This window comes from Poecilia reticulata, chromosome 12 (assembly GCF_904066995.2).
Source record: "Poecilia reticulata chromosome 12, P_reticulata-male-v2, whole genome shotgun sequence".
NCBI lineage: Eukaryota > Metazoa > Chordata > Actinopteri > Cyprinodontiformes > Poeciliidae > Poecilia > Poecilia reticulata.
Genome location: NC_088841.1, coordinates 20,808,438 through 21,096,795, shown reverse-complemented (window position 1 = coordinate 21,096,795; position 288,358 = coordinate 20,808,438). Strand labels below are relative to the sequence as shown.

The following is a 288,358-nucleotide window of genomic DNA, read 5'->3' as shown; positions in this document are numbered from 1 at the left end:
GATAAAAAGAAACTACTTAGTGAAAGAAGAAAAAAAAATACATCCATTACGTGTACTGAAACATTGCCTAGGGAGATTATTACATTTATGGTATTCTGGTCACATCTTCTGAAATGACAAAAATGAGACAGTTTAGATTTTTTTTAATGATTTAAAAAAAGATAATAATTATACTGTCCACAAAAAGTATCTTATATGTAACAGCAAAGTTCGCAACAAATTTAAAACATGGAAGAGAACAGCAAGTCATGCATATCGAGAATATTATTTATTTTTTATGACCACTGAAATTGCGTCACATGAGAATCAAATGATTACAGTGCTCCAGGAAAATCTTGAACTTTTTCACTGCTCTTTTCTGTTAAAACCACACATTTAATTTAATTTTATTTTTTTCTTTCGTTTATAAAAGGAGTCCATTGATTGGGAACAGATTAAAAATGCTTGCAATAAAAAACAGGAAGGAAGAAACTAGTTATGATGACTGAGTATAATTTGCCTGTACTTTTTTGTTATCAAAAGAAATCTGAAGTTGAAATTTTTATAGACTGAAAAAAGCATTTCACTCACAATATACTGTATCATGAATTAGGAAGTTATGGTGAGAGAGGACTGGTTCTATAAAAGCTGAGAAATATGGAGAGGTTTGAAAATGGGAGCCTATCAGTCACATTGTATGGATGTTTTCTGTCGGGTTCCTCAGTGACGGTAACCAAAATCAAAACACAGGCTCGTACTACTGGAGACGGATTCCTACTTTTACATTTTGTGCAACTTGTCAGAGTGTACCAAGTGTTTACTCCGTTTAAAATAGAAAAAAAAAAACTGCAGGTGTTGCCCGTGTGAACTCCCTCTCCTGTTAGTCAACGTCACCCTGAAAATAGTCACCTCTCAGAGCCAGCCGAAGCAGGCCGCCCACAACATGCTCAACGTGAAGAGCACTCACACACATCCCCAACATATCACAGCTAATGGGACACAAAAACCGGCCGTAGGAAACAACTTCAAGCTCATGCTTCATCACCTTTGTATCCTAGTAAGACTTAATTATATGTGAAGACGGAAAAAGACATTGTAGACTTTAGACACAAAAAGATTTTGATATTTTGCCGTGTACAATATCAGAACTCTACATTCCTCACTGTGGTTTTGGTCTCTTATTGTGTTGAGATTAGCATGCATTGTTACGGACAAGATAGCAACTGATAAAGTGCCCCGCAAAAGTATTTCTAAACCGTATCCCACAAATTCCAATGTGTTATGTTGAGTTTTTATGGGACTGGGATTTCATGTGACTTACAGGCAGTGCAAGTGTGAAGTGTGAAGTGTGCAACTGTGAAGTGGAAGGAATGTTCAAATGTCTAGTTCTAAACTTATCACCTAAAAGTAAAACGGTGAGTTTACAAGAACACTGCAGAACAAAAGCTAAGAAGAACACTGTGACTTTTCAGCTCATGAGCCAGTATTCTGGGGAAAAAAATATTAATAAAATACTAGGTTTGGAAGAGAGAAAGCTCAGCCCTGAAAGAACGTATGTAAAATAAATGAAGAGCATACATTAAAAGAATCTTAGGGTATGAATATGATGCATAAAGACAACAAGAGAGTAATCTACTGTTTGTAAGTCAATAACTTTTGGGGCAACCTTTATCATAGAGGCCCAGTAATATAATCAGTACCTGCTCTTTGTTTTCCAGGTCCACCTCAACAGGCTGGTCATCATCCGGTTCCCTTTTTGGTCGGACAAAAGCAGGAGGTGTGAGTTGATGGCTCTTGTCGAGGTCTTCCGGCTCCACACCTTTCCCGTCCCTTAACCTCGACCACGCTTCCTGGTTGACTTTACATTCATCTCTAACTGGAGCGGAGGCCTGTTGGGAGGTTGACGGACCTGCATTATTGTCTGTTTCCTCTGGTCTGACTTCCTCTGTGTTTTTGTCGTTGGGACCGGCTGAAGTTTTGGCATCTTCTACACCTTCCCCCACTTCCGCGTCTGTCTGCTTGACTGCACGATCCTTAATGCCGGCCTGGAAGGCCGAGACGACCGCACTGCATTTCTGCACCTTCTCCACCTGCTGCTTCTTTGACATAAGCACTCCCATGTCTGCAGAGAAATGGAAAGAAGCATATTTTTATGAATATATAGAACTTTATGACCTTTCACAACTCTGATTTCCATTGTGAAATTTGACTTTGTACAGGTGACATAGGGAGACAAGAATGTAGCTTATATCAATTTTTAGCTCAAATGCAAATAAAGTTTGATAAGCACAAAATTTAAGATGTTTCTTCATTTGCCTGTATTCAGTAAGGAAGCTTGACCCCTCCAAATCAAATGTCCACTGTTCCCGAACCATTTGTACAACACATAAATTTAACATGCACTCTATTTTTGAACCCACATTTTTGAAAATGGATTTCAAACAGTTTCCCATCACAACCGAAACCTTCTCTTTCACATCCTTCCACTTTCACTCAGACTTCTCTTTCCTCCACATCAGGCAACACTTCTGCCACGCAACACTTCCAAACCAGGTGTGAGATGTTGTCCTCCTGCTCTGGTACCAAGACGTGTGAATTGACCAAAGCCAAATAGGAAGTGGAGCTAATCCACAACCGTTACACCTCCAAGTCAGTCATGCAGCAAGTCACAGAGTGGAGTACACTTTAATAGACTTAACATTTATATTTGTAAAATGATAGAACTCTGTCTTAACCAACCACATTTATTTTCAGAACTGCAGTGCAGGTTGCCTTTTGCACTCGGGTCAAAGCGAAAGAGTTTAAGTTGAACTGCTTTAGAGATTCGGAAACTTGCTCACAAAGGGACTAAAGGTTGTGCTCGCTTCTTATTCTGTTTAATACCCAGTATAAGGAAGGAACAGTGCAATGTATTTGTCTGTCTTGCTACAAACTCTGGACTTCGACAGTAAAAAATCAAAGAGGCTATAAAAACATTTGCAAGGCACAGAACATCTAAGACATCCAGAGTGTGTTTTTCATCCAAAGAAAGAGTGGTAAACAGAAGATATACATACAGCGACACTGAACATAGTAAAACAAAGTGTTATGAAATTTCATCTGAGCTCAAATGCGCTGAATGTTATTGCTCGGATGGGATTTGGAGATGCACTCTAGATAATTGGGTTTTCAACTAGTCAGCATATGTTGCATAATTTTATAAGTCTGTGGAGAAGAGAGTACTTTTCTCTGCAGCTATCTGCCACGGCAGCAGCACGAGAACCAGGATCACAGAAAAAAGTATCTTTAATGATTAAAAGAAGGTTGCATCTGTATTGGGGGAACCCAGGAGCAGCTGATGGTGCAAAGAAGCAACTTTTTCAATAGAAAGAATAAAAGCAGCAAGATATTTGCATAGAATACTGATAAACTAATATAAAACATCTTCAGCTCTTCTGCACACAGTGCAGGAGTCATTTGTGGCTATAGAGTTCATCTTTCCATGCATATTGCATAATATATAATCTATCTGCTTTTATTTTTAGGTTAATTAAATGTAATAGAAATAAAACATTTTTAATACACACTTTTTAATGGAAATTAATGAATTAAAGTAGAAATGTTCCGCCTCATCTCAACATGAGCGATAGCCACCGTGCATATCAATGACAGCATCCGAACATTGTGTTAATGAGTGTTTGGCTCTCTGCAGCTCATCATATCCCGGATTACGCCTCAACAGACATGAACAAATGCTTATCAGGAATGATTAACAGCGAGAATTTTCACCTCGTTAGAATTTCTGCTGCCTCTCTGGTTCTCGCATCCTCACCATTTTCATATCTCTACGAACAGAAGAGCCGAGACCGGAGCTTAGAATCCCAACACAGAAAAGCCTGTCAGTTTCATCCAACCACCAGCTGACTGTCAGAGCTACGGCGAGTTCACGCAAATTCACCCACTCTCCTGGCGTCTAACAATCAATAGTACTGTTGTTTTTTCTTTGTCTTTTTATTGCCATGTTTTGTTTTCTCTTAACTCATTTCAATGCTGATGAGTCAAATTCTTTGTGTTATTCGAAGGAATAACTGGAAGGAGAAAATATGAGTCATGTGCCTTTGCAAAACCAATGATCCAGTTATTGTTGGAAGCTCTATATAGGCATAAGAATGTTTTCACTGGCTACAATGCCTTGGTAAATATTTGCTCTTTTTTCACATTTTCTCACATTAAAACAAAAAGCATTGATCTACTGAGTAAGGATTTCATGTGACAGAGCAACACACAAAGTACATATTTGTAAAGTAGAAGGAAACTTACAGCTGTTTTTGAAGAAAGAAAAATGCACCCTTTTTAATCCAATACCTGTAAATAGTAAAAGAAAAACAGTGGAACAAACTGCATTTAGAAATCACCCATTTGGTCCACCTGTAAAGCAGCTTTGGTAATTACAGAGGAACTCTAGAGAGCCACAGTTCAGGTTAGAGAATCTGACAGATGACTATTAAGACTGTACATTCAAAAAACTCAAATAAAACCACAACCAAACTTTACATAACATGCAAAATGCTACAAATAAATGAAAACTGAGACAAAAGCTTCTAAAGACCAGTGTCGTTTGCAAAAAGACAGCATCCTTTGGGTGTATGCTACTTATCCTTGCAAGGCTTCAGCAGGGCTTCAGCAGGGCTTCAGCAGGGCTCCGGCGGTCATCAAGCAGGATGCATGCTTCGTCCTATGTAGGTCAATCACAGTGCAGCACACAGAACAAACAACCAGACATGCACCGACTCACCACTAATAGCTATTTAGAGAAAGGAATGAAGATGGCAGTCAAGTTTTTGGACTCTGGGAGGAAGTTGGAGGACATGGAGAGGAACCCACATACAGGATGAGCTACCTGTCTTTGGATGTGAGGTGACCATCTCATTTTTACACACAATATACAGGAACCCATAACACTCAAAACATTATTTATTCAGCGAGTAGGTCAACGTGTATCAGTTAGACTCACCAGTGGCATTATTGTGCATTTTTGTGGCATCTAAGAGTTGCAACAATCATGGTATGGAATTTATAAGTCAACAAAAAAGAAAAGAAATCTGTGGCAAGCTCTCTTAGCTGCTGATCAATTTCTGCATGCTACAGTGCTGCATGTGGGAAGGTGATGCTGGAGCATTATTTACTTAAAGCTGTGTTTCTAAACAACCAATGTTATAATAGAATTATCAAACAGGTCATCAGAGGGTGTTTTTTTATTTGAAGTATATTCCTTTTATGTTTAATTTGGGGGGAAAAGTCTAGAGTAATGCCACTTGCAGTCAAAGGTCTTTACAAGGTTTTACAATGAAATGTGCCAAAACCATTGTCTTAAATTAAATTTTATTGAAAATTCCTATACTTTCACCCATCTACATAACTTATTCATTTCATAGCATTTTATTTATTTTTCTCTATTTAAAAAACCGCAAACACGGACGCACATGGAGAAACATACATTTTTGTGTTATCTAAGATTGTGATTGTGTAAGATTGTCCGCAAACATTTTCTCCTCAAAGTTAGCCTACTTAAAGTAGGAAAAATGTGAGGATTTGAGCAAGTTTGAGAAAGGCTAACTTTTAAGGCCAACTTGACTGGATCAGAGCACGTCTAAACCTCTACACCAAAGTAGTAATAGAATCAAAAAGTGTCCAGTGGAAGAATGTTGGTGAAATTGCAACAGCGTCAGTAGCAGAATGTGCACTTCGATCCAACAAGTGAGCAACTGGTGCTCAAATTGCTAAATAAGTTCATGTCGGTTGTGACAGAAAGATGTCAAAATGCACGCTGCTTTGGAGATTTTGCTTGTTTGAAGCGTATCAAGCTGAGGTCTAGGATTATATAAAGTTTAATCAAAGATGGATCTTTATCCAATAACCTCAAGCTAATTTAATATATTGTCTGGGGTATACTTGTGTGATATTTCAATGAAAGCTCATGTCTTTTATCTCATTACATACTGTCCAATTAAAGTTCAAAATTATGTGAGGTGTTTTTTTTTATTATTTTATGAAAAATGTATGGAGCTTTATCCTGTATTAACTTTACACATTCAGGATACCGAGAGTATTTTATATGATGAGTCTAAAATTCTGCTTCTATGAAAAAAGAAAATATACTATATTATAGTATACATACTGCCTTACCTTGCAAAGCACCCATGGTATTTATAATTTTCAGTTCGATTTGCGAGACCAACACAAAGTAGCAAATGATATGATTTTTAATTTTCTTTAAAAAATCTTCAAAATATGGCCTTCATCTCTATTTCATGGCATTTTAATTAAATACTTTGTAGAGCCACCTTTGATGATCCTACAGCTGCCATTCTTTTAAGATTTCTGTTCACCATATTTGCACATTGAGTAAAATAAATCTTTGGCCATTCTTCCTCCAAACAGCTCGAGCTCAGCCAGACGGATGAAGCATGTGTGAATAACAATTTTCAAGTCTTGCAAAAAGAATCTCAAGAGGTTTACATTTGGACTGTGAATGGCTAATTCAAACAGATGAATACAATTTGATCCATATCTTTATATCCTAGCTTTGGCTGTATGTTCTGGGGTTTTATCCTGCTAGAAGTTGAAACTGACCCAGACCCATGTCATCTTGCAGCCTCAACCAGGGTTGCCTTAGATTTATGTTTTTCCTCCAGTCAACTCTGACGTAACTTCCCTTTCCTGCTCAAGTAAGAAGAGCGGAGAATCCGACCACGTTCTCATTTCCACCTAAGTGAGACGCAATCGCATTGTGGAGGAAAGCAGCGTTGTGTATTCAGCCTGATTATGTTACTCATGGGATATGCGTCTTTGCTCTGAAATGCAATCCTATCCATCCATGCTCCACATGAGTGCTTGTTTGAAACCTAATCACATTTATCTGAAGTGAAATACGAGTCATTCCCTCGCTTCCTTCCAAGTCAAGAAGTCTAAAAGGCTCTTAGGCCACATCCCATCAGGCCCTGAGTAGCCTTCATAGACTATATGGAGCTCCAAAACGATTTGACTCACAGTCTTCGACAAAGTTAAATGTGTTGCTGGATAGTTAAGTTGGTTGAGAATGTGCACCATGTGTAGCAGCAGCAGTCTTCAACATGGTAGCCTGGTGTTTGACTCCTGGATTTGGACCATTTTCTTCATGCAGAAAATGGTCCAACTATGTAAATTAGAATTAAACAATGCTTAACTCTTGCAAATAAGTGCAAGAAACGATACAAAAATAAACTCTAATAAACCTTTATTCATTACTGAAATCAGTAAAATCTGTTGATTTAGCCTCATATTTTGGGGATGTTATCCTGCTGAAGAAACAATAATAGCTCAATTTTCTGTTAATGGATCTTATGGTTGTTCATCTTAAAGTCCGGTTCCTTTAAATGTCCCACGATTCCATGCATCAGAGTTTCTTGTCAGAAATCTGAATCTTAGTCTGATCAGAATAAAGTGAACCACTGGGAAATTCCCAAGTGAGTGTGATATGTAAACAGAAAAAGCATTTTACTAGTGCGTAGATAGTATCAAATAGTTGCTATGGCGATGTTAGATCCAAAGATGCTGCCCTTCACAGTGAAAATCAACACAATTCTGCCATGTTCAATATTTTGAATTTCACGTCATTGATTTCAGCTGAGACCCATCAACTTATATAACTCCTTATAAACTCTGTGGCACTAATTGCCTTCAGAGCTCAGCTACTTAGTAAATAGAGTACAGCTGTGTGTTATCTTAGCGTTAACAGCTGTTCTGTGCAGGCATCAGAGGTTTGTTACAGGATATAAGTGAACAAACCGCATCGTGAAGAGATCAGGGATAAGGTTTTAGAGAAGTCCTGGTCAACCACATACACTGATAACTCTTGCCAAGACTTGGTTCTTTCTCTGAGAGCATGACTCCAAGGAACAGCCAAGAACTAAGGTCACAGCAAACAGAAAACTAACACAGATTCATGATTTCCTCCTGTTCCAGCAGGAGAATGACCCTAAACATTCAACCTGTGCTGAACGGGTCACATCGATGCTCTAGACCAGCCAGTGTCCAGGAATGAGAATTTGTGGCAAGTGCTGAGTTATTTTCTAATCAAGAAATATGCAGTGTTTAGATGACAAAAAAAAGACATGAAATGCTCTGTTTTGTGGTTCTACTGTGATGTAATGAAAAAGTTCAAGGAGTATCAGTACTTTTGTAAAACTGTGTATAAATAAACTCAAAGGTGCAACACTGAATATAAGAGATTGTAAAAATATACTATTTTAACACTTAAAATGTATTCCTGGGAAAGTTGCAATATATTTTTTGGATCGTTCCCAAGCGGTTTGAACCAAAAGCCCTCAGCTATGAGTGGGTCTTACGTGTGATGAGAGTAAACAATGATGACTCATCAAGAGGTTTTAGTATAAATGATTATTTCAGGCCTCTTTAGAGTTTTATTTTCCTTTCTAAGCAATGTCTACCGTCACGTTCCCACACGGTTCTCTATCACAGTCCTCAACAGGACGACCGATAGGTAAAGACACAAATTAACACATCGATACTAAAAGATTTCACAGCAATGGTTCATATCTGAACTTGAAAAGGAGATGTTGTGGCATTTGCAGCACATAATGGCGCAGGGGACTATTACAGGAACTTAATTATTCACTGACCTGGTCCTGGCACTTTAGTTCAGAGCAGTGCTCACTCAGGCATTGAACAGAGACAGTCATTAAACACCAGGGATAAAAAAAAGGTAGGCTTTGAATTGCTGCTGTTACCGCCCAGTACCAAAACAACAAGCTTAAAAGCTGAGAGACGCTAGACGGTGAGGCCTAAAACGAGCAAGCCGAGGCTGATACATCACTCTAAAGCTGCTACCACAGCTGGATCCTCAGCTGGATCCTCTGTTATTGTTCAGTGCAGCTAATGGGCTGCTCCATTTTAAATGAGATAATAAACAGAAAACAAATTGTTCCTTAATAGCCAGCAAAGTCAATAGGGCTCACACGCAATGGGGGAGGAATAAGGAGCAATAATAATAAATCCAGTGCTATTACACCCCCTGAGGCACACGACATCAGAGCCAATAGAAAACAGAATCTGTTTGATCAGGTTCATACAGTGTCTTGACAAAATACACACACATCATGAACTTTCACACATTTTGTCACAATACAATCACAGAAATCAACATGTTATTAAAATTGTATGCAATTGACTAACACAGACTAGCAGATAATTATAGCGTTTGATTATTTTTGCAAAAAACAACAACAAACAAACAAAAAAACAATTGACTTCATATAAACTGGATGGAGAATATCTTTGAACATCAAAGTCTGTCAAAGATTCCAATCAAGATTTCTGACTGAACTTTGGCGCTACTGTTCAAATACATAAATAACAAACATCGACACTCAGTTACCATCAAGTTCATGTATTACTCTGTTTTGAGGAAAAGAGAGAACGGAATACATTAAGTGTGGCACCTCACCTATAGATTTAACAGAAGAGGTTAAATCCACGACACCCAGCAACTTTTGAACCAAGGAAAAGATTACTTGGACAAATGCCACTCCATATACAACATGTGTACAATTAAATACCATTTTGATTTCTGAATTATAATCAGATAAAATTGTGGATTTTCATTTAGTAATTTCAAACTAAAGGGGCTGAAAAATATACATCCCACAGTATTCATATTTTTATGGCAAAATGCTATAAATCATGTGTTATTCTCCTCCCATTTTAACTGTGTGGTTTTAAACTAACCAGTTCAAATGCAAGAAGGCTGTCCATAAATATTAAATGTAATTTTAATGTTCATATCATTATTTTTAACAACAAAAACATTGATATGTTAAAATTAACAGCAGACAGATGAAAGAAGACAGGATGCTTTAAAAATCTGCTTCTGCATTTCCCTTACTGAGCAGTTACCTCTGCAGAGAACCTTGTCATTTTTTTAGTTTGACTTATGAATTTTAAATATTGTCCCTTTGTTTTCTGGTTTCCTTTCAGCGCAGTGTACAAGCTGTATCTGACATAAGTGGGTCAGTACCTGACTTTGATATCCAAGTGCATCAGATGGTGCTGCACAACCTGCCATTTGCAACTTCAGATACCAAAGCTTCTGACCACCAGCCTGTCAAACTGATCAAAATTGTTTGTTTTTTTTTGTTGTATTTCTTTTTGGTTTGTGCCTTACTGTCAGCGTGAAGCAGCACACTCACCAAAAACAAATGTGAGGGTATTTTTTATTTTTCTCATCACTGACAGCTTGACTTTGGGTTACTACACTGAAAAGCTTTTGAAGAATGAATAAATATAGATCTGACTTCTTTTTTTTTTTTGTTAAAGTACTCTAAAAATATATCAGAGATAAAAAATAAGAGTTGGGCATCAACGTAGAGTCAACATGACTTGTTCAGAGGAAAGCATTGATTTAATTCATTTGGTTCTGAAAAAATACACCTCTCTTCTCTCCTTGTAATTAGAAGAAGGCTTTAAAGGTGTTTTGGAGAAAACTATTGAACAGACATCATTGCAAACCAACAAACCAGAGAAGCCAGGGTTAAAGTTATGAGATGTTCAAGGAAGGATTAGGTTTCTAACAACAGCCCATGTTTTTAACATCTCAAGCGATTCCAATGGAAATATGAGTTAAACTTTCATAATAATAAAAAAAAGTACTCTTTTTCATCTCTTCAAGAGATACCGGTTCTTCATTTTGTAAAGATGGTACCATACTTTTTACACAAATTACATTACGTTTAGACAAAAAAAACAACAACAAAACAAAACAATGGTTTCACAGAGATAAGGCTGAAGCACAGTTTCTCAGGCAGAAATATTTAGATGTTGCTCATAGGGTAAAAGGTATAACTTGGTTTACAATGTCTGGGGGGATTCAGTCTGAACGTCTGCTCCAGACTGATTAGGAGGCCGAGCGTTCTCAGTTACGGACAAGCTCAGACAGCTTGAGCTTGAGTAACAGACATGTTCCTGTAATTTCTGTTTGGGAGAACATTTCTCAGTGCATCCACTTATCCAGGGAGTATCGCTCATGTGCGTGACATTTCAAGTCAGACAATGAGAACAAGAGGTTACATGTACATGCTCAGCAATGCCGCACTGCCAGCATAAATATCTTATAACTCTGAAACCTCCCCTCTCTCAAAGCAGTTTGTGCTTATGAAGATGTAATATCTCAGAATCATTCCATACTTTTTTGCCTCTGGGGATAAAAAAAAAAAAAATGGATCCAGCAAAATTTCTAGGCTACTGTCTTTCGATGCTTCAGGAAATATGGAGGTATAGAACTGCAGAACGAGTGTGTGGTGGAAGACTTCCAGCATCACTCTTACTGTAACAATCTCATGAAACACATGAGTCTTCAGGTTCCCTCTCTGTCAGTGTATAACACATTTTCTGCTCTCAAAACAGCGCTGACTTACAAGGTTGGCTTCTTTTGAGGATTGTATGTGATGTAGTAACACAAAATATTGTATCGATATGAAGAAGAGAAACAAGTTTTATGTTTATTTATTTTCTGTGTGTGTTTGCATTTCGACTCCACCACTAGTTGCATATTTGGTCTTCCTGAAAGGTGGACCTCTGATTTTCCTAGCTTCATCCATCCTGTCTCCTTCAACTTTCTCGTCTCAGATTTCTTGTCTCATAATTATCCTTAGAGCAGATGCTTCCAGCACCTTTCAAGGTGTAAATTATGTCTATATGGTTAGGTGCATTATTAGTTCTCATCCACAAACAGCAGTTTGCTTATAGACCAAAAAAATAAACTTTAGTCTCCGCTTACCAGAGAGTTTTCTTCTACATGCGCTGGATTTTATTTAGGGATATTAGTGTAAAAGGGGACACAATTTTCAAATAGATCAGTTTGTGATTGTCAAAATGTGGAAATATGTGAGAATACTTTTTACCACATCCTAAAGTATTAGAAAATACCTGTTATCAGCTAAGAATAAAACCATCAAGTCATTTTCTCTAGCTTAGTTTCAAAGTGGGATCAGACTGAAACCAGACCGTGTGCAAAGCCATGTGTTATTATTTACACAGCAGAAAGAAGAAAAAAAAAAAAAAACTCAGAAAATCTTAGTAACATTCTGTTCCCTTGCGGAAAGTGTTTCCTAATTAAGCAATTTTTAATGTCACACTGCAGAACTGATCATTCTCCCGCCTCAAAGCAAATTTTACTGAAGTAATGAAACGACAAGCATCGAGTCCTGATTCGACCCCGCTCCTCTGGAAGATTTCTGGTGAAAAAAGAGATGGGTTTAAAACCCTCAGTGGAGTTGAAAATATGAAACAGACTATAAGAAGAAAAGAGCAATATCAGACCAGAGCAGTGTGAGAAATTGGTGATGGCTGACAGGTTCAGATGCGCCGGAGTCGATCAAAGAAGTGAAAAAAGAAAAGCTCGTCCACAACCTGCAGCAGAACTTATGGTTCTTTCTAACGCTCTGATTGAATTGCTTCTGTTATTTTAAATAATGTGATCAATAACAATAATAATGTTCCCAGCGATGATATTCACTAAAGATTGAATTTCATAAAACCGTTACTGAATCAATGTGCAGAGTTTTTTTTATTTCTCATGTATCTGTGTCCAATTCTTGAAACACAAGAAGACTAAATCAGGAATAAGAAATAAACTTTTATTTGAAAGATTTCTATCTTGCTATGACTCCACCTATAATTACACTTTTAGTAGCATTGCTTTTCCAGCTCCTTGTTTACAACCAGTTTGTTTCTCCATCTGCCAAAAACTTGCTTACCTGTCACGACGGTTTTGCACAGATTCTTTTTCCCCATTTCACTTTACGTAGCACCTGTTTCAGAAAGTATTCTAGCAGCTTCAGCAGTCTCTCTGATTTAGCTTCTGCATTACGTCTGATGGGTGACGCGAGCAGAGAAGGAAGGGATAAAGATCCCCGAGGCTCGGCGATCACCAGGCTCCTGCAGAAACAGCTGCCTCTGCCATCTTTGCTTTCCCTCCAAGACCAACGTGAATGATTTAAATGCCCCCAGATAAAAAAAGATCTGGATAAAGAGAGGGAAAACTGGGCCGCTGCTTGGGGCACAACCTGACATACACGGCTGAAGAAATGTTCTTTTTGTCTACTGCTAACGTGCAATTCAGCTGAGCATTCTGAAAACGTTGAGGGAAATATGCAGTTGACTTTTTTTTTTCACAACCTACTCGGCAAGTTCTTATGCATTTTGAGAAAAATTCTTTTTTTTTTACCCTTTTCACTGAAACCTTGTCCTTTTCCACATAAGACACTGGAGGATTATTGAAGTTTTAGCGTCTATTCATGCTGTTGATTAAAATCAGCAGACGTCCGAGACCGTCTGCTGGGGCTTGAAAGCTGATGACTCTCAGGGGGGCATTCATATAAATAGGAACAATTTAAGAAGTTGGTTATTCTTTCAATCCCTGTAAGAGCTTCTTTTTTGCGTTTTTGAATGCTTCCTTTTATATTCTGGAGACTTCGTATTACAGTGTTTCATCAAAATTATCTCCGGCAAGCACACTTTATCATGCTGTGACAGTTAACACCACCAACAGCAAATTGACTGAGGATTCAATGACATTGAGGCTCTAATAATTTTGAATTCTGCCTCAGGCTATTTTGGCAGAATGATATTGCTCTTTTTTTCTAAGTTAAGGACAAAAAAGGGCACTCTAAAGTCAGCATTAGTATTCCCTCCTCTGCTGTCCTCTACACATGATCCCGAAACATATTATCCCCCCAGTGAATTATGGTGGTGGCACAATCATGCTGGGGAGATGCTTTTTTTCCATCACAGACAGAGAAGCTGGAAGCAGGATGGAGCTAATCAAAAGTTTTACTGCAGTTGGAGCTGAGTTTGGAGATTTTTCTAGGTTTCTTTACTATCCCGTACTTTACTGGTATGTTCTCATATGTTCTCAATGTTGAGGAATGACAAAGAGAAGTGGATCTCTGGGTCAAGTTCTTTATAAAACCCAGGTAAACAGAAAACTGCGTGTTACTAAGCAGGAGATCCAAGACAGTCATTGGAGAATTGTCCAGTTTTCTCCAGAGTCTGTACTGATCACTGCAGAGTCCCGTCTATCTTAAAAGAAGCAACACCATTATCCAGTCATCTCAGCCTCAAACCAAAGACCCTCAGCAGATTGAGATGTGTGTTAACTAAAGACATTTATAAAAACATGAAGTTAAAAAAAATTCCAATATTTTTTTTCTATTGAAAATTGATTATGATCAGATTTTTTTTTTTTTTTGCATGAAAAGAAACGTTTACTTTTTTAAAAAAGGATTTTCTTTGAATTTGATGTCTGACTCTTCACTTTTTTACAATGACATTAAGCTACTGCAATAAAATACAGATTAACTTTTAGCATTAATACAAATCTTTATTCAGGTCAAAGAGTGTATCTAAAACTAAAGTGTAAATTTTACAAAAGTACCATAAAGGCTTATTAAACTGTTGGCATTTAAGAAATTGGTTTGTTTTGCTCATTCGTAGGCCAGTTTTATATAAACGTTGCATCTGTTTTTATTTCCAGATCATAAATGCATAAAAATAATGCTGTTTTTCTGTAATTTTCTCACAGTTTTATCACTCCTTCATAACAACTGTTCTATTGTTCACATATTACAGCTGGCTGCACTGAGAAAATATCTTGTTAGGAACTCAACAAATTATTTATTTTTTTCTACTCTAATTGGCTCATGTGAGAATTTCTTCAAGCTTGGGATTCTAAATATAAATAGAGCTATGTGTCTTAAATTTAAATTCCAGTAAAAGCATCTCTGTGTTCAACCTACATTAGGCTGGCATGATTCTACATGCTGGTTCCCTTTCCATCAATTTTTCACTGTACAGAGGATGCTAAGCTGTACCTGGCTCTCTCTAATACTGTGGGGGAGGGAGTTTGTATGTATGCGTTTGTCTGACTGTACGATTCCGTTCCCAAAGCTGGTTTCTCCACTGGTATGTGCTGATTTGAATCCCAACCAGTCCCCCTTTTCATTCCGTGTCCTGGAGAAGGCGGGGAAGTTTTTAAATGAGCGGACCACTGTGCATGCTTTTTCGTGGGAATGAGTCCGCCTCTTGCTGAGGATCTCACTCAGAAACCAGGCAAGCAAAGAACTGGAACTAATTACGCTAACGAGTTCACCCAGATCTGAGCCAGCTGCAATCACCAAACACAAATACAGTTCCCAGCTAAGGTAACCGTACCTCTAACTTTTTTCACTTTTTTGTCGCTTCAGCCCCCCTGAGTCAATACTTTGCAGAACCGCCTTTTGCTGTAGTTGGAGCTATAAGTATCGAGAGATTATAATATTTATATAACCATCAAGATACCTCAAACTTCATCAGTTTGGTGGAGAGGATCTGTTAACATCACTGTGCAAGTTTGGCTATACATTTTACATTAGATTTAGTCTTGGTCTGTTCTAACAAATGACTGTTTCTTGATATACAGTGAATGTCCAGCATTTGCACGGTCTGAGCACAAATGGCTAAAATCTATAAATATGTGGGAAACACATTTCTGCCTATTTTAATAATTCAAACACAAATAATATGCATTAACATGTACAGTGGAAATTACCATGATGCTATCACAGAAGCTAGCATAAAAAGTCTTCATTATTTCCACTCTTTGGGGTACAGCCAATCAGCAGCAAGGAAAATAAATGGCAATGATTGGCTGTTTTGGAAACGGCAGCCAATCCAGGAGAAGGAGTAGCATTAGTTGTATTTATTTATTTATTTATTTATTTATTTATTAGTTTGTATAGCACAGTTACATTTGGTCATCATTAACATCATCAAGTAAATATTAAATATGATGATCAAGGTTCCATTTACTATTAATTAAATTAAACTCTAAGCAGGTCAGTTTTAAGCCTCGGTTTAAGGAAACTCAAAATTTCATCTGTTTTGCAGTTTTTTGGAAGTTGACTGCAGATCTGTGTTGCATAGTTACATAGCAGCAGCATAAACTTTTGCACTCGAGTCAAAATGTTCTGATCGAATAACTTTTTTTTTCCATTATGTTTGCTCTGTCCTTAAACAGGAGGGAGTTTAAACAAGATTTCTTGTGGCTTTCTTTCAGCCATGGATTACTTCATGAAACCCTTTCCATTGTGGAAAACATAGTAAATATTTGTGTGAAGGCATGTGGCCACTTGTATTGATTCATAAGCTAACGCTGCACTAAATGTAAACGCAGCCTTCACAGAACACTTGTATTTATATTACACAGGTGGATTCTACTTGATTTTAAAGTGAATTTTACAGACAGTTGATTGCACTGGATTTTACTTAATTAGTAAAATCAGGTGAATACAAATGCCTGCCACACTTTTGTGTTGTTTTCATAAAAAATAAAAGAACAACAACTGTGTATTGTGCTATGATGTAACGCATCAGAGTTTTGCTCTAATGTCTAACATGAAACTCCAATAAAATATTGGATTGTAATAGAAAATGACAAAAATTGCATTCACAAAGAAATATTTAACATTAAGATCCAAATGAATGAGTATGGGTTTCCTGCTTTTCCCTAAATAAGACAACCTGACTCCTGACTGCTTCAAGAGGAAACATACTGATTTGCGTGAGAACCTTAAGAACTCTTCCCTTCCTGCGTCTCACTGCCTCTTATCCCACCATTCCACTGTGACACTCTAAGGAAATGATCATAGCTCAGCAAATGCATATGGGGGCTTTAAACTCAGCTTTTGAACAGAGCAAAAAAAAAAGAGAGAGATAAAGAGAGACAGAGGGACAGAACGGGATGAATGGAGGAGGCATTTAAATCTCAATGCGTCGTTAAGCAGGAGACACCATGTTGGCATTCAGACACTGCGAGGCACAGAGCCTGTGCCAGTCGAAGGCGCTGAGAGAGTTTTCACAAAAAGCACGGAGCAGCGAGGCAGCTCAGGCTGCAGGGATCTGTCACAGGCTGAGAAGTAGGACTTGCTCCAAGGTTAACAACACATTCGGCTTGTTTGTGGACCTTTGAGGGGCCAGTGGACAAGACTGATGGAGAGCTTAATGGGGAGCAGCACTCTCCCGTGCAACAGTCATGGGAAAAGTAGACAAAGCAGCCTAAACTGGTGCCTGCAGCAGGGAAGATCATCCAAGCATGCCAGTAGTTGCAGAACCCCTGCATGGATTCCACATATTACACAGAGTAATGGGAAACCTTAGTTGTTTTAATATTTACTCCCTTTAATGGCAACTATATACTCTTCTTCTTCTTCTTCTTCTTTATTTTTTAAATCAAGTTTGTGTCCATTGTTGTGCTACTACAGAGAAACACAAGCAGCTGCGAGGGGAACAGTAGTTTAACAGCAATCGCATCCATCCACACCCATAATGATGCATGCTGACCTAAATATTATTTGCCTGCACGCATATTTAATGAGGTTTCCCTGCAAATCCACCTATGCGAGAGCAGGCGACACAAACTGAGCGCGGACAACATTTCAGCTCTTTATTTGCATCACGCAAGATTAGAAAAATAACACGACGCCTGCGCCGCGGCTGGGTTTAGTGACGGCAACTCACCGTAAACGGGATGTATCGCTCTTCACCGCGACTTATTGGAGACTTTAACCTTCCCTGCCTCAATCCCGGCCGCTCAGCATGGCAAAGACTCGACTCGAATGAAGTGTGTGTGTGCGCCTCTCCGTCGCCCGCCGCCGTTCGCCCCGCAGGGGGAGATGAACGAGCGCCGCGGTTTATTATCCCGAGTCGCGCAGAGAGAGACAGAGAGAGAGAGAGAGAGAGAGAGAGAGAGAGAGAGAGAGAGAGAGAGAGAGAGAGAGAGAGAGAGAGAGAGAGCGCACACACACACGGTGGGAAGCAGAAAGAACAGTCTTGTCCAAGCCAGCAGTGAACAGTGAACAGCTCCGGTGCTGAAATCTTCTCCCTCCTCCTCCTCCTCCTCCTCCTCCTCCTCCTCCTCTCCTTTCTTCTCCGCCCTCCTTCCTGAGCTGCTCCCTCAGCATCTGAGAGGAGACGGACAGCGGCTGCCGTTCAGGTCAGGCATGAAGAGTGCTTAGTGCGGACTCGCAGTTCAATGCCAGATTTACGACCTTCATATTTACACTTCCTCCCGTTTCCACAGAGAGTTCCTGATGTGAATTAGTGGCTATCATTCAGGTTAATAACTTGTGTGGTTGGGGTTCGTCGGGTTTTGGGTCGGATCTTCTTGATTGGTCGGAACCTCTGGGGGGCATGACGTCGGGCCAGAGGCTTCCGGACCAGCCAATTATCACACACACACACACGGGAAGCTTCGTACAGAGAGCCAGTTTAAAAATGAGTGTGCAGCTTAAAGGTTTGGATCTCATTTTAGTCACGTTTTATGCATAGATGGATCAGAGAGTGGGCTGCAGAGCTTTGGAACCCTGTCGAGATAATTTAGAGCAGAGAGGCATCGTGCACAAAACCGATCAATCTTCTGCTGCTTTCAGAAACAGAATGTTTTTTATTCTTTAGCAATTCTCTTTTGTGTCTGGAACATCAGAACAGCGCCATGTGTTGGCACAACGTCATTCTCACTCAAAACGTCAAAGAAACAAATATCCTCCAGGGCAAAAGCTCAAGTTACATCCTGAAATGTCCTTAAGACTTCCCAGATTGTCATACTTAAAGGGAATGCATTATGTATTTTCCACATACTGTGGTGCCATTTTGTAGCTAAATCAAGAAAATATGTCACCTTCAGTTGTAATAAAAATCCCGTGCATGTCAAAAATAACAAAAGAAATTTGACTTCACAATTTAGCTTTCCTTACCTAACGCCTTGAAATATGCCTCTGTCTCTTTAAGAAGCTCCTGCTCTGCTTTCAGTAAATCTTCACAACACTTGGAATAAGTCTAAATTATTTGCTTAAACTTCTGCAATGCGTACACATATGTAGATGGCTCAGAAAGTTGAAAGCTGGGTCAGTGTCATTAGAGCCATTTAAAAAGCCTGTCTTCCTGCACCAGTTCACAGAACAATGTGTGGCTAATGTATGCACATTTGAATACACTGTGCTGCACTTTGTTGCTCCATAACCGCTTGCCTTAAATGGAGAAACATACATTATTAATAAAGCCTTGAGTGCAGACTGACCTATGGTTTTTAGTGTAATTGCTCACTTTTCTCTTTGGAAGGGGGAAAAAAAAGAGAAAAAAGAAATGAATTGGTCATCTGCAATGTGGTCATGCAGTGCAGGAAATGTTTTTGGATTCTGTTCCTTCACTGTAGATAGTTATTTTAAATTCTGACACCTCTAATTTTACACTTTCCTGATTTCTAAAATCTGCATTGCTGTCGTGACTGGGAACAAAGCATGGATGGACCGACGCTCAGGAAAGACATCAAGGCTCGAAAGATCTTCACAATGCCTGACAAAGTTATTGTTCAGAACGGCCTTTGAAGTGATTTGTAGAACATGTCAAAAAATTACAGTCAGAAAGAGTCTTTGAAAACGGAAGAAATTGGAAATATATTAAAAAATCTTTTGAACAGTACAGCTGGGGCTTATTTTTGGTGCCTGTAAGAGCTGTTCACATGTGATCCTACAGCCTTGCAAAAACATTCACAGACGGGAGCAAACGAGCAGACACAGTAAGAACACGCAAAATAAATGTAAAGATGGACTGCAGGTTAGGGCAAATTCAGAATTTATGTGATTTATTTATATGAGGTGGAGGAACAGGATGCAAGGTTTTCAAAAGTGCTTAGCGAGAACGATCTGAAAACTGTGGCAAACATTCATCTCTTCTGGCTTGATCAATTCTCCAATCACCTTTCATTGCATTTGCAGCTGTAAGTCTTTTGGGGTATGTCTCTACCGGTGAATCATATGTGGAGACAAAACGTTTTGTCTTTGCAAAATAGCTCAAGCGCCACCAGATGTGCTAGAGTCAATGAACATCAGTTTTTAAGATGCGTATGTGTTTGCCTGCTCTATTCCTGCTGGAGAGAAGTATCCCCCATAAATGACATAACTTGTATAGTTTGTCTAAAACAGAAGTAGATCCATGTAGAGTCATAGACGTTTGTCTTTTAACCGTAACCATTTTTCCTCGAGCTTTGATCATTAACACATATCTGTGGTTCTTTACAGAGCAAATACTGAATTCTCTAAACTATTTAAAAATGTTTTTAACAAATGTCTCTTTAATAAACACAAATGTCAGTTGTGGCGTCAGTCTTGGAACCTTTTTTTTCCCCCTGTATGGCAAAAGCTAGGAAACCAAACTCTAACGGTCTCAGTTCCTCTGGTGGCGTAATATTCTCAGTCAGCCGGTCGTCAGCATTAACAGTCCATTCACAGTGTAGCTGGAGCTGAAGAGCATTCCAGCGGAGTTGGATTTGGAGTTGGATCTTTGGACGCTGCAATCAAAGCCTTTTCAGAGCAGAATTATTTTCTCATCAGGAATAAGAAGAAACCTGACGGCATCTCATTTTGCAACTAAAGTGAGAAGAAACGTGTCTTTTTAAGGCTAACCCGTCTTTTTTTTTCTATTTATGAGAACCAATCAGTTATTGCAACACAATATGATGTTATAAACTACTGATGGAGACATGGACATGCAGTGCATCCAGAAAGTATTTACAACACTTCACGTTTTCCACACTTTGCTGTTAAAGCCGTATTTCAAATTTCATTAAACTCTACACACAAATATTCCATTGTGATGATGTGGAAAACAAATTTTGAGTTTTTTTTTTATATTTATATAAAAAAAAAACAATAAATCTCATTCACATAAGTGAGTACTTAAGTGTAGAATTTGAGGAAAGAGATGAATTTAATAGAGCTTGGAATAAAGCTGAGACATAACCAAGTGCAGGGAAAGTGAAGCGCTGTGAATAATTTCTCGATATGCTGCACATTTGTTAGTAAAAATTTTAAAAGTACATAACTTGATGGCATATGTAGAAAGCTCCAAATCTTTTTGTAGAGGTATCCAAGCAATTTTTAAATGAAAGAAATGACCGTCTCCTCGCGTCATTAAGTTTTCAGAGACGGTCCGGTTTATTCAGATGAAGAAATGATTGTGTACTGTGTAATCATTGTTTTTTTTTCTTTAAGACTACCAATATCTTTGAGCTTATCCCACTGTCATGGTTTTATTACACATGTAGTAATTGGATTTTAATCTCTGTGTCAAAATCCGATAGACTCCTGCCAAATCCTAATATGCTGTCCACCAGCCCATCTCTGGAAAACTAATAACGACGACCACAGACTCATCTGGCTGCAGGTCTGATGCTCGAGCGCAGCTGCTTTTTGTCACACTGTTGTGCTAATTCAGTGACATGTGACCTACTCTCTTACTAAGCACAGTTGGAGGGATTTTATCCAGATGCTCCTGGTAAATTATGCTGCCTCAGCTTTCTCAGTAAATCAATTATTTTACAGGAATTCTGTCCTTTCTTCTGCTACTTATCAGGGGAAATCTGGGGATTTGCTGTGACAGAGGACCATCGTTTACTTTTTTTTTCTTTTTTCCTTTAAAAAAATTACACCATCCCAGCTTGTTCTAAATTGAAAACATAGCATGCAAGCTCACGGTCACTTAATCAGCTCCTGACGTCAGTTAAATATTTCTGTTTCTCAGACAATTTGCCATCCATCTTCTCCTAGCGGAGCAGATTCATTATGAGTGTTGGCAGTGGCCAATTATTCAGCATTGTTCCTCAGAGCTGACACAACGTGTTTGACGTCAAACCATTGCGAACCACAAGGATCCATTAGGACTACGAGAAGGGATGGCAAAACACGACAACTGACAGCTTGAGCTTTAAATCTAATTAAATGTGTCACAGGTTTCTGCCTATTTATGGCCTGGGAGAAGCAGTGGGGGCAGCCTGAGACTCTCGCCAGCACAGCAAGTAAATTTACTTAATTTAGTTCCCACCGTGCAGCAAGCCCATTGCAAAAAATTGAATGCTTGAAATGCAGAACTGAAAAGAGAACTTGTTTGCATAATAAGGAAAAATAGGGGGAGGAAAAAATTAATTTTTCATGGTGATATGTTTACCGACAATACACTTACAACTTAAGTTTCTCTGGGCTTTATGTTTTGTTTTTTGTTTTGCTTCTTTGCAGGTAAAGTAAAAAGCAGATGGGAAATAATGATGACGCTAAAACAGATACGCAAAAACGACTCAAAGTCTCGACCCAAAATCAAAATGACCATCTGTGGCTCAACTTTTAATATGTATCACAGTTTTTTTTTTGGTGACTGTGAACCACACACTTCAAATGTAAAAACTGCACTGCGTATTTGAGTGAGAAGTTATGCAGCACCAATCAGCAGAGATTGTGTTTTCCAATACAGCTGGCAGGTCCAGATTTATGAGGATGTTGGCTCCTGGACTAAAGCAAACCTTAGAGTTGCTTGGATACGCATTTCATTTATGTGTTCAAGTTTCTGAATTTTGATAGCTGGACACACACAAACTTCAAGATTTGCAGATTTTGCCCACAAAAGTAGTTATTCTGAAACAATGTTTTGTATTTTTATCAACACTTGCCAACTAAATTTAACTTAAAAATAAGACTCTTAGAGACTTAGGCTTTTGGGAGCCACATGAGCTGACTCTACTAAGTTAACTGAGACAGAGGGGGTGTATATTTTTCACTTCCCCTCACAAAATCCTCACACCATGATGCTGCCACTCCCATGCTTCTCAATGGGTTCATGGTAATGTGCAATGTTACTTTTTCCTCTGCAGATACTACTGTACTTGGTTGTCAGACCTGAAAGTCAAAATTGGGTTTCATCTAATCAGAGTACATTCATTCACATATTTTGGGTGTCTCCAAAATGTAATGTGTCAAACTTTAAATAGGACATTTTAAGATGTTTCTTTTTTACAGTAGCTTTCTTCTTTCTCCCTTTGGTAGAAAATAGATTTGTGGATATCTGCAGTTACCAACAGTCTCTGGGTTGCTTCTCTGATTAATGCCTCCTTTGTAGTACTGCATTTAGGACATACTATTTCTATTTTTAGATGATGGAGTGTGGCTTGTGAGAAAACTTGGGGTATAGTTTCACAAGCATCTCCACACACTTTCCACTAACATTATGTATCTATATATAGAATAAAAGAGAAGAAAATGGTGAAAGAAATGAAAGGGGAATACGTTTTTTTTGTGTGTTTTCATCACCACAGCTTCGAGATTTGCAGCCCCAACCGAATCCTGCGATCCTACTACTGAGGACTGTAAAAGACCAGACAGGTTTAATTAATAAGACATGAGGTGACAGAAAGAGAGCGTCTGTAGCCAGCAGTAAGGTGGAGATTCTCTTTTCTGTTTACTGCCAGAAACCAGAAGAATGAGCGTGGGGGGAAAGGTTTAATCAGGTTTTTTGGGGTTTTTTTGTCCCTTGTTTATGAAGACTTTCCATACTACGGCTGATTTCAGAGCCCCACAAGGAAGACAGTAATGAAGGGAAAAGCCATTAGCTGTGTGCATAAGAACCACCTCCCTGTTTATTTCATGAGTAGATAATCAGTCTAAAATCAGACAGAGATAATGTTTGCAGTCCATATTTCCATGGCAGCTGCCCAACAGAGCATTTTAGCATGATTTAATATTTGATAAGGCTCCTTTTGTAATGGAAACATCACATTTTGTTTGGAGAAGGTCCTATCTGGTCAGACTGGGCCGCTGCCATCTCATGGTGTCACACATTTCTTAGAGTTTGAGGAAGACAAGAAGCAAAGATGAAAAGTAGAAATCCAGCAATGTGGCGTTAAGTATTTATTTTCTCATCTTCATCCCAGAAGCTAATGGAAAACATCAAACTATTCACAATCTCCACCTAAATTAAATTACTTATTGCTTTATGTTGTATGTACCCCAGTGAGAGGCCATTCCTATGAGTACTGAATAAAATCACATCCAATACCTAATGAATGGAAACCATCCAGTGCTGAGTTAATTATCAGTCACAAATAAATACATAATTGAACCTCTGTGCAGATGAACAAACAGGGGCCTGACACACCCATTTAGAAGAAAGTAATAAAAACCAGACAGCTGGAGGCAAAACACAATGTCTCAATGATCTAATTATTTTCTTACGCACATCCTCCACAATTACAGTGCAGCTGCCTCCCCAAATCACTGGACATGTCAGCATGGACAGTAGCTCATGTTGCAAATTTTACAACAGTACAAACAGAAAAACAAGTGAACTTCCCAATAACGGATTTAGCTATAATTTATAATAAAAAATATACATATATATCAGGTAAGACTTTATATTGTATTTTTATTCCTTTTTTTATACCAGGCTGTAAAAAACAATTTGCCTCGTTTCACTATTCTTCTATTGCAGATTTTTTTATTTTTTTTGTCACACTTCAATGTTTCAGATCACCAAAACAATTTAAATGATAAAAGAAAAAAACATTAAAAAGTATCAAGATGTTGTTGTGGCCTAGTCAAAGCCAAACCTCAAACTGACCTAAATCTGGAATGGCCTTAAGAGAACTGCATTGAAATGGTAAACTGGTGCTGTGTTGTAAGCAAAATTACTCCACAAGATTTTAACTGACAGAGTAAAAAGTTATATCATCTATAAAACGTTGGTCATCATCCATTCAGCTCAAAACATCAATGCTTTTCCTCTTATATCCAAAATTTTATCTTGCATCAACATATCCAGTTCATTTATTATGTTTTCTTATCTGTTATGCTTTATTGGATGATATTTCAGAAAGAACTTCCCTGTCTGGCTTGTGCCTTTGTAGACTATTAACACAGAAGTGTTAAAGGAGTTTGAACTGAAACTGTTTTCTAGTCTTTCTGTAAGCTGTATTAATCAACATATTCATAATTTTTAACAGTTAAGCCATAGAAAATTGCAAACAGGCAAAATAAATCTGCTTAGCGCTGTTAGCAATCGAACAACTATGGTGCAGCCAGTCATAATTAGGAATCACATGAGGTGTCTGAGAAGCCCAAAGGATATTAGAAGTCAGAGATCACGCTGGCGGCTGCTTGGTTCTGACGCTGTCATCTGCTCTGAAGCATCAGCTGTCATATCTCCTGACTCAGAAACACAGTTTTTCCTAAAGTCATGAAAATATTTGACTCATCATAGACATCTGGATGGATCTGACCTGGTTGTTAAAGTAAGAAACGTTGGTTGTGGCTGGAAGTGAGGTAACAAATACATTTTTGAATCCAATCCAAAAATAGAGTTGTAATAATCTGAGCTCTGTAGCAGCAGTAGTATGCTCTTGCTTGATGAGCTGAAATGTGACAAAAATGCAGTGGTGGGAAGTAACGAAATACAAGTACTTCGTTACTGTACTTAAGTACAGTTTTCGTGCATCTGTACTTTACTTAAGTAGATGTTATAATGGCTACTTTCTACTTTTACTCCACTACATTTTACAGTAAGTATCTGTACTTTCTACTTCACTACATTTCTACAAAACTGTCGCGTTACTCGTTACATCCAAGTCGCATTGTGCTTTCTTCCGTTAAAATGTGAAGTTCAGGGATAACGTGACTTAGTGTCTGTTGTCACCCATCGTCTCCACCTTTACTCGCACGCGGAGCTCCAGACATGCGCAGTGGTTTCCTCTGAGCGGGAGGAGATGTCTGTCTAATCGATAATAGCTGCATAAATCATAAGATATGGCGACATGTAAAATCAGCAGCGCTTCGCTTTCACAGACGGCGGGACTTCGTCCAACTTTTAGCGTCACTTGGAAGGAAAGCTTAAAGAAAGGTAAGATCTGTGGACGTGATGCTAACAAAGCTAGCTGTACTGAGACACATGTTGCATCTGCGATGAAAAAAAGTTGTCACTCATGCACTGTATTATTGTGTGTTGACTGAGGTGTCGTATATATGGGACAACGCTGTGACCAAAGTCTGCAATATAGTGATATGACATTCAGGAACGATCCGATTCTTCTGGACGGATCTTTACTAAGTCCTAAGGACTGAAGCCTCACTGAGAGCCGTTCTTTGTTCTTGTGTACACTGCAGTAGATATATACTGCAGTAGATGTATATATACACATATAATCACATACACACATTTATTTAATCGCTGAATAAGTAAAAGTTGAATGTATGAACACAGAGCATGCTCATTGCTCATTGATTGATTTCGTTTCCTGTTATGGTGGCAAAGATCGCAGTGGGAGGGAGGATGAAAACAGTCACGGTGCTCATTCTGCTTAGTTACTTGTTGCGCCGTTGGACAGTGTTCATAGTTGAATGTTATTTACCGTTAATTGCGATGTTTCAGTTGTGGTTTCTGACATGCAATATGGGCAACCGCCCAGGGCGTTATTTTTCTAGGAATAGCAGGAGACCTCTGCGGATTGTAGCACAGCGATGAAAGCAAAACAGAATGAAGTGAGTTTTAATTGATACTGGTTAAATATATTTCAGCTCTAAGTATTTAATATCTAGGTGTTTTTATGGGAATGGGATCTTTCAGATCAATCTGAGAACCAATTTTGATAGGTAAACTTAATTTTATTGTGTCATTTAGCGCGGGGCGCTGGTCTTGGTCTCGGGTTCGGTGGTCTTGACTACAACTCTGCTACATGGCTCCTTGGTTGCCTCCCCTCACCTTCTTTCCATCCCCTTTCAGTTGGATTTCTTTCTAAATAAATGTCACTAATGAAGTTCATGCTATGTTAGGACAGGAGACAAGATGTTTCCATCCCTGAAATTATGATTCATAGAATCACATATCTAAGTCTAAACTGTTACAGAGAATAAACACAATAAGAACATGTTTAATCTGTGGTTAAACGTGTTCCATTTTAATGGCAGAAATGTGCCATTAAAATGGCACATTTAATACATCAGAAATGTATTAAAATAAACACATTTCTGATGTATTAAAATTAAATACAATCGGCACACTTAATGATATTAGCGATTAGGTAATGCATTCAGCGAGTACTTTTACTTTTAATACTTAAGTATTTTTAAAAGCCAGCACTTTTTTACTTTTACTTAAGTAAAATGTTAATGTGGTACTTTGACTTTTACTTGAGTACATTTTTGACTGTGTATTTGTACTTTTACTTAAGTAAATTTTTTAAGTACTTTCTCCACCACTGCAAAAATTATATATATATATATATATATATATATATATATATATATATATATATATATATATATATATATAATGAGAGAAAATCTAAAAAAACTGAAGGGGTGGTCAAATTTTTGCAGTTCACAACATTGTGGCACAGAGCTAAAATAAATGTTTCACCCACAGTTAAACATGTTGTCATTACTGATTAAACTCAAAGCTGCCACGGTGACTTCAGTACCATTTAGAAGACACCTTGATATTAAAATCCAAAAAATCTTGGCTCCACATTATGGCAACAGGCCGTGGTACTTGTGCATGCTCGAGTAAGAAAGACGCGCTTTAGCCTGCATGCATAATTGATCATGTCACCGGGTTAGATCAAAGACGGATATGCTTTTGTGCAAAGTGAGGAGGCGGATGAAAACACTTTCCTTCATACCAAGTCTTGATGTGAAAGGAAATGGACACCCACTTATGTCAGTAACAGTGCGAAGGATGTTGTGTTGCTTTTTCTGTTGCCAAAATGGCTACGCACTGGTGAAATGGTCAATAGGGTTTCTAAATGGAGCTCTCTACGAAACCTGATGGAGAAGATCTAAGCACTTATTTAATTAGGGCCGTTGTTTACAACAGCAGATGCAGGAAGTTCCGAATCAGGGGGGGGTTTCCATGTTTTCAGAGCATCATCAGGTTAAATCCTGCTGCATGTTGTGTGTTGTTGTACAATGATGCTGTCATTCAATATCAAAACAAAAAATTAAAAAAATATCTAGCGAAAGTTTAAACAGCCACAAAGATTCTGATATATTTTAGATGGATTATTTTTCTCACATTGAAGCAAAGTTGTACATAACTGAAGTGCAAGGAAAAGCTTTACTGGATGTTGAAGGACTGTAGAGTTTTGCAGTTTAATATATAATTCACTGTGTGACTTTGCATCCATTACGTTTGCTTTGTGACAAAGTTTCGAGGAAAATCCATGAAAACTTAAATGTGTTTTTAGTTAAATTTTTTTCAGCTAGAATTTCCAGAACTGTTTCTCATCCGTCATCACTGCACTATAATGAATGTGCTTTTGTCCTGTTCTGTGCAACATGTCATTCTTGTGCCCACTGGCTCTGTGTATTTTTGTTGATATTACGCCATAAAGGGAATTCGGGAGGTATGCTGGAGATAAAAGTGCCTGAATAATGTTCTACAAAGTTTATTTTTCCAACATTTGGCATATTGTTGCAGGAAAACTAAAATAAAAGAGAACAAAATTTTCCAATCAATATTTTCTTCTTTATTAAAAAAAAACATTTGTAGATTACAGTAATCCGATTAGAATAAATTAGATTAGAGTAATAGATGTGAGGAATAATATTTTTCCCTTGATAAATGGAGCATGTCTGCCTTTATTTATAGCTCAGGCTAGTTCTGTAGCTACTGCCATGCACTTTCCACTCATCATATTGTGACAAAAAGACAAATTCACCAGTGTTGTGGCTTCTGGGCAAATGCAGTTTGTCTGCGAACTCCTTCAGCTCGGCTGTCCGTTTGTGCGGTGAGGCCTTTAAATCAAATAAATTGAGTAAAGCTGAAAATTTACATCGTCGAAATCATCAATTGGTGTCTGGTTTGCCGTTTGCTTCTGCTCTGCTTGGAAATATGAAAACAGGTGAGATAATGGAAACCATTATTGCTGACAGATTGTTTCTGACCTTGATATGATAAATTCTCCGGATTTCAACCTGGAAAATTGACGACACGTTTTACTTTAAGTGCTCAAGTACTTAGACGTAGAGTTATTCCATAAAAAGGTTAGGTTCCTCTATTATTACTCTACACTTTTCTTAGTTTAGAGGTGACACGTGTGATGGCCTTACTTTGGATTAATCACCACTAAAACTGAGCATTCGTAATATTTTCTGTCAAACTGATCCTAAATGTAGAAGAGGTTGCTCATTTCAAAACGGCAAACAGAGCATATATGTATTATTAATAAAACTAAACTAACAATATTAACAATGACACTTAATGCAAAGTTGCTCTAAAAGTTGCATTAAAAGTCCATTAAAAATGTCAATTTTGCATGTTTTGTAAATAATAATTTAATGCAAAGTTGGCATTTTTAATGGACTTTCAATGCAACTTTTAGAGCAACTTTGCATTAAAAGTGTTATTATTTACCGAATGACACTTCATAACAACAGTCATAAACATTCATAAAGACTCGTTTATGTACATGACAGATGTTATGTCATGTTTATGGCAGTGTCATGTCAGTCTAATGCACACCCCTTCAAATAAAGTCTTACCAAAAAAAAAAGAAAAAAATATCATTAATCCTCAGCTAGTGTTAGATATGTTTTGGCTGCTCCGTTAGCTTTATACCTCCATACTTTTTCTACAATTTACGATGTACGTTTGCTATTAAACACTTTGTTTCTCTAGTTCATGTCTAAAATAGATTTTTGTGAGCTTTTGCACTCTCTACATCGGTCCAATAAGAAGAACTCTTGTCCTTGTGCTTTCCCTCAAAAATATAGCCTAAGCTCTACTGAGATTACAACTTTTATTGGGGTTATCATTTTTAGCTGAGCAGAAGCTGCTAGGCTGCAAAGCCTTGCTGGTAGTGGGATATTTTCAGGTAAGCAATTAGACACACTCTTCAAAATATATATAAATATTTTTTTTTTTTAGAAAAATGTCACTTCCCTCTGAGACAAATTAGCATGCCATCCACATTGCTGAATATCCACACATGCAGTTAGCCTGTAATATAAAAATTCTGGATTCCAGGAAATGGAGGGGGAAAAAAACATGTTTTATCTGTGACCAGGCCACCAGAAATGTCTGTGACCTATTGAAGCAACGCCTGTGATTCCCTCAGGGAAGCCATGGTACATTTTCAGAGGCATCCAAGAAGCTTTTTGTTGCTCTCAACTGGGCTAAAAATATGTGCTGTTTATTTTCAATGGAAGCTGGGTGAAGCTCCATATTGCAGATGACTCAGAGGAAGTCAGACAGATGAATGCCATATTGATTTCAGTCCATTTTTACGCAATACATAATGTAGAGACTTTTAAACGTTGGTTCACTAGAACACCTAAATGACTGGACGAGGTTAGAAATCAAGCAAACAGAGGACGGTTACCATAGAAACATTTTCTTAATTCTGAACTTGGGAAATGTAGAACTTAAGAAAACAATGAACTATGACATATTACCAGGGGTTGTGAAATTATTCATTTCAATGTTTTTTTGTATTTTTAGAGATTTCACCACATTACAAAATGAATGGGCATAATTTTTTAACACAAAAATGTACGGATGGTGATGAGACATCAGTCGATGTTGATGTGTTGGCATAGGATGTTTAAGCCTTGATTGACAGCCCTCAGCATAACCTTTAAAAATGAGGGAGACATTTCAATGCAAGCCTCAGAAAAACCTCTGTTATCTTTAAACAATCATACACTTTAAAATACCGTAATTATTTTAATCATAACATTAACATTAAAACAGCCAGTTTTTAAAATCGTAACTTGGTTGTTAATTAGAATTAATGCATAAACAGAAATCTCTTTCACGTTCTTAATTAAAAAAGAAAATCCAATCTGCATATAAAATAATTAGTCATTTTCCTGTCAGACCTCAAGGCCTCAGCTTTGCACGTAGTGAAAGCCACACATTTTCTTCAGGTCGTGATCTAGGACTCTACAGATTTACAGTCTCTGCTTTAGAAAAGCAACGTCAAAGCTGTCACATTTTGAGAAGTGTATAAAACCAAAGCAGTGAAGTGAAGTGGATGGAATTTTTTTTTCAACTTTATGCCAAATGAAGATCTGAAAAGTTTCTTTTTTGTTAAGTTTTCTTCCTCTCTACATTTTTTAAAAAAAATTGTGCCCTACTTTTGTTCCATTACATAGTCAATGATAATTCGTGAAACTGAGGATGTGACATGATAAAATCAAAAAAAAGTTCAGCATGTTTAAAACGTTTTTAAGGTTTAAATCACATAACCAAAAACAAAGTAGGAGGATAAATTGCAAGAGGTGGAAGTATCGTGTGAATGCCTGTAGAGAAAATCAGTTTTGCCTCGCTGAACTGAATAATTGTATTTGCATAGTTGAGCCGAAGACATGCTGTGCAGCTAAAATGGTTAAGATGTAACATGAAGAAAGCATGAGGGACGATGCAGAGCTGCTTTGTAACACTTTTTTTTTCTACAGTGGGTGGAGGTGAAAAAGTATAAACATAGCATTCTCACTTGTGAAATCAATAGCACAGAATACAATTTCCTAGCTTCAAAGATAGAAAAAAAAACAAGACTGAAAGAAGAAAGAGCAGATTTCTGTGTGATGGATCATTCCTCTCACTTTAGTCAATCTCACTAACTTTATCGACCCTCTCTCTATGGAAACTGACTGGCTATTGAGAGAGATCCTCCTCTCTGCTGTTTTTCTCACAGGGCCGTCTGTGTTGCTGTCAGCTGCCAACCACTGCAGTGATAATATGAATGTGGCAGACAGCTCTGTAGTGTCCCCATCTCCCCAACGCTTGGACTTTGTTGTGATTTTAGCTCCCCAAGGCTGTGTGAGATTGGGATCGGCTATGTGAATGTCATGTCATGACTTTCTAGCAGCACTTACAGGAAGAAGGAGGAAATAAGTGACCAAGTCTGTATATTATTATTTTTTAACTAGAAAAACCGAGTTAAAAGTACTGCCTGACAAAAAGAAAAAAAAATCTATTATGTGCCATTACTCCTGTAACATTTGACTCCGAAGAACAGTGACTCCATTAAGTCCTAACATTAATGCTCCACTGAGTGATAAAAGCTGGAATTAGAAAGAAACTGAAGTCTGGTTTTTATTTTTTATTTTTAAAAAGGAAAATGAACACTAACTTGTCTATTTAAATATTGTTCGCCTGATCAATATTACATTCAACTGTGAAGCTTCGATGGAACAGACATTAAAACTTGCTAGGAATTAAAAAGGATCTTGCCAGGTTGAAAAAAAGGAGGAAAAAGACTTCAACAACAGAATACCTGCACACACCTCCAAATTATGCATAGTTTAGTTGCTGAGCCTGAATAATTATTTTAGTTATTCAGGCTGAAGTTTAGATACTAAATATAAAGAGTGTCTCAATGATCTACCAAAAAGACAAGACATTGTGTTTAGCCATAAAGAGAACAATGAGAGCATTGCTTAACTAGTTTTTGTTCAATTTCAGATTAAGAGCCTCGGTGTGAAAATCAACCACATTCTGGGTTTAGTTTGACTGGATTTGCAAAGATTATGAGCACAATGCTCAGCATCATCAAGTTAAAATTGCAGCACAGTGAGGCCCACTCAGCAATGTGCAGCACTGTGGACAGACAACCTCATCAATTATTTTGTTATATTGATGATTAGGTAATGAAGGTGTTGATGTTGGTTAGCACTCAGTGTTAAGGAGTAGAAACCTCATGTATCCATATTACATGTATCCATATTACGGGTGCATACCTATGCTAGTGCAATGGGATATCAATTATGGTAAATAAAAGTCAGCGTGTAAATATGTTTTGATAAGTAAGGGCAGGTCTGAGTGGTCAGAAATATGTCATCCAAGTTAAACTTAAAGTTATGTCATTGTTTTTATCATAAAGTGTAGTAAAAGCTGACTTTTCTGTATTCTTCTGGTTTAGTCATTTATTATTCAGCTGGAACCATGAAGCATTAACGAAGCTCTCATCATCAAAACCTCGCAATGAGTAAAACTGACACTAATGTTGATTTCTGCGACTGCTGCTGGAAGCAAAATCTGGGAAAAAAATAAAATAAAATCTGGAAAACGAGGCAAACAAAACCTTGATATTAAGTTAAAGCTTGTGAAATAAACTGTTTGTGCCACTGTTACTAAAGATGAAACTACAGCCTAAGCAGATAAACGACAAATCAGTTTTTTGGCTGACAGAGTTCCCATTGGGCCTCTGCTGTCAGGTTGGGGTGGAGTGATGTCCCATGACACCAGCCTTTGTCCTTGTCTCGTCTCAGAAAGATGATTCTCTAAATACTCGAAATTAAAAGCCGTTCTTCGCCCAGATAAACATTTTACTGCAGACCAAATAATTGTGCTTTTCATCCTTTCTGAATGCAGATTCAATCTGAGTTGCACGGTGGACTGAAAAAAAGAATCACACTGCAGACACACTTCTTGTTTTTAAACGTTGTTGCCAATATGATTAATTTTAAGGTCTTTCCGACATGTGATGAAAATCTTCCTTGCACGTCATTACAGTAAATTAAACCAAAAATAATAACGACATTTGATTCATTTTTAAATATAGATTTTTAAATTTCATTTACATTTTTCAATTTCTGTGCAACTTTTCAGTCAGTGAAATTGTTTACTGAGCTTGGTTAAAGCTATTTGACAAAATCTATGGCCGGATATCAACTTCCTCCAGGTGAGGAGTGGATACTCTTCAAAGTTGCGCCCATGAAAGCATCTAGTGTATTCTCAAAGGAAGGTTAGCAATTGTCCGGCTTGCCTTGGAAGGTAGGCGCATTAATGTGCAGAGGTTGGAGATGGAGTTTGGAGACTGTGGGGGCCGACAACCAGTCCATTGACATCATCCATTAGCCTAATGTATTTTTTTTATTTTCCACTCAGTACCCAATCCTCTCAATGCTGCAAGGTCTGCTTTATCCTGTGCTCATCTCCCTTCACTTTCCTGTTTTGCTTAGGAATATATAACAACAAACATTAAATCGTAAAAGGGAGCTATGCCTCTTCATGTAAGCTGAACACAGAATAATAATTAATATTTCACAGCATTTAAAAAGTATTATTATTATTATTATTTTTTTTTTATTTATTATTATTATTTGGATTATGTTCACCAAAGACAATACAAACATACTTGTGACACTCTGATTGTGTTTCATAAACTTTTCTCAAATGTAAAATCTGCATTTTTTTTAAATAGATATTATAGTAACTCTTCCGCTTCTTTAAAGTTGGGCAGATTTTTACTTGTGTCTTCTTACACAAATAACTCCCTAAATTATTAATAAGGAATTCCACTTTTGTTCATACAGTCTGACAGCTTGAGCGTCTCCCCATGCGCTGTGGCCGCAGCAGCATATGCTTCACAGATGTTGGTGCAGCTGCGTGGTCAGCTCTTAGTGCTTCTCATCATAAATATGCAAAGACGGGATGGATAGGCATGCAAGACGGGAACTTCCCTGATATAACCTTTACTTTCCTTCTGTGGCACCAAATCCAGTCATATGATGCATTCCTATGTGTGTGTGTGTTTGTTTTTCTTTGTTTCACTTTAATGGTAATGTTTGCCTACAGGTATGTTTTTTTTACCTTTGAGTAATAGATAAAAACCTAGCAAAATGTTTCCACTGTGAATGAAGGCTGAGACGAAGACCCAGATATAACAGCTGGAGACTGGAGGTTACAAATGTTATAAGCCAAAATTAAAGAAATATAATTTTACAACTATCAAGTTTTTGTCAGTCTTTAGTTTTTAATCTTGATTCAGGAACAAATAGCAAACTCTGAGCATTCAACCTCAGGGTTTTAGTGGTTACATGCAGCAATAATGCACAGTTGGACATAAAATCCATTACATTCATTCTGACATAAACCTCTACAGTCTAGCTCTGTTTATTTTGCCAGTTGTTACAAAGTTTTCTGAAGAAGGGAACCCTACTGGCTGCATTGCCACTGACTTTGTGGTAAAACCAGGCATGTAGCTACATTAGAGCATTAGCTGTGCATTGCTGCTGACTGTGTAGCAATCCTTCACTCTGTGCAAAAAAGAGAAAAGGAAAGCTGCCCATTAAAAGAAGGAAACCTACAGCAGAGCCTGGCTTAATGAGAACGTCCTTCTGCCACAACCGACTGGAGGTTTGAAAAGACAGTAAATGTCTGAGCATGGTCTGCAAAACGGAACTGCCTTAGTAGCCACATTTTGTTAATTTCTAAACAAGCAAATACTATTTAATGAACTAATTAGAGATGTCTTTGCTAGATTTGCTGAAGGCAACAGACATCTGTACTGTGCAGAGTCTCTGAATCTTGACTAGGAAGGCTTGGAGAATTAACATTTCCCTCCCGGAGAAGAAGACACAGCAGCTGAGGCCAGTTTGTCAGATATTACCTCGCAGCTGGGGAAACGGGAACATACTTAATAGCCCCAGAGTTTTGCTTTTCCATTAGTTACATGTCTAATCCATATTCACGTTTTCGTGGAGTGTGGGCTCGTTTAATTCACATGTGTTGATGCCCTGGTGTTGGTCGCAAAATAAGGCTGCTTTTACTTTAATGACTCTTATTTGAAGACTCATTTTCTTTTCAAAGCCACATGTGATAAAAGTAAAATGGCACTGACTGCAGCTTCCAGAGAAAACTGACCGCTATCAGGAGTTTGGGTAATAAACAGTCACATTATACAATATTGCATGTTTTATACTGTAAGTAATGCAAATGCAGACATCGAATACTGTTTTGAGCAAAGTCGGGGAGTTTTGATTCAAATAACTGTACATTTTATTTGAGACTTTTGATGTCAACAAGTCATCTCAAGAAATTGCAATTCATATGAAATTGCACTGAAACCTATGTAATATTGTATATTACTATGTTGGTTACAGTGGGAGACATTAGGATTGTCCAGACAGATGTTTGTCCTTTCTTAAGAATAAAAAACATACTAGACGTTTTAATGACACATGTTTGGTTCTCCCAAAGGGGGCTGTGTGAAGAAACGGCCTTTGGAGGTAATACGGTAAACGTATCTTGCCACGTTGTGGTGGTTCGAAGGAAACTGAGATCTCTTTTGAGTCTGTATGCCACTGAAATTGTCTCTCAGTGGCCTTTTTCATAGGAAGGTCTATGATTTGTCCCGACAGGAGGAGCGCAGGTGTGGCACAAAACATTAACAATGGATCCCGTCTGTGTGCCAGGAAAACCCCAGCACACAGAAGGGGCAGACAAGGACCCGGCATGCCCGGTGCCAGGCTGGTGGGACTGGACCTTGTCAAATGTGCTAGATGAGCGGTCTTCTGACAGAAATATTCTGCCATAAACCTTTATTTTCTCTTCAACCTAAAAGACAATTTTCACCTGCTACCATTATTTTCTGAACTCCATATGCTGCTGACTTAGTAACCAGCCTTAAGCAGTAGCTCTTTGTCATTTTGCATTGTAGTCATTTGACATTTTGCCTGCGGTTTTCTGTGTTCTGCCCTTTGATTTTTTTGTAAAATAATTTCATTTGGATATAGTTGTCCTATATATATATATATATATATATATATATATATATATATATATATATATATATATATATATGTAATATGTAATCTTTAGACTCAACAGTGTTGAAACGAACCACAAATGCCTCAAATCTATTTTTGTTGTTTTCCACAAAACTTTTTTGTCGCTCGTTTTTAGCAGATATTTCGACACCCTTTGTCGTTGTGGTTTTCTTGTTTACTTTGATAACAGTTGGGCAGATTAGCTGCTTCATGCACAGTTTATCCCTATTAAATTGCAAGCTGCTTTTTCTGACATTCTAGCTCGGCCATTATTGAGCATTTCTTGCAGCCCCAAAGGAAACAACACAAGAGGCTCAGTAGTTTTCTCCCAGGCATAATGAAGACAAGCTCTCTGAATCTTCTGCATCCAAATATTTGGCTCAGTTTTGTGGCGGAAGCGAAGGGGAAAATCTCCTACCGACACACAGTGCCTTACAGCAGTATTGGCTATTTTGTAACCACAAACTCCAATCTGTTTCATTGGGATTTTACATGTAGCATCAACACAAAGTAGCAAATGAATTGGTGAATTGGAGGGAAATTAAAACGTGTGTGGTGTACTGTGGTCGTCTTCAAGATGATGCTTCAGGAATAAAAGCTCTGCTTGCAGGGTTTCAGCTGAACGGTGAAGATTTCATTTCAAACTGTAGCTCCAGTTAGAACAACCAGGTCGTGAGTAAATCTTGGCCCGGTTGTAGACATTTTACACACAATCTCTTTTAGAGAAATTTTAGCAACACGTATTCAATACAGCATTTGGAATTTCCCATCATATAGACCGTACAGAGGTTTTTACATTCATACTTTCCATTGTTGGTTGTCTTCAATTCCAACATGTCGACCGCAAGCATTTCCCCTCTGAGAAGTGCGGTATGTAATAAATACTCACTTCTTCTGAGTCAAAAATCTGTAGAGCCACCTTTTGTTTCAACTACAGTTGAAAGTATTTTGTGGCAGCATGTTCCCCCCACCGTCTTCGGTTTGCAAAATAGCTACAGCTCTCTCAGATTAGAATAAGAGCACCTGTGAACATCAGTTTTCAAGTTTTGTGACAGATTCTTAAATAGATTTAAGTCTTGAATTTGAAAGTCATCAAACACAAGAATTTCATTTGGTACAAACCCTTCAACTGTACAGTTGCTCTTGCTGTATGTTTAAGGTAGAGCCAGGGGTGAAAGTAGTTTAAAATTTTTGGGGGTACTATGACAAAAAAAATAAAAATTATATATATATATATATATATATATATATATATATATATATATATATATATATATATATATGCATGCACGCACGCACGCACACACACATACACATACACATACTAAGGCATGCTACTCTGTGTTACTGACATCGTGGAGATTCCTACACACGTCTACATCTTGAAATAGCACAGTCTGACCCAAACTCTTGCCCGAGTTGTTCTTGAAATCTGCCTTTGAAATACAATAATGAAGCCTTTTTATCCCCAAGGCTCCTGAATGACACAAACCAAGAACTTCTGGGTTCTGGACCTCAATAAAATTATGTATAAGTGCAAGTCTGGATCGCTCTTCTGCTTTTGTTTCTTATGTTTGGTAAAATAGTCACAGCATTAAATTGTCTGCGAAAATTAATACAAATAAATATAATAAGTCACAGACTATTCCTAGCACTGTGCAATGATTAATACATGAATAATCCTAATGATTTAATAGTAATTAAAAATAATAGTGGATCAAAGGCTTCAGAACATTTATACCACAGCAGGTATGGAAAACCACAAAAGTAAAAATTAAATCATATACAAATCTATTAATTTCTTCATGTTAAATAAATAAAAAGTATAACGTTTTATTTAAATATTTATGTCAGCTTGAGTCATGCAGAGCTGATCTGATCATTTCCATAGCAACGATCAGAAGCAAGGTGTTGCACCAGAAGTCCAGTGAGCTCACTGATGAGGTCATAGATGACATCATGTACATCACAGTAGATCAAAGAAGTTCTAATGCCTGAATACTGGAATCTCTAAGCATCAGTCAGGATCCAGACATTTCCTGGAGTTTCAGATTTGTTTATAGCAACAATGTTCAGTTTTGGGACGGTGCTTGTTCCCCTGATATTCCCGGATGGTTGGGGCATTGGATATGCCGTGACCACCGGGATGAAGAACAAACCGATCCGGCTGGGGAGGTTTGTTCTGAAAAGGCGTTGGATGTTGGAACCTCGGACTCCATCTCATCCTCTGTACGAGACAGTAAGGAGGGTGATGGTACAGTCTCTGGACAAACTGATCCGGCTGGTGAGGTTTGTTCGGAGATGATGGTACAGCGTGAGGGTGAGAATACAGTCGCAGAAAAATCTAACCCGGCTCAGGAAGATTTGTCTGCGGCTGATCTTGCAGCCAAAGCTGTGGCTGAAGTGACAGCCAAAGCTTTGGTTTCGCTGGTCCCATCCATGCAGGAGAGTCCTCTGAAGGCCACTTTCACAGGGTTCTTTGAATACAGTGTTGCTCATTTGTCTGAAAAACCATCTCTGAATGTAAAGATTTCCATTGCTGTCGAGGTTTCCTGTTCCCCTAACGTTAATTCAGTAGCTAGCGTTGGCTCGGATCTGCTAGATGTAGGAAGGACATCTGCAGGACCAGGACAAGCGGAGGAGAACTTCTTCAAGTTCTCCAATGAGCTCCAGAACAGCTGGGTGAACGCTGCCTTCCAGAGCCTCCTAAACCTGAGCGTCACCAAGCGGTGTCTCGCTAAGGAAAGGGTTTTTCTGGAGGCATCGTCCATCCCCTGCTGTGGGAGTCTCCTCCTCTCAGCTGTCCATCAGCCAGGCAAGCATTTTAGTCAGGAAGACCTTTCCCCAGTTCTGTTGGAGCTGAGGGAGAAGAAGCTGCCATCAGACGTGGGAAAGGACTATGACATAAAAAGTTTGCTGGAGTCTGTGCTGGTCTGGCTGGATTCGTTTGGCGGCGACACAGAAAGAGAGTTGTACGACAACGACTCTTGCTCTAACTGTGGGGCCACTACCCTCAGGCTCCTGAACAACGGCGACATGATTGCACTTCTACCAGTATTATTTTCAACCAGTATATCTATACTGCTTGAATACTGGTTGGATTTGGCGTGCAAACGCCGTTGTTCAGGCTGCGGGTCAACTTGGCAGAAAAAACACATATGGGGGACCAAAACCGACATAATAACAAATAAAAAATAAATATGTAAACAAAAGAATAAATATATATCCGACATATATAAAAAAAATTACAATATAAAATAACATATATATATATATATATATATATATATATATATATATATATATATATATATATATATATATATACAGGGGTGAAAGTAGTTTTAAATTCTTGGGGGTACTATGACACAATAAACATTATATATATCAGTAGTTCTTAACCTGGGTTTGATCGAACCCCAGGGGTTCGATAAGTCGGTCTCAGGGATTCAACGGAGCCTCTGCCGCAGAGGTAAAGACGCACTTGTGTAAAGTCGTGATGACGCCCCGCTTTGCCATCACTTGCTGCAGAGGATCACGTTACATTGCTTAGCTATAATAAGTGCTGCGGAGGAGCCATGATTGAAGGAGCTCCACTCTCAGCATGGATTTGAACTTTTGTCTTTAATTACTTCAGCAAAACTCACCATGTTTACCAAATTCTGTAATCTAAATCTGCTCCTTAGTCGCATCATTTAGGGGTTGCTACTGCCTCTAGTGGTGTGGGGGTGGTAACACAACTAATATAATTACATTACTAAATCAGAATACCACAAAGTATTTTGTGTGTCGGGGGGATGGAGGGAGGGGGGGGGGGGGGTGGAATAAGAAGGGTGAATGCGCATATGCAACTGGGGGGTTCGGTACCTCAAAAAAGGTTAAGAACCACTGATATATATATATATATATATATATATATATATATATATATATATAAACCTGGGTATCTCTTGAATTGCAACAAAATAAAGCCGTATTTCTCTCAGCCCACTGGCTGCAATGTTGACACCTTGAGATGCCATGGCATGGATGCATCCCAGTTTTCCATGTCTGTAATATAACCATTCATTTTATATTTTAAACTATTTCTATTGATCCTGTGTCCAGATAGAGAGATAATCAGTAGCCTAGCATCATGACCTGTTTGTTCTGAAGATCCTGCAGCTTCCACTTCATCTTCCTAACATGGCGCCTCCTCACCCTGACTCTCATACTGACAGGAGGAACCACAGAGCTCTGTTAGGTTAAAGCTCATCTTCTGAAGTTGGGATATTTTTCCTCCAACAGGTTCCAGAGGAATCACCTCAAACCAGATGTTGGACTGGATTTTACTTCAATGTCATTTGTGAATGTTAGAGCCTCATTTTCAAAAGTGGATCTATAAAGGTTGAAAAAGGTTATTATTTTGGAGAAAGTCTCATCAACATCAATATTTGTTCTAAATAAGAGGCAAAAAACAAAATAAAGGAAAAGCCTCTCAGACTCTGAGCCCGACAGCACCAAACTATTTTTTATATTAGACAATTAATTCAATTTCACATAATTATCGCGGTAGAAGCCATTAGTTTGTTAAATACTTAATGAAACATATTTAAAGTGTTTGATGTTTGTTGTGATCGACGTATACTCACAAAGAACGAGGTAATTAGTAAAAGTTTGTCGTTTGTTGAATGTTCAGAAACTACAGCGGCTGTGATGCGCCAAGGCAAAGGTAAACAAAGGTAAAACAACCTGAACAGGTGATCAACTCTAAACCACTCGCACATTTTTACTCTCCGTCTCTCTCTGCCATTTAAGCACACCCGTTGCCATGGCAACCTCCTGCGCTCCACAAGCCGACCAGAGATTATGTTAAAAACGTTCAGTCCATTACGATATTAGGTTTTCAGGCTTGATATTTATTTTGCGATCATTAATAAGCCTCCCCTGGTTGATTAGTTAATTTTAAACTCCTGCTCTGCTGGTTATTTTGGTAATGGAACCGAAACGCACAGAATTGCGCAACACCTTGTTGAAACAATAATCACTGAGATTATTATTGTTGTTGGGTCATTAATTTGAACAAGTTTTGTTGATTTTTTTGCTGTTGTTCTTTAATAAAGTTAGGAATGTTTTGATAAGGACCCAGATGAGGACATTCTGGTCTCAACGCCCTGGCGCCGTTCAGTTTGTCACCTCATGCTGAGATCGACTCAAAACCCTCAGCGATTGACGTGTTGGAGCCCTGCTCTATAGCACGAACAGTTCAGAAACAATATGAAATGGAAAAAAAGTTATTTAATAACTGAGTAAGTCGTGTTTTAGATTGTTCTTGAAAAACTAATCAGTCACGGCTAATTAATGGGGGGTACGCAGTACCCTGCCGTACCCCCTTACTTTCACCCCTGGGTAGAGCAGGGTATTACCTTGTAATTCCATAAAATTAATTTAGTTTGTGTATAAGCTTAAAGACTATTATAAAATGTAAAAAAAAAAATGACCTTGTTACTGAGACTTGAATGCAAAGTAATGATTTTTCTCACCTAAAAGTATCTTAAGAGTGCAGGTCTGATATGGCTTCAAGCATTTCATTGACTTTACACTGGTATTCTTAGCATTTATGATTTTTCTTTTCACTGGAAATGTAAACACAGGATTTTGTAGAATCTTTTCTTCCTAACGGCTATGCAACGTGGCAAAAACACTTTCTGTGTGCCTCCGAGAGCTGAGTCGGTGTGCAAGTGTGTGCAACCGAGTGATAAGGATATGGTGTGAAGAGCCAGAGCCCCCGAATGAAAATCGAGCTCAAACGAACTAATCCAGTCTGAGTCAACTTGGTTAAAAAACCCATGTGTTTTTTTTTTTTTTATCATCTACATCCTTTATTCTTTCAACAAGATACATTTTCAGATTACTTATCTTTGGTTCTACATCCTAGGAGAGGAAGAGTCAAACATTCACTGAGCTAACATCCTGAGCAAAAGCTTAACTTGGTTCCCAGAGCGAACAGCTTCTGACCCACCTGGAGGATCTCTCTGTTCCCTCCTTAAGGCTGTTTACTGGCACCTCCAGGACGTCTTCTGCTGGGAATCCTCTCATGATTTCTTCCACACTTTCCACCAGATTCCAGACAGAAAATCCAAATCATGTGTTTCCCCTTTCACTGAGGAAGAAAAGGTGAATCTTTACCAACTAAACAAACCTAAATAATTCTTCTCTAACTCATTCATGAACTTGCTTCCCTTTGTATTGTGATTGATAGACTACTTGAACTAGCTGGGAAACATCTGCCTCAAAACAGATTGCTTTGAATGTTAGGGGTGTCAGAGTAGAAGGGGTCAATGTCAATGCAGAACTAAAATTTTCAGACATTTATTTGTAAAAATCTTGGAGACTATATGTCATTTTTCCTTAAGATATCTAAATGCATTTAATAAAAAAAATGCATGTAGTTGTAATGTGAAAAAAATGAAGAAATGTAAATGGGTAAGAACTGTACAGTTGTAGGAGATTTACGGATTTGTTTATTCATGAAAGAAATGAAAAAACTGTCAATAAATAAACTTATTAAATATATATATTTTTTGTCCTTTGTATAAAACATTAAGGTAATAGAAACGCGTCAAACGGATCTTATTTGTTCTAATTTGGTTCAGTGCAGTGAACTCAAGTTTTGGAGTCAGTGGTTTAAGACGAGAAAAAGAATTTCAACAAGTATCTGTCGCATGTCTTTTTTCTTCTTCTTTCTTGCTGTCTTTCCTCATCATCTGCTAACACAGCAGCTGCTTTGCTCCTCGGTTTCATGACCTTCAAAGAAAGGGAAGCAGAGAAAAGCCGAGTCCTCCTACATGCAGGGGAATCCTCAGTGGTTTTTAAAGGCTGTCACCAACTGTTTTCACCAGCCACACACACACATTAAGATTCATTTTCACATCCAAAGCGCCTTTGTTCATGATAACACAGTTCTTCCTGTTTATTCAGTTTTTGGAAAAACTGGTGTTAGACGTTGCTTCTCTGGCGCATTATATATATTTGTATGTATTTGTATTGAGTGACAATCTTAGCCCCAGGAATATGTCTGTCATTTCTGAAAAACATTGAGAAAAAAAATGTTTTAAAGGAGATTATACAATCATTTGATAAAGAAAAAAATTGTCTAGATTTAATGCAAACAGGTTTGATGGAAAACAAACACCTAGTGGTGGTAAGTTATATTTTGTGGTTCCTTACCATCACTTTCCATTTTGACAATCAGAGATTCTGGCAAGTCTTCACTTGGTGATATGTGGTCTCCTAATCACATTTCACCATTTAGGTCCAAATGAAACATTTCCTTTTGGGTGCTTAATTGTTTTGTCGGAGGTTTACATGGATCTGGTCCAATCACCTCCAGCACTGACAGCTTATTGCTGCCATCTTGTGGAGGGATAAAAAACTGGTTGCTCGGTATTTTACTGTAACCTTTTAAAAATAAAAAATTATGGTGTAGTGTTCACCATGCTCCTTTCAAACCTTTCTACTTGATTCTGGAGATTAACTCTTGGGATAATTCCTGACCCGATTTTGTCCTCAGAGTCCACCACATTATTTTGTCTTCTGTTTATCCACCAGCTTTAACTGACCATGGTTTTATCAAAAATGTGGAAAGTTTTCTAGTCAAAACGTTCAATATTTTTTTGCTTTAGACTGCTAAAATCTGTGAAACAGCTCCACCCAGTGGAAATGTGTGGTAAATACCAGAAACTTCCGGAAGCCTCTGGAGCGCCTCCTGCTAGAATATAAAGCTGGGACAGCCCCACTGACTGACAGAAAGATACACAAGAAACACAGGAGTGAAGAGACGCCTGAACAACAAGAAGACTCAAGACTAAACAGAAGAAAGATGCTGTGCTCTCATGGATTCCCATCTGCTCTCAGTCCATTCATGGACTTCTCCTGGCCTGTTCGCAGTCTGTGGCCAGAGGTCAGACCTCTGTTCTACCAGCAGCATGTCATGCAGAGAGACCTACAGGAGCTGCGCAGCAGTCTGCAGCTGATGGACAAACTTCAACGCCAGATCCTGGAGGACACAGAGCCTTTCAGGAAGAGCCTGGCTCTGCAGCAAGTCTCCTACCAGCTGGACAAAGAGGGAGAGCACTTTGGCCTAACGCTGGACACTCAGGGCTTTTCTCCAGAAGATCTGTCAGTCCGGCAGGTGGGCAGGAAGCTGAGAGTCAGCGGGAAGACGGAGAAGAAACAAGAGGACGGGAAAGGCTCCTACTCCTACAGCCTGCAGGAGTTCAGACAGGAGTTTGATCTGCATCTGAAGGGGTGAACCATGAAGACGTCAGCTGCCACCTTTCTCCAGATGGAAAGCTCCACATCCAGGCGGCCAAAGTTCCTTGTATCGAGGGAACAGAGAGAGCTGACTATCAAGAGGAGCTCAGAGGAGGAACCACAGCAGAGTGTGTGTTCACAGGAAGAAGACAGCAGAGCAGAAACACAGAATGGATCATAGATCAAACCTGAAAATATGGACTCACATTCATGTTGATGTGCCAATAACAAGTTTTCTTGTTATTCAATGTTGACTTTCTACTTTTTGCATTGAAGAAAATACTTAGTCAAAATTAGGATTAATACCAAGTATGGTTGAATTTTAGTCATTTTTTTATTTTTTAGCTTTGTATTGTAAAAACAATTAAAGTTTAAAAGTATTACAATTTAACAGAAGACATATGAGGAATATATAAAAAATAAAGTAATCCAGAAACAAAACTGTGTTTAATATGATTTATGAAATCTTCTAAAAAATAAAGTGTTTACAGTGTTAATATCCACTTTGTTCACGTAAATCATTTGTTTGTTTATTTAAGGATCACCATTATTTTTTAACATAGTAGAGACTACTCTTCCTTTGGTCCATCAGACATTACGATAAGAATCATTAACAGATGTTTTTAAAAAATTAATAATAATAATAATAATAACATACAACAGGGTTAAACTCAGCTCTGTGTTTCTCCTGCTAGCAAAGCTGGTCATCAGTCCTTTGTTAAAGCATTAACCACTGCTATAACAGTTTATACATCAGGCTGTTTCACAAACTCATGATTTGTTTGTAACATAGACATATAAAAATATTATGTTCAATCATATTTAGTATAAACACAACATCTTCACATAATAGCTTAAAGTGAAATTATTTAATTATTCATGGTATGGATTTTTTGTTTGTATTTAATTGATGTTTTTGTCAGAAATGTGACCAATTTCTCTACATTTGCACCCAGTTTGATTACAATTTCACACCAGCTTTGTCTCCACATTAGACTGAGTTAGTTGTGGTGGTCAGAGCATCTGATCAGGATGACCTGTTGGTACCTCCAAGGTTTTCCAGGCACAGTCCACTTGGAAGAAACCTCAGAGAAGACCCACAACTTACTGTAGGGACTACATATCCCATCTGGCTTGGGAAAACCTGGGGAGACCTCAGAATGGACTCAAACTTTGCAAAGCAACATACCATGGCCAGATGGATGGATGTATTGGACATTATTACTCATGACTCCATGTGAATTTTCACATTTTGTTATTTTTTCAAGACATATTTGTCACATATTTGGTCTGTTTTTATTTGTTTTTACTTTTTATTTCAGATGTGTGAGATTTTAATATCATGTTTTAGTGAATTTCACAATTGGTTGGACTTAAACATTCTTCATTTAAAAAAAAAAGAAAAGCACATGTCTTCATTGAAAGTTGATCATCATGCACGTGATTTTATGTTGCTTGACGTTTTACACTTTCAGGCATTCTTGTTGTTCAGGCGTCTCTTCACTCCTGTGTTTCTTGTGTATCTTTCTGTCAGTCAGTGGGGCTGTCCCAGCTTTATATTCTAGAGGAGGCGCTCCAGAGGCTTCCGGAAGTTTCTGGTAATTACCACAGAACTCCACTGGGTGGAGCTGTTTGACTGGGAGGATGATATCGCTCTTCCAGACCTAAACGTCTATAAGTGACTATTGAAATCAACAGATGCGTAGTAAAATTTTAAATAGTCTTTATTCATCATTTACTCTTTCCAGATTTGCAATTGGTTAGTTTTTTATCAAATACATAATTTTTGGGCTACTATAGAAAGTCTTATATTTTACATTTAGCTTTATTTAATACATTTCTTTTCTAGAAACATGACGTCACCTGTAGTTAAATTAACTATGAACTTATAGCATCTGAATAAATTGTATATCAAATTCAAAAGAAGTCTTATTTTAGATGAAAATTAATAATCAATGAGACACAATTTGCAGATTCCTAAACGCCAGTTCTTTCCTCATTTCATCAATGAAATCATTTCCCCGTGACTAAGTTCAGCCAATGAGCTGATCGCACCTGCAGCCACTCAGCTTTTTAGGAGCAATTAGGAGCTTCCATTCACTGACTGCTGGGGCAGACAGGAGCCGGGATCCACGGTGCTGTGCTGTGCTGCAGGAGGCATCCACACGCGTTTAAACGGGACTCGGGTTTAGTCGAACACTGTTATGCAGCTGAAACATAACAACCCGATGGAGAAACGCACCGACCTGGCCTCGCTGTTCTGCATGATCGGGCGCCACGGACCCGCCGTGGCCGTGGCAGTGATTGCCGTGGTATCGGTAGTGGCAGGGTTCATTATCTACCGGACGGTGAAGGGGAAGCGGAGGAAGGCCGAGTCTGGACCCGGAGCCGGAGACGTGAGCGGCGGCGGCGGCGGCAGCAGCAGCAGCCAGGGAGCGCCGAGAGACGCGGTGCAGCCGGAGAAGGAGCCGAGTCCAGAGCATGAGGCAGGCAGCCGTGTGGAGTCAACAGGTACAGTCACTGATGGAGAGGGGGGGAAACTGTTGCCTTTTAAAGGTAACAAAAAATAGTATAGGTTTTTGTTTAAATGTCTTTTGAACTACATGGGTCATTTGTACCCTAAAACTTTATCCCGCTTGTCTCTGAGCATGATGGAAGTGGTGAAAGGTTTCTTAATTTCCTCGTAGTATTAACAACTAATTTCAACTGACTGATAATAATCCATGGCAAACGATTTATTTTTTATTTTTCCCCCTATAGTCCTGTGAGTTGGCACGGACACAATTTGAGCTTCTCCTTTGATCTCCTTACACCTGAAGTTATCCACTTCCTCCCTGAAGATGTGCATTTCAAATGCTTAAAGAAAACGATATAGATTACAACTATTTAAAGTAGTTAAACGGTTGTAGATGTAATAAACTCTTTATAAAACGTTTTAAAAGAAATTAATTTGACAAATGCTGTAGTGCAATTAAGATTATGCCTCTGTCAAAGTTGCAACCATTGATGCTAAATTTATTAAACCATTCATCCAAAATGAATTTATTTTTATTTCAGTAAAGTTTTTTTTTCAAATAACTTTTTGACTTTTGATAACGGCTCCTGTGATTTACTAGTAACTTTCATATTAACTTTTCAAATAAATATGGAATATTTTTAGCTAATGTTTCTTGTTGCTCAGCAAATATTTAATGACCAAATCATGTGAACACTCACCCCAGGACAAATGCCATCCAGAGCCTTTTCTTGGCAAACAATTGAAGCAAACCTAGGCTCACTTTTTGATTTAAATCCATTTATTTTGTGGTCTGGAGTACAAACATTAAGTTTTAAGAAGACAAAATGCAGATCATCTTTTTTCAAAGCTGAGCAAATAACATTTGCATATTGAACAGACTGGATCAAATATTTTGTCAGAAGGACCCAATATGATTAAAAAATATCCGAACATGGGAGTTGATTTCTTTAATGTAGACCTAATTTGTCATTCCTGAAAAGAACCTGAAGTCACAATTTGCTTCTAAAAAAAAAAAAGTTTGTCCTCACCTTTGATGCCCTTCCATCATAATTGTGCAGATATTTGCTAAAGATGTTAAAAGTTGGGCAATGGCAATATTTTATAAACTTGCAGTTTTAATCAAATTGAGTACTGATTTTTATAAATGCATGGAAATAAATGATGTAATTGAGCGATTCATCAAAAGTAGCAAACAACTTTTATTATTTGCTCTAGTTTTAAATTATTTCCATCATAAATAGGAGTTGGTGATATCTTAAACTTCATGCTCAACTTTATTCTTCAGAAACTTTGACATTGTCACAATTTTTGATGTAGATTGAGTTGAATATATGGGTTAAATTGAAGTCCAAACAGTCACCACATCTGAAGTTGTAGTCTCAAGATTGCAACCTAAACATCTATTGAAGTTAAAATGGGTTCCATTTTTGCCTTCTAGATGTGATTAAGGAGGTTTCAAATGCGGGGGATGGAGCTGTAATTCGAAGTCGGCGTAAACTGAAGAATCGCCGTCCCACCGCTAAGGAAAGTCCTCGGTCTTCTAAACAAGAGAAACTCCAGAATGCCTCGACGGTGGACACTTCCGGTGTTACTCAAACAGATGTGGAGGAGACCATTAAGAGCCTGCAAGATGACACTTGTGAAGTGAGGAATTTGAATGAAAGCTACAAACATAATCTTGTTGAAAGGCCAAATGATGCAGAGGGAAAACATAGTGGGTCCTTGGAGCCTGTAGATGTTTCTGAGAGTCTTGCAAATGAAGAAAAGGTGAGTACCAAATTTAGACGATTGTCATGAGCTGATGTTGGTGGGAGACCAATTGTGCACTGTGGTATACTTGGCCTGTAACTAATTGGGTGTCAATTTTTTGCTGTTTAGGTACAAAGATCACAGAAAAAGGAGGTGACTGTGGAAGATGTGTCAACTAAAATTTCCTGTAAGGATGAAGAAAATCTGTGTGCTTTGAACCGTCCAATCTGCCTTGAAGAAAATGCTTCAGTGAGTTCAAATGGAAACTATATACTAAATCAGGCCGACTCGGATTCAATCAAGCTTGAGGGTTACTTTGAAGAGCCTGCTGTACACATGGATGAGTCCCTCTCTACCAAAAATCAAGATGAGATTTCAGTACTTGACATCGCTAGCTTCCATAAACCACACCCTGCCAGTGAAGACTCTCAAAATGTGGCACTGCAGAAGCACAACAGTAACCAACATATGACCATCACAAGTCCAGCCATTGACTGTGCAGCTTCTGAACAGAGTCCAAATAGTGATGCGACTGAAAATCTTGTAGAGTTGTCAGCTAGCTGTGCTGTTCTACAGTCTAGCAAAGAACTGAAACTTGAACAAGATTCTTCTACCTGCAGTAAGAATGTTGAGGATGTTAAGATGGCTTCATTTAGTGCACCACAGGAAACTGCTGTTGTGTTCAGTCCTGTCCCATCATGTTTGTCAGTTGAGCCAGAAACTATTTATCATGAATATCAAGCCCTGCCATTAGTTGGTCTACAGCCAGAAGACAAAATTAAAGATGATGTTACTTCTGAATTGGCTAAAGCAACAATTGATGCCCTCTGTGGTCTTACATGTCCTCACGGTGAAGTTGATGAAACTATAAATGACATCCTGGTTTCTAAAGAAAATGTGGAAATTTTGTCTTCACCTGATGCAGTTGTTGGTGATGTCAGTTCTGCTGCATCTGTGTCAATGGAAATGTCTTGTCCAGATGATGGTGTCTTGTCTTCCTTCCAAGACCAAGAAGGTGAACAAATGCAAAATGCAGATCTTCTTGAGGTCCCTAGTGATCCTGCCCCAGTCATGGCTGAGACTGTGGAACCTCAGCCTGATGAAGTCCAACTGCTGTTTTATGAAAATCCATGCAACTTAACTTGGTGCTCTCCTGATGTTGGAGTAGAGAGCGGGATTTCGAGCATGGCCGTCAGCCCTGATTTGCCTGATGTTGAGAATCCTTTAATCTCTGAAGTCTTGTTGCCTGTGGCATTGGGTGTTCCTCTACCATCTGAGGACCAGGCTGAACTTCAAACTACAATGGCTGAGTCATGTGCTGTCATCAAAGAACCAACAGATGAAATGCCTGAATCTTCAAATGATTCACAACCCCACATCAAGAACACTGACGAAGCCAATGATGACTCTTGTACAGTCGGTGAGACGTGCTGTGAGATTGAAAGTTTCAACACCACAGTTGGGAAACTTGCAAAAGATGCAACCACTGATTTCTGCTTGAATGTAGACCTGGGAAAAATGGGCACAAAAATTGTCATTGAAGGTAAGCGTGAGGTAGAAGGCAAGGAAGAGGACAAAACCACAGAAATTAATATCATGGAGGCAACTATGGACAACAATGAGTGGATCACAGATGGTACTGATCAAGTCCTTCCTTGGATGAAACCTCCCAGTTCACAAATCAATCCAGTGTCTACAGAAAATTTTCAAATTTCCTCTTCTGTAGATGCCACTTGCACATATACCGATGTTCCACTTGTCAATGAGTGTGAAGACTACACAGTTCCCCTTTCTGACGAAGCCACAGAACCTGGCAAGAGGGTGCTGGCAGTTCAGCCTATGCCCCAAAATGTCAGTGTGACCTTCCAGATCCACTATCTCACGTACTCTCCATACCAGAAAGTGGCTATCACAGGAAACCATTTTGAGTTGGGGAACTGGAAGGAATTTGTTCCCCTAGAAAAGGTGAAAGATGGGTTTTGGGCCACCGTGGTCAGCCTGCCTGCAGAGAGTCATGTGGAGTGGAAGTTTGTAATAGTGGAGAGGGGAGAAGTGTGCCGCTGGGAGGAGTGTGGCAATCGCTTATTGGATACGGGCAACAGAGAGACTCTGCTTGTGCACAAATGTTGGGGTTTCTTGTAAGAGGCGTTGAGGCAAAAACTAAAGACACGAACACTGAGGCTAGAAGGGTCAATGATATTATGGACTGGACCAGGTAAATGATTTATTTACTCATTGATTTTTAAATTCTATCAAGCATTGGTTTTTGAGAAACATTTCCTGATAACTGGGCCAGATCTGGTTGAAAGAATTATCTGGCTTGCTTGTAAACGTCATTTCAAAGTTTAAGTTGGTGTATTTTAGGGCTCAATCAATTACACTCACAATAGTTTTTAAAGCTCAACATTTATTTGAGTTTCTTAGACTACACTTGTTCTACCATAGGGATGATTTTATAGATGTATGATCAAATTCCCATAATGTTGACTTTATATACACTTTCTCTTGAGTTGTATTTTTATAATGGTACATTTCAACTGGACTTGGCCCATCAGTGTTAAAAGGAATATCTCTACACGCCCTACCGATGGGATGTCTTAGAATTTTGTACAGTGAGAATGGTGGGTTCTGTTTGAACTGGTAACATGTACTACAAAGTCCCTGCTATGGCAATATCTACAATTATGCAAATGGTTCTTTTTAAAAAGTGTCTTGCAACTGCTTGGCTTCAGTCTGTGTTCTACATGCTGCTTCAATACTTACTGTGAGAAATGCACATAGTTCACTTTTATTACAGCAATAATCAAAGCAATAATTGTTCTATATGCTGTGACAGGTGTTAAATCAGGTACAATGTTTACCACTGAACTGTGGAGGTGCAACTACTGCTTTTATGTAATGGGGTCTTGTGCATGCACATATATCCCCCTGTTCTGTAGGTGTGCCTTTTTAAAAAGTCATTTGTCATTACAACTTTATTGAATTGCTGTTGACATTTGTCCTTGTCTTAGAATATGTTGAATGTAATTAAACTTAAATAAACTAATCTTTTTCAAATCTGCATGTTGTCACTGAAACATGACTGGGAGGGTGCAATTTTAGATGTTAATACTTGCACTAAAGTTTTAGAACTATGTGACTCATTAAATTGACCATTGTGACCAAATGAACTCTGGTTTTAACCTTTACACTGCTTGATGGGTGGAATATGTGATCCCTAATGCAAACCTATTAAAGTGCTAATGTGAGCTGACGCATCTGAAGATCAGGAAATGATTAACGAATGTCGAAATGGACTAAAACGACCCCAAACAAACATGGTGAGCTGACACGCTAAGAAAACCTCAGCCAATGTTGTTCAAACAAAGGGACATGATTCTGTCCTTGTTTTGAGTCCAGCTGGCTTGGAAAAGGCTTATGAAGGGAAGAGACCATAATTGGCAAATATTTTCATGTCCTGCTCAAATCATCTGCCTGCCAAAGGTAACCATTGGGCAGGGGGAAAGTGCCTTTTCTAGTTCATCGCTAACTGGGTTGCCTGGAGTATTTATGTAGCTTGTTTTAGAGCTGGGTGCATGATGGAATTACATATTCTAAGGGTACAAAACTGAATTTAAAATGACCCAAAAGTGAAAAGTTTCTATTTTTGGTTTTCTGGCAGACTAATTGTGAAATCATGCACAATAATTCCAAACAAAAGCCTTTCAAAAAGTTTCAAAGCTACGCTGTTCAATGAGGGCGTGGGAGGAAAAACGGTCCTATTATAAAGGGCCTGCAATTTGTGTGGCGTCGACATGTGTTCGGTTTGTGAAATGTGATATTTTTAGCGGTTTCACATGTGGAAGTCTCCTAGGTCCAAAGGGAGCTCCCCCTTCAAGTGCTGAGTGGCAAACAGATCAATATTGTGCACCTCTCAGCCAAACAAGGCCTCAGAATCTTTTGACCTCATTTCAAATGAGGACATGGCCTGGCTGGAAGTCACCTGATTCTTCTGGTCATTTGGGTTTCATGCTTCAATCATGCTTTATTTATCTACTCCTTTGAGAGGCATTCACTTTAGAGTGCTTCAGTAGAAATGACAGAAAAGGTAGCTAATGTAAATTAAAAACTGATTAAGGGGATAGCTCTGTGCAAAACAAAAATAATCCAAATTTAACCCAAGGATTTGAAATCACGCACACAAACTTACATGCTAATTGGAAGAAAAGACTGAAGGGACCTTTGCGGCATGGAAACGGCCAGATGTATCAAAACTTGGTTTATAGAAGTGATAACACCAATTGATGGAAACTTAGGTTAAAAGATTAGCTTTGACGTTTTTTAAGTCCTGACTGTAATAAAAAGTACAAATGAATGAAATGTCACAAGTAACAAGCCTTCAATGCAAGTAAAACTACATGAATGCTGATTCTGTATGTGGATCAATCCCCCCCACTCACCCCTGACTGGTGCTAATGTGGCAGGTGGTTGGTTTGTCTTTCCACAGCTAATGATAAATTGTACAATGATTACATTTGCATTCACTTTCTCTCAGCTCTATTTATACATCTGTCATACAGACCTCTTAGGCCTTTGTCAATGCATTGGTTAATCTCAGAGCAGTAAATAAAGGAGTCTTCCCATCTCTCCCTTTTTTACCCCCTTCTTTACATTCAGATTTAGATTTATAAGAGGGAACAAAGCCTTCAGATCAACACCCTAAAATGATTTTTCAGCTGTTGTGCGTCCCTGTCATCGGTATCCATGTGCCGTGGAGCATAAATAGTGCATCACATGCAAATGGAGCTATTTGAGACTATGGTTTACAATTATTGTGTAAGGGAATCCTCCAAATGGCATCTAATGAAATGTGAATGCCTGTGGATGTGAGAAAAACAGAACTGATTCAGTTAGCTTTGATCAAATCGAATGTAAATTCAGCAATACTGTTTTTTGAAAAATGTTAGAAAACTGGAATATTTTACCAATGTTTTCAGTAAGATGAGAAACTTTTCTCAAATTTTATCCAAAATTGTATCGATGTCGACCTGATGCACAATGTGCCTAAGCTCTCTGTGTTGGTATGCTCACTTTTGTCTTCCCTTAACAGATCCAGTTATTTACTAACAGGAATCTGCCTTAAATTATTTCACAGTCCATGACTAAACTCAACTTCCAAACAAGTTATTGGTGTACTACGTTTGATTTTTATGTTCGCTCCATCGATTTTAAGGTGCGTGGCTTGAAAACCTGCATTACTGGCCAGCCACATATCCTTGATCAAACAAATCTGAGTTTTCCAAACCGTCGTAATGTTTTTCCACCTTTACAATGACAGTCATTGTGACAGAGAGACCATATTGGTTGGTTCAAGTTGATGTACGTCAGTGACGTGACCTGCACTGTGCAAAATCTGCCAAACTGATTAAACACAAAGTGGATGCATAAACATCAGAATATTTTTTCCCAAGTTTTGTCCACAGATGACTGATTCAACTTCTCTCTCCATTGTCTGATAAAGGCCACTGGAAATGTAGCATGAATGCAGGTTAACTCAACAAAATCTTAAATTTTATTATGAGAAATTATCAGTTCTTATCTCTTCAGTCGTCTGCTTTTACTACAGAAAAACAATAAATGAGAGAAAAAAAACAAACATTTGGCATAAACTTTGAATATGAATTCCCCCTCTGTTTTCAGAGTCTAATATTGTTCCCTCTTAGCAACTGCCTCTTCTAGTGAGGCTATAATGTATCAGTCCAGCTTGGACTGCTGCTATGTGTGAAATTCTCTTTCTCTTATATATAAGACCACTGGATCTTCTTACACTCAGTAAAAACCAGGCTGCTGCTTTTCTCTTGATCTTTGACCTAGACGGATTGTGTAATACTATCAGAGAGACTCCCTGTATCTGTGAGTGCTCATGTTCATTTGGACTTTACTTTGTCATTGCAATATGTTGCCTTTGGTTTTCCAAAAAAAAAAAACAAAAAAAAAACCTGGTGTTGAAACTCTCTTTCAGTCCCCCTTTTTTCTTATCCATCCTACTTTCTAAAGCTGCACGTTGGTGTTTTAAGAGACATGAATAATTTTCTTCCAGGTTACAAAAAGATAGTAAAACCCATAAAATTATATTTTATTTGCTTTTTTTTACAATGCTTCCTTTGTAAAAATGAGGAAGATTGCTGTTGTAATTCATGTCATTGATAGGGAAGTGCTACACGTGGAGGCTATTAATACAACATGCCAGTTCTCATTCCTACTTCATTCTGGGGGATCACACAGTGACCTTCACTGGAGACAGTCAAGCCTGCTGACAGTGCTACATGACCAGATGGGAAGGAGTAATGAGTGGGGCTTAAGCTAAATGGGGGGGGGGGGGGGGGGGGGGGAAAGTTATATGAATTCATGAAAAACATTTAAAATTTTTCTATTTGTCAATGTTGTTTTTGCTAGACAACATATAAACCTTGACGCTTGTGTCTTTTGTCTGCCAACCGAGACCTCGCCGTGTTTCTTCATTATGCATGTCTGCACAGCGCCATAAAGTGTGATCTACACCATCTGCTCTGGCGAAGCTGCGAGCAAAATGAAAGCTCTTCTGGACGTGTGCCATAGCGTGACAGCTTCCACCAGTGAGGTCATCACTTACTGGCTTAGAGGACACTGCAGTTGTGGGCTGAATGGAGTTATGAGCGGCTCTGCAAATGCACAGTGCAGCAAGGATATGTGGGAGGAGATGGAGGGAACAGAGTGAGTGGGAGAGGAGGAGAAAGAACAGGAAAGAGAGCTTGTAGCTGCATGCAGTATGCAAAAAAAAACAACAAAAAAAAACCTAGCAGAGCTATGTGTGTTGGTTTTCCAAACAATATCTTGCTCATAAATCTTTATGATAACCAAACAAAATTTCCAGTGCTTTCATCAGTCAGCCTACATCAATGGAAAAAAAACAAACAATCGATTTTGTGGAAGAAGAAAAAAAATGTTCATGAGTAAGCTTCAGCTAAAACGTGTAGTAAATGCAGTAGTGTTTTATAATCCAATAGAAAATGAGTCAGTAAAAGTGGTAATATATTGGTTTCTGTAGATTTATGATGAAAAAAGATTGAACATACATTAAATTAGAAGAATGACATGCAGTCTGATGGAGGTACTATTTAACAGGATGAAAATTAAACTACATTTCCGATGTAATAGGTTTAAAATTGAGTTGAAAAGACAATACTGCCCCCTGTCTGTGGTTTAGAAACACAATCACTGTTCTACATGATCACGTTACAACTTTAACAGTATTAGATTAGAATAAACAAAAGAAAAATACAAAACATTAACACACAGTTGTGTCTCAAGTATTATTAGGAACAAGAGATGTTTTTCTTACATGTCTGGTATGTTTTGAAAGAGTTAAGTAGTGATGCACTCTGCAGGAAATGGAAGTTAAACCAGTAAAAAACAAACCATACCAGAGCCAACACTTAAGACGTTAGGTTTTCACAGTGATGCCATTCATTGCAAAAGAAACATTAAGCATGAACTGTTCCAACCAATGTACCCTGTACATCCAGTGTTTGTTATTAATTCTGGGATCTCTGTGAGCCCTCTTGCTACTCTGGAATGGGACGGAAGAGCTGAGGCCGAGGCGTTTCCGTTTGGGGAGAAAAGGCAAGAAGACCTTTCAGGGGTCGCTTAAACAGGAACCTTTCTGAAGTGACCAAAGCACCGTAGCCTTGAGAATGGGAGAAGGCGTAGCCTGATCGCCGGGTGCTGACGCGTCTCACTGGACGGCGAGGAGCAGGCGCTGGCGGCGCTTCCACTTGCGTCTTATATCTTACCTGTAGAAGAATTAAAAGGAATATGACTTTCTGTAAAAACACATCCTTTCTTAGGTTTGTTGTGGCTCATGAGGCCACAACAAACCTAAACAACAACCTAAACAACAACATGCATAAACAATATTCGGTCTCAGGTGTTTTTCTGACCTTGTCATTGATAGTTGGACGAATCTGTATGAGGATGAAGCGCAGAGCCACCACAGGAAGCACGCAGAGAAGGGAAGTCAGGAATATGGTCAACCAGACATTTGGCTGATTTAAGGAATTCCTTACGGTTCCTAAAATCAATGAAAGAAAAGCCAAGGAAAAAAAAAACATATGTCCTTAAGCATTACAAACTTACCAGGCGGAAAAAAGTATAAGCAATGTTAATGTATAAGTAATGTTTTGTATAAGGTAGATCTCAACAACTTTGTTACTTTCTGACGTGCTTTTAAGATAAATGATCTCAAATTACTTAGGTATTGAACTTGGATTTGAGAATAGATAAGAATCGATCGAAAGGTCTGGTACAGGAAGTATCAGTATTTCAGTATCAATCCGCACATCACTAGTTGTGAAGTGGTAGAGTTGTTGAAGGTGCTGCAAAACTAAAGGTTAAAGGTCACAAATTCCAACCAAATTAATAATAATTTTGCAAACACAGTGGCTGAGTCACTGCTTTTAAATGTAGTGTCCATAAATCATAACTTTTGCATTATATTGTAATGATAAATATAATGGTGCAATGAGTGGTCAGACATTTAAATTACAAGTAATATTCCATATTCTTGTTTTATACTTACTTGTATATTAAAACCAGTTCAGAATTTATTATTTCATTTTGTTAGAAAATCTTTTTACATTTTTTTACACACTTGAATTCTCGTGTTTGCTTATAGTAAACTTCAAAAATCTCTTTGTCATGTCTTGAAAATATTTGTTGCTGATGAGAAAGAACATCATGAAAGACAACATATACAAATTCTTGAGGTTACTTTCTCATATGCAAACAGATGTACCAGAAGCTCTTGTTATATGTGATATTTGTGCTAAATGTACTCACCAATGAAGGGGAAAACGGAGGTGAAGATCAGAAACATGCCATTGCTGTACATGGTGAACGTGATAGCAAAGTAGGCAAACAAGCTACCCCACACAAAAAACTGGTTTACGGTTGTCCAGGCATAGGTGTCAATGCATAGCTGAAATAATAAAGTTGGAATTGTTCAATCTTTTTTAAATATCATTTTTACATGCATAGAATATTACTGAGCCATTTCAAAAAAATGCTAGTTTTCACTAAACAGTTGTTGCCAAGGATTTTGAGACTTAAGGAGATCTTGCTCAATACAAACATCATAGCATTCCTTTCCATTGACCTCAGGTTGCAAAGACATTACAGGAAATATTTTACAGGAAATCTGCAGGAAACAGTGCTTTCATTCCTGATTTAAAGCACCCAACTCTCATCATCATTTAGAATGTCCCGAGACAAGAACTGTTTTTTCTCACCTGAATGCTCACCACGATAAGCAGACAGGTTTGCGCCAGCAAAGCAAATGACTGGTAGTCTGCAAGATCTCTGCCGTCATCTCTGACTGTGTCGTGAATTGCTCCCCATGGGATAAAGAAGAGGACCAGGGAGCAGTAGCAGCTGTGCACCATGCAGTGCACGAACGCTTTTTTACTGAAGTACATGTTGAGCTGGCCAGGAGAGTAGAGCTGAGGATACTCAAAACTCCAGCGGTCATTTACGTCCTGCAGAAAAGAGAAACAAATTATGTTAAACCTTGAATAAGTCATGGAATTTCTCATAGTTTTCAGGAAATTGCTTATTTTTTTATTCAGCGTATACCTGGTCAAATAGGCCCAAACTGAGGATTGGGAGAGATGTGTAGACCAAGTTGTACAAAGTGATGAACCATTCATCATACACCGTCTAGCAAAGACATTTAAATCATTAGTAAACATTAGATTTATAGCTCTTATATGGAGTCCATTTTTCATAGAAAGACATAATATGAACCTTAAAGCGAAACCTCAACACGTCTCACTTACCTGGGCAGAGAATCCACAAAAGAAGGCATACCAGAAGTGTACAAATGTGAAGGTGAAGTTTTTGTAAAAGAAATATTGTAGGAACTTGCACATGCGAAGGTACGACCAGCGCCCATGCACCAGCAGGAGGCGCTGAAGGTAACGGAACTGGGCAAAGGAGAAATCACTAGAGAGAACTGCCTGCATACCCTCTTGGCCGCTAATTCCTACACCAATATGAGCAGCTGAAAGACAAAAAAACAAGATAGATTATAAGATTTGCCATAGCCTTTTGGCACAACTGAAAATACAAATTTTACCCTTGATCATGCTGACATCATTAGCTCCATCTCCAATAGCCAGAGTAATGGCCTGCTTGTATTTCTTGACCAGCTCAACAACCTGGGCTTTCTGCAGAGGAGTGACCCTGCAGCAAATCACAGTCTGACACATGCATGCTGTCCTCAGCAACTCTAATTCCAAGTCCTTCTCCAGTGCAAAGGCCTAAAGATGAAACAGGAAGAGGACATACAGTTACACAGACTTCATTTTAGGGAGGTAAAGAGATCTAAAAATATGGCCATAATGACGTGTGTCTAGGACAGTGCAGTCCAGTCACTATCATGATCTCTGGTGAACTAAGTCTAAGCTAGTTAATGTTCTGCTAATATACACTCCACCATCCAAGTACCAAAGTAGCATTAAAGGATTAGATGAGTACAGGCCCTTCGCCCTGACATCTGTGATCATGCAATCCTTTGAGCGACTGTTGAACCCTCTGAAGAACGTTACAGGAACCCTGCTGGAAACAGCGCAGTTTGCATCACGGGCAAACAGGTGAGTGGTTTATGCAGTCAATTTGGGATAACACGTTTTCTTTCACCACCTTAACCACCCAGGAACGTACACCAGGATCCTTTTTGTGTATGTCAACTCAGGCTTCAACATCATCAAGAAGAAACTCGCCTAGAATGGCTATCAAACATCAAACATAGTTTGACACACTATTGACTTTAGTCCATTTTTTTTAGTTTTAAACACCTTTTTTGGAGATTTAAAGACAAATAAAACAAAATTGTACATCTACCAAGCTGTGTCCATTTATTATCAGAGCATAATCCCCTTCAACTTGTTCATCCTGCACCGTCTCTGTTTTCTGAAGCCAGAACAGGCCTGCACGAGTTTTAGTCACCGATGGCTCCTCTGCTGATCCGGGACTCATTTTCTTTCTGGCATACCTAGAAAAAGTTGTCTTGTTTTACAAACAATTACTCAACAAAAAATATTCTGTTGGAGTACAATTTTGGGGTATTTTGTGTTTTTATCATTAGAACAAGGCATCTAATTATGAAAAAAAACTTAATTTGCAGGGATTCATTCAAACAATTTTTTGGAGTACAGGCTTAGAGGGGCTGAGACAACAACATTTTTAAATGTTACACATTGCGACAGTAAGTTAAGAATTGACTTACTGGAGCTCCTGTTTGACCCCGTTAGGTGTATTGGCAGCCACAATAAAAACCTCCTTCATCTCCTCCCTTAGCATGTTGCAAGAGTAACCAATGTTTTCTGCTGTCTCTGTTTAAAGAATGACAATGAAAGTAATTGTGGTATGAATAGGGCTGCACAGTGGCGCAGTTGGTAGAGCTGTTGCCTTGCAGCAAGAAGGTTCTGGGTTCGATTCCCGGCCTGGGGTCTTTCTGCATGGAGTTTGCATGTTCTCCCTGTGCGTGCGTGGGTTTTCTCCGGGTACTCTGGTTTCCTCCCACAGTCCAAAAACATGACTGTCAGGTTAATTGGCCTCTCCAAATTGTCCCTAGGTGTGTGTGTGCATGGTTGTGTGTCCTGTGTGTCTCTGTGTTGCCCTGCGACAGACTGGCGACCTGTCCAGGGTGTACCCCGCCTCTCGCCCGAAACGTTGGCTGGAGATGGGCACCAGCACCCCTCCTGACCCCACTGAGGGAAAAAGGGTGCAAGAAAATGGATGGATGGATGGATGGTATGAATAATTCCCCAGCTTTGGAAACTGTATAGGTGTTGAACATTTGTTCCGTTGTAGTTTATGACATAATATACCAGCAAAGTTTTAGCAATCCTTAAATACTTGATGTAATCAGTTATATGTAGTAGGGCTGAAACGATTCCTCGTTTTGAGTACCTCGATTATTAAAATTCCTCCAGGAATTTTATCTGCTTTGAAACTTCGTTAAGTTATGTTTTATTATTTAATGTTCCGACCGGGTTATTAATTGCGTTGCACAGCGCTCTCACTTCCGCCTGGCTTGTTGACCAAAGCTAAGTGCTAGCAGCATAACGTCCAATTTTCACGAATTTTATTGATTCATGATAATGTCCGGGTTTTTGTCGTTTTTCGGGGGACCAACAATAAGCATCCTTAAAGTGACGGGAGCGATGCTTGGAGTACGGCAGCTCTTCTCCTCCCGGAGCTGCTGGTTCAGAGCGAACGGCGGGGAGGAGCACGGCGGGATTATTTATACAGGTGAGCGGATACACTGAACACTGCGGGCGGCTGTGCTTGTATCATTCCGGTTGCAGCAAATGGTGGCGTAGCGCGTCGTGACGGTACATAGCTGGTATATGTGTTTCTGTGTGCGACGAATGCAGCCAGGTGTGAAATCCTGTCGCTAACATGAACACAAAGGCTATAAATGGCTGGGAAAGGTGAGAGTTCCTCTATTAAATTGACTGAAGTTGAATTCAGTAATTTAGTAATTTAGTAATTTAGTAATTTATTTCAGACAAACCTTTCACCGGCAATGTAGAACAAACACAAAGTACATAATAAATTTCTTGAAGACACATCACATCGGTGATTATGAGTCTGAAAAGGAGTATGAAGAAGTATAACTTATATAATCAGACCCCTTTTCCAGCTGTAATTTATCACATTATTTTCAGTTTCCAGTATCCTTCCTGACAAAATGAAATAATAATTGTAGTAATATTTCCTCAGCCAAATGAAAGTACTGCATACACACACATACACATTTGTACACATACATATATACATATTCACATATACATACACCTATACACATATACATACATACACCCATATACATACATCTATACACATATACATACATACACCCATATACACATATACATACATACACCCATATACACACCCATCTGCTTATATACAAAATACACAACTATTTACATACCTTTATACATTTACCCACACCTGTACAGACCTGCACCCACTTGATGAAATCATACTTAGAGTTTTAATTCCCAGCCAGGATTATCTCCCTTGTTCTTCCTTATACCTTTGAATAATAGCTATTTTGAGACCTTTCTTAAAATATCTCATGCTTGGACTTTGCTTCAGCTCTTTAGAGAGTTTATTCCAGATCTTCACACCAACACCAGAAATGCACATTATTTTCATTGTTGTTCGAGCCTTCAAAGTTCTGAAATTGAGGTTTTCTCTATAGTCATATCCCCCACTCTATCAGAAAATAATTTTTGAATATTTTCTGGTAATATTTTCTTTCTGACTTTAAACATAATCTGTGCAGTTTGAAACTCTACCAAGTCAGTGAGTTTCAGTATATAAGAATCTATGAATAGATTGTGGGTATGACAATAAAATCAACGTTATGAACTAAACGGATGGCTCTTTTCTGTAGTGTGCATAATGATTGAAGTGATGTTCTGTAAGTGTTGCCCCAAATTTCCACACAGTAACATAGATATGGTAAGATAAGTGAACAGTACATAATATATAGGGCAGAGTAGTTGAAATATTTCTGGCATTAGAAAGAACTGCAATACTTCTTACAATTTTAGATTGGACATATTTTATGTGAGGTTTCCAACAGATCTTATTTTGAATCATTACTCCCAAAAACCGAATTTCAGTCACTCTCTCCACAGTGATATTATCAATTTTTATTTGTAAATCACTCTGCTCTTTACACTTACCGAACAACATAAACTTTGTTTTATCTAAATTTAGCGACAATTTGTTAATTTTAAACCACTCTTTCAGTTTATATAACTCTAAATTCATTTCAAGCAACAACTGTCGTAAATTTTCACCCGTACCAAATATGTTTGTATCATCAGCGAATAGTACAAAGTTAAGTCTCTTGGAGACCTTACATATATCATTTATATACAAATAAACAATTTTGGCCCCAATACTGATCCCTGGGGAACACCACAAACAATGTCCATGCATGAGGACTGGACATCACCCAACTGCACAAATTGTTGCCTATTGCTGAGATAACTTTTCATCCAATGCAACACTACTCCTCTTAGACCATAACACTCAAGTTTTCTGAGGAGTATGTCATGATCAATTGTATCAAATGCTTTTTTTAAATCAATAAACACCCCAACAGCATGTTTCTTTTTATCTAATGCACTGGTCACCTCTTCTATTAAATGCAGAACTGCCATCGCTGTGGATCTTTGTGGCCTAAATCCATACTGACTTTCAGACAGTAGATGATGTTTACTAATAATCTTTCTAATCTAACAACAAATATTTTTTCCACAATTTTGGAAAATTGTGGAAGTAATGAAACAGGCCTGTAATTTGTGAAATCATGTCTATTCCCAGATTTATGTAGTGGGATGACTTTCGCAATTTTCATTTTTTGTGGAAATATTCCTGTTTGAATTGACAGGTTACAGATATATGTTAGTGGTTGAATAATTTCCACAATCACCTTCTTAATTATTAACATATCAATACCGTCATAATCAGTTGACCTTTTATTTTCACATTTATGTACTATATCTATGATCTCATTTTCCTCCACTGCTGTAAGAAACATGGAATCTGGATTTCTAACTAATACATCATTTAGTATTTCATGTCCTGTGGGCTGTGGGATTTCCTCAGCCAATTTAGGGCCCACACTTACAAAGTATTTATTAAAATTATGAACTATCTCTTCCATGTTATTTAAATGTTTATCTCCATTGTTTGTGAAGTATTGTGGATAACTAACATGTTTGGAGTTTTTTCTAATAACACTGTTTAAAATATTCCAGATACCTTTAATATTTTTTTTATTTCTGTCCAACTGTTTACTATAATAATCTTGTTTTGCTATTCGTAAAACAGCAGTCAATTTGTTCTTATATTTCTTGTATTTATTTTCTGCCCCAGTGGATCTATGCCTTATGAAGTCTCTATATAACTTATTCTTTTTTTTACAGGCATTTTGCATGTAATTCATGAGCCAAAATCTGGAGTATAGACGTTTATCAGCGTATATTTGTGAACCTGCCTTTTTATTATTAAATTTAATATAATTTCAGATTTTATAACTGTTCTTCAGGTTAACTTATAAAGTGAGCTATTATTGTTACAAGTTAATTTTCTAAATTACAGAAAAGTTATTGTTATGGATGCTCAAATGTGGAAGAATTGTACTACTGTTGATATCCCATAGTAATACTGCTGTTAGATTTACCAATGTTTTATTTTATCCTTTTTTTTTATCAGATTAATTGTAAGAATAATCGATAGATCACACGATTGCTAAAATATTTGTTTACAACAGCCCTAATATGTAGCAACTCATACCTTGTTTATCACCAGTCAGCACCCAGATTTTGATGTCGGCTTTAGCCAGCTGCTCAATAGTCTGTGGTACACCGTCTTGCAACTTGTCTTCAACAGCTGTCGCTCCCAGCAGCTGGAAACCAAAGGTTAATAGGAAGTTAGATCAAGATGGAAATTGGGTTTAGCCTTTTATTACAACTATTTAAACTATACATTGGAGATTAACTAACAATCATGTCTTTCTCAATCTCTTCATAAAGTTGATCGAGTCTCTCCTCTCGTCCTTCCAGGGCTGTGCTAGCTTCATGGTGGCGCTGTGTCCACTCCTCCATGTAGTTCTCCTTTAAGTCCTTGTAGGCCAGAACAAGAGTGCGTAGCCCATCTCCTGCATATTCCTAGATTGTTTATAGAATTCAGAGGACTTAAAAATAAGCACAACAAATAAGAAGTTTTAAATAAGAATCACAAAAAGTGCATAGCTTACATTTAGGTGTCCTGTAGTAACTTTCATCAACCTTTTACAAGAGTGGTCTAATCTTTCATAGATGATGGTGTCAGCACCTTTGCAGTAGAGTGTCATCTTCCCATCAGGGCCGCGTACTGAGAAAAATAACAAAAAATACTTGACAAAAATATGACAAAATTCTCTGATCCTGTTTAGTTCCTGACTTTAAAATGCAGCTGTTGAACGCTACATAATACTATCTTACATAGAGGTGGTAAATACAGGAAATATATTTTCTATACATAAAAATTTGACAATTTTATTCTCTGACCTATTACTGACATCCTCTTCCGTACATTATTAAAGTCCAGAACAGCCAGGAGTTCGTATGTGACTTTCTTGCCCATTTCCATGATGGTGATAGTCTCGGGTGTGCGAGAGCGGAACACAAATCCAAAGTTCCTTGCCGCTGTGACCAGAGCGCCCTCATCAGGAGACTGTGCCTGGTAGTTTAGCTCACCTACCAGGTTGTTGAGAAGACAAGACCGGAAACTTAGTGAGGAGAGAGGCCAAAATAAATAAATAAATAAATTCAAAGTTCTATATTTTAAAATTATACTTGACTCCACTCATTCTGTAAGGATTATAATCTAAATATCTCTTTCATGGTGTACTGTCAGGTCATTTATTCCACCAGATAAGTTACTAAATGATTTAAAGGATTTATGTCACAAAAAATGTTTATATGTGTTTCTTCTCTTTAGACTCCTTTTTAAATTTCTTGAATATTGACTTCAAGGAATTTCTCTGTTTAGAAAACAGTGCCGTTTGTAAAAACTGTGGTAATCTGACCCTCTTTCTTTTCTTCCGGCATGACGGTGTGGCACAGAGCCAGCAGGCGGAAGAAGGCCTGCGCTTCAGGGTTTCCCTCTCTCACAGTCTCCACTAGACTATAATCATGGAAGTCAAACTTCGGATCTGCCAGCTTGTTCCAGGAGAAGTCCACTTTTTGTGTTTTCTACAAAAAAAAAAAAGGTATAATTAGGCAATATTGTTAGATCCTGTTAAATAAATTCATGAAGAAACACTGGAAGGTGCCTACTTGCCTCTGTTATTTCAACTCTTTGTCCAGAAAAATCATACAGCTCCCCTAAATAAGAGAGACATACTGTATGTTAAAGAATCAGACATCCAACCAACCCGAGTGTGACTTTGGTGTTTATTCAAACTGCCTACCATAGTTTTTTCCATGGATGGAGCACTTGTTGAATGTCATGATGTTCTGTGTCAGAGTGCCAGTCTTGTCACTGAAGATGTATTTGATCTGGCCTAACTCCTCATTGAGTGTGGTGGTCCTGGCCTGAGCCGGAGTGTCGTTCTTGGGATAATACATCTTCCTGTCCCAGTTTATGAAGAAGCTGTTCCCAAGACGGATAACCTCCACACTGACATTGATGCACGACCAGATGTTAAAATTCCAGACACAGAAATGGAAAAGTGCAATAAGGACTAAATTCACTACGTGTTTCTGTTTTGACTGCAATCTCTTTCTGTTTTAAAGTGTACCTGACATAGAGGGAAATGGGCACCACTGCGTTGAGGACAATGACATAGGACCAGAAGGAGAGGAAGGAGGAGAGAGCAGCATTAACACCGGGTTCACGTGGAAGGAACACGGTGAACACGGAGCCCTCCTTCACCTCCCAGACCGCATTGCCGATGGCCAGAATGAAGCACAAGGTAAACAGGAAACCAAAGATCTAGTGAAGTAGACAAATTGCTAAACTTATTATTGTAAAAAAAACAACAACAAAAAGCATGCACAGCTCACAAAGATCAAAAAATATATACTTTCAACTTGACAATAACAAAATCAGAAGTATAATTGGATGTATTCTCATTCTAACTTCATTTTAAAGTGTTGAGAAGTCATTACTATTTCACACATACTCTGCTGATGTTAGTTAACTGTTTTTTGGTAAATGAAATACAATCGTTTCAGTGTATTTGTGTGTGCAGACACTTACACACAACACAAGGACGTTCATCAGATGGTCGATGCTGGTGCGTTTGAATTTTGTCTTTCCACTGTTTTGCATTAGCTTGGTGTCAGGACCTAAGAACATTCTCCGTTAGGATCAGACATACACATGATTCTGCAGAGGACGTCCAATCCTTTTTCTTTTTTTTTTGCTAGTAATTTTATGTTTTTGTGAAATATAGAATAAAATTACCTTCTTTTTTTTTTTGCTTTTTATTACTGGTTTCTAATGAGAACACAACTGTCAAAAACATGCATTGATTGATCTGCTCAGCAATTGATGACGTTACTAGTTTCCGTATTTCCAAAGTTCAAAGATAAGTCAGTATACATGTAATTATTTAGTACTCAAACATAAATAATTATAATATAAAAAAAAAAAAACATGCCTTGAATTATTGCTATCTGAATTTTGACCTTAATTGGTTCATCAAAAGCTCATGTGCATTCCAGTATAGCATTAGCGCCCTCTGGTGGGCCCATGTAGACTTGACGAGTAAGAGATTTGGTTTCTTTTCCCCACATTAGGATTGGCAAAATTTTTATCTTAAACAGCTAAGCTCAAACAAGTATATATCTCAGCAAAATGAGACGCTACACAATAAACCCTTTTTCACTTGAGGAATTTTGACTCAAGCATAGTAGGACAAGCAGGTGTGTCAATGAGGGCTACATTTCAGTAGATTTACCTCCAAAGATGACCAGACCGAAGCACCACTCTGTGTTTCTCAGAGTGCATCCTCTCAGCAGTATCTTATCGTTGTCCAGGCCATAATTCTGTCCATTCACGGTCAAGGTTCCCTTGAATTTGTCTAAGCGATTGTTTGGAGGCTCACATCGCACTTCACCTGAAAACCACAGGTGTCAGCAATATGTTGTACACAACAGTTGAGGTCTTTCGATTATGTAACATGGTTGTTGGTCAAAATCAAAAAGGCCCAACATAAATACTCTCACAGGTATGCTAAGTGAGGTTTGTGTTTTAAAAAAAACATTTTTTATAGCTGCTAAGCTAACATTTATGTAGCATTAGCATTGCTCCAAATTCCAGGAAAACCCTAATAATTTGGTCTGCATCTTGAAGAAGAAAGTTCATTTCTCCTTTTATTGATCTTGCTTTATTCTCTTTAAAATGTAGGTCAGATGTATACATAGTACATCAATGTTGACTTCTTTTCTTTTTGCCTTGATATTTGTTCTGAATCTTGAATGCATGATTACATGAGGTCATTTCTTACTTTTGAAGGCAGAAAGAGTTTCAATGGAGTCTCCCATCTCTCCTGTGAGAGTCAAGGCTTGTTTCACTTTCAGGTTTGTTTCACTGGGGATCACCGATATGGGAGGTAAGAAGTTTGCAACTAAAGGGACATCATATAATCTGTGAAAGGAAAGCAACTTGCACCATACTCACCCATCTAACTCAGCCGTTTCCACATAGACTAGATTGAGAGGCTCACTGCTGGACAGCAACAGGAGGTCTGCCTGGAAGATAATAGTGTTTATCAATGCTTTTATTGAAACTTAATATAAAAGTTCAGGTGACATTAATAATGTCAGTATTGGAGGGGTGAGTGACATGGGTTAGCTTTTTCTAAAAATGTAAAATCTCTTTTCCAAGTTTGATTAAGCCAATACTTACTGTAACAAACTGATTGCTCTCGAGCTTAACTATGTCCCCAACCTGAACATTCATCCATTTTTCATTTTTCAGTCTGTAAAGAAAAAGCAAAACAAATTCAAATCATTCTTCCAAAAGGTACTGAACAAATCCCGTTTGATAAATACTTCCTCATAAACTGTAAATAATTAACACATCTGTAATCTAATGTTTGATGACTCACACTCCATCGATGAGGACGTTCACCGTGCGGTTATTCACTTGCCGATCACTTTTGTGTCTGTTCTGTTCAGTTGGCAGAAAAACATAAAATAGTTGCTCATTTGTTCTTTCATCTTTGAGCAGGTTAGGGTTAGAACGATCTTTTAAACTGGAATGCTTTTATCTTACTATGTCGTCATTGGCATCTTTGACCGCTGTCATGGACAGCACCAAAATTAACGGCAGAGCTGTGGTGAACCAGGACAGAGAGGATATTTGTGGGATTAACTGCGAATACAGGAAACAAGGCAGAGTTGGTACTTTGCTCCATTTACAACAAATGTAAACACTAAGAGAAATTGTCAAATGTATTGACTTGAAACGAAAAAAAGTTTCACTCACAAAATGATCAATTTATGCTTATGTTAGAAAATGTTTCTTTGAAAATACAGAAACTAATTTGTATCAATAATCAGTGGCGTACTGACATTTAATGATAAAGTCTGATGTTGAAATGCAGAGATAGAGAAAGGGGGAAAAAAGGTACCTGAAGGATGAGGAGGAAGAGGAAGTAGGCATTAGCCAGCCTCCTGAACTGCTCAAACAAATTAAGAGGCAGAAAGGTGATTATGTTGTACTTGGAGGTCCGGATGGCATTGTTCTGAGAAAGAGGAAGTGACATAATAGTCAGTTAATCAGAAAATACCTACAGCTCATAGTATATGAATACTTAGGACTTTTCAAAAGTATTTATGCCCCACTAACCTTTAACATTTTGCTACAACCATAAACGTTTTTGACATTGTATGCAGCAAACGGACGTGTGTGTGTGTGTGTGTGTGTGCGTGTGTGTGTGTGTGTGTGTGTGTGTGTGTGTGTGCGTGTGTGTGTGTGTGTGTGTGTGTGTGTGTGTGTGTGTGTGTGTGTGTGTGTGCGTGTGCGTGTGTGTGTGTGTGGGGGTGTGCGTGCGTGTGTGTGTGTGGGTTACTACCCATGTGCTTGAGTCTTTGCAAATAACATGTAGCTATGTCATATTGGGTGGAGAAAATCAGAATAACTTTTTTCCCAGTTGGATTTAGGTCTGGTCTTTGACTGAGCCACTGTAATACCTGAGTACACTAAATTGTTTCATCCTAACTCTTGCTGTTTAGGATCCTTGTCACGCAAAAAAATTAACGTCCGTTTCAGTCTCAAGAGTTGTGTAATCTTTAGCAGCTTTTCTTCCAGGTTTGCCCTTTTTTTCCCAGTGTGTGCAGATTGAAATGCAGGGTTATTATTCCATTAACTATTGAATTCCATCAAGCGGGATCAGATTAAAGTGAGGCTGACTTTATATTTCTAAATGGACCGGTAAAGTCCACCGAAAGATGTGATTTTATGAAGACAAACTGAGAAATCTGTGTTGCAGCTAAAACATTTGGATTAAATGTTAAAAGTGTAAATCCTTCCAGTAGTGGGGACTCACAGCATAGTTGTAAGACAGGTTGGAAGGTCTGTCATTGGCTCGAACATATCTCTCCTCCTCTGAGAAAAACACGAGAGCAACACTGGGATTAAGGTGATTTACAGCAGCAGCAGGAAAACAGGTGCTAATTTTAATCTCAGCTGACAGAAATTTACTATGTATGTCAAAATCCTTATCGCAATGATGAATACTTAATTAACATGTAATACAAAAGTAGGCCTTACCTTGCTTTTTCTCTTTTACACACAAGCTGCCAAAATGTGACTGCACTGATCCCATCTTTAGCTCAGATTTCCATTATTTATCTCTTAAAAAAAACACAAGTATTTACATCAATATAATTACATGGCACAGGACACTGTGATCTGAGGCTTCTGCAGTTTTGGAAGTTACTGATTGCTCTACTTCTTCTTTAAGAACGATAGAAGAATTAACATTTGAATTGGAGTAGTAATGCCCTAAACGTACCATACAACAGTTCAATTGGAAATAAAAACCTTTAACATTGTCTTCAGTTAAATAGAAAGAGCAATAACTATAACTTGGACATAACTTTCATCACTTTCTCTTGATCTTTCTACTTCTCAGAAAAATCAATGCTAACTCAAACCCAATCTCATGTTTTAGACGTTATATGACTCAAACAATTCAGGATGAAGACTTATCACAATATATGACATCAATGTTTTTCTAAAGTTATAAACTAATTAAAGTCTTTGTCTTACCTCAAGGAAAAAATGTGGATTTCCTTTCAGACCTGTGCACATGGGCACTGGGTCAAACAAAGATGAGGAAGTGTCTCAGGTCTCCACCCTGCCTTTGCTTGTGTCTGGCACAAAAAGGAAGGTCTGGCACAAAATTGACTCCACAGGGTAAAAGTCGTTTTATTGACCCTCTGGCAAAATCTAAGTTGGTGCGGTCAACTGCTGAGATGCTGCAGAGGTCGATAGAAGCACCTTACGAGTTAGACGAGCAACGAACCAGAATCCTTTTGCCCCTAGCAGCTCAGGCCTAGTGCAAACAATGCGGCGATCTTTGGACCAGGATGGTGAGTCAGTGAAAAGGCGGTAACAGAAGAGAAAGAGTGAAGTGCTGTGGCCAACCAGAGCCAACACTTCGCTTGCAGTCAGGTCAGTCAGGTGTGTAATTCACCCTTTGAACGACACGCATGCTCAGTCTGCTGTAATGAACTACTTTTACAACAAACTTCAACGGTTTAAAAACTTTTCTCTGAAAACAGTGTTAAAAACTAAATATATCTAAAAAACTTTCTAAAAGAAACCACATTATTAAGAAGCTCTTTAGCAGTTAACAATGCTCCTTCGTTATGGCATTTAAAGCTGTTCTCCTGAGAGTTGGACTAAGAAGTATTTTCCATGATGAGCTCAACAGATGTGCACTTCCTCCAGGTGTTTGCTAATAGCTGCTGCTGCTAGTCTGGAGGAGCTTGTTTGAAAAAGGTGTGGGGGAAGGGTTGTCTGTGAGGCAGAAGCTGTGTTAAATAGGCAGCGTTTGTGTGAGGAAGTGTTTCTACCCGTGAGCGGTTGCCACAGGAGATTCAAGAATGAATCCTCCAAAATGTAGGCTGTGTTTGACAAACTGGTACATTTTAAGCATTAACTAAATTCTTAAATAGGGTTTTGTAGGTTATAGAAGTTACTCATTTTCTGAAATCGGAAAAGTGAAACGTGAAGCTAGAAGCTAGAAGAAAATTGATTTCATAAGTCTGTTTGCAGCTCATTGAAGTCAGATAGTGACATTTTACATTCTCGGTTAGTATGTGAAATATTATACCTTCCTCTGACTGCATTTTAATTCAGTCGTTTTGATGTTGGATTTTTTTTTTGTTGCACTTTAAGCTTAGTTTATTTATTTTATGAGGATGCATGAATTCATTTTATTTGCCGAGACCTGAAAAGTAATAAAATTAAAAGTTCTTAAAATGTTAGGGTTCAACCCCGTTTCTGACCTTTCATCTTTATTAGAAATCCGATTTGGATCTTGGATATGTACTTTGAGAACGTATTGGGGAGAATCAAAGTTCTAGTGATCAATAAATGGCCACTAGATGTCAGGCATATGCAAACGGGAGAGCCGTGAAACTTCTCCAAAACTTGTAAAACAACTGCCTGAGATGGCGAAACAACACTGAGCAACCTCTCCCACTAGAGGTCATGGCACTTTTACAGTTTCCATTAAAAAAACCACTAATATTAGAAACAAAGTCTTTCTATTCAAAATTGTATTTTTTTTCCTTGAGTCAGTTCTGCGTCACTACATCTCAGATAGAAACTTTCTTACAGATATCAGCTTTTTTTTTTCTCCTCCTTTCCTAACAACACAATTAACTTATTCAGGACAATATACAGAAGTTTAATCCCAGATGGGAACACCCATCGCTTCTCGCAACACAACATAACACGGCCCACCCATTTTTCTCTGACTTGAACTCCATTGTTCCAAAGTTAATGTCAGCCATTACCACGGGAGCTTTGGCTCTCTCTGGCTCCCATCAGGCCGTCAGGGCTCGTCTGTTCCAAGAATAGATGGATTGCCCCGTAAACGTGGCAGAACTGAGTTGGATGAAGGGAGCTGCATTTAGTTCCAGCTTTCGATGTGTTTTCTATTTGTGGAACTGGCCTTTGTTTTTCACTACGGTGCTGGTGGAATGTTTATTTATACTTTTAAATATCAGAATTCAGTTTTTTTTCCCCTCAGTTTCTCCATTTCTCCCAGTGGAGTATTTTTTTCCTACCTCCTTGCATGTACTCTGCTGTCAGTACTCTCAGGAAATCAGGTCCACACCATTGCTTAATCTTGCAAGTTACGTATTATTTTTTGCTATTCACTTGCAACATTATGCGTTTTTTTTTTATATATATATTTTCAGATGTCTTCTGCCATTTTCCTCTAAAGCCAAATAATTATCCTATCACCCCACTTCTTAAATAAAAGTCACATTATCAATATTTTCTCACCTCTTTTGCCTTTTTAACCCTGTGGTAAGACAAATGAACTGACTCTTGCATAACAGGATGTGTTTGAGCCAGACAGCTTTTATTCACGCTGCAAACCTCCATGTGTCTAACTTGTTTTTAACAGAACAGTTTTGTGTGGTTTCTGTCCTTACTTATAAACAGTTATCCAGATAGCATGGGAAAACTATGCCAGATGGCATGCAGTTCAGTGTTTGCAGTTCACATCTGAAGTTGTCCCCAATGCATGTGAAAAGGGCCCCAAAGTCCGAATGCATATAAAGCCACAAAACCCTGCAGCGTCTGACACGTGCTGTTTGCAGTTTGATGACCAATATCACACCTAATAAAACCGTCAGTTTGGCTTTCCTCCAGAAAGGTGACGAGAACGATAAAAGGCTTGAATGTTTGAGAACCGTGTCAGAGGGAAGTGTAATGTTGCATGTCTTCAGATTATCGTCACGCGGAAACGGTTCTCGTCGTAGTTAACAGAATTCTGTGAACTTTCTTCAGTTTTAGCAAGTAAATGGTAGTTGAACAATTAAAGTCTCTGTCCCACTCTCGTGATATTTGAAAGGGATCTCGACACAAGGGAATTAAAGTAAATTGAAAACTTTTAACTTTTACTTTATTCTTTAATGCATTCAAAATGTGTACTTTTACTGGGAGTCAGCACACGCCAACCCCTTTTATTCACGTTTGCAGCGTGAATAAAAGGGGTTGGGGGGTTATTTGTTGGATGGCTAACTTATACATCTGCTTTGTCAATATTTTTTGAAAGGATTCTGAGTTTTGCTGCTTAAGCTTAGATTTTTAAAAAAATATTCAGAAAGGAATATTCTGAGACAGTCATGTGACCCTGTAGAGAACAATAGGGTGGTAAAAGTAGCCATACAACACAATTTATTTTTAAACAAATAGGCCATTCTCTATGGAGCAGTACTGCAATGACACAATGTGTGCAGGGTTAGATGAAATCCTACTTCCATCATGGGAGGAGAAGTGGAGGTGGCAGAGAAAAATAAATACAGTGGTGTTCATCTGGACAACAGACTGAAGACCCAACAGTGAAGCGTCTACAAGAAAAGACAAAGCAGGCCGTACCTTTTGAGGAAGTCAAGATCCTTCAAGACTTGCACCAAGATGCTACATAAAAAAAGAAAGTGTTTTTGAATAAAATTAAATAAAAATGAACTGCCATTAAGCATCTCTTTTGGTTTATGCTTAATACAAATCATACTATCTCTGCACAGTGCTCTAACTGTTTGACCTTATGTCTTTGCACCACTGCTGCTGTTTCGTCTGCTAATTTACGATCCGTTTTTCTCACACGTCTCATCAGTTTGCAGTGTGAACCGCAGTGGACCAGGCACACAACCCTGAGGGGTCCCAGTGCCCACCATGATGGGATTTGGAGATGTTATTTCAAGTAAGGAATGACTGTGGTTTCACAGTAGCAAAGTTCAGAATCAAGAGACGAGGCGCAGTGTTCAGACTAGAAGAAAAGTTTCAAAGCAACGTTTAGTTGTCAGTGATGTGCTTTCTCAGCATTAGGTGTGCTGTTTTTTTCTTTCACCGCATGTAGATGACTGGTTTTCTGTAGTTTTGTGGGAACAGGTTGTGCAGTGGAAGGTCAAATAATTTTATAATCTGCTCTCACAAAGAACCTATTCTGTATCATTCACACACACATGCATATATGTGCTCTCATTTCCTGTGAGGCTTTGACAGCCTTTGGTATTTGAACAGATGTGGGCAGACCAAGTGTGGGTATATCTCCCCTCCTTTCTGACCCGAAGGTGCACTTCCTGCTCCGAAAGCTAACACCCAGAGAGAACAATCATACTCTGTACCTTCTGAACACACACTCACTCACACACACCGGCAGTCAATGTCGCATATTGGGCCGCTATGTGCAAGTCATAAACACACGCAAAAACAATCTTTTACAAAGGAGTTACTGTGTGTAAATCTTTCATGAGGTGGAAGTCAGAGGGAATCAGAATTACTCTCCCAAGACGCTCACCTTACATTTCATTATGCAATATTCTTTTTTTTTTGTTAACTATTTGTGGGACTTCTGTTGTGCTTCGTGGTTTTGAACTCAAATATAGAGACAAAACCCTCTCAAGTTTGTGCTCATATTTATGTTGGCTTTTGTTAAATGTCAAGGGAAGTTCTTAGTGGGTGACATGGTTCAGCTCGCTTCTACCTTAAACAGAAGCAAATTGTACTGTGAGTAAAGAAAGAGAGAGTAAAGAAAACTGAAGCAAGGGAGGCGGCACCGATTTGAAAAAAAAAAAACACCTAGCCAGGTCAAAGAAGCTTTCTCCCTCCTCCTGATCAGCCACTCTTTAACATTTTACAATGTGCTGCTGAAATCACTACGACATGCTATTGAATGAAGAATCAACTATATGAATGGCCTAGTCGAAACATTTTCCTTGAGATTTTTTAGTTTTGTAAAGCCATTTTGCCCCCCAGAATTCAGAATCCGTAACTACATCAAAAAGGGCATTCTACAAAGTATTGACTATATAATAATAACGGATATGTTTATTGCTTAAATTAAATTTCATATTAAATGTATTGAACTTCAAAGTTGCAATGTGAAACAATGTGAGGTGTTAAATCCTAAGGTTTTCCTTCGTAAATGATTTCACATGTTTGTGTTTTGAGAATGGAAAGGATGAAGAGAAGAATAAGCAAGCACACCTGAGGTGACACCATGTGGATAGGTGGCCCCCAGAAAGAGTGTGAGCAGAGCAGAGATGAAGAAAAAAAGAAAAAAACTTTGAAAGAAAACAACATATAATGTAAAAGACAAGTTTGATAATGGAGACAAAAACAAAGACGAATATGAAAGAATGAAAGAAAACCACAAGCAGCAGGAAAATAACAGAGAGGTCATGGACTGTAAAATGAAACTGTGGCAGTTGAGGGAATTTAAATGTCTGGTCCAACAACAGCAGAAGGGTAAAAAAAAATTAACAGCATAAAGATATTAGCAGAAGAAGAAGCAGGGGGGAAATGACTGCAGCAGGATACAGGCCGAGCGTGGAAGAAAACTTGTTGGAGACTACAGCGGAACAGATCAAAGGGATGTTCCTGGCATTGATTTCAGTGTCATGAAAGCAGATGTAACTTTTCAGTAAGAGGAAAACATCTTGTTTCTTAATGTGAATTAAGCAACTGCGCGCATTTCTTTTTCAACCTGTTGTGTTAGTCAGAGAGCAAATGTCTGGCAAAACCAAACTTGAATGCTTGAGCCTCAAAGACGACACGCTCCATCACAGAAGGAACCAATATTCTGCTTCTTTAGCTGATTAACTACCTTATTTTCCAGTGTTTCGCTAATTGCATCTGGTTTATTGGATCTTCAAGTTCAACTTCAAATTAAGGCAGTTTCAAACAGTTGTAGCAAAGTATTTCTATAAAATGCCTATGATATTCATTATTTATAAAAGGCAGAACGTTGACAGGAAAATAGCTGACTCCATTAAGTGCTTTCAAATTCAGATTATTTAAGTCAATTATTCAAGTATTTCACACTTTGTTTAGTTTACTAATTAAGAATCCATTTTTTTTTCACATCGTGTTTATTTGCGTGTTCATCTGGTGTTTCAGTTGTGTCATTTTATCAGTTGTGTTACGCTATTCTGCCTCTCCTACAAATTTTCTGATCTCATTTGTGCATTGCCTGTTAAAATGCTTTGCAATTTCTCAAATGTCGGATAAGTTAGCTTGAATGTTGCTTGAATGGTAAAATGATTTACGTTTCAACGAATGCATACATTTCAGTTAAAATGAAAACAACTTCTTTCATTATGTATTCTAATATGTAACTATTTCTTAAATATTGGTATATTTAAGTGATCTAAAGATCTTTGCTGTCAAGTAGCAAGAGGAGGCTATGAATTAATCCTGCAAGTACTTCAGAAATATAATTTCAGCGTAACACTAATACGCTATGGCTCAATAAAGACGCAGTGACTCATCCTGGCTGTGATGTACAATTTATGTTTATTTCATATCTATACCACTGGACATTATAGTTCCCTAAATAGTAAATTGCTACACCAAAGACCCATACACTCCAGAAAATTGGACAAAAGGAAAAATAATTAAGATTGAGCTGACTGCTTTTCATATTTTGTTCAAATAATAATGTAAAAACATAAAACAAATACAGTGTACTTCTTGGACACGACTATTTTTCTGTGCCTAAACACTCTCAGATTAATTGCATTGTGAAACATTCCTCCACAAACACTCTAATAAAGTCTCCAACAATAAAACAAGGCTGTATACAGCTCAGCTGAAGGCTATGTTAATGACATTAACAGAGTGTTTGCTAGAAGAAGCTGATTTATACAGACAATGCCCGTGTGTTTGCACATGCTTGAGTGCGTGAGAGACTGAAAAGTAGATTACCGTGACATCACTGTTTTCCACAGGAAATCATGTTTCCAAAACCCTGGTTTTTCACTCATGGTCTACCTCATACACAACCTTTTTCTCTGACTATACTCTCTTTCCTGTGAATGTTGTTGCACAGTAGATCATGTATCTCAGATTTCTTAGGCTCGGTCAGCAGAGAAGATAATGGAAAGTTTTCTTTTTTTATGTGCGTAAATAACACGACCCCCTTCAGACTTATTCCTATCCCCAGTAAAGATGTGTAAAGACTTCATACTGATAAAGCTTTTTTTTTGAAGTGTTAGAATTGAACATCAAATAAAAAAATAAATAAATAAACCGTTAAGTCCTAAAAATAATTCGGACTCTAACAAAATACTTTCTGTGAAATAAATGTTGCGTAAAACATTTCAATTTCATTATGTAATCCTTGATGTGCTTATCATACAAACTACTTCTCAGTCCAACTCTCCTCATAATAGAACGTCATTGTTGCCATGACGTTTTGAAGGCGGGGTGTCGGGAAAGAGCAGGAGCTTCTTAAAGTGACAATTTCAATGCATCGAATTGCAACGTCAAATTTCTAAGTAATGTTTGACATATATGCCTCATTTTTATAACAACTAAAGGTAACATAGTTACTTAATTGTGCTATAAAATGACACTATGTGCCTGGAAAATACATAACACTGCCCCTTTAACATCTGCCAGACAGCTGAAAATAGGTTTCTAATGGGTCTTTCAGTACAACATGGTCCTCTGGCTCATCAGTCATAAAACCAATATTCTTCTGTGGCCATGCACATCCTCAGGTTCCTAACCCCAAAAGATTCCTCCCCTTGTCTGTCTTTTCTTGAAACATGTAAAATCTTACAGGGAACGCCTATTACTGTTATATTGGTGAAAGAAACACTGTTTTTGCACATAAACTCTTTTGCTACTCTCATCAGAACTCCTGCTTGGACAAGGAAAAACACCAATAATATCTTTCACAACATATTATTTTCATATGCAACAGCAATTTGAAAACAAATGAGTTTTATGTTTTTTTGTTTTTTTTGACATTTTCACCAGGGGCGTCAATGAGTGTGGAAGGTCCATTAATAGAGGAATTTTGCTTTTATTTTTCTCTTCTTTTTTTTTTCACAGAGGTGATGGGAGAAAATGTAGAGTATATGCATTTCATATTTCTGACATCGTTTTTCTAACTCTTACACAAACAGCAGTGACATGAAAACATCAAACTGATTTGTGACTGATGGTCCAATAACTCCTAGTTGAAACAAACCCTGGATATCATCACAAGTGAAAATGGAACCTGCAATCACTTGACCATGTAATGAATGCTTAGTTCATCCTAGTAACACTTGAGTAATATCTGGTTACTTTGTGCAGCTGATTCAGGGGTTTTCTTCTCTGTGAAAGATGAGCTCTGGGTGAGACATGGCAGATGGTGGTGGAAAGTAAAACAGAGGGGAAGGGAGGGTGGAGCTAATTCAGCTAAACGAGTGGCGTCCTGTCCTGTAGTTCCTGACACAGCAACTGATTGAACATGTAAAAGTGTCTCCAGAGTGGCAACTGAGGAGAATCCCAAAGGAAAACCAGATGTATCCTCTAAAAAAGTGGGGTGGAAAAAAAACCAACCAAATAACAAACAGTGGGAACAAGGAAAATAATGTCACAGCTACATGATTACTCGTGTTATTTTAATCAAATCCATTTTATTTTATTGCACTTTTAGTTTTGTCCATACTTTTTTGATTTATATACAGACTTTTTCCTTTGTGATGCAAAAAAGGATAAAACATTACAAGATTTAGACAGTTTCCTTTAGACTGTATTTAGCATTGTCACTACACAATATTCATATCAATAAATCTCAACAAAACTTGAATACTCATATTTTGTTAACCCTTTATCTTTGCATTGCATTTAATAATCTAAAGATTTTACAGACAAAAAATGTTTGCAAACTATATAAAATGTTATAAGTTGGTAAAAAAAAATACATTAAATGCTTTACAATCTTTCCATGTTTGTCTGCAACTCATTCTTATAGCACTTCCTCCATTAATGACAGATTTGTTTTTAATATAAGCATTTGCATCTTCTCAATACAATATTAGTAGCATAAATTATTTAGAAAGGACCGTTTTTATATGCCACGGGTTGCCAGCTGTGTGCAGCTCCCTCACTGTGAGCAGAGTTAGGCTGTAAAACAGTGTTCCTGTAATTATCCTTGGGTTTGCTGTGTGCGTGTGGTCTTCTTGCTGTTAGATAAAATAGCTAAATCAAAAGCAACACAGCACTCTGCCTGAAATAATGTACTTTAAAATAAAACAGCTGCACGAGAGTAACTTGCAAATTTTACTTGCTGACCATGATTTGCGGTGAGGGAGGACAGTTGATTGATAAACACGTTTTTATATAAAGTAGTCTTTTGATGTTTCTTTTACTAGAATAAGGGGTTATTCTCGGTCTTGGTCATTTCCACTGTGATGATGACATCACAAGTTATCATGGCTGTTATATTTGTTCTGATACAATCTTCTACCTTCATTCTTTTGTCTCTCTTTCTATTAGCTGGTGAACACAACGTCATCAAATTTTATTCAGACCGTTCACTTTTATTCTATGTTTATGGAATCCATGTTGGCACAACACCGCAGTCCTTATCTTAAAAGGCAGTCAGTCACACTCCCACGTTCCCAAATCTGAGAACGCTCGTACAAGGCCGGATGAATACATTTAGATGGAAGGTCAGGTTTCTGTCTGTCTGGACTCTCAGAAAGCAAATGTGCATACGGGAAACTAAGCTGGGAAGGATGCATGAGTTTTCCTCTGTAAATATTTACAGTTCTGCTATATAATGCGATTGTTGTTGCCAAAAGGAGTTGTTTGGGTCAAACAGACTTCCAAGCCAAACCCCAAACTCGGCTAACCTAATCAGATTTCCTTTCTAATTAAATCTACCTTTGCTATGAGTTGTTCTGGGACAAAGGTTTGCCTTGCTTGGATGCTTTCAGTAAGATGTGCAACAATATGATCTGGTTCCTGGGGAATCTAAAGTGGTTTAGCACAATCCAAAGGATAAATTACAACATTTCATTTGTGTCCCTCAAGTGGGACTGAACACATATTTAGAACCATATTTTGGGCTTTCTGGAGGTTGTATAAAGGTTTTTCAGTATGATTGACTGACTCGGAGGTATGGAAATTTTGTTGGCTTAGCCTCTTAAGACTGAGCCGTAAGATACTGAAAAGGAGCAATGTTGCTGCAATGAAAATAAAGAAGGTGATGAGACAAAAGGTACAGTCTCAAAGGTATTCCTTATTGAAAAGACTGTTGGAACAGGAACAACACTGCAACCCCATGTTTGCCTCTTTAGTCTGTGTGTGTAAATGGGAATAAATCAGTCAGTTGCTACAATATTGATGGAAAACTTTACAGGTACCACTGGAGGCTTATTTTAACAGAGAACCATGAAGACATAATAGGAGTATGTCTCTAATAAAAAACCTCACACTTGCAAACACACATATGCAAAAGAATGAATGACATTCTCATCTTCACTTTGTCAGTGGGTGTTCTGACCGGGTTGACCTCTTATTGAAGCAAAGAGCAAAATGTCACTACTTTGATGTATCGGCAAAGCCCCTCCTCTGGTTGCGCATGTGTGGGTGTAAAAATGATTGCCTGCCGAACTATTGAACTATTTGTAGATATTCTTACCAATTTTGGGGTACCAGAGAAAAACATGACTACATGACTCCTGAGTCAACCCCCAGACTGACTAGTCTAGACTTGGTCTCTGTAGAATCAATCTGTTTGAACAATAGAGATCAAGGATGCTACAAACAGACTGTACTCATATGTCCATGCTTCAAAAGAAGATAACTGGACTTCTTCTGCATTCTAATAAGTTGTTGGCCCAAGCAAGAACCTACAAGCCAGAAACTCCTAAATCCTTACAAAAGCAAGAAGGCCTTCTGTTCAGGCACGTGAGATTAGTTGTGATACCATTTGAGGTACTGCTGACAGTCAACCTGGGTTAGTCCAATTGACTGGAGCATTGGAGCATTTTCCTCCCGTCTGAAACACTTCAGGGAAGGGAAATCTCTCAGCGGCTGTTTGATCTAGCAATCTTGTACAAGTAATACGTTTCTTGAATCCTCAAATCTGTTCTACTGTGTTTACTTTTCTATGCATCAGTTTGACTTAAGCATATTCTTTTACCCAATAGATTGCATTTAGGTGGGATTCTAATTAAAACATTGCTGAATGCTACACATCTAAAGCAAAGCAACACTTACTTGCAGTAAGTAAGTGCTTGATTAATAGGTTTAAACTGTATGCTAAGCTGGGTATGATTATTTCTGTAGTTCACTGATCAACTCAAGTGACATCAGATATCAAATATTTATTCTTTGAGCAGGGCCAATTCATTCTGCCATCTTACATAGAACTTGTCAAATTTGACTTTTGGAGAATAAGAACAACAATATCTTGTTGTATATAGTGATGCTGAAACAAATATGAAACACTGGGAAAAGTGGAATAAGTGAAAACCTGTAATAAAGTGACTGAATTAGAAGAGAGCTGAAATGTTGCTTTGTTGAAACAGACAAGGGTTTCTTTTACCTCTGAGCAGGGATCATTTCCTCTTCCTCCTCTTCCTCCTCCTCCCTTCTTCTCACACTCCCATAATTTCTCTTTTATATCTGTCGGCTCCTTAAACCTTTTTTTGTGCCATCTGCCATCTATTGATTTCAAGTCTTCCTGTGTCCGTCAGGATTTTGATAGACTGACTCCATTTAGTTTGCTGGCCTGCATGCAGACAATCTAAACTTAAGTCAATGGGCTCTCTGTCAGATTTGTGTGGGTCGGGTAGATGTTCTGAGGTTGGTTCAACTTCAAAGCTCAAACTGGAGTCTTTCCACCGCCTGCAACTTCTCTCTTAATCTCATTAACTGTACGGCAGGGGACACATATATTTACCTGTCCACAGCCACTACAAAGAAGCAGGGGAGGACTTGGTGAAAAGTATATCGAAATGCAAACAAATACTGTAGGAAGATGCAAAGAGGTGGAGGATAAACCAAAATTTAAATCCAAGAGAGGGTCAGACTAGAATTAAATAGAGAAGATGAAAGAGTGGTGTAACATGAGAAAAAAGCCAGTCTTTCATTAAATTTCCCATAGAATAAACAGGGTGTTGCCAGTCAAGCCCTAAGTAATTTTATTTTTGCAGCAAGAATCTCACTACTTCTATGCTGCTATGCAGCCAAACAAAACATATCTCGTGGGACATAAAGGCAAAATCATTTCTCCTGATGGGAGACAAAGCAAAAGCATGGATAGTATTTGAATCATTCATCCTGAGCATCTGCGGCAGAACTAACCTTTACGTTTACACATATTCTTAATCCAGTTTGAACAATTTTGCAAAAAAAATAATGTGCAAAAACATTATGCTCTAAATGTGAAGATCTAGCAGCGACATATCCTCAAACAGATTAGAAGCCACACTTTTTAGATTGTTTTTTTTTCTTGTAAAAAGAAAAATTGAACGGCTCAACCATTTTCCTTCCATACCGTAACCCTGCAGTCCTCTGTGACGGCGTGTCGCAGCGAAATACATGATGTTTTTGTTGCAATTTTACAACGTGTGAAAAGGTTCAAGAGGTGTGACTACTTTTTTTCCAGCTGTTTCTGCGCAGTGTACGCGGAGTCGAGTGTCTGCAAAGTACATTTTTAAGGGCCAATTTTCGACACACATTATCAGAAAACTGCAGAAGTCAGCAGACAAACACAATGGGAGGTAGATACACATCCACCCGTCTGCTAGTAAAACAGCTGCTCTTTGTCCAGGCTTGTGTGTGTTTTCGTGAGCGCTCTTTTTTTTTTCCTGAAGGAAAGGTTTATAAAATTACTTGGTCTGTACTTGAAATATAGAGTGCTTTCAGTCTTTCAGTGTGTCTCTTAAAGCACACGGATCTGTTTTTATTTTGAATTTATTTACTCTGACACAAACCAAAAAGAAGAGAGTGAAATGAAAGGCTGAGAACTGGAGGATTAGAGCCTCATCCAACCGCAGTGCCTAAACCTTTTCTCTTCATCACTAAAATGTTTAGAGGGGGAAAAAAAAGTAAAAAAATAAATTTAAACAGACCAAACGTGGAGCTCCCTGTTAAGTCTTTTCATTATCATTTTAAGTGACAAATACATATTTTACATTTTAAGCTGTGTCTTCACTATCAGAGATGGTAGGAAATGTTCACATTAAATGGCAAAAAAGAAAATAGATCCACTTTGCCAATTAAAGCAAAAGACAGAAGAAGTGAAAAAGAAACACAGACAGAACAGTAAGTACCATGTGGAGTGTGAGAATTGCCACAACTGTACCACAGAGCGGTACGCTCGTTGCTCACATGCTACCAAACCACAAGGCTTTTTGCCACAGATTGCCACAGAGCTGCTCCGTGTGTCTTGGTGTGCAGTCTATCCAGTTTTACTGAAACAGTGACCACATGTAAACCCTTTGATTTTATAGCTAAAACCCTGTTTTGGCTAAGTTAGGGGCTAATTTTCTTTCCCAGGCAGGTGAAGTCTGGGCCACAAGGCCTTCGAGTCGTGTGTCAATCATTAGTGATGCTGCTAAAAGCCTGTGTGTTTGGAAGTTTCACCAGAAATAGACGCATAATTGTGTACTCTTGCAAGTGAGCCGATATGATGTTTTGAAGTATTTTATTTTTACGTAAATTGATTAAAAATATGATAATTTGCGCAAAAGTATAAAATAATTTGTACCTATCCTGATTCAGAGATGCCAAGATGCAAAAATCCTTAATCTTTTCCCATAAAACAGGCTTCTCCTCAGTTTTTTGGCACATTATCTTTGTATGGCATAAAATATTCTGTCAAGTATTTCCTTGGTTTTTTAAAAAATATTTCATAACCTTCTATTTTAGCGAGATTTCCCTTCTAAATGTGTCCGTCTGAAAATAATTTATGACCCAAACTGATGTTTTCCTGGGATTTCTGGGTTCTCTGACATGTAGTTGGACATCACTAAGATGACACTTGAAAAGGCTCATCAAATCAGTTTTTTTTAGACTTTGCGACTCCACATATCCTCACAGAAAGAAATTATCAGCAGACGGGAAGAGCTTGCACAATATTTCCAAGAAGTGGCCAATCCCATGTACTGACAAAGCATGGTGACCTTCATAAGGGATCTGAAGAATGTTGTGTGAAAGTCTGCGTTAGACTAAAACAGCTGAGTTGCATGAAACCAAGTGTTCGGCAGAAAGAACAATTTATCTCCTATTGGGAGTGCACTCCCAATAGAGAAAAGTTAGGAATCCCATCAATATTTTTTATTTATGTATTTATTTATTTTTTTTTACAATTGAAGCTTGGGTAAAAGGAAACATTTAGTAAAAAAATCTGTTGCATATCAAGTTATTCACTCAGAGCAACATTCATGCAATAACCACAAAGTAGATGCTATAACGTAGAAATCTTAAGCAGTGTAAAAAATGTCCAGTTTAGTGGAACAGGAGAAAACTACTTTCAATTTAAAAAAAAAAAACAAATTACTGAAAAATTAAGGGAAACACACAGTGTAAGGTGAGCTAGCAGGATAGGGTGGGGTAGAAAAGAGTGGAAGCACATTTTAGGGAGAGACAGGAAGGAAAAAGGAGGGTTTGCTTAAAAAAAAAAATGTAGAGCCGGCAGGACAGAAGGCAACAGACAGGGAAGAAGACAGGAAGGAAAAGAAGGAACAGACCTTTAAAAGAAGGGAACACTGCTGAGAGACAGAGAAAAGGTGGGGGAGGGATGCAGAGGAAGGTGGACGTGGGGCGGGGGGAAGGGGAACGGGTCTGCATCTGCTCTCTGAAGACGGCAGTTGTAGGTAATTGATTCCTGATGTGAACCTGAGCTCAGCTCTCCAAATAAAAGGCCTTTCTATCAGCTGTAATGGCTTTTCCATGCCACACTGCTCTAGTGGGGGCTACGTTAGAACCTTTGCCTGGCAATAAGAGAAAGACGGAAAAAACCTGCTCCCATTGGCATGATTAGCATCTTGCTCTGATGACGTGATCGAACACGGTGGTAACTAAGTAAATTGTCGACGCATTACTTCAGATACGGCTGTGCAACAATAGGCAGCTGCTAGGACACAGCACTGATGGATTCTGCAGGTTTTGTTGCTATGTTTGGTGTTTTGTATCAAAGTATTGTTTGATTCAACAAGGGGAAAGTTTATTATGCCATCAGAAAAGATGGATGGGAGGAATGTCAAGTTTGTTTGTTTGCGGATGGCCTGTGGGAATGATCCAAAGGAAAAACAAGTCACACAAACTAACAAACCTGCAGTTTTTTCTGTCCTGGTTTATCAGTATCTCTATAGGAATATGCCTGTACTGTGATGCCTCTACATTACACCAATAATTATATATTTCCATGTTGTCAAAATATGTAATCATGTTATATTTTGATAGCATGAAGACAGTTTTTTTGTTTTATGCTTTATATGTAAAATCTGTTGGGATAAATAAAATAAAATATTTGAATTGAAGTCTAGTTCACTGTTTTGATTCAGGCAGGGGCTGGGAAGGCTTTATTCTGAAATAGTGAAAAAGGAAATGGATAAGCGTGTGTGAACATTACACACACACTAAAGTGAAGTGACCCCGAAGCCACAATGAAAGTTTGAGCCACAAACACCAGACCCCACTGACCTTACTGACTCAATAACAAACAGCTGTCATGCCAGCAGCCTGTGTGTGTGTGTGTGTGTGTGTGTGTGTGTGTGTGTGTGTGTGTGTGTGTGTGTGTGTGTTTCAGCGTGTGCTGCAGTGTGTATTCACACGTGGTTAAGTCCTTTCGTTCTTCGCTGTGAACGCAAATTGATTAATAAATAAGATGCACATATACGCACATTTATGTTTTTGGATTGGAGAAAGTCGAAAAATAATTGATCATGTGATGAAGATGCTATCAGAATAAATGATGCAGTTGTTTATAAGCATTTTTTTGTGATGAAGAATGTCTGAAAGAAATCATCTTAAAACATTTAACGTATGGTGTGACATTTAATTTAGTATTATACAATGACATACAATGACATTTATGCAAGTGGAGATCCTGAATCTTCCAAACAAAAATGCAAAATGGCACAAAACTGATAAAGACTCTCCCGTTTATTTTATTTTATTAGAATAGAAGGTGCTCATGTAAAAGAAAATGTAAAGTATAAAGAGAAAGATGAGCTTTGAGCCAGTAATGAAATCTATAAGATGGAAAACGGAGAACATTACCACTCAGTTTAGCATAGAAAGACAGCACATATTTTAAAGCACAGCTAGCACTTGTTGGACATTCTTCTAACTCTTCAGCGTTGCCATGGCACTCTTGGCAAACTCCCTAACCGGTTTCAGGCTCATCTTTACTTGGTTTTAGGGAAATACTTCATATTTTTACAGGGCTTCGCTTTAGCAGGGGTGTGAACACATTGGGGAGCCGTGGTAGGTTTTTGATAATAATGCAATAAAATTAACTGACTTGGAAAGACCAAAAGGGCTTTTATGTGCATTTTTTTTATCCGTTTTGTGGTTCATAGATTCCATTCCACATCAGCTTTAGTTGGCCTTTTTTTCTTTCACCGTGACACAAAGGAGATGAAAATAACAATAAAGCAAAACCGTGACACCGCCAACACACTGCTTCATCTAAATTTTCCGTACAACACGAGAAGTAGGTCCACTGACGGCCATTTGAGCTGCCACCTAAATCTTGAATAAAATAAAATAGTTCCTAAGGCAAACACAGAAAGATGGAAAAGATTAGCCAACACATAAATCACGCCACAACAAATCAGCTATGGCAAAAGGAAATTATCAATGTCATGTTTGCATTGCTTCCAAGTCCTTTGAGAGCCGAGCTTCTACCCACAAGTCCTCTCCGTCAAGAACTGTAAATTATTTATTCTGTTGCTTAGAACAAAAAATATGAAGAACAATAAAGGACTCCTGATACGCGTGTTGCTCAATAAACCTTCATTTGGAATCAAGCATGAGGTCATAAACCACATTAGACATAATGATGATGACATTGGCTCTTTGTTCTTCTGGACTTATTACCCACCGCTTTCCATAACCAAACACATACACAATAGCTCAAATTCACAATTTTTTTTTTTTTTTTTCAGTTCTGGCGCAGCGTTTTGTTTACATTGTGATGTCATCCACCCCGCTGCTCCTGAGTTGTTTATGCACCCCCACACCCCTCCTCCTTTTTCCCTCCATTTCACCCAAACTAACCCCCTCTGCTCTTTGAGACAGAAACTCAACTCTCTTTCCAAACCTCTGAGCCTCTGTCTCTTTTTTTCATCTCTCGCTGGTCTAGACTTATTTATACTCTGTATGCTTTTGCTTTGAGTTATCTCACCGTCAGCACAGTGTCAGTGTGTCATGTTAATTAATACCTGCCTTTTAAAGCACACAGTTACGACCTTACTTATCTCTGAGAACTGCAGTGGGGTTATGATGAACAGAACTGTAGCTAGATGCAAGGAAGAGACCTTTATCTAATATAAACACACTGAAAATGTCAACTGCTTATGTGTGTAGCTAAATGTCACAAAGAGAGAGCAAGACAGAGAATGAGTACCTTTTTAAGACATTATGTTTGTGTGAGCAACACACAGTGAGCTAAAAGAATATATTAATAATCACAAACTTCTCTCTTTTACTATACTGGAGCTTTATGTAATAAGCCAATGCAAAGGGGTGCAAAAAACAATTCCTTTGACAGAAGAAAAATCTGAAACCTGTGGCGTGACGTAATATTTAACGCAGCTAGGTTGATACTTTTGAAACAACGTTTTACTGTGATAATATTAAGTCTGTTCCACCTCAAAGTATTGTCTGTCCTCCTGCTATAAGGTAAACCTTCAACCAAGTCATTTTTGGCTTTTCTTCCAGGATTGTCCCATATTTAGTTCCATCCATCTTCCTGTTAACTTTGATGAGCTTCCCTGTTGCTAAATAAAAAGTTGCGCCATTGTGTCATCCTCTATGTTTGGGTGACGAAATAAACTTGAGACTTTCAGGCTTAGCAATGAAATCAACTGGTTGCACTGGATTTAGTTTTTTTAGGGACATCTTTTAAACCTTTGTTTGCATGTGTAAGATTAATTTTGTTGCAGCTGTCTATTGTGTATTTGTCTTGGGCCTCTTAAAGCCAGTGGATTATTAAAGATATGGTTCAAAAGTAAGAGCTGAACAAACATTTCCTTAAAAGCACCTGCACCACTACACTAGACCGGGAAATTGTTTAAGAGGAGTTTTTTGACTGGAAATTTGCAAGACTAGGACAAAGTGAAAGCTGGAAATCCCCCCAAAATACATAGTTAAATAAATGTCCATACACAAAAGCAGCATTTTGTAACACAAAATGATGCAACAAAACATAACTCGGTAAGAAAAAAAAAAAAAAAGCTGCCAAGCTCCAGTCAATCTCAAAAGCAGGAACAAAGAAGCATGCAGGGAGAAGAGACAGCAAAGTTCCTGCAGTGCTGAGGCAACAGGACTTCATTTCCAACAGTCTTTATTCCTGGTTTAGTGTTTACTAGGTGATTTAGTGAACCTTACAGAATGGCTTGTTTTTCCACCATCTGCTCAAACTGAGGGTTAATGCCCAATGACCCTTACTATTTATCACGAGCTGCAATAGGGAGCTAAAGACAAGAAAACTGTATCTTCTCGATAAAAAAAACATGTTTTAGCTATTTAGTTTTTTTTTAGATCTACAGTATTGTGAGTAACAAATAGGACAGAGTCATTCATAAACATCCTCTATCTCAATTGACTTCCACTAGAGCTCTTAGTGGAGTAAAAGAGGCTATGTGGGGATATTTTTTTCATGTTGAGATTTATATCAGCAAGTCAAACTGAATCAAATGATCTGATCTAGACTACCTTGATTTTTTTTTTTTTTTGTAGAAAACTCACTGACAAATCTCAAACAAACTACAGTGTATGTATTACTGGCCTTGTATAAAAACTCCACAGTTAATTTTTTTTTGGCCTAACAGGGATCATTTTCTTCTAGGAAATGAATCTCCGTCTTCGAGGCGTACAACTGTTCTCTTAGATTCTCGAAATTAGGGTGGTTTTATTTACTACCAACACCTCTATAAATGTTACCAGATGCTGCAAATGTCAGTGGGTGTGCCGCCTTAGAAACAATGCATGTAGTTGGGGCTACTGATCCATGTGTCTGCAGAAGAATGCCCGGCTTCCTCGATAACTATTTTAACCACAGTCTAATGTAAACGGTCTTCATTACTGAAGCTGTCCTCACACAGATTTTATGCAGCGTGGCGTCTTTTAGGTCTAGACTAGCAGTCGTTGTGGGAGTGGCTAATTTTAAAGATCTCAAAATGGTGGAAGGAAGTAATATAAGCCTATGTCCTCAGCTGTAGAGCTTATGTTCCAGAAACCAAGACGGCATGTTAGTTCACTCCCAGCGCAGGCATGACAGAAGGCCAGCAGCAGTTTCTCGTTCAGATCGTTTTTCCTCAGGACATGCAGAAAATGCATCACTTGCTGGACCTTAACAAAGGCCTTGGTGTTGTGGGACTGGTAGAGGCTGGCCGAGACGAGGGTGCTCGGGAATCTGAGGTTATGACAGTTTCCAAATCCTCTCCGGTTTCAAGGAAGGGTTGTGGTCTTGTCTCTTCTTTCTGAAGTCTGTGGTAAATTATTTTTATTGTATGAATTTAAAAGATTCAGGTTGTTTTCTGGTCGCCAGACAAATGGTTTTTCCTCCTTAAGCCCTCGGACCATCTAATCTCAGAGATGAAGCTAAACCCAGTGGTATCTGTTGATGGCTGTGTTTGTGTGTGTTGAATAGCAAAGATAGCCAAAGTAAATACAAGATTTCAAATGATGATTTTATTGATGAAAACTACCAAAACCCCAATGTAAAAAAAAGAAAACTTCTGTATTAGGAAACCCAGCCAACTGAATTGAGTGACAGACTCTCTAGAAATCCCCACCTCTATCAGTTAGCGACAGTAATCAGTGGATTTCATCAGGTGATTAACTTTGAGAAATTCCCTCATACTAAGCAAACACTGCAGTATGAATTTCAAGCTTCTTGTGTGAGATTAGTATTCTGAAAAAAAGATTCATTTGATTTCGAGACAATTTTTATATTTATAATGGGTACAAACTATGGAATGTGCAATGCAACTGTTATTTGTGTAGTCTTAACATAACTTTTTTTTCATTTGTGCCTGTCAGGAACCAAATTTAAAATGTTCTAAATGTCCTAATGTTTCAATTTTTCACACAATGATTTTCTATAAATTATGCAGAGCACATTTACCATACATATTCCTCATTTAAAAGGCGTCATTAATAGTCAATTTCTGCTTCACAGTATTTCTGGGATGTAGCTGGGTCATAATAATTTCAGAAAGGGAAAAAAAAAATGTAACATTTGTACAGGAGCTTAGCATACATAGGCCTGCAGCAGTGTGAGCATGGGCTTCCACTAGCACAGTAGGTGGGATTATTCTGTGGCCAACACATAGATGTTTGCCTTTCATTGTGGGACACCATGGTTTAAATTTGGTCTGTTAGACTCGTGTGAAATAGAGGGGCTTCTGTAACAACACAAGCCCAAATGCAGCACGGTGGTTATGGAAGTATTTCTACAAATCACTCAAAGCAAACAAATCCCCTCGCCGCCTCCCCTCCTGAAAGCCCCATCATCACTGACTTCTTTGTGGTTGCTGTCATTCCTCTGCAAACCTTGGCTACACTTCACTACACTTCAAGTGACTTTGCAGAGGATGCCATCCGATTTTTGGTGTTCACGTTTTGTGAAATGTATTATGATGTTGTATCTTTCCATAAACCGCATTTCGCCATTTTCACTATGCAAACTTCTCTAGGTTTTGAGCCAAACCACGAAGGAATACAAGAGAAGATGAAGGCCACAAACTGAAGTCACACTGAGCTTTGGGCTGAGTTCAGAGAGATTTAGATTCTAACAACAGCATTTCTGTCAGATGAGTGAGGTACTTTTATGCCTCACTCAGAAGACTCACAAAATAAATACTATGGTATACAATAAAGTCCTGAGAAAAATAAAGTCCACCCTTACTTATTACATCAAACTTAAGACTGAAAGAAGCAGCCAGGTGCTGTTAAATAAATGCACTTTAATTACCTACCATCAGAAGATGTGACTAGGTTCATGCTAACACAATGCTCTGAAGGAAAGTTGTCAGCAATGACCTATGAGAAGCAATGACAGTAGCCGTGTTTGTAGGTTGAGTTAGAAAAAAAATAATTAAGAGCCATTCTTACATATAATATTAAATACCAAATATGTGCTTCCTATTTCTCTGTTAAGGTGCAGTCTTGTTGCCTGAAACTGTATAAAATGTTAATATTATGAAAGCAATTTAAATGCAATGTCTTCCAATACAAAGAGCTTCTTACAAGGTTTGACTGCTGATTGCCATGTTGTCAAGAAAAAAAAAATGCAACAACACTTCATACTAAATATTTAGCGCAGTGGAGGATGTATGGTCATCTATACTCATAATACTCATGCAAAAAACGTTGGTTGGTTTAGTCCTAACACCTCACTAAGTGTTCACAGATGGTGTGAATTGTGCAGACATAGCTGTCCTTGCCAAACACTCTGAGATCTCCACATGTGACAGTTTTACCTTCAGAGACAGCAGCACCAAGTCCAGGCTGAAGGACACTTTATAAAACAACAACAATAATAAAAAGGTTAATTTGTCAGTTTGTCCCTGTGTACGGTAAGTCTCTTGGTTGCTTTTCATCTCTTTCTCACTCCACCCCTCTTAGCCCTCTTCCTGTCTTTTTTTTTTCTCTTTACAAGTTGCTGACAAAATGTGTTTCCAATTAGGCAGGAAGAAGAGAACGACTCAGATATTCTCTTGGTAGCCGGACTTTTACGTCTTTGACAACGTCTATGCACTTGTTGCTTATGTCTTCACTTGTGTTAACTTGAAAGAGATTTACAGCAAACTCTCTCTTGTCGACCTGAAAAAGGCAAACGAAAAGAGATGTTTTACTCATTAAACTGATTGCACAAAATAAAGGTGCGCAACGATCCTCAGCTGCGGCATCTTTTATTACCCTGGGCAAGTGCGTGTACGTGACGTCACACCCCTTCTCGTGCTCTGCGTATCAGTGCGTGTGTGTCATGTGCGTGTGCGGGTGTGTGTGTTGTGTGTGTGTGTGTGTGTGTGTGTGTGGCAGTCGTTCAGTGAGGAAAGGAGAGAGACGCGCCAGCACAGAGAGGCACGGAGCCGGAGCGGAGAGCATCAAGTCGACTGCATTTGGGGAAAATCCTAAACCAGCGTAGGAATCAGGAAAAGTAACAAAAAATAAATACTAACAACTCTAATGTACCGATAGGACGCGTTAGTGTGGGGACTGTGTTGGTATTTGGACATAAAATGAAAGGTTTACCTGTCTCTTTATTGGATTTGGAGTCCTATTTGCGGCGGCTTTGACAGAGGAGTTGCGCATGCAGAGTGGGCTTTCGAATCGAACTTGACTTGGACATCCAGGATCCCTAAAACGACCTTAGAAAACCCGCTGGACATCATCAAACTGTAAGCATTAATGTTCAGTATCTTCACTTCTGATGAATTTACAGTTGGCGCATAAAGTGCGGAAAACTGTTTTATATATTTTTTCTTTCTTTCTTTCTGCATTTGAAACTATGTCATCTTCTTTCGCACACCCCGCATGAATAATGTAGGCATCTGTAGATAATCAAAGCATACCTGCCACGTAGACGCAGCGAGACGGTGCGGTTCAGATAAGGGGTTTTAATGCCGCCGGCAGGTACTTGATGGGCGAACCGTTATTTTAGCAGGGGATATGGTGTGCCACAGCGAGTGAGGCACTTTTGAGGACTTGTTGCGCCAGAACATGGCTCTTCCTCAAACCTCTGGGAGTAGAACAGCACTTGAATGAGGGAGGAAAAGAAAAACGAGCTCTGGGACTTAAAAAAATAATAAAAGTTGACATCTGTCTGTTTTTTTGTGCAGACAGGAATTTCTTTTAAGCATATTTTCTCAGTTTCCTCCTCTGCTAAATGCACGAACCATCCCGGAGTTGTAACAATATGTTGTTTTTTTTATTTCCAACATTCAGCATTAGTTAGCCAAGAGGAAACCCTCAGTGGTGGGCTGAAGAAAATCACAGAAACACAATAGCCATGCCAGAAACATCTCTTAACTCTTTCTTGTGGTGCTGGGACCCTCTTTAATGCTGTCAACTGTTTGTGGGAGTTAGAAAACCCCCAACCGAGCCGTGAAATTTAACCATTTTATGAACTGTTTTTCATTACAGTCAGTTGGAATTGCAGCACAGCTAAAAACTGACAGACATTTCTTTGAAGTCGAGATAAAGAACTCAAGATGTATGAGCCGGCAAGGAAAGCTGGCCAGGATGTAGATAACTAGAGCTTCTTTGTAGATCAGTCTTAGTGTAGTCATGAAACCCTTTATTTAGTAAAGAAAGAAATGCTGTGTTGGATCCCGTTTCCCCTTCAGATATGCCTCAATAAAGGTGATGGATACATTATGGACAGCAACAACAATCATGCAGGCTGTGGTGTTTGAACAATGCCTTGTTGGTACCAAGAGGCTCAGAGTGCCAACAAAGTGTCTCTTACACCACCACGCCCTCTACCACTGATGCAACGCAAGGTGGAATACAATTACTTTTTTTATTTTATGTAATTTTTTCTGTTGTTCTGATGAGCCTGTGTCACTGTAGCCTTAGTTTCCTGTTCTTATCTATCAGGAGTGGCACTCGGTGTGGTCTCCGGCTGCTGTCGGTCATCTGCATGTACGACATGTAGTGCATTCTGAGGTGGTGGTCTTGCATACCTAGGTTGTGACAAGTGGTTACTTGAAACTTCTTTTTAAACCAATCTCCCCAATTCTCTTTGATCTCTGATTTTAATGAGGTATTTTAGTAAACACAACTGTTAACAAATTTACCATTTTTGGACCATTCTGTAAAACCGAGAGATGGTTGTGTGTGGAAAGTCCCAGTGAATAAATAGTTTCTAAACTTCTTCTCAGATCACCAACAAAGTAAATGTATTCCCTTTTTTTAAAACAATTCTGATGCTCATTTTTTTTCTTTTTCCTTTTTTTTTTCAGCAAATCATCTATACTATGTGTAGATGTATCAAGTTGGATTCACGTGTCTAATTGTTGTTTTTTCTAAGAAGCCATCGAACAAACCCAATAAAGACTGTTGAGTGAATATCCTTGATCTTCTTCTTACATTAGAGTGGAAAAAGGTAAAAAAAAAAAAGTCCTGGTTACTGAGAAGCCAGTAGAGGGTTCAGATGTGATCAGTAAACCAAATCAACCTCTGTGATAACTTGAGCTTAAAGCATCACATCATACACGTCATGTATTATGATGATAACATCAGTAGCATGAAAACACCCTAGATACTTATGCTTGAATGTTGAAGTTTGATTGCATGTTGATGAGGAAAAACAATTGTGAAACTATGGGGATTCAGGTCAATATAAATATACATTTTCCACACAAGAGACTGAACATTTTTGTGTAACACAGAAAAGCAAAGGCTAGATGAATGAAAACAATTCTGTAGAAAAAGATCTGCAGGCAATTGTTTTCCCAGCAGGAGTTTGTCTTGCTGTTGTGGACTTGTCGTATATCATTTTCAATTAGCACGCATGGAATGCGCAGATGTTTGCAGAACTATCCATGACTAAATGGCAGAGTTAATAAAGCTATGGGAGCATCTGCAAAACTCTGTAAGTCCACATAGAGGGATGCAAGAAATGTGTTTGTATGTGATATCCCATTGTTTGATATTTCAAGGTGTGATGTGAATTACAACCATGTCTCCATGCTGTGGTGGCGCAGGGGTTAAGCACAACCCACATATGGAGGCCTTAGTCCTCGATGCGGCCGTCGCCGGTTCGATTCCCGGCCTGGCAATGTTTGTCACATGTCTTCCCCTTCTCTCAATACCCACTTTCCTGTCAATTAACTATCAAATAAAGGCCACTAGACCCAATAAAACCTTTAAAAAAAAAAAGAATTTGCCTGGTCATGCATTCCAGAAACAACCAATTGCCATATTTTCTTGCTGGAAACCTGAGGATTCTCAACCTTGATGCAACAGAAATATGTTTTCCTCGTTGTGAAGAGTTAGTTTCCAATAGCGTCAGCAAATTCTGATCTCTCAGTTACCAGCATTTGTTACTCTTTCAACAAATTAATCTTTTTGCTCCTTAAAAAAAAAAAGAAAAAACAACAAACAGTGTGGTTTATCTCCCAACATGCTGTAGGTAAATCATGTTAAATATGATAACAGCAGAAAAATATCTGTAATGCTCTGTTTCAGCTATAAGTATTAGCATGCAACAAATTTAATAACATAGTGAATTCCCAGTATTGTCAGCTTAAGCTTACTGTTTACCGTAGTCATTATTTTCGATGTAACCTAATGAGTGTTATCTCTTCATGACCTCAATCAGGATTTGTTCAAATAGCTGAGTGTGTTTATTAGTTTGTTCACAAGAGAACGCGAGGACACTGTTTTCCGCCACCCACTGCTGAAGACCGCAGGGGGTCTTTGATGCCACAGGCGTCTGTCAGGGTCATTTGCCCTTTGGCAGATAAAGTAGGTCAGTCACTTTCAAGCCGGTTTAATTGGAGGTTACATGATTTATTTCTCAAATTATCCACATTTGTTCGCATTGGTTTTGAAGATAAAGCGAGAGAGGTATAAGGACATTTTGAGTTAAAATACATGTAGTTTCAGGTAGAATATGTCAGTCACTCTGGAATCATTTCTTCAGCTTTTTCAACATTTAAAAAGCATTTGACCTTTTTGACAGTTTTGACCTATTGGGACGTTCCTAAGATATAATTAATGCTACTGGCCAATTGATGATGAGATCTGTTACTAAACCTTGCTGAATCCACAGGCACAACTTACAGTGTATTTTATTGCATTTTTCTGTGATTGGCTAGTACAAAGTACTTTTGAGGTGAAAATAAATAAAGCATGTTTGTTAGGTTTTTTTTTTTGTTTGCCATTTGGACATCTAGGAACCACATTGTTTCCCATATCTTTTTTTGTAAAAATTCATGTCACGCCTTTTAGGTTTTTATTTGTAAAAAAAAAAAAAGACCTCAATCCATTTCCTTTATTTTCAGAATTAGTTTTCCTTTTTTTTGTATCTGTCTCATAAAATAACAGGTACATAAATTGAATTTGTGGTTAGCACACGACAAAAAAAGTAACAAGTGTTAATTACTGGTGCATTAGCCCTTTACAGACATTTCAGCCATTGTGGAGGTTCATAAAAAGTAGAACATGGAGTATGTGAGAGGTAGAGTTCATAAGGCATGTTTTTAGTAGTTCACAGGGCATAAGGTCTTTCTTAATATGTCTTGGTGATGTTATATTTTTTTTACTTGCGTTAATTTTAGCAACCTTGTAAACAGTTGTCTTATATTCCACATGTGAGAAAGAAAAAAAACATTAAATGGCTAATGCACATAGGGTCAGGATACTACTCAGCAGCTCATTGGTTTCCTGATTTGCTATTGAGCAATACAGGCAGCGAGTCCTTAACATTCTCACAGGAAGACCTGAAAGGATAACAAATGCATGCTCATCTGGGAGTTATTCTGAAACTTACACGAGGCTTTAAAAGGAAAACAAAATTCGAAGAGTGAAGTTGATGCTTCTGACTTTTGACCTTCTTACCGAGGCTAAGCAAAACTCCTGTTGCAAAGATGCGCTATCTCCCCTGCAGACAACTGCTTTATGTTTCCCTACATGAGCCCTGACATTCGTCAAGCAAAACGGTCCTTGAAACATCTGTGTTGCGATTGCTGAAGAGCTTGATCTTTCCTCCCCCTTGTCTAAAGACTTGCATTCCACCCATTCTTATGCCAGAGGTCCAGATTACTTCAGCGCTCATGCAGGTAAGAGTGCCATTTGTGAGCTTGTGTTGCAAAATTAGATTTCCCTCAAGAGCAGGGGGATGACTCAGGGAAAATGCTTCCTTTGCGAGTGAAATCCATTTAAGGCATGCCAGATAGTTTCACTTTCACGTGCACATTCTCATTAGAATACTTACATTTACAATACAGCAAAATTGACAGATACTGATATTGTTGAATAACTTCAGCTTAGTTTTAGCAGACTATAAAAGGCGTTTTCCATCTACAATGAAATGCATACACTAATGATAAATTCTATACTGAATTCATTCATTTATCTTTATGCTGCTGACAGAGTTCTCTACTCTACTGCTTATTCACCACCTGTAGGTGTTGAACAACTTCAGCTTAGTATCAGAAGAGTAAGTAAGCTTTCTCCAAAGTGCATCTACAGGTGAAGTCATGTGGTTTGGCGAGAATGACTGTCAAAACTCCCAAGTGTCTCAATTCATGTCAGGATTCTTCTGTGCTAGATTGCTGGGTTTATACACCCTGCTGTCCATTTCAGAGCAGACTGACAAATTATAAACCGAGGTTAAATCAAGATCAAACTAGAAATTCAACTTTCTCTATGGAAGCCACACCTTTTCTACTTCTTCTAGTAAAAAAACTAAACATTTATTCAAATGACTGTCCTCTCCATTTTCAGATTATGGTGGTGTCATGTACTAAGCAGCATGTAAACACTCTGAAAACACAACCTCCTTGAACACTCTGCCATTTTAGCTTTTAGCTCTCTTCAAAACTTGCTACTGCGCTCTATATTCCTTCCTTAGCTGGTTAGTAAGACCTTCTGGAACATTATGAAACTTTTCATGGACAAACGTGGTTGTTCAGACTGCTAGCCCACTGTTTGTTGGACTATTTGGTTGACTGTATGTATGTTTTTATTGTCTTTGAAAACGATTGCTTTGTGTAATGTTTGTATTATTTTGTGTGCTGTTGTTTACATTTTGTCTGCTCTTAAAGTTTATAGTCATTTCCTTAAATTTCCTGCTTTTTGCCTGGCTGCAATTGCAAAAACCACATTTTTCTGAATATGTCCCGCCTGCATGTACGCATACATTATGTGACATTAGTTCTTAGTTGTCGTTTGTATCATTTCAAAGCTAAACACTTGATGTTACCTGATAGTCTTTGCTGCCAATCTATATTGCACCTAAATTTTATGTTACATAAATTCCTATGTATGCATTAGTATTCTAGGAGATGGAGGAGTTGGTAAAATATAAATAGACGTCACAACAGTTAAACATTTGGTCTAAGTGTACACAAATTCACATCTTGATGACAGAAATCGCAAATCGTGAACCAGCATATTTCATGCAGGCAAAATAACTATATTGCACTGCATTAAGAGCACAATTGCTATGGCGTGATGTTGGCAAACACTGTAACGAATCAGCTGCTTAGTTCAATGCCTCAAGTCTTGTGCTCTTGTGGTTTGACATACAAACCTCAAAATCACCCATTATTTCTCCGATAGCCATCCATTAACTTCTCTTATTCCAATTTCTACGCCTTCAATTTGTTTTGATTTTATCTGAAGGGTTCAAATCACAAAAGGCAGCTGATGTCAGTCATGAGAAAGACAAAAAGAGGAACCGGAATATGTCAAAAGGAAACTCTTTCAGTACATCAAAATCACAAATATGTATTAGATTATTGTGTGGTCGTTATTCTTTTTTTGCTTCTGTAGAGCAATTTTGAGTTAGGGAGCTGTGGCAGTGTTTTTTAAGATGAATTATAGAATATCTAATCCGAAGGTACCTTTTTGTAAATAAGGGCATATTTTATCAGATTCTTTCATCTTTAAACAAAACAAAACAAAAAAAAAAAAACTGGCATCCAAAAGGTTTAAATCTCAGCGGTTGCTTTGGCACAGGAAGCTGACCATCTACAATTTGGAATGTTGATGGTTTTGTCTTCCATGTGTTGAAGTGTGCATCCGCGAGATACTGACTGCCCTGCTGCCCCTTCATGCTTGAGCATGTTTGTGAAAACAACTTGTTTTTTAGAGGGTTATTGTTCTGCTGCATTGGTGCTCAAAGAAAGATCCTGACTGTGCAAAAACACATTGATATCTTACTAAACCTTGTTTTGCAGGATGGATATGCAGGTAAACAAGCTAGAACTGCAACATACCAACTGCAGTCTTGTGAATTGCGCCATTTTGTGTCTTTGTCATGTGAAGTAAATTTACACTTTAAGTAATTTTATAGTGGACCGCATGATGACATTCAGTCAAATGCTTTGAATTAGGTTATAGCGAAATAGGATATCTCAATATCATGGTAGTTAAGTTCATAGTAGGTAAATTTTATGAATAAATTCATGCTAAGAATGGGTAAAATTTTGGGAAATTGACATTTGAACAAAATGTGACATCTGTGTTGCAAACAATCTTTTGTTATACTGTAGTTGCAGAAACATGTAGTTGCAGTTTGAAATTATGACTACTTTATTCTGTTTGTGAAAACACAAAAGGGAGAATTCTTCTTATTTTTTGGCAATTTGACTACCTTGAAATTAGATGAGTATTATCATATATAGACAGAAATAGACTGGAACCTACAATCGTACTTTAATTAGACTCAGGTTATGATTTGTCAGGCCTTTACTCTTTTTGTGAAAATAAGGCTTGTTTAGTTGACTCTAAAATATTCCTAGAATGTTTTCAAGTCTTGTGAACTTAACATTGTGTATTGTCTTGTCTCTTGAGTTAAATGTTGCGCAATTGAAAATGGTAAGTAGCTTTGTGTCTAACATTTAGGAATGTTAGACACACTTATCAATTCTTATTATGAAATACTATATTTCTCTTCTGCATAAAAATTCATCTTGTAAGCCAGCCTTACCAAACTTAACCTTTTGAATCTCAGCTCTATTGCAGAACATGGTCACCTTCGTTTTTTTTACTTGCTGAAAAGCAGTAGTACTTTTGAAAAGCTGGAGCATTACATGAGTGATGAGTATGAATACTTCTGAGTCAAACATTTTGTGGGATAGATCACTGATGCAATGCTTTATTGCATCCAGGCCCATGTGATGTAATCTGTGGAATCTGTGTCAAAGAGTGTGATTTCAATACAAGATGGCTGAGCACACCCTGCAATAAACTGAGGTTGAACATGACATATGGTAAAAGCTGTTTATTAGAGGAATGGCGGTTGTAACCTAGTAGCTGGAATGATCTGAAATTCTTGGTCAAACTGGTTGGAGAAAATTGCATTTACACACCTTTATGTTGCTTAAACTAGCTGCCACAAATGTTATGATTTAGTGTATAGTGTGCTAAAAAAAACCCTGTATTGTTCTGCTTATGTATCGTGTGGCTGGCAAAGGGATCTTCTGAAAATTCCCAGTGAACTTGTGCATTTCTGCAAGGTGTTTCATGTGTGTCATTTCTCAGTTCCCTGCTTTTAGGGTTTTTCCATACTGATGAATGATACATTTTTTTCATGCAAGCTGACCAAACAGAGCTAGCTCAAGAGTCAAATGTAAGCACTTTTTGTACTTTGTCCATAATTTAATATGAAACATCGATTAAAATATAAGGCAAAAGCAAACAAATCTTCAAAAAACAAACAAAAAAGCTTTTAGATGTTGATAGATGAGGTAACTAGATAATATTATTTGGTATTTGCTATTTTCCCTGTTGTGTAAATTATATTATTTTCTCACAACACAGAAAAGTTAAACATTTTGTCCTGTAGTAGGACTATGTAAAATCAACCTTTTTGAGCTTTGCATTATGTAATAATGTTATTCCCTCATCAAAAAACATACCTAGAGTGCCATTTGATTCTTTCATGCATATTTGAAAAGTTAGGTCATTGTGATTGATCATTAGTACTGCATCTCACTCACTGCTGTTATTTATGTGAGGTAAATGGGGACAAAAACAGATTTTGGAAATGGCCGCTAGGAGCTAACACATGAGGGGACGCTTATATTGTTGTTTGTCACCATTGTCAGGTAAACGTGGCATAAATGTCACAATATTCAACCAAACTGGAGTTCTTTTTCCCTTTGCTGGCTGCATTTCAGCCTTAAAGTCTGCTTGACACAAACATCTCAAACAGATGGGCCTGACTGTAGTGAAAACATGTTTTAAACTCCACTCTATGCGGCTGATAATAACCCATAAACTGCAAGTTTTGTTATCACTTTCCCAAGTGATGATATTTGAGAGAATATATGGCCCAAATGAAACTGTTATGCCTTTTTAAAAGGATTTTTTTTCTTTTTTTAAGTTACCCACTCTGTCTGTGACCTTGGACAAACCAATGCTACACTGAATCTAACAAACCTCATCTATGTGCAGCTACAAGGTAACTCCTCTTCCTTCGGGAGTAACGTTTTATCTTGCCAGAATGCGTCCCAGGAATGCTCCCAAAGAGCTACTGTTTTTGAAGGGTGACAATATTCTGATTTAATGGCCTGCAGTGAGATTCCGCATGATCAAACAGGACTTCATTTTTCAGAGCTACAAAACAGGTCTTGTCACTTCATAATGGTAATTATTTATGGCTTTGGCTCCATCACCACTCACAAACCAATAGTGCTTAAAATAGATCTAGCCTTTTCCCAGCAATAAGTCACTTTGTGTTCTATTTGAAGTAGTCAAATTTAATGACAGTTTCAGGCTTTCTGTATGGAAATACTCAAGTGTTTGCAGGATGTCATCCACAGACATGCAGTGAATCAGTAGCCGCTACATGACTCTGCGCCAACTCTCTATCCATTCCTTGTCCGGGGCTCTTCGGTGCTCTCCAAGTGTCTGACAGTGTATGCTGGTGTGAGATGGTTGGGTGCATGTTGTTAAAAGAGAAAGTTGTAGAATGAAAGCGTCTATGTGGAGCGTTTGTGAGTTATGTGCTTGCAGACATCCTTTTTTCTTTGCTTTCTGGGGAACGACCGAGGGAACAATGGGCACATTGTGTGGACTGCTGGCAAAAGGCAGGAAGAGAGGGGGAGACGTCGGGGGAGACGTGTAGAAGAGCAGTGAAAACTGTAGAAGAGTGAAATGACATGAGATTTTATAGGCCATGAAGGAGACACATGAAAAGACACTTGAAAAGAGATGTCTTCTGTCTTCTGACAGAAGACAGACGGAAAATAAATGTCCACTTTTGCCTGACTTACCGCATCCAGGTTGCTATTACTGTACCAGGTTACAATAATGTCAAATGAAATTACATGACCATCAATGGTTTACATTTATGGTCATGTAAATGTAAACCATTTATGGTCATGTAAACCATTTACATGACCATAAATGCTCATGTAATCTTTAAGCTAATTTTTAACGTCATTTTGCTCCTTAAATTATGCATTTGGGCTGTGATGTTTGAAACATCTTCAGTTCATTTCAAAAGCTAAAATCTGGTGTACAAAATTAACCTATAGTGAGTTTTTATTAATTCACACAAGGTCACATTTATACTGATGGGCCTAAATTAAAACATACAATGCTACTAATGTTTCGATAAAAAAAATTGCGAATAATTTCAAATGACAGAAACTCAAGTTCAGTCTCAACTACATAATCAGTCCAGTAATAATCAATTCTTGCCATAACAATTTCAAAACCAGTTTTGATCCATTTTTCTTGTTGGTCTAAGTTACAAAAATGTTGCTGTTTTATGTAAAGTCAAATAATTTACAAGTAGTCTTTGTTCATTATACCAGTCATTGATTAATGAACCAGTATCATTGGCAGTAAAACAGTCCCACAGCATGATACTCCCATCACCATGCTTGACAGGTGGTACAATATTTTAAAATTTAAGTGCCTTACCTGAGTTTCTAAAACCGTACGGCTTCTTAGTGTGGCCAAATACGTCACACTAATATGATACTTTTGACTTGTTATAATATTCTCTTAAAACAGTGAAATAAATTAAAATTTCAATAATATTCCGATTTATTAAGATGTTTTACAACTTTTATGGTATGACTGCGGTAAAGGTTATATAGTAGCAGGGCAACGACAGAGATGGGGACATACCCCAATACAAATAATTCAAAATGCCTTGATCACTATCAAGATCCAATATATTGGAAAAATTTGTTGCAACTATTCATGCATGTAAACTTGTGGTTATAGCTGTGGCTTTAAAGTATTGAGTCAGAAATTTTGTCATTTCCGTGTTGTTTTTTGGAGCTCACTGTGACCTTATTTGGCTTGTTTTTTTGTTTTGTTTGTTTTCCCCTCTAGCCATCCGGATATCTTATTTACTTCTTTGCCACCAAAATTTTTATTCTCAATGGACTTTAAAAGAGGAAGGAGTTTTACTTTATAATTAATACTACTTATTTTTGTTATTTAATAAAGTCTAGACCTATTTTTTTCTCCAAGCGTCCAAACAACCGTCCACATAACCCACAGAAGTTGGGTTTACTCATTTTAGATAAATTAAGCTCCTTGTCACGGGAAAAGTCATAAAGCTTAAAATTAGAGTTTCTTATGAGTAGAAGAATTCATAATTCTTTATGTTTTCTGAAGTTGTTTTGAGAGACATAGTCTCAAACATGTCTATGGAGTTGGTTTTAAACAGCACAGCTGCAGGCTTAGTTGGAAGCTTATTCCTGTTGTTTTGTTTTTATTGTTTTTACATGCATTATGGAGTGGCTATAACTTTTTTGTAGAATTTTACAGCATGGCCCCCAATTTCCCAGTACGTATAACATACATGGACGTTGCACAGATTGTGCTGCGAAAAGCACCAAATATAAGAATGGATGATTCTAACTACTTTTTGTGTAAAATACAAATATTTCTGTGAGCAGCTTGTCTACAGATAGGTGTTTTGAATTGAAAGTATTTTTGGATAGCTGCCATGTGCATTCATTTGGAATAGAGATGTTTTACTTATTCCAAATTCAAACATATCTTCAGAACAGTTTAGAGCTCTGTAAATGAGCTACAGAGGTGGTGAATAAAAATATTAAGAAACATAACTACTGACTTCTTTAATTTGCAAGTTGCACTTGTGTAATAATTTTACCCTTGGCATAGTGTTGAAATGAATCATCACCAGCTTATCTGTAAGAGCACTTCGTGACCCAAGGCTTCTAAAAGTTAAGATATCAAAAGGTCTAAGTCTAAGATTAAAAGATTATTGAAATGCCAAAACTATTTCAGGAGTGTCTGAAACACCAGCTAGCACGTTGTTCCCCCTTCATCACCTGCTTCCATACCCAAACTTAGTTTGAATAGAAACACTAGAAATGCTTGATTAGCTTATTTGATCTTATAGATTGTCAGCATAATTTTGACATCAGTAGACATTATACCAGGGCGATAAGGATAATAAAACAATATCATACTTCTTACCTGTTGAACGAGTTTGATAGTCATCTCAATGTGGTTCCTAAGACAGTATCTGTTTCAACACAAACTGAAACAACAAGCTAAGCTAAAGTAATAAAACATTAATAATAACTAATGGGAAACATGGGGGGTTTCATTGTCAAAATCTAGACATGACACTGGTGATGTGTGAATTTTAGATTAATGCCATCTACTCAAGTAACAATTTATTGGTGTTTAAAACCCAGTAAAATCCAGCATTTTTACAGAATTCATAAAAATGCAAATATATGTCAGTAAAACCAGAAAATAATGCCAACGTTGGTTTCTTACCATGCCTCCAATTCTATATCATGTAAAAATGCTTAAATAATAATAAATGCCACATAATGCCCTTTTGGTCACATGTATTGTTGGCAGTTTTATCCTTTTTATGTCTTACCAATAAATCTTTGCTTTTACTTTACAATAAAAACTTGACAGACCATTACCATAACTGACATCCTCAGTATGATATTCTATTTAAGCCAGATAGATCATTGTTACATTTATTTTTTGAATAAGATAAAAGTAGATAATGTTGTATATTTAGTTTTAATGCAGTGCCATGTGTATTCTGCAAATCAGAAACACCCACAAGAACAACAGGGTGGGTTTTTTGTTGTTGTTTTTCGGTGGATAATGATTACAAACAGCTAATGTGAACTACCAGGTAATCAAGATTTTGGTTTCCTCTTTCATATGCAACCTTTAGAATAGCACAAGCATAAAAATTCACTCTGTGAAACTATGATGACATGTGTGTGAGTGTGAATTGTCCTTAATGTTCAGATGCAGCCTTGCTGTCAGTGCTTGAGTAATGACCTCACTCATATGGATTCCAGGGTGGTCCTTTCATAGCCCGCTGGACACACTTCCACACACAAAACACACTTACCCCCTTTCTCCCCACCTAGCCAGAGATTAGCAGACCTCACTAACAAGTATGAAGTGTGTACACATAATAAAATGCTGTCCTCTATCTAATAACACTGATTCTCTCACTTCTACAAAATTCCTTCTCATTTCCACAAAAAAACCTGTCAGTTTACACCTAAATATGTCTCTCAAGTTGTCATTTTTTTAAAACGTACATGCACACGCCCAGGTCAGAGAAAGTTGGAGAAACCCAAAATCCCCTTTCTTGCTGTGTCCCATGTCTTGCACAATCACTCTTTCTTTTACAAGACACACTTCCCAGCTGTTGGACACAAACACAATGACATGATCTGCTTTTGCAGGCTCCAAGAGGCTGATGAAAGTGTCGGGAATGTGCACCAAAAGGCCACTGACACTTCATCCACTTTGTACTACTGGCTTTTGACCTGTATCAAGCGTCTAATACCTCCCTGACTCCTCCGAGATGTTTAGTGGCCTTACACCACACAAGACAAGCAGAATAGATTAGCTTTTATCTGCTCTGGTAGTTGTCACTGAGGCTTCCATGTTCTGGATTTATAGTGGGTTGGGGATGCGGATATCATTCAGATGCTGGTTGTGCCGTCTTCTAATTGCTGATGCTGCTTCATCAAGACATAACGGCTCTTTGAAAACCTCAAAATTACTTGCAGGTTAAGAAATTCCTTGTATGAAAAAACATGATTTAATACAGATTACTACAGTCTCTACAAAGAGACAAAGTTAAAGAACATAGATAGGAGAAAGATTCATTAATCTACATATTGTAAATCATACTTAGAGAAATGAAGAGGTTGGAGGATTTTGATATTTATTTATGCGCAGCAGCTTCAGCTGCATCTAAATCTGTATTTTTGTTCATCTCTGTTTATGTACACAATTAACATATCCCTATTAAGAGATAGTGAATCTTGAGACTATGGAGCTTGTTCCCTATATCTCTAGAATCTCTAGAAATGCATGTGGAAAAAATCTACTGTATTAGCAAGTACTAATCTGAGAAAAGACAAAAACTAAATGAATTTTCAGCGCTGCCATTTGCACCTAAGGTTACTCTTGAGCTGGAAACAGCTCAAGAGTAGGGCTGGGCGATATATCGAGTATACTCGATGTATCGCGATGTTTTCAATTTACAATAGTTAAAATGGCTATATCACAACCATCAAGTATAAATTGTCGCTCAAATAATAAACTTTCGCCGTCAAATTCACTGCGAGTATGGTTTATCCGACACCCTATGAATGCATGAATGCATCACTAGTTCCGCCCCCGTCTTCCAACCTGAAAAATTTCTACCAATCACGTTGCGCGGAGAAAACAATCAACTTGCATGTTGTAACCATGGTTACAGCGAGAGTTTGAGGCGAGCCGTGAATGAGACGGTGACTGAAGAGGGATCAGTCTAGTTCCGAAGAGAAACAGCGCTGGATCAATAATTTGGCAGTGGTTTAGATTTTATATGAAAGATGTCGAACAAAATGAGGTAGTTTGCGAAACATGTTATGAAACTATTACCACAAAAAGTTGCACCACAAATTTATTTCACCGCCCAGGTTCAGATATTCTTTTACATGCCGTTCCCACGCTGCCAGGGTAGAACGATTCCTATAGTGAAACCTGGAGACGTAGGAATGATTCAATTAATGCTATGCAATGGGAAAAACAACTCAAAACCACTCTTTTTCCCTCGCTCCGTGTCGGCTTTACACGTAGACACGTTGCCATAGCAACTAACAACGTAACTTTATGTATCAGGATTCAGCACCAAAAACACTCAGAACAGAACATTCAGTTCGTTACAGTTTTATGCTTTTCGACTTGATGTGTATTTTGCGATTATTAATCACTGTGGTGGATTAGCCACCGCTGCTATTAGCCACACTAACACAGCGGTGGTTGATTAGCTAAGTCAAGCACCTGGTTTACTGATGCTCTGTCAGTTTGTGTGTAGGTCACCTTTTTATTTTTAAGCTGAACCAAAACACACCTTATTCCACAACACATCTGTTAAGTTTGTCAAAGTCAAGCATAACTGACCTACTTCCTTCTCCCTCGCTATTCTTTTCTTAGTTACATCTTATTTCTTACCTTGTTATCTCGTCTTGGTGTAGACAGTTCATAGCAAAGCACTGCATCCCTTTTTATATGAGTTTACATTTAAGTCTAGCAGGGAAATGGGGGCGAGAACTTGCTTAGATGACATGCTGCAAGGAGTCTAGTTTAAAATAACATTGGAGCTCATTTAAGAACATTGTCATATATATCGTGTATCGAGATATGGCAAAAATATAACCCGCATCCTAATAATTTAACCTCAGTGTAGTGCAGCATGAACACAACTTCACAACTTCCTAAAAGGCTAAAGACAAGCTATTTAAAGATGCACTCAAGAGGCCTTTGTTTCTCTAGAGAAGTTGTAAAAATCAGTGAGAGAATCTGTCAACATAAGCATTTGCTCTACATATTTTTGAAAGAATGGCGCATCACTGTTGAAAAAAAAATCATGTAATATAAAACCAATGTAATATAAATAAATAACATAGAATAAATATTTGTTTGTTGTTGTTATTTTTGCAATAAGATATCTTAAAATGGTAAAAAATAAAATAAATAAATAAAACAAAATCCAATCATTTATAAAACCAATTCCCATACTCTGAAGGTTCCTCTCTCACCTTGTGACTTATGGAGATAGCAGCTATCGATGACTGATGAGTGGAATTCCAACACGTTTGCATATATCTGAATGTACCATATAAATTATATAGTACTACGCTGACGTCCTAATCAAATGCATCTGCAGATGTTTCATATAAGCCAGCGCCAGGAAATATGAGACCTGAACTGCATCTGCAAAGCTCTGTATTTGACTTACTTGGACTTCCTTCATACTGCCATTGGGGCACTTCAGTGCCTAAACACTTGTTACAGTTCAGCAGAGTAAGCATTTTTTCCACAATGTCAATATGCTGAGGAAGTTTATAGCTCATGCAGCGCGGATTTCAAACTGTATCAGATTTTGTTTATGCAGCACTGACCCCTGAGGAAGAGGTCGTGACCTCCATTGTGGATTAAAGTCACTTTTCTGAACTATGTGACAATTCTCCTTCAAAACATTTCCTACAAATGACATTTGCACCTAAGGTTAAGGATAGTTATCGGCACACTTCAGCTTGTGTTCCCTGTTGTTTTTGTAATGCTTACTTGTTTTCATTTTATAACAGCAAGCAATGCAGCCTTTGTAGATTTTCATATCCATCTAAAGGAAACTTATGCTTAAATACAAACACTGGCCTTTGAACCAAAAACCTTTAAATCTAATCTTCTTATCTTGCTTTTCTATTCCCCTTCATTTTTTGCAATGCCGTCCTCGCTGCTGCGCTCTTTGTCTGTCTAATTTACACACAAACAAACCAACCCTCTTCCAGCCCTGAGGTCCTGGATCCGGTCTGGGGTGTGTGAGAGAGAGCAGCCTACGTCTGTGTAGGGCTGGAGCTTTTTACACCGGCACACACACGTTTCTGCGTGCTGTGTTTGTTTGCATGCGTGAGTTGACACTAAGCATTAGGCTCCTGGTTCTGCTTAGTTTCCTTGGGATCCTGAGAAGCATCTTACAAGGATAGATGCTCACAGTCTTAGACTTGATGAGAAAAACATTTCTAGCTCAATTTTACACTAAAGTTTATTGACACAGTTCAAACACACACACACACGCACGAAGCCACAAATTTATGGCTTGTCACACATAGTGGGGATGCATGCATGCACAGAAACACACCAGTCTTGTGCAGCTTCGTTGTATACTTTGACTTGCAGACAGCAGCCGTTTTGTCTTAGACAATCATTTCAGACGCCTTGCTCTTATAAAGCTACTGCTTCTGACTTAATGGTAGCTGTTTTCCACATGTGAAGCAGTCAGGGTACCACACACACACACCCACGCTCGCTCACATAAACAGCAAGCAAGTAAACTGACTGTAATGCCAGAAGGATTTTATTTTTCCATGCTTAAGGTCTTGCTTACCAATATATACATAAAACGGTACCTAATGAAGAAGGAATGTCTTTTCCTGAAAAGAGACAAAATCATAGTTTAAGAAAGGATAGAAGTTTACTCAGAGGAAAACGGAGACATTTTGACAGCTATTACCTGATTTAAAATATTTTGACTGAATGCACTTTTTAACCATATGATAAACATGGACTGAAATTAATGGGATAAAGGGAGATTCACAAGATTATTCTGGTAAATTAGTACCAGACAAGTACAGACTCAGAAATTGAGATGCTAAATTACTTTGTCACTAGTAGGAGACTGGTTTCTAGTGTTATATAGGTAGCCCTGCTCAAACTAGTCATTATCATCAATGACTAACTACTCTGGATTTATGCTAAATCAAGGCGTGTCACTGAACTATTTTTCCAAGATGCCAAAAATCTGCAATGAACTTAGCCCACCTATCATTCGCCATTATCTAAATACTAGTCTGAATTAGGATAGTGCCCATTTGCTTAATCGAAATTGAAATCCATCCATCGATTCATTGTCATCCACTTATCTGGGGTTTGGTCGCAGCCTGAGCAGGGAGACCCAGACTTCCCTCTGCCCAGGCATTTGGGCCAGCTCCTCTGGGGGATTCCCAGGGTGACAAAACTTGACTTGCTTGATGAAGACAATATGTATTTATTGCTAAGTAAAACACAAAAAAAGAAACTCTGCTTCATACTAAAGTGAATGAAAACTTTTCTCTTTTTGTCGATTTCAAATGTTGAAATATAAAAGCATTACCTATTTTAATCAAATCTCAATTAACCTCTTTTTTTTTATCCTTTCAGCAACGATCGCCACCACCATGGACGAAGAGCAGTGCCACTACAACGAGACCATTGCCTTCTTCTACAACCGCAGTGCAAAGGACCTGGCTACCAACTGGAACACCGTGAGCAGGCTGGTGATGGGGCTGGGCGTCACTGTGTGCATCTTCATCATGCTCGCCAACCTTCTGGTAATGGTCGCCATCTACGTCAACAGGAGATTCCACTTCCCAATCTACTACCTGATGGCCAACCTAGCGGCTGCTGACTTTTTTGCTGGACTGGCCTACTTGTACTTAATGTTCAACACAGGACCAAACACGAGGTGGCTGAGTGTTTCAACATGGTTGTTGCGTCAAGGCTTGATCGACACCAGTCTTACAGCTTCGGTGGCCAACCTGCTGGCCATCGCCATAGAGCGTCACATCACTGTCTTCCGCATGCAGCTACATACGCGTATGAGCAACCGACGTGTAGTGGTGGTGATCGTTATAATCTGGACTCTGTCCATATTGATGGGGGCAATCCCCAGTTTGGGCTGGAACTGTATCTGCGCCCTGCAAAGTTGCTCCAGTATGGCACCGCTTTACAGCAACTCCTACTTGATCTTCTGGGCGGTGTTTAACCTGGTGACGTTTGTCGTGATGGTGACGCTTTACGCCCACATTTTTGTCTATGTGCGACAGAGGACCATGAGGATGTCGCGACACAGCTCTGGGCCACGGCGCAACCGAGATACAATGATGTCTCTGCTCAAAACTGTGGTCATCGTGTTGGGTAAGAATGATCTCTTAGTATTTACCTGTTTCCTTTCCTGTTTCTCCTCATCTACCCACAGTGCCTTCCAAGAGTTTTTATGCTTCCCAAGTTGTTTTACCTTATCACGTGTTACATAACAATGATCACTAACCAATTTTTTGACTTTCTAGCTTGACTGGCATAAGAATATTGAGGGAACTTTTAAAATGTCTCAAAAATAGGAAAAAAGAAAATCATTCAAATTAGTCATGTTTTCATCTACTGCTTTGGAGCAAAGGTGAGCTCTATTCAATAACTTTGACAGCATTCGTTTTAAATGGTTTTGATGAAGAGGTACACAAATATGGTTTGAATACATAATTCCACATTTCTCAAATTTGTGTTAAAATCAAGCAACATTTTCACAATTATGGAAAACTTTGTTTTAGTCTCTTCCATAAAATCTTAGTAAAATACACTTAAGTGTGTGTTTACGATTAAAATGTCAAAAGGTCTAAATGTCATGAAAACCTTTTCAAGCCAATACAGTGATCTTTCTTTGTGTATTTTAATTGTATAGGTTAATTTCTATTGTTTTTTTTGGTGGGGGAGAGGGGTTCAAAGAAAGGATCATTTTAAGACCTACATCCTTTAGTGAAACATTTTCTGAGATGAGGGTGCTATGTACCTGCTTAAAATATGTTTATGAAACTGATTACAGAGAATGTGAGTCAGCATTTTCAGCCAATATTGAGACATCAAATGTAGTGCACAATTAAGGCCCTCAATCTGTTTCAGATTGCAGTAATGGGTCCCTCTTTTTTCACAACAACAATGAGACATCCCCTACTCCCTTTTCTGTTGATTCCCAGTGATGTTGAAAGATCTATATTTATCTGTTGAACTTCATTTAGCAGTAAATGTCTGCACCTCTGTCTAGTTAGACATTTTGTTTATCATTCTAGCACTGAGTGCAACTACTGTCATCAGTCATCAGTTTCACCAAAACAATGAAAGTGTTGAATGGTTCATCTGCAAAGCTTCGGCATTCAGACCAAACACAGTGTCTGCCTAGTACGAATGCAGGCGTCACATACAGTGATCTCATTCTGTGCTGTCTTTTCTCAAATATGTCACAGAGTTGGGATTCAGCATGAGCGGTTCACAATGAATGTGTTCTCGGTGTGTTGGGATTTTCGTAAGCACACTTTTCATTGCTATTCATCAGTGTAAGTCCAGTTACAGTCTCAAGTAAACTATTTTAGACACATGTAAAGTGGGACAGATTCATGGTCAAGACCTCATCTATCCAAAATGTTAGTGTTTTAGTACAAAACTGATCAAATAATTAGTTCCACCTGTGACATGTGAAGCCATGGACCAAGTTGGCAGTCCCAGCGTACAAATTATTTGGCGGTGGAAAAAGGTGCGACTAGAAAACGTCATAATTTACATAATATCTTCGTATTTCAGTCAATTTGCAACGGTTACAAAAACACATTAGACCATGTACAGTTTCTCATCATAACACACACAAAAAAAATAGAAACCAAAGACAAAAGATGAAAAACCTTTCTTTCTCCCATTTTAACAGCATACCGACCAAACATAAAAGAACAGCAAAATAAAACCAACTGTTCAGGGCTGTATTGTACAGAACTCCTCCGGGCCGTAAAGATGTCACACACTTTCTTCAGCATGTGCAGCAGAGTTCCTCCAGCTTATCCAAAACAGACACAACCCCCCTTTCAGAAGGCCAAAACCATTACTTCAGCATAACCACTGTTCAAATGTGTGAATCCCTGCTCTCCCACTGAGAAATCCCAGGACACACACTCCAGTGTGGAAAGTTTCTGCACTACTTGTAGCACTAAACGTTCAGAGTTCCTTCCTTTAAATGCAGTTCTAGATTTTAGTGTATGACTGTTATATGTTTTGAAAGACTAAAAAACTGATAATCCCGTCAGGTTTTCTGGTGAGAAATCGACAGCACTTGTTAAATTGCCTTACATGCAGGTCATGACCTTGTTGCTTGGTGTGTTTAAATGGTCTAATTCAGTGGCGACACAGATCAAATAAATTACATGGCTTTAAGTAAACAGTGATTCTCAGGAATCCTGAGTTCAGTCACTAAAAATAATCCAGAAAGGAGGAACTTTAGTTAGTTTAGTTTACTTTTGTACTTTTGTTTGTTTGTTCCTATTGCATTTGGAAATCCACAATTTTCTCTCTCTTTTTTGAGCTCAGATCTACTGACATGGCCTAGATTTGTATTAATTATTGAACATTTCTGCAACTGGAGAAAAAAAAAAGAATGGAAATCATTAATCAAACATGACGTACAAAACACGCTTTGTGGAATAGGAATATGGTCTTAAAGCTCAATATGCTTGTGTTTAAAGTGATAAATTCCAGTTTCTTTGTAAAATTGACAATAGATAAATGTTTCTGGTTGATAAATGACAGTCCTATTAAGAAGCCTGCTATTGTGCCTTAACTTTAGACAAAGTAAATATTCATATAGTTACATCATCACCATATCATCATCATTTTGGATAAAAATAACTTCTCTAGCCGTTGGATGTGATTATTCATTACAATATGCTTTATGTAATAACGTCCGAGGCTTATGAATTATGCTATAAAGAAGTAGGACATTTTACCTAATACTGTTGTGTCTAAGTTGATTTTGTGCCTGCCAGCGCACGAGTTAGACGGCATTCATTTCTAACAAACATGGTCTGTTTTGTATTTAAGTTCAGAAGTGAGCAGAGCCTGACATTTTCATGTCTGAACATTTACCAGAGCAATGTTTTCCATTTTGAATGCCCCAGGACTCTTCAGTGTATAAGATTGCTTTTCGTCTTATTTTATTCATTTATCTTTTACGTAGGTTCACTCAAACCTCATAGTCGACCAGCTCAGTGGCTACAAAGCAAGTTAGTGCAAGATTTGTGGGGGAAAAAGGGCTTCGGAGTGCCTGAAAACAGGATATGTTGGACCCAGACAAAACATACCAAAGGATTTCACACGATTTGTCTCCGGTGTTCTATGTTATCTCATCCTGATGCATTTGTTGTCTTTGCAGCCAGTTTTAATACAAAACAGTGGAGAGCAGAATGTTCTCTCAGTAGAAGCAGAAAACATATATTCTCAGCTGCTTGAGAGATGCTTGGTTTTATTTTTGCTTGTTTAACCCAAGAGGAAAGGGGTTTTGCTTTCTGCCCGATGGTGTGTTCTCTTTATGTTTGTGGGGTCCAGATGTGGCAAAATGCTAAATATGAAACATGTGAGTGCTTTATTTTTGCACTGCACTTTGAAAATGTGAGCGGACGGTGAGAGGAAATATACCATAGTATGTGTTAAGGCACTAAGAGTTACCGCTTTCTCTGTTGTCGTATCTTCTTTTGAAATTATTTCAGCGAAACTTTACAAAAACTCACAAGAAACATTACACATTGGGGTAAATGGAAATCTAAACTCATCCCAGCGTCACTCCAGCTGCTTCTGGCTTCAGCGTTCCATATGCCTATGTGAATTGGTTACCCTTGAAGCAATAGTAAAAAATGTCCAGATAAATTATTGCACACATGTTTCAGATTCAGAGCAAACAGCTGTTGATTCCTGAGAATAGAACTTTTGATTCATGAGATAATTTTTTTGTCTTATTAGACACACTAAGTCATAACATAAAACAGACTTGAAATAATTTGGCAGAATCTGATTACGCTTTTACATTTTGGCAAGGACCGTTTCCTTTATACACGGATTGATTATTTCCCACTGCTACTTGAAACTGTTGTACCAAAGAAGATGTGTTTTTTCCCACAGTAAGGTGAATTAAAAACCCGGGTTGAGATTGAACAACTACATTTAGATTAAAAAAAACAATCTTTAATTTTGCAAACTTGTGGCAATCACAATTTATGCTTGATTAATACAATGAAATATAGCTTTTAGACTTAACTATATGCTATCTCAAACTCATTTGAAAATGTGCTGCATTTTATGACTTTTTGATGTTATTGTCTAAAATGATTACACAGACAATTTACAGAAAATGTTTCTGTAGCTTTTTGCATCCCTGACTCTAAAGCATCATTTTATAGTAGTTTGTAGTATATTACTGTGTTTGGAGAAGATCAAACATCACAAGTAACAAGGCTTTATATATATATATATATATATATATATATATATATATATATATATATATATATATATATATATATATATATATATATATATATATATATATACAAAAGAAAGTATCATACAAAAGAAATGAACCAGTGGACCTTGCTTTTGATTTAAAGCAAGTTTCTACAAAGTCACACTTATTTCATGTCACTGGAAGTAAAATATTACTGGCAAATTAAAGCTTCCCAGAGAGGGTGTGATCCGTTTTTGTTCAGCCAGGAATCCTCTCCAGGTTCTGAGTGAGCTCATTTGGAAATACCAGAGGGGATGCTGAGTATTACGTCTCCTGCTCTATCTATCACTCTCCTCTGCCAACTTTGATTGTGAGTAGTGAGTCACATCTGTATTAACATTGCTCCTGGACTCTTTAACAGGCTTTAGAGGATTTATTAAAACAAAAAAAAGAATATCACATGATGTCAAATCTCCTATGACGTAACAACCTTATGTTGCTGGTTTTGATAAATTACTTCTCAGAGAAGAACTGCTGTAACTTCTCCCATAATCGTTGCTGCCCTCCTGACTTTTGTCCTTCCTTCAGTTGTCCCTTGGGGAAACTGAGGGGGAAAAAAAATAAAATTTTGGTTACACAAATGCGCACATCTGCATTAACAGGGGTAGAAGAAAAGCGTGCAAATACAAAGTCTCCCACAGTCACATAAACCTCTGAGCTTAATAGAGAACACTCCAAAACCAGATTGGCTTCATTCACATAAAACTGACGATAATAAAGAGAAACAACAAAAAAAAAACACAATGTAGGTTGTTTATGTATTATCAGATGAAAACACATCTGGAAATAAAACAGACACACACATTAAAATAAATACATGAAGAAAATGAAAAAAAGAAAATCTTGGGACTTGTGAAAATAGTTATAAAGATCGAAATGATCGAGTTATCTAGTTATGCAGTATTTTTTGAAGAAAGATTGTAAAATCACTTTGTGAACAGAATTACATGGTAGTGGAAGGTATTGCAGCTCATGTTGACTCATTAAGATGAAAGTAATTCATCTAGCAGAGAGGACACATCAACCATATCTTTTCAGAGGACATGATAGGATCAGGAGGTTGAGCTTTATCTGTAAAATCCATTTCTACCTTTATAAGATGATTCAAGTTGTTTACAAACGCTTTGCAAACAGAATAAAGAAGGATAGTGGAGCAAACAGTGGCGTTAAAGAGGGATTAGTAGGTTGAGTGGAGTGAAAAAGGGGTCAGAGGTGGATGAGAGGGATGGTTGCAATAAAGAGGGTTCGTAAAAAAGGCTTTGGTAGATGAAAGTGGGATGAAGAAGGATCGTAAAGAGGAATGATGAGAATGAGTAAAACAAAAGGAGAAGTGAAAAAGAGTGGTCTTACAAAGAGAGAACAAGAATGAGTACAAAGAAAATGGGTCAGATGGAACATAGACGGGTCACACAGGTCATATTCAGCTTTCCTTCTCTTTTTTTCTTAGCCAGCACAAGATCTATGCTAAACAAAGTCCAATCGTACTTTCTAGAAGCAGAGTATATTTTTTACAACTTTATATCTTCACAGAATCACTGTATGCAAAATAACATTTGGACTACAGTGAGCTAATTTAAAGGCACTGCACATTAAGGCTATCTATGACATATTTTCTACTTCTTTTTGTTTAGGGTTAGGGTTAGTACAATTAACAAACAATGATACTGTAGTTGACTTAAAAATGACAGTTTAGTGTCTGTTTCTCTAAATCCAAGTCTCTACTTGCAGCTTCAGTTTTAACAAAGAATATCGCTTTGCGTGAAAACGCAAAACGCTCCAATACGACAAATCTGTATCACAAGAAAACCAAAGTTCAGAAATGCCAAACACTTGGTAAATCTGACTACAGTTGAAGTGGATTAGTTGACGGCGACATTGTTACAGTAGCAAACTTTTGTTTGTAGAATCATCCAATGAGGCCACCCATATGCAATGGAACAGTTACATATCCCACTGCTACAATTTGACAATCCATCAGGAGGACGTTTTGTTTGAATGACCTGAACAGATACACTTTACATTCATCTCCACTGACCCAGCAGCCCTTTCTAATTAGCCATGGCAGTTCCTGAATGTGTGGGCGTCTGTGTGTCAGTTGTTGGTCGTTGCAAGGGTCTTTTTGTGAATGATTTGATTATCTTAAAGCTTATGTTGCAGTATAAAGTCGCAGTATCAGCCAATGTGGCGTGCCAAGTCATACCATCCTCAAACACATGCAGCCAGATGGCATATCACTAACTTACATTTGTTTCAAAATCGCTCAGTGCGAGTGAACAGAAACAAACCAAGAACTCTTTCATGTCTGGATTTCAAAGGGAGAACTGAAAGAAATTGTTAGATGTTCCCAAATGTGTCTTCCAGACCCAGGCAATTATGTGATTTCTTTGCTACAGTTGCATATGTGGTTTCTGGCAAACTGAGACCTGAACCAATCAGGGCTGCTTGTGAGCCAAACTCTACAATCCAGCATAAGCGTTTAACGCGCCTGGAATGTTGATCATAATGTCACCTGTTTTCCGTGTGCTTCTGTGAATGTTTGGGTGTTGCCAAGAAATCTTTTTTTTTATTTTTTATTTTGCACAGTGAAACTTTTCTAATCTCTAACAATGGCTGTATCTGTCTGTTAGAGTCCTGTTTCAGCAGCATCAGTCGCTCATTTTGCCAAACTCCAAGTGCTGCCTGAACATTGATGTGGTTCTTAAAGTTTTCATGGAAAATCCAGTGTGTTTTGGTTCCAACCTTGATCCACCGTGAGCTTTCTTAATAATTCAGAAATACATATTTGGTTTACAATTAATCTCCCCAGTCTACTGTTTATTGACACTGTCAGTTTTTTTTCTTAAATTCATTTTGACAGCCTATTTTACAGATATTTTGGTAAAATGTATACTTTTTTTATACGGTTGTTGAAAACAGCTGGCCACTTACTTTAAGAATAAGATGTTTAACTCAGTAAATAATAACATGTTGAGATCTATTTGAACTTTGATAACCGATGGTATTGGTTAAGTTAATCAAGTTAAAGTTATTATTATTATTAAAGAGACGGATAATTTCTGATTGGTATAAGCTCTGAACATCCTGAATTGATTAGGTTTTAAAGGCAGACGGCATGATCTTCTGAACTTTGTTGGGTTATTTACATTATGTTGTTCCATCTTATGTTGCTTTTCATTTCTGTTCCTGACTAATAATTATTCTTTTACCTTAGTGCCCCAGTTTCCTGCCCTTGTACACCTGTTTTCCATCTGCTCATTTACTCACCTGTGTTGCATCCAGTAATCAAGTCCTTAGTATATATACACTCCAGTTTGCTCACTTGATGTTTGATCTTCCTGTTTTCCTCATTCTGTCCTACATGATCTGTTATTAAAATATTTCAATATTCTTTACCATCTATACCATCACCCCCTGGGTTTTTTGGGGGTTCTCCACAATCTCAAATTGTGACACCAATGCTGGAAACTGGGCGTCTTTGCTGTCTGAATACAAAAGCCGAGTGTGTTCGGAGTAAGGCACTTATGGTCGCATTGCATAGACTCAGAGTAGAAACCACAAGCACAGACATAAAACTACCCACAGAAGCAAGGAGTTACAGCAAAGTGTTTTGATATGTAGGCAAAAATCTGTGCTTCAAGTCACCTTTGGAAAAATGGTCACAATTTGGAAGCTATATTTGTCGAACGCAAAAGATACATTACTCTGAATTTGTTTTTGTTTGCTTGCTTTGAACAAAAAGGCAGAAGTCGGGTTCAAAAACCAGAAGCTTCACTTACAAATGAGTCACTGCTTAGTAGCAACTCTGCAGATAAATTATGGACTGAGCGGAAGAACAAAATATTACCGTAAAGGAAGTCGGTGTTCTTAGAGCCAAAAAAAGAGTTTGACACTTTGTTCATTGATGAAACCACTAAAGGAAACCCCCCACTCACAGCACACCATAATCCTCCTTATCATTAACTAAACACCCAGTGACTAAATAAGCTTCGTTTTATTTGGAAACCCTGATACAGAAAAGAGTAGGAAAGAAGAAAAAAAAGCACTTCTGCAGAGAAGCCACTGAGCTATATAGAGATGATGGTCACAACCACAGAGGATAGCTTGGTTTTTAAAAAAGAGCTAAATTGAGAGTGAAATATAGACAAAAAAATGACAGAATGTGCCAAAAGATTATGGACAGAGACGTAACTTGAGTAGGCAGGGGATGACATGAAAAGCTGAAAATAAAAAAAGCAAGCAGTAGATAACACACAGGAAACCAAAGCAGCTGTGGAAAAGAGACAGAAAACGGCAAACAGATTAGTGGAAGGAGAACAACAAGAGAGCAGTAATGCAATAATGAGTTCTTATGAATTTAAAAGCACGAAGGAGTAATCGCTACAGCTGAAACCTTAGCTAACATGATGACACATGAGAAATAATTGGAAAGCTTCATTAAGGGATAATATTGCCAAAAGCTTTTCTTTGACTCAAACTTGTTTTATGTTTCACATGAACTTATTCGATTTTTGAGTTAGAAATTCAAATTAATTATTTGTATATCGACAATACGCATTAGCTTTGGAAAACATGGAGGTTTAGATTCTAGATCTTTTCGTAATTCTATAAGAACACTTGTTATCAGCACATATCTTTTTATATAACAGGAGCAAAGTGAGTTTAGCTCACTGGACCTACCAGAACACTCACAGATCCGATTAGCCGTCAGCATTAATGTCCTTTGCCGTGACCACGATGTTTTCCAGTTATTTACAGGGTAATATGTGCCTGGTTAGCTGCAGGGCACTGACAATGGGAGTGGGGATGGATGTTTGTCACACAATGGATGCAACATCTGCACTGCCTTATAGTGACTATCATGGATTTTGCTTCAGACAAATACTGTCAGATATTTCCCCATAATGCCACGGAACAAATGCAGAACTGCGTTACTTGACAGATGTTGCTGTATTTTCTTTTATCACAACCACAGCCCACAGCACAAATCACTTGTAAGTGAATTTCTGCAACTGTTGGCATCAGTGTTTAATCTGAGTTCAACACTTGATGCTTAGCCATTTTGAAAGCCTCTTGGTATTAAGGAAGTTTAAAACTACTATATTTATCCCAACATGAGGTTAAATATTGTCGTAGCTCACATCATCCAAATAGCTAGAAAATGATTTTTATGGATGGTGATTTTGTGGGCAGAAAGATTTTCCAGTAACGGTCAGTCTTGTGCTGTTGTTGGCAAACACTGCTAATCCACTTCATTTGCTTTTGCAGCTCTTCTCTGTTTCTGTGTATCGCTCTCTGGGCGTGTGGTTATAAGGCCGGGCAGAGAGACACTGTAGTCAGGGATATGAACCTCACCCATGTTCGATGAAAATAATATCTTGTACTTCGTCCTTCTCTCTGGTACTGCTCTGCGTCCAAGAATAATCATTTTCAACTCTTATTGCCACTGTTGCACATCATAACAATTTTCTAAATCAAATCTGAACTGATGCAAAAATCAGTTGAACCCCCGTGCACGCGCGTTACCTTCCCAACTTAGAACTTTCTAAAAGTGCACAATCTGGACCAACATATATTGACTTGCAAAACTAATCACATCCCTTGAACCGTTTTCACATTTTGCCTCAACCACAAATTTCTGTGTATTTTATTGTAATTTTACACTGCAATATAGAGCGAGACAGTAAGTAGTAGTACTAAGCAATGGGTTATTTTGTATTTAATCTGTTTTAAAGGCTAACAAGGTAAAAAAAAAAGAAAGTACCTGCAGTCATAGCAAAGAGTATGTAACTGTAAATCAAGAGATTAACTATTTATTTGCTAAATAGCTACAGTGTCTGGTAGCAGCAATTATTAGGCCAAACAATGGATTGTCTATTGGATTTTAAGCCATACTTTGAGTTGTCTGTTCTCTCTTGACCGTTTCTTAAAATTCCAATAAAACACTTGGAAACCACATGTAGTCATGTGGCACAGCATGTAAAGGTTGAAGGTGTACAGACAGCTTTGCACTCAAACATTCTTGAAGCTTCGCCAAACAGATATATTCCATATTCTTAGGGTATTTCAGGAAACAAAAGACTGTGATGTCTCGTAAAAGGAAAGCAAATGCATTCCTGAAATGTGAGCGGGACTGTGACTGAACAGAACCACATTTCGGTAACAGATAAGACATCCCAACGATGAAAAGCAGAAGAAACACAATGCTCCGGCCGTTAGAGGAAAAACTGTTGCGATCATGGCCAGAACAGATCTCCTTTTACCAGCAGCAGCAGCAATAACTGCTTAGTGATTAATTTTCCAATGAAACAAAGATGTATCTGATATCTGTATGACTTGCAGATGTTCTTCCATCTCTGTGTGTGTCATGTTTTTGCATCACTTCGCTTCCCTCAGTTCAGAAAGTGCTGCTGTATTTCAGTAGGTTTTGACTGCCTGGTGTTGTGTCACCCTGGTCTCTATTATTTCTGTAACATCATGCCAACGTCTGTTTAATATTTATTTGTTTGGAGTTTTCTTCCATCAGTGTTGCTTTCAAAGTAGTTCAGGTCTTTCTAAGAAGGTCTAAAGGTTCTTTCCAGACACTAACAGCATGCAAAGTAGATTACCATACATTTCAACATTTTCCACGCAGGTTCAGTATGTTTATTTACTTTTCTCCAGTGACTTTCCACTCAGCCTGCCCCTTTTCCCTCCTTGTGGCATTTTCAAGAGGTAACTAGGCAAAAGGAGGGAAAAAAAGTTTTTATTTCTTTAAACTCTATGAGCAAAGGTACTTTTTTTTTAATTATATGCTACACGGTGAACAAACTCATTGCAAATATTTGATTAAAAGCCGTCTTTTATTTTATTCCAAAAGATAAACATGCTTCATTCATTCGCAGTGCAAGAGTACAGTATTGGGATTCTTCTCCTTTCCTTATTCATTTCTTTATTTTTGACCATGTTGTATTCAAACGCAAAATGTTTCCTTGGTGATCCAAATAGTGCTTCGGATATTTTGTATGCTGGGTTGTGAAGCATTTAGGAAATGCAACCAGTTCTGCAGAATCCGGAGAGTCTGCTTGCATAGCTGGGAAGTGAGATCAAGCCTTTTGCTGCAGCTGCTGCCTGAACAGCGCAAACAGATAACAGGCCGGCCTGTCAGCTCTCTCTTTCCCAACTCTTTCTCCACTTGCACAATTCCTAATTCAGTTTTTCTTTTATAGTCTCAAGAGACTAATGTCCTGCAGTTGTCTTGAGGAAATGACAAAGTACCAAAGCTTGACAGATCTAAAAAAACAAAAAAAAACAAAAAAAACTATAGAATTGGAAAAAAAAGATGCAACAGTAAAACATGTTTGAAAATTGTTTGGAAACAGCATACATTTGAATATTAGTAGAATGAAATCCAGATTCATTATGATTTAAAGTGCTAGAAGTGGCTATTATTTAAAATGTTTCATCTAGGTGGGTTATGAGGACTCAAAGGTTTAAAAGGCTGGTAACATTCAAGCAGTTTGTGGGGAAAAAAAGTGATCAAGACAATAGAATGACACACTCAGTGTTATACTATCCTCAGTCAGCTTCAGTGCACGCAGGTTGCAAATATGTAAACAAGTTCACAGAATTATCCCAAAAGAAAACAACTGGGCCCAAACATGAGAAACGATGGGCTACATGCCTAGAAGTGAGGAGCATGGGTTACGTTGGGATTCCGGTTTTAAGTTCCTCAAAGCTTTGTTCTGATTAAATCAGTGGAAAACAAACCTCCTTCCATCGAAATAATACTGCCAACCTCGAGACTGCTTCTTGTTGACATCCGCCTGGTCAAAGTTGTTTTGCTGGCCAAAAAAAATAAATAAAAAGATTGTAAAACATGGGCTGTGTGTCCATATTTTACGAGTTAAAGAAAAGCTTTCAGTGCTGTTTTGCAATTGTGGCGCATTGTAAATACCCACTAATGTACTGCAGCCATAATTCAAAACATTTCAAAGGCACTTTGAAACAAAAGCACTTTCCTTTCATCCTGCGTTATTAGATAGAAGTGACTCAGATGTGGTCAGAGAGTGTTGCAGATTCCTTTTATTGTCAGTTAATAACAATGTGGTTATTAAGTGGTGGAGAAGTGTTAACAGCAATCTTGCTTGCTAGCAACAGACCAAAAAAAGAATTTCCTTAGACGATATTGTGGCTTCCTGTTCATCAACACCTAAGTAGTTGTCTGGAAGAATGTTCTCAATTACAAGAAAAGAATCCAATCTGTTGCCTTTTCGCACACTTCTAATGACAGCTTTGACACTTGCACACACATCTAATACACGTTTTGTGTCTTTAGGTGCCTTTATAATCTGTTGGACCCCAGGCTTGGTCCTCATACTTCTCGATGTCTTCTGCTCCAGCTGCACCGTCCTCAACTATGAGAAGTTCTTCCTGCTCCTTGCCGAGTTCAACTCGGCTATGAATCCCATCATCTACTCATACCGGGACAAGGAGATGAGCGCCACCTTCAAGCAGATCTTGTGCTGCCAGCGGCAGGAGAACGTCAACGGGACGGTGGCGGACGGATCCGACCGCTCGGCGTCTTCGGTCAACCATACGGTGCTGGGCGCTGGCGGCGTCCATCACCATCACAATGAGCACTCGGTGGTTTGAAATGATTGCCAAAAAGGAAGTCTGAAAGTTGTAGTTGTTCTGCCTGAGACTATTTAGATACTAAACGAGGGATGTGAATGTGACGGATCATAGACTGCTGTTTAATTTACAAACAGGTGACACAAACTGGTGATCAGTATGATGGAGAGATCAATGAAGAAATGGCAGGAGAAGAAGAAGAAGAAGAATGGAAGTAAAAAAAAATGATGGAAAGACCATATGAAGGAAGAGGGGAAGTCTAACGTTTGGGGACTCTGACAGGGTGTTCGTATTTTTCTTTAGCTGTATGTTGGGGTTCTTTTGTGTTAAATGTGTTTTTTTTTTTTTTGTTTTTTTTTTACAAGCAAAGATGATATGATTTATTTAAGTAATCTGTGAAATGGTAATGCCAGTATAACCATTCTCTTTCTCCACTCAGTCTGTTTAACGTTGGAACTACTACACTTCAAGACACGCCAAGACAAAACTGTTGAGACCCATTTCCATGTTACCTTTCCCCATAACTGAGGCATAAACAAACTCCTCGTAGATTCACCACCATTCTACTATCTGAACAGAAGCTGCTTCATGATTATGTCGAGTGATGGAGCAGACGGACTGTACTGTGAATAATCAAAACAGTATCAACTTCGCACATCATCAGTTTAAATCTTTGATCATTTTCAGAAAGTCTTGAGAAAGTCTAACACCTGTGAGATTTTACCAAAAGAAACCTTTTTTTAGTCCTGTTACACCGTTTTGATATATTGTTGCATTGATCAGCTCAAGACTTGCAGAACCAGCAGAGTGAATTTAGAGGCATTTGTATCCATTTTGCTCCTTACTTCTTTCATTTTGAAATGATAACCTATTTCATTTCTATGCTCATAAGCCGTTGCATAAAATTTTATTTCTTTGCAAATAAGTCAAAACCAGATATTTTCATACAGAGCATAAACACTAGCATATTTTTCCCCACTGTCTGACAATAAACCAGACTTTAATTTTTCCTACCTACGTCAGTTAGAATTACCAAAATTATTTCTCATTCCAGAATTTAGCAAATGGTAGAAATGTTATTTCAGATTTATCACAATTCTTGTTCAGACAGTGTCAAAATATATATATTTTTCTTTTTACTATACTGGCCTTACAACCACAGTGTATAAAGATTCAGTTGTGTGTGTTTCTTTATGCTAGTTATGAAGACATTAAGGGATTGTTTAAGGGATTCCACTGCATTGCAGTAAAATGCAGTGACAACTTAATATCTTAGAATGCAACAAATTGGTAAATGTGCTCAGTTGGCTACATCAATAGACCTGGTCTTTTATATGTAGAGATAAAACATGGCTACGCTCCTTAATCTGAGTTAACCCACTGGTCTGCATAGTTTACAGAAATATTGCTTATTCCTATACCTATAACTTGGTTATTCCAACTTCTAGGTAGGATTATACGTTCCCAAAGTGTTTACATTACATTTTTTATCATCTGTTTCGAAACAAACCTAAGATGATGCTGAGATCAAGCTCTGCTCAAAACGTTTGTCCTAAGATGACAGCAGGTCGAGTCAAATAAATAAGCTCAAACAAATTGGCACTCGGACAAAAATGTTGACAAAATTCTCCGAAAATGGAAGGCTTATAAAGTCACCTACTGGCAGAGCAGAAGCATGACTAAGACTCTGCAGTCATGCTTGGAGCTGTGTCACACTCACTTCAGACAGAGTGGTGCTGTGAGTGTGCCACTAGCAGAGCCAATAAAACTCCAGTCACACATAGTTCTGATGAGCAATTTCCTCAAAGGTCTGCTATTTCAAGATGATTCGCAGTCCGTTGGTGTCGCAGACATCATTCCGGGCTTAAACAAAAACCATTTCACCTTTCTGTGAAAATGTACGTTTTCTAATAAATTGTCTCAGCAACCGTTCCTCCAGGGGGCCACAGGCTCGTGTTAAAAACACCCAGTTGAGTGTCATTAAGTTACAAGAAGGAGAATTCCCTAAACTTTTGCTGCAACAGTGTTACTAATCACATAAGCAAGGTTACATGTATATAAAAGTATGTAGTTTGGTGAAGTAGCAGCAGATGAGACGAGCTGACAAACTCTGCTTGACATCCTCTTCTAGTATTTGTCAAACTAATTTGTTAAATTTGTGATATACACTAATTATTGTCAAAGTTCTGACTTTACCTTGATGCCTTGTGCTAGACTCTCTTGGATTGAGAAAATAGTCACTTATTGTTTTAGCATTACCTAAAATAGACCATGAGAACATTTGTTTTTGAAAGACACATAGACTGAATCAAAAGAGGGTCCAGTGAAAATAAATCGGTGAATAGGAGATGTTTTATTTTTTCTTCATTTTTTTGCAACTGTTCTGCATCAGGTACATTCTGGAGCATTTACATGATTCCTAAATGGTGTCAGCTATGCCACACTTTGTATAGTAAAAACTCATGTATTTATAAAGTATGTCTGTTTCAAAAAGAAGGGGTTTATTTTCCCCTTCACCAATCTGTTACCACAAATAAATTATGGAGCCCAAAATGTTTTTGCTACTTTCAAGACTTCTTTTGCTTTTGCTATTTCTCAAGCCTAAATGATTCGGATCATTTATTTTAAACAAAGATAACCTGAGTAAATACAAAAAAAATATGTTCATATAATAATTTCATGTATTGTTAATTGCATCTAAGCCAATCTGACCCTAAATGCAATTACCAACATTGTGGATGATTTTTTTTTTTTTTTTATTGTTGTTGTTTTTTTCATCTCACTGGAGACTGAAAAAAGCATTTTAGAGCATAAACATTTTAGGTAATGCTAAAAGATTATGTACATGGAAACTTAACATAGCTTGTCTAACTAAATGATGGATTTGATGGTTTTAACTGTAATCTAAACTTCTATATAAATTAATTAATCAATAGAAGCATGCAGTACCAACACAAAGTATTATACAGCTGATACTAATGCCTAAATTTGGTTTCATGGAAATGGTTAAATTTCAATTAAACATGTCCATGAAACCAACATGATTTTTAATTTTCTTTACTAAGCTCAACAGTAACATGGTCAGTTGAAGTTTCCCGTATTTAGTCAACATGTGATGTTTAAAGACTTCAAATCCATGTTGCCAATTTATTTCAGCTTAGATTCTTTTCTTTCAGGTAAATTAAAGATGAAGCACTGTTATGAACTGCACCTTACTCAAAGCTGTCAAGTTGTTTTTCTCTTCCCATTATGTCAAGATGGCTGTTTTGGTGCTTTTTTTTTTGTCTGATTGTTTTTACACATTTAAAAGGGAGATTTATAAAATGCCTTGTATTTTTAAGTAAAAATGAATTATCAAATTTGCCCCCTACCTGTTCATCTGGACTCAGGTTTGCGCTCTTCACTTCAGTAACTGAAGACCTTTTCTGTACTGTCATCCTTCACATTCACAACATTTTTTTTGTCTCACTAATGAATTATTCAGCTAATTATAGCAAACCACATAAACTGTCATTGCTTGTCTGTTTACTATCGTGTCAGCCTTTGCATACCCTTGTAAGTATAATTGTACAGTTTTCTTAAATATATCTGAAATATGTTATTCCAAAGTTAATCGCGAAAAAGTGAAAACATGTTTGTTGGATTTCATTGTCATACTTTTGCCCAAATGTACCGTAGGAATGCGTTTGTGGTTTGATGTCATCTAGTTTCTGCTGTGAATGAAGTGAATTTTCTGATGGCCCTATAAACATTCAGAACATTTTTTTTCACTTGCTTAAAGCTAGCTTTGTGAGTGCAGTGCATTCCAGTTTGTTTAGAAAAGTAACCCAACACTAGAGTTAGTTGGTTGGAAGTCTCAAGCTTGTTTCACCTTCACACAAGTCCAGCAGTGTTTCCATGTAACTACATCCAACAGCGGTTTCACAGAGCAGAGAGGTGAGAAGTGAAACCCCCTGGAGTTGAACAAGAGCAGCAGGTGGTGTTAAGTTATCTGAGTCTGCTAGTCGTCCAGCGTTTTACTGGGGGAAGGAATGTTTCTCTTAAGGGCAATGCGTTTGTCTCAACACTTATTTTCTTCTGTAAATCTCATATTTTGTTTCATGATCTGTCCATTTCTGTTCAGATTAGCATGATGTGCCTCATTTGTAGTTTTGTGGTGAATCAGTGTTTATTGTGGCCTTCTACTGCTGTTGTTTGGCACAGCCAGCTTGGTTAGCAAGTTTTATCAAGCGCAATTCCCATATGCAAGTCTCATTTTTTATTTTTTTTATTTTTTACAAAAAAACTACTTTAAAACCTTAAAAATGCCAAACCTTTCTGTACCAGTAATGTTAGTGTGTAAATGTGACCCAGAAATGGATTTTCAGTAATATCAATACATCAGACGTCAATGCCAATGAATATACACCCAAAGCAATTGTATTGATATTTCAAAACCAATAAAAGAAAATACCATTAGAAACATTCTAATTTGTGTCTGAGTGAAATTTATAGTTTGATAAATGTGTGGAACAGGATTAAATGAAAAAAGAAAAACATTGTATTTGGTCTTGCCAGGGCTGTTCCTCTGTTATCTGCTTCTGTTTCCATGACATCTAGGAAGCTCGGACAGGGAACACAGGGTGGCTGATAGACAGACGCAATAATGCATGAACTTTGAGCCAATTTACACATTTCCGACAGCCTTGTTCTTCAGCAGGTGCCTCTGCACCAGCCTGCTTTCCATTTAAACACCTTGCAGCTTCAGGAGGGATGTGCTGGAAAAAAAAAGTTTCTGAAACAATTATTGGCTGGCATTTTAGACTTGATTCACAATATGTAGCTAGCAAATAAATAATACAATATGCTACTCTTGTGCAAACAGAATGTGGTTATCAAAGTGCCGGCATAACATTCTGACTAATATGGCAACATAGTGCCATTTTACTGCACAGTCAATTTTAACTTCAGTTGTTATAAAGAAAATTATACATATATGTATAAATAATAAAACAGAAGACACTTGATTGTAAATTAATGCCTCAAATTAGGTCTCTGTCTCTTTAAGAAACACTTGCTTTTTCCGATGCTCCACCTTTAGGAAGTCATCACAACATCACCCCGCTATTAACCATTTAACAACATTTTTTTTCACCAGTGTTTCACTCAGAAGTAGCTTATCTCAAGCTTGCTTATTGAGATAAGCAGATTTGAAGTTCCATCAAGTGTTTGCTAATTGCTGGTGGCTAGTCTGAAGGAGCTGAGTGGGAGAGTCGCAGGACACGGGAGCTCTGTAATGCGGAAACTTGGAATAATGGAATCTGCATCTCGGAGGAGGAGCTTAATCCTCGAAGTCGGTGTTAGATAAGAAATGGGATTCACCTGCAGTAGTAGTGAAAAATATCCTTCTTTTAATTTTTTTTTAAAGGCAAAGATCAGAGTTTTGTTGCATACAGCAAGAAACATCATGTTGATTATTTAGCATGACTGTCTCCAGTGTCCCATGAAGGCAGAAGAGAGACGAGGTTCTTACTTATTATTCTAGGTGTACCTTGATGTATGAATAAATGTTTATTTATGACCAATTTGAGACTTGAAACCAAATCTGCATGGTACTGGCGAGAACTAGGCTGCTTGAGTGGTTAACTGCGATGTTTTGATAGAAATGGTCAGGGTCAGTTGCGTGTCCAGTGGCGCAAAGCAAAATGCATCGGAGACCTTACCGCAGTCGGCAATTTTTTATTTTTTTGGAAAGAGTGACATGTTTTTGCGTGGGCATCCGCTATCTACCGTTTATTGTTCCACAGTTTTGGAGTGTTTGCCTCCAGCTGACTGATATATGCCTCTTTACTTCCTGTTGCTCCTGAACGGACCAATGAAAGCCAACATGGCCAAGCAGGAAATACCGCCGGTCGCTGACTGAAGGGGATGTCACATCACTGTCAGGTCAACATGGACACTTTCCATGATTCTTATTATGGTCTGCTGAAAAGCAAAATTGCTCCCCCTGCTCAAAGATTCACAAGTTGACAGGACAGAATTCCATATTTTCTTGCAACCTGCGCCACTCAGAAAGTCAGCGGGTTTATAACAACTGAACTTCAAAGATTCACTCGCCCAAAGGAGAATATTATTACAGCGAAACAGGAAGGGATTCTTAACTCTAATAATGTGGAGATGCCAAACTCCAAGAGCTGCTTTATCCAACTGTGAGAAAGATTAGAGCTTCCATTTAAATAAACCTTTTGCTTGGAAGAGGGATGACTGTCTGACTCAGTGTGAATGAAGGCCGTTTAACCGTCATATGTGGCCGTCGCATTTTGACATAAACATTTTGAAGACAGAGAAGTAATGAGGACACAAAATGATCTGCAGTTGGACCAAAAAAACTTATTTATGAGAGAAGAGGCAAGGCAAGGAAAAACCTGAAATAAGGTCCAGATGTTGAGGAGGTGAAAAGCGAGGCGACATAGGAGGAAGTGGGAGAGGGAGAGAATGAGCTGCAGTTTCTGTCGAAAAGAAGAGGGATGACCGGTCCAAGGCCAAACTCCTTGCTGCCTTGTCCAAACAGTTTACACTGGGCATCCCCAATCTAGACACTCACACACATGCACGCACACGCGCACACACACACACACGCACGCAAGCACACCAGCACGCAAACACACAGAGTGCACTGAATCCATGAAGCTTTCACAGGCACACCCATGCAGTGACAAAACATGTTGGCAAAGATGTAAAAAAAAAAACAGAACGTTATGCAAGACATCTCATTTATTTGCGCTTAGTTATGCAAACAGAAATTAAATTTACAAAGACGTTGAATTGCACAGACTTTTATTACTAAAGGCCGCCCTTACAATCCCTCTTGTGGAGAAAAATATCACTGCACCACGCGTATGTTAAAGTGCTGGGCTTTTCTGAAGGAAGGCTTGTGGATTAATACACAAGGACATCTGAAATAATTTCTTAATGACTAAAAGGGCTTTTTTTTCCCACAGTCTTGTATTTTTGATATGCATTCAGTTAAGCTCAAAAGTCTTCATACTTCTGGCCACTTCTAGTTAGATCTTAAATTATTTTCTTTGATGAGCTGCAACTTCTCACATCACGCAAATCATTAGAGTTGATGACTTGGGCCGGACCTGTCCAAGATGTGACATGACAATCACAAAAGTCGGTAAAAATATTATTTCATATCTAAATTGATTTTCCAGGGGTATGAATAAGAAGTGAAGGCTAAGTAAATGTCAGTATCTCATGTAGTAAGTGATATATGGAATATTTGTTTATTCATAGGCAACACAGATATACACACATGTACTGTATATTATTTTATAGAAATCAAAAAATACAAAAATAAATAATGGATTAAAACAGTTTATGAATTGTAACAAATAAAAATAACACACCACAAATAAAAAGAAATTAAGCGTGTTGGTTTTCCTGGATGCATTTGGAACTGAGAATTTAGAATAATTGCTTTTAAATTATGAGAATCTCTAATTTATTCAGTTCATCCACAATGTATGTAAGAAAAAAAATATGACATACAAAGTCTTATGAGTTAGATATGAATTTTACTTTTTCTTTTAAAAGAAAATAAAACATTTAACCTGCATAAGAGCAATTTCAGTTGCCCCCTTCAGACAAATGTTGGCTTATTCTCAGTCAACTCATTTTTAAGGAACCTTAATTAATGACAAGTGGTTTTGCAGAACAACCATTAAACAAATATTGACACAATTTATGAACAAAACTCACAAAATTTAGTTTTTCTTGCAAACTTGAAAGACCATCAAAAACCAACAATGAAAACCAAAAAACCTCACAAAAATGCCTCAAACTGGAATAAAGACATATATACTTTAACGATCAGTGTCCATTAAAAGTGATTGTGTGCCACTGTGGAATAAACTTTTTCTTTCATTTTTTTAAATGATGTTCTCGAGCTACTGCCCTTTGTCTTTTAAATGACATCGGTCTGTTTTATGCTTCAAAATTCAGAACAAAGAGGAAAAAAAACCTGCTCAAAACCAAACTGATAAGATTTAAACAGGTCCTGTTGAAATTATTAAACATGACCATACTTTTGTGATTCAAGTCTTTATAGTACATGACAAGGCACTACAACTAAGGACATGGTATTAAATAAGAACTATTGAAAAACACAAACATACATTTCCCAAAAGCTGTAAAAAAAATAAAATTAAAATAAAAAAGATTAATTCAGCTGCATTCAAACCTTGACTTTTTTTTTCATCCGATGCAGATAACCTCTTAGACTTTTTAAAATAATTATTAGAAATTGACTAACTAAATTGAGAATATTTACAGTAGTATAAATATAAGTCCGCAAGTATTGAAGTGTTGTTTCTCTTAATGCTTTTTCAAATGATCTGTGGAGTACTTGATAAAACGAGACTAGACGCATGCTGCTGGTGTAATCCATGGTGGTTATCATCCCCAGTGTAGGATGGACAGTACTGGCTGGTGTGAGTCCCTCTATGTGACCTACACTGCAGTGCTCAGATATCCTCAGGTAGCTCTTGGTGCAGAAGAGAGCAGCTGAAACACCAGTCATTCAAGCTTATAATGATCAAAGCACCAAGTTTTTGGATCCAGAGAAAAACCTTTCTTAAACATTTGATTTTACACATGTTGAAATGAGTTAAGAGCTGAAAAATATCAGTCACATCAAAAAGGAAGGTTTGGCTAACATGCTAACTTTAGCCTATCAGCATGGCTCCTAAAGAAAGCCTTGTCAACAGGAGCAAATATCAGATTGTAGCAGTAGAATGTCTGGGCAAAGAAACAAATTATAAAGCTAGACATAATCTGACAACATTTAATCAGAGCATTAGAGGGAGTTTTCCAAATCTGCCAAATCAAAAGTCAAAAGTTAAAGTTATGATGCCCCCAGAATAAAAATAGGGCTAGCAAAGTCAATATTATCAAGTGAGAAATTATGACTACAATTCCAGTTTCCTTGATGCTTTCCCTTATGCAAGAATCACTTAAATAAAAATTATGAGTCAGCTTCAGGCTCTGCATTTGCACTCAGGGTGTTCAGATGCATTCGCTCCAGTATCCGGTGTATGCTGCTAAAGCTCGGCCTGTCTGATGGGTGTGTGCTCCAGCAAAGACGCATCAGATTATACAGCTCCAGGGGACAGTCCTCAGGACAGGAAAGGATGTGACCATCCCTCACATAGTAAATAACCTCCTCGTGACCCATCCCGTAATACGGCTGCATCCCGTGGGAGAAGATCTCCCATAGCACCACACCGTAGGCCCACACATCTGATTCGGTTGTGTAGCGATTGTAGAAAATCGACTCCGGGGGCATCCAGCGGATGGGGATTGCATCGTTCTCGTTGGCTTTGTAGTAATCAGCTGAATAGATGTTTCTGGAGAGGCCAAAGTCTGCAATCTTCACAATCATTTCTTCCCCAACCAGGCAGTTGCGTGTTGCCAGGTCGCGGTGGACAAACTTGCGCTCTGACAGATAGGCCATTCCCGCGGCGATCTGCTTAGAAACAGAGAGCTGCTCGGGACAGGTGAGGGACGCCGCCTCCCCGTCGGAGGAGAAACTGCGAGCTGATAGGCTAGCCCGGCTGATGGTGCGCACAGACTGGGTCGGAGATCGGCGACGTAGGAACTCATTGAGGTCCCCTTGGGCCATATATTCAAACAGCAGACACATGGGCTTACCCACAGCACAGACACCTGAGGAGAGAACAAACGACATCTTTACAATCACAAAATGAGCATAGCAGAACCAAATATCAACAAAATAAACTTTTAACCTAAAAAACCCCACTTTGTTATATTTAGTATTTGGAACTTGGTATTTAAAAGGACAACATGCCAATTTATCTTTTATTTCCTGTTGAACCAGATTTGTCCTAAAGAGGGTTGAAAATACCCAGCAGGGCCTTGAACTGTAGTTCTGTTTTCTCTGGTCTGTAGTCGGCTTAAGATATTCCATGAACTAATAAAGTTTTGTAGGTTGTTGCCTTAAAGTGAACTGTGTCAAGAGTATCTATGATTGATTCTGTTTCTGTTTTGCTTTTGAAATCAAAGGCTCAATGACCTGCTGGTAGCAAAGTTATTTGAAATGCTTTCAAATGTTGTTTTAACCCACAGAGGTTTACTTTCATTTCTTGTTGAGATTCCAAAGTCCTTCAGAATAAAATAATATCGGGCAGGAATCCACCGAGGAACTGTGATTAGATGAGCAACACAGTGAAAGTCTGAGTTTATGAAATTATGAGTGTAAAAAGTATTTCTGCTTTTATTTTAGGCTATTATTGGAAATTTGATGTCATATGTGAGTCTTGGATAAAGATGGATGAAGTTCTCTGCATTATCTAGTCATCTAGTCAACAGAATAACAGGAAAAGCGAAAGAATCACATTTTATTGGTTCTTCGGAGACCTACTTTTAGTTCAGTGCCAATATTGTAAACACGCTTCAAGAAAGCTTTGCATAAACCAAACTCTTTAAAACTATAAACTATACAGGAAGCCAAAAGGAGGGTGAAAAACTCCAGTCAAAATTGTGACACAAAAACAGGGTCATATAAAGGACCTCAAACGTAATTATTTCCTGTTCAGGAAATGATTTACATACTAAATCATCTTGATCTGAACTGTAGTCTTTTGTATATAAACTAAAGATTCCAAAAATCACCTCTATTATATTTAACATTTGCCATTACATCTCAGCTTTGTTCTGACACATTATTTAGTTGATTACATCTCATGCCGAGGTTTACTGATTTTGTCAGCAAAGCCACAATTTCCATGTGTTGTTACAGCGCATATGGAAAGTATCCACAGCACTTCACTTGTCTCACTTTTTTTGTTGTGTTGCAGCCTTATTTTAAATGTTATTAAATCAATTCTTACCCTTAGCAGTTTTGGAGTTGTTGTTTTTTTATTTATTAAAAGTAGAAAACCAAGAACCATACTTATGTAAAGGTGATTTCTATTTTTAATAAATTACAAAAAAATCGCCCAAAAATTGTTTGATAATTAGGTCTTGCTCTAAGAAAAATACCCCAAAGGTAAGAACACTTTTGCAAAGCAAAGTTTTTATGCTAGGGAGGGTGACAGTAGTAGACAGTAGTAATCTTAGTTGAATGTCAGTAGCTTAAATGCTTCACTCCATAGCTAAATATATAAAACTTAAACTGCACACCTTCATGCATCAAAGCCAAGAGATGCCATCATATGTCGTCTCTCTAAATTTGAGTCGTTCGTCTTATGGAGACGTATTTTTACACAACAGTTGCTGTGTATTATTAGCCTTGAGGGTAGTTGGAGGTTAAGGAAATAATCTAGTCAGACAGGATTCTAATTTCTTGCTTAATCTACAGGAGACCTAATGAACATCAATCAGTCAGTCAAAGCTGAAGCGAAAGAACACATCAGACACCGCAGGTCTCTGACATGGGGGGTGCGGGGCGAGTGAATGTTTTAAAAAATATTTCACAACCAGAGGAACCGTGGAGCTAACCTTCTCTGAGCAGTCAATGACCGATGGCTCTGTTTATCCTCTGCAAGTGCCAAAATGAGCATGCTGTGCCTCTAAATGTCTTCCTGAACGTATGTTTGGATTTGAGCTGTTTGCCTTAGATAAGATAGACTGAATTAGTGGAGATAATGTTTAATGGAGGCCATTTGCTTTACACAGGTCAATAAAAGCACACCAGTTGTCGAGCTGCTTCATGGCAAACACGAAGCATCTGTCTGAAGTGCATTTATGCCGAAGTACCAACAATGTGGAAAAAGTGACTTAATTCAAAAGAATCACTGTATCTGAGAGGACGCTGGAAACTAACCCAGTTTCAAGTGTTTCTAATCTTTCAGACAGTATCAAATAGGGATAGGGTTGATATTATTGCCTGGTTAGTATTCAAATTCAAATTTGAATTTGCATTGGTATCAAATAACTTTCCCTGTATATAATGGTTTCAAGGCTGTTCTTAAGCCAGTTAGAAAGTACGAGACTGTCTGTGTTTTGGCACTTTTGTGACAAAGTGGTATTACTAGCCACATTTTTCAGTTCTAATGAAATTATTATTTGAAAACGGTACTAGTCCTCATAACAGAAAATGTTTTCCTGAACACACAGTAGCCGTGTGTACAGAAATGTAAGTATTTATGTTTAACTTGTCATGTTCCCTGACCTTGTACTTGTTCTTTTATTTGCTTCATTTTTTTCTCTCTTCTCTGTCCAACTGTTTCTGCTTCTCCGTTTTGCTGTTTTTGTATTTTGTGCCGTGTTTTTACTCGAAGCACACCCGCTGCTTTAACAGATATCCAATGTAAATTCCAGCTGTGACCGCAGTCCGTTTGGAACACGCTCTTCCCATCTCACCATTTTCCACACAGACCTACTCACCCAAGAGTCGAACGATGTTTGGATGGTCGAATTCGGCCATGAGCGCCGCCTCCCTCTGGAAGTCGTTCTGCATGTCGGCTGAGGCTTCCTCTTTCAGCATCTTCACAGCCACCATTGTGAAAGGCTGTGTGGGCAGGAGGCCCGGCGCTCTGCAAGGATTGTAATGCATTACAACACACTCATTAATGATTCCCACAGATTGCTGCAGAATTCAGTGTTTTCTGTTCCTACATAATAAATGATCTAACCTATGCCCATTTTACCTGTTCTGTTTCAGCATTTTCATAGTTGCAAAATCCTTTCTAGGCACAGACAGAACTACTCTACAAATTAGCTTGAAAAAGCCTAATTCATTCCTTCATCAGTTCATACGTCCGTATGACTCCCTTGTTTAATAACCACACATTTTCACCTTCTTTTAATATGCTTAATATAAATATTTGTGAGTGCTAAAATCATACATTAAATTTAATGTATTGCAAGGATTCATGATACGTCCCTATTTGAATGAGCTGTGTTTCTCATACCCGTTTTCACCTGTTGACCAGTTCACCTAATGGCCTCTGATCAAATCATCAGACTGACCTGCTCATTGCTCGCTTCGAATAGACCTGATCACCAGGTTTGCTCTTTCATCTGATTTATGAATCCAGATCAGAAAAGAAAAGAAGAAAAATTGTTCCAAAGAATAAAGGTAATTGCACCACTTGGTAAAATCTTCCTATGGGTAAATTACAGAATTGGAAACACATTCGCTGTGATTCATACAATCACCAACACTGAAAACAGCCTTTTTAGGCTCTTGGCCCAGTGTACATACTGTGCATACTCTGTCCACTCTATTTGATTTCCAGTGTGGGTGTTTAGGTGGTTCTCCAATCCTCTTTATGTAAAAAAGAAACTAATATAATGAAACATTAGAGTTATCAAGTTTCAGAGAAAGGATGTGGTTTTCAGTAAAAGACATTTTCGGCCATTTCCATTTCCTGGCAGCGGTTTTTGATTGCTCTGACATGTGTTTGGTTTTGTTTTGTTTCAACACAGCCGAATCATACGATTGAATTACCTCTTCAGCAAGCCTGGCATAGGCATCGAGTTTGTAAAAGGAGTTTGCAATAAGCCATTCATTTGAATCCGGTGTGTTGGAGCAGGATGCATCTATAACCTGCAGGACACGTAGCTTTAAAGCACTGGATTTAGAAACTCCAGTGTGGGCTTCATAGGTAGGTTTTTTTTTAGTTCTATTTTGTATATAACAGGGGTAATTTCCAGCCACCCTGATTTAGTTTTCAATAAAAAAATGAGTTTCTACAGAGTAATAAAGATGGCACCCACTGCCCTGCATGAAGAGAAATGCAGCTAAATATATTTCAGGCTTTAAATACTCCCAGGTACAGCTTGAACATTGTTGACAGATTTATGATACTGTAGGAATAAAACTGCCCCGTGACTCAGGATTGCTGTTTGGTTTGATGAAGGAGATCAGAGTGAGACTACGGAGTCCTGCTGTGGGCTCAAGGTAAAGTGGAGGTGACTCCTATAACGGCTCCCCTTGTGACTTTGTGAATGACGCATTTGGTTCCCAAAATGACCAGGAGCCTGGCTGAGCTAAGATCACCTCTCATCTGTCTTAATCCTTCGCTCTTTTCCTCTGTGTGAGAAATGTAAACAATATCACGTAGACCCTTTTTCTGCTGTCGGATTATTGCTTTATTACATTGTTGTCCACTTGAACAGACATTGTAGAAAGCGCATGTTGCTTGTCTGTATTGCTTCAATCATTCTGTGTTACCTGGCCTGAAAAACACGTCCAAACGCGCCCTCCCCGATGTCCCTGACATATTGGATATTGTTGCGGGGATACTCGAGGGCCAGCAGCTTTGAGTTCAGCAGCAAAGGAACCCTCTGGTACATGGGATTGGGATGAAGTCGATCCAGCAAGAGCTCAGATGGAAGAGCGCTCAGTGTTGGCGTCCCAATCTCTCTTCTGACAGCGAGCGCATGTGGGAAAAAACAATAAAAACATCAGAAAACGTAAAAGGACATTTCAAGTTCCTTGTCTCCTCCTTTAGGTTTTTCTTACCTCTTTCTGTTCCTCCACTGCTTTCTCCTCCTATGACAGCCAAGGATGATGATTGTGAGGAAGACCGCGGTTGCCATTGAGGTCAGGACAATGACGATGACAGACATGGAGTAGGCTGGCGATGATGACGTCGAGGTGGGAGGGGGACGAGGAATCTGGTCGGGCGCTGTCAGCTCTGGCTTCTTCACTGTAGAAAACAGTAGAAGGAAATCCATGCAGATTTTCTTTGTTCTTGATAATCAACATGAAAATTAGTCCAATTAGGTCCTATTAGGACTCGGGGTATTCAGAAATACCAGTCGCCTCTATTGACAAGTCCACATTTAAGTGAATAAATAAAATAAAAATATTGTGAACAAGTAGTTTGCTTTTACAATAATCAAAAATGATGTCACTGTTACAAGAATGGGCACAAAGAGCAGGCAAATTGTCGCTGTGCCACAACGAGACCAGCCACAGATGTTAGCATGGCTCTGAAATGATTGTTTTATGGAACCGAAGTGCGGCTGAAGAGAGAGTCACGATGTTGGACCTTTCAATCTTTAATTTCACTTTTTTTCCCTCTGTGCAATTTGAAATTCCTTCCAGGAAGGTCACAGCCATTGCTGTTAAAGGTATTTTCTACATTTTCCCAGTGTTGACTCATATAGAAAACATTTCTTCATCATGGGTTAATGGTGAATGAAATTCACTTTCCCATCAGGAACAGTTTCCCAGCATAAGTTTTATATGCCAGCCAGTATTTCTGGAAATGTGTATGTACCAGTCAGTAAGATAGCATAGGAGTTCAACCATTTTAGGGTCAAAACATTATTGATCCAATCCAAGACTGGAGCAGAAAATCAGACATGCTGCAATGTTTCTGTGCCAATGAAGCCCCTGGTGTGATTTAAAGGGAAGAGTAAGAGAAGGATAGAATATCAATTAATGAAGTAAATCACAATTAAAAGCAAAAGAACCTGGTGCTGTGATTATTTCCCCACACTGAGGCACTGCGCAGTATTCCCAGCGTATATTGGGATCTGAGGTGTAACACCAAGGCTTGTCACTGATTCCTCCAGGATTCCTACAGTGGTTGTTAGAATTCATCAGCTCTGGAACGACATCCACCGATAGGCGGTGCTGGTGGGGAACCTACAGAAAAAGAAAAAAAAAACATTTTGTAAGTAGAAAAATAACTAATGACATATTCCTAAATTTCCAGTGTAATACAGATTATAAAATCTTGTCTTTTCAGAAAATAGCACATTCTGGGGTAAATGCTTAATGCGCAGTATAGTTATAGCTCAGCAACCACATGGCATAATGTTTTCTGTTGAGGATTTTGGGAGCTTCTTTACTGAGCCTGCAGTTTGGTCTGCCAACAACCCTCTGGCAATAATCATCAGACAGCAACAGTCAAATCAAAGTCTGACTCTTCAAGCCCAGGGGGTTCACTCTACACTGTAGAGGCAAAGTATCAATATGACAGTGACTCCTAGTAGAGAATAGGACTTGGTTTTCTGAATACATCCACGTCTAACCATCTTTACACTCCAGGTGTCTTGTAACAATTTCGGAAACTTAAAACTCTTTCTTAAGGTGAACTTTTTTTTGACATGAAATGATTTCCACTGAGCACAGCAGGTGACTTTTCAGAGGAATAAAAAAAACGGGTATTTAGTGATTTATCAGATTTTTCTGCTCTGATTAGTTTAATCATGCGCCATGATGTCATAAACAACTTTAGCTAGTAGTGTAATCTCATCACGTTGGCCAGCTTGTATTGGCTCATAATAGCTGTAACTTAATCTGCTGAATAACTCTGAACACTTAAACTGTTCATCTTGTGCAAAAGGAGAAATGTGCAGCTGAATGCGTCAGCCTCTTTGAAGATGCAATTAGTGACCGTCCACCGCGTTTTATTGGCTTGCTGAGTGCAGCAATCGTCTGGGTGACTCATTAGATCTAACAGCAGAATGAGGAGAAATTTGTCAGATTTTCCACTTCTGCGCAGTGACACAGATTCGACCCCATGCCGGTTTTTAACTTTGTGACTCAGGCCAAAAAGATTGAATCCCACTGTACATGAAACACAGGCAGGAGCCAATTTTGACTTGATTTTACTTTGGAGGGTAAGAACTGTCCCTTGGCAACAATAGCACGCTGAATGGTGTTTATGTGTGGAATTTGCTTGATGCAAGATAGATTCATGAAAAGACTTGCACAAAATGTAAAACTAAATGGAAACAAAGAGTGACATGATTAGAACTTAGAAGATTTGCATACAGGATACTGTAGCTATCACACAAACTCTGTTTGATGGACTAACAGTTTTCTTCACCTCTCAAGGAAATTCTGTATCACTGATATAAAAATGGGGAGCAAGCATGAGGCAGGCATTTTCTGTTTCACATTAGCAAGAATGGGAATAATCTGTTCACGCTGTTTTACAACTTATATACACCCAGCACAAAAAAAAAAGAAAGCCAGTATTTTCTTTTCACCACGAGAAAGTTCTAATCTTTGCTCAGTTAAAACAAATGAAATGAAAGAGAGAATTAATTATTAATTTAATTCAAATTTAGTTTTTTTTTTAATAAAGTACAAAAGATTCAATCCTCTAATCCATTCATTCCTCCATCCATGCAGCCAGCTGCACTGTTGTTTTTTATTATGCTTTTTTTTTCTTCACATCTCCCAGTTATATCCTGCAGGTGTTGTTTTGCAAACTTTGATTACTCCTGCAGGTTGACATGCAAGAAAATAAGTGGTTTAGAGGTAAACAGTGCTGAGATCGTTCTTTTGTCTGTTTTGTTGTTTGCATTTACATGAAGTACTTTATATATGGTAAAATTAAAGAGCACAAAAAAGCGATTAAGGAATGATCAGATCAATCAATGTCCTTTGGAAAATTATTCCAGTAAAAATCAGCCCTCTGATGAGATTACAAGGAGGAAATGAAGGCTTGGTGCTTGGCAAAAACGTAGGTCTTGTCATTAATATGCATCAGTCAAGTTTTTAAAACCTTTGTTTTCATTAATGCTACAATATAACATCATATAAATGAAACTAGTTTTTCCTAAGCTGGAGAGCCTTAAACATTTAAATCACAAAATGGGTCATTTCATCAAAAACACCGTTAAAGCTTGAGGTATTCCCAGATCATTTTAAGCAGAAAACAGATCATTGTAGATCTGCTGTCGACTTCAGTTATCTACAGCAGACTATTCATTTATTTTAAATTAAAAATAAATTACTGCCTATTTTTATCAAGTCACATTTATGTGCTCAAAATGAGTTTTTCAGTTTAGTGACACATTAAAACTATTTTTTTGCTCTCGTTTTACGTCATACTTGGCATTTTGAAAACGTTTCCCAAAAGTTACATTTTGGTCCTTTATGACCAGATCACTGCGTCCCGTATGGCTTGCTGTGTTTGATCTGTGGCAAACAGAGACTTTCAGCACTACTCTTTCATAAAAACCAGTTTCAGAGTGTATTACTAACAGAGACTTATTTTAATTCCTCTTGTGTTGAATCCACACATAAAAAAACGTTTTAGGTGTGTGTAAAGGAAGGAAAATTACAGTAATATATGAACACTGGTTCAAAGCAACAAAAGGTTACAGAGAATACACCAACATCTGGGTCATATTGGACACCAATTGTTTCCTCAATTGAGCAAACGTATATAAGTATAATGTTCTTTACTGTGTGTGTGTGTGTGTGTGTGCGCGTGCGTGTGTGTGTGTAGGAGAGAGAGGTTGTCCTGGAGTCTGTTTACCATATGCGTGTGAAAGCTAATTGCTTCCAGAGGCAGGATGTGACATGAGAAGCTCCTCCCTCTCTGCTGACCTGGCACCAACACACACTCCCTCACACACACACAACAGTGCACAGGAGAGTAGTAACGGCTCACCCAAAAAGACCCTATAAGTGAGGAAAGCCGTAAAAAAAAATAAAGAGGCTTTTGGGCAGCAGAGTGTGGGTTTGTGTTTTAACCCATGCATGTCTGTTCATGTGCACTCGTGCTTGCACTTGTCAGCGTTTTTTATCCGTGTCGGTTTTTGGGTAGATGTCTTGCATAATTGATATAAAACTGATCAAAGCATCTGAGAAAATCTTTTGGCTTTGGAATCTTGGAATCTCAGATATCATTATCCCAACAGTTTATCCACGCTCTTGTGAAAGCACCCAGCAGGTTTGGGGATTTTAAGAAGTTTAAGAGTTACCCAAATAAGAAGGGAAGCTGAAAGTTGTTTTTTTAATTCTTGTGCTTTTCTGAAGTAAAATACAATTTAGCTACCTTAGATGTCGCTGACCAGCTTAATTCCTGTTAAGCTACAACTTTGTGAAATAATGATTTAAGTATTTTTCAACCACTGCATGTTTGCTCTATGGTCCAAAACGATTCAATTTAAGAGATGTGGATGTCCTGAGGGGGTGATTGTCCAGTGACACATGTTTTGTGGATCTTGAGAAAGCTTACAACCTTTTCTCCCAAGACATTTTGTAATTGTGAGAGCAAGGGATGCTGGGAATGCTCCTGAAGTGTTGGTTCAGATTTTGTGGAGTTAGATTCTGTGAAATTAACTATTTACTGAACACAGTGAAAACATGTCACATCAGTGTGAGTTTGTTAAAAGTGAATTGTGTATTTGTTTCTTGTTTTTTTTTTCTGTGTCCTTGTTTCCCCTTGAGTCTCCGTGATGTCCTGTCCTCCTTGTTGATTGATCCCAGCTGTGTCTCGTTTTCCTGATTACCCTCCCTGTGTATTTAAACCCACCTGTTGTCTTTGTCTCATGTCGGGTCCTCGTCTAATGTCTCGTCTGCTGTCGCACGTCTCACGTTCTCTGCTCTTCAGTTGAACTGTACAGTCCTGGTTAGCGTTAGCTCTCGTTTTCAGTCCTCTGTTTATCAGTAGCTACTGGTATTAGCTGTGTGCTAAACTCTCTGCCGTGCCGCCTGTGTTGGACTGTTTTTGAGCTTTTGTCATTAAATTCATAATTTCTTCTACAACCTGGGTCCCTGCGTTCATCCTCACCACCTCTCATTCAGCTGATCTTGACACAAACTCTTTTGACCAATCCGACTGACCCAGTAAATGTAGGCCGCAGCCCTCATGGACATCAAGCTTGAATGATCTAGCCTTCGAATTTATTAGCACCCATACCCCACGTATGTCCTGTCACCTAACAATCATGGAGGTGCTAAAAATAAGCTGCCAAAAATCAAGCCTGAAGTCTGGCTGAGTGGTTTTATTACATGTTTAGTCATTTTAATTAATTGGATGATTAATTAAATTAATGTGGCCTTTAAAAGCATTCCTTGAATTTGGACACACTCCTTGATTAGACCCTTTCTGGCTTTCTGAAAACCTTAAACATGAGCACACATTGATAATAACACCAGAGCCGCCAACTGCAGTAATAGCAGATTTGCTAAGTTGTTCGTGTTTGCTTACCTGTTTGTTCCACGGTTGACACTGTATTCCAGATCTGGTGATATTCACACGGCCTTGGTAGAAGCGACCTCTGCCATTGTAACATGTCGCTGTTGACAACAAAGAAAACACCAGGATTAGGACACTGGCTGTTTTATTGCCCAGTTTCTCTCTTCTGGTTTGTCTTTTCACACTTACTTGTTATCTGATCTTTTTGGAGATCTGAAATAAAATGGGGAAAAAAATAATAAAACATCAAAGGGAAACAGCACTGGTAACTCATTTTGACAACATTAACCATTATATTAAATTGTGATATCACACTAAGAGGCATTCAACCAGAAATAGAATAGGATGTTGGAAATGATCTGCTTGAAATGTTTTGGGTTTTATTTTTTCAAAAACGCTATGAAAAAGGCATCTATGCTTAAGCTGTATTATCTATTACTATTATATGCTGATGATACTAAAATGCATATTTAAAACTCACAGCCTATGCCTTCCTGGCCTTTGAGAAATTTAAATCTACCCACAGTTACAACCACTACAAATATACTTACATATAGAAGATAACTATTAACTATACCTTGAGCTAAACTGTCACGAAGAAACACTTATCACAGTTTTGAGGTGTCATATCTTACCTACAAAGGGGATATATGTACAACCATATGGGTCAGTGTGCAGACTTGGTAAGACCTGACAGTTAGGTAGCAGTGAAGTGAAAATCTGGGAGCCGGTGACTGAGCTCAAGAGTCCAGCCTGAACTGAGCCAGTCCCCTCCAGTGTCAACCACTCTTTATGGCAATAGAGCTCCTTCACTGCCAGGCAGTGCTCTCTGTTCCAAAAGTGAAGAAATGAATTTAGATGATTAAATGTATTTTCTGCTCTCCACTTCTAACTTAGAAACATCCCAAAGGGAAATGTAGACCGCGCAGTACCTGCAGATCGGTTTAGGGGCTGAGCCACCTGATGGGTTGCAGTCGGGGAAGGCGGAGTGGCAGAGCAGCGAGAGTGCAGCTGGGTTACACAGTCCGCTGAGGCCTTCCAGCTCAGCCAACCAGCTCTGAACCAGGTACTCCTGCATCGTTTCGGGATCCGACAGGGAGGAGTTGAAGAAAACCAGAGAGTCGTCTCGAAGATTTGTTCGACACGCATCTCCACGATATGCACTGCAGTAGCCTGTGATGCCCTTATGACTGCCTGGTGTCTGTTGTTGCTGATGATGTCTGTTGGAAAGAGACAAACGATGTGTGAACGAGTATTTGGCCTCTTGTGTCTCTTTCTCTGTTTTTTGTTATTGGTTTTGGACAGTTTATGAGTTATAAGGTAATCATCAAAATTTCATTGGTTTTAAGTTTGCACTTTAACTAAACCACTCCTAACAGATAGTGTTTGATTTAACTTTATAGAGGTAGACTTGTTGCATCCGATTGTTGTTCAAGTCCCAATTTATAGCGTAGCATTCTCCTTACAGTTTTCATGTAACAAGGAGAACATTTTTACATTCTCCAGCTCACCTAATGAACAAAAAACTTAAATAAAAAAATGTAAAAGAAAACTGGGGCAGCCCCTCTTTTACTGCTTTGGTAGACAGTAAGTGAAAATATGAGATGTTTTTCACCTGAAATATCTCAACATGATCCAGATGTTGACGGTGAGAGAAGCTGTGGAAGGTTTACATGGATTGTATGCCGCCTGCTGGACTTCCTCGCTGCCTCGTGAATGAACATCTGTCACATTTTATGTAAAAACCTGTCTGTGTGCCAGACTCCCTCTATTCCTGTTTTTCTCCTAGCTTGATGTTTGCTATTACTTCTCCGTTGCCTGTCAAACCTTCAGGCATGGAAGCACGTTCATCCCTGTTTGTCATTTTGACTCCTCTAAACACCTACATGTAGAGCTAATGGCTTCTTTTCGGACCTAGGCTTTTTGTTGTCGTTCTGCTTTACCGCACTTCCAAGTTCCAGATTGATGATTGTGCAAAGTTAAAATCAAAGTCCATTTATCCTTGTTTTTTTTTTGTTTTGTTTTTCTTTTCCTTTTTGATCTTCAATTTGCTGCACAGTGGCGCAGTTGGTAGAGCTGTTGCTTTGTAGTGACAAGATGTCAAATCACAGTGAAATGTTACCGTTTACTCTGTCTATGACCTGCAGTCTAATGCCTCTTATGTCCTCAATTTTTGTCTCCAAGCAGTCACTTTCTAATGCATTTTTTCCTACATGCTAAGTCTTTGACTTTTTTATGCGTGTTAGTGCAGCTACGATTGTCTCCTCAGTAACGTATTTAAACTCCAAAAAAGTTAAAAGTTTGGCATGGGGGTTCATAAAGTAAAGTAAAGACTGTTTGGCACAGTCAAAAGAAGCAGTGTGGTGGAAATCCCAATTTAAGAATGAAGAAACTCTAAAAATAATCTAACAATAAAAATTAGCTACTGTTCCCTCAACATTTACTGACCCCTCCTGGGAAAACGTATAAAGGTCTTAAAACACATAAGTGATGATACGGCTACCCACTGTTCAAAATGGGGAAGAAAAGAGAACACATGATCCAAGTGAGGATGATCTCGCTTGCATGGCTTGTTGATCTTAATAAGTTAGAAAATAGCAACATGAACCAAATTACTTACTCAGCCTTTCACATACTTAGTCAAAGGAATCATTAAAAGTTTGAAAACAACTGCAACAGAGACAAACAAGTCTAGATGAAGACTTTAAATGAATTTGGTGGAATTTGATGAAACTTACCTGAGCTATAACCAGAATGCCAACTGATCTTAAAATTGGCTGTAACATAAGACAAGGGCTAAATATGTACAAAAGCACCTTACTCACACACTTCAGTAGTTGGTGGATCGGTGATGCTGTTGGCTCCAGTGCTTGGCATCATGAACTATTTAAAACACCAGATGGTCTTAAAAATCAGTTGTGCTGCACGGGTGAACTTAAAATGGGTTCTCATTGTTCCTCAGGACCAAAATCAACCTTTTTTCCCTTTTTTTTTTATGACTTACACCTCAACCCTCAGACTTAAATTAGGACACACACTGGCCACTTTACTAGGTGCATCTGTTCAATTGCATATTAACAAAAACAGCAAATCAGCAAATCACCCAGGTGCAGCTCGATGCATTTAGTCATCTAAACGTGGGGTTGACATGCTTAAGTTCAGCACAAAGTGAAAAGCTTGTACAATACTTTTGGGTTGTACCCAAAAGTATTTTTTTTTATGTTAAGTCCAAAAATAACATATAAAGTCTTTTAAAAAGCTTATTAAACATCTGTACTAGGGCACATATACAAGAATACATACAAAAAACATGCAACACGTTAAGAAAAGACCATAAACTGAAAGATAAAAAAAGAAAAAAAGGCATCTTTCTTACCTCCAGTCTATAGGAAAGAGACAGTATCCAGAAGACACCAGTTGAATGAACCCGAGTTGAACAGTGAGAACAAAGACACAAGACAAATGGAGAAGACAAAGTTGATTTGTATCTTTCAGTCTGGGAGAGCCAAAAGCAGCCATGGTGCTTTTCTCTTCAAGTCGTGGCTATCTGTGAGGGGACTGAAGGACAACCAGGTGGAAGCAGAGTGTGCATGCAGGTGTGGTCACTGTCATTTGAGGACGACTGTGAGCAGGGTGTGTTTTAAAGCAAGAAACAGCTGAAGCAACATGAAGCACGACCTTCTGGCAGCTACAACAACACAAATAAGCAGCTGGTCACAACAACCACTCATCAATAAAACACTTCAAACTTTGAACTAATAAAAACTGTTTTTTAAGTCTTTTTTTTTCTTTTTTTTTTGATGGGAGTTTGATGGCAATGAAAACTATTTTCTCTACATCACCTGTAACAGTGACTCTGGCACTTTTTTTCACATTGTTCGCTCCACCGCTGTGTCTGTTGGAGGCCACACACGTGTATAATGCTGACTTTGTCGCCGTTACTTTAAGGATGGAGAGGATTACATTTCCCACCAGAGTCTCCTCCACAGAGGCACCGGACACCTGGAAAGAAAATCACAGACGAGAGAAAATGGTGAACTGGACACATCAGATCAGATAAGAAGTTTATATCAAGTCATAAATCTGGTTCTTTTTCAGTTTTTAGTAATTCATGTGAAAAGCGTTTTGAAGTGATTTAAATAAAAAATCTAAACATGAGTATATAAGTGGGTTCCCGTTTTCATATAAAAGATGAAGTATGCGTGATCTGCAATGCGGGAACGTGTGAACGAATGAGGCTAGGCTAGCTGCTGACATGTGGCCGTGTCTATGTTTGAAGTCGCTTTTCACACTGTCTGTTTTGGGACCCGGCCTCGTTGGCATTAATGGCCTTAACAAGCTGGCAAAAAAAATCACCTCCCAAAGTAATTTTAATCAGCACGCGCACACACAGACACATGCCAACAGACCTAGTATTTACAACTATTACGGGCTTATAATCATGTTGTAACACCCTGGACTATAAAAGACCCAGACGGTATGTGATGTAAGTCATTCCCTTAATGGTTTGCATGAGGAAAGTCTTGTGTTAAATATGACCTACTTAACATTCTGTATTAGTTATAGTCAAAAACTTAGAGAGATTTCTTAGGCTTTGATTCTAGAGTTTACTTTGAAACACTTTGGGCCCATCATGAAACAAAATTCTCACGTTGCTCTCTCATTTAATAAGACCAACATTATTATCTAACCTGATAATAACGGGTATTATTAGATAACTGCGATGCAATCTCTTTAAACCTTTGTCGCCATGATGACAACTCCCCGCTGTTTATATCCCTGGTTCCATGGCCCGCCTGAAAGCCCTCTAACTGCTGAATCTGTGTGAATGCAAGTGCAAAAAGCAGATATCAAAAGCAACAAATGAAACAGTAGCTTCTGTCAAAGTTATTAAAGGTGAGGTATTCAACATCTGCGTTTCCACAACCTCACAACTGCTCGTTCTGTTTTAGTCCTGACACAAATGAGTGAGCCCCTTTTTCTGCACCTTCAAAAGACAAAAAATTTAAATGCCAGAACATATTACAGGTTGCATCAATCTCAATTTGCATTTTAATGAATGCCTACTGGGGCTGCACAGTGGTGCAGTTGGTAGAGCTGTTGCCTTGCAGCAAGAAGGTTCTGGGTTCGATTCCCGGCCCCGGTCTTTCTGCATGGAGTTTGCATGTTCTCCCTGTGCATGCGTGAGTTTTCTCCGGGTACTCCGGTTTCCTCCCACAGTCCAAAAACATGACTGTTAGGTTAATTGGCCTTTCCAAATTGCCCCTAGGTGTGAGAGTGTGTGTGCATGGTTGTGTGTCCTGTGTGTCTCTGTGTTGCCCTGCGACAGACTGGCGACCTGTCCAGGGTGACCCCGCCCCTCGCCCGGCACGCCAGCTGGAGATAGGCACCAGCAACCCTCCCAACCCCACCAAGGGACAAGGGTGCAGGAAAATGGATGGATGGATGAATGCCTACTGCAGATTTACCCACTTCACGCCAATGATCGGCCCAATAAATACAATTGATATCCTTCATAAAAACCTATGTAACATGAAAAAAGATTAGAAGGTATTCGCCACCAGAGAACATCTTCGCAGAGTAGATGTTTTGGATACAAGTCCAAGACGACTACTCCCGTCACCCAGGAGCGAAACTGCCACTGCCTGTGTTAACAGCTCTTTCCTTTTGCAAGTTAAAGAAGACCTCAAAAGCACTGCTACTGTAGTTAGAGGATCCGATTGTTACGCTGTGGAAATACTTTGCTGAAGTAGTTTGGCCTTAGGGTGACTGAAATTTACTACCTTTTTTTTAATGAACATCTATACGTCAAAAGATTTTTTTTTTTCCTTGAGATCATAAGCCCTTCAGGAGAAATGTGGTTTCCTCATTGTGGAGAACCAGAAGCTTACTGTGATCTAAAACCAACACAAGAAGAAAGGAAAACAAAATAAAAGGTGCTTTTGCAAAACCCCTCTAAGGTTTTCAGTGATTGTGAGATTTTATAAATCTATATATATATATATTTTAAGTAATAACAACACAACTGCATGCTCCTCAATTTATTGTCAAACGGACAATTATTATGCAGACAATAAGAATGAATTTTACCAAGAAAATGAAAATCGGAAGAATTCATTTGAAATATGTTCATGTTTACATGCATATGCACATAAATTAAATCCAACCACTCACAGTATTCCCATTTTCCAGCCAGGTGATGGTGGGAATAGGATTTCCAGTGGCGTTGCACTCCAGGGTTATCTGGCTACCATAATCTGCTCTCTTCTCTTTTGGAAATCGCAGGAGTCGTGCTGGAGCTGAGCAGATACACAAACAGGGTGATAGATTCATTTAAGCATAACAATAGAAAAAAGTCTTAACTTGAAGCAAGTTTAACCATGCAAGCATTAAAAGCAAACATCGTACTTTGTACTTCAATGGTGACAGGCTTTGAAAAGGCCAAACCAATGCTGTTCCTTGCCACACAGCGGTACATCCCAGCATCCTCCGTCTGGATCCTATGAATTTTTAATGCCCCATAATCAAGAATGGTGACCCGGTCGCTGATCTGGAAGAAATTTGTTCAAGGTGTAAAAAGTCTGTTTTAACTTTTCAGTATTCCAAGATCATATATGAGTCAGGAATAACATTATAACCATTCAAATGTAAAGTTCCTTTATTATAAACCCTGTGAGAGGGTGAGATGTTTTAGAGAGCAAGGATTTTGCTGTCAAAGTTGATGTGTTATTTTGAGGAAATAAATGTGAAGAAAAACGCTTAACAAGCAAATAGGCTGCATAGTAAAGCAGTCACAGTAAACGCAGTCTTGCTTGTGGTCTTTTTTACGATTAAAATGTAAAACAGCGAGCATGATTGAGCATTTGAGAATAACAACAAACTTGCGGTGTTTACTTGCTCAACAGATTTTCCTGACTCCAATTTATTTGAGCGTCTTTGGGATGCACATCAGCCAACAAGTCCGATCTGTCGACTTCTCACACCTCACAGCATTTATAAGAACTGCTGCTAACATTTGGTGCAAGACCCCGAAGATTTTTAGAGGAGGAGTCCATGTTTCTCCAGTTTTGGACTGTTTTTAGCAGTAGAAGCATCAAGCTTTCGATCAGGTGGTCATAATGTAATGTGTCATTGGCCAAGCAAAGTCAAGCAAAATATAACAAATGAATGGGTGAAAACTATGTTGCTAGCTCTTCACATAATTTCTCCCTTTGCAACAATTCTTGACTTAATTTCTAAAAGACACACTGGCCCATCATCCACTTTGACAGGTATTGTGTGAACAGATATACTGAAGATGCTCACCTTGATGAGCTCATCATCCTTGAGCCAGGTGACATGTGGTTTGGGATTCCCAAGGGTAACACAGGGCAGCACTGCTTTAGATTCTACCAGTAAAGTTACGTTGGTAGGTTGACGCTTGATCTGGGGCTCTGGTTTAGAGAAGACACACTATTTTAGGGTTCACAAAGTTTTAATTTATAGTCTTTATTCCAAAACTATAACCTTTTAGAATAAAGCTTACTCATCTTCAGCTGGAGAGCTCCGCAGCTCTTTGCGGCTTCTCCAATGCCGTTGCTGGCAATGCAGCAGTACTCTCCGTTGTCGGACTCTTTCACATGAGGGATGGTCAACATCTGGCCCTGCTCCTTGGTAAGGTATCGGTTGTCATAGTACCTGAGAGAGCAAAAAGGAGTGTGTTGATGAAGTAACCAATTTAGATTTTGTTACATCTTGTTAATTTTCTATTTTTACATTTTACAGACCATCACAAAAGAACAGGTTGCATCTGCATTTATGTGAGTCTTACTTTTAGCACATAGTCACATTTAAACTTTAAACCTAGCGTCCGAGATTACATTTTTGTGATATAGCTAAGCATCTGTGGCCTTTTACTAATTATTTAAATCCCCTAAATTAAAAGTAGTGGAGGCCTACGTTCATGTTTCAGGTCTTAAATCTCTGGTGCAATGTTTTGCTAAAATCCCATTTTTCATACGATTGTTCAGGCTATAATTTTAATGTGATCAGCATCAAACTCCAATGAGAAAAGTCTGTGGCCCTTCGGTGACCTGCATCCGCAGGAGAACATGTGGAATCTCACGCAGCATTTTGTGTTTGTACAAGTTAATATGGATGTCAGCACTGTTGTCCAAGTGCAAGCTGACAAAATTATGACTAGCTCTGTTAATGCTGTCTGCTGTAATGTTCTTACATTCTGCCGTGGTACAATTTATTTTGGAGGAAACCAACTCTAGTAATAAGACGCAGCATCTCGATTTGATTAGCTTGAAGCACAACCGTTCTGCACAGACTGTAAATAATGAGATGCAGCTGAAACGTGCAAATCCAAAAGCAACAGCATGTAGTTATTAATGAAGTCAAAATATCCTGGCCTGGGTTTTACTGAAAAAATAAAATGGACTTGTGCTCTTCACGCTGTCATTAAAAAATATGGGTCACATCTGTGTAAAACAACTGGAATGTATTCACTTTTCACTCCAGCCTGCAGAACAACACCTGCGACATATAGTTGACATTTTTGATTTTCATATTGTAGCGTTTTATTGCTTCCCTGTAAATTATCAATACTAATTAGTTCTGTCTCTTCTTTCTTTTTTTGCAATGTAATGTCGCCGTCAATCTGTGGTTACATTTAGAAGAAGATGCCTAGAATGATCAAGAAACAGTAAACTTACATGATTGGCTGATTATTTTTGGTCCATGTAATAGAAGCACTGGGACTTGACTCCACCTCACAGATGAAGGTGGCATTATGATCAGGAAGAACATCCACTGTTTCTAGTACAGTGATGATATGAGGTGCTGGGCAATAAAAAAACACAGAAAGCATTCTGTTACACAACAATCTAAATCAATCAATCAATCAATCAATCAATCAATCAATCAATCAAATTTTATTTGTATAGCACATTTCAGCAGCAAGGCATTTCAAAGTGCTTTACGTAATTAAAATAAAAACAGCATGTGACATTAAATAAACAGTGAGAAAGAGAAAGAGATAAAAAAAAAGATAAAAACATTAAAACCCGCACCCCTTTAGGACTTCAGTTATACGCCGTTTACATTAGAACAAAGGAGATTCACACATTTGTTGAAGAAGCTGAAATAAGTTGCTTCTTTACCGCAGACTGACAATGTTTTATTTGGTATTTTTTGCTTAGTCTGTTTTAATGTGTCATTTTTAACCTAATCACAGTCATACCTAACTTCAATTTAGGATTTGAAAAATATAGATGACACTGCCACATGGCAGTAAAGTGCTTGAAATCACTGATATGTGTGGGATATGCATCAATCATGCATTAGTTGGAAAATATGCCACCATGATGAAATTTCAAGTAGACATTAGGTATATTTTAAATGAGTAATCAGAAGATGAAAAGCCATGCGTCGAGTCCATCCATTATAAACAGTCCATACTCTACATTTTGTTGTCAGACTGCCTTTTTCAACCTAAAAAAAATGTGACATTTTTGTTTTATTTAACAAAGACTAACCATTGTACCTTATGCCTTTTATTTTTTCTCACTAAACCAAAACCAGAAATGTTTGATCTTTTTGTAAATCTCTGTTACATAAAGTATGAAGCAGCAGGAAGCCTCTTAGAAAATGATCGCTTGAAGACAATGGTCTTCAGGAGGTAATAGTAAGTGTTTACAGTTGGCCTCAGATCAGACACGTTCGGATTTCCTTTCAACTTAGAAAGATCCAATACACTAACAGTTCAGGAAACAAGAGAGGAAGTGCACTGGGAGCAGCAGCAACAAGAAAACAAATGAGAGAAAAGCATAAGAGTATAAAGGACATTGTTTTCTCTCTTTTGATATAAAGATTTCTAAATGATTCAAGTGAAAGAATTCATCTCTCACCTTGAGGGTTCGAGGTGCTGCTCGACTACTTGGTGCTACAAAAAAAGTTAGCACCAAAGCACGAGCTGAAATGTTGGCCTTAAAGATTCCTACTAATCTCAGCTTCTCAAGCTGCATTTTATTTTGAATATTCTAAATATGCACTACCGAAAAAAGGAAAGAAATCTGCGACAAGGCAGGTTTTCCGTGAATAATTTAGAGTTACATTCCACAAAAAAAGTCTTAAGTAGGTGAATTTCCACTGTCTAGTTTTTGAGTTTGTTTTTTTTTTCTTTTTAATAACCTATGAAGGATATCACCATTTCAATCTTTTTGGACAATTTTACCAAAACATGTTGAAAAAATTATGGTGCTAGATATGATGCTATTTATTTAATGCCTTTTCTATGACTAATGTTGTTTGTAGTCATGTGAATATTAATTTAAAACAGGTTGTTTTTATTTGTAAGACAAATATGCAATCCATCCTTAGATGAACTCTCTCTTTTTTATGGTTTTTTATGTAGGGTCCATGTTATCTGACAATCCCAAAACCTTCATCATGTCACTTATTGTACAGAAGCTCCTGTGGCTCTCCATGGACAGAAAGGCCATCTGTTGCTCTCTGCAGCTTGCGTAGGAGCTCCACACTTTCTAAGCATGTCTGCCTGCAGGCTCCTGAACTGTTTGTGCTAGCATTTGATATGGCGCTCATATCACATGTCTGTAATCCGGCGCTTCGCTCACTGCTTCAGCAAGAAGATCTGACCATGTTAGATGCCATCGCCTTGCGTACAGCTGAAGAGCTGTATATTAGAATGTGTGACACACCTGAGGCTTCGCAATTTCCTCTGTCACAAATTACAGACAGGGTATCCCAAGTTACAGGGAGGAAACGAAGTTAATCAAATTTTCGCTAAGTTTGGCCTGTGGACACCAGCTCATTTTTCATGCCGCGCATGAAGGTTATCGCTGTAGTTCACTGCAATTATACAAATATTTCTGGACAGTTGCAGGAAACACCATCATCTTTAGGAAAAGACAAAAACACACAGTGAAGCAACTGGGATCACTGAAGAGTTTCTGACTTACCTCTCTGTGTGCTGTAAGCCGAGGCGACCAGAATCATGTGAAAGGCAAATATTTGCTCCAAAGTCTTCATTTTGGCTCCAAAATGATTAAACTGAGTAAAACATGTTGGTTGAGGAAGCAAAAGAACAAACTGACAGCTAGAGTCCCATAGCAGGTAAGGATGATCTTGTTGCTTCGCTCTGTGCCGGGGACGACCATGAGCTGTCTCTGGGACAGCTCTGTCTCTCTGTGTGAGCACGCGTGTGTGTTTTAACTGGGTGATGGACAGTGGCAGCTGCTTAAGTACAGACACTGGGACTTTGCTCTGAGCTGGGATGGCTCCTAACACAGCATGCGCAGTGGTCAACAACACTGACAGGACACTTTGTATTTGTTCAGAACAAATCGCACTGGGATGTTTCTGTTCCCTGTCAGGAATCCGGCAGAAGAGAAGCACAACACATTTATTGAAGGATATAAATTCAAGCACATCACAATTGTGCCTAATCATTGCTGTCAAACAATTTGACATCCATACCTCTGATATTTTCTACAAACATGTATTCACACAGGATTGTGCAGCTCACCGCTTAACAATCTGATAAGCACACATCCAGGATACACAGAATCCAGGAGACAGCCTTTGTGTCCACCTGTTGCCTGTCTGCCTGAACTTTCTGTTTTATTTTGAGAAAGGAATGGCATTTCACTTTATTCACTGCTCATCCATCCAGCAGCGAGGGCACTTAGCTATTGTACTCCAACAGGAAGTCTGTGTCTTTAAGTCATCATTAAGGTGTGCTTTTTCGGGGGGGAAAGGTTAACTTATGATTTGTGTTTTCAAGAATATCTCAGAGTAGTGGCAAAAAAAAACACTTTTCTGATGTTTCGGCATGCAATACTTCAAAAGCAGATGACAATAGAATAGAATAGAATAGAATAGAATAGAATAGAATAGAATAGAATAGAATAGAATAGACGTGTGTCTTGACCAGTGGAAACAAATGGATTTTCAGTTAAACAAGGATCTATTTATAATAGAAAGGAAAGTAAATGTATTAACGCATATGGGCAATATTTATTTGTTTAGTAAATAACTCGTGCTAACATCAGAGAAAAGTCATTAGAAATTGTTATTTGGCGCAATACCTCCGATTTGGTGAAAACGACTTAAAGTAAACCTGTTTGTTCTTCTTTTTATTGTCCACTAGGTGATGCTGTCTGCTAAGTGATAGCTTAGCCTCTTTTTCAGTTATTCTACAAGAAGCTAACAAATGGGGGGGAAATACTAAATAAGTGCTGGAAGCAAGTTACAGCACTTATTTAGCTGGAACTAAATAAGATCTATTCTAAAATAAGCAGAATAGAAACACACACAGTGACAAAGTAACTTACTTCTTTAAACTCTATGGCTTTAAAAATCATCAGAATATCTAGAGATCCTCTGGCTCCCTCTGCTGATGGAACAGCAGTCGCATATAAAACCAAGACTTGTTTTTATGTATATTGCACAAAATTCTAACACAGTCTTTGGTGACTCAGAGGTCCGTTTTTATGGTACATGCTGTGCTGTTAAATAAAAGACTTTTCCAGGTCTTCTGAATATCCTTTAAAGATTTTGTTTGGAACTTGGACTGCGATTGATTTCAGCACAATTGTTCTACTTGAAAGGTGCTAGAGAAATTGATTTTACTGCAGAGCTATAAGGAGCACCCAAGCTGAGGAATGTAATAACCTCGAGAGGCCCAGGGCCTTTGTACATACAACCTATCAAACAATCCAAGCTTAGTCATGACCCATGTCTGTCAGGTCTTCAGGTGTTTTTGCAGCAACTAGATGATTACCAAAAAGCTACTTGCCAAAACTTGCCGAACACTTGCAGATGAATCAGTTCAAGGGAGACTCAGCATTCAGATCCAAGTCAGATCTATCCTGGACTTTCTTTTAAGGTATAAAAAGACACTTATCTCAAATACTGTCCAAATAAAAAAGGAGATAATTATATACCCACAAATGTTCATCCAATTTCATAAAGACTCAGTGAGAAAGAAGGAAATAAGAATGACCAGAAGAGTTGTAAAATAAGTTAAAAAGCTGAGAAATACCAAGACGAACCAGCTTATCACATTCTCGAGCTTACTGGTTGCTTTCATAGAACTTACCAGGTACTTTCCTAAACCTTCAAGACTTCTTTCTAAAACTTGGCACAAGTTGACTGCTCAGTTATGGAAATGGACCTGGTACATTCAGGAAAACTAACCAATAAGTTTGCGAAGAGTATTTGATAAGTTCTGGGAAAGAAACTTTTTATGTTTTATGAAGGTTTCAAGAAAGTGTCTTGCAAGTTCTGGAAAGTGCCTTCTAGAACCTAGAAGCAGCCTCTAAGTTGTGCACAAATACCTGAACCCACTTATTGGACTATAAGTAATGCCTGGTGACTTCATTTTAAGAAAAGTCTTACACATTAAAAGCCCTCCTGCAGTGACACGTTGTCGGAGCAGAGAGGAGAACTTTTAGCGAGCCTAACAGTGTCTTGAGAAGGGAAGACGAGAGGGATACTCTGTAAAATGGATGGAGCTCTGCCAGCAGTGGGCTCTGTTCCTTTGTCCTGTTTGGTTTTCACATCCTTTACGTCCCCATTTTATGTTACTTGTTTTGTCAGATCAAACAACTTTTTTACAAGCAGGCAAACATAATAAAGTACTGGCAGCTGAATGTAATGTCAAATAGATGGCTTAGTAAAATGGCGAGAAGTTGTGGAAAATCAAAGTAAGGACGAGTATGTAAATAATCTGTGATCAAACATGCTGATGTTGTGTGGAAAATAATTCAATATTGCATAGCTTCATCATTGTGACACACTTTTCTTAATCCTGTCAATGTAGGATCAGTTAACTTCTATACATTGCCTATTAAAGGTGTGTTTTTTATGTTATTTTGTTTTGAGCATCAACCAATCACAGTCCCCAGAGGATACCATTACGCATAGCAACAGTCAATCACACATCCTCGCTAAGATAGCAGCTTCTGCTGTCTCCTTGCTCAAAGTTTCTGTCTTTGCTGGTCGAATAAATTATTCTTTGACTTTGAGAATTCAGACTCTGGTAAATTGTGGGAAAGTGGCTTACATGCTGCAAAACTTTCAAAAAGATGTTTCAAAAGCAGACCTGGTAAGTTTCAGAAAGTATCTTAATGATTGCTTTGCCAGTTTAAAACTGAGCACTGGCTAAATTCTCTGAAGACATAATTGTTATACCGTAATGTTTTACGCTGCCTAGTAACAAAGGGATCAAGGAAAAAGAGAAGTGTCTTTGAAATATAAGAAATATTTTTAAAAAACATGCCTCTAGTATGGCATAAGCAGTCGATCAGACCTTCAGAGTTGTGATGTATTGATGAAGAATTTGCTTTGCATGTTTTAACTTATGCTGGGTAAAGCAGTTTGATTTAAGCTGCTGAACTTAGCAGCAATAAAGGCTTAGCTACTAGGAGTCTGTATCAGATTCAAAGATTTGAAAATCCTCGAGTCTCCTTTTGTTTGTACACGCGATTTCTCTACCGCTCTCTCTCTCTCTCACTTTACCTTTCTTTCTATCTATCACTCTCTCTTTCTCTCATACATGCTCACATTCTAAAGTCAAGTCAGATCTGGTGTCGGTCAGCCACTCCCTCTGAGGATTGTCTCAACGTGTTCTGCAATAATTAACCAGCTGCTCTGGGGTTGCTACACAGGCTCACCTCCTGCAGCACCAACTGTACTTCAGACCTTTGAACGCAAACAAATGCACAAACATTCGACTTCTAAACATGTGGAAATCTACATCGCTGTTTAGAAGATCAGACGAAAGACTGGCCAGGTAGGGAGAACTTGTTTCTGATCTTCTACGGAGAACGGTTTTGATGTGGCTTTCCACAGAACCAAACGCTGAAAAGATGTAGGATTGGTATTGTTTATGTTATGTGAGTGAATTGGCAGTTTTGTTCCTTTTTATCTTATTAAGGGATATAATTATTGAGGGTTTCAAACAGAATTGTTGTGACTAACAATTGCGTTAGCAAAACAAAGGCTTTGAATTACTATCTATTGGAAGTTGATTATAAGAGGGAATGGGTACATGCACGACACACAGGTAAGATGAGTTACTGGGTGTGCACTGTGGCTTTTCACCCACCGGCCATGTCTTTTTCTGAGCAAAAGTGAATAATATTAAAGGCGTGCTTACATAGCCTTTGTTGATTGTCTCATGTAGATAATAATCAGTTTAAATGACATTTGTATCAGGCTCCTCTGAATTGAGGGAAGTGGCCATGACACAATTGGAAAATTGAAAAAAATACATTTTATGTATTATTAAAGCTTCTTTCTGTTTTAAGCACTATAATAATTTTTATGTGATATAGAATTCTCTTGGTAGTGAACATAATTGTGTAGTTCCAATAGGTTGCTTATTGATGTACAACATCTTGGGTTTTGACATGTTTTCACTGGGAAATGATCTATAATCTCCTTTTTTTATCCATAAAATGCAATAAGATTTTTTTTTACTAAATATGCATTTGATAATAGGCTGCACAGTGGTGCAGTTGGTAGAGCTGTTGCCTTGCAGCAAGAAGGTTCTGGGTTCAATTCCCGGCCCCTGTCTTTCTGCATGGAGTTTGCATGTTCTCCCTGTGCATGAGTGGGTTTTCTCCAGGTACTCCGGTTTCCTCCCACAGTCCAAAAACATGACTGTCAGGTTAATTGGCCTCTCCAAATTGCCCCTAGGTGTGTGTGCATGGTTGTGTGTCTCTGTGTTGCCCTGTGACAGACTGGCGACCTGTCCAGGGTGACCCCGCCTCTCGCCCAGAACGTTAGCTGGAGATCGGCACCGGCAACCCTCCCGACCCCACTAAGGGACAAGGGTGTAAGAAAATGAATGGATGGAGGGACATTTGATAATATGATTCTTTGACAAAGTGAAATTATACCGTAAAATTTTTTTATTCTTTCAATCATTTTTAAGCTTTAATCATTTCTAAAAAAAATAAATAAATGATAAATACATGTGCACCTCCAACAACAATTGAAACAATTTAAAAACTGACCCCATCTTCATTCAATTTAACACAAACAAATGACAACAAAGCAAATTCTGAAAACTGTATAAAACTTTATTGGGTTGCGCCTGGTTCTGAGCACTTCTTTAGTTACACTTTCAACCAGAAATGAATAGCTCAGATATTTCCTTCACCACAACAAACAGGTTGGGGCAGATGACAATTCTAAGAACAAAGGGAAATGCCAATTAAATGAACCACTGATGCTGTTCCTTTTACACTGTCAAAGAAAACCAGAGGAAATAAAAGAAGAGTAGGAGCAAAGACACTCCAGTAGTCGCTGGTTCCAGTGGGAGGTTTCAGCGTCTGTGGGCAAAATATAAACAAATGGTTGGCCCTACGCTGTCATCACTGGTTACTGGGTGGAGCACTGTTATTAAATCTCTTGGAAACATGCAGGAAAAAAAAGAAAGTGAAAGAGTAAAGGGACGGTTAGGGAGAACGGGATAAATATAACTTCAGACAGAGAAAGAAAGAGCTGGGAAAATCTTTTTAAAGCACAAAAAGAAGAAATCGACTGGGACAAAGACAAGATCAAGAGGATAACTTATCTCAGATTTTCAATGTCGGACCTGGTAAGACTTTTATTTTCTAGTAGCATTTTGAAAGGATTGAGGCTACAATGGTTGTGCGAGTGCAGGAAGACCGGTTTTAGCATTGTCGGTTCACAGGTTTTGTGTTGTATACTGCTTGATGCTTTAGGATTCAGCATGGCTGCTTTGTGTTTGTGCTGACAAGTGATCACAGTTGATCCTGTTGGGTTTTTTTTTCTCTCTGCAGTAGCTGAACAGAGATGAACAAAGCTCCTCTGCCTGCAGTGATCCCAGTAGGCAGCGGGAGGACGCTGACTAGGTGATTCAGGGCTTTCTATTTTAATTTTTGTTTATTCTATGTTTCTGATATTTTTCTGGAAAATGTCTTAATTCCACCAAAAAAAAAAACTCACTAAAAACATTTCATGTTTACAATCTCTTGTAAAAGTATTCAGATCCCTTGACCAATATTTTCACATTTCGTCAGACACATTTGGAGGTGTTGGAAGGGGGAAAAAAAGGGTTTTTAAACAAACAAATCTGAGAAGTGTGGCATGTATTTGATTGTACTTTTGCAAGGACGTTGCATTTCTCTGTCCTTTATTTTGCTGTGCAACATATTTCATTTATTTTTTCATTTCAGAGCAGAGTTTTTGTCACTTTTGAACACCTACAACTGCTACCTGAAGGACCAGACTCAGCTGCATCTCACCTATTCTCAGGTGTGAGACACAGCGCTTTAAATTGCTTCTGGTTTGTGAGAATTGCTGTAGGATAACTAAATGAAGACCTGCAGAAGGATGTGAGCAACAATACATGTCTGTGTGACAGGGGCATGGTGGACAGGTGATAGTGGAGGGCTTTCTGAACATCTCCTGGGGAGTACGACGACCAATCAGGCTGAAGATACAGGATGAGAAACAGATCCTTCCCCTTGAGTCTCCAACTACAGTTGATACCACCAATCAAAACAGCAAAAGGTTGTTTTTTTTTTTACTTTAATCATTTTCACATGGAAAGGTAAAAACTTTTGTATGACTGAACTGATGTCATTTCCTGGGTGTGTTTCTGTGCAGTACGATGTCACGATGGGAAGAATACAATGAGGTTCACCAGATAAAAAAGCCAGAGGCAACACAAGAAGCAATCTTCACACATCCTTTACCAGGTTCATTTTTGATCTTTTACACACCAGCACCATGTTTTCCCACTGGCTTCTTTCTTTCTAAATAAAAGCACCCTTACAGATTTCTTCTGTTCTTTTATTTTTCTTCTCAAATGGTTTAGATCCCGTCAGCCCAATCAGCCCTCTGGGGAGCAAAAGGTTCAGAGCTTTTAATCATTTCTTTTAAAACACAAATATTCATTTGAAACTGTAAAAGCCTGAGGTTTATAGGGCAAGTAATGTTTACATGCAAACTTTTACAGGACTCTGTTATAAGTGATGTCATTTCCTGGGTCTGTCTCTTTCTTCAGTACTATGTCACGATGGGGAGAATACAGTGAGCTTCACCAGATAGATGAGATGGCAGAGACAGAGGCAGCACAGGAAACAGTCGTCAAAGATCCTTTGCCAGGTTGGGCTTTATGTTTCTACGGTAACACTTTATTTGAAGTGGCGTGCGCCGTCATATACATGAAGTCTTCATGAACGTTTATGATGGTTGTCACTGAGTGTCATTCGATACATAATGCCACTTTTAATGCAAAACGGACACTTTAATGTAAATTCGTGTTCGAGTGTCATTGTTTACCAAATTACAATAATGGAAGTACTTGGTGCACCAAGTACATTTTGGAGCCGACATCACAAATGTGTGTTGTCACCTGACATATCACCACCACTAAATCTACAGAGTCAAAAAGTATAAAAGAGCTGGCTGCTGCACACAGGTCGTTTTGTGTGGTGTGCAGATGTTTCTTATAAAACTGGCAAAATTATTATGCCTGGTTGTAAAACGCAACAAAATGGCCGAAACATTGCATCAGCAACAAATAAAACTAAAAATAAAATAAGAGACGTTTGTTGTCAGCTGCCCAATTTGAGCATGGGGAATTTTGGTTAACCTCTTATTAAACTGAGTTACTTATCTGGTCATTTCAAAGGACTTTGTTTTCAAACAATATGCATCCTTAAAATGTGCCTCTCTTTTTGCATTTAGGGTTGCCTTTGTGGACACATAGCAGTTTTCCAAAGTCCAATCTGGCTCATTTGGTCATTGTGGGATCACAAATTTTCATACAATGCAGTCTGGGGACCTTTTAAAGGCATTGAATTATTAATTCTCTCTTTGTAGAGATTTAGATGCTCATTATTATCTACTAGATAGTATAAAATATCATCTTTAGTCATTTGTATTGCCTTAATGAACATGCTATTGAAATTAGTGGCAGTTTAAGTGATACTTAAAGTTTATAAGTATCACTTAAACTGGAGCTTCTTGTTTATCCTTTTACGATCTTCTTTGCCCTTTTATTGACCATTCATAGGGTTAGGGTTAGGACTTCTCTGCACTTAGATGGTGCTTGAAGATAACCGGATTGAAAAAGATGTTTTTACGTTTCACAGGGCCTCCTGTTTATGAGACTGCCACCCTGCGTCCCATGAGGCACAGGAGCCCTGAGCTGGAGCCAGAGTCCAACCTTGTTCGCTGTATGAGCGATGTCTCGTTGGTGAAGAGGAGGAAGGGCAGGGGCAAGTCAGCAGCACAAAGAGAGAAAGAAAAACAGCATCGCTTTTCTATCAACGGACATTTTTACAACTACAAAGTAAGTTCATCCAGAGGCAGATGGTTATATATTGATGAAGGAAAATAAGTGAAATTAAGGGAAGCTAAATGAAGTGAGATAATTCCTTTACTATCATAAAAATCCCTGGAATAACATTACAAAACCAAAATGTTACAGCAGGACAAACTCAAAAAGTAACACACAGACAGCTAACTGAGCTTCCAGTCTTATCCCTCATAAAATCCTGAACTACCTCTTTTCTTTTCATTGACTTTTGCAGACCTCTATATTCACTCCATCATTTGACACTTCAACTAAAGTTCGCATCTCCAGCAGGATGACCACAGGCCAAGTCATCGAACAGCTGCTAAACAAGTTCAAGGCAAGTTTAGAATGCTTGCTCTTACAGCACATTTCTGTTTCTGCTCAATCAGGAAAATCGTGAACAGACCACATGTTGAATTAGCTACTGTTTATCTATTGATTTGTTTGTAATGCAGATAGAAAATGATCCCCAGGAGTTTGCGTTGTACTGCGTTCACCAAAGTGGAGGTAAGGCTGAGCTGTTCAACCTGAGACCAATGAATAAATGAAAAAGAGTAAAGATGATTCCATGTCCTTGTTGCTTTTCCTAGAAAAAAGAAAGCTGAGTCACAGGGATCATCCACTTTGGGAACGAATCCTGCAGGGTCCCTCTGATGACATCATGAAGATCTTCCTGATGGACATGCATGAAGAAGAAATCAGCAATGTTGTGAGTTACAGCTATGACCGATGAGGTTTTAATGTCGATTTTTCGTTAAAAAAAATTTGTTTCATGACTGACTGTGATCCACAGTTTGGTACCATCCATTTGCGTTATGAGAATTGACTACAGGTTGTCAATTAGTTCAAGATTTGGGGAACTAAAATTTTGTAACCCTATAAGACAGAATATCCTTGCATTTTCTTTTCTGGTCAATATATTTCCTATGTCAATAGATTTCTGAAGGGGAATTCTTTAGACAAAAGAAAAATTTGTCTTAGCTTCCCTAGACAAAGTAAGGGACATTAGTCTACTGACAGTACAAAGCTTGCAAAACAGTTCATCAAAGTCCACCTTTGGGGCACAGATTTACAGATTTACCTTCACTTTTTATGCACTTAGTATATCAATTATTGTAGAATATTTTGTATTTTATTAAATTTTAAAGCTATGTTTGAGTGAAAGAAAGTCACATTTTTCTTAAATCACCAACTTCCATTTCTTGTGGTCAGGTTGCTCAGTATCTGAACTTGGAGCTACCCATCTTGGATCAGTTTCTGCTCAAACTCAGAGAGGAGGAAAACAGAGAGATTCAAAGGGTCATCAACAAGTAAGTGGGCGATTTTATTCACAAAAAGGATTTTATGTTGCCAATGGGATAATATAGTGAAAAATACTTAAGTTTGCAAGTGCTGTAGCGACACTGCGTTAACATTTTCAGATGCAGTAACACTTGTTGGCCTCTTGGTGGAGCCAGACATCATTTTAACTTGCATGTTTTTTGCTTCTCTTGATTTTCACTGATAACTTTCGTGGATTTGTGTTTGTGTCAGGTACCAACACCAGCACAGACTGCTGTCCCATATGCTGAGCTTTAAGATGTCCCCTCACATAGAGACCAGCGTCTGACCACTTCTGAACTCAGAGAAAGGACGAAAAAGTATCTCTGAGGAACTAAAAACATCGGAAAAAAACTTTTTTTTTCATAACATTTGGACTATGAAAAAGAATTTGAAAAAAAAAACAGAAATAAACACATATGATACAGGGCAGAATTCTATTTTGTCCAACAGAGGGAATTAAATTTACAGCTATTTTTCATAAAACATTTTTTTAAGAAAAACTGTGAAGTATTCATTTGCAAATTTTGGTGCCAGTATGTTTATTTCACAGACTTACTGAATTTAAAAAGTGACTAATATAACCTTTGTGTGTTGTTAGTACAGATTGCATTCCACTAATTTATATCTGAATTGGTTAGCATTTATCAGAGAACAAATTAAGATTATGTGCCATAAAAATCTCATGAAAGATCTGTGTGGAATTTAAAAAGTTTCTCATCTCTGTGGGATAAAATAAAATGATTTATTTGATGTATTATGTATTTGTGTTTCACAAGCTTGGGGGCCTTTAAAAGTCAAACTGTAAAACAGCTAGAGTAAGTAAATGCTGAAATGAGGAAAACATTGTCAATGTAAGACTGTTAGGCACAAAATGTCACAAATCTGTGTGGGTTTTTTTATAATGAAATATTTGCTTATTTGGATTTGTTAAAAGTATTTTTACCTCCACAATGCCTTAACATTTTCATAGAGACTGCAGCACTTCCTTCTGTCCAAATAGTTAATCTTACCCTTTCAAAAGTATTAACATCTGTGGAACCTTTACAAGTTTAATCCCATTACAGTAACAAACTTCAGTGTGACTTTGGGAGTTTAAGCAATTTATTCCAAAGTGGCAACAGTGGAAAGATAAAGTGGAAAGAAAGCAGATATGGTCTTCAAGAACTTTTAAAATAGGAATCTGAAAAGTATTCATTGAGTTGAGCTGTTTAGCAACAAAGAAAAACAATTTTAAAATTTCGACAACCTCCTGTTATAAAACAGTGAGGATAAATTTCCCCTAACGTTGTAACCGAGACGACTTATGTTTAGTCACCATAAAACCAGTTAGATATTTAAGCATGGAATCTGGAGTTCACTCTTCTGTCAGAAATGGAAAATACAGTGTGGCTTTACGTTCTGGTAAAGATCCAGAGAAACAGATTTAGGTGATGAACATCTGAAAACAATCTCCATGACTAAAACCATAGGTTTCCTGTTTCTTGTGCTTCCTTTAGTTTGTGATCTTAGAAACTGCAAAAGAAGATCAATATGCATACATTTTTTACAGACTGTTGGTCTGCAATATTAATTTTGTTGCGCCCAATTGAAGTTTTGAAATTAGGGTAATAATTATAGAAATGTACAAAATGTAAAAGCCTGGGGCCTTTTACTGGTGGTTCAAATTGGTTTGAACGATGAACACTGCCTTGAACGTTCTCCTGAACTTTTTCACATATTAACATTTTAAAACCACATTCATTCCCGTGTGATTTTCATATCACATTTGTATCAGTTCTGAGATAACATCACACACAGCAGATGTTGCTGTTTAATATGTTAAAAAACTTCAGATCTTGATGTTCTCAGAGGCTGCCAGTCTCTCCCTTACTTCTATGTTTTGTTGTTAATGGTGACATTTGGTAGGAGAGTATTAATGCACCATCACTGGCATAGTGTAGTATTAAAAGAGACACTACAGTTGTGCAAAAAAAGTCACAAAAAACAGATAAATCTTAGATCAGTGTTTATTTAATTCTCCTTTACCAACAGTTATAAAAGTTAAATGTGTGACTTTGATTGTTCTCCATTGAATGAGGTGCAACGTATTAGGATGTGTCTTAAAGGTACTGTTTTACATACAGTTTTGGGGTTAAATGAAATGTTTTCTACCTTTTTCTCTCCAGAATCAGGCATCATACCTATTTTACAACCAACAAAGAACTTTGAGGTGACACATTATTTGAATCTCCACTACATTTTTTGATTTTTCTTTATGCTGAATATTTTATTAGTCAGACAATTTTGTGAGGGTCAGTACAGCTTAATGCAGTAGCAGAAATAATCAAATCAGAAAAATCAATCATCCTATCTAACCTATCTTTCCCTAATGCTGACACTGAGAACTAAAAATCGATGGATGGCGTATGGAATTTCGAACCCCAGAAACAGCCTGACAATGAAGAACGTGTTCCAGCAGGAGGAGACTCACAGCGCTGATCAGACCTGCAGGCGTCCATGCAGGTCTGATGAGTTTCGTTTCTGCATGGATGTGAGGTCACACAGGCCTTGGCTGCTGGCAGAAAGAGGACTGATGTAGAGCTGCAGGTCTAGGATCTTAAGGTGACTTTCTGTAGCGGTCCTCAGCTTCTTGTCTTCCAGATCTGAAGCCCCCTTCACCTTGTTTCAAGATCTTTCTGGTCCGCTGAGATGTAGGCGAGCTGACCACACGGAAGGAAGGACATAGTTCCTCTTCTTTGCCTTTTGGGTCTGAATTTAGATAATGAGAGAAGTGCAATTTGAGGCCACGTATTGCACGACTGATGGGTTGGTCCCCATGCACAGGACAGTCTTTGGCTCTCTGTGGCCCCAGATCTTCTTCAGCTGCAGAGTTCTTTGTCCATCTCAATTTTGGCTAAAATCTGCCTGGAGGATCCAACCAAAGGTTCCTCTTTTGCTTTCACCTTTTATAGAGTTTCTCCACCCTATAGATACACTTGCATTAGCTGGCACTGTTGTTAAGCTTGTTTTATTATCTGTCTGCTTGGATAGATGATCTCATATCCATCAATGTCTTAGAGACATTATGACCTGATGTCTGTGTTCATGTCCTGGTGTTGCTCAAATGTCACCCTAAACTCTTTACCTGCACAGTTTTTTCTTCTAACAGTTTGAGTTGCAACAATGTGTTTCCAAATCATCAAACTCTGAGGTGTTGGTCGTCTCTGCTCTCCTTTTAGTTCCTCTTTCCTCTGATCCTTCACCTGCTATCTACCTCCAACACATCAGTGATCTTTGATTGCAGTTACACATTTTACATCATTTCAAGTTCATTATCAAAATCAAATCTATAACCTATTTAGCTTTGACTTAGCAGTCATTTATAATGTTATGATAATCATGCCTTATTAGTTACTCTTATAATTATATTCTGAGTAATTATATGTGTTCTTCTGAAAAGAAAACAGGAATCATCCATTATTCTTATTTTGAGACCAAAGTTAGTTTTTCATTCTTACAAGAAAAAACATCAATATAAGTATTTTGCTCTGAGTTTTATTCAGTTACTCAATTTGTTTAGACTTCATTCTTTAAAACTTTCTTGTGTTGAAGTAAGGAATAGTCTAAACTATTTCTATAAATCTGCAGACTGGAAACTTTCTTTCATCATGAAGCCTGCTGTTCCTTTTTAATGGCTTGGCACCTCTCTCTCTCTCTCTCTCTCTCTCTCTCTCTCTGTCTCTGTCTCTCTCTCTCTGTCTTTGCCTGACTATGATTTCTAATGATTAAATACAAAAGGAAATAGAATTTAAAAGTAAAGCTTGCATCAGACAAAACAAACACAACCTCACTGATTTTATTGAAGCTTGATTTTACTCTTGGGTCTAGATGCTACTTTGTGTAATTAATTTCAAAGGTAACTTTATGTATTGTTACTGATAACCTAAAATCTCCAGCATTGAAATAATGAGATGATCTTTGGTTTTCTTGACACTGTGAAAAAGAATTAAACCTTTAAATCTTTTTGCATGTCTTGGATTTCAGGGTGTGTTTGCTTTTGCTGGGGTTAAAAATCAAAATAAAGTGGCACAATAGTTTCTGTGAAAGAGAAGACAACAATAACTGTTGAATGAATATTTAAACTTTTCCTTAATGGTTACATCGAGTACAGAGGGTGAAAAGATTTACCGTTTTGTCCAAAATGCAGCTTTTAATGTCATAGGTTTTCCACTTAGGACATTTGTTTCTTTCGATGATTGCATCGATTTCATACTTGATCTTACTTTTTCCCTGCAGAAAGAACCAGATAAAACAGTGATTAGAAGTATGTTTTGATAGGGTACATTCATTTGTTTAAGAAAGATCAGTTCTACCTGTGTTTTAGCGTTCTGAACTGAGACCAGCTTGAACAACTCCTTGCCCTTCGCAATCTTGTTCATCCTTTCCACAGCATATTTAACGGCCTTCTTAACATCTTTTGACTCAGGAGATTTTTCAGACCAAGGCTCTAAAAGATGCACTTTTATCAGTAACAATGTAAACAAAGATCACAGAATAGAGACAAAAACTGTCGAGCTTGAATCAGTTTGTAGGGTTAAAGAACGGGCAAGAAAGAGTCTCATCATTCTGCCCATTTTGACCAGCAGTGCAGTGGCTTTATCTCACATCACAGAACCTCTTTTACCCATCCAGTCCAAAAAAAATTCTCATGTATAATGGCAATATAAAGAACTGGGTGTTGATCACACCCAATTTTGTACTTTTTATTCAGCCCCTTTGTTCAGTGGTCCCCAAACTATGGCCCGCGGGCCAAATCCGGCCCACCTCCACCTTTGGTCTGGCCCGCTGACCAATACCAGAGGGCATTTAGATTTTTTTTATATACCATATTTTCCGGATTATAAGCCGCTACTTTTTTCCTAAGCTTTGAGTCTTGCGGCTTACAGCCCAGTGCAGCTTATATGTGGATTTTTCTTCAACCACCAGGGGGCTCTTTAGCAGGAAGTGAATCATTGGAAGTCAAAATTGGAAATAAAAGAAGAAAGTGCCCATTAAAACGGAATTAGGTTTTAATAGGGAATTGAAATTTGAGAATGTTGCTGATCAGTTAAATACCATTGAGGGGGAAAAGAAGATTTTTCTGTTTTTTAAATAATACTGGATCATTATGAGAATTTGATGTATAGATATTAGGATCCAGTAGATAGCAGTAGTGCAACAATAATGGATCCAAGCTGCCGTTGAAATCTAAAGAAGAAGAAGGCGCCTATTTTCATTTAGCACATGCTAGTAGCAACACGAAGGATCAGCACTATCACCGTTACAGTTACCGTTCAGAAACTACCGTAATCAGTTCAGTCAAAATCTAAACTTGGCACCTTTTTCTTTTTCAACCGTAATGAATGTGATATTCAATTGACCTGTTATGACTCAAATGTTGGGTGTCCGCCCCCCTCTGCTGCTGCTGCATTGTTGTGGAAAACCTGGAGCGGCAGAGATATCTGCGGCTTATAGTCCGGTGCGGCTTATATGTGTATGTCTGCTGTTTTGTTTTTGTTTTTGTTTTTTTTAACTCTCGGGTTGCGACTTATAGTCCGGAAAATACAGTATTTATTTCATAAATAGTGCTATTATTTATTTCCTGACTTTTGTTCTGTGAAGAACCCAGAGAATGTTATTTGATTGTGCTTTCTGGAAAACAATATTTTTTTACATTTAGGCACTCCTGCAATCGTCACACTTTTTCTGTTAGAAACTGACTACAGCCAGACAAGGGAAAAGTTTTGGGCCCCTGTCTTTACTGATCAGAACTTGGTAACAAAGAAGAAAACACGGTTTTTCTTCAAGCTTTATTTTGGATTTAAATTTCATTAACTGCACACCTCACATATGATTCCATTAAGGTAAAATCCCAAAGGAAATAAGACATGGTAAGGAATTAGACTACAAAAAAGAAGCCCTTTATAAATACAATTTAGCACAATAAAGTGGCGAGTCTTTTTTTTTTCCTATCTGACTTGTAGCTGAAGCAAAACATCTGACTTGTACTCAATGATATTGCATTTATGAGTCATCAGCTGTGGAATAAATCCACAAACACACAACTTATTTGACCATGAAGTCTGCAAGCCTCACAGTTTTAGAACAATATCTCCGTTCTAATTTGAAGAATCAGATTATTGTGTTCAAATTTAAAGACAATGTTGTTACCTATCTTACCATTTACTTAGATTCTCTGTGATCACTAAGTGGTTTCACAGGCTGATGGAAACAAACTAGCTTCTTTGTTATCTAATACAGTTTGTTCTTCTTTTAAAAAGGAAAGAAGAAACCACAAAGTTACACTTTGATGTTGTTTGATTTGTTTCCTGACTGTTGGCCATGATTTTATATTCATGGCTGAACAGTTGAAACTCATCAAACTCTAAACTTAGTTTGGATATGTTTACATTTTAACCACTATATTGTGTTACATAAATAAACATGTCTATTCAGGACACATTGCATTCATATCTCTACTTACTGGCTTTAAGGTATCTCTTCTCAGGCTGCTCTCCCAAACACAGGTTGAAGACTGACAGACATATCAGGAAGGACAATGGCAGAGACATATTTTGCTTTCCAACAACTTGTCAGCTACAGACGTTCCCAAGAACTTTTCAAGATACTAAAAAGTCCAGGTCTATGTTATAGGAACAAAATATAAAAAAGAAACTATTAAATACAAGAGAACAGAAGAAAAAGAGTTAAATATTGATTACTAACTGTTAAAAGTCCACCACCAACCTTATAGATGTCACTTCAGCTGGAGGAAAATGGATCAGAGGAAGAGGGAAACAGCTACTGTGTTCTCTGAGTGAATGTGTGTTTGTGTGTGTGTCAGCAATCAGGCTTTTATGTTCAACCAGTCAGTGAAGACCACACCCACCTACTGCCTGGGAGTGACGCCATGCATGCTTGTAAGCCATCAGGAGCCTTGGTGAACATTGGAGGCAAACTGCAGAATGGGTGTCTGGTGATGCCTCCCAGCTGCAGTTATTCAGGAAACTTCATGTTGGATATGTGGGCATGTTGTCTGTTAGTGCCACGTCTGTGGGCGTGTGCCTACAATTAGCTTTTATTGTTGAGCAAAAACCTATTGCTGTACACAGTGAGTCAATGGAGGAAAACTGATCCACATAGTAATTCAAAAAACTTAGTTTTTACCTCTTAAACGGTGGATTGGTGTGGCGTCTGCAGTGATGTGAAAGCTACCGGTCTGTTGTGGTTGAGAGAGAGGTCACCGCACAAATACAAAATCTTACAAAGTAATTTTGGTCTAGTTTGTAGTGCAAATATATTAGCATACTTGAAGTAAAACAAAACTAACTTATAAATAACTTTTTAGCAAAATACAGAGGCTTGTTTATTTTCTTCCTAATAATTGAGAAGTCTTCTCAGAATGTGGCTCTAGGAACAAAACCATCAGAAAATCCAGGACATGCTGTAGGGACACAATGTAATTGTATCCTTTATGGAAGAGTACTGTGAAGAAAGCACTTGTTGAATTAGTCTTTAAAGTCCAATATAGAGCGTTCTTCCATCCAGGATAACAACATGTTGCTACATTAGAAAAGACCAATACAAAAGTAGACATAAATCTGGTAATCTGTATAGATTGACATAACTGGTCATTATTGCTCTTAAAGAACAATAAGCATTTTCCTTCCACTGCACAATTATAATCTACTTGTTTGACATGTTAATATTTCAATAAAATTCATAATAAGTTCTATAAGAAATTTTTTTTATTATAGATACATCTGGACCTTTAAGATAAAAATATTGGCCCTCACTGGGATTCCAATACCATGTTGTAATAGCAATGAAGGGCCACCATAGTGATAATGGTGACATTGCCTGCATTTATATAGGAAAAAAAAACACTATTACATTTCATTTGGATATGTGGGCATGTTGTCTGTTAGTGCCACGTCTGTGGAGGTGTGCCTACAATTAGTTTTTTTATTGTTGAGCAAAAACCTGTTGCTGTACACAGTGAGTCAATGCAGGATAACTGATCCACATAATTCAAAGAACTTAGTTTTTACCTCTTAAACGGTGGATTGGTGTGGCGTCTGCAGTGATGTGAAAGCTACCGGTCTGTTGTGGTTGAGGGAGAGGTCACTGCAAAAATACAAAATTTTACCAAGTATTTTTGGTCTAGTTTCTAGTGCAAATATCTTAGCACACTAGAAGTAAAACAAAACTAACTTAAAAGTAACTTTTTAGCAAAATACAGAGGCTTGTTTTTCCTTCCTAATAATAAGAATGCATTAATATTGATGAAAAAGTACTTGTTCCATTGGCAGATTATTTTACTTATAACAAGATATTTTCCCCATGTTATAAACAATGAGTACTGTCCGAAAGCACAACGTTGTTGAGACAAGCGGCAAAAACGCGTTTTCTGTGAGGAGGAAACCCGCCTTTGCCATTGCCAAAAAATCTAAATGGGAATTGTTTAGTCAAAAGATAAATTTATTAACGCTAAAGAACAAACAAATTTGTCCTAGGTCCTTCTAGGATAAAGTGGTGGACATTTTCCAATCTACTGACAGTGCAAATCTTGCAAATCAGTTCATCAAAGTCCACCTTTGGGGCACAGATTTACCTTTTGCAAAAGTAGTTGAGATCACATTTGCAGGATGTGGGTTGTTTGGCTCAAACATCAAGAATTGACATGTTGCGGTATCTTAATGAAACGCTGGGAAACCAGCTAAAATATTTTTTGTTTTTGTTTTGTGACCCTTTGTGACAAAATTAAGCAGAATAAAACTTAATGGGAGATATGTTCTGATAAGTTAACAAATAGCATCTAAAAATGCAAGACTGTAATAAATAAAAATCAAGGAGAATGTTACCAAAAATAGACAAAGTGGATTAAACAAAAACCGCATTTGACTTTTCTTTTGTAACTCTTGGTATCAGGTTTAATCACATTACAGTAACAAACTTCAGTGTGACTTTGGGAGTTTAAGCAATTTATTCCAAAGTGGCAACAGTGGAAAGATAAAGTGGAAAGAAAGCAGATATGGTCTTCAAAAACTTTTAAAATAGGAATCTGAAAAGTATTCATTGAGTTGAGCTGTTTAGCAACAAAGAAAAACAATTTTAAAACTTTCTGCCCCGACAACCTCCTGTTATAAAGCAGTGAGGATAAATTTCCCCTAACGTTGTAACCGAGACGACTTATGTTTAGTCACCATAAAACCAGTTCGATATTTAAGCATGGAATCTGGAGTTCACTCTTCTGTCAGAAATGGAAAATACAGTGTGGCTTTACGTTCTGGTAAAGATCCAGAGAAACAGATTTAGGTGATGAACATCTGAAAACAATCTCCATGACTAAAACCACAGGTTTCCTGTTTCTTGTGCTTCCTTTAGTTTGTGATCTTTGAAACTGCAAAAGAAGATCAATATGCATACATTTTTTACAGACTGTTGGTCTGCAATATTAATTTTGTTGCGCCCAATTGAAGTTTTGAAATTAGGGTAATAATTATAGAAATGTACAAAATGTAAAAGCCTGGGGCCTTTTAATGGTGGTTCAAATTGGTTTGAACGATGAACACTGCCTTGAACGTTCTCCTGAACTTTTTCACATATTAACATTTTAAAACCACATTCATTCCTGTGTGATTTTCATATCACATTTGTATCAGTTCTGAGATAACATCACACACAGCAGATGTTGCTGTTTAATATGTTAAAAAACTTCAGATCTTGATGTTCTCAGAGGCTGCCAGTCTCGATCCCTTACTTCTATGTTTTGTTGTTAATGGTGACATTTGGTAGGAGAGTATTAATGCACCATCACTGGCATAGTGTAGTATTAAAAGAGACACTACAATTGTGCAAAAAAAGTCACAAAAAACAGATAAAGCTTAGATCAGTGTTTATTTAATTCTCCTTTACCAACAGTTATAAAAGTTAAATGTGTGACTTTTTGATTGTTCTCCCAAAAAAATAATCTACACCTATTTCCATTGAATTAGGTGCAACATGTTAGGGGGTGCATTAAATGTTTCTTAAAACCAATCACAACTGTGAACCTATACAAATATTTTAGACTGTTGTTGTTGGTGCACCCCCTCCACCGCCTTCTTTCTCTACTTTTCCTTCTGAGAGGGTGAGACCTGCTCCCAGCTCTCCATCTAACGCGTGAATTGAGTTTCCTAAATCTGCTGGGTATCGCCCTGTCCAGAACTGAAGTTAGCTGCTGAAATGTTGAGAAAGACTCACCTGGTTCCTGACGACCTCCATCCAGGTGTCCCACCATTCTTCCCCCTGTGAGTTAGTCAGACTGAGCCGCGTGCAGCCATCTAGTTTCACAGACCACACATGTTAATGGTCGCTCTTTCTCTTTGTTACAACCTGTCCTTGTTACTGAACCAGGTTGGTTTTAGTGACTCCAGTGAGTCTCACGGATGTTTTACATATAGTTTGGGGTTAAAGCAGTCTTTGAAATCTTTTTCTCTCCAGAATCAGGCATCATACATATTTTACAACCAACAAAGAACTTTGAGGTGACACATTAATTGAATGTCCACAACATCTTTTAGATTTTTCTTTACGCTAAATATTTTATTAGTTAGACAATTTTGCGAGTGTCAGTACAGCTTAATGCAGTAGCAGAAATAACGTATTGTGGGACTGATGGGTTGGTCCCCATGCACAGGACAGTCTTCGGCTCTCTGTGGCCCCGGATCTTCTTCAGCTGCAGAGTTCTTTGTCCATCTCAATTTTGGCTAAAATCTGCCTGGAGGATCCAACCAAAGGTTCCTCTTTTGCTTTCACCTTTTATAGAGTTTCTCCACCCTATAGATACACTTGCATTAGCTGGCACTGCTGTTATACTTGTTTTATTGTCTGTCTGCTTGGATAGATGATCTCATATCCATCAATGTCTTAGAGACATTATGACCTGATGTCTGTGTTCATGTCCTGGTGTTGCTCAAATGTCACCCTAAACTCTTTACCTGCACAGTTTTTTCTTCTAACAGTTTGAGTTGCAACAATGTGTTTCCAAATCATCAAACTCTGAGGTGTTGGTCGTCTCTGCTCTCCTTTTAGTTCCTCTTTCCTCTGATCTTTCACCTGCTATCTACCTCCAACACATCAGTGATCTTTGATTGCAGTTACACATTTTACATCATTTCAAGTTCATTATCAAAATCACATCTATAACCTATTTAGCTTTGACTTAGCAGTCATTTATAATGTTATGATTATCATGCCTTATTAGTTACTCTTATTATAATTATAATGTCAGTGATTATATGTGTTCTTCTGAAAAGAAAACAGGAATCATCCATTATTCTTCTTGTTTGAAACCAAAGTTACAGTTGTTCATTCTTACAAGAAAAAACATTATCAATATAAGTATTTTGCTTTAGGTCTTGTTCAGTTACTCAATTTGATAAGAATTTCTTATTTAAAACTTTCTTCTATTGAAATAAGGAATAGTCTAAACTATTTCTAAAAATCTGCTGACTGGAAACTTACTTCATTTTATCATGAAGCCTGCTGTTCCTTTTAAATGGCTTGGCACCTCTCTCTCTCTCTCTCTCTCTCTCTCTCTCTCTCTCTCTCTCTCTCTCTGCCTGACTATGATTTCTAATGATTAAATTAAAAAAGAAATGGAATTTAAAAGTAAAACTTGCATGAGACAAAACAGACTCAACCTCACTGATTTTATTGAAGCTTAATTTTACTCTTTGGTCTAGATGCTACTTTGTGTAATTAATTTTAAAGGTAACTTAATGTATTGTTACTGATAACCCAAAATCTCCAGCATAGAAATAATGAGATGATCTTTGGTTTTCTTGACACTGTGAAAAATAATTAAACCTTCTGTGCAACTTTGTTGCATGTCTTTGTGTTCAGCTCATGTTTGTTGTTGTGGGGGAAGACAGTCACAAAAAACTGGCACTTTACTTGCTGTGAAAGAGAAAACGTCAATAAGTGTTGAATGAAAACTGAAACTTTTCTTAATGGTTTCATAAAGAACAGAAGGTGAAAAGATTTACCCGTCTGTCTAAATCGCAGCTTTTAATGTCAAGGTTTTGCATCTTAAGACATTTGGTTTTTCCGAGGATTGCATCGATTTTAAAGTTGATCATATTGGTTACCTGCAGAAAGAACCAGATAAAACAGTGAATAGAAATATGTTTTGATAGAGTACATTAATTTGTTTTAAGAAAGATCAGTCCAACCTGGGATTTAGCACTGGTAACTGAGACCAGCTTGAACAACTTCTTCTTCCTTGGATTTTTGTTGAACATCTCCAGAGCATATTCAGCTGCCGTCTGAACATCTTTTGACTCAGGACTTCTTTCAGACCAACCCCCTAAAAGATGCACTTTTTCTGTAAGGCACAATTATATACACTGTAACATACAGCATATCGGTAAAAATGTAAACAATAATCACATAATAGAGACAAAAACTGTCGAGCTTGAATCAGTTTGTAGAAAAGAAAGGGCAAGACAGAGTCTCATCATTCTGCCCATTTTGACCAGCAGTGCAGTGGTTTTATCTCACATCACAGAACCTTTTACACAATGAAATAGGAAACTTAAAACGGTCACCTTACAGCAGGACAACAACCACAAACAAACCATCAGAGCTACAGGAGAATTGTAACTTCCTAGTGGAGTGTTTTAATTGGATCCTGTGAGTATTTTTCCAGTTACTTTACCATTTTATTCATGTTGTGAACTCTGTCATGCTTGTAACTGGTGTTGACATGATTACCGTATTTTCCGCACTATAAGGTGCACTTAAAAACCTTCAATTTCCTCAAAAGCCCACAGTGCGCCTTATAATAACGGTGCGTCTTATATATGGACCAATACTGTCAGAACACTGGTTTGTTAATAAAGCCAGGGGGGAAGAGAGACAGAGACCGCGGCGGCAGCGTGTCGGTTGGTCTGTGTTACCCAGAAAGCAGTTGGGCACAATATCACAACACCAAAACCGTGAGTGAAACAACGACTGGGGCAGCCTACTATATAAAGTACTCGGGGACCATTTCTTTACAAATGTGGATGTGTAATAATAGAGTATGGAATAAATTGGCAATCTAAACTGAACAGTCTATTCTATGTGCCTTATAGTGCGGAAAATACAGTATTTCTAAGTCACACATTTCTTGTGACTTCCACCTTCTTAAAGATGGAAGGTCTTGTTTGTACTGCCAGCCAGCAGCTCTTGCATGTTCCATCCCCATCCAGTCCAAAACAATTTCTCGTGTCTAATAGCAATGTGAAGAACTGGGTGTTGATCACACCCAACTTTGTACTTTTTATTCAGCTTCTTTGTTTCAAAGTTCTGATCTGAACTTTGGAACAAAGAAGCAAACAAGGCTTTTCTTCAAGCTTTATTTTGGATTTGAATTTCAGTAACTGCACAAATTAACGTCACCACATATATGATTTCATTAAAGTAAAATCCCAAATCAATTAAGACATGGTAAGGTATTAGACTACAAAAAAGGAATCTTTTTTACATCCAATTTAAAGTCCTGCTACTGAACAGCACTATTTTCTTTTTTTTCCAAACTAACGTCTCCACTGCCAAAATACACAACACTCTGACAACGATGAATTCATCTGGCTGAAGCAAAACTTCTGACTCACAGTACCCGACCATACTGCAGTGAGGAGTCATCAGCTGTGGAATAATTCCACAAACACATAACTTATTTGACCATGAAGTCTGCAAGCCACACAGTTATAGAACAACATGTCCTTTCATTTTGCAGAATCAGATTATTGTGTTTAAATTCATACCATTTACTTAGATTCTCTATGATCACTAAGGGGTTTCACAGACTGATGGAAACAAACTAGCTTCTTTGTTATCTAATATGTTTTTTCTTTTTGAAAAAAACAAAACAAACATGATTCAATATTTTAGCTCTTACATTTGACGATGTGTCAGAATGTTTACATGAAACCACAAAGTTACACTTTGATGTTGTTTGATTTGTTTCCTGACTGTTGGCCATGATTTTATGTTCATGGCTGAACAGTTGAAACTCATCAAACTCTAAACTTAGTTTGGATATGTTTACATTTTAACCACTATATTGTGTTACATAATTAAACATGTCTATTCAGGACACATTGCATTCATATTTTTACTTACCGATTTCAATGACTTTCTCCACAGGCCCAGTTGCCAAACACAGGTTGAAGACTGACAGACAGATCAGGAAGGACAATGGCAGAGACATATTTGCTTTCCAACAACTTGTCAGCTACAGACGTTCCCAAGAACTTTTCAAGATACTGAAAAGTCCAGGTCTACTTTATAGGAACAAAACATAAAAAAGAAACTATTAAATACAACAGAACAGAAGAAAAAGAGTTAAATATTGATTACTAACTGTTAAAAGTCCACCACCAACCTTATAGATGTCACTTCAGCTGGAGGAAAATGGATCAGAGGAAGAGGGAAACAGCTACTGTGTTCTCTGAGTGAATGTGTGTTTGTGTGTGTGTCAGCATTCAGGCTTTTATGTTCAACCAGTCAGTGAAGACCACACCCACCTACTGCCTGGGAGTGACGCCATGCATGCTTGGGTTAGGGCTCCATCAGGAGCCTTGGTGAACATTGGAGGCAAACTGCAGAATGGGTGTCTGGTGATGTCTCCCAGCTGCAGTTATTCAGGAAACTTCATGTTGGATATGTGGGCATGTTGTCTGTTAGTGCCACGTCTGTAGGGGCACGCCTACAATTAGCTTTAATGTTGAGCAAAAACCTGTTGCTGTACACAGTGAGTCAATGGAGGAAAACTGATCCACATAGTAATTCAAAAAACTTAGTTTTTAGCTCTCAAACGGTGGATTGGTGTGGCGTCTGCCACACCAGATTGGTGAAAGCTACCGATCTGTTGTTGGTTGAGAGAGCTCACTGCACAAAAATACGAAATTTTACCAAGTATTTTTGGTCTAGTTTGCAGTGCAAATATCTTAGCACACTATAACTAAAAAAAAACTAACTTAAAAGTAACTTTTTAGCAAGATGCAGAGGCTTGTTTTTTTCTTCCTAATAATAATAATTCACTAATATTGACGAAAAAGTACTTAATCCAAATTATTTTATTTATAACAAGATATTTTTCCCATGTTATGAGCAATGAGTACTGTCCTAAAGCACAAGGTCATGGAGACAAGCGGCAAAAACGCATTTCCTGTAAGTAGGAAATCTGTTTTTGCCATTAGTCTCTACAACTTTGTTTACACAGCTATGGCCAATGACTTTTTAATGTCAATCTTTCGTTAAAAAAAAACTTCATGACTGATAGTGATCCATTGTTTTCTTTTTAGTGTTTTATGTTGATCACAGTTTGCTAAAATCTATTTGCTTTATGAAAATTGACTACTGGTTTTCAGTTAGTTCAAGATTAGGGGATGTAAAATTTAGTAACCCTATAAGAGAGGATATTCTTGCATTTTCTTTTCTGGTCAATAGATTTCCTAGATGCACCCAAGAAATCTGAACCGGAAATTTTAGACAAAAAATAAATGTATTAACTCTAAAGAGCAAACAAATTTGTCTTAACTTCTCTCTAGGACAAAGTAATGGACATTTTCCAATCTATTGGCAGTGCAAATCTTGCAAATCAGTTCATCAAAGTCCACCTTTGGGACACAAATGTACCTTTTGCAAGTTGAGAACACATTTGCAGGGTGTGGGTTGTTTGGCTCAAAGATCAAGAATTGACATGTTGCGGAATCTTGATGAAACGCTGGGAAACCATCTAAAATATTTTTGGGTTTTGTAGTAGAATAAAACTTTTAATGGGAGTTATGTTTTGGTAAGTTAATATATAGCATCTATGAATGCAAAGCTGTAATAATTAATATCCATAATAAAATCAAGGAGAATATTACCAAAAATAGACAAAGTGGATGAAACAAAAGCTACATTTGCCTTACCTTGTTTAACTCTAAGTATATCAATTATTGTAGAATATTTTGTATTTTATTCAATTTTAAAGCTATGTTTAGAAAGACAGTCACATTTTTCTTAAATCACCAAGTTCCATTTCTTGTGGTCAGGTTGCTCAGTATCTGAACTTGGAGCTACCCATCTTGGATCAGTTTCTGCTCAAACTCAGAGAGGAGGAAAACAGAGAGATTCAAAGGGTCATCAACAAGTAAGTGGGCGATTTTATTCACAAAAAGGATTTTATGTTGCCAATGGGATAATATGTTGAAAAATACTTAAGTTTGCAAGTGCTGTAGCGACACTGCGTTAACATTTTCAGTACATCTGTCACAGATGTGCTTACAGATGCAGTAACACTTGTTGGCCTCTTGGTGGAGCCAGACATCATTTTAACTTGCATGTTTTTTGATTCTCTTGATTTTCACTGATAACTTTCGTGGATTTGTGTTTGTGTCAGGTACCAACACCAGCACAGACTGCTGTCCCATATGCTGAGCTTTAAGATGTCCCCTCACATAGAGACCAGCGTCTGACCACTTCTGAACTCAGAAGAAAAGACGAAAAAGTATCTCTGAGGAACTAAAAACATCGGAAAACATTTTCATTTTTGTAACATTTGGATTATGAAAAAGAATTAGGGGAAAAAACAGCATAAAGAAACACATATGATGTTCCTACAGATAGAACTATATTTATAGTTATTTTCCATAAACTTCAGTTTTTTTAAAGAAATACTGCAAAGTATTCAGTTATAAATTTTGATGCCAATGTTTATTTACTTAATTAAAAAAGTGACAAATAAAACCTTTGAGTTGTTATTTCTGTAAGTTTATGTACACACTGCATTCCACTAATTTATATCTGAATTGGTTAGCATTTATCAGAGAACAAATTAAGATTATGTGCCATGAAAATCTCATGAAAGATCTGTGTGGAATTTAGAAAGTTTCTCATCGGGGTCACGTGATGCAGTTATCCTGAGCGGACGCTTGTCGCTGGGCTCCCACTCCTCTCGAGCCAATTTGGATTATTCTTCTATCCTTATCTAAACTGACAAGTTGTAGGCTTATTTTATAGCAACCCGACACCATGCCCAACCTTAAAACAGCTAAATCTTCCGCTTATAAACCAACTGAAGAGCCAACAAGGAAGAATACGCTAACTAGCAAAGAAGCTACCCAGGTAGCTCAGCAGCACGAGGTGCTAGCTAGTGGCTCTGACACTCTAGCCGCAGATATTTCCCAATCTGTTACTGAGAAGATTTCGGCTCTGATTGACATGAAGTTTAAGGAGATTTCCACCACTTTGGGTAACATCTCTGCTAAAATAGAAGCCAATACGGAACGCATCACGGTAGCAGAGCACCGCATCTCAGAAGTGGAGGACGACATGTCGACGGTGGGACCTAGGCTGAAGGAGCTGGAGTCGAAAGTACGCTCTCTGACGGAGAAATGTACCGATTTGGAGGGACGGAGCCGTAGGGATAATATCCTGATCTACAACCTCAAAGAAGACACGGAAGGTCGACAACCAGTCTCATTTTTTGAGAGATGGCTCCCTACTCTTCTCGGCTTGGAGACTAAGCGGGGCGTCATTAAGATCGACCGGGCTCATCGGAGTCTTGGACCGCCGAGACCTGACCGGCCGCGTGCTGTGATTATTAAGCTACATCACTCCAGAGATACTTCCAGGATCCTGACAGCTGCAAGGAAGCAGGCTCCGCTCACATACGAAGGCCAAACGGTCTTCATCAGACAGGATATGACTGCTGCTGTCAAGGAGATGCGCCGTGCGTTTAACGGGGTGTGTGAACTTCTTATCAAGAAGGAGGTGAGATTCTCCATGCGATATCCGGCTGTCCTGTCTTTTACGCACGAAGGGAAAACCCGTTCGTTTCGATCACCCAAGGATGCACTTGCTTTCCTGGACGAAATGAACTGAGACCATCCTATGGCTTGGTTGAATACACGCGTTGGTCCCTTGCCTGGGGGCTGATGCTCTGCTTTTTCTTTCCTTTTCTCTTCGGTGCAGAATTCTGTTGTTAAGGTATGTGGCTAATTCTTGGACAGATGTTCTACAACTCGGATTTTGTTTACCTTGTGCCTCACATGGATGGACAAGATTTATTATGAAACATGCTGGTTGCTGGGATTTATCACCAACACGTTAAATTGTTGTGGCTCGGGATGGGGTGGGGGGAGCTTAGCTTTAGGGAGGATGTCTGATCTTCTTTTCTCGGCGGCGACTCTTCTCGGGCTCAGGTGCCCCGGTTTTCATTTTGTTGCTACGGTTGGCGGTCTAGAACCGCACAGGGGAAACGGGGGCGGCGGGTGGGGGTTGTTGGGGCCATCGTTTGGGGATGGCCGTTTTTTCGTTCATGTGTTTTTTNTTCTTCTCCTTATTGTTTATGCCAACGTACAACGTAAGTTACCTGTTTTTCATGTCAGAAAACTACCGTTTTTTTCAATTACTTTTCATAAATTCATGGAGGTATACTGTTATTGTAACACTCTCTCACAGATGATAAAACTATCGTCAACTTTATTATGAGTGATCTCAAAATAGTCTCCCTTAATGTTAAGGGAATAAATAATGTGATAAAAAGACAAAAGATCCTAACATTCTTGAAAAAGGAAAACACAAAAATAGCACTATTGTCAGAAACCCACTTAACTGACAATGAGCACCTTAAACTGAGGAGGAATTGGGTGGGCCAGGTGTTTTACTCATCACAAACTCTAAGAGTAGAGGAGTTGCCATATTAATTCACCGGAGTCTTCCCTTTACTTTGGAGAAAACTATGAGCGACAATGATGGTCGATATGTTCTTATCTCAGGTTATCTTTCTGGAGAACACATCCTAATAGGTTGCATATATGGCCCAAATATATATGAGGCCACTTTCTTCCCAAAACTGCTGTCGGACATTGCTTCAGTACACACACCGTACATAGTAGTGGGGGGGGGATTTTAATTGTATTCACGACCCAGACGTTGACCAGTCTCCTCCTAGGTCTACTACAACTTCAAGAAAAAGTCTGAGATTACAAGAGTTTTGCCAAGACTTAGAACTGTATGACACCTGGAGAGTCACTAACCCTAGAGAGAGAGATTATACTTTTTTTATCAACCCCATCAAACGTTCTCTCGGATTGATTTCTTCTTATCTTCAAGAATGGTTTTGGATCGAGTTAGAAACTGTTCAATCAGAACATGTACAATCTCTGATCACTCTCCTGTTATTTTATGTATTAACCCCCCTTATGCTGATCCTGCTTCTCGCCACTGGAGGATGAATCCCTCTTTACTGAGCTACCCATCTTTTGTTGACTACATTACAGAGCAATGGAATTTCTTCATGGATACTAATAAGACCCCAGATATCAACCCTTCGTTACTCTGGGAGACAGCTAAAGCTTTTATTAGGGGATGTGTCATTTCATATACCACAGCTCAGAAAAAAGCTGCCATCAAAGAACAATTACACTTAGAAAGAATAGTACAACAAACAGAGTTGCAATTTAAAAATACACCCTCTAGAGCACTGTCTAAGAAACTAGAAGCAGCTCGCTCAGCTTTAAATCAATTACTAACAAAACAAGCAGAATCAACCATTTTCTTTGCTAAACACATATTATACCAGTCAGGGAACAAACCGGGTCGGCTACTAGCAAGGCTAACAAAAGGCAGAATGGAAGCAAACACAATTTCATCACTACAAGACAACAACCAGGACAGACATCATAAAACGACAGACATTAATAGGGTTATGAGGGAATTCTATCAAAAACTTTATTCATCTGAATGCAGTTCATCCGATGTTAAAATAACGGAATTCTTAAGTGGCGCGGCTCTACCTCGCCTGACAGATGAACAACAAGAACTCTTAGGTGCTCCAATCTCTCAGATAGAAGTCAGAGAAGCCATCGCCTCCCTTAAGGGTGGAAAAGCTCCCGGACCCGACGGTTTCTGTCCAGAATTCTATAAGAAATTAAGCCACCTGGTGGTAGGACCACTTACTGACATGTTTATGCACTCGTTTGAGTGCGGAAGTTTGCCACCAACTTCCGCACTCAAACATGGCAAACATGTTTGCCATCAACATGTTTGCCATGTTGATGGCAAACATCAACCTCATCCTCAAAAAAGATAAACCACCAGACATCTGTGGCTCATATAGACCTATTAGCCTTATCGGGGTAGATAGTAAGCTGCTCTCTAAATTACTTGCAACGAGACTGGAGAAGCTGCTGATTTTCTTAATAAACCCAGATCAGACTGGATTCATACAGAATCGCTTCTCCTTCATAAATATGAGGAGATTACTTAATGTAATTCAGTACGCAAGCCAAATGAACTGTAGAGCTTTTTCTGTATCTTTAGATGCTGAAAAGGCATTTGACAGGATTGAATGGAAGTACCTGTTCAATGTTTTGGAGAGATTCGGGATAGGGGGTGATTTTCTGAAATGGATCAAGATACTTTACAGTTCCCCATCAGCCTGTGTCATGACTAATGGTGTTCAATCTCCATCTTTCAGAATACACAGGGGAACTCGACAGGGTTGTCCTCTATCCCCGCTTCTGTTCGCTCTTGCACTGGAGCCCCTAGCAGTGGTTATTAGGTCACAACAAAATGTGCATGGTGTGATGATTGATGGTAAAATCCATAAATAGCGTTATATGCAGACGATATTCTGTTATTTGTAACAAAACCTGACATCTCAATACCAGCTATCTTATCCACTATTTATGAGTTTGGTTCCTTTTCAGGGTATAAAATCAATTTTGATAAATCAGAAGCAATGCCATTAGGTATTGCTACTGTGCAGGACCTACCCTCTAGGTGTTCTCTGAGATGTTCCCAACATGGCTTCACTTACCTGGGAATTAAGGTGTCCCCTAACCTGTCAGAACTATGGAAGCTTAATTTCTCTCCAATAGTTAGTAAAATAAGAAGGGACTTAGAAAGGTGGCATGACCTTCCCTTATCATTTATGGGGTGTATAAGTTTAATTAAAATGAACATTTTTCCACGGCTTTTATATCCCCTCCAAATGTTACCTCTTTGGCTATCCAAAAAAGTCACTACGGATATAGAGAGAGCATTCTCCAGATTCAGTTGGCATGGCAAGAGACCTCGACAGAAAATCAAGGTTTTACAGCTTCCTGTTGACAGAGGTGGCTTGGCTTTGCCAAACATCTGCTATTACAACTGGGCTTGCCATGCTCGTTATCTGTGGGAGTGGTTACAGGCTCATCTTAACTCAAACTCTTGCCTTGATTCGTGGGCTTCTCAGCCTGCTTCTTTGTGGAGCCTCACCACTGGAGATAGGAAGAAGTTATCAAGAGATATTAAACATAATCCAATTATTTACAACACAATTAGAGTGTGGCAGAGGATTTGGAACCACGCAGGAGGTGGCCTCTGCTCCTCACTCCTGACACCTCTCATAAGAAACCAGGACTTTATCCCAGGCCTTAAGCCCAACATTTTTGACCTGTGGCATAGCAGAGGAGTGAGAGTGATCGGAGATCTGTTTACAGAGAATGTACTTATGACATTTCAACAATTACAGTTAAAATTTGGTATTCCTAAAGAAGACTTTTTTGGTTTTCTTCAAATTCGCCATTTCATTGGTTCTTTGGGGCTCTCCCCTTCTGGCTTGGTCACACACAATGAGATTGAGAAATTCCTTGTTGACCGGAAAAAACTTAGGCATTTTATTTCTGCTTTCTATGCAGTGCTTTACTCTCTCACCCCAGGTGGTGCTGGGGACATTGCGCGGAAATGGGAGGAAGACCTTGATACAGTATACATTGAGGATGACTGGCAAGAAGCCATTAATGTAGTTAATTCAACTTTTATATGTAATACGCTCGGAGAGACACAGTATAAAATTTTACATCGCTTACATATAACACCGTTTATACTGAATAAGATGGATCGGCAGCTTTCTCCCCTATGTACCAAATGTGGAAGAGAGGTTGGAACATACTACCATTATTTCTGGCAATGCAAACTGATTAAAAGATTCTGGGATGCAATTTCTAAAGAGCTGAGTGACGTGTTTCATGTAAAGATCAGATGTGATCCAGGTCTGTTTCTTCTTGGCCTCCCTTCAAATCAGTCACTCTGACACAATCACACTTCAAGCTTTGTGACAAATTATTGCTTCTGGGTAGAAGATGCATTTTAATTAATTGGATTAAGGATAAGCCACCAACTGTCACACAGTGGTACAGAGAAATATTTAGGGTCCTCCCTCATGAAAGGATTAGTGCAGTTCTTAAGGGTAATGAAAAACATTTCCTTGATATGTGGTCTCCTGTGCTTAGCTATCTACCTAAAGAGTTGACGCAACTTGTGATGAGAGGTCAGAATCCTATGAAGTGGAAGGTTTCACCAGGTCTTAACTAAAGGACACCCTCCCTTTGTATCATTAGGCATTTTTCTTTTCCTTTTTCTTACCTCCCGGCTAGCTATGTTTATGTTATCAGGCTTTAAACATGTCTATTGGATACATGATATTACATAAATGTAACATTGTACGATGGCTTCCCCTTTTGTTTTTTGTTTTTTTGTTGTTGTTTGTTTTTTTTTTTTTTTGTTTCGTTTTTCTTGTTTTTGTTTCTCTTTGCACACCGATGTAAGGTTATAAGCAGTACACTGTATGATCTATTGTTTTTACTTGTGAAAACATAAAACTAATAAAAATGTTTTGGAAAAAAAAAAAGAAAGTTTCTCATCTCTGTGGGATAAAATAAAATGATTTATTTGATGTATTATGTATTTGTGTTTCACAGGTTTGGGGGCCTTTAAAGTCAAACTGTAAAACAGCTAGAGTAAGTAAATGTTGAAATGAGGAAAACATTGTCAATGTAAGACTGTAAGGCACAAAATGTCACAAATCTGTGTGGTTTTTTTTATAATGAAACATTTGCTGATTTGGATTTGCTAAAAGTATTTTTACCTCCACAATGCCTTAACATTTTCATAGAGACTGCAGCACTTCCTTCTGTCCACATAGTTAATCTTACCCTTTCAAAAGTATTAACATCTGTGGAACATTTACAGGTTTAATCACATTCAAGTAACAAATTTCACTGTGACGATGGGAGTTTAAGCAATTTATTCCAAAATGGCAACAGTGGAAAGATAAAGTGGAAAGAAAGCAGATATGGTCTTCAAGAACTTTTAAAATAGAAATCTGCAAAGTATCCATTGAGCTGAGCTGTTTAGCAACAAAGAGAAACAATTTTAACACTTCCTGCCCCGACAGCCTCCTGTTATGAAACAGTGAGGATACATTTCCCCTAACTTTGTAGCCAATATGAATTATATTTAGCAGTGTTGTAGTCAAGACCACCTAATCTGAGACCAAGACCAAGACCAGAGTGTATTGAGACTGAGACAAGACCAAGACATTTAGGATCCGAGACGAAGTCAAGACTAAGACTGAAGGAAGTTGAGACCAACTCAAGACCAAGTCCTGGATCTTCTTCAGCTGCAGAGTTCTTTGTCCATCTCAATTTTGACTAAAATCTGCCTGGAGGATCCAACCAAAGGTTCCTCTTTTGCTTTCACCTTTTATAGAGTTTCTTCACCCTATAGATACACTTGCATTAGCTGGCACTGTTGTTAAGCTTGTTTTATTATCTGTCTGCTTGGATAGATCATCTCATATCCATCAATGTCTTAGAGACATTATGACCTGATGTCTGTGTTCATATCCTGGTGTTGCTCAAATGTCACCCTAAACTCTTTACCTGCACAGTTTTTTCTTCTAACAGTTTGAGTTGCAACAATGTGTTTCCAAATCATCAAACTCTGAGGTGTTGGTCGTCTCTGCTCTCCTTTTAGTTCCTCTTTCCTCTGATCCTTCACCTGCTATCTACCTCCAACACATCAGTGATCTTTGATTGCAGTTACACATTTTACATCATTTCAAGTCCATTATCAAAATCACATCTATAACCTATTTAGCTTTTGATTTAGCAGTCATTTATAATGTTATGATAATCATGCCTTATTAGTTACTCTTATTATAATTATAATGTCAGTGATTATATGTGCTCTTCTGAAAAGAAAACAGGAATCATCCATTATTCTTCTTGTTTGAAACCAGTTCATTCTTACAAGTACAAACATTATATAAGTATTTTGCTCTGAGTTTTATTCAGTTACTGAATTTGTTTAGACTTCATTCTTTAAAACTTTCTTGTGTTGAAGTAAGGAATAGTCTAAACTATTTCTTTATATCTTCAGGCTGGAAACTTACTTCCTTTTATCATGAGCCTGCTGTTCCTGTTTCACTGCTTGGCACCTCTCTCTCTCTCTCTCTCTCTCTCTCTCTCTCTCTCTCTCTCTCTCTCTCTCTCTCTGTCTCTGTCTCTGTCTCTTTGCCTGACTATGATTTCTAATGATTAAATACAAAAGGAAATACAATTTAAAAGTAAAGCTTGCATGAGACAAAACAAATACATAATCTCACTGATTTTATTGAAGTTTGATTTTACTCTTGGGTCTAGATTAGCGGTTCTCAACGTGGGCGGTACCGCCCCCCAGGGGGCGTTCAGAGGACGGCAGGGGGCGCTGGCGAACATTTTTACAAAAATGGATGCCGCTGGGATGTCTTTGGGGGGCGTTTGGTCAAAGGTAAAATTTACACCTTATATGCACAACAATACCAGTTTAGACTTTGAGCAACTTGGTAAAACTGTTTTGTGTAACAATAAATCATGCTTGGCTGGAACTGTATCGATGGCAGCTCTTCTTCTATTCAGTGTTTGTAGCTTGTTGGTGCAGCTCCGCTCCTGCTAGCTTCACCGTATTGTCCCTTTCACCGGTGTTACACCGGCTAATGACGTTGCTGTGATTCACTTTGTCTTGTCTTTTGGCAGTTCTGTGATCATGTCAAAGCAGCAACTTATATTAAAAAGTGTTTTATTTCCGTTTGAAAGTTGCCCGCCTCCATGGAAGGACAACAGAAAATCGCTCTTATAAACATGTAATTACTAAAATCATGATACCCCAATACACTTTGTATCCCTCTGAAAAATGAACGTATTTAAATAAAGAAATCCCTCCACAGTTGATGCCATGATAGAGGGCGTTCATTTTATAGCGTTAACACCGGTGCTGTAAGTGGTCCGGTATGAAACGGGTGTGATCGAACAACACAGCACTTTTAAATTTCAATAATCAGAATACCGAAATTGTTTCCGTTGTTTAAAAAGGTTTATGTCAGTCTGCCTTTTCCCCATCGATACGCTCTGTAGCTCTGCCATGTGGATGAAGTTTTATGGATGATACTCTGATGTCCCATTCTCCTGAAGGCAGCACAGAGCTGCGTCACCAGAAACCGACAGAAACACTGAAGAGAAGAAGAGCTATGATGATTAATGTAGTTACAGTTCTAGGGACCTGGATGAAGGCTAGGGGGGCGCTGGCCCAAAAAAGGTTGAGAAACACTGATCTAAATGCTACTTTGTGTAATTAATTTTAAAGGTAACTTAATGTATTGTTACTGATAGCCTAACATCTCCAGCATTGAAATAATGGGATGATCTTTGGTTTTCTTGACACTGTGTAAAAGAATTAAACCTTCTATGCAACTTTGCTGCATGTCTTTGTGTTCAGCTCATGTTTGTTGTTGCGGGGGTTCAAAGTCACAAAAAACTGGCACTTTACTTGCTGTGAAAGAGAAAACGACAATAAGTGTTGAAGGAAAATTGAAACTTTTCTTAATGGTTACATGAAGAACAGAGAGTGAAAAGATTTACCTCTTTGTCCAAATCGCAGCTTTTAATGTCAAGGTTTTGCGTCTTAAGACATTTGGTTCTTCCAAGGATTGCGATGATTTCAAAGTTGATCATATTGGTTACCTGTAGAAAGAACCAGATAAAACAGTGAATAGAAATATGTTTTGATTGGGGACATTAATTTGTTTCAAGAAAGATCAGTCCAACCTGTGATTTAGCACTGGTAACTGAGACAAGCTTGAACAACTCCTTGTCCTGAGAATCTTTGTTGTACATCTCCACACCATGTTCTGCCGCCTTCAGAACCTCTTTTGACTCAGGACTTCTTTCAGACCAACCCCCTAAAAGATGCACTTTTTCTGTAAGACACAAGTATATACACTGTAACATACAACATATCGGTAAAAATGTAAGCAAAGATCACAGAATAGAGACAAAAACTGTCGAGCTTGAATCAGTTTGTAGGGCTAAAGAAAGGGCAAGAAAGAGTCTCATCATTCTGCCCATTTTGACCAGCAGTGCAGTGGTTTTATCTCACATCACAGAACCATTGAGTCTACTTAAAGATGGAAGGTCTTGTTTGTTCTACCAGTTAGCAGCTCTTGCATGTTCCATCCCCATCCAGTCCAAAACAAATTCTCGTGTCTAATAGCAATGTGAAGAACTGGGTATTGATCCAGAAAGGACAAGACAGAGTCTCATCATTCTGCCCATTTTGTCCAGCATTGCAGTGGTTTTATCTCACATCACAGATCCTCTTTTACACAATGAAATAGGAAACTTAAAACGGTCACCTTACAGCAGGACAACAGACCATCAGAGCTACAGGAGAATTGTAACTTCCTAGTGGAATGTTTTGATTGGATCTTGTGAGTATTTTTCCAGTTCCTTTACCACTTTATTCATGTTGTTAACTCTGTCATGCTTGTAACTGGTGTTGACATGATTATTTCAAATTCACACAATTCTTGTTACTTCCACCTTCTTAAAGATGGAAGGTCTTGTTTGTACTGCCAGCCAGCAGCTCTTGCATGTTCCATCCCCATCCAGTCCAAAACAATTTCTCGTGTCTAATAGCAATGTGAAGAACTGGGTGTTGATCACACCCAACTTTGTACTTTTTATCCAGCCTCTTTGCTGATCAGAACTTTGGAACAAAGAGGCAAAAAAGGCTTTTCTTCAAGCTTTATTTTTAATTTGAATTTCATTAACTGCACAAATTAATGTCACCACATATATGATTTCATTAAAGTAAAATCTCAAATGAATTACGACACAATAAGGTATTAGATTACAAAAAAATATCCTTCTAACATCCAATTTAAAGACCTGCTAAGTAGCAGCACTATCTTCTTTTTTTATCTAAAACTTATGTTTCCTCTGCCAAATAACACTCTGACAATGATGAATTCATCTGATTTGTAGCTGAAGCAAAACATCTGACTTGTACTCAATAATATTGCATTTAGGAGTCATCAGCTGTGGAATAAATCCACAAACACACAACTTATTTGACCATGAAGTCTGCAAGCCTCACAGTTTTAGAACAATATCTCCGTTCTAATTTGAAGAATCAGATTATTGTGTTCAAATTTATAGACAATTTTGTTACCTTTCTTACCATTTACTTAGATTCTCTGTGATCACTAAGTGGTTTCACAGGCCGATGGAAAAAAACTAGCTTCTTTGTTATCAAATACAGTTTGTTCTTCTTTTAAAAAGGAAAGAAGAAACCACAAAGTTACACTTTGATGTTGTTTGATTTGTTTCCTGACTGTTGGCCATGATTTTATATTCATGGCTGAACAGTTGAAACTCATCAAACTCTAAACGTAGTTTGGATATGTTTACATTTTAATCACTATATTGTGTTACATAATTAAACATGTCTATTCAGGACACATTGCATTCATATCTCTACTTACTGGCTTTAATGAGTTCCTCTTCAGGCCCAGTTGCCAAACACAGGTTGAAGACTGACAGACATATCAGGAAGGACAATGGCAGAGACATATTTGCTTTCCAACAACTTGTCAGTTACAGACGTTCCCAAGCAAGATACTGAAAAGTTCAGCTCTATTTTATAGGAACAAAACATAAAGAAAGAAACTATTAAATACAACAGAACAGAAGAAAAAGAGTTAAATATTAATTACTAACTGTTAAAAGTCCACCACCAACCTTATAGATGTCACTTCAGCTGTGGGAAATGGATCAGAGGAAGAGGGAAACAGCTACTGTGTTCTCTGAGTGAATGTGTGTTTGTGTGTGTGTCAGCATTCAGGCTTTTATGTTCAACCAGTCAGTGAAGACCACACCCACCTACTGCCTGGGAGTGACGCCATGCATGCTTGTAAGCCATCAGGAGCCTTGGTGAACATTGGAGGCAAACTGCAGAATGGGTGTCTGGTGATGTCTCCCTGCTGCAGTTATTCAGGAAACTTCATGTTGGATATGTGGCCATGTTGTCTGTTAGTGCCACGTCTGTAGGGGCACGCCTACAATTAGCTTGAGGAAAAACCTGTTGCTGTACACAGTGAGTCAATGGAGGAAAACTGATCCACATAGTAATTCAAAGAACCTAGTTTTTACCTCTTAAACCGTGGATTGGTGTGGCGTCTGCAGTGATGTGAAAGCTACCGGTCTGTTGTGGTTGAGGGAGAGGTCACTGCAAAAATACAAAATTTTACCAAGTATTTGTTGTCTAGTTTCTAGTGCAAATATATTAACATACTAGAAGTAAAACAAAACTAACATAAAAGTAACTTTTTAGCAAAATACAGAGGCTTGGTTTTTCTTCCTAATAATAATAATAATAATAATAATTCACTAATATTGACAAAAAAGTACTTATTCCAGATTATTTTACTTATAACAAGATATTTTTCCCATGTTATGAGCAATGAGTACTGTCCGAAAGCACAAGGTCATGGAGACAAGCGGCAAAATCATATTTCCTGTGAGTAGGAAATCTGTTTTTGCCATTAGTCTCTACAGCTTTGTTTACACAGCTATGGCCAATGACTTTTTAATGTCAATCTTTTGTTTAAAAAAAAACTTCCTTCATGACTGATAGTGATCCATTGTTTTCTTTTCAGTGTTTTATGTTGATCACAGTTTGCTAAAATCTATTTGCTTTATGAAAATTGACTACTGGTTGTCAGTTAGTTCAAGATTAGGGGATGACAAATTTAGTAACTCTATAAGAGAAGATATTCTTGCATTTTCTTTTCTGGTCACTAGATTTCCTAGATGTTCCAAAAAATAGTTCATCAAAGTCCACATTTGGGGCACAGATATACCTTTTGCAAAAGAAGTTGAGACTGCTGTCCCATATGCTGAGCTTTAAGATGTCCCTTCACATAGAGACCAGCGTCTGACCACTTCTGAACTCAGAGAAAGGAAGAAAAAGTATCTCTGATGAACTGAAAACGTCTGAAAACATTTTCAGCATAAAGAAACACATATGATGTTCCTACAGATGGAACTATATTTGTAGTTATTTTCCATAAACTTCAGTTTTCTTAAAGAAAAACTGCGAAGTATTCAGTCATAAATTTTGATGCCAATGTTTATTTTCTTAATTAAAAAAGTGACAAATAAAAGCTTTGAGTTGTTATTTCTGTAAGTTTATGTACACACTGCATTCCACTAATTTATATCTGAATTGGTTAGCATTTATCAGAGAACAAATGAAGATTATGTGCCATAAAAATCTCATGAAAGATCTGTGTGGAATTTAGAAAGTTTCTCATCTCTGTGGGATAAAATAAAATGATTTATTTGATGTATTATGTATTTGTGTTTCACAAGCTTGGGGGCCTTTAAAAGTCAAACTGTAAAACAGCTAGAGTAAGTAAATGTTGAAATGAGGAAAACATTGTCAATGCAAGACTGTTATGCACAAATTGTCACAAATCTATGTGGGGGGTTTTTATACTGAAACATTTGCTGATTTGGATTTGTTAAAAGTATTTTTATCTCCACAATGCCTTAACATTTTCATAGAGACTGCAGCACTTCCTTCTGTCCACATAGTTAATATTGCCCTTTCAAAAGTATTAACATCTGTGGAACATTTACAGGTTTAATCACATTCAAGTAACAAATTTCACTGTGATGATGGGAGTTTAAGCAATTTATTCCAAAGTGGCAACAGTGGAAAGATAAAGTGGAAAGAAAGCAGATATGGTCTTCAAGAACTTTTAAAATAGAAATCTGAAAAGTATCCATTGAGCTGAGCTGTTTAGCAACAAAGAGAAACAATTTTAAAACTTCCTGCCCCGACAACCTCCTGTTGTGAAACAGTGAGGATAAATTTTCCCTAACGTTGTAGCCAATATGAATTATATTTAGCAGTGTTGTAGTCAAGACCACCTAATCTGAGACCAAGACCAGAGTGTATTGAGACTGAGACAAGACCAAGACATTTAGTGTCCGAGACGAAGTCAAGACTAAGACTGAAGGAAGTTGAGACCAACTCAAGACCAAGACCGGCACCCCGTGCTACATGACACGAAAAAATGTAAAATATTATCAAAATTACTTCTTAAACTGATCTAAAAGATTCACATTCCCATAAAATCACCTAGATAGTATACACTTAGAGCTGAAATAAATTTAAGGCGCACACCGTGACTGTTTTCACCCTCTTTCCCGCTACATGAAGCCAGGCAGCACACGGTGCGATAATGTCTGCCACCAAGAGAGGTGGCGAAAACAATCAAAGAGCAATGCTCATGCTCTGCATGCTCTTTCGTCCTTGTGTTTTATTTATTTGCTAATTAAATTAATATCAATGTAATTAAATAAAATAATGATAGCTACTGCAGTGTACGCAGAGCATTACAAGAAAAAAGAAAGGCTCTAGTGAGGTTCCAGGCCGATCTTCTTAGTGAAGAGCTGTTCAGAAGAATCGGACTGTTCCTTTAAGTCACATCACTATATTGCAGACTTTGGACACAGTGTTGTCCCATATATGCGACACGGCAGTCATCAATTCCGCACAATAGTTCAGCACAGTGGGTGACAACTTTTTTTCACCACGAATCACAACTGTGAACCTATACAAATATTTTAGACTGTTGTTGTTGGTGCACCCCCTCCACCGCCTTCTCTCTCTACTTTTCCTTCTGAGAGGGTGAGACATGCTCCCAGCTCTCCATCTAATGAGTAAATTGAGTTTCCTAAATCTGCTGGGTATTACATATAGTTTGGAGTTAAAGCAGTCTATGAAATGTTTTCCACCTTTTTCTCTCCAGAATCAGGCATCATACCTATTTTACAACCAACAAAGAACTTTGAGGTGACACATTAATTGAATGTCCACAACATCTTTTAGATTTTTCTTTATGCTGAATATTTATTAGTAAGACAATTTTGTGAGGGTCAGTACAGTTTAATGCAGTAGCAGAAATAATCAACTCAGAAAAATCAATCATCCTATCTAACCTATCTTTCCCTAATGCTGACACTGAGAACTAAAAATCGGTGGATGTCATATGGAATTTCGAACCCCAGAACCAGCCTGACAATGAAGAACGTGTTCCAGCAGGAGGAGTCTCACAGCGCTGATTGATGAGGGCAGGCGTCCATGCAGGTCTGATGAGTTTCGTTTCTGCATGGATGTGAGGTCACACAGGCCTTGGCTGCTGGCAGAAAGAGGACTGATGTAGAGCTGCAGGTCTAGGATCTTAAGGTGACTTTCTGTAGCGGTCCTCAGCTTCTTGTCTTCCAGATCTGAAGCCCCCTTCACCTTGTTTCAAGATCTTTCTGGTCCGCTGAGATGTAGGCGAGCTGACCACACGGAAGGAAGGACATAGTTCCTCTTCTTTGCCTTTGTAATTTGTCTTTGCCTTTGTCTTTGGGGTCTGAACTCACATGATGACAGAAGTGCAATTTAAGTGCAATTTAACGCCACATGTTGTGGGGCTGATGGGTTGGTCCCCATGCACAGGACAGTCTTTGGCTCTCTGTGGCCCCAGATCTTCTTCAGCTGCAGAGTTCTTTGTCCATCTCAATTTTGGCTAAAATCTGCCTGGAGGATCCAACCAAAGGTTCCTCTTTTGCTTTCACCTTTTATAGAGTTTCTCCACTCTATAGATACACTTGCATTAGCTGGCACTGTTGTTAAGCTTGTTTTATTATCTGTCTGCTTGGATAGATCATCTCATATCCATCAATGTCTTAGAGACATTATGACCTGATGTCTGTGTTCATGTCCTGGTGTTGCTCAAATGTCACCCTAAACTCTTTACCTGTACAGTTTTTTCTTCTAACAGTTTGAGTTGCAACAATGTGTTTCCAAATCATCAAACTCTGAGGTGTTGGTCGTCTCTGCTCTCCTTTTAGTTCCTCTTTCCTCTGATCCTTCACCTGCTATCTACCTCCAACACATCAGTGATCTTTGATTGCAGTTACACATTTTACATCATTTCAAGTTCATTATCAAAATCACATCTAAAACTTATTTAGCTTTGATTTAGCAGTCATTTATAATGTTATGATAATCATGCCTTATTAGTTACTCTTATAATTATAATGTGAGTAATTATATGTGTTCTTCTGAAAAGAAAACAGGAATCATCCATTATTCTTATTATTGAGACCAAAGTTAGTTTTTCATTCTTACAAGAAAAAACATTATCAATATAAGTATTTTGCTCTGAGTTTTATTCAGTTACTCAATTTGTTTAGACTTCATTCTTTAAAACTTTCTTGTGTTGAAGTAAGGAATAGTCTAAACTATTTCTATAAATCTGCTGACTGGAAACTTACTTCATTTTATCATGAAGCCTGCTGTTCCTTTTTAATGGCTTGGCACCTCTCTCTCTCTCTCTCTCTCTCTCTCTCTCTCTCTCTCTCTCTCTCTCTCTCTCTCTCTCTCTCTCTCTCTCTCTCTCTCTCTCTCTCTCTCTCTCTCTCTCTCTCTCTGCCTGACTATGATTTCTAATGATTAAATTAAAAAGGAAATAGATTTTAAAAGTAAAGCTTGCATGAGACAAAACAAACACAACCTCACTGATTTTATTGAAGTTTGATTTTACTCTTGGGTCTAGATGCTACTTTGTGTAATTAATTTCAAAGGTAACTTTATGTATTGTTACTGATGATCTGATAACCATGGAAATAATGGGATGATCTTTGGTTATCTTGATACTGTAAAAAATAATTAAACCTTCTATGTAACTTTGTTGCATGTCTTGGTGTTCAGCTCATGTTTCTTGGTGAGGGTGTTCCAACTCACAAAAAACTGGCACTTTACTTGCTGTGAAAGAAAAGACGACAATAAGTGTTGAATGAAAATTGAAACTTTTTCTTAATGGTCACATAAAGAACAGAGGGTGAAAAGATTTACCTCTTTGTCCAGATCGCAGCTTTTAATGTCAAGGTTTTGCGTCTTAAGACATTTGGTTTTTCCGAGGATTGCGTTGATTTCAAAGTCGATCATATTGGATATCTGTAGAAAGTACCAGATAAAACAGTGAATAGAAATATGTTTTGATTGGGTACACTTATTTGTTTGAAGAAAGATCAGTCCAACCTTTGATTTAGCACTGGTAACTGAGACCAGCTTGAACAACTCCTTGTCCTGTGAATCTTTGTTGTACATCTCCACACCATATTCAGCCGCCTTCAGAACATCTTTTGACTCAGGACTTCTTTCAGACCAACCCCCTACAGGATACACTTTTTCTGTAAGACAGGTATATACACTGTAACATACAGCATATCGGTAAAAATGTAAACAATAATCACATAATAGAGACAAAAACTGTCGAGCTTGAATCAGTTTGTAGAAAAGAAAGGGCAAGACAGAGTCTCATCATTCTGCCCATTTTGACCAGCATTGCAGTGGTTTTATCTCGCATCACAGAACCTTTTACACAATGAAATAGGAAACTTAAAACGGTCACCTTACAGCACGACAAAAACCACAAACGAACCATCAGAGCTACAGGAGAATTGTAACTTCCTAGTGGAGTGTTTTGATTGAATCCTGTGAGTATTTTTCCACTTACTTTACCATTTTATTCATGTTGTGAACTCTGTCATGCATACCATACCATACCAACTTTATTTATAAAGCACTTTAAAAACAACCACAGCTGATACAAAGTGCTGTACATTAAAACAAAACATAACAATAATTTTAAAAAAAACTCTTACAGCATGTAACGGGTGCTGACATGATTATTTCAAATTCACACAATTCTTGTTACTTCCACATTATAAAGATGGAAGGTCTTGTTTGTACTGCCAGTTAGCAGCTCTTGCATGTTCCATCCCCATCCAGTCTAAAACAAATTCTCGTGTCTAATAGCAATGTGAAGAACTGGCTGTTGATCCAGAAAGGACAAGAGTCTCATCATTCTGCCCATTTTGACCAGCATTGCAGTGGTTTTATCTCACATCACAGAACCATTGAGTCTACTTAAAGATGGAAGGTCTTGTTTGTTCTACCAGTTAGCAGCTCTTGCATGTTCCATCCCCATCCAGTCCAAAACAAATTCTCGTGTCTAATAGCAATGTGAAGAACTGGCTGTTGATCCAGAAAGGACAAGAGTCTCATCATTCTGCCCATTTTGACCAGCATTGCAGTGGTTTTATCTCACGTCACAGATCCTCTTTTACACAATGAAATAGGAAACTTAAAACGGTCACCTTACAGCAGGACAACAGACCATCAGAGCTACAGGAGAATTGTAACTTCCTAGTGGAATGTTTTGATTGGATCATGTGAGTATTTTTCCAGTTCCTTTACCACTTTATTTGTTAGAGATTTTTTGGTATTATCATTTTGTTGTTACTTTAGTTCATATTCAGTCTAATGTTAGTTAGTTTAAAATGTTCTCTTCTTTAGTGTGTGTATTAACTGACCTGGGGGTCACAGTTGCCTGTTCATCTTCAGGTGAAACAGTTTGCCCGATATTTGAACCGGGCTCAGGCCATAAATCAGATATCGCATCTGGAACTGGGTTGCTAGTTGTTTAGGTAAATTGTTTTACGACCTTTGCTGTGTTTAGGTAAAATGTTTTACGACCTTTGCTGTTTTTTCTCTGCTGTCTATCTTGCCTATCCTCCCTCTTTGAATTTTGAAAATAAAAGACAAGCTCTACCCAAAGATCTTCAGAACGCTCTGTGAACAGCTCTGAGAGGCAGTTGATAGAGTCTTCTCCTTTGCAAGGCTTTGTCATAAAATTCATATGCGTTGTCTGTGGTTCTTTTATGTAGGTTCAAGGAAAGTACCTATCATTATTCATGTTGTTAACTCTGTCATGCTTGTAACTGGTGTTGACATGATTATTTCAAATTCACACAATTCTTGTTACTTCCACCTTATAAAGATGGAAGGACTTGTTTGTACTGCCAGCCAGCAGCTCTTGCATGTTCCATCCCCATCCAGTCCAAAACAATTTCTCGTGTCTAATGGCAATGTGAAGAACTGGGTGTTGATCACACCCAACTTTGTACTTTTTATCCAGCCTCTTTGCTGATCAGAACTTTGGAACAAAGAGGCAAAAAAGGCTTTTCTTCAAGCTTTATTTTTAATTTGAATTTCATTAACTGCAGAAATTAATGTCACCACATATATGATTTCATTAAAGTAAAATCTCAAAAGAATTATGACACAATAAGGTATTAGATTACAAAAAAAAATGTCCTTCTAACATGCAATTTAAAGACCTGCTAAGTAGCAGCACTATCTTTTATTTTTATCCAAAACTTATGTTTCCTCTGCCAAATAACACTCTGACAATGATGAATTCATCTGACTTGTAGCTGAACCAAAACGTCTGACTTGTACTCAATAATATTGCATTTAGGAGTCATCAGCTGTGGAATAAATCCACAAACACACAACTTATTTGACCATAAAGTCTGCAAGCCTCACAGTTTTAGAACAATATCTCCGTTCTAATTTGAAGAATCAGATTATTGTGTTCAAATTTATAGACAATTTTGTTACCTTTCTTACCATTTACTTAGATTCTCTGTGATCACTAAGTGGTTTCACAGGCCGATGGAAACAAACTAGCTTCTTTGTTATCTAATACAGTTTGTTCTTCTTTTAAAAAGGAAAGAAGAAACCACAAAGTTACACTTTGATGTTGTTTGATTTGTTTCCTGACTGTTGGCCATGATTTTATATTCATGGCTGAACAGTTGAAACTCATCAAACTCTAAACTTAGTTTGGATATGTTTACATTTTAATCACTATGTTATGTTACATAATTAAACATGTCTATTCAGGACACATTGCATTCATATTTTTACTTACCGATTTCAATGCCTTTCTTCACAGGCCCAGTTGCCAAACACAGGTTGAAGACTGACAGACATATCAGGAAGGACAATGGCAGAGACATATTTGCTTTCCAACAACTTGTCAGTTACAGACGTTCCCAAGCAAGATACTGAAAAGTCCAGGTCTATTTTATAGGAACAAAACATAAAGAAAGAAACTATTAAATACAACAGAACAGAAGAAAAAGAGTTAAATATTAATTACTAACTGTTAAAAGTCCACCACCAACCTTATAGATGTCACTTCAGCTGTGGGAAATGGATCAGAGGAAGAGGGAAACAGCTACTGTGTTCTCTGAGGGAATGTGTGTTTGTGTGTGTGTCAGCATTCAGGCTTTTATGTTCAACCAGTCAGTGAAGACCACACCCACCTACTGCCTGGGAGTGACGCCATGCATGCTTGTAAGCCATCAGGAGCCTTGGTGAACATTGGAGGCAAACTGGTGTCTGGTGATGTCTCCCTGCTGCAGTTATTCAGGAAACTTCATGTTGGATATGTGGGCATGTTGTCTGTTAGTGCCACGTCTGTAGGGGCACGCCTACAATTAGCTTTTATTGTTGAGCAAAAACCTGTTGCTGTACACAGTGAGTCAATGGAGGAAAACTGATCCACATAGTAATTCAAAGAACCTAGTTTTTACCTCTTAAACCGTGGATTGGTGTGGCGTCTGCAGTGATGTGAAAGCTACCGGTCTGTTGTGGTTGAGGGAGAGGTCACTGCAAAAATACAAAATTTTACCAAGTATTTTTTGTCTAGTTTCTAGTGCAAATATATTAACATACTAGAAGTAAAACAAAACTAACTTAAAAGTAACTTTTTAGCAAAATACAGAGGCTTGTTTTTTCTTCCTAATAATAATAATAATAATTCAGTAATATTGACAAAAAAATACTTATTCCAGATTATTTTACTTATAACAAGATATTTTTCCCATGTTATGAGCAATGAGTACTGTCCGAAAGCACAAGGTCATGGAGACAAGCGGCAAAATCATATTTCCTGTGAGTAGGAAATCTGTTTTTGCCATTAGTCTCTACAGCTTTGTTTACACAGCTATGGCCAATGACTTTTTAATGTCAATCTTTTGTTTAAAAAAAAACTTCCTTCATGACTGATAGTGATCCATTGTTTTCTTTTCAGTGTTTTATGTTGATCACAGTTTGCTAAAATCTATTTGCTTTATGAAAATTGACTACTGGTTGTCAGTTAGTTCAAGATTAGGGGATGTCAAATTTAGTAACTCTATAAGAGAGGATATTCTTGCATTTTCTTTTCTGGTCACTAGATTTCCTAGATGTTCCAAAAAATAGTTCATCAAAGTCCACATTTGGGGCACAGATATACCTTTTGCAAAAGAAGTTGAGACTGCTGTCCCATATGCTGAGCTTTAAGATGTCCCTTCACATAGAGACCAGCGTCTGACCACTTCTGAACTCAGAGAAAGGAAGAAAAAGTATCTCTGATGAACTAAAAACGTCTGAAAACATTTTCAGCATAAAGAAACACATATGATGTTCCTACAGATGGAACTATATTTGTAGTTATTTTCCATAAACTTCAGTTTTTTTTAAAGAAAAACTACAAAGTATTCAGTCATAAATTTTGATGCCAATGTTTATTTTCTTAATTAAAAAAGTGACAAATAAAAGCTTTGAGTTGTTATTTCTGTAAGTTTATGTACACACTGCATTCCACTAATTTATATCTGAATTGGTTAGCATTTATCAGAGAACAAATGAAGATTATGTGCCATAAAAATCTCATGAAAGATCTGTGTGGAATTTAGAAAGTTTCTCATCTCTGTGGGATAAAATAAAATGATTTATTTGATGTATTATGTATTTGTGTTTCACAAGCTTGGGGGCCTTTAAAAGTCAAACTGTAAAACAGCTAGAGTAAGTAAATGTTGAAATGAGGAAAACATTGTCAATGCAAGACTGTTAGGCACAAATTGTCACAAATCTATGTGGGGTTTATTTTTATACTGAAACATTTGCTGATTTGGATTTGTTAAAAGTATTTTTATCTCGACAATGCCTTAACATTTTCATAGAGACTGCAGCACTACATAGTTAATCTTACCCTTTCAAAAGTATTAACATCTGTGGAACATTTACAGGTTTAATCACATTCAAGTAACAAATTTCACTGTGACGATGGGAGTTTAAGCAATTTATTCCAAAGGGCAACAGTGGAAAGATAAAGTGGAAAGAAAGCAGATATGGTCTTCAAGAACTTTTAAAATAGAAATCTGAAAAGTATCCATTGAGCTGAGCTGTTTAGCAACAAAGAGAAACAATTTTAAAACTTCCTGCCCCGACAACCTCCTGTTGTGAAACAGTGAGGATAAATTTTCCCTAACGTTGTAGCCAATATGAATTATATTTAGCAGTGTTGTAGTCAAGACCACCTAATCTGAGACCAAGACCAGAGTGTATTGAGACTGAGACAAGACCAAGACATTTAGTGTCCGAGACGAAGTCAAGACTAAGACTGAAGGAAGTTGAGACCAACTCAAGACCAAGACCGGCACCCCGTGCTACATGACACGAAAAAATGTAAAATATTATCAAAATTACTTCTTAAACTGATCTAAAAGATTCACATTCCCATAAAATCACCTAGATAGTATTCACTTAGAGCTGAAATAAATTTAAGGCGCACACCGTGACTGTTTTCACCCTCTTTCCCGCTACATGAAGCCAGGCAGCACACGGTGCGATAATGTCTGCCACCAAGAGAGGTGGCGAAAACAATCAAAGAGCAATGCTCATGCTCTGCATGCTCTTTCGTCCTTGTGTTTTATTTATTTGCTCATTAAATTAATATCAATGTAATTAAATAAAATAATGATAGCTACTGCAGTGTACGCAGAGCATTACAAGAAAAAAGAAAGGCTCTAGTGAGGTTCCAGGCCGATCTTCTTAGTGAAGAGCTGTTCAGAAGAATCGGACTGTTCCTTTAAGTCACATCACTATATTGCAGACTTTGGACACAGTGTTGTCCCATATATGCGACACGTCAGTCATCAATTCCGCACAATAGTTCAGCACAGTGGGTGACAACTTTTTTTCACCACGAATCACAACTGTGAACTTATGCAAATATTTTAGACTGTTGTTGTTGGTGCACCCCCTCCACCGCCTTCTCTCTCTACTTTTCCTTCTGAGAGGGTGAGACATGCTCCCAGCTCTCCATCTAATGAGTAAATTGAGTTTCCTAAATCTGCTGGGTATTACATATAGTTTGGAGTTAAAGCAGTCTATGAAATGTTTTCCACCTTTTTCTCTCCAGAATCAGGCATCATACCTATTTTACAACCAACAAAGAACTTTGAGTTGACACATTAATTGAATGTCCACAACATCTTTTAGATTTTTCTTTATGCTGAATATTTATTAGTAAGACAATTTTGTGAGGGTCAGTACAGCTTAATGCAGTAGCAGAAATAATCAACTCAGAAAAATCAATCATCCTATCTAACCTATCTTTCCCTAATGCTGACACTGAGAACTAAAAATCGGTGGATGTCATATGGAATTTCGAAACCCAGAACCAGCCTGACAATGAAGAACGTGTTCCAGCAGGAGGAGTCTCACAGCGCTGATCGATGAGGGCAGGCATCCATGCAGGTCTGATGAGTTTCGTTTCTGCATGGATGTGAGGTCACACAGGCCTTGGCTGCTGGCAGAAAGAGGACTGATGTAGAGCTGCAGGTCTAGGATCTTAAGGTGACTTTCTGTAGCGGTCCTCAGCTTCTTGTCTTCCAGATCTGAAGCCCCCTTCACCTTGTTTCAAGATCTTTCTGGTCCGCTGAGATGTAGGCGAGCTGACCACACGGAAGGAAGGACATAGTTCCTCTTCTTTGCCTTTGTAATTTGTCTTTGCCTTTGTCTTTGGGGTCTGAACTCACATGATGACAGAAGTGCAATTTAAGTGCAATTTAACGCCACATGTTGTGGGGCTGATGGGTTGGTCCCCATGCACAGGACAGTCTTTGGCTCTCTGTGGCCCCAGATCTTCTTCAGCTGCAGAGTTCTTTGTCCATCTCAATTTTGGCTAAAATCTGCCTGGAGGATCCAACCAAAGGTTCCTCTTTTGCTTTCACCTTTTATAGAGTTTCTCCACTCTATAGATACACTTGCATTAGCTGGCACTGTTGTTAAGCTTGTTTTATTATCTGTCTGCTTGGATAGATCATCTCATATCCATCAATGTCTTAGAGACATTATGACCTGATGTCTGTGTTCATGTCCTGGTGTTGCTCAAATGTCACCCTAAACTCTTTACCTGTACAGTTTTTTCTTCTAACAGTTTGAGTTGCAACAATGTGTTTCCAAATCATCAAACTCTGAGGTGTTGGTCGTCTCTGCTCTTCTTTTAGTTCCTCTTTCCTCTGATCCTTCACCTGCTATCTACCTCCAACACATCAGTGATCTTTGATTGCAGTTACACATTTTACATCATTTCAAGTTCATTATCAAAATCACATCTAAAACTTATTTAGCTTTTGATTTAGCAGTCATTTATAATGTTATGATAATCATGCCTTATTAGTTACTCTTATCATAATTATAATGGGAGTGATTATATGTGCTCTTCTGAAAAGAAAACAGGAATCATCCATTATTCTTATTGTTTGAAACCAAAGTTACAGTTGTTCATTCTTACAAGTACAAACATTATTAATATAAGTATTTTGCTTTAGGTCTTGTTCAGTTACTCAAATTGATAACAATTTCGTATTTAAAACTTTCTTCTATTGAAATAAGGAATAGTCTAAACTATTTCTTTATATCTTCAGGCTGGAAACTTATTTCCTTTTATCATGAGCCTGCTGTTCCTTTTTCACTGCTTGGCACCCCTCTCTCTCTCTCTCTCTCTCTCTCTCTCTCTCTCTCTCTCTCTCTCTCTCTCTCTCTCTGCCTGACTATGATTTCTAATGATTAAATTAAAAAGGAAATAGATTTTAAAAGTAAAGCTTGCATGAGACAAAACAAACACAACCTCACTGATTTTATTGAAGTTTGATTTTACTCTTGGGTCTAGATGCTACTTTGTGTAATTAATTTCAAAGGTAACTTTATGTATTGTTACTGATGATCTGATAACCATGGAAATAATGGGATGATCTTTGGTTATCTTGATACTGTAAAAAATAATTAAACCTTCTATGTAACTTTTTTGCATGTCTTGGTGTTCAGCTCATGTTTCTTGGTGAGGGTGTTCCAACTCACAAAAAACTGGCACTTTACTTGCTGTGAAAGAAAAGACGACAATAAGTGTTGAATGAAAATTGAAACTTTTTCTTAATGGTCACATAAAGAACAGAGGGTGAAAAGATTTACCTCTTTGTCCAGATCGCAGCTTTTAATGTCAAGGTTTTGCGTCTTAAGACATTTGGTTTTTCCGAGGATTGCGTTGATTTCAAAGTCGATCATATTGGATATCTGTAGAAGGTACCAGATAAAACAGTGAATAGAAATATGTTTTGATTGGGTACACCTATTTGTTTGAAGAAAGATCAGTCCAACCTTTGATTTAGCACTGGTAACTGAGACCAGCTTGAACAACAATTATTCTTATTTTTGAGACTAAAGTTACAGTTTTTCATTCTTACAAGAGAAAACATTATCAATATAAGTATCTTTCTTTAGGGCTTTTTCAGTTACTCAATTTGATAAGAATTTCTTATTTAAAACTTTCTTTTATTGAAATAAGGAATAGTCTAAACTATTTCTTCATATCTTCAGGCTGGAAACTTATTTCCTTTTATCATGAGCCTGCTGTTCCTGTTTCACTGCTTGGCTCCTTCTTGTCCTGTGAATCTTTGTTGTACATCTCCACACCATATTCAGCCGCCTTCAGAACCTCTTTTGACTCAGGACTTCTTTCAGACCAACCCCCTACAGGATACACTTTTTCTGTAAGACAGGTATATACACTGTAACATACAGCATATCGGTAAAAATGTAAACAATAATCACATAATAGAGACAAAAACTGTCGAGTTTGAATCAGTTTGTAGAAAAGAAAGGGCAAGACAGAGTCTCATCATTCTGCCCATTTTGACCAGCAGTGCAGTGGTTTTATCTCGCATCACAGAACCTTTTACACAATGAAATAGGAAACTTAAAACGGTCACCTTACAGCAGGACAACAACCACAAACGAACCATCAGAGCTACAGGAGAATTGTAACTTCCTAGTGGAGTGTTTTGATTGAATCCTGTGAGTATTTTTCCACTTACTTTACCATTTTATTCATGTTGTGAACTCTGTCATGTATACCATACCATACCAACTTTATTTATAAAGCACTTTAAAAACAACCACAGCTGATACAAAGTGCTGTATATTAAAACACAACATAACAATAATTTAAAAAAAAACAAAAAAAAAACTCTTACAGCATGTAACGGGTGCTGACATGATTATTTCAAATTCACACAATTCTTGTTACTTCCACATTATAAAGATGGAAGGTCTTGTTTGTACTGCCAGTTAGCAGCTCTTGCATGTTCCATCCCCATCCAGTCCAAAACAAATTCTCGTGTCTAATAGCAATGTGAAGAACTGGCTGTTGATCCAGAAAGGACAAGAAAGAGTCTCATCATTCTGCCCATTTTGACCAGCATTGCAGTGGTTTTATCTCACGTCACAGATCCTCTTTTACACAATGAAATAGGAAACTTAAAACGGTCACCTTACAGCAGGACAACAGACCATCAGAGCTACAGGAGAATTGTAACTTCCTAGTGGAGTGTTTTGATTGGATCCTGTGAGTATTTTTCCAGTTCCTTTACCACTTTATTCATGTTGTTAACTCTGTCATGCTTGTAACTGGTGTTGACATGATTATTTCAAATTCACACAATTCTTGTTACTTCCACCTTATAAAGATGGAAGGTCTTGTTTGTACTGCCAGCCAGCAGCTCTTGCATGTTCCATCCCCATCCAGTCCAAAACAATTTCTCGTGTCTAATGGCAATGTGAAGAACTGGGTGTTGATCACACCCAACTTTGTACTTTTTATCCAGCCTCTTTGCTGATCAGAACTTTGGAACAAAGAGGCAAAAAAGGCTTTTCTTCAAGCTTTATTTTTAATTTGAATTTCATTAACTGCAGAAATTAACGTCACCACATATATGATTTCATTAAAGTAAAATCTCAAAAGAATTATGACACAATAAGGTATTAGATTACAAAAAAATATCCTTCTAACATCCAATTTAAAGACCTGCTAAGTAGCAGCACTATCTTTTATTTTTATCCAAAACTTATGTTTCCTCTGCCAAATAACACTCTGACAATGATGAATTCATCTGACTTGTAGCTGAAGCAAAACATCTGACTTGTACTCAATGATATTGCATTTAGGAGTCATCAGCTGTGGAATAAATCCACAAACACACAACTTATTTGACCATAAAGTCTGCAAGCCTCACAGTTTTAGAACAATATCTCCGTTCTAATTTGAAGAATCAGATTATTGTGTTCAAATTTATAGACAATTTTGTTACCTTTCTTAGCATTTACTTAGATTCTCTGTGATCACTAAGTGGTTTCACAGGCCGATGGAAACAAACTAGCTTCTTTGTTATCTAATACAGTTTGTTCTTCTTTTAAAAAGGAAAGAAGAAACCACAAAGTTACACTTTGATGTTGTTTGATTTGTTTCCTGACTGTTGGCCATGATTTTATATCCATGGCTGAACAGTTGAAACTCATCAAACTCTAAACTTAGTTTGGATATGTTTACATTTTAACCACTATATTGTGTTACATAAATAAACATGTCTATTCGGGACACATTGCATTCATATCTCTACTTACCGATTTGAATGACTTTCGCTACAGGTGATCCAGATGTTGGTTGCAATCAAAGATCACAACATCAGTGATCTTTGATTGCAGTTACACATTTTACATCATTTCAAGTTCATTATCAAAATCAAATCTATAACCTATTTAGCTTTTTATTTAGCACTCATTTATAATGTTATGATAATCATGCCTTATTAGTTACTCTTATTATAATTATAATGTAAGTAATTATATGTGTTCTTCTGAAAAGAAAACAGGAATCATCCATTATTCTTACTTTTGAAACCAAAGTTACAGTTGTTCATTCTTACAAGAGAAAACATTATCAATATAAGTATCTTGCTGTGAGTTTTATTCAGTTACTCAATTTGTTTAGACTTCATTCTTTAAAATTTTATTGTGTTGAAATAAGGAATAGTCTAAACTATTTCTGTAAATCTGCAGACTTCCTTTCATCATGAAGCCTGCTTTTCCTAATGGTTTGGCACCTCTCTCTCTCTCTCTCTCTCTCTCTCTCTCTCTTTCTCTTTCTCTCTTCCTTGACTATTTTTTCTAATGATTAAATACAAAAAAAATAGAATTTAAAAGTAAAGCTTGCATGAGAAAAAACAAATACATAATCTCACTGATTTTATTGAAGTTTGATTTTACTCTTTGGTCTAGATGCGACTTTGTGTAATTAATTTTAAAGGTAACTTAATGTATTGTTACTGATAGCCTAAAATCTCCAGCATTGAAATAATGGGATGATCTTTGGTTTTCTTGACACTGTGAAACAGAATTAAACCTTCTGTGCAACTTTGTGGCAAATCTTGGTGTTCAACTCATATTTGTCGTTGTGGGGGTTCAAAGTCACAAAAAACTGGCACTTTACTTGCTGTGAAAGAAAAGACGACAATAAGTGTTGAAGGAAAATTGAAACTTTTCTTAATGGTCACATGAAGAACAGAGAGTGAAAAGATTTACCTCTTTGTCCAAATCGCAGCTTTTAATGTCAAGGTTTTGCGTCTTAAGACATTTGGTTCTTCCAAGGATTGCGATGATTTTAAAGTCGAACATATTGGTTACCTGCAGATAAAACCAGATAAAACAGTGATTAGAAGTATGTTTTGATTGGGTACAATTATTTGTTTTAAGAAATATCAGTCCAACCTGTGATCTAGCTCTGTGAACTGAGACCAGCTTGAACAACTCCTTGTCCTGTGAATCTTTGTTGTACATCTCCACACCATATTCAGCCGCCTTCAGAACCTCTTTTGACTCGGGATTTCTTTCAGACCAACCCCCTAAAGGATGCTCATTTTCTGTAACACAAAGGTATGTCCACACTAACATACAGCATATCAGTAAAACTGTAAGCAAAGATCACAGAATAGAGACAAAAACTGTCGAGTTTGAATCAGATTGTAGAGCTAAAGAAAGGTCAAGAAAGAGTCTCATCATTCTGCCCATTTTGACAGGAGTACAGTGGTTTTATCTCACATCACAGAACCATTGAGTCTACTTAAAGATAGAAGGTCTTGTTTGTACTGCCAGCCAGCAGCTCTTGCATGTTCCATCCCCAGTCCAAAACAATTTCTCGTGTCTAATGGCAATGTGAAGAACTGGGTGTTGATCACACCCAACTTTGTACTTTTTATCCAGCCTCTTTGCTGATCAGAACTTTGGAACAAAGAGGCAAAAAAGGCTTTTCTTCAAGCTTTATTTTTAATTTGAATTTCATTAACTGCAGAAATTAACGTCACCACATACATGATTTCGTTAAGGTAAAACTTCAAAGGAATTACGACAAAATAAGATATTATATTACAAAAAAGGAACCTTTTACACATCCAATTGAAAGACCTGCTAAGTAGCAGCAATATCTTCTTTTTTTATCCAAAACTAACGTTCCCTCTGCCAAAATACACTCTGCCAATGATGAATTCATCTGACGTGGCTGAAGCAAAACTTCTAACTTGCAGTACTCAGCCATACAAGCACACAACTTATTTGACCATAAAGTCTGCAAGCCTCACAGTTTTGGAACAATATCTCCGTTCTAATTTGAAGAATCAGATTATTGTGTTCAAATTTATAGACAATTTTGTTACCTTTCATACCATTTACTTAGATTCTCTGTGATCACTAAGTGGTTTCACAGGCCGATGGAAACAAACTAGCTTCTTTGTTATCTAATAGTTTGTTCTTCTTTTAAAAAGGAAAGAAGAAACCACAAAGTTACACTTTGATGTTGTTTGATTTGTTTCCTGACTGTTGGCCATGATTTTATATTCATGGCTGAACAGTTGAAACTCATCAAACTCTAAACTTAGTTTGGATATGTTTACATTTTAACCACTATATTGTGTTACATAATTAAACATGTCTATTCAGGACACATTGCATTCATATCTCTACTTACTGGCTTTAATGAGTTCCTCTTCAGGCCCAGTTGCCAAACACAGGTTGAAGACTGACAGACAGATCAGGAAGGACAATGGCAGAGACATATTTGCTTTCCAACAACTTGTCAGTTACAGACGTTCCCACGACGTTTGCAAGATTCTGATAAGTCCATGTCCATTTTAAAAGAACAAAACATAAATAAAAGAGTCTATTAAAATGTTGACTGGCTACAAAACAGAACAGGAAAAAAAGACTTAAATATTGATTACTAACTGTAAAATGTCCACCACCTACCTTATAGATGTCACTTCAGCTGGAGGAAAATGGATCAGAGGAAGAGAGAAACAGCTACTGTGTTCTCTGAGTGAATGTGTGTTTGTGTGTGTGTCAGCATTCAGGCTTTTATGTTCAACCAGTCAGTGAAGACCACACCCACCTACTGCCTGGGAGTGACGCCATGCATGCTTCTAAGCCATCAGGAGCCTTGGTGAACATTGGAGGCAAACTGCAGAATGGGTGTCTGGTGATGTCTCCCTGCTGCAGTTATTCAGGAAACTTCATGTTGGATATGTGGGCATGTTGTCTGTTAGTGCCACGTCTGAGGGCGTGTGCCTACAATTAGCTTTTATTGTTGAGCAAAAACCTGTTGCTGGACACAGTGAGTCAATGGAGGAAAATTGATCCACATAGTAATTCAAAGAACTTAGTTTTTACCTCTTAACCCGTATTTTTGGTCTAGTTTGTAGTGCAAATATATTAGCACACTTGAAGTAAAACAAAACTAACTTATAAATAACTTTTTAGCAAAATACAGAGGCTTGTTTATTTTCTTCCTAATAATTGAGAAGTCTTCTCAGAATGTCGCTCTAGGAACAAAACCGTCAGAAAATCCAGGACATGCTGTAGGGACACAATGTAATTGTATCCTTTATGGAAGAGTACTGTGAAGAAAGCACTTGTTGAATTAGTCTTTAAAGTCCAATATAGAGCGTTCTTCCATCCAGGATAACAACATGTTGCTACATTACATATATATATATATATATATATATATATATATATATATATATATATATATATATATATATATATATATATATATATATATATATATATATATATATATATATATATATAAAAGCTGTTAAATGGCCGGAGCCATTTAACAGCTTACCCAGATTGATTGTAAGCCTTTTGTCCAAGTGCCACTGAACTGGAATTCAACACATATCTAGGCCAAGCAGAGACAAATATAGAATGAGTCATTGTGGTTTGTGCAAAGTGGGCCTCTATGTTATTTCTGATAAGAATATCTGGACACCTAACCCACATGTTTATACCACAAATACGTAGAATCGCCCTCACACAACTCCCGACTGCTGGAAGGATTTCAGAAAAACCTGTTTTCTTACCAAAAGCTGCATGCATGAAAATGGCATGACACAGAAAAGAAAATACACTTCTTCATTTTACAAAACTGTGGACAAAAAATGACTCTTGAAAACACTTTTTACCCATGGTAATAAATGATTGTTTTGAATTCACAGTAGCACTCTGATATTCAGTATATTGTTCAACCCTATTTTGTAAATAGGACATCTACACCACAAAGTTGGAGCATTTAGGGAGAGGAACCCATCAGATGAATACATTTAAAAGATAGCTAACTGAAAAAAAAAAATTGCTACCATAGTCAAGATGTCAGTGTCCTTCCTTGTCAAGGTTTCTTTGTCGCTGTTCCAGTTTTGGCTAAGTCACTCATGGCTAAGTTTATATGAGTTGCTGCTCCTTTTTAGCCATTTTGTCACCAGCAAAGACCACACATCACACATTATCCTTGTGTGAATGCCAAATTCTACTGTCTATTCCATTTTGAAAAAATTAAATTAACATTGCAAAAAATATGCATTTATACCAATAATACCATTTTTTGTGGTTATAACACCTTCAGTACAGTTTTTCTTCAACTTATTAAATGCAATCACAGTAAAAAGGTCTGATTTTTTTCCCCTAAGTTTAGATCAAGCAAGTGCATGAATTTAATTTACTAAATGTTATGCCTCTTTGCCAGAGGTGCCAAAAAGTGTGGTACATGCTATAAAAATTGAATTGCATCCACAAACAAAAAAATCACATCAATCCTTTGTGCAAACACTCAACATGTCCAGCAGAGGGCAGACAAAGACAGACGTTCAGAGTCAAAACTCTATTTAAACTTGTGTCTGTGTGAACAGGAACATTTTCTTTTATGTAATTGCATATCCTACTGGGCCAAGGAATGTGGCAAAAGCGAGAAGAATCTTATCATTTAAATGAGTTTTAATTAGCAACAAACATCGTCCCAATTTAAATTTTGTGTATATTTATTACAAGTTAAATTGAGAGATTTTAAGTCTGTGCTTAACAGATTCCTCAGCATTTATTAGCTAAAATAATACATATGATTATGTAAATGTAATAAACATTCCATTCCTTCTTAGAGCTAAGTAATAAATTATGTACAATGTTGAAAAAGAATCTTTAACATGTATTTCAGGCCAGGAATCCTCAGACCTGTCTTCCGCAGAGCCATGACAGGAGATGAATAATGTAAAGTAGGGGGATATCAATAAAGATGATGAAAAGGATCTTAGGAAAGAAAGATTTCAATTGGACAGAATAAATAAAGAAGAGGCACCAATGACCGCAGAGTCAGCCAGATGGGAACTGACTGACCGTTGCGATGTCTCATCTGCAGATGTACAAACAGAAAGATTCAGTGCTCAAACTCAAATTGAAAGACAAAGGTCCTTTAGATGGCTGAGTGGAGAGAAAACAAAAAGCACCTGCAGTGCATGCTGTCCAATAACAACACAAACCGATGCAGTGTGCAGAACAAAGGCATTTTAATAATTACTGCACAATCTGACACTTGTAAAAATTTAATCTGCACTAAATAAGAACAGCTTACTGTAAGCTAATGTGCCATAATAAGTTACATAGACAGTAAGCCATTTCTCCTTTATGCATGGTTACTCATCACTCATGCTCTTAATGAGATACTTTAATGAAGCACTTCTGTGCCACTGCATGACGGTCAGGGTCGACCTCGGGGTCGTTGAGGATTGGCTGGACACTGGAAATCCCCTCTTCTGTGCAATAATTGGTGTCAGTCTAGTTTCCCCCTTGAACTGACTGAAATCCACTCACCATGTTGAATCTTTTAGTCATAAAACTGGGTCAGTTAGGGGACCAGCCCCTCATTATTGCTCCCAAAGAGATTTAGGTAAAAGGTTACCAGACTTATTGGAAGAGGTGATAAAATCAAAGGACAGATTCTGCTGCTGCAGCATGTCAAAGTAGGTGCATTTTTTCACATTAATGATTCATAATCGTTAATGAATTGTATTCATATTTAATGCGATAAGCAATCATTATAGCTATTATAAAGCCAAAACCTCGTAGAAGTAACTTTTGCTGTAAATCTCTCAGACGTGTCTATCAGATTTGTACTTGCTGAGTGAGGGTTTTTTTCTCTCCTATTTTTTTATTTTTTGTGAAGTTGCTCTAACTCTGTCAGATCTATGAATATTAATTAACACGGATTAATAATTGGATAACTTGAAAGCAAACCTCTGGTCCAGGCTCAAGAATTGTGCATCCACTAACAGATTTCCCCCCTGTACTCTCCTGGATTTGGCTCCATTACCTTTTGAGTCAATTCATGACAAAATGTGAAAAAGTCTTGATTCCATAAAAACTTTCACAAAGCACTGTTGTTGCAGTTGTTGTTGTTGTTATTATTATTATTTTTTTACATATTGCTATTGCCATCATGTTCAAATTAAGCGATGCCATTCCAAACAATCACATCGTGTACATGGACCTGAAATTATATTAATGAACGAAAGGAAATAGGACCTTTTGATGGAATCCAATATGACATCTTCACAATTAACAATAACTAACAGAAGATAGTGGGATTTTATTAGTTTACTTGCCGATGACAAATGTGTTTTTCCATCTCCACCCACATTTATCACGGAAGATAAAAGGTCACTGACTCAGATAATGAGATGCGACTGTCATTCTGTTTATTATCCACCAGAGCATAGAATGATGGAAGCGCTAATGGATTTTATTAGCGCGTCTACCCAGTGAGTAACAGGTGAGCCAGATAAATGAAGCGCAACAAGGTGCCATCTCGCAGAAGAGGGTCAACATTTTGCCCGGATTCGAGGAAACCATGGAAAAGCTGTTTGCGTTTCCATTCATGAACTAGACGGAAACAGAGTGTTCTAGATCAGTGGTTTATCATCCAGAGTACCACCTAAGCTTTCACCGGCATTCACAACTGGATTACCGCTTCTTTTGTCTGCCCTAGTTTTGAGGAAAAAAATGTGCCACATTTCCTCACAGTTCAACAAGACGATCCTACAAAGACTTCACTGGGGCTGCTCTTAGTTGATCGTTATTCACTTTAGTTTCCACAGATGACCTTAAAATAGTTTCCTCTGCACTTCTCCTTCCGGTAGTCTCTTGCCGGAGCCAAGAAACGGAAAAGGCTCAAACTGCTCATATTTTTGGCGATGTCTGCTTTTTAGCTTTTCACCGCCATTCAGAATGCAACATTGAATAAGGTATATTGTAAGTAGTCAACACAAGTTGCACCACTGGAGAGAGTGCAAGCCTGTTAAATGGTAAGTAGTAGCACAGTTTAAGAACCGTGCAGCTCCACTGAATTTGCGATTGGGTCAGTTATGTCTTCATTGTTTCCCTGATTCATGGAAATGAATCTTAAACCGTTGGAAAGCCTTTTCATTTCCTCTTGTGTCATGCCATATTGTTAAGGAAAAGCCATCTGCAGGTTGAGCAGCAGTGCAGAGCACAAAGGTTCTGTACACAAAAAACCTGGGAAAATCCTCCCAAACAACTTTTTGGTCATTGGAGGCTAACTCAATGCATGTAGCGATATCAAAACAAGTATCTGCACTCAGAGGGAACTGAGTACAACCCTCTTGAACAAGTGTGATCAGCTTCGGCGTGCTGTTCTTGCCTAACTGAATAGTTCAAACACTTGCAACAAATATTGGTTGTAGAATGGCCCACTCTGTGTGACCAAACACACGAGGAGGAGCTGCCTTACTACTTTACCTATGATTCTCACACACTTCTTAGTCCCCTGTTTGTTGAATGATGAAACTAGTAAATTGCTATCGTGTCTTGTGTCTTCAAACTTCATCCATTCATTCCAGTAGCTGGCACAAAGCAAGTAGCATAAGCTTTTGGCATTGGCAATGTACATTTTTTGATGGCAGAAACCCAGATACTCAACTATTGTCAGCCTGATCAGTTTCAAGAAATCCAGCAGTTTAAGCTCTACATTTCTGACAGGAAAAGTATACCAGAATTTGGTTTATGGTTATATAATGGGTGTAGTGGGGTCACAACTTGGTTAAGGGACATTTAAACAAATAGGGCTTGTAGGCATATTATTTAGTCTTTGGAATATTTGCACCCAAATCTTGCTTTCAGTTTATAAATATTTTCTGAGGTTATATGTTGTACAAATTGTAGTTTAATAAACCATTAACTTATTAACTAATTAATTAATTAATTACATTTATTGTATTTTATAAAAATCATTGTCATTTTTGAAAATAGATATTTTTATACAAAATGAAGTTGACATTGTGTCACCAAGTTTAATTAAAAAAAATTATTTGCTAAAACTAAACAAAAATATTTGAACTATTATGTTTTGTTTTGTTTTTCTTCCTCCCAGCAAACCAGCTTGTTTTCCCATCCCACTGAACTTCTGAATTAGGATCAGTCTCGATAATCCCTTTACAGTTAGGACTCGCCCACTCTTTCGGCTGATTGACAACCAGCTCCTCCAATGAGAAAGCAGGATCCGTCTGACCTCGTTTTCGCCCTCCTCCTCCAACTCTTTCTCATCCCGTCTCATCTCGTTTGTCGCTCTCCAACCAACTAGTCCGACTGTACTCTCTCTTCGGAGAACTGCCCGCCGAAGTCACAGCCATGGAAGAAGACAACATAATAATGCCCGTTTGACCCACGGAGCTTGTCCAAGGTGAGTTTGCCGGCGGTTGTGAATCAGGAGAGAACGGGCTTAGCGGCTGCGTGGAGGAGGGAGGCGAAAAGTTTTATCCGCCTCTCTCCGCCGGACAGGAGGGAAATGTACTCCAGTGTTGCTCCGTGGGGCGGTATGTCATGATGCTAGCTTGTGTTGGATCGCTTTTTCTTTAGTGTTCTAGACAATAAATATCTCCCTTTATATTAGAGATTTTAGCTTCTACATTTATTATAATGCACAACAAGCTAGCTTCTATAAATATATGTTTTGTGTTTTCTTCAAGTGTTTATTTGGAGTATAAACTGTTTTATTTCTTTTTGGATTTTACTTTAAATGTAAAAAAAATAAATAATAAAACATTTCTTTAAAATAAGCAACTTCTGGTTGAAATTAAAGTAACTTTTTAATGTTTGTTCTTTGTACAATTTAGAAAAAAAAATCTATCCTTGGATGTAAATAAAATAATTCAATCAAACCCAGGTAATGTTTAGGTAAAACCAACAGATACATGATAATAAAATATATATTCTTTGTAAAAGGTGGGTGATTTGTATCCTTAAATGCAATTTGAAAACTGAAAAGTTGTAAAACAAAACCATAAAAAAAATATATATATTTCAAATGTATTTTTGCTTTGAGCAGTTGGTCTTTGATTAAAGTTTTATCTTTTTTCATGTCAGATTAACTGACAGCTTTCTTTTTATTCACCCATAACATTGTGATTGTTACAGTACAGTTATACGTTTTCAACAATAAAAAAACAGATCATTTTTTAAAGTAAATATTACAATTAAATGTTTCTAAATCTTCCAAATTAATATTTTTTTAACTGAATTCAGACCCTGCAGGGATTAATTAAGTATCTACTTATCTATCAAACTAGGTATTATTATTTATCTAAATAGTGGGAAGAAAATTATTAACAAACTATTGGGCCATTTTAAAACTACTTGACTTTAGGTAAATAAAACATAGTTTTATTGGACCAAAACATAAACAACGAGCCGTGGCTACATCTGCAGCAAGAATGAAACAAAATGATAATGGATAACATGATATAATGAATGAACGTTCTTGAAACTCTTAGCATTAGACTTGCCGATAATTAAAAACGTTACTTTTACTTAAGGTTGTCTTACTGTGTTAATATCACGCTGACCTGTGCGCAACCACTGCTTTTTCTCATTTACTTTCTCGGTTTCCAGCTCTCAAGTGCAGATGCTCTCTTGGCAGAGTATAAATGAGACTCTTAAATCAACCAAATGCACTTGTTGATGCAACAAACAAGTTTACTCTCCATTCAGCTCTTTTCTGGTTGTATATTTATTCTTTTGTGCGGCCAAAGCTCCTGCGGGGCTACAGCATGGGAGTCGCAAACTCTATATGCAACTAGAAAGAAATACTGTGAGAATGATGGACACAATGGCATAGGGGTCTCGCTGCAGATGTGCATTCCTCGTGCCAGTGCAGGGATCCAGTCTTTAAATAGAGTACGGCAGGAATGCAAACACGCCAAGCAGAAAGATGAACCCTGGGGGCGACTCAGGGGTAAGAACAGGACGGTAAGTTGTAAAAAGAATAGGACAAACTCTGCTGCAAGATATTGTCTTTTGATTTAGAATGATTTATTGCACTTTCTTCAATGTTTCCTAATAAATATGAGCATGTAGGTCAAAGTTCAAGGTGTAGAACTGCTCCTCTGAAGGGTAATGTTGTTAGGAAAGTTATAGCTGCAATAAAGGCGTAAGATTTCAATGTGGAACTGGACCCATTAGTGGTAAAATTTGATTTTGACCAACAGATCTTGCTATGTGACGTCAGAACACTTGTGTTTATACACCAGGCGTGTCTGCATTGCCTCAAAGAAATGATGCAGCTTGAAATGGAGTCAGACGGTTCTTTATTTGCTAAGTGTGTACACACAAATACGGTAACCGGGTCTGGCTTCTGGTACTGTTCAATGTATGGTCCGGAACAATGTGCCGGAATATACAGTGATGTGTTCTCAGTAAATTAGCTTCAGACTTGAATTCCTAGTTCTTGAATTATGTCTTTCATTTTCCTTCTGTTGTGCACGTACAATAAATTCAGGATTGGGGAATTTGAGTTTTCCCAGGGTTACCCAGCTGTTTTTATAATCCGTATAAATAATTTTAAACTTTTCTCAGACTGCGGGCTTATCTTTTGAAAGATGAAAGAATAGAGGCAACACCCTGGAAGTAATTTGTAGCTGACATTTGATCAATTGCAACTCATTTTGGTGATGGACTTCTTTGTCGCAGTAAAACACAAAAAGGCACAGTCAATAAAAAACTTTAGAGCTTAACAATGCTAATTTCATTACAACGTATTTGTCAAAAAAAAAAAATCTAAACTTTTGGCCAGACCCTGAAAACTGTAGTTTGAGTTTTCTATCAGCTGTAGAAAAGTTAATCAGCCCGTTTACACTTGTTGTCTTGAAGCTGATTGTACTGTTGAGATGGGGTTGTGGAGGTACCCTAAACCCAGTGACACCATCCAGATATTTCTTGTGGACCCAAGGTGCTTACTGGCTAGAAGAGATACTCACCCCAGGAAGTTTGGGTTTTGGGTCTCCTCCCAACAAAACATGCCAGGAAATTATCCAAAGAGAGGTGCTCTGCAATAATCCTGATCAAATTCCCTTACCACATCCACTGACTGAAAAGCAGCAGCTCCACTTCGGCGCGCCTCACCATTGGAGAAAGCTTATTTCATCCAAATCTTCCTGCTTTTTTGGCTAACTTATTTCTTCTGCATGAGAGGCTGGAGGAATCCCTACAATTCTGCAGATGAGGCTGTATGTCATTGAATAAGACACTCAGAAACTTGAATTCCTTTACAAGGGGACTGATCTGGATGGAGGAATCTTTGGTCCGAGAAGATTAATCCATAGAGCATATCTAGGGAACTTTATCACATCCAAGAAAACTTTGGCCAGTCAATTGATATGTCTGTGTTTGTGCTGGCTATTGCTGGAAAAACAGCTATTGCATTGTTCCCTTCCTTGAGTCCTTCTTAAGTCCGGTGTCCCGACTGAGATGGGAAGCTGTAGCAGAAAACATTTTGCACTTCGTTATATTTTAGAGTTTGGACGATGGAGTTTAGATGACTGCTATGTGGGACGTCCTTCAACAGAGTCTAATCTTAAACATGCTGGACTGTAAAAATAAATGTTTGCCTTTGGCTAAGAGGTTGGTTCTAAAATAAGAAACATTTAGGGTATTTTTACTTGAAACACTCAGGCTAAAAGGGAAAAACTAAACTTTGGAAGTAGTTAAAATGAGTTACAAGTACAGGCTGTATAAGAGTCCTCAAAAAAGAAAAGAATCTAAAGTGTTTTTTTTTTAACCAGGACTGCATCCAGATTCAGAGGTTGCGTCCTTTGAAGGGAGATTATGTCACAGCAACGTGACGGGTCTGGTGTATCCTGAACAGCACACCTTATTCTGAGAATCATTGGTAGATTTTTGTTCCTTTGACAACGGCGTTACAAGACACGGCGATAGAAAAATGAAGAGCTTCAGGCAGTTTTGTTATCTTTTGTTTTGTCATTTATGCAAACATGTATTTTAACATCAATTTTTAATATTGTACAAATGCAAATTTGTTAAATTCATTCAAAATATAATTTTTTTTAAATTTCAATTTCTGAGATAAGGGTAGGAATAAATCTGAAGGCTTGGCCATCCATTTTCAAACACCAACCATTTTTAGAGATGATAGTTTAATTAGTTAAGCCAAAAGAAAACAAACCTACACCCTCCAACCTCCACCCATAACAAAACAAATTAAAAAAAATATCAAGAGATCTTGAGACTAAAACTAAAGTTTGATTTTGCAAAATCCAGTTTTGTATCAGGGAGGGATTCTGAACTTGTTCAACTCAAATTAGTGAGTCATCTTCTGAATTTACAGTAATTCATTGGAAGACTTTTATCAAAAGAATTCTCTCTGGGTACTGGTTACGGTACTTTTTAAGATAAGCTCTCAAAATGGGCAAAATAAATGAAACGAATCGGTAAGAACACAGGAGGCACAGAAAAGGATTAAACGTAATACGCACTTCTCTGTAAAAACCCAGAGTTCCCTCTCTTTCTCTGACATTGGTCTTAAACAAATAGTGTGATTTTGGACAGCACAAGGACACTGTCTGACTTATTTGCTTTAGTTAAAGTTTGGAACAACTTGATCATTGAAACTTACCTCCAGATAATTTATTCTGGATTTAGCAACGTAATTATTCAGCTTTGCCTTTCGCTTTCCCTGCAGACTGCTCTGAGTCTTTGCGCTAGCTCTAGCCAAAAACCACATGTGCGCAGGAAAAAAAACACACTCTGGCTCCACATAGACCTTGATAGAAGCTCCACACAAGCACGTACAGTATACATGTAAAGACACAAACTCAGACTGGCCAGTGGCTTTGTGCCTGCACACTCGTATAATCAAATGCACACAGCCCTAAACGACGTCCAAGCCTCCATACTCGCTCCACACTCATATTTCACTAGTCACTCACAGAGGGCCCACAGCAATCAACTCCAAATTAGAGAGAAATCTGCTCCAAGAACTTGAGAGCAGCGTGCCAGGTCTGAGGCCATACTGCACTTGGTGTGTATGTGAGAGATGGAGAAACAAAAGAGCCAGCCCTTGATATTAAACCAACTTTAAGGGGCCTCGAATGGGGTCTGTATCCCTCTGTGCTGCTGCTCATGCACTTTCTACTTCAGTCAAACCTTAAAGAATCTCTGTTAACTCATGAAACGATCTTAACAAAGAGTTCCTCGTTATTTTTGTCTATCCGGGCTTGTTGACCTTCTTATTTTGGACTTTTACAGTTGCCAGAGCTTTTTAGAGAGTTAAGTCACTTCTGGGTTTTCTGACCGGTTTTATTACAACTCTTGTTGAGTTCACCACACTACTTGTAGTAGTGTATTACTCTTTCTAAGGTTGACACTTTAATAAATTGGACTTTTCAGTAATTTTATGCTAATATTTTGGCTTCAGTTGGCCTTTCCTTTACTTTTATACTGACACTTCTGTAAGGTAATCATTAAGTTGTTTTCATAGCAGATTTGAACAGAACATCAAGACCCATTTTTTTCTGATTAGTAAAGGCTTCATCATAAGTGCTACCAAATGTTCAAGTTGTTACTGAGTAAAGTACAGCATTTTCAGTCTTCATAATTGTTCAGAAAGTCAGAGAAGGTACTGAGCTACTAAAGGCTGTTTGAAAGAAAATTACATTATCTTCAATTCATTGAGAAATGTCTGTAGTTTATGCAGGCTGCTAGAGAGCAAGGCCCAGCAGATAACAGGAAGGATACACAGAGGAGCAAAGCTGTTCTACCATTTTCCTTTGGGCGTTAAAGCTCTCTGGATTTTGACATTTTTACTGTCTTCTGAAAATCTAAATGAAGGGAGCAATTTCCATGATCAAGGAAATGCATCTCCAATAATGTTTGATAATTTTGTAACATTTGCATCTAGAATGGATTGTCACAAGTCTCGGTAGCTTGCTGCAGCCTCACGTTACATGTATATATGTATTCAGGACTTGTTTCTCATAGCTTGTTTTTTTTGTTTGTTTTTTTTTGCATTTTGATGAACTTTAATTACCTTAAAATATAAGATTTTAAAAGTATTAAAATAATAAGAATATTAAAAACACTAGCGGAATGAGGGGGATGGGCTGTAAAAAAGCCAACCTCTCTTTACAGTGTGGATAAATGACATGAAATGATGTAAAAAAAAAAATTTTCTTAAAACCTTGGGATACATTGGTATTGCTAACAAGACCAAGGCTATTCTTGAATAGTCTGTTTAGGTTTTTGTTTTCAATTCTAACAACTCTACACTGGCTTGAATAATGTGCTGTTTATGCCATTAGTGATCTGATTCTCAAAGCCCAAAGTAATGTCAACATTAAGACCCCAAATCTAGACGAGTTGAACAAGGACTGTCTGGGGTAGAGGACTGATTCACAGTGGAGAGCAAAGAGGAAGAATTGTAAATAATTTATCCCTAATAATAGTCTTTGGTAATGTGTTGAAGATGTTTTAGTCAGTTAAATTTAACAGATACAATTTCAAGTAAAAATTAAGTTTTGGATAAATGCAATAAATTTTAATTAAACATCTAATAGTAATAACGTTCAAGGACTAGAAGAGACGAGTCTTCTCATTTTAGTGAGGTTTCTGGTATTCGAAGCTATTCTAAAGACACTAAAGCACTTTATGCCAAGACATTTTTCCATTCTTCAGTGTTGGCTTGGTTTAACCCTACTGATTCCACTTCAATCAATGGGTATTATCACATGTGTAGTTTTATTTCTCAAAGTTCAATTGCTGCCAGTGTACGAACACATATTTCTAACAGACTCACAGCATTGTTCGAACTCTTTCTTTTTATTGGCTTGCTTTATGTATTTATGTTTAAATTAATATGTGACTGAAGCAGCTGGAAGACATGAAAACGCTGGAGTGTTACGTACTAGGCTTAGGAAAACACCTGCTTTTATACTGGAACAGTTCAGTTTTCACTGTCTTATGTAATTAATCAATTTATTTTTGCTAAGCTTAAAATTGTCTTGGCTAGGGAATTCAAATAAAATAAAAAACATTGTTCACTACCAGCTTCTCCAGGAGGATTTGAAAATGCAGATCTCAATAGTTTGGGGGAACAAACTCTTATAAATAACCATTATAGGCATCTTGTGTAAAATCCATTACAATTCTGTAACATAAAAGCAAAAACTGTTGCTTCACATGACTTAGCCACAAACAGCAGGACACATTAGATACACAAAGGTTCATCTAACTAACTTAAGTTGATAAGTTAGCTACATAATAATAAGATATTGCATACGGCAGTAATTAGGTTGACTTACATTTCATAATTCATGTAGGTCTTACAAAGCACACTGGTCTGAAAAAAGGTCTTAAATTGATCTAAATGAAATTTGCATTAGCAGTGTTTATATTATGTCTGTGTGGCTTCATGTTTTAAGTGAATGAAGGAAGGTTTTCTCTGTAAATAAATAATGCATTTATTTCATGTTGATGGAAATATGTTACTTAAAAGCCTCCACTCAGGAAGAAGTTTTTTTATATATATATATAGTCGAATAACCCTGAAATCCAGACAGTCCCTGATTTATTTTATCACCTTTTAAAACAAAAAGGGCTTTTGTGAGGTTTCTGTCTGTTGCCTTAAACCGGAATTATTATAAAAGAAAAGCACTTTCCAAAGTAAGACAGATTTTCTTACATATAAATATTTTAGAACTAATCTAACTATTTTAATCAATGCTGTGGTGACTTTGAAAATAGATCCGACTTGATAGATTATTCAAGCTAGGTACAGTAAATAGTCTTTAATGGAAAAACTCTGTTGAGGGTGTTGGTTTCAAATTTTGTTCACTGTTATTTACCAGACCAACATAAAGTAAACAGGATTGTTTTTCAAAACAGTCAGGCAAAAATGCCCCAGAGTTTTTCAGTATGTTGGTATTGGCTTTCATCCTGCAGGTGGTCTTGCTTACTATTACTGTCATTTCTGAAATGTTCTAGTTTAAAAACTTTTTTCAGACTTGTCATTGAAGACTTCTTACACTTGTAAAACAGTGAAGTACATGTCTCTCATTAGCATTTCCTGTAGTGACATTTGTACTTATCGCACGCTTAAATTTTCATTTTATAGTTTTGGTTGTTATGTAACATAATAGCAACTGGAAACCCTATTCTCATGTGGGGAAAGTTCATTTTTATTTAGAAAGTATGATGTATGCTTTAGTATTTTGATACACTTACAAAATAAGGCTATACTTTCAATTGCTATTTTGGTTAAAAGGTACATTTTCATCTCGTGGGAATTGTAGTCATGTTTCTGCAACATTTGTCCCAACTGTGTAGAAGAGGAAATGTGTTTTGCATATTGAAGTCTACAAAGACCAAAACATATCTTTGTATTTTTTTATTTATTTATTTTTGCTTTTTCCGTGGGATTCCTGTTTGTTTTTTTTTTGTTTGTTTGTTTGTTTGTTTGGTTTGTTTTGTTTTTTCTGGAAACTATTTTTAATTTCTGAGCAAAAATAAAACTACATTTCATTGAAACTAAGTCTCCAAAAATGGTAAAACATTTGATAGTAGTATTTTTGCCAAGTAAGGCAATGTTGAAATTGAAATTGGAATGCAAATTTTCTGCTCCTATCTCTTAAATTTTGTATCAGTCTGTTCCCATCTCCTCTGTGAGCTTTATTTTGACCATTGCCCTCAATGCCATGCCAATTTCAGTGACACTTCTTTAGTTTTGACTATCTTTTTTTTTTATAAGAATATGTTCAAGTTGTTGGAAAGTTATTGATGTTGTACTACTATGCAAACTTAATTCAATTTATTGTAAAAAATATGCTAGCTTTTCTTTTTATTGAGATAGTGCCAGATCCACAACATTTGGGGCCTTTTTCCTCTCTGTCTTTCTCCACCACACTTCATTTATTGAAACCAAGTGTGAGCACAGTTACTGTAAAAAGAAACAAGTGACTGCATGAAAAACCATAACTTCTGAATAGTATACTGATTTATGAAAAACACCAAGCTTGTTATCTTGAGCACTTTTAGAGAAATTGTTTCAATCCGACTTTAAATTGTGTAAACCACATGGTGAGAAAGTATTGTGGTTTTAAAACATTATCTCAATGCTGACAAAAAGCATGCCTTCGTGCATGTACTGATTCAGATGTGACTTTCAAAACTATTATGCCGACATGAAGTCTTTGTAAAACCTAAATCTTCCTGTGTTGAATTAATCTTTCTTGCCTCTCATTTATTGTCTCTATAAAGATTTTACTACATGTTACTGGAGTGATTAAAAATAAAAGGAATCAGATTCACAAGCTGTAGTATGTGAATTGAAAACAGGCAAACTTCACACAATTTCTGAAAGAAAGAAAAACCCCAAATAGATTCTCTGCTAATAATCTTGATTATATGTGCACCCTTCTTTTGTAGAAGTGTTATGTTGGTGCCTAATGGTGAATAGATGACATATAGTTCCCTAAGAAGTAACCATATTTCCTTCATGTGTCCTTGTGAGGAAGTGACTATTTTCACTCTGGAGGTGATGTATATTTGATGAACTTGTCTGTTTAAGTTATGTGACAGTCAGTTGGATTTTGCTGGCATGTCTAATGGTGGTATGTGTGTGTTGTGATACTCCAGTTGATGCTTCAGTGGTACTATGGCTTTTCCTAGAAACATTTCATTGTCTTTTTGTCTTATCCGGTTTTCTTACATTTGCTCTCTCTCTCTTGCTCTCTCTCCTCTCGTTCTTGCCCTCTTTCCCTGTTAGCATTGAGCATCTGCCTACTCCCTCTCTTTTAGCTCTGACTGTGTTTGTTGTCTTTATGGAGCATTTGCACACTTAAAGGATAAATGGATGCTATCGAGCATGATGATCATATCTGATTTGGCAGACAGGTGACAAAAACAAATGAGTATAAAGTCATGATGTTGCTTTGTTGCGGAATTACAGCTGTATTTGTTCAAATAGTTTTTGCAAAAAAATAAATCAGTTTTTGTTTATACAGGTTGGGGGATGATGAATGTTTGCAAAATATGTATGTTTTTTAGGTTTTCCCAACTATTTTAGTTGGTAAAAAACTAGTCAATGGTTTTATCCGGAAGAATTTCATGCAATTAAAATGCAGCTAGACGTTATTTAAACATAACCCTGGTGTGATATTTTGGTGTTCAGATTGATCAGTGTTTGTTAACTTGCTGCACTCCATCGCTTTTCAGATGACTCATGTCAGGTGTGATTATGTACGTTGGGACTTGTGGGTGCACTCTTTATTCTCTGACCTTCCAAGTTTAAGAAGATTCAAAGCAAACTCTGTCAATAGTCATTTTTCTCCAGTATTACTATAGTGGATTCTCTGTCCTCTCTGAACTACGTATGCAACACTTTTATTGCATTATATAACCAATGAGGTACATTATGTAAATTGACATGTCTACTGTATCTTCTCTCTTGCTGAACAGATAATTATTAGACAGTTTTTGATCTGAACTTGGTGGTAGATTTCTGATCTTTAGCTTTTGTAAAGCTTTGACTTGACATGTTAATGGAGTACAATATGTTATATTAGCTGTTATCACAGTTAGCGTTGCAACAACAGATGTTTAACAGAAAACAGATCAAATGAAATTTCCAAAACCAGCATTTTCCAAGGCAACAATCGAAAGCTCGAAAGAACAAAACAGAGCAACTTTGTTGTGCTCTGTTCAGCTTTTCTGTCATCTTGGTTTCCTCTGACGTCTCTGTGCCTCGTCTCGCTTCATGTTGGAACACCTCACCAACACTAAAAATAGCAAACTGTCAGTAATATTATCATCACTCAGCCACAGGTTGCAAAATGAAGAGTTTTGTTGATACTGTAGCATGGTAGGATTACTAATTGGAAACAGATAATCTTCTTTGCTTTTTGATCCACCAGTCAAGAGTCGACCATTCTGAATTTCATCCACCATCCAGTTTTTCATCTACAATAAACAACTAAGTTCATAATTTTTTTCCTCATTAAGAATTGACGCGTTAAATTTTTTTTTTTCTTTTTACGCTTTATGGTGGTTTGTAATATTCTCTTGAGTCTCACTTTTGTTTGATTTTTTTCCAAACTTACAGTAAATCAGGAATGTCTGACTGAGTGCTGTTTTACTCTAAACAGATGTCAAAAACCAGCGACAGTTTTGTTGGCTTGATGTATGGTGGCCTCTGCTTTTGCAGCTGACAACATTTTGTTAGATGTATTTTTATTTTTTTTTTCAGACAAAGAGAAGGCCCTGCTGATGACAGCCATGCAGCAGATGTTAAGGTTGTTTGTCAAACAGACATCAGAACATTTCAGCAACAGTGTTTGGAAAAAAGTGCATTTGGCAAGACAGCTTCAGTAAAGGATCTTTACAATAGCCAGTAAAGTAATCAGATTAACATTTGTTTTAGATTGTGGTGAGTAATCATCTAGCCTGAAAAAAAAAACGCATTCTTTTCATACCACATCTGCACTCAGATGTTTTCAATGCATGCTAAACATTTTTAAAAAGCCGAACCCCTGAGTTTCTAAATGGCTACATAAGACTATACTTTAAGGGAACATGTTTAAAATGTTGAAAAATTAATTATAAATAACTTTAAACATCCACAAACTATCACAGAAGAGAAGCGTTCCTCTCTGTTTGATGATAAACTTATTTGACCTCCTTTTTGTTGCTCGTTAAATAGTCTATTCCTTGTGTCAACATTTGCCTTAAGATTTAGATAAAATTAAAGTGGGCGATGGCACCGAGTTCACCTGTGCTCAGTGAGCGTAAAAAAAAAAGAAGAATCAAGTCCAGCTTCTATCAATTTGCATTCATGTAATTCTTCATTTTTTAAAAACTGTCATAGTTCTAAAAGATTTTAAAATATATATAAATTAAAACTTATCTCTGCAGGTGCAAACACGGTGCAGTGTATTTTTACCGAGGTAAAAATTCTGTAGTTTAGCCTGGCAGAAGTCGAAGTCAGATTATTACCTCAAACTAGTGTGGTCATGTAGAGGGTTCTCTGGTTAAACTCCACCCTCCATCTGCTTCTGCCTTTGATCATGAACAGCCCTTTTAATCTTTCTCTTGGATCCCATCAACACACAAACACACACATACACACTCACATATGCTCGTATGCACGTACACAAACAAACACCAAGCATCTTAAAGTCAACAAACTTCAACCAAATCATGGTGGTGCTCTGTAAATCAGCCTTTCTATCTCCGGTGCCATCTCGAGCTTGGATAATCTGCTCCCTATGAAGCCAGCGCTGTTCATGGAGCCACGCAGTCTGATGAGGTCTTCTCGTAATTGGACATTTGTTCACGCTGAAAGAGACATCACTGCAAATTGTATTGCGTCTGCTTTTTGCATGCAATCCAAGAACTCTGTGAGGTTGTTGATTTTGTTTCTGTAAAATGAATATATAAAGGAATAATTAAACGTTTCTTTGTATTAGTTCAAATGTGACATGTTTGCTCTGCTGACTTGGTTTCACTGAAAAGTCAGAAAGTCTCTTGAGATTTCCCTTCAGCTTGACATTTTTAGGATCCATTAGCCCCAAAGTCTGCCTTAAGTGGACAGTCTCATTTTAGATTCTACAGGGGCTCCACTATGTGATTTAGTCTGTAAGTGTGTTATTTAGGTTTAGTCGGATGTTGAGTCTGTGAAGGTTGTTTACTGTGTGATTCTTTAGCCTGATCTTTGCTTCAGAAAGCTTTCTGCTACTCTACAAAAAAAAAAAAAAACTTTTATTATTCAGATTTATTTTGAATATCACTTGAAACCATTAAAAAAAGAAAAATAAATAGTTCTGGACACTGTTTTTCATACAAAAGTTGAGGCATAGTACTTGTCTCCAATGTCCTCCATAAACAAGCAAGATACAACATCGACACCTTGGCTGTGTTTAAATAATTTAAAAAGACGTGCCAGTGCTCATTCGCCAGACATAAAATACACCACCTTGTGTTTGCAGCCATGGGGAGAAAACAAAGATAGTGAGCAGGTGTTAAGACCGTTCACAGCTGACTGGAGCAGAATGGGAAGGGTCAACCCACATAAAGCCTGAGGGCCAAATGACATTTCATCTAACATTTTGAAAGATTCTACTGCTGCTGACTTGGAGGTAGATTTGTACAGAGAAATCTTAGTTGTCTGTAGCACAACAAAGGATACAAAAAAAACAACTACTTTTTCTAGATAGAGGGAAAGCTTAAAGAGTGTCTGTAAAGAATATTCCTAAACAATATACAAAAAACACATGAATATATTTAGATGTCTTAACAAGAAATAAAACATGCACAGTTTTGAGCTAATGTTATATCAAGCTGTCCATGAAAACCACAGTCACCTATTTTAGTGGAGTGCAGTGGATCCTCTAATGAGATCTTCCAACATTCCTCACACTACATCATGTTACTGGATGCCCTGCACAGTATTTTATCACTCCAGGAGAAAATGGACATTGGTGCCAAGATTTTGTTCTCAGTGGCTTAAAGTGAAATCTTGTCTGTTCAGACAGGATTTTTTTGAATGTCTTTTTCAAGAGACCAAATGACTGCGTGTTTCAGAAAACTAAGCAGAGGAGTCCCACAGGGATATGTACTCAGCCACTTTGTCTTTACTTCGCTGATGCATGATTATTTTCCAGATTCAGGAAAAGCAGGTCATTGAGTGCTTCATCATAGTTCAACCAGAATGATACGATTCATCAACGAGGATGAACTACAGAGAAGAAGTGCAACAGTTTTTGAGTTGGTCTGTGGACAGCACTCAGTCCCACATTGTCGAAACGAACTTATTTTGGGTCTGTACATCAGTGTGCATCCCTGTGGGGAGGGTCAGCAAAACCAAATTTGTGGGAATCTCTCCAGATATCCCCCTGTGTCTTGATACAGCACATGCAGCCAAGAAATTTCTTCTGAAAATACATTTCCCCAGGAAGGTAAAGTGAAATGCATTATCGAGGCTTCTTTGAGGTCATACTGAATCCCGCTTGAGAACTTGAGGTGTGATACGGTTAGCTGAGAAAGTCATTGGTGTCTCATTACCCTGTTTGAAGACCATCTCTTAGGCAAGATGTGAGCAGAACTCTTCGATTTTGCATGATTTCTTTCACCTCTTGGACATTTAACCTCCCACCATTTAATACATTTAACATCAAATCAATAAACATCTACTTAAAGAATTGCTTAAATCTAGTCTATGCTATGCAGAAGAACTGCTATTATTTAAACTAAATGTAGATTTCATTATGACTGTTCTCTACCAGCATCTGTGTATTTTTCCTCTTCCAACTGTATTTATGAGAGAGCAGACATCTACCAGTGAAGAAAGTGAAGAAAGTCTCTCATGTTTATTTTCCCATGGGATTTACATTTTTGTACCACTTACTAGGCTAACATTCCTTTGCAAAGCACATTGAGCCAATCTAAAGACTGAAAAAAAGCAACCTCTAGAAAACGATAGTATGATACAAAGAGAAGAGGATGCATAGTCCTGCCAGAGGATGGCGCTATAGCTAATGCTGCTCGGGCTTGCAATCCAAGAGAGGAAGTGGTCAACTTCGCTCGAAGTTGACCACTTATGTCTTTACAAGTTTAAATAAAAGTAAAACTTCCATTCCCCAAAGGCTTTGTCAAGCTTTAAATGCAACAACGGAAACCATGATGTTTTTACCCCAGTTCACATCCGACTTCCTGGGATAAAATACAGTAAAACTCTGCCTTGTCTCTTCTTCTCTTATCTTTCTAAATACTTTATTTACTTCCTTTTGTCTTTTATTCCTCTTTTTGCCTATTTCCATCATTGTCGTTCTGTTAGCGGCTTAACTCTACCTGTCTTCCTCAACATGTCAGGACAGTCAGTCATCCAGTCTGTAGTAATGGGGAAAGCATGGAGTTCCCAGCAGAGTGACTCATGGTTCTAGCAAGCAGGGGTCGTGCAAGTGTGTGTGTGTATATGTGTGTGGGACAGCTAAAATATGTGTGGGTGGTGGGGGGAGGGATAACTAAATCACGTGTGGGTCTCTGTGTGCGTGCGTGTGTGTGCGTGTGTGTGTGTGGGTGTGTGCCCAAACATGTTTATGTAATTTGGGTGTATGTTTGCCATGTTTTCCTTCCTGCTCGACTCACGGTGAGAGATTTGTCGGTAGTGTAAAGGTCATTTGGTAGTCAAGAGTAAAGCACACATAAATGAGGGCTCAAATTAAAATGAGCCCTAAGAGGAAAAATAAACTTCTGTTTTATTTTCCCATACATATGCATATTTTTTATCTCCCAATAAACGTGTCAATCTTTGCATCTTGGACATATTTATCTATGACTTTCCTTTTTTGATTATTTCCTGTTTTGTGGACACTGTATTGTGAATTGACCTGGCAAACCCAGACAAAGTCTTTCTCTATCTTTAGGTGTGTAAATATGTTCTTTATTCGAATATTATGATGTTGCCAAAGCTGGTATGTAATAATTATTATCAGTTATGTGAAAAAAAATTGTGATTGTGAAAGGATGAGCGGGAATGAATGGATGATGCCTTTCATATCCATTTGTAAACAAACTGTTTCTCATTGCTTTACTTCAGCATCATAAGTGCATAGTTTGACAATCCTAGGATTGTCAAACTAAGATTGACTATGCACAAACTATGCACAATCCAGGGAACTTCAAACTTATCAGTCTATATGATCAACTTTTTGGGTTTGTTTTTGTTTTCATGTTTGTTGGTAGTGTAAAGGTTGTGTTTTTTGTAGCTGTAATGACAGGAGTGTAAAATGCCTGCAAAATGACAAATTTCCCAATGATCTGACTGCTATAAAACGTCTACTTTAAATTTAGAGATTGTAAGAATCCCAACCGTTTGTAGCATTTTAGTAGTCATTGGTTGGCTTTAAGAAAATTAAAAGCAACCTGAAGGAGTTTTGAATAACAGTAATTATAATATGTGTATACAGTTTTCAGAATTTTACCACAAAATAGGTAGCAGTGGGAATTTCTCACTGAATAAAGTACCATTAGTATTACATACATTTGTATTACACTGACCAACAGGGTTTATTGAAAAAAATGTACAATTCTCTTACATTCCTTTACGTCTAGCATGATCATACAAGTCACTTTCCACCAGTTTTATGTGTGATTTAAGTGCCTCAAAGGCAAATATTTTAAACTAGAAATGGGATACTGGTGAGAAAAAGGAAAATATGCCCAGCATCCAGTTTAATTCTTGGCTCTATTTCAGAAATGTTCACTTTTATAAATAAAATTCCCGTGGAATACAATCAAAGAAAAAAATTTTAAATAACAAATGTCAGGATTTTTTTCAAGCATCAGAGGAGCACCTCTGCTTAGTTGTAAAATTTGAATCAGTTACTCTTTACCGAGTACTGTACTCTTTACTGTGCATATAGCCATGCATAATGTTACATAGTGTATTGCATACGTTTATGCCTTAGAGCTGTTGACTCAAAAATCTTAAGTGAATCTGTTACTACAATCTGAATTTTAATTTTTCTAATTAAAACTATCTGCAGACATGTTGGCATGTGAAAACTTTTAATGGATTCTGTAATACAGTGCATTTAATATAAAATCGATTTTCAGGAGTTGGGTGTGTTCAGAGACTTCCATACCAATTACTTGATTCACTCTGAAAACTGAGGTAGGACGGAGACATTCCTAATTGTTGAGTGTTATCTTTTGAATGTGTTCACATGTGTGTACATGTACCCAAGGGTGACATTAAGTTTTTCACTCACTCGAGGCACACTTTAACCCAGAAATGTTTGGATTTGAAATGCACTATTTAAGGGACTCGCATCAGCAGCTAGTTTGACCTTCCAGATGTTATGACGTCAGCTCTGACACCTATCCAACTTTGTAATTAAAATACAGTGTAAGCAAAACACTCTTATGTGAAACAGTGTGTGACTTTCATTAGCTAACCAATGTAGCTTATCGAATATTTTATATAAGCCTTACTTTGGGTTAGAGATTATTCTTTTCCAATTGACTCTGCAGTGGCAGAAGCAGACAACGGAGGCAACCAAACTAAGGTTGCCTTGATGTAAATATGAAAAATGGCTCCTCTTATCCCATTCTCACCTATACGAGTTGCTTAACATCACATTAAATCCCCAAAACGGTGAGTTAAAATTATGCACAAAGCTATTGTTACTGTTGGGTAAAGGTCATAGTCCAGCATAGGTACATTTTCATTTCTAAGGTAACGGTTGACATAATATGGAAACCAGAGAGCATACGGTGTTGCAGTTTAGGCATTCTGACAAAAAGTTGGAGCTTAGACAGCTCAACATTTTTGTTTTGTTGGGTAAAACCTCAGAACACTTCTGTCATCACAGTTTTTACACTAATAATATAGTGTCAATGGATGTAATACCTAATTTTTCTGAAGTGGAAACAGTGCAGTTTGTGATAGTGTGTGTATATGTTTATGCACATGAGAGCGTCTTAGTGTTGGATAAAACAGCAATCTTCAACTATCTGCTTCATGTCTTTATAATTACTTCCAGCAGTAGAGAGGCGCCAGTCTACGGTGTTAGTGTGCTCACCCGGGCACAGGCACACACAGATTCAGACACTCGCGGCTTACCGAGCAGATCATCGGAGGAGCGTGGCAGAGCAGAACCGATCCAAGCTTACTAACCTTATTGCTTTTGAGTTTAACATCAGGCAAGATTAACAAGCAATGTGTGGGAGCTTTTCTGAGTGTGTCTGTTCATGCATTTCATACATTTTCAGATGTAGGCAAATGGATATTTTGTTTGCTTACGATTAAATTCAAAGAAAATGTTTGTTTTTTTAAATTGAAATACTTTTACATTTCATCGTCAAACCTGTAGCGTATGACGTCGGTGATTATATGTCATATTGTGCTGTATATGTGCCTCTGTGTGCAACTTTTTTGGAGGGATAACAGAGAGCAGATGTGGAGGAGTAATGTTTAAAGACCCTGTCATTGGCTCACACAGAGCAGATGTGTGTTGGACCATCATCTTCCTTTTGGCCAGTAGCTGCACTGAGTCAAACGGTTCGGCTGCGTTTCACACGCTGAACAAGCAGCATAAACAAACCTCACAATATAAGGAGACAGAAAGCCGATTTATGCTAATAGATGCTGTTGGGATTTGTCAGAGCAGAGGGAGGTTGACTTTTGGGTCAATGTGCGTATGGCTGGAAGTCTCTTGACAACCAGTACACCATTGCCATGGTATTTTCCTAAACACTGTAATAAAATTTGGTTTACGGTAAAATTCTAATACTCCCAGCTGATTTCCGTTGAATGATCTCCAGACAATTAATCACCGTTAAAACGGGTAAAGTTAAGAAGTACAATAAAATCACGTCTTCTGGTGATTTATGGTTTCAATTTCTTTTATGGAAGCTCCTCCTTTCTCGCTTTTTTTCTGTTGTATTTATTTGCTGATGTATGACGACTCCTTTTCAAAAGAGCATGAAGACATGTACAGAATTTACAGTAAACGAAATGAGGTAATATAATACTGAATGAGTGTAATAAAATATGATCAACGGCAGTAAAAATAATATGAATGAACACAAATGATTCTACTACTACCTTTTCTTAAGTTTATGGATGTTGCTCTTCACCATCCACATCTATTTGTATCCTGGTAAAGATATGTAATGAGCTGTAAAATAGAAGTATATGTATTATAGTTGCTTAAACTTCCAATAACAAAATTTAGAAAAACCTTGAATTGGAGAGGAATTCAGTAAGTGAAGTATGTAGGTAATATATTGATTCATGTGTATTATAAAAGCCGTACTACAATTAGTAATCCATGCCTTTCTTTTTTCTTGTGGCACACTTAAGATAGGGTAGAACTTCAGCTATTCTTTCTTGATGCATACTGAATGTATAAAAAATCTGTATAATTTGTTTTTATTGTGACTGTAAATGTTACTAAAGTCAGAGTACATGCTGAAACAGTTGAAGAGATTCTCACTTTATGTGCTTTGTGAAATGATCCTAACATGATGGATTTATGTTTAGGAAAACAAATTGGTTGTTTTCTTATAAATACTGTGATTATCTTCTGGTAGATTTTATGTGTGATGGTTTACTGTGGTATGACTTGGTTCCTGAGTATATGTGCCAACGGGCCTTTGAGATTCAACGCCCAGGGACAGCTGAGGGTGTTGATCCTTCTTTGTTCCTCAAATTGGGAAAGATGAGATAATTAAACATTGAAGTGAAGCAGATGTGGGTTGATCTTAAGTCGGTATAATGGCCTCAGAAAATAAACAATTACTCACCTAAGTTTGCTCAAAAGCTTAAAACAACTGGAACTGTGACAAACAAGGTTGGGTAAAGACTCAACTTTATCTTTCCAAGACCAACAGTGAGGAGAACGGGAAACAGTTTTTATTGTAAATAGGCCTGTCGCGATAAACAATAAATCAATTAATTGCACAATAAATTAAACTTATCGAACTCATTTTAATTATCGGCTTTATCATTTCTTCCTGTCTTTTTTCTTACTGTTGATGACATTGAATGAAAAAAGGTTAAACTCCGGTGCTCTCCACTGACCCTCCCTTCCTCATTTCCTTAGTGTAATTTCCAGCGCACACGAGTTGTCGGCCCATTTTCAAAACCTAAGAGACACCACATTAGTTGACAGAAATCCTAGGTATAACGGTTCGATCGTGCTGTGTGGTGTCCAGCCACACACTGCCGGATGATCGATTACGAAATCACTAGCGACAATCTTAGATCAGCCATCAATCTAAGATTATCTTAAGGGGAAGATGGGGGCAAAATATGGTGTAGTGTGAACTATTGTATTAGGTAGTGGGATGTGCCGATCTTCTCTATTTAAATCTAATGATTACTCAAGGGCAATATAGTACAGACTTCATAATCTGCACTCTTTTGGTTGAATACAGTATTTATTTCCACTTTGGCTTTATCTTGTTTACTTTTTATTCAAGTACATTTTTTGTTAATGGAGACTGAGAATCCATTTTATTTTTGGTTGTTTTATTTAGTTCCAGTTCCAGTGTTATGTGTTCTTTTGAAAATAAAGTGTATCTATCTATGGCAGGAAATGGCGTGTATTATTAGTCATTTCCATTAAATCAGTGTCGAAAGGTATTGAAACAATATCGTTTATCGCAATAATTTTTTAGACAATTAATCGCTCAGCAAAATTTGTTATCGTGACAGGCCTAATTGTAAAGCATTTTCTGTACTAGATGTGCGTATACATGTGGGATAGTGTTGTGCACATACAGACTGTTTTTACCATGACGATGGAGCAGACGGTGCAGTGCCGGAGCATAGATGTGCCTCAAAAACTGTGGGTTGTATGGAACAATAGATGCACTGTTAAAACCCAAGAAGAGGGTTTTCTTCTTGTTGGCAGTCATGAAGCTTCCATTGGACAACATCTGCTTGGCAACTCAGTTTGTGGTCATTTGGTTTTCTTGCATAAAGGCTTCAGCCTTGCTAAACTGGAGCACCGTGTCCTACCTTTCCTGAGCGAAAAATGAAAACTAAAGCTAAAGACCCATTTACAGGAGTGGTTAGTCTAACTTTAACTTTTTGTGGATTATCATTAATCCGTAGACCTTGCTAAGTTTTTGCACTTCTGTGTTTTTTTTTTTTTTTTGAGAGTTCCAGGTTAAACTTTTAGTTTGTTTGTTTTGGGTTCATCAGTACAGTGGATTCATTGTAAAATCTTGCAGTTGATATTTATGCAGCTAACTCATTGCATGGCAGGAAATTGTAACAGGAGGTTTATTCGCTGATGGTGTGAATATGTACGTTTTTAATTTGTTGTAGCTGAGTAGTTGTCTTGAGTCGTGTGTTTCTAATTCTCTAGACATGTTCTTCTTTGATGAGAAACACCAACGCACAGTCTAAAGAGAAGCGTTTGTATGCAGATGTACTTCTGCTAAGTCCAAACTCCCAACCCCCACTCCAAATGATGCAGTTCAGTACGTGTTTATTTATATGTTACATTGGCTTCAGTATTACAAACTTGAGTGCTCACAGGATTGCGGTCTTTGTGTGTGTGTATGTGTGTGTGTGTGCAAATAGCTGGCATATGGTAGCCATCTTGCCCTGGCGACAGAGCTGGAGGAAATTCCAGCGTTATAGTGCTGAAGCCAAGATCCTTACTGCCACAGACACTCACTCGCTCTCTCTCTCACTTACTCACACACAACACACACACCCACACACATGCACTGATTGTGCCAAACCCACACACACAAAGTAATATTTTTTACGTCTAAAAGTATTGAAAAGTTAACGGAAAATTCTCAGATAGGAGCCAAAAGCTGTTTTGTATTTAAAGTTTCCACTCTTCCTGCCTAATGTCCTCCCCTCTCCCTTTTTGTTTCACATACATGTGTCTGCACGCTTAATGCCTAATCTGCAGATTGTCTTGGTGTTATCTCAGTACACAGATGGAGCATTTACTTCTTATGTTCTAAGGCTTGGAAAAAAGTAAGAAACAAGTTGAGAAACCTGTTAGCTGAATATTTCTGGCAAGGTATATTTCATTTAAAGTTCTGCTTTTTTTCATTAACAGCATATTCCTAGATAAAGTTGTTTCTGCTCTTTAATGTTCTATGCTGATTGTCTTTCTGGTTTTATTATTTATATGATCATCATCATAGTCTTAAGTTTTTGTAAGCATGAGGTGCATTTAAAGAGTGGAAGCATAATACTTAATTTTCACTTTATCATCTAACCCTAAAGTAAATATGGACTTTACAAAAAATATACACAGATGAGACTTTTAGTATTTTTGAAATGGCACTGAAAAGACTTTAAAGTTTTGATATGTGTTTTGCATCTTAAATTAGTAATTAGCAGTTAGTGTATGTAGCATTATAAAATTAGCAGTGTGTCCATTCTAGTGAATGGAAATCTTAGTTTTAATTCTAGGTTCTCAAAAGCTTGTCCATTTACAAATCCAGCATGTTTTATGACATGAAACAAATATGTTTAGCCTTTCTGGGCCTGCACCAATCACCAGTAAGTCAATTTATTGCATGATAAATTAAAACGAGTTCAATGATTTCCATTTGCATGATTTATCGTTTTTCTTTTTGAAAGACAATTTAGTTTATAGAGACTTCATAATTTATTTAATTTGATGTTTCAAATTATTGTTTTATTTTTATTTATTTTTTTATGTTTAAAATGTCTTACAATTCCAGTATTAAAGGTTCATTAGAATGTAAAGTTTATTGATTTTAGAGAATATGTTTGGCTTTTTTTTCTTTTCTTTTTTTTACCATTATTTGAAACTGGTCTTCTCAAAACTACAATTTTATCGTTTATTGCAATAACTTCTGGGACAATTTACCATCAAGAAAAATTTTCTATCATGACAGGCCTAAGCCTTTCTATTATCTACTAAAAGCCTTGCACTCTCCGAATCTACCACTGGCTGACTGGGCCACAGAAATGTCATTCAAGACATTTTCCTTTTGACTAGTTGCTTACATTTTTGCACTTCTTCTAAAATCTCTTTGAAAATGTAACTTGAACTTTATTTCCCCTCAGCAACAGGGCCCACTAAGAAGAGCTAAAAAATCATTTGCTTTGGTTCTGGTCACCTAATTTCTTGTTACAACCTTAAAACTGAGCCATAACTGTAATGTCTTTATTGATAGACAAAAAACAGAAAGTACATTTTCTTTTATTCTAAAGTTTTGCAAAATAACATGATTAAGAACTATCAGAATTCTTTGGTTCCCTAAGCTAGAAATTGCAAGCAAAAAGATCATTACCATTGGCACCAGAGAAGGATTATGAGGTTATTTGGAAAAAATTTTGTCTTTATGGTTTTTCTGTGAGGATCATTCACTAGTGGAAATCATTACAGACATCCTCTATGTTCCCGAGAGCAGATTTGCTTGGAAGTTCATCCTAGAACGAGATTGTGCAATGGTCAGTGAAGCTGCGAAAACCAAAGAGCTGTGTCTTTGGTTTTCGTCAGTGTGAACAACACACATTTTGGTCAGTGTGTACAACATTCCCTCTGTTAACATCCACAATGAAGTTTGAACAAAGTTCAAACAATAACCTTTAGCTTGGAAGTTTGCCACAAATCAAAATATCTTCAAAAAAAAAAAAAGATGTGAAGGATGCAACTTGAACCACCAAACATCCTAAGCGACGTCATTTAGACGGACATAGCTGAGGTTGAGATGTTTAGTGAAAACCAACTACGGCGTATCAATACAAACATCTCATGCCAACTGGCAGCTGAAGCTTAGCAGAAACTGGGCCAAAGCACAAGACAATGATCTCAGGCGCAGTAAAAGCTTGAACAAAATACCTTTAAAGGAATAAATAATCAAGGCATTGTATTTGCCAAGTGAAATTCTGGACCACCACCTGACTTGCTTGAAGTGCCGTGGCGGGACCTTAACCAAGTTAAGCATGCAAAAATGTGACAGATATTAATGAACATAAATCCTGTTACAAAGACGAGCGGGCCAAAATTCCCTCACAATGACGTGGAACTGATTAAGCCATACGGAAGACAATTACTTCTAATTGGACGGTGCCAATTTAATAATGAAGCAGTTCACTTTGACCTACTTCACATTCCCGTCTGTCAGCCCCCTTTTTTTGGTAATATATCCCACTCCTTTCCCACTCCTGTTCCTGCCATGACCATGACCTCTCATTCCTCCCTACCACCTTGTTGTTTATCTGTCTTGGTGCTCCAGAGCTGTCAGCAGGTAATGTTGGCTTTGATGCCAAGCAGAAACTTAATTATTTTCTTTTTTTGTTCCTCTTTTATTTAAATTAGATTAAAGCTGTGTAAAAAAATTTGTTTGTGTAAATGTCAATTATATGTGTCCTGTCTAGAGCAGAGATGAGGGAAGCCGTGGATGTTGGTATTTGTGTTACTGCTAAGATGGTTTCCACTGTATGTATTAATGCACATTAATATATTTGGTGTGCAAACTATTAAAATGTGAGAGCCCCCTCTCTTTTTAGTGGGGCTTCAAAGTATTAGCCTTTCACAGGTGGTTGTGGTCACAAACCTCCTTAAATATTGGTGATCCACTGAATGCTAATATTTAGGATTTTTGTTTACCTTTTGCAAGAGATAAAAAGTGAAAATAAGAATTTAAATTGATCTATGTACATACACAACACATATTCCATTCATATTTTGGACAGCGTCTGGCCTGCAGTGAATACTTTTGCTTTTGCTTCAAACTTATCTTCTCCCTTCTCTTGTTCCATTCGCTCATTCACACCTCAACCAGCAAAGCAAGAAATTTACTGGCACTCATTTAAAGACGGCTGTAGTCTGTGTGTCAAAAAAGAAAGCCCTGCGCTTTATCCGCTGATGCGCTTTGAGCTGCTCCACATATGGAAATACAGACCGACACACACGGATGTCAGTCAGCGGTGCTCTTATCGCCTGGAAAGGTCAGGAAGACAGGGTGTGCAGGGATTGCCATGGTGACCTGGGTAAACACCAGCTCCATTGTAGTCCTCCCCCACCGTCTTGGCTCAGCATCGTAACGTTGTTGGCTTAGTGCACGTACACGCGCACACAGAGTGTATTTTTTCACTCCGTCTCATTCACACTCGCATACAATGCACAGTCAAGTCATTTAAAACCCTACAGTTTTGTCAGCATTTTACTCTTGGAAATAGATGTGAGATACAAACAAGTAAACACACTTTAACTATTGTTGCAGAGGCTGTAGGGCTATTGAAACATCGGTCTATGTTAGTTTCTAATTTATGACATGTACTCTAATGACCTGTCCTTCTGAACAGGACATCCTGCAATGATTTGTTATGTCACTGGCCAGCAAAGCAGAGCTTCCCTGACTCAACAGTCATTTTTCTTTTTCAAAATGCTAATATTCCAGCAATGTATTGTTGGTGTGCTTTAGGGTTTTTCCCTACAACACCCAAGATCTGCGATATGTCCATCAGCTAACTTTAAACAAGTTTCGCCAAATTCACTCCACCTCCTACCGACCCCCCAGGCCTGGCTTTTTTCCCCCCCTCCCTTACTTCTATTCTCTGTCTGTCTGTCCTTTCAGTGTCTTGTTTCTTCTCTTGTAAAGCTGCCTGAATGTGCAGTGGCATGCCAAAAACAGAGTGACTCACCACGTGGGATTGTGCTGCCATGGAGAACACTGGTTAATAAAAAGCCTTTTTAAATGTGATCTTTCTCTGTATCCGTCTCATTTTATCATCAAGACTTGAGAACCGATAAAGACATCTTCAACAAACCCCTCAGCGTATAGGTATTGTTTGAGTTTTGTCTTAATACATTGACTTTCACTTTTTACTACGTTTGAATTGGGCGGAACATTTTTCACCGAGAAAGTTTGTACGTCCCGGTTTAGCAATTACTTTTTATCGCTTTGTAGTTAAGAGCTCTGAGAACACTTTCAGCTTTATGACTGGCTAACTTGTGCTTTGTGGTGGATTTACAACTTTTGTTGTTTTTCTGCTTTTACGAATTGTGAGTACTTTAAAGATGCATCCTAGTGACAATGACCACATTCCCGTGTCTGTAGAGAGGTTTGGCTTAGTATTCACAGTAGAAGGGTGACTGGAGGGTGTGACTCAGGCTATTGGCTTGTGATTACACACTCTGACAAAGACCTGAAAAGAAAGCACAGCCAACACAGTCAATCTCTCTCTGTGACGCTTGATGTTGCCCATATGCTTTTCGTATTTATCACGTAGAATATCAGACTTGTTTTGTTGTCTAGCGTGGAGTTCAAAAAATAAAAAAAGCTCTCGATGGAATGCATTCACATAAAAACTAAGTGGAGACTTGGGGACTAGTACTAAAGATCAGTACTGATTAGAAGCCTGGAAAGCTGTATTAATCACCAGATCTTCATCTTCGCCAGGCGTCATTTAACTTTATGTAGAATCCCTGGACACAGGTAAAGACAGTCTCATCTTTAATCAGACCTGCAACTAAACATATTACAAATAAAATATTATAACTGTTTCCCAATTCTGCTCTTAATAGAGCTACTTTACTGAGTAATAGGTGTTTCTTTAGTTTTCACACACTGCTCATATTTTTCACATTTGAAAATATTTTTACACGGTCAAATTGATCCTACTGTGTAACCAGGGTAAAAGGATTTTTAATTTTTATTTAGTTTGTTTTACTCAGTGGACCTCTGCTCATATTCTGACACAAGTTTTTTAGACCACAAAATGTTTGTGAATTAAAATAAGTGAAGTTCCAAAGACATTTGCTTTTCACTTTTTCTTTGCTTTAAAAATGTATGTAGTCCTGCTGACCATTAGTATCGGCTGAAACAATGGACCTTACCAAGCTCTGCCCAGAAACGTCCTCTAAAATCCCACGTGGGTGCATGTCTCACAAACAAAGCCTCGCGGAGCTTAGTTTCTATGTGTAAACATGGCGTCTTTCATTTTGACTGACTCTGCAGAGTATTTCTGAGTCGATTAGTGTAGCATTTCTGCCGGATTTTCAAAAAATATCAGCCACGACAATGGACAGGGGAACCAACAAGTTCATGTAATCTTTTTTGGACGACATCAAGGTTTTTGAGCCATGCCATGCCTCCAAGATTGTGCGCGTCACAGCTAAATGCTACCGGTTGATGAGGGAAACAGTAGATCCTCACACCCTCAGCATAAATATAGCTGTGGACAAGATCACTGATGCCTATTGTTCTTGCAAGGCTGGGTAAGTCGGGCATTCGTGGTTTTGGGGGTTACTTTTGAATCAGTGATTTCTGTTGTTGGCAAATGTTTGAGTGTACCTAGGCCTGATGTACAGTTTAGCCTTTTCAGGTAAAATAAAATCTTTAATGTATGTCAGATATAGTACACATTGCATATTGATCTGTTCAGCTAAAGTAAGACTGTATAACAGACAGGCTTCAACGTGTAGAAGTTGTATCGGTACTGCCATTATGCTGTACTTGGCTAAAAGGTTTTCACAATGGATGTGTTTATTATTGACTTTGTTTTTCATTCACTAAACGCAAAGAAAGCAAAGCAATAATACTTACAACAGCAGACACTCCTTTGTTCTTATTGATCCTACGACGGTTGAGCTGCAAATGCGGTCGTGCACAAGCTTTGATCCAAGCAAGGCTTTCCGTTTCAGATTTTGGAAATCTGTGAATTTTAGATCCACAAATATGATCAGGATACCTGACATCGCCTGTACAGATACCCCACTGACAGTGGAGAACCATTCTTTTTCTGAGTCCTGACGCAAAAACTTTCTGCCGGTCTGCTAGTCCACAATGTCCATTAGCATGTGTTTATTACTGTAGCTTGTGTTTGTGAGACGGTCACGCACGTGGTAGCTGCGCTGTGACGTGAAATGGGCATTAGCCAATGAAACACGGCCCCTGTGGTAAGGTCCATGGGCGCCAGCTTTGCCACGTTTCGTTTAAGGAGAATCAAATGGTTTAAGAAAACCTATTTACTGAACTTTGTTCTGGCAGGGATTAGATTGCGGGAAAACTCGATCAGACTAGGAGACAGAGCAGGGGCTTTACAACTCATCAGGGTCAGATACAGATAAGAACCAGCCGACTGGAACTGATAGAACAGAATAATTGTGACCTGCATATTTCATTTTTTTTTAAGATGATCGAACAGGCAAACTATACTAATAGAGCAACAGACATCTGGGTACTTAACTTTGAACATTTTGACGTGTGAGTGATGAAAAGCCATCAAGTAGATGAGATGGCGAATGTGTCAAGGTCTAAAAAAAGAAAGCAACAGGCTGAAAGTGGAGGATAGCAGAAAGCGTGTCTGTGAGGTTTAACATCAGACTAAATGTTGCTGACAAGCTCCGTCATTAATATTCCATTTGCACATTTTAACCCATCAGCAGAAATGTTTCCTTTTAACCATCAGAATTTCCTTTTTATAACAAAACGGGGGGAAAAATACATTAAGATAACACTTCCATTACACTGGAAACATTTAGTCATGCTTCTGAAAAAAAATTTCAAAAATGATGAATGTAGGTCTTTTGCTTTTGAGTACGATGAACAAAGTGAACTGTACAATCTTTTTCCTTAAAGATTAGTTGGTTTTGCTTGTCAAACTTTTTAAATAAATGGAAAAAAAAAATCATATTTAAAAAACGTAGCCAGAGTGAATGATCCCAGTCAACTTGAGCATCTTGTGAATAAGTAATTATCCTTTGCTTAGCTATGCTTATGTCACTGTGGAGGTGTTTTGACCTGCTCTTTGCAGACTTTTTTTAGGCCACAGTGGAAGGATTTTCCTTGCAAAAACCGTTTAAAATTGTGACACACCATCTCAATTAGATTTATATCAGGATTTTACTAGACCACTAAGGGGTAAAAAAACAACAAAAAAAAAAACACTTTTTAACCATAAAGAGGAGGACCTTCTGGTGTGCTTTGGATCTCTGTTTTGCAGCATAACCCATGTGTAATTGAGGTCAAGGTTGCACACTAACGACCAGACATTCAATTATCTTTTCTCATCACTGTATAGCTTATGAATACCATCCAGTGTTCCCACTGAGTTTTTGTTCATGGACTGTTTCTCAGCAGCTTAACAGTAAAATGGAGGAATGTAAGCAAGCTAGTGAGAAAGCTGTGAGATTTAAATTTGCCCCATACTCTGAGGTGGCGGTGGTGAAAGTAACACGGCTGTGCTACCTCGTAGCACGGTAGACACAAGGAGGCCGACAAAGATGTCAAGAGTATTTTTGAACGAGTTTATGTAGGAGCCACTCAATTTTCCCGTTTTGGTTAATTGCGTGAATTATTTGGAGAAGGAGGTAGTCTGCTATTGTAAACTTTTATACCACAATGAACCTGTAATTCAGTTGTCGATTATAAAATGTATGTCTGGAAAGCTTGGCTGCAGAGATTTCCAACCACTTATTGTGACTGAACCCAGGATGCGCGAGGCTTGTCGCGGGTCGGTGTTTATTTAATGGGGTCAAACTGCATTAATGTGAGGTGTAATATAGTCAAGCTGTGCCAATGTGTTTTGTTTATTTAACATTTACAGCTGCTGGTCATATTAAAATGTGTTTTGAGGCAAATTGTATGGAGAAAACAATGAAACACCGACAGTTTTATTTCTGTTTGTCCATATGTTGCTGTCATGTCATCTTAAGAGTCCTCTTTGTAACATATTGTAAATGACCCTTTATAAAACACTATTAATCAGTCACTAAGATGTAACACATTGCTTAGACGCTGGCAGCCTCAAACATAACACCTCATTCTCCTGTTTACTTTAAGGTTTATATAACAGATGATCTGTTTGGCTGAGATGCTGTGAACCACATGTTGGAGTGTTATTCTCACTAAACCACAGTGATCGCAGTTCAAGCGCCCGTAAATAAACCTTCAAAATTCAGAGTGTCTTTGCAGATGGCATGAGAGAACAGTCTGGTTTTTGCAATGGTCAGGGATATTCATACAGTAGAACTGTTACAAAATTCTCATGTGATAACGGGAAAAAATATCCGGTTGATGGCGTCAGATCAAAGATTTCAAACATAAATGTTACTGTTGCAAAAATAATCCAGACTACTACAGCTGCAGCAATCTTATTTTCTACAATGTTTTGAAGATTTATATTTAGACTTGGGCAAAAATAAATGCCTGCCATGACTGAATGCTGGCTTTACCAATCCAATATTTACATTTTTAAGAGTTCCTTGTGCAGTAAAAAAAAAAATCTCTCCCTCTCTGTGTTTTTTTCTTTTTATGCAATAACATGTTTAATTTAATTGTTAGTAACTAGCTAATTAGATGGCTGTCTGCACAGATAACCAACCTGCAGTCTGCTGCGTAGCATACATGTGTTTTGTTGTTTTCCAACTGTTGTATTACCTTGATAAGAGTTATAAGTGGTGCATCTGTAGTTTCCACACTATCCTTGAATTTTGGGTTTGGAAATATTGGCAAACGAATGAGAGAAAAGTTCAACCACCATTTTTCTGCCTCCTGACCAGCAGTGTGAAGCAGCAGATCGGAGAGAGGAGGAGTCGTCTCACTCTGATGACTCTCAGAGGTTGTGCAAGGACAGAACCTCTGGCAATTTCTGCATCTTCTCATTAAAAAGGAGCTCAAACCTTAGGAATGGTGTGATAGAATACGTTTGAGTTTTTAATAACCACAGCCTTTTGTTGACAGCCTTCGCGATACCTTGATTCCGATAACTGACTCATACCTACGTGGATGAAATCTTGGCAGAAGATGTTTAGCTTTGCAAAGTTTCTGTTGCATTTTAAAATGTCTTTCAAAGTATTCAGATTTATTTTAGATTTTTAGACTGTTTTATGTGCATCCAGATTTCCCTTATTAGATCTTAAATAGTTTTTTTTATAATACAAATTTTCTGTGTTAATTGATTAACACTAGTTTGGATTGTTTTCATACATCATTCACTTGTTCATGTGTGACAAAAACTGCAGAGGCAGAAGTGGAGTGTTACATTTTTAAAGTATAATGATACATGGCTAGGGTAAGGGCTAGGCTAAGACTAACCAGTGATACTAACCTGATTGTAGATGCAAGTCTGTTTTAGGGTGTACTCATTGAGACACTTTAATGCCACATTCTTAATAAACAGCAGATTAATTTGTCTGTTTTAATCAGCCTGTGGGACGATTTAACAGCGCTTATAAAAACTTCAAGACGGCTTGCTTAATTCGACTTTGTTAACAATGTATAACTCTGGTTAGACAGTACAGATAGTGATGAATAAAAAGTAATAGGAGGAGCTGTGACACATTACGAAGGCTCAGACTTTGGTACTGCAGGTTAAGAAAAGTTTCTGTTCCAAACATGTCTAATACGATTAAACAGAGTGAAAAATATTGGTAGCGAATATGTATGTTTTGATACTTTGATTATTCAATTCAAGGTGTAAATATGTTTTCTGAACTAAATGTCTGTCGCTCATTATTTGCTCATACTTTGTCTCCTCTTTTGCTCCTGATGAATTATAGAACTGTTTGACATTGAAAGAAATGGTGTGGTGTTTGTGTTCAAATAAAAAGAGTGGGTTCTTTATGCTTCGTGCTTCGTGCCTGTCAACCCACAGAAGATGTCTCATTGGGTTTCGGCATTGAGCAGCATCATGAAAAACAACACTGTTGAATTGATTTTATATATATATATATATATATATATATATATATATATATATATGCATTATATTTATAGTTTCTAAAAGGTCTTTTCTGTAATAGGCCACTGCTGCAGGATCTAAATGGGCTGCTATTCAATTTCATAATGAGGAAAGCATACGTTTTAAATATATTTACATGCTAACCTCTTTCCAGACCTTCAGGATTTATCTCTCCTTTAATAAAATGCAGTTTTCTGTACTTATCTTATGGTCATTTTGTATATAAATTGTTGTGAAAAGTCTGTTATTTGACGTTGAAAAGCTCTTTCACTTGAACTTCTGCTGCTCGATTACTGCCGTTTCCTGTTTGAGGTCTTAAACCCCGTGAAAGAGAACTACGAGCGATCGGTTGCAGTATTTATCTTTTTTTTTCAGAAACATAACCAGGAAATGGTTACTTTTGATTAAAATTTAAATAACCTCCTCCTCCATTTGTGTCTCTGTCTTTCTAGATGCCAGGCCTTCTGTCCAGTCCTGTTTGTCTCACAGTCATCTGGTTTTTGTCTTGGTCACTGCCTCCCAGCCGTGCTCAGATTTGGAGTGATGAAGGTAACACATGCGCACACGCACACACCTTAACACACTTTCTTCTCAAACAAAACTGACAGTTACATTTTAATGAAAATATATGTGGCTGCACATTTGTCTGGGCACATACCTTCACATCTACCCGGCAACAACACACACAGAGACGCACATCCTGTCGAGATTCCAACATGGACTCCTGTGGGTCCTTTACACTTGATGGCTTTACTTACATATAGAGCTTAGTATTAGCATGAAAGAAAGTGTAAAATGTCATTCATTATTGACACCTCCAGTGCTTGTCTTTCACTTTTTGTGAAAGCAATTTCATAAGGTCAGAACTCGTAATGGCTACGAACTCCCACACTAGGTAACTAATTCAGCTGCAAAGAAATCCGAGAGATGTGTCATGGTACCCTATAGGAAAGATTAATTAAATGAATAACTACTTCTCACCTTTCCTGCCCTGATTTTCCACAGATGATTAGCTGAAGCTCCAGTATTTTTGTTTTGAACTTGACTAAAGTCATTACAGCACAACACCTTCAGTAATAACTTTAGGTCATGAGACAAAAACCTGTAAAAACAGTCTTTAATTAAACCATAGGGGCTGTTATGGTTTAAGGACGACGCGATTGTGTTGGATATGGATAACAGAGCCAAAGTTCAGGATTTCAGCAGGTGTTGGAGCGAAACATGTAATTATTTAAATGTGTTTGCAGTTTAAGCAGAACGTCCTAGCTATCAAACAGGTGATTTTTCAGGTATGTAGAAATGACACATGTGCACATGTGTGTTTGATGGTTGCCTCTTAGCCATCGACCACACATGTGCACATAGCAAACCTGACCAGCAGAGCAAATGGAGCAACCGTTTGTTTTTCAAAGCGGGGTAGCAAACTTAAACATATTTTTTATTATTTTTGCCTCACTTCATTATGATCAGTCCCTGCAGTCTGAAGCACAGCCCTCTATGGTGTGTGCCATGGCTGCATTAATGGTTAACTGCACACATGTTGTTTCATGAGCTGTTGTGACTAAGCGATTTAGGCAAATTGTGTTTTTGTGCACTCACCCAAATTATAACACAATCAGGTGCCTAAACTCATGCATATCTGCACATCCAAGTATGTGAATGTCAGCATACAGCAGTGCAGATATTTTATATTCTTAACAACTCGATGTGTTATTCTTTTTTCAGGAATTACAAGTCAGATTATTCTTAGAAAATTCATTTTACTGTGACAATAAACTGTCTGAATGTAAGTCAGCCTTTTTTTTTTCTTAGGTCTGGGTGAAACATTTATTTAATTTTTTTCTGATAGCCACCAGCAGGAAAATAAGACAATTTCCTGATTCATATGTAATTTATCAAAGCATACTGCAAATCACACCAGCAACCTGTGAGTATTGTTCTCTTTCATTCATTTGATTTCAATGGCTATGTGAAATCTAACCCCACTGATCCACTCATCCATTCATCCGTTTGTCCTTCTGACAGTGTTAGTTTTATTTGTAGTTTTGTAATTAAAGCATAGCCTTGATAGACAGAGCTACAATAAGTTATATAAGGACTTCTGTATTTAAACTTTCTAAACTAAGAAGGACTTTAAACTTTGCTAATTTGTGTCTGAAGAAGTTTTATTTGCCTCTGAAAATCAAATCTTTCTTTCTTGCTTGCTTTCTTTCTTTCCTTTTTTATGTCTTTTTTTCTTTCTTTTTCCCTTCTTACTTTATCTTTTCCATTTTTTTTTCATCTTAATTAGTGAACAAACGAACCTTCATATGAGGCCGTCCGTTCTACCCTGAGGCTCCTCGGTCCTTTCTATTGTTTTGAAAGTACTGAGTTTCATCCAGCTTGCAGTTTCTGTGTCTGCTTTGCCATCTGATTTTAATGTCAAGACGAACCTGAAGCCTTTCTGTGCACATCGTTATGTGGACGTGTGTGTGAGAGAGTGTGTGCATAAACGCATGTTTGTGTATGAATGGATGTGCTGTTTTATGTGTGTGTGTGTGTGTGTGTGTGTGTGTGTGTGTGTGTGTGTGTGTGTGTGTGTGTGTGTGTGTGTGCGTGTGCGTGCACGCACATGTCGGGGGGTGCTCCTGCCAGAGGCAGAATCAGATATGAGTGGAACGCTGCGGGTTTGGGGAATAATGTACTTCACTGCCAATAAAACATGAATACACACATTCAGACCAGCCATCTCTTTGTGCTGCACCAGGGCCCCAGGTACACGCACACACACATGCATATATAAAGGGGAAAAAAGAGATGAAGTGTGGTGAAAGGAAAAAAGAAAATGTAGTTAAAATTGTTGAGAGAGGCTCTGTATAAAACCACTGAGTAAATGGAAAGACTGATGAGGAAAGTGAGACAATAAGAACGAACAATGGTCTATTATAGGACAAACAAAACCATTTGTAAACTTTAGTAATCGAGCTGTTATAGCCAGTGTAAGTCTAGATTTGTTATGAACTCTTTCTTACCATGTGAGATATCCTTGTTGCATAGTGTTCAAACTCAGAGACTATTACATTGTTGTATCGCCACAAGTTTCAGTTTCAGCTCCAGTCTTCTTTAGTTGGATTATCACGGGTCTCTTGTCCCCGGACTCCTGGTGCGTTTTCTGGCCAACCAGACATAAGTTTTATTGAAGTAATTTACCTCCCACAACATCCATCTTGAAATTGAAATTTATTGACCATGCCCTTTGTATGGAAGAGGATTAGGGCCGCTGGAAAAAAAAAACCAAACAGTTCTGACTTTAATTACAGAATTCTGAGATTAAAGTCAGAACTGTTTTATTTTTTTTCCCAGTGGCCCTAATCCTCTTCTGTACCTTTGTTATATGTGATTATGTCCTACATTCCACAGCATTATTAACAACTTTATTTCACTTTAGAAGGTCTCAATATATTTCAGTGTTCTCCTCCCCTTTCATCATTCATCTCTCACTCTTAGAAATCGAAATGCAACCACAAAGTCCCTGTGAAACTCATTCCCAGCTGTTTCAGCTCATGCAGCCGCCATCAGCAGAAATAATTACAAAGAAAAATAAAAAAAAATCGCTAAATACAAGCTGCCAGTGAAAACCAAGTTTGTAAAAGTTTTGCAGCAAGCATTCATGAAATATTGGTTTATTTCAGACACACCACAGATTCATAAACCGTTTTTGGTAGTACTAGTAATTAAATAATTTTTCTGCAGCTCAGCAGTTTTTCGTTAAAATAGATTAGATAAAAACATAAAACTAAGGGTAGATTGTTTGCTGCTATGGTAGGAGAGGCCAGCAGGGAGTGTGCATGCCTCAGTGGCTGAGGTTGTGAATTAATGAAGCTGTTTGCGTGGCAGCCCAAACTATGCTGTTTTTTTTTTTTCTTTTCACCCCAGATCTCTCGTAAATGCCAGCTTTCACATTACGAAGCCAAGCTAAACATGTGCTCAAATACTCTCACACACACTAGGTAGAATATCTTCTTTGCAAATTACTACAGCCACCACAAATATTTGCTCGAGTAAACACTACACTTGCTATACTTTAAATCAACACCACCCTTCAGTTTTGTTTGAGTTGGCAAGTATTGACATTAAAGATTTCTCCACATGTTAGTGATAGAAATCATCAAACTTTTGCAGTGAAGCTACATCTGGCATTTTCTGTTTATTCACCTTCGGTATCGTTAACAGCTCGATATAAAGATGTTGGATTACTGATTCTTATGAAGGTATAATTATTAAACTATCCACTCTAATGCAAAAGGTGTATTTAATCTATACAGTACTGACAATAACTAGTAGCACTAGTAGAGATGTCTGAAGGTCATTACTGCTTCCCATAGCCACGTTTATGTTGCATTGTGGGACACATGGAGTACGCAAACTAACTCATGGTTGTTTGTCTTATGATCAGGCCTTGTCCAATTTCCAAAAAGTAAAATTTTTTTGGCGTACCTTTCATATAAGTTTGAACTAAATAACTAATGAAATGATTAAATTGTAATTGTTTTCTATGAGCTCAGAGCACATCTGCTTCTTGTCCCGATCCAATAATGATATCGGATATCGGCCCATCTTTGTTTTTCCGCATAGCTACATAAATATCTGTATCTAAATTACGCTTTTTTTTAACATGCATAACAACAAGTCTATGCAGTATATTGTAGTTGGGGTACTGCTTCTGATTTTTTATTTACTTATTTATTTTATAGCCTTTAAACAATAACAGTTAATCAGGACACTCGACAGAGTATATTGTAGTCTATTGCTCTTGACTATTTGAGTTCTAAAGTGTAGCTTACTTTATTGGTCCCAGCGGGGCTCTACTTTTGAAACGGTTTCAAAGTGGATTTATTTGAAAGACAGTAATATTTTGAAAATGGCTTCAACCAGCTTTCAAAGATGAAACACAAACACTCCGCAGCAGCTTTCCGATGCGTGCCAAAGACTCCTCAGTCTGCCGGATCCCGAACCGTGTATGGTCATGTTATTGTAACCCTGCTGACTGGACTGTTAGTGATGGTGCTTGAATCACATTAACGTAGACAGTACAGACACATTGTATGTCAGACTGCTCGGCGTGCACATTCTGGAAGCGAGCATGAAACGCTCTTTAACGTTTTATGCGATGTCTGTGTTTGCAGTGTTGGACGTGCAGTTTGGGCGTTTGGAGTCGAACGTGACACTGGCATGCGGGAAGTCACAAATCAGGTAGGAAGACCAGCATGTTACAAGCACTAAGAGGAAGTTTCATCTTCACGAGTATTGTGGCAAAAATGACAAAGAGCACAGTTAGTATGAAATATTCCCCAACATTAGTTGCTATCATAAAAATTAATAAAGTACCTTCCTCTGTCTAGTGTCCCTGTGGTGTGGCGTCACAACCACAACTCCGTGTCGTCGTGGCACCAAGTGACATTCAACGGAAGCTTAGTCCTGTTTCTCGTCGACCAATCAGCACAGGGCAACTACAGCTGCTATGACGACAGCGGGCTCCTCCTCCACTCGGTCATACTCCGACTGGGCTGTAAGTGATGCTTTGACTTCTTCAGATAAACGTAGATTTTAAAGGTAGTACAATGTCTTGCAAAAGTATTCATACCATTTAAACTTCAATGTGTGTCATGATGTTATATGTGATAGACTAACTGAAAGTAACGCATGGCTGTGCGTTGATTCATAATTTTCTTTTATTTTCTTTTTTTATAAACAAAACTATCAAAATTGTTGTACATTTTTCTTGGTGTGTATTCTGTGTAGAATTGCAGCTATTTCACAGATTACACACAAACGGGGAGGTTTGTTTGAGCACAAATCATAAAGACCCAAATGCAACACACCAGACAGGTCAGCGATAACGTTTACCATAAAGCTGCAGTATGAAACTTTTACAAAAATATTATCTTATAAAAATAAAAACGATATTTTATTTATACCATTGTTGAAACTGTCATTGTCATGACAGCATAGTAGGAGACAATCTTGGTGGTAGTTTTAACAAACATGTAAAAACATGTATATTTTTATAAAAGTTACATATTGCAGCTTTAAGTCATGCAGGGGACAGAGCAAAATCATGGAGGGTGTTCTGCTTAGATGGAAGGGAAACTGAATGCATCCAACATAGCAGTCAAGGTGAAACATGGCGGCGGTGTGACCAAGCTTTAGGCATGTTTTCATTCAGAAGGGACAAGATAACCAAAGTGGATGGGGAAGTGGCTGGAGATGCATACATGACAAAGTTAAGGTCAATCTTCTGGCAGTACATGGACCTGCTAAAACATGACAGAACGGTATAGCTTAAAGCACATTCATAATTCATGTTAGAAGGGCTCAGTTGGTGCAGACCAGTAGATCAAAATCAGTTTGAGCATTTTTTTAAATTAAATAAACAAAATGAGCAATGAGCAAAAATATCTTCTGGGTGTGCAAAGCTGAGAGAGGCATAAACTGAAAGACTTGCGAGTGTAATTCCAGTGAAAGGTCGTAGAATTATGAATGTTTTTCTGTTTATGGTAAGATTACTTATGAAGTCAGTGATAAATGGAGCAGAGCTATTAGTCCTCAGAGGAAACTGGTCTTATCAGCCATCACAAAGCCATCCACATCCTGCCACTGTCTCAAACAGGAAGGGGCTTCCAACTGAGCTTCCTTCTAAGGAACTGGGAGTTTTGCCTTCTGCTGGTCAAAGCCCTCCTGATTGTTTCGGTTCATAATGGGGACACACTCTTGTTTGTCAGATCCCCCTGGGCTGCTGAGCATTTCCTGCCGTGTACCCAATCACACACTTGTTCGCTGCTCCTGGAAGGACTCTGTGAAAACCTTCCTGCCAGCCAAGTACAACACCTCCTTCAGGTACAACACAGTTACTGCATCGGAACTGTCAAATTCCGAACGTTGTTTAAAAAAAAAAAAGAAAATTGTAATAATAATTAAACACTTTTGATCTTGTTTTCAAGAGGGAAGGAAGAGAAGGAGCCGACCAAATTGTGCATCGTGGACTCCACCAACAGGCACTGTGTTGTAGAAGATCCCGCTTTCTGGCAGACCATCCACACATTTGGAGTCACAGAGACAAACGCTCTTGGGTCCCAGACATCTTACCGCAGAATCAGACTAAATGAACTTTGTAAGGCTGTGATTTTTATCAATTTTATTTTTGATTTTACAGGGGAGTGTCTCATAAAACTAAATTATGTGAAATGGAGTTGTCTTAATTTAACACTAGGAAACACTGCTTGGTTCTAAATTACACTTTCTTTGTCCATTAGAGCTGAAACACTGTTATATTTTTTTTAAAGAAAAGATTTTTCTTTCTTCTGCAAAAATGAAAAAAAGAAATAAAACTGTTTGTTCAGTTATTCACTTTCTAACTTTCTACTTGTGTGTGCTTTTGCAGTGAAACCAGACCCTCCCCGGTCTGTGTTCATAGAGGAAGTGGAAGGTTATCCATCAAAGTTATGGGTTACATGGAAGAATCCGTCGTCTTGGCCAGAGGACCGTTTCTTTCCCCTGAGATTTCATATTCGATACAGACCACAGGGATCCATGCACTGGTCAGAGGTAAGCCAATCAAACCCTCGCCCACATTATAGGCTCTTAATGCCGAACTGGTTCGCCACCCCTGCTGTATTCGGCGCTATGATTGTGCCATCAGTAGCATCGTTTTGTCTCTCCAAAAACAGATGATGACAGAAGAGAATTCAATTGAAATACCCGACGCCACACCGTACCACAGCAACCAGGTTCAGGTTCGGGCCCGCGACGACGTCAGCCCGGAGAGCCAGTGGAGTGAATGGAGCGCCCTGAGTTTCCGTACGCCCTGGCGAGGTGGGACACATTAATGGATATTTCATGGATATTTTTGGTGACAAATGAAAATATATGGGCTGACTGGTCAAAATAATGAGTGAAACCTTCTATGCGATATTGTAACTTTTTGAGAAACTATGAAAGAAACGTTGATTAGATCAAATCTACTAAGAGAGTTGGACTCGAGACAACAATGTCGGGATAGAAAACTGGGACGCAATAAAACTGGATGAACGGTGAAGTGCTGGAAATGAGCCGGTTCTAATTACTTGTGTTTGATGCGCAGCCAGAAACACGTACAGATTTCATTAAGTATAATTAACTTTGACTGTAGGTTTCTTTTGTGGTTTGAGTCACGGGATTCGGTACATTGACGGCAAAGTTTGCATCTGTTTGTTTGCGTTGCAGCCGGCACCACCACTCACCCTTCAGATGACCCAGATGATATCTATCTTTTCAGCACGCCGCCTGAAACTTTCACCTCCAAAACCCACGGTAAGACCCGCTTGTCTCTTTAAAATATCAGACCCCTGGCAGGCAGTCTTGTTCCTCGGCAACAAACCGGGTGTTTGTTGTATAAACGTGATGCCAGTTGTCATCACGTTTATACAATTTCCTCATTACCATTATCCTTAAAAAGTATTTTAAATGTAGAGCTCGAGCACTGCCTCTACTCTTTCTGTGTTTTCCACATGCTTTTTTAATTAGGTGAATCACATTTCCTGCTGTTTAAACTCTTTCTAAAATTATGTAGGCAGCGCAAGAAATTCCTACAAAAAAAGCCTCTCAGGATAATGGTGTCTTGGTATTTACATAATTGTAAAGAGGATGGAAAATTACACATAATTTTGTCAACTATTTTTTAAAATAGAAGGCTGAAAACTTTGCTGATTATTTGCATTTAGTATCTAGTTGTGTCTATGAATAAATGCAGCTATTCTGTAAAGGCCTTGGAGATTTGCTAAGGAATGTTAGTGAGCAAATAGCATCGTGATTTGGCCCAGGATCACGTTGCATACCTCTGGACTAACTTTTTGCACTGGCTGCGCTGGTGTGCCCAGCTTTTTCTCACCAGCACAAAACTGAGTTGTTCAACTGCATCACATTAAGCATTGCAGTTTTACAAGTTTGCTTTTTTTTTTTATCACTGTTCACTACGGCAATATTTACTGATGAATGATTAACAACTTAGCAAACATAAAGTGACTGAAAAAGGGTTCGAAGTGGTTCAGTGAGCTAAAATCTAAGCAAGGACTTGTCAAGATAAAATGAATGAATGAAGCGATGTAAGAACTTTTAAAATGTAAGTTCAAATATTTTAAAGGCCGAACATCTTATGGGTATTTACAATAAATGCAGTAGGAAGGATATGGAGGGTGATTGATCACACAGATGCATGCGCTCAGAAAAGTCTTGTGCTCTTAGGTTGGGGGGAGAAATATAACACTATTATTATCATCAGTGTAATGCAGAAACCAGACTGACAAAACCAAAACATCAAGATTTAGAACACCCACATCCTCCACAGCTCTGACACACATATCCTGAGATTATGATGATGATTTTTAGATGACTGAGGCCTTAACTTTTCTACAGCCTCTCTGTTTATCTGACTAGCCTAGCCTGCTGCAGTACACAACATTGACACGGTCTACCACAGCCAATCAGAGGGTGGGGAACCACCCTGTGCTATCTCTGATTGGACAATGATGTGGGGCCTAATGCATGTCTGCTGTTGAACTACAGAGAGACTTTCAGTGTCGGGGGCTGTTTTTTTTTATTTTTTACATCTCATAGGGTGAGATGTTCACAGATTGAATATAAATGTGTGCTTTTCACATTATTTTGTGGAACATTTTTTAAACTATATCCACTTTTCTTTCCATTTATTGTGTCATATCATTTTTCAGACTCCCTGTATAATCACCAGAAAATATGCTACAGTATTTAACTGTAGAAATGTTCCAGGGTGGAAGGGTTCAAAGGTTGTGAATTACTTCAAAACTTACTTTTGTACTTTGTAGCTTTCTTTTAGTTTCTTATAATATGTGTGTGTGTGTCTCTCCAAACTTTTTTGCTTTTTGGCTGAACTGTTAATTATGTGTGACTGTATTTCATGATCTGGATAGAGAGAGGATGTGCACAGCTTGTGTCATTTCTCCTCATTCTTGTTTTGGGTCTTACATTCTTAACTATTTATTGGCCTGATATCAAGGAAAACTGCAGGATAATCTGCTTCATAGCTCTTGTGTTTGTTTTGGCAGCATATAAATGTCTAATCAGTCATTAATGCAGCTGAAAGCTCAGAGGGCATTATTTACAGTCATTACAGTCTAGATAAGACCAAACATGTACCTCTTGTTTGGTCCTATCCTCCATTATATATAATTGTAGTACATTGCTCCTACAGCGTGTTCTTCGATGTGATTTTTGGATCCTAGATAGAAGCATCCATATATCTGGGTGAAACAGAGTTGAAAGCGACCTGCAGTTGCAATTATCCCTTCTAAACTGTACACATGCAGGGAACCTGCAAGTGTACACAAACACCCACATGTAAGAGACCAGGGAGTATGAAAGTGAGTGGAACTAAAAGACGAGCTGAAAACTGATTTTCTGCAGGGGTTTTTTTTCAGTCTGCATATAAAATGTTGATAACGCATTTCAATTGTTTTTATTTCATTTGCGTCCATAAAAGAGTTTTGTTTCCCCCATAAAAGTGTAATCAGTGATTGTTTTTTTTTTTTTGTCAAATCTGGAACAGCAATCCTCAGGTTGACTTTTAACCCGGGAGTAATTACATCCAGCAACGCATCATCAGTGTTTTGGCAGACTGTTAAGTTCATAAACAACAAACTAGAAATTTGCGAAATCTCTTCTGTTTTTATTCAAACTCGGCTACACCCACTGGCTTTTCTTATCCGTTTGTTGTCCCAATTTTCCTCAGTCACACGCTGCTTCGTTTTCATCAGTTTTCTGCTGCTTTGCGTCTTCCAGCCTGGTATGCCCCCAATATGTTGTTTTGCTTAAATCTTTTGTTTTTTTTCCCCTCCCCCCCACTTTCTTCCCACATTAGGTGTTGTACAAGAGGATGATGGTAATTTGGGTCTGGTGATCCTCTTGGTTTTGTTCTCCATCTTCATACTTACCACCGTCCTTTCCCTTATTTTTGTCATATGGTAAGACACAAAGACACGCACACAACCCAGAACGGATCACAGCTGTATGTTTGACCGAGACTTTACGTGTTATTTTGTTTTTTTATTTTATTATTATTTCTAGGATGAGACAGAAACGGCGGGAACATGCAACCAAACAAGAACTCGCCTCTATGGTCAAGATGAAATCTATGCCAATCTAATGAGACTCTTACCTCACAGCATTTAATGTGTCATGGTCAGTTTTCCTTTCTTTTCTCTTATTTTCTTTTCTTTCATTCTCTTTTCTTTAAGGAAATATTTAACTTTTTACACCTGGGTATGCAAACAAAGACCAGACCGAAATCCAATCAAATTCGATTTTTATGGAAGCATAAAAATCATGGTGTGACCAAAAAGTGAAATAGTTCAAGGCTCGTGAAAACCTTTGCGAACCGTTTTATATTGGAAAGACAGTGGAGGTCACAGACATTTGTTTTTATTTAGTTTGTTTACCGGATTCATCTGCGAGTTTTGAAAAGAAGCAGCCTACATGTTTGAATCCAATTAAAATCCTATTTTGGATGCTTTTTACTGTGACTTAAATAGCTCCACTGATGATCATCAAAAGCATGCTTAGCCAATGAGAAGACTTTGGTGGTTTTTTCTGCTTTACTACGATGCAATATGGTTCAAAGAGTTGCTATAAACATCTCTGAGACAACCCTTCAGATAGCCTGCCAACTTTTGATTATAAGGCTGGCACACACACACACACACAAACACAGATTATAACTACGTACGCCTGCATATCTTCCATTTATCTCTGCCTTTTAAATACATGCTTTCAAACAAATTATGCTGTGATTTATATGTTTTCTGCAGCTGCATTTTTCTCCCTTTTTCACCCTTTTTTGTTTTTTATATATGTGTGTTTTTCTTCTCAGGTTTGTTTGAAGTGTCCACAACCTGTCAGCTTCAGCAGTGAGTAAACATCTTCGCCACACCGCTGTGACATGCTGAAATTTCAGCTGGAATGATGAACAGAGCATTACTCCATCCAACCTCCAGGACAACGGGGGACAAGAGTGGAACGGAGAATTTTTCGATATTTACCACATGACTGCAGGGGAAAGTTTTGGGAGCCTCGCTGGACTTATTCAGTGGCATCCAATTAACTGCACTACCCACAATGCATTACAGAGTTGCCAGGAGAAACCTGCGACCAAACTCTGCTTACTTAAGCCGCGATAACTCCTCAGAGGAACGAAAAATAACACAACACAGCACCATGACAATTCTACTTTCACAACCAATGCTGCTTCAGGTGGACTGACTCTTTGTGCCTTTTGAACTTTTTTTTTTTTTTTTTTTTTTTTTAACCAACAAAATAGGACAAGAAATTCAGCTGCCAAAAACAAAAAGATAGGATTTTTATTGTGGAACTGCTTGGCTCTTTCTCCCCAACCAAAACATTTCCATTTCATTCATTTATTTTATGAGTCTCTCTGTGTGAATAAACACAATCATTCTTACATTGACTGACTCAATGCTGTGAAGGAAGCAGAAGCTCTGCCAGTCTGTGTGAGTGCGTCTGATGCCAAAGCAGCAACAATGGGCATTACAGCCTCTGCTGGAGGGGGAGGGGGGGAGGGGGGTGGGGTGAACGGGAGATTAGAAAACAATCTGTAACCTGCTTTGGACCTGAGGGAGAATTTTGCGTTTTGAAGAATGAGGGCCAAGGAGGAAATGCTGGGTAGTAAGGACTTTATCTGGTTTATAATGAACGATTTTATGTTGCATGATACCATGATATGTTGCATGAATGGTTTTACGTTGCATGACCCCATTATGTTGTCTGTCACGTACAGTACATGTATTTTCTTGTTCATTTATGTCTTTTATCCATCCATGGAAAATTTTGTTTTTATGTGACTGAAAGACTGAGAAGGAAAAGAGGAGAGACTGGCCTTTCACAGATCACCAGCATTAAGACGTCACTTACTTAGTCACATATAAAAGATCTTAGAGAGTTTTTGATACACCATTAAATTCCATCACAAGTTGAACCCATTGAAACTGAACTGAAAAGTCAATGGAAATCTAAATCTAATCAAAAATATTCACTTTTTGCAGACAATTTGGAAATAAAGCAAGAAATGCATAGTGTAATAAATATCAAGTCTTTTTTAGGGCCCCTTTTAAACTGTACTAAAACCAGAACATGACGTTTAAATGGTCTTTGCATTTTAACGTCATGACTCCTTCAGTGTTACTTGAAGGAGTCCTGCATTGGTAACCTTGTTCATGATATGTGGGCATTGTGCACCACAGTTGGTTTGGTCATCAGAATTTGAGACACTGGCCTACAACCTAATTCTACTCAAACTCAAGTAATTTATTACTTTGCAGAGCAGCTGCTATTCACACGAGGCTGGAACCGATAGGATCTCACCGAGCAGCTTAAGCAAACACTCCATGCTAATAAACACACTTCCACCTTGAGCATAGATATAGTTTTGTACTCGGCATCAAACAAGGTTCCACAGCTGTGGAGAAGTGCACACGACTCCAAATTGTGCATATACACCTTGTGCAAAAAGTTTTGTTTTTCTTGCTGAATTAAAAAATAAATAAATATCCCCCAGGTTACCAGAAGCCACTTCATAGTTGCACAAAAGTTAATTGCAAGCATAAACCCTCCAGTACCAATTACTTACATTTTTCTCATTTCATACAAATTGATCAGTTGAGATCTCAAGGCATGTGTGCTTTCAGAGCATTATCCAAAGGGGATGCCCCTTTGGATAATGGTTTACAGCACCCAGCATTTTTCTCATTAATATGAATCTGATGAATCTTAAAGAGAAAATTCCTGCTAACCTTTGTGTCACATTTCTTATTCAGGCAGCAGTGAAAAGTTAGCAATTGTAATACAGGCAAAGTTGCTGCTCTCTATCCTCAGTGTTATGAACTGCATCGTGTTCTGCTGACCAGCGTATTTTTCAGATTGTATAAAGACTGAAATAAGATTATGTGACGGATCAGGAGGTGAATCGATTTACCACCTTTGAGAAAGCATATTGACCACAGAAGAAAAGTTTGATTCGGAAGAGGCTGGCGATGAGTAGGGGGAAGGAGGAAGATTAAGCAGAAGCCAAAAAGGTTAATACAAAATCGTGACATGCAAACACCACATAAATTATTGTGGTGCCACCTTCTCCAAAATAAGGCTGAAACTGAAGGTTGAGGTGCAGAAACCTCACATATAGAGTGGTGAGAGAGACAGAGATTAAACAAATTGTGAGCAGAGTAATAAAATAGTTGAAATGTGAAATCTGGGGAGGATTTGGCACGACCCAGTCTGAGTGATCATGAGGGTTTTAGAGACCATGAGATGGTTTTAACCCAGTCTAAAGGGGCCCTAGTAAATCCTGGGAGCTGTTATTAAAGAAAAAGATCATCTAAAGAAAGAAAGAGAAGAAAGTTTAACATCCTACGTAAGGTTAAATTTTTTGCTTATGTATGTTAAAATAGTTGAATACAAAATTAAATTATTAGACATATAATCCCCAAGAGAAGGATAAGGAAATCAAAGCATTTTGTTTTACAGTAAAACTGAGATGATCTCCATTAGAAGTCTAGTAAAGAGCTACAGTATGTCACAGTCTGACACATATAGTCATAGTTTCTGCTGTTTAACCCCTTCTGTCAACGCCAGAGGATGCAGACAGTTTGCATATAGCAGATCATATTAGTGGGATCCAAATATTTGCATTGCAGCTTATTTCCATTTTCAACATGGGGCTCCTTTTACTTCAGGGAGGTGGCTTGTGGACAGTTACGACGGATGTTAGCTTGTGGTTTTGAGCACCACCGTAAATGAACGGGTTTTGGTTATGCTGAAGACATTGAGCACTTTTTGAGGAACACGGTAAAGGCAGGGACCGGGTGAGGAGATTCACTTCAACTGCATTAATGGAACCTATGGTTGTTGTTTTTTTTTTTGGTGAGGATTGCACAGCTTTGTCACATTGATAAACTCTGATGTTGTGTTAATTAACCGTCAACTTGTCAGTGAAAGTTTATATAACTGAATGTGCACAAGATAAACTGACAAGGGTTGCTTTCACTCTACACACCAACTCACAAAAATGTTAAAGTTCTGAAATACCTCTTTTACAGCTTTCTCCTTTACTTCCTCCTTCAATGTTTGTGTTTCTTTCTTTTATCCTTTGATTCTATTCTGCAAATGTAAAGTTTTTTTTTTATTCTAGTTTTAGAAACACAAGGGTGCATCCAAGTCAAATTGTTCCAGTTTGACGACTGTATGTTTTCTAAAGCTAACTTCATATATATATATATATTTTTTTTTTTGCATGGATTCCAGCAAAGATTACCTGTATATTATCACTGTATATCACAGATAATGGATGTTAAAGTGTATGTGGTGTTTATAAACCTGTTCATGGGGGTAGGTTTGCAGACATGGTTTGCTCAGTCACAAATTGACAAATATTTTCGAGAATTGGTGAAAAGATTTTGCCTCTGACGTTTGAACTCTCAAAAGGGAATGCTGGTGGTACCGTGCCTTGCAAGAGTATTTCTATATAATCATTCGAACACATGGATATGCTTTCAGTTCAACTTCAGTTAAATGTCGCCGTAACTCAAGGAAGCGTAATTTGATCTCATCTGACCAGATAAACTTTTTGACATAAAATGTATTAGTGTTTCATTAGTGAATACTTCTGCCAGGCACTCTAAGTCAATCCAAACAGCACATAGTTTAGGTTTAGAACTGGCTCTACTGACTGAGTATAATTCATGTCTGCAGAACCTTTCCTGCGATATGTATTTGTGTCTTTGACCCCAGTTACATGAAGCTGTGTTGCTGTACACTTACTGTATGGATAGTGAATCACTTTTATTCTGACATGCTTAATTCTAGGACTCGTTTTATTTCTGTCCTGTCAAGTGAACCATAGCTTTTCTCTCTGACCTCTTCCCTTAAATTTTGTATTAATATTCGGAATTTTTATTTTTATTTTTTTTATTTTATTTACATAATATGGATCAAACTGGATTTGGAAGATGGCAAAAACTTGCTCAATGAAAAGCAGAGAGACTATATACCCCTAATTTTGACATCTTGCTGAAATTAATGAATTTGTGTTTGTGGTTCTGAAAAAAAAAAAGTCATATTTGCAGATTGGATCTGAAACATTCTCAGCATGGATTCTGTGTGCTCATCATTGTCGTTTATTTCCCCTGGTTTGAGGTTGACGGCTATCTGCTATGTTTCTACATCGTGAGCATCTATGGGTGTATTTCTGTTTCACTCTGGTGGTGTTTTCTCTGGTTCTGTGGACAGAATTATTTCATTATCCCTCTGCAGTGTGATACTGTATGGAGCCTGTTGGTTTTTAATCTTACAAGCTCAGTACACTCAGGCATCCTCGCTCAGATGTAAATAGTTTATTTTTTCTTTTTTTTTTTTTTTTTTTTTTTTTTTTTGCAATATGTGTGCAACACATATCATCATAAGCTGTTTTTCTTCCTGTACTGGTATGTTTCTGTGAAATAAATACTATTTTACCACATTTTCAATAGAAGGAAATCATTTTGTGTTGTGTTTACGTCTCCCATAGTTCAAACAGGCAGGGCTTGGTCTCCCCGGGGCCTAAGTAACATTTAGTTACATAAACATGTTTTCTGTTGTCCTCTTGACCGTCATCATCAATGAGAGGTTACTCTGGGTAAAAGAAGGAAGGGAAAAGTTTTCTTCTGTAAATTCTCTGCTCTGGCACGCAGTATCACTTTTGCTGAAAAAATGTGACAAATTAAGCACCATCTGCTATTTCCTGTAGTGTAGTGGTCGATATGGCTGGTCTTCCTCTTCCTTCCGGCTCTCTTCAGGATGTTCCCAATTAGCACTAACAGCTCAGCACAATGACTTGGATACAGACCCAGTGCAAGTACTTGAGCTGAAGTGCACACTACAAAATATGCTTTTATCTTCAAAAGTGAGTACTTGAATATTGGGAAGACATTTTATTTGCTTTTATAATGTTCAAATATGAATCACAAGTACAGAAGTCTAAGGAATTGGGCATAACTTTGGATTTTTTTTTCTTTTTTTCTTTTAAATGTCAAATAGTTTAAGCGTACCATTGTTAAAGTGAAAGCATCTGTTTCTAGTCCTGTACTGAGACACAGTATTAATGTGTCTCAGTACATTAATACTGAGACACAAAGGAGTCTGAAGGGACTTCAACAGAATGCGCTTTTGCTTTTATCTTATTTTCACTTTACATGTTTCTTACTTCTTTCAGAAAACCGATTTGCACAAAATGGCATTGATCCAAAAAACAAGTTACAACATTTAGAATAATTTAGGTTAATTCCTGAAACTGCTCAGTTCCAGTACTGAACTTAACTGAAACATCACTGGTTCATATTAATTCATATTGGAAACTTAAAAAAAAAAAAGTTCTCTAAGGTCTTTAATGCAGTGACTTTTGTCCCCTCAAGCAATATTTGAGTATTTACAGGAAATATATATTTTACTTTGAACATAATGTGAGGTTTTAGTCAAGAAATGCATTACATATCTCTTTGTAAGTAACTTTTTAGGTACCTTTTTTTAGAATAAGAATTTAATCTGTTAATTTAATGTATGTTGGGAGAGCAAACATAAGTTGCTCTCCCAGAACAGTAATAAAATCACTCAAATGTAAAATAACTAGTCTTAACCTGCCAATAATTATATGGGTGCCTTAAAGTGTCTAGTTAAGATACCCTAAGGCCACAAAAAGATGGGCCTTGAACTCACCAGGGAACTAAAAAAAATATATAAAGATAATATTTTTGCAGGATATATTTTCTTGAAATAAAAGAACACCACTAGCAATAGGTACATATTGTGCTACATATGTTCTCAACACTAAAGACTCCTACCTTATTTACATTCATACCACAAACACCACCTTTTCACATGCACCGGTGCAGAGGTGTGTGTGACAAAAACACTTGCAGTGCTCACATCTCATCTTTCCCATCTTTCTCCACAGATGTTCAGAGTATCTCAACAAACATGAAGGATGTGTGTTAATCAAATATTAATTAAGCCACCAGCAAAACGAGACAGATACGAAGCCAATTCTCTCATGGAATAAAGAGATTAGCTTTTAAATATAAATATATAAAACAAGCTGAGCAAATTTAATCTAACTTTCCCTCAATCGTTTTTGCATTATTTTTTAAAAACTTAACACTTAAGAAACTTTTAGCAGTAATAAAAACTCCAGGAGCCCTCTAGTGGAAAAGGGACATCAATACATCTACTTCTTCAATCCAAAAACAGAAAAGGGAAAAGATTCAGCTTGCTTAAAAAGTTCCCAGGTTACAATAGACCCAGCAGGAGAGAAATGCATTATCTCCATGATACCTTACAACACACCCCTACAGCCCATCACTATGTTGCATGTTATGGGAAAATTTTGTGTTAATACTGCTTAGTTCACTTCACATCTAGTCAAGATTACCTGTAAATGCTTTATTTTTTATGCTCAATCTTCAGAAAAAAACAAAGATATCCTTTTGAGAATAAGAATTTAATCTGTATTAATAATTCCCTTATAACTTGTCATGGTGAATTATTCAGCACTGTTTTAGTATATGAAATTTATTTCTTACATCTAGAAATGCACATCTAATTTTACTTTGCCATTTTTTTCTGCACTTTATGCAAGAGCAAACATAGTTGCTCTCTTTAAACTGTAATGAAATCAGTCAAACATGACAATAATAATATGGATGCCTTAAAGTGTCCGTTCAAAATACAATCAGGCCACAGGAAAATTGGCCTGACAGTTAGCAGGGAACTAAAAAAAAATACAAAGTAATATTTATATAGGATATATTTTATTGAGATAAAAGAACATCACTAGAATTAACTAGGTACTCTGCATATGTTCTTAATACTAAAGACCCCCTACCTTACAAAAGCACTCAAACGTATATTTCACATTTTAAAAACTTAAAAGTGCAAATACTGAACACATCAAAATCAGTCAAAAATAAAAAGAAAATAAGCAGCAGTAAAATATTTTTACTGGGGGGGAAAAAATGCATTTTAAATAGCATGGCAAATAGATTCATACCACAAACACAAACTTTTCACGTACACCGGTGCAGAGGTGTGTGACAAAAACACTTGCAGTGCTCACATCTTTCTTTAGCTTTAAGGTAAAGTTCCAGTGTTAAGCAACCGTTATTCTCCACTAATGTTCAGAGCACCTCAACAAACATGAAGGATGTCCGTCATTCAAATATTAATGACGCCACCAACAAAACGAGACAGATACAAATCAGATACTCTCATGCAATAAAAAGATTTGTTCTTTTTATAAACATATAAAATAAGCTGTGCAAATTTAATCCAACTTTCCCTCAATCGTTTTTGTATCATTTTAGAAACTTAATGCTTGAAAAGAAACTTTTAGCAGTAATACGCAAACTCCAGGAGCCCTCTAGTGGACAAGGGGCATTAATACATCCGCTTCCTCAATCCAAAAAATAAATAAATAAAAATCTCACCTTGCTTAAAAAGTTTACATTTACAATACCCACAGCAGGAGAGAAATACATCGTACCCATGATACCTTACAATCAAACAATACACCCCTCAAGCCCATCACTATGTTTTGCAAAATTCTAGTGTTAATACTGCTTAGGAATGTGTGTTTTCACTGTACACCTATTTCACTAGACTACCTGTAAATGTTTTTTTCTTTTTTTTCATTTTTAACTGTTTTTGTTGATAGTAATGTGAATGTTCCTTCATACCAATAAAACATGTGGCAATGTTATGAACACCCTACTCAAAAAGTAAAATAAAAATCCAGCATATTTCAGATTTGTGATTGGCAAAGAATCACCAAATGCTTAAACGTTACAAGCAAACAATCAGAAGAGTGAAACAGTCCGTATGTGAAGGAGGTGGCACTGAAAGCCAAAACGACAAAAGGCTCAGACAGTAGCAAGTTACTGCTGGTTAGACAGAACGGCTTCTCCAAGCAACGCCATGAGGAGTCAGGTGAAGGGACAGTTATAACAGTGACATATTAATATAGGCAATTTGTGTCATGGTGATTAAAATGGACGTCATTGGTTGAAGTCAGACAGAAAATCTTCAAAATCTTCTGTACATGTGCTTTGAAAGTTAAACCATCTCCATTGGAAAAATGGCGTACGAGCTTCAAACAGCCTGTGGTCGACCTTTGGTTGGCTTTTCCTTGAGTTGTTGAGGCTGAATTGTAAAATTCTTCACTGATTGGTGCAGATCAGGCATGGGTTGGTTACCAGTTTCAACATAAACTAAGATTTTTACAAAGTCCCGCCTATACAAGCACAAAAATTACTGATCATACTATCCATGCGGATTAAACGGCCTGATCAGATGAAAGGGAATGTGCTGCAGTGACATGTGTCTTCTGTAGAGGGCAGCAACGAGTGACAAATAACAGCTTCTAGTCACCAGACTGAAAAAAATATTATTTTCCAACATCCATTTAAACCAAAAACTTATTTTATACTTTTTTCTCTGCCATACTGTGAGAATCTCAAAGCCCATGTGTTGTGAAAATGTATTGTGGAAATTTCTAACGTGTCAAAGCTGGTATATAACAGTCACTGGAAAGAGTCACTTCAGAAACGTACTTTGCAGATAAAGATTTAAACACAATACAAGACACATTTCATAATAATCCAAGATTGGCACCCATTCTGGAATGTTCCTTTACTCAAAAGACAATACAGTTCTGGTCAGAGATGTACTTCAACTCATAAGCATAAATATTCAAAATGTTGTATTTGAATTGTTCATTTCACAAGGTGAAATTACCGTACGACACGACACAACTGTAGTAACAAAGAATTTTGTATCTCCTTGATTCCACAGGACTACTTACAAGCTCAAATGTTTACATACTCCCTAAAATATTTGTCTCATGTCTGTTAATATCAAAATCTAGAACGTTTTTGCTGGAATTTGTACCTTTTTAAACTGGTTGCCTTTTAAGAGGATTATGGTCTGCGCCATTCCAGAAGCCAAATGTTGGTTTTCTAAAAGTAGTTTTGATGCGTTTGGGATACCTGACCTGTTGGAAAAACCAACTGAGTCAAAGTTTCAACCATCTGACCCAAATTGTCATCTTGAGATAAAATGTTAGAATATTTAGGAACAATGCTCAATGTTTGGGACCTTTTACCAACTGAAAATTGGTGGACCAGTGTCACTGTCCACAATGAGGCAAGTTTTACATCATCATAGAGGACAGCATCCTTCAAATTCCTTGCCTGGTAAAGACCAGCCCTTTGCTCTGCATCTTGCTTCATAAAGATGGTCTGGACGCTCGGTTACTGAGAAACGACTGCTTTCTGCAGGCTTGGACTGTTGAGATTTTACATTTTACCCAATCGCTAACGTTTGGCCATGACGTAGTGCCGAGCTGAGGAAGCGCTGGCAACAAGGACTGAATGGTTTTGTTCACTGCCGCTGCTGCCAATTCTAAAACTACGGACATAATGTAATTTTAAATCGACCTCATCGTTCACAGCTTTTCCTTCTGTTTGCCGATTGACACAGTTGAATTCTACCAGAGAAATCCAGGTGAATGGGAGAAAACCCAGGCAGAGCACTGAAGTGAGATTAGAATCAAGCAGAATTGCGCAGGAAGGCAATTTCTAAGTTAAAAATCTCCAGCCAAAAAACTTGGTCAAATGTGGGGTGTTTATGAGGATGATCTCCAGCAGAACTGGTTTTGGCCCTGATCTAAACAATATTAAAAAAACTTTAAAGGTATATGTTGATGACGTCAAGCAAAAATCTTTCAATTATCTACTGCTCTTAAAAAGAAGACAAGTCAAAATCCAGCCTGAACCTGGTTGATACCACGAGGAGGTGAACATATGTAGAGACTGTATGTGTGGGTTAAAGAAAATAAGAATCATCTAAAACAAATGTAAACTTCTGCATCCAGTTCTGTTTTTTATTATTATTAAAGGAGCAGACTGAGTCATCAGGCTACCCCAACGCTCGTGTGTACAGCTCTGACTGTGACTATAAATATAGCTGTTTGCTTTAGTAAAACTGTTCTCAAACAAAAAAAGAAAAAAACAAAACAAAAAAAAAATCTTCTCAATCTTTCAAGTGTTGGACATTTTTCTTCAGTCACTTCAAGTATTTGAATATTTCAATCTGTCACCAATGTTTTCCTCCAGGGATAGCCGACGCATCTACACGTCGATCGCAACGCCGTGTTTGGTCGAGATCACGTCCCTGGTTCCCGTCAGGTACATGAGCACAGAGCACAGGTGCGGAAGTGTCGCCGTGGTGCTGACGTACAGCCAGTAGGGGACGGGCGCCGTGTTGCCGAACGGGCACACCCACAGGCCATGGCGCACGGCGTCCCGCACGTGGTGAGACGTCATGGAAATGAAGAGCATCCATGGCAACGAGCACCAAGCGTCTTTGAGGCGGCCAAGCCACATCAGGAAGCGGAGGGTGAGGCAGATGACGGGGATGAGGGAGGAGCAGTGGAGAGGAGGCCGCTGGGGCAGCGACACGGCAGCCTGGAGGAGGAAATTAGATACTTTTAGATTATTGATATGGTCTCACTTGGCCTAAAAAGACACGAGGAGTAGCACAGCTCTGACCTTGAGAGACAAAGATCCAGCCATGTAGAAATGGTCCAAGTCTATAATGGATGCCAGAAGTCCTGCCAGCAGCACTTCATATAAATCACTCTTTTTCCTCAGTCCGATCACAACAGCCCACGACCACAGCCCCACCAATCCGTGCGTGGCGTTGTCCAAGGCAGCACGCAGCCACAGGTGCTGCTGGATGGCGGGCAGCTGGAGCGCGTGATCCGCCACCACGCAGAACACCCCGAGTCCGGCCGAAGCCAACAGAGAGGCGGAGCTGAACGTCTGCAGGAGCGCCTGGGCTTTCTCCGCCTCCACGGCCAAGCTGAGAGGCACCCGAGCGCCGTCCGCCCTGAGGCCCACCCCCAGCAGGGGAGACGAGGAGGGGGAAGAGTTGAGCTTGGAGTAAAAGCCTTGCATGTCAAAAGGTGGCTAAGGGGAGCCAATCGTCAGAGGAGATCAGCAAGGTTAAGGCAGACTGCAGAAGAGGGAGAGAGAAAGGAAGGATTCAACCCGTGGAATGAAACAGAAACTGCAGAAAAACATCTTAGCAGGGTTTCTGCAGGGTTCACCAACTCAAATTTGAGACAATTGTGAATATCATTTAAGACCCATCTCCACAGAAATGTACGCTCCTAATTAGTGTAAATGCTGGTGTCCTTTGGTATTGACGTCATCTACGGTTTCTGAAAAATTCAGCTTTTTGTGATCACCTTGGGCACCACTGAAATGAATGAAACATCCCATCATTTCTGAAAGATTCTGCTACAAACTTTGCGCTCCTTCAGAGCTATTTCCAAATACTTTAACCTGGAAACACCATTCAAACTTCATACCATCCAACTACTTTTTCTTATCTTTTACATATTTTATGTAGTCACTCTTCAAGTTTTTGTTTTCAGAAATAAAAAAAAGCGCTCGTCCACCAACTCAGAGTTCTTAATCACACCCTAATTCCAACCCTCCTTTCAAGTCTAATTTCAACTCGAATTCCAGCACCAAAGAGGTGATTCTCAAAAACATGGCAACATGGCAAAGACGAGGTATCTCTTCTACATTCCTTTAAGACAGTGGTGCCCAAAGTCAGGACTCGAGGGCCGGCATCCTGCTGCATGTTTTAGTTCTCTCCCTGGTTTAACGTACCTGGATCAAATTAGAAGGCCTAAGAAAAATACTGACTTGCTGAAAAGGTTGTTACTACCAGCAGGGAGAGAACTAAAACATGCAACATGCACGACTGACTTTGTGCACCACTGCTTTAAGTTATGTAGTACAGGCAGCTGCCATTAGATCTAAGATGTCAACCAATTTCCTCATTTTTTAAAAGAACACACTTTGCTACAGTACTGACACCCAATGACATATTTTTCTTATTTGGTCATGTGATAACTATAAACATATATTTTATTGGGATATGACGTGATATGCCAGTGTTTCCCAACTCGTGTCCTTAAGGCACACTGCCCGTTTCCCTTTCTTAACACACCTGGTTCAGATGACCGTTAACCAGCCATAAATTAAAATCATACATCAACCTTTTGTCAGTTATCACATTAATTCCCAATAAAATACAATGAAGTTCGTGGATACGTATTATATAACTCAATCCATGGGTATGCATTTGCAAGGCGCTGTAAGCAAACCATTATTGCTCAAACAACAGCTTCAGTCATGTCAGAGTAAACCCTGAGGGAATGGAAGAAAATGTCTCCGAGTCTGATGTAACTGACTGAAATGTGGGACAGCCTCATTCATTCCCACAGTTAAACAGCCTGGCGGTAAGATCCACAGTGCGTGAGAAAAAATAATTAGCCGTTATTTATATCCCAGCCTCGTCGTCAATCCTGCAACCACATATCAACGTTAGAGAGAGCTGGACACAAATATTTGTCCATAAAGCGCATTTTATCGAGCTACAGTGACATTAGTGACGCTGACTGAGAGCTAGCGGTGATGAACAAGATGTTGCTTTGTGTAGGCGGCGGACAGCGGCTGTCAGCGGTGGATGTAGTCAACAGTCTCCTTCACGAATGACGCGCTTCGTCTCACACCGCATCCTAATATTTAACATTTGTTTATCTTATCACTTGGTAGCGATTAAGAGCAACTAGTTGAAACATATCAAGTTACTCACCCCATAGCACAGCGTCAAATACCCAGCTGCTAGGGCTTCCGGGTCTTCTTCTGCTGTGTTTTGCAAGAGTCTTCCACACATCACGTTGCTGCCTCCTACTGGTCATTGATGGAATAATAAGCACAGCGTGTGGAACATGGCGGATTTGGAAGGATTGTGAATATTGCTGTAAGAACCATTAAATAGTGATTCTTGAGAATAGGGACAAAACAGGCCATATGGATAAAGCACAAAATTTGAATAAAATATATACAAAATATAATTTTTTCAAATATCTAACTAAACTAACCTGGGTCATATGAGCACAACAATGTATATTTTCCTGGTGTTTGCTGAATATTTTTTATTTTAAACGTTGTAGTAGGTGGCTGGTGTCTTTAAAATCCCTTGTCCATGATCAGAACTCAATACATTATAATAGTTTAAAACAATTAAAGAAATACTAAAATAATATATTATGGCAATTAAGTATAAGTAGTCATATAAAATAATTCTAAAAGTATCAATAAATTGAATTAAAAATCATTTTTATATATTTTCCAACTCCATTGAAATGTGTCCCTAGTTTTTGTCAACACCGTCAGACATAAAAAAAATTTTTTTTTTAAATCTGGCATTATTGGGGGGCACCAGAACTTCTGAGGACCCCATGACGTCGTCTTTTCTCTTCCTTTGCTAAGAGGGCTAGTTAGCTCTGGTTAGCTTATGTTATTCCTTAGGGTTTTTTTCTGTTTTATTCCTAAGTTGGTCGTCACAACCATGATGCGTCAACTCCATAACTGACAATTTACAAAACTTTGATGAAATTTTGTGAAATAAAAACTTAATTTTAGTATACTGTAAAGATTTCATGGACCTGATGAGCTACAATATGGCCTCCTTCAGAATAACATCATACAAATTGAGGTAGTTTGGTATGTTGTCAACTCCGTCAGATGTCAACTCCATCAGAGTTTTAGAGACTCTTTCAGTGCAATTGACAAATCTCACTTAAATGTGCAGTTAATTCATTTTAATGTATTTTACATAAATTGCATTACTTCACATGTATCAAGTATTTCTTTTTACTCACTAGTTTGTCACCACCTTCAGTTCTGTGTCAACTCTGTCATGCAACTCCATCAGATGGACTTTTTGTTGTGTTTTTGTTTGTTTCTTGAGAAGCATTTGTCTGTAAAAATGAGTAAAAATATCACTGATAGGGTATTTTAAAAATAATTTCATATTTATTTTTGTCAGATGGTGATGACAAAGTTCTGGGTCAGGTCGATTAAAAATGTAATAAAATTTTTTTAAATTAAAACCCATTTTGTCCCTATTCCCAAGAATCACTGCACATTTCTCAATTTACTATCAAAGCAAACTAGAGTGTATAGTTTGATCCAGTGTGATATTATCTTTAGTTGTTTAGGACAAGCAAACAGAGAAATAATAAAGTTGAAGTAAAATAGATGCATGTCAACAAAAAACATATTTATATGGAAAAAAAACATTACCAATACGACATTCTAAAAGTGAAACACTCTTTGAAAATTAATAGGAATTTATGAGAGCAATTGCAACTAAACTTGGTATTTCTAATTCTGACTTTTTAGAGGGTCTTTAATGATTTTGGGACCCTAATTTATTATATTTGCACGGTACTGTGTCATAAAACCTTACCTTTTGAAAGAGTTGGATCACGTGATAATATTTTAGCCTTCATTCAGCCTTCAGCAAAATAATTGTTCATTAAGTCATCAGAAAGTTTTACCTGCAAAACAAGAAGGTAAAGTCTTATTTTTACCAATATTTTTTTTTTGCTTTTGATGAACCAAACAGTTTTTATGCACAGGATGTTTTCAAGGTTTTTCCTCCTATGATGGTTTTTCTCATTCTGTCTCTTTCAGCTTCTTTTGTCTGGGATGTTCACTGAGGTCTTCCTTCCTCGGGGCCATCTTCCTGATATATTCTTAGAGCGTGGATGTTTCATCTTGGATATTGGCTCTGATGCTTGCTATTCATCTGCCTCCTTCTTTGCACTTAGTGTACAATATGTAGCCTGTGGATACTGGGTTTCGGGTGGAATTCACCAAGCATTGTGAGCAGCTTTCATGTTTCATGAGCAGCTTTCATCTGTGGTCTGAATTTCCTCCTTTGGCTGACTTACTACCCCAACAGAGTAACTGATTACTGGCAAGGCATAGCTGTGGACCACCAGGACCTTGTGCTTGCCATTAAGCTTTTAGTAAAACTAAATAAATAGGAATGTATCTTCAGGCAACTCATGAGATTAGTCAAGATTTAGAGCAAAGCAAAGTATCAAATTCACATTGGTTAAATTTATTAATGACCTTCATAGTTTCTGTGGTAACATCTTTCTTTCACTTGGTGTCTACTAAAGACCATAACATCTTTCAACACTAATATATGTTGTTGGGATTCGAGAGCACTGCTTTGGGCTGGTTTGAGTCATATTTATTTTATTTATTTTAGTTTGTACATGTACAGTTGAGTCAAAAAAATGTTTGCCCCCATACAGGTTTCTTCTGTTTTTGCTTTGTTTTGTTTGTTTGTTACGTTTAGATGTTTCAGAATATAAAATATTCTTTTTCCACAATAAATAAAAGTTAAATGAAAATGTAGTTTTTAAATGATGATTTTGTTCACTAAGGAGTCTGGGGGCCTATTTAAACGGACTGGACAGTATGAGAAAAAGCACTTCACCCCTATTGTTAAATAATGAATGAATTGTGATTGAGCTACAATGTTTTAAAAGCTGGGCTGAATTTCACAAATCAAAGCACATTTCTGATTGTTAACTTTCCAGCGAAGATAATAATTAATTTAAACATAAACCCTCTTGAAAGATTTCCAAAAGCAGAGCATCATTTAAAAAAAAAAAAAAATCTTCAAATTAAGTAGAAAAACAAAAACAAAGACAAAGCTATTTCAAAGCTAACCAAAGTCAGTGCATTTATTTACTACAGAAGAAAACATGCAGCAGTGGTAAACCTGTCCAGGAGAGGCTGGTCAACCAAAACAAAAAGTCCAAGAGTATGCACCAAAGATTAAACCAGGAAGTCCCAAACAAACACTAAATAAAATAGGAAACTCTGCAGGTCGTACTGGCCTCAGGTAAAGTCAGCGCTCAAATTTAACAATTAGAAAAAGACTGGACAGAAATAGCCTCCCTGGGAGAGGGCTCTCCACATCGCTCATGGATAAAATAAATTATCTCTGCAAAGGAGAAATGACCAGAACGCACTGCCAGTTATCATAAACATTTGATGTCAGTCGTTGCTGAACTATCTGAGGTTTAGGGTGCGATTTATTCTTCTTCATCTGTTTTTTTTGTTTGGATAGCTTTTGCTGCTTAATTAAATTTTCTCAGTGTATCTTTATTGAATATAACATTTTAATTGATTATCTGAAGCATTTAAGTGTGACGACAAAGCAAAAGCAAAATAAATCTATAGGGAGGTCATGGGTAGCAGGTGAAAAATAAGAATGTTTTTTTTGCGACAGTAGTTAGGTATCTCTTAATAACAAAGTTTAATTTGTCTAAAAGAGATGCAAATTGAAAATTGCATATAAAATGTAAAATATTTACCACAAGAGGGGGCAGGAGACCACATTATAGTGACTTGGCACTGATTTACACTAAAAATGATCAATTAAAGAAGGTAAGGTGACCAACTGATTTCCATTGCAGAAAAGGTTTATATCTTATATTTGGCACAAAGAATAAAAGTTACCTATCTCATGCACACAAAAAAAAAGAAAACAAAAAAAAGAAGGTAAGGTGGTAAAGAAAGGTAATTTTATTTAGCACATTTTAAGCAACAAGGCAAGTGCTTGCCTTGTAAACAGATGAAAGATCAGTTGACAGTTAATGATAATCTAATCTAATCATTAATCAAAAGAAGGAATTTTCCTTCAATCCAAATCCAAAACGATGCCTGTGGGAAATATTACACCATTAGTTCAGATAAAAATGGAATTTCCAGAGTCAAGCTTTCAGGCAGAGTGAGTCCAGCACTAAATTGTGACTGGCAGATGATATTAGCTCCTGCGGTTAATTTTAGGCAAACCTGCTGAGTGGAAGATTTTTAAAATAGATTCATCTGCTCGAATGCTGAAACTTGGCAGGCGATAAATTTAAATTTCACTTCTCATATGAAAAATCCAATTTTAATGATGTCTCTATTAAATATCTGGGATTGTGTAAGGCAAGTTTAATCCCTTCTAATGAAATGTCTTTATTACAATCGTTTGCTTAATCGTATCTCTGTGGGCCGTCATTAAGGATTCCATATTTTACTCAGGAGCTTGTTTTTTCTTTTGTTTCCAATTATGTTCTGTCTAATCTCTGATATTCGTTCTGCTTATTGCTTCCCCCCCACATCTGCATACGGAGCGGAGCCGCGGCGCACATCTGCTTTGTCATTTGAAGGACCCGTCTCTGCCTTTGATGTGCTGGATTGTTGTTGTTCTGCTTCACAATGAGCCGTCTTCATTTTGAGGACGTACAAAGAGGGAGATGAGATGACTCAGAAGTCACGTGACTTATCAAAGCCTGCATATTCTATATTGCAATTTTAGCATCAAAGAAAATCACAAACTACTTTATTACACTGACCTTTTTCAGAATTTAGGATTATTATGGGTTTGGCATGGGGAGGAAAAATAACTCCCAAACAAAATTCATACACTGCTGCAAAGTTATCGCAAAGATCGTTTACATTGGTTTGGTTTTAAGTCCCACTAATGAAGCTAGTTGTGAATGGGTTGCCTGTTTTCATCCATTTATGTGGTTGGACAGGAAATTTTTCACCAGTTTTGATCTTGTCCTTATTCCGCCCTCTTGCAAATGCGTAATAAATACTAAAGACCTTGTGTCCTAGCAACAGTGCTGAGTTTTGCTGCTAACACGAACACAAGATACCCTCAATATGAAGAACCTTAGTTCCTAATATTCAAAAGTTTTGTATGATTCAGAACCTTGGAGAGAACCGCGGAGATTTAAGAGCCTTTCAGCACCATAGACAGAGCATGGAATTGTTGAGTGTCTCTGCTTCCCTCTAGTGGACAAACAACAAATTACTTTAATTCCAGCCCATTAATTCCGATCAACCTGTGGTGTTTCATTAATAATGGAAAAAACACAGAAGCATTTTTTCACTTCGTTGATTCATTCACAGTAGGATTCACTATCACTTATAGTAGTATTTACAGTTTGTTTAGATGCTTTTGGTCTGCTTCTCTGTTTGTATCTACTGAATGCTATTTTTTCATCAAATACATTAAAGGTGTTTAAAAAAAAAGTTTTTGATTGAGTTGGGCATTTTAGTTCATGGTGATTTAAGTATAACAAACACAAAGTTCAATGTTTTATTGAGTAAATATAAAAGCACATATATTTACGTGTATATATTGTGTAAATATATACACACACACACACACACACACATATATATATATATATATATATATATATATATATATATATATATATATATATATATATATATATATATATATATATATATGTATGCACTGCTTAATTCTTTGCAAAAATTCACACAAAAAAAAATTAAGAAATTTTTTAAACTGTAATAAACTGTCAGGTGTGAAGGTTGGATTGCATTTGATTTCTGTTTGAGAAGTTTCCCTAGAGCATTCAACGTTGACAATTTTAGCAAACTTTGTTTGACCACAGATGACAAACGTAAAAAGCATACTACTGCTAAATGAGCAAGTGAGCAAAAATAAAACAAGAGTGGCTTAAAAAACTAAATATCAGAAATCCAGCTTCCACAGAAAAACAATATAGAGGAATAGAAAAACATGCCTCAAGGTTTTTATATGAAAGACTTTTAAGAACATCAACTAAGGAGCTTTAGCAGAGGAAAAGGAGGCAGTAAGATGTAAGCATTTAAAAAGGTGAGAGCCCAGAAGCGGGTGCAGAGGTGAGAGGGAAGCAGATATCACGCCATTCATCCCGTTTTCTGTGAAAGGTCAAAGCAGTCATTAGACCCGGCCAGTGCAGCTGGAACTGACAGGCTCTGGATAGTGCACGCGCACACACACACGCACACACACACACACACACACACACACACACACACACACACACACACACACACACACGCACGCACACACACACACACACACACACACACACACACACACACACACACACACACACACACACACACACCTACACACACACACACACACACACACACAGATACACTCCTTCCCATTTACTTGAGGTTAATGCGGATCACTCCCTGGCTGCAGACACTGAAGGTAAGCCTGGACATTTCAGTTGTAATTTAATTAAAGTTTCACAAGTTTAAATTCAAGTTTCGCGAATCCTGTTTTTCCGACTACAGGAGCAAAACCGCGGCGGATTCCCTGCACTCACAATGACAAGGATAATAAAACCGGTGTCCTCTGCACCCTCCTTATTGAATTCATTGTCATTGTAAATATTAATTGAGTTCTCATTGACACCCTCATTAAATTTAAGAAAAAGGCCGGCCACTATATACGAGCGGGGACGGAAGAGAGGAAAGAGTAATGAATGCGGTGCCACGCCAGCGGATCGCCACTCAGCACACACCCCCACACACAGAGGACCCCAGCTGACAGCTGTTAGATGGTGTATTGATTTGTCCTCGGCCTCCAAATCGGCCTGCCAGAGCTTGTCAGCATAATGACAGAAAGAGAGCTTGAGAGAAAGATGAGGCAGACAGTTGGACAGACTGAGGAGAGACAGACAGGGAGAGTGAGAGCAAAAGGTCAGAGAGGAAATTTTGACCCCAAGGCATGTCCATCACGCTTTCCTGCAATTTTTTTTTTCCGTCTTAAAGGTGCGTGCATGAAAGTTGATCCTAAACCGTCTTGTATCAGTTTTACTTTTAATGTGGCCAATTTAAAGTTTAAATGAGTAAACCCCATCTCTTAAAGAAACAACACACTTCCTTGCAATTTTGATAAAAAGTGTGTAAAAAAAAAACCAACTTAAAATAAATTCTGATTTTATTGTAGATGCAAACGCACAGTAAATAAAGAAATAAAAATAAACATATCATTAAATCCTGCTTTTATCTCATACATACAAAATTATGTCACCGCTACAAGACGCTTCAGAAATCCTTCAAATTTCAGATAAAGTGAATTAAAATGTTAGTCTTTGGTAAATATGTGTAAAAAAAGCATCACGATAAGTCAATCAACTACCACAGTAGCATAATCTCAAAGTTGCATTTAAGGATGTTTGTAGTACTGTTTACTACAGTGCAAGAAGCTGCATAATGTTTTATAAATAAATCTACAAAGAAAAATTGACTAGACTTTTCTTATGCTGTTTTCCCCCCCAAAGGTTTATTCTCTGTCCCAAGTAATGGAGCAGAAGATCTATGTTTAGAAAGCTTGGTGATGGTGTAGGTCGTCTGTCTCAGACTCTGTCAGGTTTCCTGTGATTGGTTCTTCACATTCATTCAAAGAGTGGATCCTTTATTGTCAAAGCAGAAGAAGTGCAGAGGATACTAACTGAAAGATCTTTTTCAACACGTTAAAACTGAGGACGGAAAGATTTCCACGATCAAGTGATGTGACAGTAAATCTGCTGTTTGTGCTACAGAGCCAGAAGACACTTGCCTAAAATATGACAAAAACCTGAAAAGGTGAGTGATCCAGTGACCAGGTGTGGTCAATGAATTCAACTACAAGGTAGGTTTTAGTGACCTTATCGATAGAATGAGGGGCAGAACAAGGAAATGGACACCGGGGGTTCTGATGCACTTTACACATCTGGCTTCAGCCAACAGCTGTCTGCTGTACCACACAGACCTCACTGTATGTGACACACCAAGGAGGAACATCACGCAGTTTCCTGAAATTTGTTTGGAAGTAGCCATGATTTTCTTCTCTCAGAATGACAACTCTGACTTTTCAGAGTGGGAAAAAGCATCTAGTGAAGGTCGTGCCCCGTGTCTCAGTCCTGTGGACGGAGGCGGTAAACCTGAAGAGAGCAAAGCGCTGCAGAGCAAACGGTAGGTGTTTCTCTTCTTACTGGCACATCGCAACTGTTACAAAAAAAAAAAAGTCTCACTCTTGGCTTTAAACATGAAAAAAACTTGAAGCAGATTTGAAATGTTTCATGCTTCGTGCCATGTTCAGGAGTTGAAATAAACAATATAAAACAGCAGCAATGGAAAATGTTTGGAAAGTTTTTCTTACTTTGAAGCGACATATGTCTTCCCATAGGTGTTAGCGTCACGTTAAATGAGCCATATTGATCAAACGGGCACAATTATGGTTTAGCATTTTGTCTCGAAACAGGCACACAATTACGCAGGCACCAAGGAAAGAGCCGTGCATATCGTTACTCAATTGTGACGCGATTGTGCTCTATTGACATTTAAAACGAATGTGCTCATACGAGGACATCGTTTTTCCTCAGAAACTACATCAGCAACAAAGAGCAGATAATGTACTAACAGTTTTTAGTGGTTTTTACTGCATTGTCAGCAATTGAGAAGGCAGGGAAAAACATCCATTGCAAAACAACTTTCCTAAAACCATAAAAAACACTGACATACAGAACAGCTTACTCCTAAAACAGACAATTGTAGTGGCTACTTCTATTTTCTCTTTAGAAACAATCTGCAGTAATATTCTATAGTTATCAAAAGGTTCAATATCTTTCCAGGATTTCATATTCATCTCTTTTGCTTCACAACTCTAACCCTTGCCAGTGGGACATTTATAATACATGCTTGAATAGCTGCGAGTCAAAATACCATAAAAAATTTCCCTCTCTTATTTTTTTAGAGGCCTGAACAGAGTTCATTTTGAAGCACCTGTAGGAGGTTTTTCCCAAGCTGCTATGTTATTATCACTTTATCAAGTCAGAGGGTGTGAGAGAAATAATCTCCTTCAGCAGACCAATTAGTTTGGCTGCATCAAATACAAAATTGGCACTTTAGTCATAAAGCATTAAAATCAACATAGAACCTAGAGAGGAATGTATTTTAAGGCATTTTACTCATCTATACAAGGGCTAACAGTATGTGTAGAGAGCACTGTTATAAATAACTGATCTAGTATAGCTTCCTTTTCATCATGTTTCAATTCTTTAGACCGTCCGACTATTTTTATGAACCCTTTTAACTTAGAGTAAGCTTATCCTTTTAGAAAGCTGAGTTTCATTTTTCTAGCTACATCCAGGTCTAATTACTGCACAACTTTCAGACTTAAGAATCACATATATTGAAATTGTGTGACGACATGAAGTAAATTAAAAGACCCTTAAATGCGAAACTTTGCCACAATCTAAGAAATTCAGGACTCGGTGAGAATGAAATTAATCAGCATCCATCAGATTCACCCAGAACACAAAGAATGAGATGTGGAAGGAATCACAGTGGCAGTGATCCAGACAACTTGCATTAATTGAACTATAATTCTGCATAGCCATCATAATTGCACCACTAGTTATTATATATATATATATATATATATATATATATCCACTCTTGTGCACAGAAAAGGTAGCAAGCATTTTACACACACACACACTCATGCATGCACACACACACACACACGCACACACACACACACACACACACACACACACACACACACACACACACACACACACACACACACACACACACACACACACACACACACACACACACACACACACACACACATACTAAGGCATGCTACTCTGTGTTACTGACATCGTGGAGAATCCTACACACGTCTACATCTTGAAATAGCACAGTCTGACCCAAACTCTTGCCCGAGTTGTTCTTGAAATCTGCCTTTGAAATACAATCATGAAGCCTTTTTATCCCCAAGGCTCCTGAATGACACAAACCAAGAACTTCTGGGTTCTGGACCTCAATAAAATTATGTATAAGTGCAGGTCTGGATCGCTCTTCTGCTTTTGTTTCTTGTGTTTGGTAAAATAGTCACAGCATTAAATTGTCTGCGAAAATTAATACAAATAAATATAATAAGTCACAGACTATTCCTAGCACTGTGCAATGATTAATACATGAATAATCCTAATGAATTAATAGTAATTAAAAATAATAGTGGATCAAAGGCTTCAGAACATTTATACCACAGCAAGTATGGAAAACCACAAAAGCAAAAATTAAATCATATACAAATCTATTAATTTCTTCATGTTAAATAAAGAAAAAGTATAACGTTTTATTTAAATATTTATGTCAGCTTGAGTCATGCAGAGCTGATCTGATCATTTCCATAGCAACAATCAGAAGCAAGGCGTTGCACCAGAAGTCCAGTGAGCTCACTGATGAGGTCATAGATGACATCATGTACATCACAGTAGATCAAAGAAGTTCTAATGCTTGAATACTGGAATCTCTAAGCATCAGTCAGGATCCAGACATTTCTTAGAGTGTCAGATTTGTTTATAGCAACAATGTTCAGTTTTGCAACGGTGCTTGTTCCCCTGATATTCCCGGTTGGTTGGGGCATTGGATATGCTGTAACCACTGGGATGAAGAAAGTGTGCGATTGTTTCTTTCCAGGGAAGGATTGCAATGAAAAAAACGATCAGGATGAAGAGGACGATCCGTTTTGGAAAGGATTTCCATCCAATTCCAAAGAACAAACCGATCCGGCTGGGGAGGTTTGTTCTGAAAAGGCGTAGGATGTTGGGACCTTGGACTCCATCTCATCCTCTGTACAGAGGATGATGGTACTGTCTCTGGACAAACCGACCCGGTTGGGGAGGTTTGTTCAGAGATGGTACAGTGTGAGGATGAGATTGCAGTCGCAGAAAAATCTAACCCGGCTGGGGAAGATTTGTATGCGGCTGATCTCACAGCCAAAGCTTTGGTTTCGCTGGTCCGATCCATGCAGGAGAGTCCTCTGAAGGCCACTTTCACAGGGTCCTTTGACCCTGTGAAAGGGGATTCAGTAGCTAGCGTTGGCTCGGATCTGCTAGGTGTAGGGAGGACATCTGCAGGACCCGGACAAGCGGAGGAGAACTTCTTCAAGTTCTCCAATGAGCTCCAGAACAGCTGTGTGAACGCTGCATTCCAGAGCCTCCTAAACCTGAGCGTCACCAAGCGGTGTCTCGCTAAGGTAAGGCTTTTTCTGGAGGCATCGTCCATCCCCTGCTGTGGGAGTCTCATCCTCTCAGCTGTCCGTCAGCCCGGCAACCATTTTAGTCAGGAAGACCTTTCCCCAGTTCTGTTGGAGCTGAGGGAGAAGAAGCTACCATCAGACGTGGGAAAGGACTATGACATAAAAAGTTTGCTGGAGTCTGTGCTGGTCTGGCTGGATTCGTTTGGCGGCGACACAGAAAGAGAGTTGTACGACAACGACTCTTGCTCTAACTGTGGAGCCACTTCCCTCAGGCTCCTGAACAACGGCGCCATGATTGCCCTTCCACCAGTGTTATTTTCAACCAGTATATCTATACTGCTTGAATACTGGTTGGATTTGGCGTGCAAACGCCGTTGTTCAGGCTGCGGGTCACCTTGGCAGAAAAAAACACTGCCTGACTGATAACAAGGTCCTGGTATTTTTTTTGCATAGGTTGACCAGGAAGCACCAAACCAAAGCCACTCAGACCATCGATGTGCCTGCAGAATGTGGGACGGAGACGTACCACCTGTCCTCCGTCATCTGTGCGGATCCAAAGCTGACAGATGTCTACTGTTATTTAATGAAGGGAGAACGAACCGTGAAGGCAGACAATGAACATGTCTTCGCTGCAGACAGCGACTGCAGTGATGACATGTCCAACAACGGCTTCATTTACATTTACGAGAAGAATTGATCAGACACCAGAGGACAAAAGGTAAAAAGATTTGACAGGTTTCCTGTTTGCAGGTTTCTCTCCGGGCACTCCGGCTTCCTGCCACAGTCTGAAATCTCCACTGAAATGATCCAGTAGGCAGAGGTGGACCCTGGAGGAGGGTCCAGCGGACGGCGCCGGTGCAGGGGGCAAAGAGCACCGGGGTTAGCACTGGGAAGCAGAGCCTCGGACAAAACACAGGGAGGCGGAGGAGCAGCGGGAGACTCTGCTCCTCCGCCTCCCTCTGCGCAGTCTCCCTCTGCGGAGGAGCAGAGGGAGACTCTCTCTCTTTCTCTCTCTCTCTCTCTATACATATATATATATATATATATATATATATACACAGGGGTGAAAGTAGTTTTAAATTCTTGGGGGCACTAGGACACACTTGGATGTGGGCGCAGTTGGTAGAGCTGTTGCCTTGCAGCAAGAAGGTTATGAGTTCGATTCCCGGCCCAGGTCTTTCTGCATGGAGTTTGCATGTTCTCCCTGTGCATGCATGGGTTTTCTCTGGGTACTCCGGTTTCCTCCCACAGTCCAAAAACATGACTGTCAGGTTAATTGGCCTCTCCAAATTGTCCCTAAGTGTGAGTGTGCATGGTTGTGTGTCCTGTGCGTCTCTGTGTTGCCCTGCGACAGACTGGCGACCTGTCCAGGGTGAATCTCGCCTGGAACGTTAGCTGGAAAGGCACCAGCAACCCTCCTGACCCCACTAAGGGACAAGGGTGTAAAGAAAATGGATGGATGGCATGGATGCATCCCAGTTTTCCATGTCTGGAATATAACCATTCATTTTATATTTTAAACTGGTTCTATTGATCCTGTGTCCAGATAGAGAGATAATCAGTAGCCTAGCATCATGACCTGTTTGTTCTGAAGATCCTGCAGCTTCCACTTCATCTTCCTAACATGGCGCCTCCTCACCCTGACTCTCATACTGACAGGAGGAACCACAGAGCTCTGTTAGGTTAAAGCTCATCTTCTGAAGTTGGGATATTTTTCCTCCAACAGGTTCCAGAGGAATCACCTCAAACCAGATGTTGGACTGGATTTTACTTCAATGTCATTTGTGAATGTTAGATCCTCATTTTCAAAAGTGGAGCTATAAAGGTTGAAAAAGGTTATCATTTTGGAGAAAGTCTCATCAACATCAATATTTCCTCTAAATAAGAAGCAAAAAACAAAATTGTTTGATAAAGGAAAAGCCTCTCAGACTCTGAGCCTGACAGCACCAAACTATTTTTTATATTAGACAATTAATTCAATTTCACATAATTATCGCGGTAGAAGCCATTAGTTTGTTAAATACTTGATGAAACATATTTACCGTGTTTGATGTTTGTTGTGATCGACGTATACTCACAAAGAACGAGGTAATTAGTAAAAGTTTGTCGTTTGTTGAATGTTCAGAAACTACAGCGGCTGTGATGCGCCAAGGCAAAGGTAAACAAAGGTAAAACAACCTGAACAGGTGATCAACTCTAAACCACTCGCACATTTTTACTCTCCGTCTCTCTCTGCCATTTAAGCACACCCGTTGCCATGGCAACCTCCTGCGCTCCACAAGCCGACCAGAGATTATGTTAAAAACATTCAGTCCATTATGATATTAGGTTTTCAGGCTTGATATTTATTTTGAGATCATTAATAAACCTCCCCTGGTTGATTAGTTAATTTCAAACTCCTGCTCTGCTGGTTATTTTGGTAATGGAACCGAAACGCACAGAATTGCTCAACACCTTGTTAAAACAGTAATCACTGAGATTATTATTGTTGTTGGGTCATTAATTTGAACACGTTTTGTTGTTGTTCTTTAATAAAGTTAGGAATGTTTTGATAAGGACCCAGATGAGGACATTCTGGTCTCAACGCCCTGGCGCCGTTCAGTTTGTCACCTCATGCTGAGATCGACTCAAAACCCTCAGTGGTTGACGTGTTGGAGCCCTGCTCTATAGCACGAACAGTTCAGAAACAATATGAAATGGGAAAAAAGTTATTTAATAACTGATTAAGTCTGCTTTAGATTGTTCTTGAAAAACTAATCAGTCACGGCTAATCAGTGGGTTCACTCGCAGCTGCACAGTGAACCCACTGATTTTTTACAGCAGACAGCCGCTCCCCTCTCTTGCAGGTACCCCCGCTAAATTTTTTAGGGGTACGCAGTACCCTGCCGTACCCCCTTACTTTCACCCCTGCTGATACTTAATAGTTTTTCTTTTATGATCTCAAATATTTAAATGTGATATGAGAAGACAGGAAAGTCTGATTTGTAACGGTTTCAAGGAACATTTGGTCCAGTTATCTTTATGTGTGATGTAAGAAAAATATGATATAAACTAATGAAAAACCGCATCTTGGTTCCAAAGATGAGGTGATAGACTTTACGGCAATGTCTGGAAGATATGTAAATAATCTGGCAGAGTTGATCAAAGTGCATTCTTTGAGCGAAAAACAAAAACTCGCTCTTTTCCTTCTCTTTCTCACAGGGGAACAGAAGCTACTAATCTTTGCTGCGATGAATCACAAGATAAAGATTTTTATGACTCACCCGCTTTTACTACGGCGTTAGTCGAGCTTGATTTGCCGACAGTGTTTTCATGCTGATCCCTTTTACTTTTCACGCGTTGACAACTTGATATTTATGACAAAAAAGTGTTTTTCGCCATTTTTCACAAAGCCACTGTGAAAAGATGAACTGAACATAACAAACAAACATTAGTCAGATGATAACTCTGCTGTGTTTGAATTGGTTCAACACTTCTCTTGCCATCATTGTTCCCAGGCGTTTGATACCATTTGATATGGTTGTTACTTATGTATTTGGTTTTTTCTTCTACTGTTCTTAATTTTTTGCAATTGCGTCACCATTTAATGCCTGTTTAATCTGCTTTTGCATTTTATTCTTATGTTTGTATTTTTCTGTACAGCACTTTTGTCCACTGTCATTTTAATGTACTTCATAAATAAAATGGATTGGATTGGGTCCAGGCTGAAAACAAATGAAGTTATTTTTTATTTTATAAGGATTCCAGCGGTTAACCTATTGACAGTATGCGAATTATGACTTTTGCTTGACTTTTTGCTGAATCGATTGTCTTTATACTGTTTCACAGGCTTTACAGAGATAATCCAGAAACAATTATTTTTTTGGCCTTAGAAACTCATAGACTGAGATCGATGCTCAATTGGGCTCAATATGCCTAAAAACCTGTTTGGTTTTGATGTCGGATCAAAAATCTTCCCACCACTTGTTGCAAAATTGCCACAATATCAATATCATATGTATACAACCAGCAATTAGCTTTGCAGAAACTGTTGAATTATTTAAATCTGTATGCTTTTATCTAAACAGGCTTTTAATGCAACACTTTGATGCTACACTTTATTTTCTGACTTTCCTTTGATGTTAAGTAAAGCACTTTGGATTGCATTGTGTATGAATTGGATTATAAACATGCAGTATACCACTGATTTTTGATATGTCAACAATAATAACCTATGAATATCAGACATGCACTTAATGAACATATTATTGTTGCATCGGTATCGAGCGTCATCTTACTGTTTTATTTATGACCAAATCTCACACTCGCTACCTTTTTCTGACATAAAATGTTAGAATTGTAATATTTTATGTCAAAATTCTGAATTCTAGGTGATAAAACCTTTGAACTTACGATATAAAAATAGATTTCTAATTAGTCTGAAGATTTTC

General features: G+C 37.9%; 11 protein-coding genes and 1 pseudogene across 19 annotated transcripts in view; 5 read left to right on the top strand and 7 right to left on the bottom strand.

Annotated features, from left to right (window-relative positions):
• Positions 1–17,909, bottom strand: part of phf24 (PHD finger protein 24) — a 29,862-nt gene extending 11,953 nt beyond the window's left edge. The window contains exons 1-2 of one of the 2 annotated variants that reach the window (XM_081613629.1): positions 17,569–17,909; positions 1,680–2,101 (exon numbers count right to left, since the gene is read on the bottom strand). In XM_081613629.1, coding sequence (XP_081469755.1) covers positions 1,680–2,099 — 420 coding nt within the window. In that variant the 5' untranslated portion in view covers positions 2,100–2,101; positions 17,569–17,909. The remainder of the gene's footprint in view (positions 1–1,679; positions 2,102–17,568) is intronic. The other variant, XM_081613630.1, reaches the window with a different exon arrangement.
• A 26,218-nt stretch (positions 17,910–44,127) lies between these two features.
• Positions 44,128–45,214, top strand: LOC103473987 (heat shock protein 30-like; annotated as a pseudogene).
• A 1,587-nt stretch (positions 45,215–46,801) lies between these two features.
• On the top strand, positions 46,802–52,039 carry stbd1 (starch binding domain 1). The gene is made up of 3 exons (XM_008424687.3): positions 46,802–47,222; positions 48,668–48,996; positions 49,108–52,039. Exons 1-3 carry the CDS (start codon positions 46,916–46,918, stop codon positions 51,118–51,120), a joined length of 2,649 nt encoding a protein of 882 aa, XP_008422909.2. The 5' UTR covers positions 46,802–46,915; the 3' UTR covers positions 51,121–52,039.
• Positions 52,040–56,027: 3,988 nt separating this feature from the next.
• On the bottom strand, positions 56,028–71,278 carry LOC103474011 (phospholipid-transporting ATPase ID-like). Its single transcript, XM_081613496.1, has 28 exons — positions 70,855–71,278; positions 70,354–70,436; positions 70,130–70,188; positions 69,212–69,325; positions 68,854–68,952; positions 68,687–68,748; positions 68,485–68,557; positions 68,257–68,327; positions 68,084–68,166; positions 67,535–67,693; positions 66,832–66,920; positions 66,371–66,564; positions 66,041–66,249; positions 65,911–65,954; positions 65,657–65,822; positions 65,136–65,324; positions 64,844–64,959; positions 64,590–64,754; positions 64,381–64,492; positions 60,281–60,386; positions 59,896–60,046; positions 59,129–59,312; positions 58,830–59,053; positions 58,627–58,710; positions 58,284–58,529; positions 57,835–57,973; positions 56,937–57,067; positions 56,028–56,789 (listed from the first exon to the last, which is right to left on the bottom strand). Exons 2-28 carry the CDS (start codon positions 70,406–70,408, stop codon positions 56,562–56,564), a joined length of 3,552 nt encoding a protein of 1,183 aa, XP_081469622.1. The 5' UTR covers positions 70,409–70,436; positions 70,855–71,278; the 3' UTR covers positions 56,028–56,561.
• A 21,553-nt stretch (positions 71,279–92,831) lies between these two features.
• Positions 92,832–128,731, top strand: lpar1 (lysophosphatidic acid receptor 1). Of its 2 annotated transcripts, none has more exons than XM_008424688.3 (3): positions 92,832–93,203; positions 110,722–111,477; positions 123,966–128,731. In XM_008424688.3, the coding sequence occupies exons 2-3, from the start codon at positions 110,739–110,741 to the stop codon at positions 124,280–124,282; spliced, it is 1,056 nt and encodes a 351-aa protein (XP_008422910.1). In that variant the 5' UTR covers positions 92,832–93,203; positions 110,722–110,738; the 3' UTR covers positions 124,283–128,731. The 2 variants fall into 2 exon arrangements, with proteins under 2 accessions (XP_008422910.1, XP_081469741.1); XM_081613615.1 differs by lacking the exon at positions 92,832–93,203 and adding an exon at positions 101,926–101,944.
• Positions 128,732–130,996: 2,265 nt separating this feature from the next.
• On the bottom strand, positions 130,997–155,401 carry musk (muscle, skeletal, receptor tyrosine kinase). The gene is made up of 17 exons (XM_081613612.1): positions 155,133–155,401; positions 152,868–152,994; positions 151,694–151,845; positions 151,474–151,601; positions 150,577–150,718; positions 150,343–150,467; positions 148,011–148,170; positions 147,545–147,551; positions 145,101–145,388; positions 144,804–144,997; positions 144,358–144,381; positions 144,181–144,269; positions 139,694–139,868; positions 138,735–138,921; positions 138,444–138,638; positions 136,652–136,800; positions 130,997–133,969 (listed from the first exon to the last, which is right to left on the bottom strand). The coding sequence occupies exons 1-17, from the start codon at positions 155,200–155,202 to the stop codon at positions 133,269–133,271; spliced, it is 2,913 nt and encodes a 970-aa protein (XP_081469738.1). The 5' UTR covers positions 155,203–155,401; the 3' UTR covers positions 130,997–133,268.
• Positions 155,402–158,810: 3,409 nt separating this feature from the next.
• On the top strand, positions 158,811–165,589 carry rassf6 (Ras association domain family member 6). 2 transcript variants are annotated; one of them, XM_081613613.1, is made up of 13 exons: positions 158,811–158,968; positions 160,989–161,060; positions 161,385–161,463; positions 161,573–161,721; positions 161,818–161,909; positions 162,029–162,065; positions 162,218–162,318; positions 163,311–163,510; positions 163,752–163,853; positions 163,972–164,023; positions 164,107–164,225; positions 164,729–164,826; positions 165,050–165,589. In XM_081613613.1, the coding sequence occupies exons 2-13, from the start codon at positions 161,002–161,004 to the stop codon at positions 165,123–165,125; spliced, it is 1,164 nt and encodes a 387-aa protein (XP_081469739.1). In that variant the 5' UTR covers positions 158,811–158,968; positions 160,989–161,001; the 3' UTR covers positions 165,126–165,589. The 2 variants fall into 2 exon arrangements, with proteins under 2 accessions (XP_081469739.1, XP_081469740.1); XM_081613614.1 differs by lacking the exon at positions 158,811–158,968 and adding an exon at positions 160,173–160,783.
• A 10,947-nt stretch (positions 165,590–176,536) lies between these two features.
• LOC103461188 (cystatin-C-like) lies at positions 176,537–193,134 on the bottom strand. Of its 5 annotated transcripts, none has more exons than XM_081613621.1 (5): positions 192,766–193,134; positions 179,012–179,172; positions 177,076–177,227; positions 176,890–176,991; positions 176,537–176,800 (listed from the first exon to the last, which is right to left on the bottom strand). In XM_081613621.1, the coding sequence occupies exons 2-5, from the start codon at positions 179,097–179,099 to the stop codon at positions 176,705–176,707; spliced, it is 438 nt and encodes a 145-aa protein (XP_081469747.1). In that variant the 5' UTR covers positions 179,100–179,172; positions 192,766–193,134; the 3' UTR covers positions 176,537–176,704. The 5 variants fall into 5 exon arrangements, with proteins under 5 accessions (XP_081469747.1, XP_081469745.1, XP_081469744.1 ...); XM_081613619.1 differs by having other exon boundaries at positions 179,012–179,169; XM_081613618.1 differs by lacking the exon at positions 192,766–193,134 and adding an exon at positions 179,274–179,367 and having other exon boundaries at positions 179,012–179,169.
• Positions 193,135–195,919: 2,785 nt separating this feature from the next.
• Positions 195,920–201,295, bottom strand: LOC145554162 (cystatin-like). The gene is made up of 5 exons (XM_081613623.1): positions 201,124–201,295; positions 200,868–201,018; positions 198,128–198,279; positions 197,942–198,043; positions 195,920–197,851 (listed from the first exon to the last, which is right to left on the bottom strand). Exons 2-5 carry the CDS (start codon positions 200,953–200,955, stop codon positions 197,765–197,767), a joined length of 429 nt encoding a protein of 142 aa, XP_081469749.1. The 5' UTR covers positions 200,956–201,018; positions 201,124–201,295; the 3' UTR covers positions 195,920–197,764.
• A 4,460-nt stretch (positions 201,296–205,755) lies between these two features.
• Positions 205,756–211,526, bottom strand: LOC103473896 (cystatin-8). Of its 2 annotated transcripts, XM_081613617.1 has the most exons (8): positions 211,403–211,526; positions 211,125–211,267; positions 209,873–210,024; positions 209,687–209,788; positions 209,209–209,597; positions 206,429–206,705; positions 206,243–206,344; positions 205,756–206,152 (listed from the first exon to the last, which is right to left on the bottom strand). In XM_081613617.1, exons 2-5 carry the CDS (start codon positions 211,210–211,212, stop codon positions 209,502–209,504), a joined length of 438 nt encoding a protein of 145 aa, XP_081469743.1. In that variant the 5' UTR covers positions 211,213–211,267; positions 211,403–211,526; the 3' UTR covers positions 205,756–206,152; positions 206,243–206,344; positions 206,429–206,705; positions 209,209–209,501. The 2 variants fall into 2 exon arrangements, with proteins under 2 accessions (XP_081469743.1, XP_081469742.1); XM_081613616.1 differs by having other exon boundaries at positions 206,429–209,597.
• Positions 211,527–217,026: 5,500 nt separating this feature from the next.
• Positions 217,027–264,561, top strand: il11ra (interleukin 11 receptor subunit alpha). The gene is made up of 12 exons (XM_008423845.3): positions 217,027–217,181; positions 248,441–248,537; positions 253,154–253,220; positions 253,370–253,536; positions 254,750–254,864; positions 254,969–255,138; positions 255,409–255,572; positions 255,695–255,839; positions 256,230–256,316; positions 258,898–259,000; positions 259,104–259,217; positions 259,906–264,561. Exons 2-11 carry the CDS (start codon positions 248,441–248,443, stop codon positions 259,180–259,182), a joined length of 1,194 nt encoding a protein of 397 aa, XP_008422067.2. The 5' UTR covers positions 217,027–217,181; the 3' UTR covers positions 259,183–259,217; positions 259,906–264,561.
• Positions 264,562–267,740: 3,179 nt separating this feature from the next.
• Positions 267,741–272,960, bottom strand: tmem267 (transmembrane protein 267). The gene is made up of 3 exons (XM_008423846.3): positions 272,802–272,960; positions 270,680–271,145; positions 267,741–270,595 (listed from the first exon to the last, which is right to left on the bottom strand). The coding sequence occupies exons 2-3, from the start codon at positions 271,085–271,087 to the stop codon at positions 270,260–270,262; spliced, it is 744 nt and encodes a 247-aa protein (XP_008422068.2). The 5' UTR covers positions 271,088–271,145; positions 272,802–272,960; the 3' UTR covers positions 267,741–270,259.
• Positions 272,961–288,358: the final 15,398 nt, after the last annotated feature.

Excerpts from the sequence above, each read along its gene's own strand:
- stbd1 (XM_008424687.3), top strand. The coding sequence starts at position 46,916 with ATGCAGCTGAAACATAACAACCCGATGGAGAAACGCACCGACCTGGCC. Across the intron at positions 47,223-48,667 it reads CAGCCGTGTGGAGTCAACAG|ATGTGATTAAGGAGGTTTCA; the intron begins GTACAGTCACTG and ends TTTGCCTTCTAG. Across the intron at positions 48,997-49,107 it reads GTCTTGCAAATGAAGAAAAG|GTACAAAGATCACAGAAAAA; the intron begins GTGAGTACCAAA and ends TTTGCTGTTTAG.
- il11ra (XM_008423845.3), top strand. The coding sequence starts at position 248,441 with ATGCCAGGCCTTCTGTCCAGTCCTGTTTGTCTCACAGTCATCTGGTTT. Across the intron at positions 254,865-254,968 it reads AAGTACAACACCTCCTTCAG|AGGGAAGGAAGAGAAGGAGC; the intron begins GTACAACACAGT and ends CTTGTTTTCAAG. Across the intron at positions 255,139-255,408 it reads AATCAGACTAAATGAACTTT|TGAAACCAGACCCTCCCCGG; the intron begins GTAAGGCTGTGA and ends GTGCTTTTGCAG.
- LOC145554162 (XM_081613623.1), bottom strand. The coding sequence starts at position 200,955 with ATGTCTCTGCCATTGTCCTTCCTGATATGTCTGTCAGTCTTCAACCTG. Across the intron at positions 198,044-198,127 it reads TTACCAGTGCTAAATCAAAG|ATATCCAATATGATCGACTT; the intron begins GTTGGACTGATC and ends TACTTTCTACAG. Across the intron at positions 197,852-197,941 it reads GCTGCGATCTGGACAAAGAG|CAAGTAAAGTGCCAGTTTTT; the intron begins GTAAATCTTTTC and ends TTTCTTTCACAG.
- tmem267 (XM_008423846.3), bottom strand. The coding sequence starts at position 271,087 with ATGCAAGGCTTTTACTCCAAGCTCAACTCTTCCCCCTCCTCGTCTCCC. Across the intron at positions 270,596-270,679 it reads CTGGATCTTTGTCTCTCAAG|GCTGCCGTGTCGCTGCCCCA; the intron begins GTCAGAGCTGTG and ends TTCCTCCTCCAG.
- lpar1 (XM_008424688.3), top strand. The coding sequence starts at position 110,739 with ATGGACGAAGAGCAGTGCCACTACAACGAGACCATTGCCTTCTTCTAC. Across the intron at positions 111,478-123,965 it reads AACTGTGGTCATCGTGTTGG|GTGCCTTTATAATCTGTTGG; the intron begins GTAAGAATGATC and ends TTGTGTCTTTAG.
- LOC103474011 (XM_081613496.1), bottom strand. The coding sequence starts at position 70,408 with ATGGGATCAGTGCAGTCACATTTTGGCAGCTTGTGTGTAAAAGAGAAA. Across the intron at positions 68,558-68,686 it reads AACGTCCTCATCGATGGAGT|ACTGAAAAATGAAAAATGGA; the intron begins GTGAGTCATCAA and ends TTTTCTTTACAG. Across the intron at positions 66,921-67,534 it reads CGGTCTGGTCATCTTTGGAG|GTCCTGACACCAAGCTAATG; the intron begins GTAAATCTACTG and ends GAATGTTCTTAG.
- rassf6 (XM_081613613.1), top strand. The coding sequence starts at position 161,002 with ATGAACAAAGCTCCTCTGCCTGCAGTGATCCCAGTAGGCAGCGGGAGG. Across the intron at positions 162,319-163,310 it reads CGTCAAAGATCCTTTGCCAG|GGCCTCCTGTTTATGAGACT; the intron begins GTTGGGCTTTAT and ends TACGTTTCACAG. Across the intron at positions 163,854-163,971 it reads AGCTGCTAAACAAGTTCAAG|ATAGAAAATGATCCCCAGGA; the intron begins GCAAGTTTAGAA and ends TTTGTAATGCAG.
- LOC103473896 (XM_081613616.1), bottom strand. The coding sequence starts at position 211,212 with ATGTCTCTGCCATTGTCCTTCCTGATCTGTCTGTCAGTCTTCAACCTG. Across the intron at positions 210,025-211,124 it reads AGAGGAACTCATTAAAGCCA|AAAATGAGCATCCTTTAGGG; the intron begins GTAAGTAGAGAT and ends TTTGTGTTACAG. Across the intron at positions 209,789-209,872 it reads TTCACAGAGCTAGATCACAG|GTAACCAATATGTTCGACTT; the intron begins GTTGGACTGATA and ends TTTTATCTGCAG.
- LOC103461188 (XM_081613621.1), bottom strand. The coding sequence starts at position 179,099 with ATGTCTCTGCCATTGTCCTTCCTGATCTGTCTGTCAGTCTTCAACCTG. Across the intron at positions 177,228-179,011 it reads GGAGAAAGTCATTGAAATCG|AAAAAGTGCATCTTTTAGGG; the intron begins GTAAGTAAAAAT and ends TGTGCCTTACAG. Across the intron at positions 176,801-176,889 it reads GCTGCGATTTAGACAGACGG|CAAGTAAAGTGCCAGTTTTT; the intron begins GTAAATCTTTTC and ends TCTCTTTCACAG.
- musk (XM_081613612.1), bottom strand. The coding sequence starts at position 155,202 with ATGAAGACTTTGGAGCAAATATTTGCCTTTCACATGATTCTGGTCGCC. Across the intron at positions 151,846-152,867 it reads AAAAATAATCAGCCAATCAT|GTACTATGACAACCGATACC; the intron begins GTAAGTTTACTG and ends TTGCTCTCTCAG. Across the intron at positions 151,602-151,693 it reads AGCTCTCCAGCTGAAGATGA|AGCCCCAGATCAAGCGTCAA; the intron begins GTAAGCTTTATT and ends TCTCTAAACCAG.